This window comes from Helicoverpa zea, chromosome 7 (assembly GCF_022581195.2).
Source record: "Helicoverpa zea isolate HzStark_Cry1AcR chromosome 7, ilHelZeax1.1, whole genome shotgun sequence".
Taxonomy (NCBI): domain Eukaryota; kingdom Metazoa; phylum Arthropoda; class Insecta; order Lepidoptera; family Noctuidae; genus Helicoverpa; species Helicoverpa zea.
Window position 1 is genome coordinate 7,348,770 of NC_061458.1, and position 228,952 is coordinate 7,577,721.

At 36.6% G+C, this 228,952-nt stretch overlaps 14 protein-coding genes and 1 pseudogene across 16 annotated transcripts; 7 read left to right on the forward strand and 8 right to left on the reverse strand.

Moving 5' to 3' along the window:
• Positions 1-15,259: 15,259 nt before the first annotated feature.
• On the reverse strand, positions 15,260-24,280 carry LOC124631900. The gene is made up of 2 exons (XM_047166535.1): positions 23,828-24,280; positions 15,260-17,134 (listed from the first exon to the last, which is right to left on the reverse strand). Exons 1-2 carry the CDS (start codon positions 23,845-23,847, stop codon positions 15,394-15,396), a joined length of 1,761 nt encoding a protein of 586 aa, XP_047022491.1. The 5' UTR covers positions 23,848-24,280; the 3' UTR covers positions 15,260-15,393.
• An 11,697-nt stretch (positions 24,281-35,977) lies between these two features.
• On the forward strand, positions 35,978-38,977 carry LOC124632094 (protein AAR2 homolog). The gene is made up of 5 exons (XM_047166759.1): positions 35,978-36,268; positions 36,668-36,870; positions 37,173-37,433; positions 38,047-38,173; positions 38,399-38,977. Exons 1-5 carry the CDS (start codon positions 36,066-36,068, stop codon positions 38,811-38,813), a joined length of 1,209 nt encoding a protein of 402 aa, XP_047022715.1. The 5' UTR covers positions 35,978-36,065; the 3' UTR covers positions 38,814-38,977.
• A 2,124-nt stretch (positions 38,978-41,101) lies between these two features.
• LOC124631903 (MKI67 FHA domain-interacting nucleolar phosphoprotein) lies at positions 41,102-46,354 on the reverse strand. The gene is made up of 8 exons (XM_047166538.1): positions 46,154-46,354; positions 45,923-46,078; positions 45,666-45,843; positions 43,782-43,879; positions 43,412-43,473; positions 41,920-42,396; positions 41,434-41,588; positions 41,102-41,213 (listed from the first exon to the last, which is right to left on the reverse strand). Exons 1-8 carry the CDS (start codon positions 46,232-46,234, stop codon positions 41,137-41,139), a joined length of 1,284 nt encoding a protein of 427 aa, XP_047022494.1. The 5' UTR covers positions 46,235-46,354; the 3' UTR covers positions 41,102-41,136.
• A 729-nt stretch (positions 46,355-47,083) lies between these two features.
• LOC124631694 (PCI domain-containing protein 2 homolog) lies at positions 47,084-50,251 on the forward strand. Its single transcript, XM_047166242.1, has 3 exons — positions 47,084-47,583; positions 47,959-48,127; positions 48,368-50,251. The coding sequence occupies exons 1-3, from the start codon at positions 47,368-47,370 to the stop codon at positions 49,174-49,176; spliced, it is 1,194 nt and encodes a 397-aa protein (XP_047022198.1). The 5' UTR covers positions 47,084-47,367; the 3' UTR covers positions 49,177-50,251.
• An 82-nt stretch (positions 50,252-50,333) lies between these two features.
• On the reverse strand, positions 50,334-139,480 carry LOC124631692. Of its 2 annotated transcripts, none has more exons than XR_006984532.1 (14): positions 139,399-139,480; positions 125,524-125,608; positions 74,097-74,122; positions 69,309-69,345; positions 62,361-62,417; positions 61,072-61,286; positions 59,234-59,353; positions 58,339-58,464; positions 57,738-57,890; positions 53,882-54,083; positions 53,407-53,540; positions 53,099-53,228; positions 52,635-52,813; positions 50,334-52,359 (listed from the first exon to the last, which is right to left on the reverse strand). XR_006984532.1 is itself a non-coding variant. In XM_047166241.1 (14 exons), exons 2-14 carry the CDS (start codon positions 125,600-125,602, stop codon positions 52,224-52,226), a joined length of 1,506 nt encoding a protein of 501 aa, XP_047022197.1. In that variant the 5' UTR covers positions 125,603-125,608; positions 139,399-139,480; the 3' UTR covers positions 50,334-52,223. The 2 variants fall into 2 exon arrangements, 1 of the variants encoding a protein (XP_047022197.1); XM_047166241.1 differs by having other exon boundaries at positions 52,723-52,813.
• A 3,238-nt stretch (positions 139,481-142,718) lies between these two features.
• LOC124631617 (cell division cycle and apoptosis regulator protein 1-like) lies at positions 142,719-154,739 on the forward strand. Its single transcript, XM_047166106.1, has 15 exons — positions 142,719-143,540; positions 143,976-144,133; positions 144,232-144,457; positions 148,882-149,180; positions 149,591-149,843; positions 150,141-150,294; positions 150,423-150,691; positions 150,811-150,981; positions 151,224-151,451; positions 151,759-151,994; positions 152,101-152,203; positions 152,311-152,428; positions 152,819-153,054; positions 153,336-153,451; positions 153,535-154,739. Exons 1-15 carry the CDS (start codon positions 142,890-142,892, stop codon positions 153,731-153,733), a joined length of 3,417 nt encoding a protein of 1,138 aa, XP_047022062.1. The 5' UTR covers positions 142,719-142,889; the 3' UTR covers positions 153,734-154,739.
• A 448-nt stretch (positions 154,740-155,187) lies between these two features.
• On the reverse strand, positions 155,188-158,772 carry LOC124631618 (abl interactor 2). Its single transcript, XM_047166107.1, has 9 exons — positions 158,599-158,772; positions 158,007-158,449; positions 157,677-157,865; positions 157,332-157,456; positions 157,177-157,252; positions 157,006-157,073; positions 156,192-156,317; positions 155,977-156,073; positions 155,188-155,839 (listed from the first exon to the last, which is right to left on the reverse strand). Exons 2-9 carry the CDS (start codon positions 158,437-158,439, stop codon positions 155,676-155,678), a joined length of 1,278 nt encoding a protein of 425 aa, XP_047022063.1. The 5' UTR covers positions 158,440-158,449; positions 158,599-158,772; the 3' UTR covers positions 155,188-155,675.
• Positions 158,773-159,394: 622 nt separating this feature from the next.
• Positions 159,395-162,588, reverse strand: LOC124631866 (striatin-interacting protein 1). The gene has a single exon (XM_047166495.1). It carries the CDS (start codon positions 162,416-162,418, stop codon positions 159,962-159,964), a length of 2,457 nt encoding a protein of 818 aa, XP_047022451.1. The 5' UTR covers positions 162,419-162,588; the 3' UTR covers positions 159,395-159,961.
• Positions 162,589-163,602: 1,014 nt separating this feature from the next.
• On the forward strand, positions 163,603-167,495 carry LOC124631908 (annotated as a pseudogene).
• Positions 167,205-168,857, reverse strand: LOC124631906 (gametocyte-specific factor 1-like). 2 transcript variants are annotated; one of them, XM_047166541.1, is made up of 2 exons: positions 168,811-168,857; positions 167,205-168,766 (listed from the first exon to the last, which is right to left on the reverse strand). In XM_047166541.1, exon 2 carries the CDS (start codon positions 168,743-168,745, stop codon positions 168,434-168,436), a length of 312 nt encoding a protein of 103 aa, XP_047022497.1. In that variant the 5' UTR covers positions 168,746-168,766; positions 168,811-168,857; the 3' UTR covers positions 167,205-168,433. The 2 variants fall into 2 exon arrangements, with proteins under 2 accessions (XP_047022497.1, XP_047022498.1); XM_047166542.1 differs by having other exon boundaries at positions 167,205-168,752; positions 168,811-168,855.
• A 10,677-nt stretch (positions 168,858-179,534) lies between these two features.
• On the forward strand, positions 179,535-182,394 carry LOC124631928. The gene is made up of 6 exons (XM_047166565.1): positions 179,535-179,801; positions 180,224-180,421; positions 180,696-180,907; positions 181,274-181,482; positions 181,644-181,894; positions 182,179-182,394. Exons 1-6 carry the CDS (start codon positions 179,569-179,571, stop codon positions 182,297-182,299), a joined length of 1,224 nt encoding a protein of 407 aa, XP_047022521.1. The 5' UTR covers positions 179,535-179,568; the 3' UTR covers positions 182,300-182,394.
• A 557-nt stretch (positions 182,395-182,951) lies between these two features.
• LOC124631994 (homeobox protein B-H2) lies at positions 182,952-187,733 on the reverse strand. Its single transcript, XM_047166647.1, has 3 exons — positions 187,241-187,733; positions 186,425-186,538; positions 182,952-183,739 (listed from the first exon to the last, which is right to left on the reverse strand). Exons 1-3 carry the CDS (start codon positions 187,731-187,733, stop codon positions 183,369-183,371), a joined length of 978 nt encoding a protein of 325 aa, XP_047022603.1. The 3' UTR covers positions 182,952-183,368.
• A 17,647-nt stretch (positions 187,734-205,380) lies between these two features.
• On the forward strand, positions 205,381-208,096 carry LOC124632030 (the record flags this gene model as incomplete). The annotated part of the gene is made up of 1 exon (XM_047166682.1): positions 205,381-208,096. A coding segment is annotated over one exon (2,466 nt), but the record flags the coding sequence as incomplete, so codon positions are not given.
• A 7,040-nt stretch (positions 208,097-215,136) lies between these two features.
• On the forward strand, positions 215,137-216,766 carry LOC124632089. Its single transcript, XM_047166754.1, has 3 exons — positions 215,137-215,392; positions 215,482-215,680; positions 215,823-216,766. Exons 1-3 carry the CDS (start codon positions 215,360-215,362, stop codon positions 216,170-216,172), a joined length of 582 nt encoding a protein of 193 aa, XP_047022710.1. The 5' UTR covers positions 215,137-215,359; the 3' UTR covers positions 216,173-216,766.
• On the reverse strand, positions 216,758-218,407 carry LOC124632088 (putative nuclease HARBI1). Its single transcript, XM_047166753.1, has 3 exons — positions 217,841-218,407; positions 217,394-217,681; positions 216,758-217,304 (listed from the first exon to the last, which is right to left on the reverse strand). The coding sequence occupies exons 1-3, from the start codon at positions 218,126-218,128 to the stop codon at positions 216,804-216,806; spliced, it is 1,077 nt and encodes a 358-aa protein (XP_047022709.1). The 5' UTR covers positions 218,129-218,407; the 3' UTR covers positions 216,758-216,803.
• Positions 218,408-228,952: the final 10,545 nt, after the last annotated feature.

The following is a 228,952-nucleotide window of genomic DNA, read 5'->3' on the forward strand; positions in this document are numbered from 1 at the left end:
AAGCTCGCCGAATCCTTTCTCCGAGGTTATTACCGTACCACCAAGTTAATGAGTTAACCAAGTGCGCAATATTAGGCAACCTTAGTCACATAGGGATCCTACGGTCTGCCGCAGGACAAATTATATAGCAGAAACTTTGCCACGGAGATTTAAATTATAACTACTCTACCATAAAGGCGATTTTAGCATGCCATTTACTTAGATTTTAGGTAACTGGCCATTTATAGTTTCAGTAAAGTGTTGTTTCACTCACACGAAAGATGTTGAGATATTTAGTTTCATGGGCTAAGAAGTCCTGAGATCTCAGCTCAAGGAATTACTGTGGGCATTCAGAAAATTGTTCGAGAGATGTGGGAAATTATTCCATGAGAAACGTACGTTACTTAGAAACGTACTTTATATGATTTCCCAGTGGACTCTAGTAACGATTTAGGAATTCTTCATCTGCGGGGTTAAGCAGTAGGTACCAAAGCCAGCTTTCGTTAAATTAATTAATTGGCTTCAATCCTCTGGAATTAACAGTATTAAATTACTCAGTTGCTCACCATTTGAAATTCTGTCTCATACGTTTAAGAATTGTAAAAGATCCCTACAGTTTTTATTTTACGTAACCAATGATTTTCAGTGCCGGTTTTTGACTCATCTCCCATTTCAAACTGTAATTTCTCTCCTCCTTAAATCCATGAATTACTCAATACTGATAGGACCCATTAGTGATCAGTCTCAAAGTGTTCACATTCCACTAACAGAAGAGTATTCTGAGACCTATCCCCCTCAGTATAGGAAGAGTAATTAAGTTACCAATACGCCCATCACAAACGAACACGCAGGAACATAATGATTGCATCGATGTAATACAATCAATACGCATCCCTTTGTTAATTTAGATGGTCGGATATCTCTCAGCGTATTCCCTATGGGTTCCAGCGAAGAGTTCCAACATGATTGAGGACGATCATTTATCGTGTGCTCTGGATGTTAAAAACGTGGCTGAGACGGAGTTATAAGTGAATTATGGTAGAAATATTATTGCAATAATAATATTTTTAGAATAGACCATTGAACAAAAATGTGTTTTAACAGGTAACTCAGGCATAGCAATGTACCGACTCAAAGACCTGATCGGGAAGTGAGTAAGCGAAAATACTTTAATATCTAAGATACCAAGCCGCAAACTATTATGTAAAACATCCTCTATTCAAAGCACAGGCCCAGGAAATTGAATAAAATTTTGTCGAAAATGTCCATTATTTACGTGGTCATAAAACGAGGCCTGATAAGGACTGCTACGGTTACCGACGACGCTTTATATCACAGGATACAACACTATTTATCTATCCAATATTTCAATGAAGAAACTGTTTGGGAATAAAGGTCACCGTCAAAGTCTTGCACATTTTTTATAAGTAACTGCAAATGAAACTGCGGCATACTTTCATTACCATTTTTTCTTCAAATCAGTTCTATCCACAACTATATGTCGCAGCATGGATAGTCATCTGCATTTAGAATTGCAAATCTATTAATAACAACATCCTGTCTGAATGGGCGTATGACCTTCTTTTGGCATTTTATTCACCACCACTAACCTCTTAGCCCATAAAACAAAACAACGTTCCCCAAACCGGCATATCCCGGAACCAAAATTCACACGTAGTCGACTGTATGGACCCACTCGACCGAACGTACCAGAGCGCTTGGGTCCCAATGCTTAGTGGGCACTGAGTTCACTATTTCATGGACAGATGAACATTAATTCTGCCTAAATCTATTCACCTATTTGAACTTGATAGCCTTCAGTTAAAATTTACGTTGCTATTTAACATCTCAAAGCCAAACCCTTCTTATCCCTGACTTAGGACTGAGATTACACACGTCAAGTTTCTACCGTCGGTGAAATGAAATGAAATGAAATTGTTTATTTTGCAAGATGGACATTACATCACTTTTACACGTCATTTTAAGAACGCTGAGGCCGGCATTTCCTAACTGACTGATCCCTGAGAAGAAACGCCGAAACAAACTCAAGGGTCATAGTCTCTTTTAAAGTCCAAACATGTTATAAATGAAATAATAATGTGTGAGTGTCACCATGTACGCGGTCTGGAATGGCCTTTTGAGGAAAGAGCCACATCAGGCTGGAGCTGACCAGTCCCAACAGACGGCACGCATGCATCAGTCGTCGTGTAGCTCAACCATATTTTAGGGAGCTCAACGACCTGTCACACGACGATACCAGATCTGCAGAACATTTGCGTAGGCCATTCAAAAATACTCAAACCCACCAGACAGTATTTATGTTATAAGAATATATAATGTTGCTCGCATACACGATACTCACATTCACAATAATAATAATATATTAAAAAAAAAAAATAATACAATTATAACATATAAATGTCAATAAAAAGAATGTCATTAATAAAATGTTATCTGATGATAATATATATTTAAATGTCAAAAGTAACAATACACAGGCATTTAAAAAGATATCACTCACTAAGCGAGCAGCTCATTCCCAAGCTTCTTTATCATTTAAATAATCAGATATTTTGTAATATCCTTTTTTCAAAAGTTTGGATTTTATATGATTTTTAAATTTCCTGATAGGTAAGTCACGAACCGCTTTGGGAAGTTTATTGTAAAAGCGTATACATTGACCCATGAACGAGTTGCTTACTCTGTGGAGGCGAGTAGCATGTTCAGCAAGATTATGTTTATTCCTATTATTTATGCTATGAACATCATACATTTGAACAAAGTTAGAAATGTTTTTACGAACTTAAATTAAATTTTCAAAAATATATTGAGAGGCAACATTCAGAATGTTTATTTCTTTGAATTTCTCTCTGAGAGAAACTTTTGGACCCAGATTATAAATGGCTCGAACAGCTCTTTTCTGTAGAATAAATATAGTTTCAACATCCGCACAGTTTCCCCAAAGGAGAATCCCATACGTCATTGAACTATGAAAGTAACTAAAATAAACTATTCTGGCTGTGTCCACATCGGTGATAAGTCGGATCTTTTTAATAGCATAGGCGGCTGAACTAAGCCTTCCTGACAATTTAACTATATGTGGGCCCCATTGGAGTTTGGAATCAACGGTCAAACCAAGAAATACCGTTGACTCAACAGGCTTCAACTCTACTCCATTTAGTTGTACATTGGTGTGTAACTGCCTTACGTTAGGCGTTGAGAATTTAATTAACTTCGTTTTAGATTCATTTAAAAGAAGATTATTGACATTAAACCAATGAACAACCTTTGAGAGTGCATTGTTAACTTCGTCAAAATTGTCGAGTTGGCGCTTGATTTTAAAAACGAGAGAAGTATCATCGGCAAACAACACAATCGTGTGATTATCCCTTACGTGATAAGGGAGGTCATTAATAGAAATAAGAAACAAAAAAGGGCCTAGAATTGAACCCTGTGGAACCCCCATGGTGACCGTAGATCCAGAAGACCTCTTACCATTGACATCCACCCTCTGAATTCTATTATGCAAATAAGAAGTCAGAAGGTCAAGAGCCTTGTTTTTGATACCATAGTGGTGAAGTTTCCTGATGAGTATATCATGGTGCACGCAATCAAAAGCCTTGGACAAGTCGCAGAAAATACCGAGCGCATCCTGCGAATCCTCCCAGGCCTCGAATATATTTTTAAGCAATTCCACGCCCGCATCCGTAGTAGAACGACCCTTGGTAAATCCGAATTGTTTAGTGTGCAACAAGTTGTTTCTATTAAAATGGCTCAACAATTGACGTAATATTAACTTCTCAAAAATTTTACTCAAAGTGGGTAAAATTGGAATTGGCCGAAAATTTGATGGATCGGTTGTACTACCAGATTTAAACAATGGAATTACTTTACTAAGTTTCATCAAGTCAGGAAAAACACCTGATGCAACACAAGAGTTGAACACAGTTGCTAAATAAGGTGAAATTATTTCAATTATCGATGAGATTATCTGAACTGACAATCCCCAAAGGTCAGCAGTCTTTTTTACATCGAGATCTTTATACGCTTGAATAATATCCTTAGAGCTGACAACCGTGAATTCAAAACCTTTGTCACATTCCGCAACACAATTTTTTAATATTGTAAGAGCCGAACTGGAAGATGCCATCAGAGTTCTGGTTGTTAAAATAGGGATATGGGTGAAAAAATTTTCAAACTCAGATGCTACCTCCGAGTCTGACTTAATGTCTACATTGTTTATTTTTAAGTGAAAGTCTCGATTCCGTACAGTGGATCGGCCTATTTCTGAATTAATTATATTCCAGGTGGTTTTTATTTTATTTCCAGAAGCTTTTATTTTCTGTTTTCTGTGTACTGATTTTTGCGACTAGGCGACTAGACTGGTGACTAGGCGTTGACGAATGACTAGGCTTATAGAGGCTTATAGAACGCTAGCATTACCTCCTACTAATCTATACTGGTATAGGTTCTAGATTATATAAATACCAAGATTCTAGAATATTCTGAAACTCGAGATATTTGATATTTTGATTAAAATTCTTCGCTCTTTGAACAGCTATTTATTTTAGAATTCAATTACTTTCCGTTCAACATAAAATTTAAGATTTGAAATAAATAAATTTAAGATTGTGCTTCTTAATCTTTGTTTATTTACTTAATAGATTTATTTATTAGCACACAACTTGAATCATAACAGTAATTGAGAAAACTTGATTAGGTAAGTAAATGAAAAAATACAAATGAAGCAACCATGAAGAATCCTACAAGAAGAATCCAATTACAATTCTTTCCCACATAAACAACCACACAGAAAATGCACCACAAACACAATCCGACAAATTATTCCACATATGTCTGCACATTGTTACATTTCAGTAACTACAGGTGTCCTACAAATTTCTTTTCCGGCGCAATGAACTAACAACACAGGCATTCTGGGAAGCTTTGTGTTCAAGACGGATACGTGTACCGCTCTTATGTGGCAAGGCTTTGAGCCTTATTGTTCAAGATGTTGCTTTATTTAAGGCATTTGCATGCGATAATATCTTCGTACCTTTGAGGATTCAAAAATGGGTTGGAATATGATTTTGTGTAGGTAGATAATGCTGTGTCTTTTGAAGATCTGTTTCATCCAAAAAAGCGGTTTACTGTTTGTAAACTTATAATTAAGTATGGAAGATTTAGATTTAAGGTAAAGCAGTGGAGACTTAAATAAAAATCCTATGTATCTGTTCGAGATGGTAAAGCTATTATGTTAATTCAAAAAAGTATTTTCGCTCTGACCTCATTGGATTACTGCAATGAGCCCATACTTCGTATGAACACATTCGCCCGGGTAACTGGAGTATTAGGATAATAAGCGTTTTTCGCAGCAAATGCACGGACTTTCGTGTTTTATTTATTTGCTCATGTATTTCAGTTCTGTTAATAAGCAATGAACCTGACACGTAAATACTTCCCGTCTTACCACAAAAACTTTTTAACGTCAGTTTAAGACTTGTCTAAAAAAATGTCAAATTATGACGTTGACATATGGGTCATTTTGGAGCCACATTTTTTTTAGACAAGTGTAAAACAGTGGTTAAAGTTTTTGTAGTAAGGCCAATAATGTCGTTAATATAAAAATGGACTTAACGATAAAAGCCAGATACGATCATACGACTTTATCCAATATGGTGATTATCCGAGGGTAACTTTATCCAATATATTTTTTACCGAAAATAAGTTGTAAAATTATAATCCGAGGAATGTAAGCCAAGTCTAGAAAAACTCTACCTAACCCTTTTCAGAGCTAAATCCTTTTGATTTAAGCATTTCACATTTTACTATAGTCAACACAGCTTTTTGCATTTTAACACGTCACTCAGCCAGACAGGTGCAAAAAGGTAAAAGGACAAAAGGGGATAATAAGGGGGATTGAAGTGGGGGCCACAGAGAGAGTGTGCCCTATCGTCCTCACGGCCGGGCCTCGAGAGCGCGGCTGCGGCTGAGAGGGACTCCCTCAAGGCAATTGGGAATGCTTACAGCACGTTTAGTTTGGGATCTTACCAAATATAATATTGAGCTGTATATTTGTCATGCTACATCGAGCACTTGAAAGTGAAGTCGAATTCGAAGGGTGTTGAGAAGATTCAGGGTGACATTAGATTCCTACTCCATATGGAGAGAACACATCTGTAGGTAAACAAAAAATCGAATTCTAAAACATTTTGCCGTTTTCCGCTTTTAAGAAGCAATACTTGTTACATTAAAAGATAATTACGAATAAGAGTTAAAAACAAACAGAATCTGCCAAGAAATAAAGAGCAAATGTTACCAGTATGTGTACATAGATGATATCCTTAATTAGTGTGGTCCCGGGAAAAGCTACTCGTATTTTCAAGAGGAAAGGCGCTAATATTATAGCGTCGGCAAGAACGCAGTCTTAGCCCTGAACTACAGTGCTAGTGAGGTACTATATTATGCGATAGTAGGCGTAAAGCAGTTAGCGGTATTCTGGATATCTTAGCACGAATTGTAGCAGACTAGATTTTAATATGAAGATTATGCAATTTTTCTTAAATTATATTATATATCAAAGTTAGCATAACAATTCCTTTACAAACAAACCCCAAGTATAATGATGAAGGTGACATTCTTGTTATCTGTCACGTGACACATGTCCCCGACACAGGACTCTCAGAAGGCTTTGTCACTCTTTCTATCTTGAGCAGCAAGTTTTATGTTCTTTTAAGTATAACCAACCGTATTCAACCTCAATATTCAAGAGTTAATTCAGCTACAACAGGCAACTTCTCTCTCGAAATACAAAAAACATAGCTTTGGCATATCAACGCTGTGTAACAACCACCCAAACTCCCAGCTCCATACATTTTTTGTATAGTACGCGTGAATCGAGCTGCTGGCTAATGAGGCGCGTTACGATACATTCATTTCTTCACGCCGACACTAGTTCGTTAGTCAGCACTATGCAGACGAGGCGTAATGATACGCACGCGTTTTGTCCAACGAAAATGTTTCACGAGGAAATATTATTTTTTAGATTTTTGTAGGAATATGGCAGAGTTGTCGTGGTTAGTCATTTTTTTAAGGATGTGGTGTTGTTATAACCTAGATTAGATAGCTTAGATTCTGAATGAGTAAATGAGAAGATACTGAACTGCGATACCTTACAAGTATAAGCTAGGGTATGATCTCCTAGCCTTCATCAGAAATAAAACGTCAATTCGTATCACAATAACTTCTTATATTCACTTTTAAAACACAATTTTTAATAACAATCGTAAGAAAACATAGTTTATCAGTCAACGAAGAAAGCGCGCGCTCCATCTGTCAAAATCTTCATAGAGTTGTCATCACGGTGGCAGCAGTGTTGCCCGTATAAAATAAAAGGATCTAACACAAGTTGGAGTACCTACTGTACAGTTATTAGGTTAAATGTAATTAATTATATTTCCTTCAATGAACTGGTTGATTGATGATTGGAGATTATTAAAAATCTAAACATGAATAACGTTACAAATATACCTGTAACAGACACTAAGACAGATTTCGGGGCGAAATAGCTTTTCCCTAGTTCATTTCAACCTATCTCCCTTTTTCTCGAATCTCTCTAATTCTCTTACACTAGAATCTGAAACAATTTAGCTTTTCCATGACCCATGGGCAAGTATGTTTGCATTCAATTGATTCTGTCTAGACAATCCAGACAATCGGACATCAAAATTGACAAACGGCTTTCTCATTGTTCGATATAATTTATGATAGAGAATCAAATTCAGATCAAAGTGGAGAGAGATGAATAAAATGTTAATGTTAACTATTCTGTGTCGGTGACCTTAATGTCTTGAGCTATGGTAGTTTCCGTTTATGTCCATACTTCATCAATCTATAAAAGAACATATTGTCATATTCAAGAGAAAGATACACTCTTCAGAACAATAAAAACACTGTCAACTAACGCTAGGAACTTAATAAAAGAGCCACCGCATTACAAAAGCTGTTTCAGCAAATAAAATAATTGTAAGTAAGGATTTATGCTTACTTCCCTGTACACTGCGCACTTCCAACAAATCACCATTACCACTAGAAGCACAATAAAATTAACGTGCATTATATACGAAACACAAAAGGTTGGCGGCGTAAGACTATTTCAGCACTAATGAGACCATCTACTTTAACTTTTGTCCTCAAAAGGCCACCAGTGCAAAAAATACTCAATTAGTGTCTTACAGAATGCTGTTACTAATTAACTTGATAGAGTTCTCTTATTCCAGATTTTTATTTTTTTTCTCCACTGACAGTCCAGTGTTAACAGATTTAAATAAGATTACCTACTTAAGTTCTGAAATCTTTTGGGAAATTGATCGAATCTAGACACACGGCAGTGTGTCCGCCAAGTTCGAGCAAAAAAAGCGACACACCGGCCGTGGGTTATATTACACGAACCATTTCGGGCCAAATTCGACCCCCCTGTAACTCAAAATCTATTTTATTTACGCATATCAAATTTCTAGTATTTGTTGAGACCCCCTCACTTATCTAAAATACAAAATTTCATTAATATACCTATTGTAGGTCTTGAGATATTGACGTCAGAAATCGCTATTTTTACTATACACTCACTGACTGACTGACTGACTCACTCATCAAAAACCTAGACCACTTCCAATGGTCGTATTGACTTGAAAATTGGCATGGAGGTAGGTCTTTATGGCAAGGTAAAGGGAAAAATCTGAAAATGGCCAAGTGTGAGTCGGTTTCAAAATAATGAATGTGTTTCATACCCAGTGTAAATTTACACCCCTAAGGAACTAAAACGAACTTTTATCTATATTTATATAATATATCTTCGAATGGTCGTACCGATCTGAAATTCGTTACAAACGTTTGTATTTAGTCAAAGTAAAGTAAAAATCTGAAAACGGCCAAGTGTGAATCACTTTCGAAAATAACGAATGTGTAACTTTGATCCACGAACATAATATATGATAACATGTCATGTCAGTCAGTTGGTAGATCTAGTCCATTTAGTTAATCTAGTTCATTTCTTTGTAAGAAACATAGTGCATATTAAAAAATCTGAAAGATAGTATAAATGAGACATTTCTTTAATTAACTTCATCATAAGAAAAAAATAAAATAAACAACCTTACAAAAATAAATGAAATCCCACCCAAAACAAAAATGTGAAAGACTGCCAAGTTCGATAATATGGGAATGCTTCGCCTATAAAAGAAGTGAGATTTGAATAAGTACCAAGTTCCATACACATACCTCAGTTAAAAATAGTTACTTTTTAATGATGTTACTTGGCAAGTTTTAATAGAAAATTAAATACTTGATTCATGCGTTTAGTAGGTTTATAACAAGGTGTGTGAAAACTTGCCAAGTAACATCATTAAAAAGTAACTATTTTTAACTGAGGTATGTGTATGGAACTTGGTACTTATTCAAATCTCACTTCTTTTATAGGCGAAGCATTCCCATATTATCGAACTTGGCAGTCTTTCACATTTTTGTTTTGGGTGGGATTTTCATACATTGGACGGGATTTATAGCGCTGCGTCGACAGTTTATTGAATACTATATCCTGTATGTCGCTTATCTATATGCACATACTCGAAGCGTTTGATTTTGAGTTCACAATGTATTTTCTTAAGGATACATAATATATCTTTTGGTTTTTTTTTTCTTTGTGTGAGCCTGTGTGAGCATCATCAGAAGCAGCACCTTTGTTCTTTTTTTCATGAAAGGAGCAATGAAGAAGAACTTCCGTTCACAATTTAATACTTTAGTTGAGTAGTTAGTGCTTGGTAGGTAAAAGTACCTATCAGAACATAATTTTTTAGAATATTTAAATATTGTTGTCAGAAAATTAGAAAACAATCGAACGTCAAATGCTATCAAGGCACGATCGTACCTATACTTAAAACATTGTCAATTTTCTTCAATAAAAATTCCGGACTCAATCGTTTTCTTCCAAGAATTCCAATAAGTTTTACCAGCATTAAATGTTACAATGTAAATTTTGATGTTTGTTAACCAATTCCGTAGTTTTCGAACGAATTGAGAAATTCGGTGCACGATAGGAACTTAATCGGAATCAACACGTAGGTAGTATTTTTAGTTTCCAGTACCTTTCACGCAAATGAAGCCGCAGGCCAAACTTTTATTTTTTTACCAATGAAACAGGGACAAGCTTTAAAGTGGAATTGTCAGTTTTATTTGTTGCCATCTCGTTCCAATGTTCCAACTTTTCAATACAATTTTAACCCTTTCTAAATTTTCGTTTAGCTCTCACGTTGTAACTGTTTTCGGTGAATTTAAAATTTTAATAAAACTGCTTTTGAGCTTTGTATTTTTGTAACAAAAGGTATTTTTTTTATATTGATTTAGGCTGAACGGGTTTTACCTACGCAACAATAAAAAAAAAGTTTTTGGTCAGTGGGTCGTCTTTTTTCGAACATAGTAAACAGAATAAAAATGTGCGAAGATTAGAACACTATTTTAATAAGTACATTGCATAATTCACTTACCTATGTTGTAGGAGCGGCAACGTCGCAAACGCAACAATATGAGCAATAGCGCACTAGCTGCTTGGCCGCAGCGGCCAGGTCGCGGCGGCCATCGAGATAGATACCTTAGTATGAAATCGCCACAGAGAGCGCGCACCTGGTCCACGCGACCAGCGGCCACACTCAGCCGCAGCGGCCAGCGAGATCGGAGCGGCGCGTTTGCGGCCAGTGTTCAGTCGCACACTAGCCGTGGCGGCCGCACGTGTTGTAGAGCTACAGCGTGATTTGTAATTATCGGTTATTATCGCGATGTCTTTCGACACGGAAAGATTTATAACAGAAATCGAGATGAGGAGGGCGTTGTGGGACATGTCCTGTGAAAACTATGCCAACCGAGATATAAAACCCAATATTTTTTCCTTTTCTTTTTCCGCTTCTTACTTTTAAGATACAAAAGCACTGCTATTTCCTCAACGTCCATTTTGAAGCGCGCTGTACGTACAACTGACGATCGTAGCCGTGGTTTTGGCCGCGTTGCAAATCGATCCCTGCGGCCTGGCCGCGCGACCTGGCCGCTGCGTCCAAGCCGCTAGTGCGCTATTGCTCTAAGATGGCGAATCAAACGCGGCAAACTTAACGGCAACCTTTATTTTGATCGCTAGCCAGGGTCATTGACACTTACATACTTGGTCTCTGCTTTACACACGATGTTCTAAATCGAAATTATGAAAACAAAAAAAAATCCTGTGGCTAAACCACTGAATGGATTTGGTGTTTTTTTTTTTGAATTCGTAATAGAACACCATAAAGTTTATGTGATAGGATTTAATGTGATTAGGCACGACACACCCGATACAGCCTGCGTTTGCGTTTGTTGGAAGCTGTGTTTAACGTGACAGTCCCAAGTTAACTACATACTTGAATAATTTTCCATTTTCTAAAACACAAAATACTTAGAAGCTGATTCATATTTCTAGCTCTCTTGCTTCAAAGCTTCAACTAACCTACTTCAAACTATGTAACTCTAAAAAAACTAGGTAAATAGGACTCGCAATTCAGCGAACCCAACCTTAGTGTTATACAAACAAAGCGTTACATAACACCAATCAATCTATTGCTATTGTTACAACAGTCCTCAGAACAAATGGCAGTTACTATTGGGAAACAAACCGTTCGATTCCGGGTCGGATCCGATCCCACAATCCTGCGGATTGTGGACGAATTCAATTTTCTTCGCGTCGATAACTGAAACAATAACATGTCCAACCACTCTGGTTAGAAATACGAGTTTCGAGGTATTATGTACAACAATGTTTCGAAATACTACATAGTTGGTGAACTAAAATAATACTCTCAATATACGTTTCTGGCGAACGTACGAGGGGAGGTCAATAAGTTCGCGGAATGGAGGGGTTGGTGGGGATAAATTTACCCGTCCAGGTAGGCACTAGTTAAGCATCTCATTAAGAGTATATATACCAAGTTTGAACCTAATCGGGTCATTAACTTTTGAGTTATCGACCTGCAAACAACTAAATCGGGAAGAAGTCAGCCAGTATGGAGAAAATTGAACACCGTGTGCCGTTATTAAGTTCCTTACCAAGCAAGGAAAATCCGCTCAGACGATTTTTCAAGAGCTGTTAGCGGTTTACGCGGACTCTGCCCCTGGTAAAACCATGGTTTACAAGTGGCATGGTCTTTTCAAACAAGGAAGGGAGTCCATTGAAGACGACCCCCGCTCCGGAGGGCCAATTGGGGCAACCACACCGGAAATAGTCAAAAAAGTAGAAAAACTTGTATTGGGACTATAACAGGACGGTACTACGCTTCTTTACTGGAAAGATTGAAGGAAGCCATTAAGGAAAAAAGAAGAGGAAAACTGTCAAAAGGTGTGCTCCTTTTGCACGACAATGCACCCGTCCACACGTGCCATGTTGCGACGGCTGCCATTCACCGATGCGGCTTTGAACAATTAAACCACCCACCATACAGTCTAGACTTGCCCCCAGTGACTATTATTTATTTCCAAAAATGAAGAAAAAGCTGCGTGGAAAGAAATTTGACGACGATGAAGAAGTCAAGTCGGCAATTTCGGCCTATTTTGACGCCAAAGACAAATCATTTTTTTTCGATGGTATAAACAAGCTATTTGAGGGATCCGAAAAATGTATTAGGGTTAAAGGAGAATATATTGAAAAGGAAAAATAAGTTGGTGTTTAATTTCAACCACCTTCGTTCTCATTCCGCGAACTTATTGACCTCCCCTCGTATATTGAGAGTCAAAGCCACTAATGCAGTCTTACTACTTAATTTTATGTAATACTGGTATTCGTATTACATTTTTTTTATACATACATATTTTACAATTGAGTTATATTTACATACCTAGCAAAACAACTCATCATGGTCTCAGCAAGCTAGAAGTAGATATACCTAATGATCAAAAAGATAATGTTTTACGACAGGTCGCGTGGACAGAACTTCCGGCAACTTTTAATTACTTCTTTGTGCTTTCCCATCCTGGCGAGTCATGGTAAGTAAGTGTGTAAGTCAACCACTTTTTTTTTAACGACGTCAAAAATCATCAAATGACCCCTCCCGCTGTGGGTTAGCAGCGGTGAGGGAGTCTCAGACTCTTACTGACTAAAGGTTATGGCACATTATAGCGGCACCGCAACAGCACGGCTCCACACCAGTATTTAAGTTGTCATTCAATTTAGAGCATCAAATCGTGTATATTATAATATATTTCGTAATGTCAATATGAAAAAGCCAACGGCGAGCAGTCAGCGTGCTTGCCGCTTCCACACAACTCGACTCGCCGCCCGCGTGCTGCAAGCGAGCGGTCCTCATGCGTACAGCGCGCCGACGGCGTGCTAATTACGCGGCGACTCCGAGCCGGCAGCGAAACAACGTCATTACGTCGTGTTCAATTATAACATCAATCATAATTGAAAATATTGCTCTGTGATCAGTTGTATCTCTTTAAGTGGTAGACACTTCTGTCGGGGCTACAGGATTGTTCGAAAGAATTACCGCGGCCCTGGTACATGAAAGGCCTACGACGGAACACGACGGTTTTTAAGCTTGTGGCACATTATAGCAGCACCGCAACAGCATGGCTGCAGCACGGCGTCGCCTTGAATTAAGACTACGGCTAGCTGCCAGCGCGCCAACCACGCGCTGTCCGCTATTCTCTGCATTGTTTTACATCGTGTAGTGAAAGGTTCAATCCGATACCATGTATAGTGATGAAGATACAATCAAAATAAAAATAAAATCTTTTCCCGCGTTTATCTCGAAATCAGTTTTGACCTAGTTATTGCACTTTTCGTAGGGACGGCAGAGTTATAAACGCAATAAATAGTGAATTTATTGCAATTTATTTCGCATAGGTATACTGTATTCGTTTAATCTTCCTACAAATAAATGCAATATATCTACTTACTAAATCAATTTTAGTATTCATCCTATAATTATTAGTAAGGTCCCCTAAGATAACTGCAATAACTCAAGCTTATTGTACTTATAACTAGTAAATGAGAATCACAAAATACTAAATATGGTGTGTTGTACTTACGATACCGGTTCGTTGAATCGTAACTTTTTATCTATAATAAACGAATTTAATATTCATTCAAAGTTTTATATTTAAAATTCACGTACGTACACATGGCTGTACGACGTGCTACAAACTGCCAGGGATATCTGACCACGCAAAGCCATGCGTAATCATCAAGGATAAGCCCATTATTTCAGGATGACTTATTGTAAAAAGTTACGATTCAACGAACCGGTATCGTAAGTACAACACTGCACCACAGAGCTAGCAAAATTATTAGAAAGTTTGACATTTTGCAAGTGTCAATTTAGTCTACGAGATTAAAAAACAGACTATAGCACATTATTTAATACCAAATATAAGGATCCGTATCATATCTGCAATAACTCAAACATATTGCACTTATAATTAGTCAATCTATATTACAAATGACGAACTATGCTAATTATAAATTTATTATTGCAGATATAGTTAGTAAAATTACTAAATAGCGTAAGTAAGTTATTCTTATCTATAGTTATTTCGGTCTTGATATGTAAATCATAAAGCATCGACCTAGATATTGCAGTTAGGCTTAGTATTACAACCGGCTACGTCATAGATACGTAAAAAGTGTCTAAAAAGAAAATATAGATCTCGTTCTGCTAATTCCGAATATGTACTTATCTCAATTTGGTGCAAAACTCGAGTTATTTGCACTTTTCGTAAGGACGGCAGCATACGACTCCTTATATAAAAGAGTCCAAATCGGTCCAGGTATATGCGAAAAATCAAGTTATAAACTATAAAAATATGAAACAGTTACTTACATAACGGCCGCTGTTTGTAGTAAACACCATAACACTTGTGGTAGCTTATGAAGTTTGTTAACTGGTACAATATAGGCAACTCTCCTATATAGACCCACACGCATGAACACACACACACTCACACACACATACACGTAAATCATAAAATGTAATAATATATAATATTAATTTCAAATTGTTATTGTATAATCTATTCTAATCTATGTCTATTTCAGCTTGTTTTACTCTCAACTAAAATTATTACTGTATACTTATTCTTAATTGGCGTATTGTTATGTTTATAAATTATGTATTAAGATACTCTTGTTTCCGGAGCGGGGAAACTATTGAAATTACTAAGTATTACTACTAAGGAATTTCGGGAGACAAATTAAAAGCGTGTTACCGATTCTGAGGTACTTTTAATTGTAAAAAAACTAATCTACTGTCTGACCCATCTCGGCGCGACATCTCCGGTGGGGCGACTTATCTACCTAAGTTCTTAAAATTATAGTCAGCACATTATACATGTGTGCGTACAGACTTAATCTAGGGCCGAAGGCTGGGTGGTCACCATAGCTCCTCCGACCTTAAGAGGAAAATTATCGGGAGAATCGATTTTAGATTGGTTCCGATAATTTTTCTTGAAACACGTGTATTTCAGCAATTTGAGCCGAACAACATAAACGGAAAATACAAAAATACTTAAAATAACTAAACCTAAGGTCACGTACACCAAGGACGCACTGAAGCTACTGTCCCTTTTATCAAAAACACTTTCGATCACTTCACTATGTTTTAACGAATACGCCATATATTTCACTTCGTCTAGATTTATGCCCTTCATATCAAGTGCACGTGTACTGGATAGCTGTGCGTTAGTGCGTAACTGAGGTAAGGCGATGATTGGTACTCTTTTCACCACATCGGACTCTATGAAGATACGATGATTAATGTGTATGCCATGAATCTCCACCTCACAGGGTTCTTCGATGGTCATCAGGTAAGTACCAAATACCAATTGTCTACTGGTCTCATCCTTGCATCGTTCTGTTAGTGTGGTCTTCTCTTCACTAAACAGGATCCAGTTGTTGTTAGCGACTTGTTGGACTCTGACCTGTTCGATTTCTATTGGATGTTGTTTGCAAAGGGTAAGGTCGTTTTCGAAATTCATAAGCTGTTCGACACAGGTAAGTTCATAGAAGGGGATCCTGTTGTCTGCAGTGCAGAGGAAGCGAGCACCGGCAGAGAATGGTCTACACGGTATTGCGATTGGTGAGTATCTATTTTCTTTCGCCAATAGGTAAGGGTATTTGGGGAAAATAGCTAGGGTCTTATTTTCGGTGTCATGGAAAATTGGTAGGGAGTAAATCTTATAATAGTTATAAGTAACATTATCGGTAAGTGGTATCTCCATTATAAACGTTATTTGATTACTTTTAATAAATGATTTAACACATATAATCTCTTCTATTTTTAACAAGTTCGCTTCGGCGGGAGGATATATTAAGCTTTCATATTCGGATATTAATTTAAGATGATATAAAAGTTCTGAAGAATTAACAATTGATTGATGTAAAATAGAGACTCTGCTTAATGCAAGTGCAGTTTCGATTTCACTTAATCTAATAAATATAGTACGAAAGTTACTCATGAAAACATTGAACAACCCAGTTAAGTACGTCAGAAAAATCCAACTATTTTGCTGAGCAGTTAAATCTTTAATTAATGTTTCAATTTTAGTTAACCTGTTATGGAAGTTAATTGTATTCTGTTCAATAGTTTCAGTGGCATTAATAAAACTGTCAAACATTTTAGAGACCAATGTTAACCTTTTAGATATAGTGATTTGACCTTGATTCAATTTAGAAATGAGATTATCATACTTCAACGCATCATCATGATCCAAATTACCGGTAACAATTTTTATAATAGAGCCCAGTGGATTAATGAGTCCTCGTTTAGATCGTTTGGATGGTATAAGCTGTTGGTATTTTTCTACAGTTAAATCACGTATGGAATCTGTATGCATTTTAATAGTCATAATTTCTTGTGAGTATGATGCATTCCAATCAATTAAATTACAAAGCGCTTGATAGTTGGTAGAGATGTAGTTAAGGTCAGTATAAATTTGATCTAGGCTGATGATCTTTACAATAGTCCACTGATCAGTTTGGAAATATGCATGACCTTGTTTCACCGGTAAAACTCCTGGATTACCTTCAAGATTTTGCAGATGAAGGGCCAGCGACAGCATCGTGACTGTCATCAATAATATGCCGCACCTGTGGAGGACGTTTTATATTTTTAATAGGAATTTTGGTATCCCTTTCTCCTATTTTTATAGGTAAAATATTTTTATCTGCTTTGCCTGTTACTACAGCTTTTATATATCGGGGCTTATCCTTACTTTTACGCTTATTTATGTCTTTACCGAAAACAATTTCTCCTTTTTAAACTTTATTTCACCTTCACCACCCTTACTCTCTCTATTCTTTTCTTTAATATTAACCATTTTGTCTGCTAAGTGTTCGTATAATGTTTTTATTCTTTTTGCATGATCTTTTACTAATTTTTGGAAATAACGTTTTTCTAATTCTATGCTAAACGGACTGCTTGAGTCGGTATGTCCGAAGACAACTTCAAATGGTGCAAGTTCAGTGACTGAGTGAATAGTGTGATTGTATGCCAGAACAGAATAAGTCATAACCGAAGCCGCATCAGTACATTGTTTTTCGTATTTGGCCAGTCTGTAAATTTCTATTATAGTGGAGTGGAACCTCTCAATAAGACCCATTGAATTGGGGTTATTAGGGGTTCCAATGTGGAAATCAATTTTATGTAAATTCAAAAATTCCTTAATTAGTTCATTATTAAATTCGGTTCCGGGGTCTGAGCTTATTCTTCTGGGTGTACCGTAATACGAAAAATATTTCATCAGTGCTCTAGTTACTTCGGGAGTTGATTTTCCCTGAGTTTCGATTGCCTGACCTAATTTGCTAAATGCGTCAATTATAGTTAAATAAGTTTTACCTTCTATACTAAAAAGATCTATAAATAGCTCTTGAAAAGGCGCGTCTTGGGTTTGTGTTAGTTGTAATATAGGTTTGATGGGTTTCCTATCATATTTCATTCTACGGCACCCATCGCAACTGTTTATGACTGCTGTTACAGTTTCCTGCATTCTATTCCAATAATAATTTCTACGGAGCCTAACTAGCGTTTCTTTTATGCCTCTATGACAGGTCTTTCCTTCATGGTGTTTAAGTATAAGTGCCTTTTGCTCTCCTTCATCTTCTACAAAAATAACTCTTTCTGTACATTCAAATAGGTTAATAGTTCCCTTTCTGAATAGTTCAATTATTATATTGCTAAATAGTTTCCGATGTTCATTCTCCTCAAAATAAATGAAATATTTTAATTTTGGCTGTATGTATTCCTTTAAAAAGTCCTTTACTAATTGCGGATTATCTTTTGGCAGGAAAACTTCTAATATCTTTTGTTTGTCACGTGACAGGTTCTTAACATGCATTTGATTTTTAAACCATGAAAATATTAAGATTTGATTCGGCTTGGTGTCGATCGCCTCATGTAAAATAGGTATACCGGTTGATTCTAATTCTACAGCGGAATGAACGGTTTCGTTCGACTTACTGGACACTGATCGTATTGGATACTCATTTGTATCGTAGTGAACTTCTCTAATATTGTCGGAAAAATCTATAGGACTACAGTAGGCCAAGCACGAATATCTAACGTATTCGAATCGACAATGTATCGAGGCCTCGATTCGAAAACGGAGTCTGTCGATAGTAGGCAGCACGAAGCACATTCGAAGCACTATCGAACACTCGATTCGAATTCTAATGTGACGTCATGCAAATGTAAATAGGGACGCGCCATAGTGAGCAAAATGAACGATTGTTGAATGAATGGTGCGTTCGAAAACTAACTCTAGTTGTTAATATTTTTTTACCTTTGATTAAACGTTTTATTATTATTAAATTATAATAAAAACTGAATGTAATATAAAAAAGAGACCCAAAGTTAATTATTAGACATTATAAAATGGCATTATCTTTAGCAATATAACATAGTTACGGAGATTTTATTTTTTAAAAATGACGGGTACCGAACGCACCCACTTGACATCCGACGCGCGTAAGGGCGCCAAATTTGTTTATGTTTTGCTACACGTCCACAACAAAAGTATTTCTGTTTTTTTTTGCTACAAATAATTAAGTGCTTTCAATATAATAAATAATTATGAGAACCAGTCAGACGCACGCAATATGAAATGATGGTTGAATTCATGGAAGCGTGAGTAAACAGTTTAATAAGTTTGAGTGGCATAAACTTTAGTGTGAAGTATTTTAAGTGCAATGCTATTTCTATATTCTATATTCTATATTTTTAAATTCGGTTTCATTTGTGTCCAGTGGGTTAATTCTATTCCTAAGTTTTGCTCTACAATGATTAAAAATAAACATATAAATAACAATTTTTTTTCAAACACTTTAATTCTATAGGTACGCAAATAAATAAAATATGATTTATTATCTACCTTGTTTCTCGTGATTGATATCTATAATATTCTAGTAAATTTGCCGCTAAAAGATAATATGACATAATATGGCAAAGACTATGAACTACGTTCATACAGTGGCGGTCTTTGCATTTTAAATTACTTATATTGAAGCTATTACTAATTGTTCCAATAACTTAACAATAATTTTAAAACACTTTTATTCACAAAACTAACTCTAAACAAAACATAAACACGGTTAAAACTTTATTTTTACACTTCTCGAAACCTTTCTCACCGACTTTTTTCAAGTGAATAATGTTTCGACCATACTCGATAGCCAGCCTTCGAAATTTACGTTACCGTACGTCAAAACAATGTTCGTGCTGCCATGTTTTGTTTCCTTTTACGCCCGATAGGGGCGCTGTACAATTCTCATACAAATGTTACTCGATTTCGATACGAATAACTTTTCGCAAATATTCGTGCTTGGGCTACAGGTCATAGTTCGACTAGAATCAGATATCGTTACTGTTGATGAACCTTTACTATCTGCACATTCATTTAGATTTTTATCTTCCTTCTCATCAATATTAACTGCTAGAGACTGATTTTCGTCGTCTGTGAGTAAGGCATTGATTTTTATTCTGGACAGAGCGTCTGCATTTGTATTTTGTTTGCCGTTTTTGTGAATTAAATCAAAGTCGTAATCTTGCAAACGTAACCGCCAACGTGTGAGTTTGCTACTAGGGTCTTTAAGAGATTGGAGCCAAGTTAAGGGACGGTGGTCAGTATATATATAGAATTTTCTACCGTACAGATAGGGCCTAAAATGCTTTACTGCCCACACTATAGCGAGCAGTTCACGTTCGATGGTACTATAACGTGATTCTGTATCACTGAGGGTACGACTAGCATACGCAATGGGCTTGTCACTGCCAATCTGTCCTTGTGACAGCACAGCGCCTAGAGCGACATTGGATGCGTCGGTCGTCAGTATAAATGTTTTGTCATAGTCAGGGTATTGTAACAGTGGGGCATGTGTCAGGAGTTCCTTGCATTTGTTAAATGCGTCTATGTATTTCTGGTCAATAACAATTTTGTTGCGCTTTTTTAAGCAGGCTGTCAATGGTTGAGTAATTTTTGCAAAATCTTTTATAAAACGTCTGTAGTAACCTACAAGTCCAAGAAAGCTCTTAATCTCTGTCGTTGTCTTTGGTAACGGGTAATTCAATACAGCGTTTATTTTGTCGTCATTAGGCTTTAGCCCGTCTTTAGTTATAGTGTGTCCAAGGTAGAGCACTTCTTTGCGTAAAAATTCAGATTTGTCTAATTGAATTTTCATGTTAGTTGTTCTAAGTCGGTCAAATACAATTCTTAATTTATTTATCATTTCGTCAAGGCTATTTCCGTAAATTATTATGTCATCCAAGTATACCATGCAGTGGAGTCCTTGCAGACCACGCAAAATATTATCCATGGTCCGTTGGAAGGTAGCAGGAGCGGTTTTAAGTCCAAACGGCATTCTGAGAAACTCAAAATGGCCATTTTGCGTCGAAAAAGCTGTCTTCTGTCTATCCTTCTCTTCTACTTCTATTTGGTGGTAGCCGCTTGCTAGATCCAATGTGGTGAAGTACACACTCTTTCCTAGTTTGTCGAAAAGGTCATTAATATTAGGTAGGGGGTATTTGTCGTCTATGGTTATGTCATTCAGTCGTCTGTAGTCTATTACCATCCTGTATTTAATTTCACCAGACGCATCCTTCTTTTTAGGGACAAGGTGAACTGGAGCACTCCAAGGGGAATGAGATTCTTGTATAACATTTTCATGAAGTAATTTTTCTACCTGATTATTTATTTCGTTTTGGATGAAAGGTGCCTGTCTATAGGGTTTAATGTATATAGGATCTTCATTTTTGGTACGTATGTGATGTTTAACCTGATTAGTAAACGTAAGGGGGATTTGGTCACAGTAGAATATGTCCTTATATTCCCTACAAAGTGCATAAATTTTCTCACGTTCTTCGCCATTGGTATGATCGAGTCTTAATTTATCTAAATTTTCTTCAAGTAATTTGTCAATTTCTAGAGGAGTATTGGTCGTAGTAAAATTAATGTTGTATTCTGTATTTTCATATGGCGTTACTGTGAAAGGTTGGCAAATAGTCAGTTGTTTTGGGCAATCTGAAGTGTTTTGAATTACTGTAAATGCGTATCCACTATCACAGTTTACTAAAGCACTAGGCATTCGTAGTCCATTTCGAAATTCTTGGTAGTCAAGAATAGCGTCACCTGAATATTGATCTACTGGCAATTTAAATCGTTGTTCTGAACGTGGCTGTACAGTAATTTTATAATTTAAATTATTATTGATTATTGGAATACAAGTGGAATTCGTTTTTAAGATTCGTTCTTTTAGATCAATAATTGCACCTAATTGCTGTAAAAGGTCGTTACCTATAAGCCCGTCATACCGTGGATCTACTTCGTATACATAGAACTTATGCCAATCGTCACTAACAAAGGTAGGTAGAAGAGGAATTTCTATTACTTCATTATGTCTACTAGTAGCATGAGTACTAACCACCTGAAAATTTTCATTACGTATATAGTCGTAAAAATACTCATATGCTTTTGTAGGACTAATGAACGATCTCATACTACCAGTATCTATCATCATTTTTGCGTCTATCTCTTCTACATAAATATACGGTAGCTCTAAATTAGAGTCAAAATTTAATTCTAAGATTTCTTGTCCGTCGAGGCACTCTCCTGAAAATCCAGTGCCTGAATTTCATTTTCTGATTGTAATTCATAGTCAACATGAGTCTCGTCATGATAATTAATTTCATTTGAGTCACCATAATAGTCATCGTCATAGTTAGAGTAATAGTTATTGTAATAAGGCTCATAGTCGTCAGCAGACAATTCATTTAAATTGAAACCTTGTGGTACATTCGATTTAGGTTGGGCTGTTCGCATAGACACATCAGTAGTTTGCGTTTGAGGTTTTAGTATTTGTGGGGTATTAGAATTATTGGGGGATTTGTAACCAAACTGCTGAGGTTGCAACGGTTTATAGCCAAACTGTGGCGGTGGCCTGTATCCTAATTGTTGGGGTGGCCTGTACCCAAATGGTTGAGGTGGCCTATACCCGAATTGTTGAGGTGGCCTGTACCCGAATTGTTGGGGTGGCCTGTACCCAAATTGTTGAGATTGGGGTAAGTACCCAGGCTTGGGGCGTGATGTTAATGCATTTGGTAATTGACCTTGGGGCTGATTGAATTTATTCTGTGGAATACCGAAATTAAATTTAGGTGTGGTAATATTATTTGGCAATAAAGGTTTGTATCCCGCTGGCGTCATTACCAATTTTGATCCGAAACTGCTAGATTGACCGTAAATGCGATTCCTAGTATTATACTGCTCTAAGAAATTAACTTCCTCAAGTACTATACTCAAGGCCGCTTCTAAACTAGAGGGTGCCTTAAGCCTTACAATACGAACCATATTCTCTGGGAGATTGTATAAGAACACATTCAAGGCCGTATTGTTATAAATAATTGTCTTTGCACTCTTCAAATCAGTATCCTCAATCATGTTGACCTTGGACATCAATAATGATCGAACACTTTGGATTCTATTACAAAATTCTAAATAACTTTCACCGGATTTAATTTTTAAGGATTCTAATTCGATATTAATGCACGCTTCGCTACGCGGGTCTCCAAAATGTTGAATAAGTAGATCTTTAAAAGCAGACCATGTCACAATATCTTCACGTTCTGATAAGAGCGCTGCGGCGTCATCTCTCAATCGACTAGTTAAAACATTATAAACGTAAAGATTTTGTTCGTGGCTACCCTTATATCGGTCAAGGACATACTGACACTTTCGCAAATAAAGATTTAACTGTCTTTTATCACCATTATACAAAGGTATTAATTGAATAATTTCTTTGGGTATTTGTTCAATAGTCACTGAAGTCATCATGTTCACAGAGTAGAGAACGGAACAGATAAAACAATTCGTGAGAGTACAATTGACTATGCTATGAAACACACAAGATAACACAATTCAAACATAACACACGTAAATCAGAAAATAATTAGACGCAAAATGTATGTAATAGTTTAGGTAATAAAATTAAAAATATTAATGTATAAAATATATATTTTTTTTTATATTAGGTGTAGAATTACATACACTTTACTTATTACTTTTAATAAAACACATTTATAAAAATATCAATGCAAAGAATACACTTGAGATAACAATTAATTGGCGTCTCTGAAAGTTTAACTACTCTATGTCGGTTCTATTTATAGAACACAATGAGATAAGCCAATAATCTAAATGAACACGTTATAATGAGAGAGGTTTAATCTCAAAATAATGTAGGTATTAAGTATTGGGGGATAGAGGAACATGGATTGGCGAAAAAATCACTCACCAGCCAGCTGCTACTCTCATCCTTGGTATTCCTTTGTTTGCCCACACGCACCAAGAGTAATTTATTTGGTTCGTCGGATTTCACTCGTCCTTAAATTCCCACAGCTATCGTGCAGCTCGTCCTCGAGACACGCGACGAATTTAAAACCGCGAAGAATTTAGGAATATAACAGCGAAATCCTACCGGCTGCGCCACTCTTGTTTCCGGAGCGGGGAAACTATTGAAATTACTAAGTATTACTACTAAGGAATTTCGGGAGACAAATTAAAAGCGTGTTACCGATTCTGAGGTACTTTTAATTGTAAAAAAACTAATCTACTGTCTGACCCATCTCGGCGCGACATCTCCGGTGGGGCGACTTATCTACCTAAGTTCTTAAAATTATAGTCAGCACATTATACATGTGTGCGTACAGACTTAATCTAGGGCCGAAGGCTGGGTGGTCACCATAGCTAGATTGTCAGCTGTGTAGAACCTATATGAAATAAATAAATAAACACAAGTTGCCTGGACGGGAATGTACCTAAGCGACATTAAATTGCTGATCTCTTCATAATTAGATAAAAACAAAATTATGAACTTTTTCTTTGTGATTTCTGTAAAGACAAAACTTCGTCATAAAAGAATTCCTATAGTATCGAATTATAGGTACTACATATACGTAGAAATATACCAACTGATTGATACTTTGAAATTAATCAACCCAGTTATTGGATTCATTTAAATGTTTCAACAAGATTATCAATTTTGTAATCAAATATACCTACCTACCTCCAAATATTGAAACATCAACGGCTGATTTAAATATTACTTTGATCCTCATAATTTTTTGTAGGTAATTATTTATCAAGGTACAAAAAAATGATTAAGCTTTTGAATTATGATTACTAGAAATATTTATCATGTTCATGAAAGACCGATTTTTAGATGAAAAAGGTATTAATGTATTTTCATTAAAATTACTTCTAAAATACCAAGGCATTAAAGTTCATGGAAAATCCATGTGTCCCTTCGTCCAGCATACTCACCATGGAATCCTGATATTTCATGAATGTCAAAAAACTGTTCTGAAATAGTGCTAAATAGTGCCCAAAGGAAAAAAATAGTGCTCTTGTACTTGCGAAGTTATAGCCATAGTTCGATGAGTATGCTGGACGAAGGTTTCGCCCAGCATACTCACCTCCGTCCGGAGAATCTGTATACGCTTCAAACATAATTCATACTTCAAAAAATAGTTCCCAAATAGTGCCAAACGGTGCCCAAAAAGAAAAAACAGTGCTCGAATAACTTCGGAGTTATAGGCTTCGTTCAGTGAGTATGCTGGGCGTAGGTTCTACGCCCAGCATACTCACCTCAGTGCGCGAATATCGAACGAGCTATAGGTACAATTTACGTCTCAAAAAATTGTGCTTGAAATAGTGTCCAATATCAGTCCAATTTTTGCTTGACTTTTGACCTAGAAAACCATTAAATTTGATTGTAAACTTCTACATACTAACGTAAAATGGGGTACAGTCGTCGACACATGTTTTTGGACAAAAATATTAAACTTTCTAATTGTAGACTTCATGTTATTGGAAATAATTATGGTATTTTCTCACATGTCAAAAACTTTCGATTAAATGCATTATTATATATTTTATAAATAATAATAAATGAATGAAACTTTAAGCGTAAATGAAGTCTATTACTTCATTGCATTGTGTGTTTGTCTGAATAAAAACAGTCATTTGCAGCCAATAAAATTAATATCTTGAAAAATTGTAAAAAGGAAATTATACAGTTTCTTTTTGTATATATGTTGCAGGCAAAACTTATAACCAGTCAAAACTAGTACTGTGACATAGTTATACAAATTTTTAAAACTCTTTCCAATAGTTTCATCAATGAAAGGTTTAGCAATAAAAAACATATTTAATTACTTACGTTATTTATTACTATTTAAAGGGCCAAAGTAATCAGAATTCTAGTTAACTCGCGCTTCGCTTTGTGACACAAAATGGACCCTTATCACCTTCAAAATACAGATCAGTCTTGTCTAATAATCGTAAGATGTTAGGGCAGCGCCATCTAGTATTTAAACATAAACATATTCATTTGCGTCGCGGGCGCCGCGCGTCGTAAGCCCCATACCTATTGACCGTACGTGCATCCATTACTGCCACACTATATTGAACTTTAACACATGAGGAATACAGGTCAATTCCGTAAACGTTGTGGTACCGTCCTTGATCCGGAAAATGATTATTTTGAATAATTTTGTCAGTTGTAATGTAAGCATTAATAACAGCAACTTTATTTTTCATGCATGATTTACTTCATTTGATATCTTAATCCTTCAAGCGCCGTGATCTAGACAAAATATATAAAATCATTGTTCCTAGCTACCGGGGTCCCATGCGACGCGCGAAGGCTTAATCATATTATTATAAAGTATTATTAAAATAATGTGTAATTAATAATATTGCGATTCTAAAGTAAATACTCCCTTACATAGACAATTAATAATTTACACAAGACAAAAATTGTTAGAAAGAAAGTTAATAATATTGTATTCGAGTGTACTCAATGTAATGTATGTAGAAGTTTACAATCAAATTTAATGGTTTTCTAGGTCAAAAGTCAAGCAAAAATTGGACTGATATTGGGCACTATTTCAAGCACAATTTTTTGAGACGTAAATTGTACCTATAGCTCGTTCGATATTCGCGCACTGAGGTGAGTATGCTGGGCGTAGAACCTACGCCCAGCATACTCACTGAACGAAGCCTATAACTCCGAAGTTATTCGAGCACTGTTTTTTCTTTTTGGGCACCGTTTGGCACTATTTGGGAACTATTTTTTGAAGTATGAATTATGTTTGAAGCGTATACAGATTCTCCGGACGGAGGTGAGTATGCTGGGCGAAACCTTCGTCCAGCATACTCATCGAACTATGGCTATATCTTCGCAAGTACAAGAGCACTATTTTTTTCCTTTGGGCACTATTTAGCACTATTTCAGAACAGTTTTTTGACATTCATGAAATATCAGGATTCCATGGTGAGTATGCTGGACGAAGGGACACAAATCCATAACCTACAGACACTTGACATAGTTCACACATAAAGTGACTCTCCTACACTAATGCCCATTTTCACCAACAAATACCTAAATTAAGGGATCCCCTAAAAGCATTTACGGAACACTTAATAAGAATTTCGTTTTCACCAAAGTTTAGGTATCCCTTACCCATAATTATTTATATCAAAATTGGGAGAGCCCTTATTCTAAGTGGCACTTAGATTAAGAGATTGTTGGTGAAAATGGGCATAACACTAACATAATAAGCCGTCCTTCTAGTTACACTGACGAGTCAACAGTATAATAATATAGAAGTTCTACTGAGTTTCAGTGCAGTGTACTTGCAATTTATAATATAGGTATCTACCTACTAATTACACCATCATCCCTCCTGTGTGAGAATGGGAAAGCGGAAATAGGATATCTATCCAAAGCTATACGATAGATTTAAAATGCCTTTTACTTAGCGCAGCTGAAAAAAAAAGTTACGACCATCATCATTTTTGATTTTCGAAACTGCTTGGCAAGACCTAGAATGGGCATATTTATGTAGATACGAATATAGACATAATCTTAAGAAACTTATTTAAGGAAACTACAAAATGCATCTCTTCGAAATGATGATCTTAGATCTTTGATCAATGCGCATCTTCTGCCTACCAGCACAGATTACTATCAGCGCTTAATGCTCATGAATGGATGTAGGTAATACAAATCAAATCAAAAGTTTTGAACACTCGCACTCCTAATTTGAACTAGTACATTGGTCAATCACAGGAGCTGTTCTAATAAATTAATAAAACAATTTAAACTAAAGGTCCAACTCACGTTAATTATGTTAACCGCTTCGAAAGCGGCACGGTCAGTGGCCTAGTTGTTGAAGTTCCAACTAGTATTTTGTTAGTTGGTTACCGTAGTTAATGGTAGTGTAAACTCCGCCTTACATAATCTCACTAGAGTGAGTTTCGTAAATGGCTAACGATAGTACTGCAACATTTTTTGAGAATGTTATGAATCTTCCTGAGTTAAGTTGTTTGTAATTTTGGTTAATAACTGTGAAAACAACTAGTATCAAAACCAAACCATTTAGTTGAATTCAATAAAACCTGAAAAATCTGTAAAGTCACGTTTGAAAGGTAGATTTTTTAGCTATTTCGCAGTTTCTATTAAGGAAGACCACTGTATTGAGTAGGGCTTTCAAATACCGGATTTTTTCAATACCGGTATCAATTCCGGTATTAAAAATTTCAATACCGTGATCACGTAATCACGGTATTGTCGGTCATGCAAATATTGCAATACTCCAGATATTAAAAGTCGTCGCTCCTTTATGCGTCTTCGAAGTGCCTTTGCAAGATTTTGGCTTAAGTCATTAGCTTGACCATCTAACTTCGTCAACATACATTTTAGCGCAATATTCGCTTTTAGTAAATTGGCATCCCGTTTACAAATTTCTAATACAGTCACTTTTACTACAGAAAGGCTGTTGTAAATATTTTTTAATATTGTCAAATCGAATTCGTCTAATTGGAAATCGGAGTTTAATTTTAGATCGATTAAAACTTTTAAAACACAATCCTTTAGTTTCAAAAAGCGTCCAATCATAGCCCCGACACTATGACTAAAAATGAGATTGACTTCATCATGACGAACAAGAAGCACATAGAAACGTCTCCGTGATCAATAGGTTTAATACCGGTAGCGATTACCGACTTGTCCGAGGCTCTCTGAATATCAACTTCAAGGCCGAACGTTTCCGTCTGATGAAAGCCAAGCTCCGAGCAACACTGCTCCAAACCATTTCAGGATCTGAAACGTTCCAGTCAAATTTGGAGAACCGATTTGCCGCCGTGGAAACCACAACAGACGTTAACCAGAACCACGAATATGTGGTTCGGATCCTCAGGGAGGAAGGATCGAGATTCTGTTACATGCAGCGTAAGGGCAAGAAATCAAAGCTTTCGGAAGAGACATTAGGGCTTAGGAAGAAACGACGTGAAAACCCGCCTGTCACTTCGTCAGCTAAGCGGGCTCTGAACCAAGAGATCAACAAGCACGTACGACGCGACCTCCGGTGCTCCAATACTCTTGACATTGAAAGAGCAATTGGACTGAATCGGGGGTCAAAGGTGTTCGTACAATCTCTTGGAAGAAGCCACTTGACGAAGCTGACCACAACAAGTGGAGAAGAAGTCATTTCTTCGGTGCCCGCAGTCCTTTCGGAAGTGGAAAACTTCTATGGCCGGTTATACGCATCGCATGCATCTCGACCTGATCCCGGAAATGAGGATTCTAGAGCCACATTAACACGCCATTTCACCGAAGACCTGCCAGAAGTCAGCAGTGGCGAAATCGAGATCGCTCTGAGACGGCTCAAAAATGGAAAAGCCCCTGGCGAGGATGGCATTACAACAGAGCTATTAAAAGCAGGAGGTAAGCCCGTACTGGGGGAGCTCCAGAAGCTTTTTACATCCTAGTGATGAGATGTCTCTTTACTACTGACTAACAAAACAATAACGTCGTTTGGCTCGCTCGAGAAACCAGTTGTTTAAGAAAGGTGGAGGTATGCTGGAGATAAAAGTTGGCGCTTAATATACAAGTGTGAAGTGTGAGAATAATATTACGAGTACATCTTACGAGTACGTAGTTATTTGTCTTATTTAATACAACTTCCTGCTACTTATTACAACAAACCACAATAATTAAAATTATAAAAAGATTGTAATACCGTAATCACGGTATTGGCTCGTCAATACCGGTATTGAAAAAAGACCAAAATATATCCGTGATCACGGTATTACGGGATCCCGTAATACCGGTATTGAAAGCCCTAGTATTGAGGGATGTTCAAAAAGATGTAGAAAACAGATTCATTTCAAACGTTAGCAAAAAAGGTTTTTTGAAAACTTCATAGGCTTTGAACTACGAAAACGTATCACTGCAAACAAAAAACTAAGATGCATAAAGGCAAGCCCATCTTTAACCATTACATTATTCCTCCTGAGATTCCTTTCGTGGAGCGAACTATCAAACTCACATCCATTGTACCCTGTAAGAATTACATCTCCAAGGCTATTTGGTGTTTAGATAGGTCTCTAACATAAACTAGTTGCGTCGCTACTCTGGCTGAGTTAGTGAAACTTTTAATAGTGTTCATGTCTCCCGAGTGCTTCGGAGACGTGCTGTCGATGTACATTAATGTTCAGGTTACTAAGTTATTATATCGATGTGTGCTTATTACGTGGATCGCTCTGCAGGTGTTGTGAAAATAGCTGAAAGTAAAGTTGCAATAAAGTATATCGGCTGTAGTTAGGTTGTTTTTTCTTAGTGTATTTCCATTATTTCTGCCAAATCTTCTTATCTAAAATGTAGTAGAAAATGACGCACAGAAAACAACTGGAACAATTCCGTCCATTGGGTTTTCAATTTACACTAATGTTACTTCATTCATATTTCAGCTCGCTCGAAAAATAAGGTGCGATTTTTAGCTACGTAGCGAAGTAGGTTTTTTCTCAGTTTTCATCATCCCTCGCGGCCAAATCCTGCTGTCTACGAGCAGGAATGCCCCTGAGACTTCGTATCCTTAAATTTCCGATGAAAACAAAGAATCCGTGAATATAGGTCCGCGAGAGCGAGCGAATGGAAATTTACATCCTAATTTCCCAGGTGTATACCCACTGAGTCTCTATTCGTCAGCGTTATCAAAAATCGGATATATCGAGACCCTGCAGTGTGAAAGGACGGACGATAATTCGATTACATCGTACGTACCAATTGGCAGCTTTTTGTTTGATAAACGTAAGTCTATTCGGAACGCTGCAATGCCGGAATTTTAAGGACAAAGGAATAAGCCCAAACTGCTTAGGTATTAACTATAATATAGCTGAAAAGTTTTTTCGTTTTACTAACGCAACTGGATGGTGTTAGACAGCCCATTTACAGAGGAAGGCTTATAGGCTACTTTTTATCCAGGTGCTCAGAGTTGAGAGCTCCCAAGAGACAAAGTGGTACTGATAGACTTTCTTGCCGGTTCATCTCCACGAGACCAACTCTTTGGAACTGTGCACCTAACTTTGACGTTTCGAAAGAGCTTTTATAGACCTATTTGAAATAAAAAAAAATTAGTTTGAGTTTGAATTTGAGATGTTACTGAGTTTTTGTGATGAATAGGTACTTAGGTATCCCGAGCTTAGATCGCCCATAAATTATTTTTCCTATAATTTCTGGCGCAGGTACTTTCTTGCCTCCGTAATGGGTTTCATACTAGTTTAAATTACTTTTTGAAAATCCCAAAAGCACCCATCTCGGTATCTGCAGTCACTCCATCAAAAATTGTGTCACTTCAATTTTCATCACTCATATTGATGAATTTTGAAGCCAGTCAATTTTTGGGAGGCACACCGATTGACGGACAGACACCAAGGAACTAATGCCACTCAAACAATTCCAACATGGCATGGCAGCAATGAAACGCAACGAAGTTTCAAACGTAAACCTGGCTCACAGACATCCATATTTTTCGGGAAACAGGGAAAACTGCGTAGACGAACGACGTAGGTAGACACATCAAAAAAGCTGCATTCAACGTTTGACATACTTCGCTCTTTCCCTTTTATACGTTTTTTAATGATACGAGGCTTTTTATTATTTGCATTGCCTGGAGAGAAAACAAAACATTTCCAATTAGAATACAGATACGGTGATAATTAAAACCACAAACTAAAGCCGAAATTCATTATAGTAGGATAGTCTGGTAGGTAAGTACATAAAATCCACTAATTGCAAGCGACAGCTAAACTAAAGCGCTTTTCTGATTGCCGCTCCGTCTCGCCGCCGCTAGTGGTGCTCGAGACGCTGAATTCGTCACCTGTTGAAAATAATTAGTCAAAAAAATCAGTACTAAAACAAAAATGCAGGTGCTGCGTAATACTCAACATCTAGCTTTCTGTGTTAACCTCTCGACGTGAGAACTCGAAAAAATTCAGACTAAATTTTCGGTGGGAATTTTTCAACGAACGCAAACTATTCGAACGAACGAGTGTGCTCGCTCGTCTGACGAAATCACAAGTGGAAAACAAACCTCTTTGGGATCGGTGCAATTTTCGTACATTTAGGGACCAATGTACGTGCTCTTACCGGATTTTAATATCGAGGACATGAGTGGATATGTATAAGTAGGCACCTGCGGTAAATGAGAGTAACGCTAACGAAACCAGTCATGCGTGAGAAATCAATGCTATAAACCTACGCTGCCTACGCATATCGTACATACCTACCTATCTACTTAAATGTAACAAATGAAGGGTTTGAAGAACAGCTCTGCTTAGCCGGGTCTTCTTCTCAAATTCAGTTTGACATTACCTAATGTTACTTACCTACATTTTACCTACACAATTTTGGACATTTACTTATAGGACGACGTGTTTTTTCGAACACACAGCACGTTGAAATAAAAACAGGATCTAACTCACAACGATAATATTATTACCTATTCTCTTTGACAAGTGAAAGTGATTGGAACTCCGCCACCCCCCCCCCCCTCTGCTCGACAAGATTTTGACATATGACTTTACCGTTGATTCGGCGGGATATTTTGAATCGCGACATGGAAGTCAAAAATTTGTACTAACTTTCAACACATGAATTCTAAGTCCGTAATGCCTGATCAGAAGTATTTTAACTATAACTTTAGAGCTCACTTATTTGACAACAACGTGCAAAGGTCAAATGGGGTCAGTTAATTCAGAAAAAGATAATAATTACGGTGTTTTTAAGTCTATCGAAAAGTTAGGCATTTCAAATTTGGTGAAAACTTACCAATAAGTAATCGCATCACTTTCTCAAACACAACACAAACGTCATATTTATAACATTTTCAATCCGTTGCAATACATTTCGTGCACTTATTTATGTTCAATAACTAAAAAATCAGCACATAAAATACACAATAAAAATGAACAATTTACAAGATCAGTCAAGTCACAGACAAGTAGAGTTTGGAATGGAGTATTTTTTTTTTCAATCAGCGGTGTGCATTCGATACCTAAATCGGAAATTTATTATAAATAATCGAATACCAATTTTATATATACCTATTTTTTAATAGCAACTTATTTCAATTTTATTTATTAATTTTAAATTATAGGTTCAATTTGTTTTTGTTGTTAAGAAAAAAGATATTTAAGTTTTTAGCATTAAATTTTTATATGTATTATTTATTTTGGTGTTGCGTCATTCGTAATAATTTTTAACTTTAATTGAATTTTTATTCCCTATTACGGAATTTTAATTTATTCTTATATTATAAATGTGGAAGCTTGTAATTAGCAATAAGTACTACTTGTATATATTATTTAATTGTGTTATTAGTCTGTAAGCTTTCTGTAAAATAAAATAAATAAATAAATTATTTCTCAACAATTCTAACATTTTTGTTTCGGCGGAGGGTATGCGGGTGTTCTGAAATATAATGCAATTTGTAACTACCAAAGGTATGTACTTATTTGATGATGAGAAACAATAATAATAATTGATTGATTTGCCCCGCAGGGCATCTGAGGCGGATGACGGGGAGTAGCGACCCCGCGGGGCTATATATCCGAGTGCTCCAGGGAGAGTATACTGTCCCCCATCTCCGGCTTGCCGGAGTGAAGCATGACGGGGGAGAGGTCTCCCGCCTCTTGGCTTGCCTTCACCGGCCGGTCAGAGTGGAGTCGCTAGAGTAGGGTTAGCAGCCCGCTCGGAGGGTAGGTGCCTCGTGGTAAGTGGCGAGTGGGCCGGTGATGCTGGACCCACAGGGAGCGCGTGATCTGCGTTTAAAGTCCGCCGAGGTATCCTCACCCTTCAGCCGCTCATGTACCTGTTGCCCTCTTGTTGCGATTTAGCGACTGATTCCCGGGGGCCCAGTAAGTGAGTTGGCGAGTCTCCACCTGCCATTTTTACGTGTATTTATTACATTGTTATCGGCAGGTGCCATAGTTCCCGTAGTTTCCCCATTCCTAGTCCACTAGCATCCCATCACAATAGCCCAAGTAGTTTTCATCCATAGTTAGCAATAGTTTAGCACAGAACCGGGCATTGTCCTTGGGTACATTTCTATAGTGTATACAGGGATAATCGTCGGTTTTGTGTCACCATTTCATTAAAGTTGTCTCAAAAGAGCTTCAGCGTGTTGGCTTCGGCCCCACGTTCGCCTTCCAAAAATCCGGGACTCTGTAGTCCCGTGGTCGGTTAGAGACATAATAATTGATTGATTTTAAAGTCACCAAATATTTTTAACCGAATCCCAAAAAGGAGGTGGTTCTCAATTTGGATGTTTGTTTTTGGTCGAAAGGGTATATTCCCCATATTTGTTATTAGGTCCAGGATCTGATGATGGAAACCTTGAGAAATCGAGGGCAGCTCTCGAAAATTGTAAGCATAGATAAGGTTATAACTTGACACTCAGATGTATATCTGATAACACTATGAGACAGTAAAGGTTTGGAGCTGACCTGATGATGGAGACCAGAGAAGGTCGAGGGAACTCGACAACCGTACTTCTCTCGTCTCCATCTCCTTCACTGTTGCAGAGGCCTCGTAAATACGAATAATATAAGCACAAACACGAGAAAGTTTAAATATTCAGTTGTCGAGTTCCCTCGACCGTCACTGGTCTCCATCATCAGGTCAGCTCAAAGCCTTCACTGTTGAATAGTGCTACCAGGCAAACACCTGAGTGATAAGATTTCAACCTATGTATTTCTGCAACTTTCGAAAGTCGCCCTCGATTTCTCAAGGTTCCATCATCAGATCCTGACCTAATGATAATGGGACCACCTCGGAAGTACACGCTATCAAACAAAAAAAGAATCATCAAAATCGATAAATAAATGGCTGAGTAATCGCGTAACAAACATACAAAAAAAAACGGTCGAATTGAGAACCTCCGCTTTTTGGGAAGTCGGTTAAAAATAAGTCGGCGGCGGCCATCTTTCCATCTTGGACCAGCTTTCGATGAACAGCGAACTATTTGCCCCTTCAAACAATAAAATCGTCATAAAATTTTGCGATAACTACACCTAACTACGGCTCTCGTCAAATAGCTTTGCCGCTCAGTTAAAAAGTTGGAAGTAACGAATCGCCATTAAGTTTGGCAGATCTACAGGAATCCTGCACATAAAACACCCGAAGAATAAGTCTTCATTTGCCGTCTTCAGAAACCCTAAAAACCGAAGATTTTTTTTATTCCGGCTACAACGTATTTTCTATCACTGATTTTCTAGCATTTTTTTCAAAATAAATTAAGTCATTTTACTTTTCCTAATTTATTTTCAGATTATGGTAAGTATACAAAAGTGCAATTTAGTAATATTATAATATCAAATAATATAAAATTATTAAATCGATTCTTTATTTTAACGAATCGGATCATTCGATGCAAAACTTCTATCACCGTCGCCATCTTGTCTATGCGTCTTCAAATTTAAAAAAACAACTAATGTAAACAAACATGGCGAGTTCGATCAGAATTCCCGGTAATTACGATTGGATTTTAAAAAGGTATATTTCTAACGGGATGCTAAATATGAAAGGTTTGAATGCGTAATAATAATTTAAATTTATTTAGTTATTTTATTTAGTACTCACAAATGTGGTTTGATTGGAAAGAAAATAAATATGAGCGTAAATAATTATATAGGAAAGTGTATGACTGATTCGCAGACCCCAATTGGGGTCTAAACCGAGCTTACGGTGACATTGATGTTCAGACCCCGATTGGGGTCCGCTACGGATTTGACGGTTAAAGGTCTTAGTTACTAGGTCATTAAATTCCCAAAAAAAAAAAAATATTCTATGAGATCCTTTTTCCGACCTCCTGACTTATCGCGTTCCAGTACCGCTAGAACAAGGATGCAACAGTAAACATAACAAGTAAATGACATTATATTTTTACAGAAAAATTGTGAGAAAGCAAAGTAAAAGATATTTGCACAAAACATATATAAAGATATGTGTTTTGTGCAGTTTAATAATAACAATATAAGCATTAAATAAATTAATAACTTCACTTCTCTGAATGAAAACCTGGACCGCGACAATTTGTCAAACAACTTGACATTTCCCGGATGTAAACATATTGATTGGTTGTATTTTTATCACATTTTATTGATTTGCATCAGGACATCGGCACAAAATGGACCAAGAAACCGCGAAAAAGCTTTTGGTGGAAGGAGGAACATTTGTGTTCCTTGGAGTTCCTCAAGAAACTCAATTTGGTATCGATATGCAGTGTTGGAACACCGAGGAGGATTTTCGCGGAATTAAAATGATACCACCTGGATTACACTATATTCATTTTTCTGGAGTGAGCAAAGGGACCGGGGATGTCTCGCCAAGGTAAGTATAAATTACAGAAGCTCTGTTAATATTTATTTATGTTGATGTCAAGGACAACAAAATATTTACAATGTTGTAAACAGGCATTACCACATCTGCCTTTTCACAATGATTTGTTTTCCAGGCCAGATAATACCAGATACCAGATAAAGGTCTAATCATAGGATAAATAGCAAAGTCATCATCTGCCTAGCCATATCCCTATTATGTTGGGTTAGCTTCCAGTCTACTATCAAAATTATACCTAGTGTCCTAATTTTGTAATGTCTTTTGTAAACCACAAATCAAAATAAAACTGGGCTGACAATATCCAAAATTCCATATAGCAAGTCAGTATAAATTTCTCGTAAAATAATTGTGTAAAATAATTAATATTGGTTTTCCTTGAAATGTTTCCAGATCAGGCTTTATGCACTACTTCCACAAAAAAGAGTTTCTAGTCAAAATGTGGGATAAAAACACAGAGGATATGAGCAAAGACGAGATCACAGAAGAAAGCATTCAACGCCTCAAAGACAATCTGTTGAACTTGGATCGCCATCTCGCACCATATCCATATGAGATATGGCAGAAGTGGAAGCTACTGACTTCACAAATACCAGGTACGATATCAGACTTCAAGGAAATCCAGTTAAAACTGTTATGTATTATGATGTAGGAATGTTTTTGTACAAGATTTGAGCATTCACTCTATTGTAATACTATATAGTGCTTTATCATGCATTACAAAAGCTAAATCAATTTCAAATCATCATAATTCCATTAAAACTATAGGAACTTGGACCTATAAACAATGAAAAAAATACAACAAAATCATTGTGTAAGTACATAAAACTAAATGTATCGTTACACCTTCAATCACAGGCATGTCTTTGTCTACATTTATGAATAAAACTGATTACAGCTGAACTAGCTGCAAAGCTATCTCCAGAAAATGGTATGATTAGAGCATCAGTCGAACTCCTTTCAATGACTGATGAAGAGAGACCAAGAGGAGTGAAAACTACAGCTTCTATGAAAAGTCAAGAGAGTACAGAAGACTCTAAGAAAGAAGAGGATGAAAAAGAAGAGCCAGCTGCGGGACAGTCTGATGCTAAACGAGCTAAGAGGGTCACTCAAGAAGAGAAAGAAGATGCAATGTTACCACATTTGAAACCTGCACCAGGTAAATGTTTGACTATAAATGATGCATGATCAACTTGCCACAATTGTTTGCAGTTTAGTTCTTCATGCATTTTATAGGTTTCTGGTGTCAAAGTACCTAGTTAATGTTTACAATCTTTTGGTTTCATTCAGGTAATTGAGTATATACTGTACTTGACATGCATGCTAGTATAAACCAATTCAAACCAGTTACTTTTCAAGGAAACTGCATTAATTTTATTGATTTTCCTGCTTCCTTATCAGACAGATCTTTATTGTCTGTTAGCTAACATAACTTGATGGTTTTAATTTAAATTTAAGGTTTTTATTATGGAAGTAATCTGTACATTTTTTAAAGAAACCCAAATGTATATTTATATACTTGATAGTTTGTATTTCATAAAATAAAGAATCTCGTTGAAATAGCAAAAAAGCTAAGTATTTCAAAGTTTTGCTTTTTAAGGACTACTCATAAGATAACTCTGCCTACTCATTCAAGTCTTTTGTGGCGATAAATGCCACAGCTGAAGTTCAAAGACTAGTAAATGATCCTAAATATGTGTTTTTGTACACATATTTAGGCCCTATATTACTGCCTGCAAAATCTATTTAACCCATTGACTTTGTTCACCCAGGTATGTCTATGAGGTTCACAGAAATACCGCGGGACAAATACCCACCAGGATCAACACCAGAAGAGATTACTAAACATTATTTGGACCAGTCATATTCTTTAGAGCTTATGATTGCACAGCATGATGAGTGAGTATCTGCCAGCTAACTAGCTTCTGCCAGCGGTTTCACCCGCATCCCATGGGAACCTCTGCACGAACCCAGATAAAAAGTAGTTCCTCAATAAATGGGCTATCTAACACCGAAAGCAAACTTCCAACCAACCGATTTCAAACAAACAAACAAACAAACAAGCTCTTCAGCTTTATAATATTAGTATAGATAAGTCTATAACGAATTGGTTTATATTTTCAGGCCACTCCATATAATAGGCGAACTCCAATTCGCCTACTTATGCTTCCTTATCGGACATTCCCTCGAGGCTTTCGAACACTGGAAGAACCTTGTCATCCTCATGTGTTCTTGCGATGACGCCATCCACAAGTACCGCAGCGTATTCTTCCATTTCATCAGAACAATTGAAGTACAAATTGAAGAAATGCCAGAAGATTTCTTAGCTGATATTGTCATGAACAAAAATTTAGTATACAAAAAACTCAGAGAATTCTTCCGTACAGCACATGTGAGCAAAGTCGACGGTCGTCTTCTTACAATGATTGAAAGATTCAAGGATAATTTGACGGACAAGCTGCAGTGGGATTTTACTGGTTTAGATGCTGATGAAGAAGACGAAAGACCTGTTATAGTACAGCTAAATGAGGCAGAGTAAATTAAGTATAATTAATATAGATTTATTAATGTTTAGTTCATTTGACTTGGACTATTTTAAGGACTGCCTTACTGAGACAGTGTGATGAATAAAAAGGCTGTACAGCGGACAGCCAATTTCACACAAAGCAATGTATATTTTTTAATAAAATTTGTTGAACAAAATCTAGATGTTGTGTGTGAACAAATAGTACCTAATTGTCTACAAAACTTCAGTGAGGCTATCTTAAAAAATAAGTTTGATTGACAAGGATTTTTTAAGTACAAATAAATCATTGTAGTTGTTTTGTCTGCATAATGCATACGAAAACACGCTGATGGAATCCTGTTGCTATTTTTTGGTTTCATAGTCAATCAATGTTTTACTTCTAATGCTCCTGCTCCACCTGCGTCTTAACGCGTAAAATTTTGGCGTTACGCAGATGTGGCCAACGTTTTAATGGCATTTTATACAAATGGCATTATTAATAGCATTAAACGTTAAGCGATAACTCGGGTGTCGATTTTTTGGAAACATCAAAGGGTTTTAGTGCGTAGCTTAGCACGCTAAGTGATGTTGGCTACATTAATGCCATCTCATTGCACGCATGCAAGGACGAGTGTAGATACTTTGTTTAAGCGGTAACTGCATTTTACGAGCACGATAATGGAATGGTCAAATGAGAAAGCTTTAGTTTTTAGAATTATTTTGTGTGTCTAAGTTTAACCTCTTTAATGTGTGTTAACGCGTGACTTCATGAGGGATTAACTCTTTGCGGAATTGTAACCTAAGTGTAGCCAACACGCATTTTTAATTGGGAACAAATATAATGACCACCATAAAATGCTGATACCCTTAGTTTTGTAACCAGAAATATCTACTGAACACCAGAAAAATAAAGTCTAAAAATGTAATAGTACCAGCTATTTTAGTCACGACTTCACTTTAAATTCTATTCGACCACCAAATTTAGTAAATGATCACCAACACTTGACGACCAAATTAATGTATTATTTTTGCCTAAATAAGTCACTGTGATTGCCATAAAATGTAGGCTTATTACCAAATAAAGTATTATGATGCCATATTAAGTTATGTGTCCGGCTTGCAATGCATGCGTGAGTGTCAGTGTCAGTATGAGTGATAGGGGAAAATGGAAGAAAATGACATATTGCGCCGACCCCAAGTAAAATTGGGAACAGGGCAGGAGAAAGAAGAAGAATGTGTTTCTCAATACACTCCCTCGAAAACACACTTATCGCACTGTTTAGTCATGCAATAGACAATTTTCCACCCTGGTGCAGGAAAAGGGTCCCCATAATGTTATAAAATTTATTGTATCAGGCCGAACTTATTTTTATGGAGTCAGTTTACTTAAACAGGATAGCAAGATGTAAAAACTTTGATTATCATTTTATATTAAAACGCTGGTATAATTTTGATGATCATTTACTACTTTTGGTGATCATTTACTACTTTTGGTGATCATTTACTACTTTTGGGATAACAATGATTTATTTGGACTCATTTTGCTTAAATAGGATAGCAGAATTTAAAAACTTTGGTTATAATCTTACTTTATACTATTTTTGGCTTACGCATGATTTATTTTGGAGTAATTTCACTTAAATAGGATAGTAAAGTGTTAAAACTTTGGTTATAGTTTTACATTAAAATGCGAGTTTCATTTTGGTGATAATTTACTATTTTTGTCTGCTATTTGTTACTATATCTGGTGATCAGTTAAACATAAGCCTTTTTAATTTCCTAAGTAACGTGTAGTTGGCCATTGACATTAACGTTAACGCTAACGCAGATGGAGCAGTAGCATAAGTATACAATATTCCCTCTAAATGTACCCTTCAAGGTAGATTCAAGTCTATGTAGTTGTGTACTATGTACATTTATATTGAATTTTGAATGTTTAAAATTATCTATCGATAAGTACCTAGTGTCCTGTGAACCCCGCCGCACATATCAATGTCTCATATTGCAATATACCTTATGGTAGATTTTCATGGTGGTTTTGTCTATGTAATATCAAATATTAGAAAATGAAATAAATAGTACTGGTAAATATATGTTTTATTCAGTTGTACATACGTCCCAAAGGATCCAAAGGTCATTAACCCACAGAGTAGTTAATCGCTGCCCCTGGGTACCAACTTTCTTTATGCCAAATCAACTACATCTCAATCGGTCTAGTAATTTTACAGTAAAAGCAAAACAAACAAATAAACAAATTCAATTTCGCATTTAATATCATAATAGGGGTACTAAGGATACATATACGAGTAAAAAAAACTTAATTGTTTCTTGAAAATTTCTTTATTCATGAATACCATTAATGTTTCTTTCTATAAGCTTTCTTCATCGGCTTTTGGCCATGTTTCTCATATTTGGCTTTCTTGGGTGACATATCTAAAAAACAATAAACATTGGTTATTATGTAAGTCAAGAAATTGCATTCATATATTGTTTAAAGTCTACATCAGTGCTACATTAAACAAGCTTGGGGCCCTAACGAATATGACTTAAGGCAAAGGCCTATTGCAAATCTGGCTCAAGAGCACTGCTTGATTGGTAATATCTATGGTTAACTTTTAACATAATTAAATAGACAAGAAAGAAGGAAACTTACTCCGAGGCATTTTACGTTTAACTTCAACATGCTTCCTTGTATCCTTCTTTTTTGGTCGACCTCTTTGAGCTACTTTTTTTCCTGGTGGCCTTCCTCTAGGTCTCTTTTTTGGGGGTACTTCATCATCGTCATCCTCGTCGTCATCATCATCATCACTAAAATATAATATGATCAATATATATGGATAATTTTGGTAGCTTATAGTTTCTAGCTTGTCAAGCACAGGTAAAATTTTAAAAAGTAATTTTTGCCTTCTAAAATTCTACAAGGGGCACAAAAGAAACAACTGTATAGTTACCGGCACGGATAATGAGCTCTCGGCGGAAGAGTGGGGATTGCTTTGCGCACTGTACACATACATAAACCAACAAACCTTCTGCGCAGGTGAAGGTCAGGGCTCAATAATCCTTGCCGATGATTGTAAAGACTGTTGTTCCATTCAGTTATTTTCAAATTAAATATTTATAAGTATCAATGAGAATTTACCTATCTGATGGACTTGTAGCATCATCACTTGCAGCATCATCATTTTCTGAATCGTCTTCTTCATCACTCGCATATGATGAGCCGCCACGACTTTTATCTAGTAGTTTATCATATTCCATCGAACCGTCACTATCGTCACAAGAATCACATGATACTCTTATAAATTTTGGTGGTAGCACACCAGCTCTCTTTAACCTTTCTTCCTTTTCTTTTTGGGTTTTGTAATCAACATCTTTCTTCTTTTTTGGTTTAGGTTCCGCGGTTTTTTTCTTATTTTCATCATTCTTCTTTACTTCTTTTTTGTTTCTGTCTGGGAAACCAAATCTAGCTTGTTTGGGCTGGATCTCTTGATTACCATCATTATTTTGGTTTTCTGGCTTTACCATATCATCTATCAGTGCTTGTGGCACATCTACTGGTGCAAAGAAATCATAATTTATTCCCACTTTACTAAGTTTCTCCTTAGTCTTATTTAAGCTGGAAACAAAATTTAAAATGTTAACAGGAAAAATATGTAGCATTAATTCCACAAGACAATAAATCATGGCTTGAATGCAGGATACAGTACTACTGTCACGCGTATGTGCAACTGCATGAGTGCAGAGCAGCAAATGTGTTTTGCTAATGGCTATAAATGGCTGGTAACGATTATTCCTTTACTTACAACATACAAATTGCTCAATTATTTCAAAATTACGGCCTGTCTGCACTATGCCTTTGCAACCATTTCATACTAATATACAGGGTTACTGGTAAGTAGACCGCATCCTTTCATGAAGTGATAGTATAGGTCAATACGGACAAATTTGACCATGGGATACACTGGGCAAAAGTTAACCCGTTTCAAGATAATCGAATTTCAAGATCTTTTCTTAACGAGTCATCTAGGTACACGTATAAAGTTTTATTATTAGTTAAAGTCTCGTTTTTGCGGATTTGTGTGTTTTGTGCCTTTTGGATAGCTAGATAAATGTAGATGTTTTTTATGTATTCTGCACAAAAAAATGAAGAGTAATATTTTTGAGAAAATAGCTACTAAAAAAGTAATGCTGTTCGCTATAATTTCCTCTGTGATTTGTACAGTTTTATGGTTTGTTATTATGAAGTGATTCATCTTCTATCCATAAACACACAAAAATTCACAAAAACGAGACTTTTGACTAATAATAAAAAATTATACGTGTACCTAGACGACTGATTTTGAAATTCGATTATCTTGAAACGGGTTAACTTTTTCCCAGTGTATGCCATGGTCAAATTTGTCCGTATTGACCTATACTATCACCTCATGAAAGGATGCGGTCTACTTACAAGTAACCCTGTATAAATACCATTTTTTTTTCAAACTTATCTTTACTGTTACATAAATTACGCCTTTGCTGCATGTGCATGAGAGTAGTACTGTTTATGCCCATATTTTTAGGTCATGGATTTCCACAAAGAAACACCTGATTCCAAAATTTAATCAAATCTTTGTGAAGAAAAAACTTACTTAGACAAGATTTTGCTAGCCCTTTTAAGTTCTCCAGCATCATCTTTATCTGTATTAAATTCCTAGAAAGAAAAAAATACATATTTGAAAAATATTTGTGAGGTACGCATCGCTACATCACCCGCAAGCTAACCTCCCCACTCAGAGACATTTAACGATTACTTAAGACGTTCCTTAGTGACGGAATGTCATACAAATCCTTCACTAAGGAATGGCTTAAGTAACCATTAAATGTCTCTGAGTGGGGACGTAAGTATCACATAGCTCCTATTTTCACACCACTATCGCTGTTTTATTTAAACATTGCCTTCATTGCTGCTACATATTTTATATAAGAACTGCTTTATGGTTGTTATTGTATAAATCATACCTTCTTTGATGTCAGCCTTAACTGACTGGTTGGATTGTTAACACTATTCCAGTGCTTTCTGAATGCGCGTTTTTGTTTTTCAGGAGGTATGTACTCGGCTGAAACAAAACAAATTATAAATTATTTAATTGCAAGAAAAACCTGCATAATCACTTGCATCCTGTAACTACTGCCCAACATTATCTGCCAACATGTGATTGTAGAGCTACTGCTTATCTGACCTTCCAGTTACATAAGTAACACAATTTCCCTTAGTAAGACTGGTTGTCGGACTTACTGGCTTCTGACTATCCCACCTATCTACCGAAGGTGTTCAAATAGCAGCTGGGCATACCAATTTATCGTGCCGTCCAAAGCACACCAACTTGTTATGTCAAGATGATCAACCTATTTACAAAATAACCAATCACAAGTCTTGTTTAACCTTATGATTGATTATTCCACACTGCTTTGACTAAACCACAAATTTACTACTCTCCTCCCCATATAGGGATAAAAGTAGGCTGTATTATCCGGATGAGCTTTTTTCATGTAAAATTTTACCAAAGGTACACCTGCCTTCTGAGGTACTTCTTCCCGAGCTTTAGCTTCTATAGCTATGTATGTGCAAGATAGTGGAACAAATTATCAAAACATTCCTGTTTATCACTACATATTATAAAACAAAGTCACTTTTTCTGTCCCTATGCCCCTTTGTACACTTAAATTTTCTTGGGGTTTTTTAATAGATAGAGTAATTAAAGAGGAAGGGAAATACTGTTATCCCTTACGAAGCCGGAATGGGTCGCTAGTCTAGATATAAAAATGAATTCCCCTTTATATGGTAAAGGACATCATTCATTTCGTACCCAAAACTGAAAGTGCCGGCCAGAGTAAAAAAATAGTATATTCTTGTAGAGAATAGTGCCCTGAAGATTTTTTACTATTACAAGAATCGTCTACAATTAACCCCCAGGCTGCTATTTGACTTTGAAAATACCAAAAAATACATTACGGCCCCAAACTGGAGAAGGAGCCGCTGCCTTCAAAGGACTCTTGCCCAACCTGGGAAGTCATCAAATGACACCCCTCCCGCTGTGGGGAAGTCAGACTCTTACTGACTAAAACCCATCATGGGGAAACCAGGGCCGCGGTAATTCTTTCGAACAATCCCGCAGCCCCGATAGTCCCTGTAAAAATATCGTATGATTCTTTTCTAAGATGCCCTGAAGATTTTTTACTATTATAAGGAACGTCTTCGGTTAACCCCCAGACTGCTATTTGAGTTTAAAGTGTGAGAACCGTGAATAAAAAATCTATACTCGAATGTTACGGTAAATAACATTTATTCATACACAGTATTTTTTTTACTAATCGAACATCCTTTGAAGGCAGCGGCTGCCTTCTCCAGTTTGGGGCCGTAATGTAATGCTCCAAACATTGTAGGATTTTTTGGTATTTTCAAAGTCAAATAGCAGCCTGGGGGTTAATTGTAGACGATTCTTGTACATAATAGTAAAAAATCTTCAGGGTACTATTCTCTACAAGAATCTACTATTTTTTTACTCTGGCCGGCACTTTCAGTTTTGGGTACAAAATGTTCGAGACTTGAATGATCTCCTTTATAACTCAAGAATGTGCTCACCTATCCAAACCAAACGTTTAGGCTATGTTTGGACTATTTAAGAGATGGTTTGTGAAATTTGCACTATCGGTCAAGCAGTTCATCATTTACCACATTGTTTGTAACAAAATGGTGGATTTTACACATAGCGAAGCACATACTGCACTAGAGTCATTTTATATAGGAGGATGTCAAGTGTTAGTTGCTAAAGAAATTCCGGGAGTGTAACAAAGTGTGTGCAAAGGATACAGGAATTTTCATCTAGCTTGTGTTTACATTACCTTTGATTAATCTTTTCCCCATGAGATAATTGTTCATAGTTTCAGCAACAATTTGACCCACTGCTGGCTCTTTGAATTCCACAAAGGCATAACCTTTGGAGTTTCCTGTCCGTTTGGATCTAATCACTCTGGCGTTGGTAACTACACCAAACTGCTTGAAGTACTCAGTCATTTGATGCTGAAATTGCAATTTTATTTTTTATATGTTGCTGCAAAATAATGTAGAAAACATGATCTTCTGTAAATAAAGAGCTAACCTCGTAAAATCCATGTGGAATATGAGATAAATAAACCAGGCCCCTTTCCTTACGTCTTTTCTTTTTGTTAATCTTTCCGCCCTTCAGTCTCATACTGAACGGCTTTTTCTCGGCTTCCTCATTTTTCTTCGGTGGCTCAGCTTTTCCTTCATTTTTCTAATGAAAATCAAAAATCAACACATCAAGCATGTTACCATAACCCCAATTTAAAAATGAAATACAAATACTCACTTTGATCAATTTTTTAATACCTCTGATAGATTTTACAAACTTTTTTTGTTTTTCTGAGTCTAAGGCTACATTTTCTTCCATTTTAATTTCCGATTTTTGGAAAAAAGCGCTCAGACACACGTGTTTTTATAAAAAACAAAAATTTAGATTTACACAATGGACTGTCAAGTCCTTCACGTCAAATGTTGCCGGCTGTCATTTCATTCCATCGTCATATTTCATCTTTCATTCCCTCAAAAAAACCACAGACTAGCAAGAGAGGTTCTCATTCCCCAAACAAAAAGTCACCCCAATGAAAATAAAATAAAATGAAATACGAAAAATAACTATCTAAACTATCAAAAAAATTTGCAATTAAAATGTTATTCGCTAAATCCGTTGTTCGTATTTCCTAAATATGCACTTAACTGACGCCCGCGCCGGTAAAGAATCTTGACAGGACTTTTTACACAAAGAAATACATATTTAATAAATAAACTACTTGCTATAAATAATCTCTCAATGGATTCTGTTATTGTTAAATTTTATTTAAATTTATTTTTAGCCACATTATATTTTTTAACAAAGTTTTGACCGACAATGGGAATGGGGAAAAATGGCTTTGCTTTAGTTATATAAAATATCAACGTCAGTAAACATAGTTATCGGTACGGATAATGAATGAGCTCTCGGCGGAAGAGAGGGGATCGCTTTGCGCCTCTTTGCTTTGCGCACTGTACACTTAAGGCAATAAACCAATAAATCACTTCTGCGCAGGTGAAGGTCAAGGCTCAATATCCTTGCCGATGATTATACTTCGTCAAGTCTCGTGCGTCGTTTCTGCAGTATTTTCTTTCAGTTCAGTCACTGCTTGCGATACTAATAGAAGACTACGGACTACGAGACGGCCAAAGTCATGACTTTATCGAGTAATCTGTGTTATTTATAAAAAAAAATACTTGACATTTCTGCCTCTCCAAGGTATGCTCTCCAACCGCTCCAACTCCAAGGTCTGTGTACTCTGTGGAGGTCTGTCAAACTGCCTGTAGGTCTGTCATACTGCCTGTAGTAGAAGTGAAAATTGTGAAGAGGACTAAAATAATAAATATTTAGATCATTTTAACCATATTTTAGATATCTTCAATTTACGCCGCGGCGTAAAGGTAGAACTAGGCTAACAGCTTGCTCGTTCAGTGGCCATGATTTTATAGAGAAACTGTAAATAATTTATCAAAATGTCGTCGTTCACCGGTAGTCTGAACCAATACATTCAGTTTGTGGAGCGCATGTTTAGAACCTCTCAAGGAATTCTCCTGGCGCGTCTTCTATCCTTACGAGATGATCATGTTGGAAATAGGAATTTACGATCGAGTGACATCGCTTCTCTAGTCGAGGGGAACTGTGTTGCTCCACTGGACGAAATTATCATCAGTCATCTGCTGTGTGTCAGAGTAAGTAAAGTAGACATGCCATCTATGAAGGAAACACTAAGTAGATATGGATTCTGCCGGGGCTGCGGGTTGTTCGAAAGAGATACCGTGGCCCTGGCACATAAAAGGCCCACGATGGAACACGACGGTTTTTAGTCAGTAAGAGTCTGACACTCGATCGCCCCTGCTAACCCACAGCGGGAGGGGTCATTTGATGATTATTGACGTCAAAAAAAAAAAAATAAGTAGATATCGATTATAAGTAAGACAACCCACTGACCTTAAATTTTTCATAATAAATAGGTCGCTTTGTTTCAAATTATTGTGATTTAAGACCAAAACAACACATTCTTGTAAACCATCTCACTTCTTGACCCGTTTTGTTTATGATTTCAGTCCCTATACATGAAAGACTTCATGGAGGCCTATACTCACCAGAGTGCATGTGTAGCTGCTGTGGTGAAGCTGTTACAAGCCCAGAAAGAGGTGAACTGGGGGTTACAATTGATGTACACAGTGTGCCTCGATCTTAGGCTTGTGGCACAGAGGGCTGAAGCTTGTTGCCGTAAGTATTTCTTTGTTAGAAATTCAGTTTAACACGCACTTCACTTGCACCTTGAGAATAGTTATAATTACATATCAATAATATGTAATAAATATATAATAAATAGTTTATATTTTGATTACTTTTGTCACCACTACTATGTTATTAAGTTCATTATCAAGTGTAATTCCATGTAATTCCACCAGGCAATCTCCATTTGGTGTTGTTACCCCCCAACTTATAGTTACAATTTATTTTCAGCTCAAAGCAATGGCAAGATACTTGAAAAAGCTGCAGAGAGTTTGCTGGCTTGCTTCCGAGTATGTGCTGCAGATAACCGCTCATCTGATGCTGACACAAAGAGACTGGGAATGTTGACCCTGGTCAATCAGCTTCTTAAAGTATACTTTAGAATTAATAAATTACATCTGTGCAAACCCCTCATAAGAGCTATAGATTCTTCGCCCTTCAAAGATCAGTTTCCTTTAGCCCAACAAATTACATACAGATATTTTGTTGGACGAAAAGCCATGTTTGATTCAGACTACAGATCTGCTGATGAATACCTATCATTTGCATTCCAAAATTGTCATCGAAAGAGTATTAAGAATAAGCGACTAATTCTTACCTACTTGGTGCCTGTAAAAATGCTGTTAGGCTTCATGCCATCTATACATTTGCTGCAGAAGTATGACTTGATGCAGTTTTGGGATCTTGTCTCGGCTGTAAAGAACGGTGATCTGAGAGGCATTGACCAAGTCATGGAAGAGCATGAGAGCTTCTTTATTAGTGCTGGTATTTATTTAATTGTGGAAAAGTTGAAGATCACTGCCTATAGGAACTTATTCAGGAAGGTTTATATGGCAGAAAATACTCATCAAATTGATATAGCAAGCTTCCAAGCTGCTCTTCAAATAATGGGACATGATGATGTAGATTCTGATGAAACACAGTGCATTGTAGCAAACTTGATTTATGATGGTAAAATTAAGGGTTACATTTCATATCAACATAAGAAGGTGGTTGTCAGCAAGCAGAATGCATTTCCTCCTTTATCTAGTTTATATTAGTTTAGCGAAGGCCCTAGCGGGGCGGAGCAAGGGCAAGATTCAGATTAAATGTTGCATGTGCCAGACAGTATCACAGATAGCCATCATACATTTTGGTGCCAACTTCACTAACTATTGAAATTATAACAAGATCCTTAACTAATATCAATGATTAAGTAGGTATGCTTTTATGAAAATTGATTGCAGCTCCATAGCTTCACTCTTATTGACAAACTGTAAATGACATGATTCAATAAATAAACTACCAAAGACTATGATGCTATCTCACATATTGTCTCAGGGTTTGGAAGTAATAGATGGTTATTCCAAATATGGAATTGGTTGGTCAGGAATGTCTTGCTCCTCTCGCCATTTATTAGGGCCTTTAGTTTAAGATAGTGTTAGTTAGATGATAGTATTTTTGTACCAATTTTGTACTTTGATACAGTGAAGTGGTTAGTAGACCTGGTGGACAGTTGTAGCTGGCTTACGCACAAGTATGGGATTATTTGTAAGAAACAGTGCTTATTATACTGGTGCATGATTATTATTGATAGAATTTAGTAATTTTAAATATTTATGCCTGCCTACTTTTGTTTTACAATAGCCATTGTATATTGTTATTTTATTCTCAAGTTAGGAATTTGGGCTTTTAATGTGCCAAAGAAAATAACTTTGAAGCTGTAACCAATATTCATATTATGGTGAGCTTTATTGAAATGGAATATCATCCACTCACTTTTACCAAACCATATTTAGATTGGTATTTACTTGTGAAACGAAAGTAGGCCCACTGGAAAATATACAATTCCAGTTACAAAGTATAATGGATTTTGAACTACATAATATTTTGTATTGCATGTAGATTATAATGTCGAAAGTTATGAATAACATTGTCAATTTGCAGTGTTATAGACACTTTAAAAAGAACTAATGTTGCTGTGTTAGATTAAGTCGCATTGTCACAACAGGTAATCTCAAACGAATTATGTGAAAATATTGTACTTAGAAGTACAATTAACTTTTTAAACATACACTTGTATCAATAGTAGAAATGGTATCAAATAAAATGAATACAGATATACAATTGAATTCATAATTTGCTTTTATTTTCCGAATATAAAACTCTTATAATGATTTTAATAACATAAGTAATTGGTATTGAAATGAAAGTCGAATGACATTAAAACATTTTTTATTAAATCCACAATATATTTCAAAGAATAATATAAATATAATAAATTTTGCTAACCGCTAATATACCGACAATGCTGAATATAATGTAAGTCTTAAGATATAGAACGTGATTCTTGTGATTTAAATTGAAAGTCACAGTTCTAAACTATACATACAGTTACTTAAACATCAAGGGCCTTACTACAAAAACTTTAAGCCCTGTTTTACACTTGTCTAATAAAATTTTGGCTGCAAAATGAATCATATGTCAACGTCATAATTTGACATTTTTTTAGACAAGTCTTAAACTGACGTTAAAAAGTTTTTGTGGTAAGACGGTAATAGATTTGGTATGCAGCTGAAAGTTGAAAGATTTGAAATGTGCAATGCTGTGTCTTCGTTCCTTTATTTTTTATATAAAAATTACGTGACATATTTCCTGATAATCAGTGCGGTTTTAGGTATGATTTGACACCCGTCTGTACTCACCTTTACATAGCACCTATATTTTTAACTCGATATCCAAAGCTATTTCGTCGTTTTACACCTCATATATAAATACATGTTTATTTTGGATAATATTTTTGTTTATAGATATGTTTCTTAGTATTGATATGCATTTCTTTGTGGTTCTTTGATGATGCATGTAAGCTCTTGTTTTTCTTTAAGAGAACACAACATTGCACATTGTAGTACCTCCTTTTCACCACCACGCTTATGCATCAATGTCAACATGTAAACTATTTATTACTGCAAATAAATGGTAAAATGTCATTGTATCATAACATTTATTTTTTGAAATGCAAACAAGCCAAATTTTGTGCGCAGCGTGGCAATGAAAAGGTTTAGAATATTTGGTAGAAAAATATGAAGGAATATTATACTAACTATTAAATATATTTCAATATTATCTTACATTTAGCACTTATATTCATCTACAACAAATCAAGCTAAACGAGAATGTCTTACATGCAAAGCTAACAGATATTTACCTTTATAATGTAGGTAGGTACTTAGATTTTATAATTTAATTGATGTAATATATTTATGATACTGTAATAAGTCTCTTGGGGTATACAATAGAGGATTTTAGACTCGTCTCTACGCAACTTAAATAGTCTTTTAGACTTTGACATCAAAGGGAAGGGGCAGAGATCATCACTGTTATTTACTTTGTCTGCCAATCATAGGCCTCTCTCTCCTAACATCAGACATTAAATGGTCTTACATCTTACCTAATCTGGTCAACTTTAAGTCAACCTATAAATATAGATTTTTTTTCAAGGTTGGGATTGAAATTTCATAAAATATATTTCACATTACTAACCTACCTTAACACGTTTAACTTTTAATACTAAGTTAAAAACAATATTGGCTGCTTTAAAAGTATAAGAGATCAAGTGTTTCTTTTTGTTAACTTCAGGATTATTATACATTTATTTCGATTATTATATGAGTATACAAGAAGATTGAATAGGATATGACGGGACAATAAATGCGTGAACTATCTAAGGAACACCTAGACACAGGTATGAAATATGTACTAAGCTGGCTTACGAAGATACGACACTACATATAAAATCTATTAATACAAAAAGTTTATTTGGACTTTGTGGCACTCGAATTAATTGTTTATATACTGAGTAAACTGAGATATACAATAAACCACCTCATAAATATATTTATTTTAATTTTAAATACAACTTATAATGGATGACTTTAAAATTATAATGAGAGTTCTTTAATTTATATAACATTTTAGCTTCGTAACTGTGGAATTATACCTAACGTTTGTTTTGTGTAAAATACATTCTCCAAGCAATATATATTCTCAAAAGCTTTCTTAACTAAATAAGTGTCATATCTTCGCAGTTATTTATGTTGTATAAGTATTAATATTGATAATTTTCTGGGTAACCCGTCGTGTGCAGTGATTGGCCTTTCAGAAGCTCGTTTTTGTACGCAGTAAGAATTTCACGTGACAGGTTCGGCTTTTCTGTTTTGATGTCGTAGTAATGTCCCATAAACCTGTGATGAAATATGAATTTTTATTAATATTACGCGTCCAACTACGTTTTAAGAAATATTTTGAAAAATTAGAAGATAGTTTATACGTTTGAGTAGAAGTATTTATGAAGCTACAGTGGTGATCGCAGTGTAAAAAGATTTAGAACAAAAAGCAACTCCCAAGTCTGAATTATTAAGGGGCCAATACAAATGCGAAACAATTTTGAAATTGTATCGTCTAAATAACATTTTTATTTTGTTACAACAATACCGATTTAAATCGGTTAGTGACTTACTTCGTCGTGGATTTTTGCTTTTATTCTTGTGTGTGCGAAAGTGTGGCCACTACAGCATTATTCTAGAGTAAATGGATAAAGTGTTTGCCTATTAGCCTGGGTGGCGGCCATCGCGTCGCGGGTCGACAGGTACTCCGGGTGATCGCTTATTGTGTCCGTCAGAGCTGCGATCATTAAGTCTGAAACACGAGACAACAAAACATATTATACATTGAATATTTAGAAGGACATGTTTTGAGCATACCTAACTGCACCTTCTTTACCTTTCAATTAAGCATAACTATTATAGTACCTAACTTAGGAATATACGCCAATTAATTGTAGCTGATGGATGGAGTGCAATGGCTGAACACACCCAAGTAAACGAAACGAATCTCTCCTTTATGATAAGTTGTGTAATTCTTACGGTAATCCTGAATAACTTTAATACTAGTTACTGAAGTAAAAAAATGGTATTTACGTACCAAGTACTTTCTTCTCAATAGTGCGCGATAGTTGTCCCCTCTCCGCCTGAAGTTCAAGGAAGGCCATGAAGCGTCGAGTAGCTGACCGCGCGGAAGCAGGGTCTCGCGATAAAGACTGAGAAAACATCATCTGGAAAACAAACAAGTACCAATTACTATTAAAAACTAAAAATAAGACCACAATTAATAATTTATCGACATAATATGCATATGTTGGAAAGTATTTTAAAGTATAAGGTGTAGGACGTTGGTAGGTAAAGATTTTCTCTTAAACTTATATTCGAATTATGTTTGATTTGTCTTTTTACCTTAGCCAGCTGATAAATAATCTCTTCCAGCGTGTATTCATTGTATGGGATGCTCGTTGGCTTATTCAATTTTTCCATAATTTCTTCATACTCCTCATCAGCGAATTGGCCGTCGCGTTCGTATTCTTGTGCCCCTGAAAATTATGTGAGCCAATATAATGCTTATCATGTAAGAGGTTGCAGTTGATATGTTTCAATTATGTGAACAAATATTTGAAATCAGTCTTTAGACTATGTTAATAGTCTATTCTAGTTTTCAGTCTTTGTTGTGAAGATTTCAACTGTCTCACTATCATGGTTCATGATATACAGCCTGATGACAGGCAGACAGCGAAATCTTAGCAATAGGGCGCCGATTTTCCCTTCAGTTCCCTAAACTCTTAAAATCCTCTTGACATAACGTAAGTTTCCACTAAGAAGATTTTTTTGAACATTCCTAAACCTGATAAAACTGGATGTTTTACCAAATACTCACTCAAATTGCTCTGCTGCATCATAGGATCGTAGGTCCTCTTCATAGCTTCGGGCCGCAGATCACTACTGACGGGCAACGCTGGCACGGGCGACAGATTGTTGCTCAACTCCCAGTTCTTGTTGGCAATCGTTCGGATGATGTCGGGGCTGCTACCGAATGGGAACGACTGGAGAGACGGGCTGCTGGTGCGGTATGGGTATTCCTGGAGATTTTAAGGAAAGGAGGATTTAGTAAGGTGAAGTTTGCCTATGAGTGTAGTAAGTTACTCTTTTATTATCTGCGCTTCCCTAAGTATCTATGTAACTAATTTTTTGGATTCAATAAAAGAACACAGATGCAAACGACATTGATAGCATTTTTATACCTACTCTCAACTCAGTATTTTTGTAATTAACTGTGTGGGTACATCAATGAGCCGGAAAGATATTGTGAGCATATCTTTCCCTTTCAGTGAATATTGTAATCAAGTCTACCTTGCCGCAGGTAAACTTAATAATCCTATTTACAAACACACTTGAATTTGCTATTTACATGATGTCCTCCTAGCCGATTATCGGCTACGGCGGCTGTTCTCATGTAAGGAGATTAGCCAACTGCGCAGGACATATTATAGTGCACGAGCATTTGCGCAGACACAGGTGCACTCACTATTCCTTCACTCTCATAGCCCGATGGGACGGCAATCCGACACGACCGGAAAGAGATCAGGCGCAGGACCGACATTTACGTGCTCTCCGATGCACGGGTGAATCAATCACCAACTTCCAGGCTTCGGGCTGCTTTGTGAAAGTCTTCTAAAACCCACAAAGCGATTTCGGCCCGACTCGGGAATCGAACCCGAGACCTCGTGCTCAGCAGCCACACTTGCGACAACTAGACCAACGAGGCAGTCTATTTACATAAACAAGTATGCAATCTATGTCGCCGCCATTTATATTTTATGGTATCACAAACACTTTTATGAACACTAAAGATTCATTAACACTAGCTAGTGTACCAAATGTGACACATGGGTCTAATAGATACATAAAACGGAGTATTTACGTCTTCAAACGACGTGAGAGCTAAATGACCTCCTTTAATAGCAACCAGTTAATTTTTATCGTCAATGTTTCGGTAATAAAGTTTATAAACCTAAAAGGAGTGATTATTAAAATAATTTCGAGAACATAATAGCAGTTTCCTGAATTAAATTAAATAGCTACCGGAACACCAAAAAGTTAAACGACTGAAGTTGTAAAACAGCGGTTCGTAGATTCTACGTAGCCACGTGCTACGCCGTAGCTAGCTCGTAGCAGTGCTACGAAATCCCGTAGCGCATTAAAACAGACAAGCAGTGTCGTAAAAAATTACGTTAGTGATAGATAATAAACTTGTAGCTTGAACAATTTTACTTTTAGTAGGAGCCTGTTCCATTCTGGTATAGTGATTAAGCGATGTTTTTTTAGAATATGTGTAGGTATTATCCGACTAAACAAGATTAGCTGTAAAACGAGAAAATATAATATTTTATGTAGAGTAGAGATTTGATTTGATTTGATTTGATTTATACTTTTTTGTATCATCATCCAAAAACCTACTTAAAACATCCCTGAGAAATGCCCCTTTGCCAATGAAAAATACCAACTATTCAAAATTCTCTCCACAAAAATGATTAAAAATTTTAATCTCCAGGTATTTGCAGTTAGCAGAATCCTAGCTAACAATGTAGGTACAAAGCAGTATCATTTCGAAGTAATTTCCACTGTGACTTAGGTGGGCGTCCCACCGCCTACGCTCACAAAACCAACTTGTTTTTCTCCAAGAACTTGGTTCGCTGATACCGCAAAGCGTTGAGTGACATTTAATTACAGTTTTTTGAGCTTAATACTATAAATAAACGAGACTCGTGTCAGTAGTTACTCAGACTATGTAAACAGAGTTTTAATAAAAGCAGCGCTTATGCTATCAATTTTAATCAGAACGTAATAAAGAAAGTTTATGTTGTGTCTTGATTTAATGAATGTCTTGATGTATTCTCACAGTGATGGGGTATTTTTAATATTGTAGTGGTAATTTATTACAAAAACATGAAATTATTAATTTAGCATGACTTTATCAGAGCAGCAAAGTACACATTATTATACATAGTTACAATAAATTCTCGCAGTTGTTACTGAAGCATCACTTTTCAAAGGCTTCTTTCTTAGTTCGCGAATATAATATCAACAAATTAAGCAATTCCTAGAACAACCCATATTGCCTTTGCAACATACTTATTGACCTTATGAGGCCAAAAAACCTAAGTTGAATCGACATTATTCTCAGTCTAACCAAATCCACACTGACGTTACCACGTGCCATCAGCCACTCATCGAAGAGCCTAGTTCCATCAGCTTCGAATTAATTCAGGTCACGAGACTATTCAACACATTCAAATGATCCAGACTCCTAGAAAGAGACACAGCTATACAAGACCAATAGCGCCATCCTATTTACGCACTGATCTCTGGATGACTACTATACGGATAGAAATGGCACTGCGTCACCAACATAAGACCTATAATTCAAACTAAACAGGATTTGCGGAAAACCGCTTTAATTAAACATTGAAAAACTTTTGTTCAGTTTTTCATTAGGAAATGCTTAATTACTATGCAAACTTTTTGTTCTATTAAGCGGATGGGGCGGAATAATAAATAACTTGAGCACTTTTTCTGTCCTTTTGATCTTGTTTGGATTTTATCGTTGTATCCGCTCGTGCCATACATATGTGGTTTGTGTTTAATCACCCTGCAGAGGAAAGCTCGTGAACGTTTAACCTACTCTTTGATGTCTGACAGTCGACCGAATCGGTAAAAATTTGGACACGGAAACAGAGTTGTAGATAAGACGATTAAGCATATTATTTTATTTCCTTTTGCTATCAAAAATAACCAAACTACATAATATTACAATGTAAGTTTGAAAAAAATATACCTACACTACGTGCATGTGTATCATAGTTGCCAATTTAGACATAAAGCGAACCTCGTGAGCGAACCATATACAATGTTTAAGTGCGTCACTTAAAGCTTCTGCTAGATTTCTAATTGTACTTTTATAACTCTAACGTCCTTTTTACCTGTACACTAAAGTTTAAGTGGTTTTTGGCCAATTCGTAACAACAAAGTCGATTTCTACGTTTCATTTATTTAGACAACTTTGAAATTAGTTAACAAAGTACCGAAACCTTGTCAGTTTTCATTAGATGTTTATCAATTTTGTGATTCTGTGGGTATATTCAAACATTTTTTTTAACAAGGTCAGATCGTATACCTGTGACATAAAATCACCCTTTCTAAAATTACGATGACTTTTTATCTCGTATCTCAGCAAAGCCAAGAATATCTTAATAGACTTAAACAAGAAAACGACATTAAATACTGCAGAAATCTAATCAAAGCTCGTTAAAAACCAAGCATTCACTTTGTATGCAAAGAAGGTCACGGAAGTTTCCTGAACTTCGACTTTTGAGGATAGCTAAATTAACTTTACTTTAAAGTCTTAAACAACCGGCAGGTCTGCTGGTAGAAATTTCTTTAGAAATAAGTAGCATCTATGTACTCAGTTTTAGTATGCCATTTCTTATTGTTTTTACATAAATAGGTCATAAAATCTACACTTACTAATATTATAAAGCTGATTAGTTTTTTTTGTTTGCTTGAACGTGCTAATCTTAGGAAGAACTAGACCGATTTGAAAAAATATTTCAATGTTACATAGCCCATTTATTGAGAAAGGCTATAGGCCACATTTTTATCGGGTTCGTACAGAAGTTCCCACGTGATGCGGGTGAAACCGCTGGCAGAAGCTAACAAATAAATAAGTTCCTTACCTTGGCTTCGGCTTGCTCTATAAGCATATTCCTCAACTTCTCCTGTTGAGCGCTCTCCTCGGCTGCCCTCAAATTCTGAGAATAGTGCGCTCGCAGGTAATCGATATTGAATTTTATCTCTTGTAGAAAGCCGATAGCCTCTTCCTTTGACATCTGGAAATTAATAGAATAATTGAATTCGTGTTTCTCTTATTTTTTTTTTATTCTTAACAATTAAAGGTTTTACTGACCACTCGAACTTGAATGCAAAAACATGTTTCAGGATGTTACCTACATAAGTTTATACTTAGCTAAATTACCTGCGTGAGAATCATCTGTCTATACTAATATTATAAAGAGGAAAACTTTGTTTGTTTGTTTGGTTGTAATGGATCAACTCAAAAACTACTGGACCGATTTTAAATATTCTTTCACCATTAGAAAGCTATATTATCTGCGAGTACCATAGGCTATATTTTAACCCGGTGCGGGCAGTAGCTCCCACAGGACGCGGGTGAAACCGCGGGAAAACGGCTAGTAACATATAAAGGGTAAATTGTTAAAATATGTGAAAAGCTGTAGGATGTCTCATGTATCTTCAAGGATATTTATTATAACTTACCATTCCTTCCTGAAGAAAAGCTTCAATAGCCGTGGTCACGCCTCGCTCGTCTCCTGTCCAGAAAACATACTCCGCCATGTCTAGGGGAGAGTACTGGACGCCCGAGTACGCGGCGTAATGATCCATCTGTTTAACAAAACAAGTAGGGATATTTATATAAGTTTAATGTGTATTAGAGCCCAAAGTACCCTTCATGGTATTAATTAAAATCATAAGAAGTACTTATGTATAACCAAAACCTTGCGAAAATGAGTCTTGCAAAATAAACCAGTAGGTATTCAAATGCTGTTATGTATTTTATGTTTATTATTCTTTACTGGTTCGTACGAAATTATTATTCTAAACGCGGAAGAAAATAAGTTCAATTAGATTTAAACGGGACGCCGTCACACGCATACGTGTCAAGTTAAATCCTTTTTATTGAATCCAAATGTCGTGAATACTGGTATGGTACAAATAAAAAACAAAATGGGTTACGCTGGGCAAATTGTAAAAGCGAGCTAAGGGAAATGAGAAGAAAATTAGGTGTAATAGAAAATGTCGACTGAAGGACGCAGCGTCAGAAACGTGCATTGCACACCTGATCTAATTGTTGGTGTTTCAGCTCTTTATTCACTCTGTGCTTAGTTTTAACCGACTTCAAAAAAGAAGGTCACCTCACGGTTAAAGGTTCAAGGTTATCTCACGTTTAACTGAACTGATATTGATGCGGTTTTCAGCATAGTGTAGTGTAGTGTAGTTCAGCAGACTTAGGAGAAGGAATTAGGCATATTATTGAAGATTTTTTTTTGGTAAAAACTTTTAACATGTGCAATTGAGACACCTACGAAAGACTTGAGGAAAATCTACTTATTGCATAATCTATGTAATTATTGTCGTGATATAGGTATCTTACGTTGTTCTTAGTTTCCTTAGTAATGTCTGCGTTGAATGCTCTTCGCACAGCCGTGTGCGGGCCCGTAGGTACATTGGTTGCTTGTCCCGGCTGTACCAGGCGAGCGGCCCCGTGGAATACCTGGGAAACAAAATATTTCATTACAACCAGTACGTGTCAACTATCCAGTATATTTTAATGATGAACTTATGGTACCAAGCTGGGTATATCTTCTTACTTTAAATCCTGCTTTAAAATATCATAATAGCAATGCAGGTATTTAAATAAATGTAAATGGGCCAATACATGAATGTAAAGCAGATCATATTATTTCACAACTTCAGTGGTGTTCAATCGTTTTTAATTGAAAACACACGTAATATTACGTTACTTAATTAAATGAACAATCCGTTGATAGTATTTCAGAGATTATCCTGGCTACATCCGTATAACAATTAAAATAACATAATCAGATAATATGTCCAGAATTCTACATTAAAATTAATTAGTATTTCAGTTATTCAATTAACGGTTATGGCACTCTGTAATCCCGTTATTCATACAATTATTTTTTTAATTCAATTTTTGAGACGAATTATTTTTTCTCTAACAGAAAACATCGCTTGGCCTCTATTCTAGCAACTGCCGTCGCTAAGCAATTTAGCCGAAGACGGTCGAAGGCGAGATATTGCGAACAAAGTGATAAATGGTGAGGAAGTAGAAGCAATATGTTCGATGCCGAGGCGTGGGTGTTCGATTCTATTTATTGAAATAGGGGTGATTGTACTAAAACCAGTTTATCACTCCAACGACACGATTAACTCCAGAACCCGACTTGTCCTTCAATTGAATTAGACTGATGTGGAGATTTTTGGTGTTTTGTTTACTTTTGATAATTCACAGTATACCGTAAAACTATTTGCAATGATATTGATAAAAAAAATACAAGTTAAAATCTGCTAAAATCATGCCGTTCATAATTTTGTTATAAGTTACACGATTATAAATCGAGTGCTCGAAATTAAGCCTCCTTCCCCCGTGCCTTACCTTGGCCTTCAGCATTAATTTTCATCCTTAACTTTCCAGTATGAACTCTAATTTCACATACCTACTCTTTGGGTTTAACCCTCATGAGACAATATCACCGACATACATATTTTCAATTTAAATTAGTCGTAACAGGAATAAACGTAGACGTAAAATTCATTTTTTTTTAGAATTAACGCAACCTTACATATGGTATTATAAAAATGCTTTGTTTTCTTTTATCACATCCGATCGTTCATTTTTATCTAGTGTCGTGTACACTCGATAAAAATGAACGATCGCAGACACATGATCCGATCTAACAATGGAACTAGTACATCTTGATGTATGCAAATGTCATCGGTTTTCCAATAGACTTCCATTTTCATTCCAGTTTACAATAGATTTTCCAGTACACGGCGATCTATTGAAATGTTGAGAGCTCATAGTTCTGCGTTCGAGAGATGATTGAATATGTTCTCGCGGGTACGGTTACAAGGCTCCCTTTGTATGTGTTGTCTATCACTGTTGACCTTTTAATTAGTGAAGTTTGTGTGGGATGGAAACCTGCATGTTCGTATTATACGAAACTCGCTCAAATTGGCAGAGTTGTGTGTTACTTTTACAACAAAGAGAGAGATTTTCATATAACAAGTTTTATGGCAATTGGGTTCTTTTCAGAAGTGTACAGATGCAATTTGGGTATGTACGAAATCAGATTTTTAGACCTAAATGTACTGGTACCTATATACATATTTTGTGACGATTACTTATAGATAACGTAATTTTCGCGACTTTTGAGTTGTTAGCGTTTAATTCAGAATTCCACTTACTTTAGTAGTAACTTCCTCACTAGCAGCAGTAGTGGGTACAGTCACGTCGTGCACGCTTACATGGCCGCCATCTTGAACAAGCACGCGATGAACGCCTTCAGAGGGCACGTCTAGCTGCGCCTGAGCGTGCACGTGCGGCTTCTCATTCCCTACTGCGTCAGCTGATGCATGTTGCTCTAGCCTTGATACCAGCTCTCCATTGGCTTGTACTGCATCTAAAAAATAAATACTGTTATTTATACTAATATTATAAAGAGGTAAAATTTGTAAGTTTGTATGTAGGTGGTCTTTGGAACCTCTTTACAAAATTCTTTCACTGAAGCTTGATATGACTTTTATCCCGGTACGGCCAGTAATTCCTACGGGACGCGAGTGAAACCACGGGAAAACGGCAAGTACTGAATAAGTTACAACTATTAACTTATGAATAAGTTAGTGAAGTACCTACCACTGCAGTTATCGATCGGTCAGCGTCTACTTGCTGTAAGAACTTGACATTCGGTTTGATGACCATGACCTTGGAAACATTACACTAACAAAGGTCAAAACTGAAAATGACAATAAGAAGAGCATTTTACATCTCTAAGTCATCAAATTAACTAATTCAAAGCAAATGGATTTAAGAATAATGTACCGAGTCTTTTTTAAAGTCTAGTTAGTATCAAAATGTCAACACTACAATAAATCTAAAAGCCATGGCCGTGATAAAACAACAGTTGTTTTCCGAGCACAGATAAGGCGCTATTAGGAGCTCATACTCCACTATCTAGTTTGTGATGCTATCGCTTTTAGCTTTGTGTTCGCGCGATAACGAGCGTGTCATTGGGTTGCTTGCCGCGTCGCGTGAATACGTTTAATGTTCCGACATAGAGCTTTGCAGAAAATATTCTGTGATGTTCTAAGAGAAATACTTTGAAAAGAACACGAGTATCGTTTAATATCATTATGTTGTAATGCGGTTTATTTCATCCAAGTTATTGCCCGTGTAAGCTTATTAAACCAATGTATAATTATTTAATTACTATTAAATTGTATAAAAAGTTTGTATTAATTGTGTGTAAATATCAAAACTATAAAACTACTGAGTAGGATTATACTATTTTCATACTACAAATCATTACTGTTTTACAAACTCCAAGAACTGATAAATTCTTACTACAAGCGACGACGACTGCTAATCTCGAGTAGAGCTATTCAATTATTCGTTCTGCAGTTCTCAGTATATTTAATTACCGGTAGAACAGTGATAGAATTAAGCTGGAAATGTAACAATGTTAGTGGTTACTTACCAAGTCGGTGATATTCTACGTGCTCGCTATTCATCTCCCCTTCCTTACCGGACTCAGCTGTAATATGATTTAAAATTAGTTTCCATTTTCTGCGGAAAACGTTCGAAAGCTCAGCTCGATCATTCTTTATCGGATTTTGAATTGAAAAATTGATTTATAGAATTGTTCAATTTGACGTTATTGTATGTGTCTTGTTCAATTTCTGTGTGAGATGAAGCCTTTTGTTTGTGTTGGTTAAACATGCTGCTAATATCCGTTTTATGTCGATGATTAATTCAATTTCGAAATCCATTTCAAATACAGAATTCACATACAGAAGAGATTAATTGGGGTATCAGAAGTCTTCAAATCCAGTTATGTAATGTCAGTAAAAAAATCTGGAATGTTGGCAGAAAAGCCGATTTGAGAATTTATTGACACGAATATACCTACCTATTTATAGATACGCGAGTAAATGTATCATATAATCATATCCTAAAATATTTCACCACCATGCCAATTAATTAGGTACATAACCTAATTAATTGGCATGACAGATTGTACAAACCAAATGAATGATGAATGAAATGATAATTGATGAAATTATTGAGACAACGATGTACCCGTCAACAGGGAGTCCCTACTATTTGATCAACATATGTTTACATTTCCATCATTAACCCAATTTGGCCTTAAAGAGGTGAGTGATCGATCAAGTGAGAGGGATGATTGATCTATCATCAATTATATCAGTTTTCCGAAACATTGTGAAGTAAAATATTCTGGGCTCTTATAGACTGCATGAATATCTACGAGTAAATTCAGGAGTAAAGGATGTAGGCATCTTAAATATTTTTTGGTCTTAAGTTTACCTATTCGTACACGAAATTAACATTAAAGCATAATCGTACATGAAGCCTTTACAGCATCATTTTATTTTTATTTCCCTTCCAATTAAATATTCTCGTTAATTTTACAAAATAAAAAGCACAAAAAGCCAATCTTTTCTCACCGATATTAATTGGCGTTCCTGTAAACTCTACACTTTTGAACCCAATTATGGCGTGACCTTTTTCGTACGTGTGGCATAAATCAAGATAAAAACGCATGAAAGGATAACCAGAGAACATAAACCTATCTAATTAAATAAATCTACTGACCCGGTTTAGGAACTTGATCGGCTGAAGGTGAAAGCCGTTTGCTACCGACCTTTATGAATATTTAGAACAAGGTGGTCGGTCTATAGGTGTCTATACTATCCTTGTGGTCTATTTTCAAACGATATAAACTATACTTTTATTTTAATGAAATCTCTAATGTAACAATATATATTTCCATCGATACAGCAGAGTCCAACTATACACCTATACTTATCTCATTTTCGACAAAATGAACCATATCTTAATACCGGTATCGTTATGTAAAAATATGCGGGTCACCACAAAACTTACGTGTATTGTAGCTACAAAATGTTGCCGTTTGCCTCTTGAAAATCCCTAAGCTGTGTTTACGTCAACAAGGGGTGGGAAATAGGGGGATTGGGGTGGTAGTATGCGGCTGAACCTCCATTTTCTATATTTCTCACACACTAAGTTATTTTTAGCTCACAATACTTTATTGCTACTTTCCTACATTTTATATAGCACTTTCGGTGAATGGGCTATTTTGGTGCGAGAATAGGTAGGTAAGTACCTACATTAAGTAGCACTACCGAAGCTTCGGTTACGGCGAACTATAAATATCTTTCTGGAAATAAGTTATAAAAGTGCGAATAGAAGCAAAAAAGGGGAAAGTTTTATAGAAAAAGGATTGATTTCCTGTTACACGTGTCTCAAGTTCTATTATTGTCTGTGGAACACTTCAAAGCTTGTGGTAAGGTTCAATTTGTGAAAACAATTGGGCTACAAGATATAGGCATTTGAACAAGCAATAATGTTTAGTAAAACGAAGAGTAACGTTATCGAGCAATTTTGTTTTAGTATTTTAAAAGTTGGTCTCTTTCCAGTAATTTTGGAGAGAGCAAGTTGTTCTATTTGATACCTAATTTTTAAATCTGGAAAATCGACAGCATAATCAATCAGAACATCTGATTAAAAAAATACTGGGCCTAAAAATTCTAAAATTAGTTTTCTAAGGATTAAGTTCTAACTCTAATGAGGTCAAACTATGTTCGTTACAGTAAACATTGTCCCGTTTAACAGCAATTAGCGAGCAAATTATGAGTTATTAACGTAATCATTCAACGATGAAAATTGCTTCGCTATGAATTAAATATTACAAATTAATTAAGCAGTTACCTGTAGCTGTCATTGAGCGTATAAATTATATCGGTTAACAGAATCTGCAGTTGTAAGTTTAATGTAATTAAGGTCAAAGTTATAATCCTTTGCTTTCTAAGAATTCGCTTTTAATGAGTTTCTAGCTATAAATCATGTATCTAGTCAGACTCTATTCACCTGAATAATCTGCACATTTCGTCATTAATCAGAAGTCTCTCTATAGTCCATTGTGTATTGAGTAGCTTCATTAGGCATTTTCACACTAAATCGTAGTTTTTTTATGTATTTCATAATGATATAAAATAGTTCAAAGAACCAATATAAAGGCGTTTCCCATATTCCCAGAAATATGAAGATGAACACAGTGATAGTTTGTATTGTCAACCATTTTACGGCTAGATATTCCGACTCACTTTGACAAACTTGATTCAATTTTCATCCTCAGTGATTTCATTGATAGCAAGTGGAAGAGCTTATTTACTTTACATGTATTGCTATACAAATACACATCCTAGTAAATATGCTGTAACTAATCGTTTGATAAGAAACCATACGAAGGACAGCTGCGAGTCAGAAAATTATACTTTATCAAAAAAACTTTAACTTTATTCTTGCATTGAAGAGTAAATAGTAAAAATCTCCAGTAAATCAAAATAACAGGTATTTTTAGATCAAAATAAAATCACTATTCCGCCAAAAGTAGCCCCTATTTATTATACGTTCATGCTTCGATTGACCACGTCGCCGCGCGAAGATCGCATACAAATCGCTTTAGAAATAACGACCAAATAACTCACATTTAAAAGGTGTAAGATTGGGATAGAACGGAATTCTTGGAGCACATGCCATGAATACTTCTTATACGCATAAGTTCACAGGTATTTTTATCCTTCAGCGGTATAAATCTATTTTATTAGCGGTACATTCTTTTCGTTCCCAACCTTTGGGTAAAACGTAAAAGATATACCTAAAGGACCTTTCAGCATCGTAGGTCGAAAGATTTTATGATGAAGGTTGACATAAAATTGATGTGATCAATTGGACATTATTCATAATTTCCGGACCGATTGGCAATTGCCGAAAAGGGAAAGACATGAACTGCACATTAAGCGACTTTATGAACATCATCTTTATATTTTTACATATTATATGAATGCTGTAAAAATGTCTTCTATTTCAAGTTATTCTGCGAATACTATTTTTAGTATTTTTACCTTTTGGTCGTACACATAAATGTCAAAGGTGCATGAACGACTACTATTTTTAGTTTTTATTCGCGTCAGAAAAGTTTTAAATTTTATAAAAATCGCGCCTAATGCGTTATAAATAACGCCTTTGCACATTGTGTTGTGAAATGTGTCTATAAAGTATAATAAACAAACGTGTATATAATAAAATATGCATTGATATAAACGATACAACTTCTTCTGCACCGAGTGTTCTCTTAAAAGCATTTCCATATTGCAACTTCAAACTTCGGTGTTTTAATGATAATAATAATAAATCTTTATTTTTCAAGTAACAAGACTCAAAAAGTGTTAGTAACAAAGTTCCGTATCCTATGTTAGTATTCCTATTCTACGTACTAACCTAAATACATATGATATGTGAATCACCACCGCACATCTATCACCGAAGTGGACAGCTTGCAGCAGCGATTCACATATATACAATCGAGCCTGCTCGCCACACATCTCAGAATAAGGTTGGGGCTGCCCCGCACCCTGTGCACCAGAGAGGCGCATCTTTTTCTCATCGTTGCATAAAAACAGTCGATCCGAGCTTCAGCAAACATCCCTGATGCACTACAGAAGCGGGGCAGCCCCATCAATATCCTGAACGCATTATTAAATTGAACGCGAAGGACGTTGTACGATTTCTGGGCATAATTCGCCCACAGACTACATGTGTAGAAAGAAGTGCAATATGCACGAAACAAGGTCACCTTAACATCTCGTGAACAGCGTGCAAATCTGCGAGCAATCATATTCGCCCTAACCGACAACGCCCTTCGCTCTCGCTCAATATCGTCATCGTCCTTCATGCCTGCAGTCAAGACATGACCGAGGTATTTGAATTTATAAGCCCTCTTGAGCGGTGTACCATTCAAATAAACCGACGGAATATGTTCAGGACCACGTCCACCGCCGGCACCAAAGACCATGACCTCACTTTTGGAAGCATTATAAACTAAGCCATGTAGCTCGACATAGCTTTCACAAATAGCTACCAACCTTCTCAGACCACAAATCGAGGCGCTCAGCAGAGCCATATCGTCTGCATAACTAATATTATTTAGGCATACCCCATCAATGTAACAGCCAACTCGCTCTCTGCTGAGCGTCTGAATCAGCTCATCGACGTATAGATTGAATAGCGTAGGTGAGGTCAGACCTCCCTGCCTCACACCGCACTCCAATCCATACGGCTCCGATAAAGTTCCCGCCCATCGAACCTGATTGATCTGGCCTCCATACCAGCACTTCAAAGTGTTTACTATTTCACGCGGTACTCCAGCTTTTTCGAGCTTACTCCAAAGGATAGTGTAGGAGACCAAATCAAATGATAAAATAATATCTTATGCTTTTTGAAAACTTTTCCTAGTTGTAGTGTGAATAGTAATTTATAAAATGAACATTTTGCAGGATCACATATTTAGAGTTATACGTCAGTCATCACGAGAATTTAAATATAATTAATTCTACGTTTAATATGGCCAAAATACAAATTATTTGGCCATTTAAAACTCGAGTACCTACCGTCACAATGCCATGCTATTTTCGGAACAAAACCCCTTCATCTTTGAATTGAAAATAGACTAAATATAGAATCTACTCAGACAATAATTTAATACTTGAAGCACGAGACGAGACCAAACGCTGGAAACGCCTTCTTCACAGGAAAATGAGTTAGTAGTAGGTACTATTCATACAAAACATCTCTTACTACTCGCCGTGAATAACTTAATAATACAAACAACCATATTTTAATTATATCTATTCTGTATAAATTTTACCCTTTCTGTTTATTTAGTAAGGCCAAACTTTCTTGTTTACAACTCTCAACAAATTACACACGTGTATTATAACAAAACCTGATTTATTTTGCAGAAAATTTCGAAGGAAAGTTTTCCCTGCTGTTGTGTTACAAACTTTTCCTACTACGAAATTACAAGAAGCTGCTTATTTCAAAATACGTTACGAAACTGTAGATACCAAATGAACATTGACAATGTAATTGAATGCTGCTTTTGAATTAGTGTGATACTACTTTTATACTTTGTATTAGTTAATACATCCGGCTCTGGTATAACATTCATAGTTCTTGCAAGTTAACCAAGACCTAATAATAGATTTATATCCACGCCCCTATAGTATTAAGCCCAGTCTCCCTACTACCTAGCTCTACATAAATCAGTAGTATTAATTATGTATTTCTCACAGTACACCTACTCGTATTAACGTTAAGCCGCGCTTGACCGCCCACGACCCAAATGTGCTGATTGTGGGCCCTTGGGGACAGCACGTGTTTACACACGGTCAATCAATCATGATTGATGTATGCGTGATACCCGTGTAATGTCTATTGGAACCATAAGTTCAACAGGTATTAGGCAGTCGGCGGTAGTCGGATTCGTTTCCAAAAATAGGAACTATGTAGGTTTGGTTTTTAACCTATTACTTAACGTTAAATTAATCTGTACCTCTCAAGGATATCCTAGTTTACTACTAGTATGTTTTATTATGTAGGTAAATGTTCCAAAAAGCAACGTTTCGAAACCTTTACATTGACAAGAATCTATGTTGAATTTATTAGATGCTATACTAATTCAAATTGTATTGAATCAAGTAGGTATGTACGGCTATGTATGATACATTGAGGACACTTTAACAATATGAATATGAGATGAAAGTATACGTATCGTCATATCAATATTGCGGATATATAAAGCAGAAAGTTATTTCAAATTTTATCTGAAGTGTTTTGTCTATCTGACTTTATATTGATGCGGTATTTGCTATGTTATTAGGAACATTTTAGTATATGAGTATGCTTTGAAGTATCGACGAATGTAAAATAAAAAACAGATATGTTTTTCATTTCTATGTCAATAAAATTGTACTTCATTAGCTAAATAGATGACTGATGGCTTCATTTTTAAATAACCTAACATTGATGCCTTACCTGACTAAAAGACAAAATTAATTTAGATTTCAACACTGGAACAATCATCTGTATTCATGAATGTTTCATGAATAAATTAATTGAATATTTCAACTGAGGAGCCGATTCACATTAATTTGTTAAACGGTTGTCAGAAAATAAAAAATATCATCGATTATTACTTGATTATCGAATCACTGTTAAAATTATTATATCCACATTTCGTAAAATGGAAAATACATGCATTTAATGAACGACTTTGCAAAAGGCTCTTCTCACACAGAAATAATGCGTTAATAGTATCTGGTTGATAGGTATGTTAAAAATCTTTTTTAGGTAGAACTACCGAGCTTGTAAGTAATTACCTCATTCTCTCTATAGGTATCATTTACACGATCCTTTTAACAAAACGAGGGTCTCACCTACAGATTGGGTAACTACCTCTACAATAAATCCACGCGTGATTAGTCACAGGCGTGTTGTGTAGGTAACTATATACATGTAGGTACATAAAAAGGAAACTCACCCATTTTAAGTTTTTCGAGCTGCTCCACTGGTACGTCCTGAAACAAAAAGGATTAAGTGTTCAATGTTTCTAGAACTTAACATGTTATTTAAGTATTAGGTACTTTACATGAAATAACAGCATATATTTTTATTTCGGACGGTCTAAGAATCGGATAGATTGTGTGACGATAAGACTGGAAACAATAAGGAGTAAGTAGGTATAGATAAAGAAGAAATTCTAACCCGAGCCCAAATAAACTTGGCAAGAAGAGGATGATGACGTGAAAGTACGTATTATTATATTATAAACGGTAAAATTACACTTCTTATAAAGTACGCTATATTCTGTAGCTGCGTCCAATTAATTAGAGATGTGGTTATCAACGTTTATTTGCGCGGAGCAGTCAGGATATCGGTTTATTGTCTCCCGTAGCTGCGTGGGCTCCGTAATACCGTGCACGGGAGCCTTAATTACTAACTTCAGTACAGAAATGTGAAAGGTCACGCTGGTTAAGAGTTGTTTGTGGTTGATTTATTTTCTACTGTAGATAGATTAAGACAATAATGTTTTATTAATGGTCTGATAAAGTATTTTTCTTTACTATGACGAAAATATTCAAATCAAATCAAAGCATTCGCGTTTAAAACAGACAAGCGAAAAACATAAAATAAATATTTCGCATTGACAAAATGCAAAAGTCTAAATAAGTAACTGTTAAACACACAAGTACCTACTGCTCCATTTGATAAACATTGCATTTGCGTTGAAAACATACATACATTATATGCAATTCTGTTTACTTCTCTAGGTCATGATTGCATGTTATCCTATATAAAACGTCCTAGGACTCCTTTGAGAATTAAGTTAAATCTCTGGCTTTCTATTTATATGGCTGACCCTATTCCATGAAGGCTAGTGGCTACGCAACATGTGTTTCTAACCAAGGTCAACTGTCTCCCAACGGCATAGATGATAGTATTTCGAGCTTTTTATGTGACATGGGATGGTACATATTTTATTAAAGTTGATGCGACAAATCTTTTAAAAATATGGACTGAAATAAGGTAATTTTACGCTGGTGTTCGTGTAAAGGTTAAGTAGGAATAGCAACCTCAAAAGAATTTTGGTACTCTATCTCATAATTTTACCTACATGGTTATGTGTTATTTTAATATACTTTACATCCTGTCATTTGCCCAGAGCCGCAATACTATTATGAGGCATCTGAAGCAAAAATTATTTCATTATGAGATGAAAATAATATTTTACAAATATTTTTGTTGTGTCTTGACGCATTTTTTCGAAAAAAAAAACTCTACCTTGGCTTTTTTATATTATAAAAATGCCAAGAATGTAATTCATACCTGTATTTTTGCAACACAAATCTTTAGCTCAGGGGATAAATAATACAAAATGCCATAAGCGTGTGAAAATTAAATTCCATCTTCATCATTCTAGAAGCAAATAAGATAATTGCGAGGGCCGACGAAAACACCAAAAATATCTTTCGCTAAAGTAATATAATCCTATTTGCATGCTGCGGGAATCGCTGACTTGAATATTAAAGAGCTACTATTAGGAAGGGCTCTTTTATTTTAGGCTTTAGGGCTGTGCTTTAGGGCTTCTGTTATTAATTGTTCTTCGAGGTTATTTTTGAAATATGGGAATAAAGAATCTTTTACATAGACTTTGAAACTCATATTTGAAAGTCATCTGCATCTCGGGATAAAAAGTAGCCTATTTCATTGTCTAATGTAGGTTACATTTTATCGGTACGGGAAGAAGTTCCTGAGTATGCGAGTGAAACTGCGAGATACAGTTCGTATAAAAAGGAAAACAGAATTAAGCTTGATCTCAGTACTCCCGAGGAAAGATAAGCGTCAAATGAAAGCACTCGTTATATTCGAAGCATTTCAAGTACTTTTGATGCAAATCGAGAAAAAACCTCCAAGCTGAAAATACCAATTCTTTTATACGATCAGTGATTTAATACACATTTTTTGCGTCAATTGACTTTTTCAATGGATTCGCGTTTATTTTTGCTCACCTCTTTAGTAAATGTACATATTCAATTTAATGAAACCTTATTATTCGTGCAAAAAATATGAGAAACATGTTTGAGTACAATATAAAAGTTCGTTATAATAGGCACCCACGTAACTTAAAAGAACGAATCTTTTATCACGAATTTCCAATCACAAATGTGCTATAAATAATCTTTTTAATTCATACATATTCAAATCACACGTATTGGCATCGATTCATTTAAAAATAGCCTCCCAATACCCAGAATCTGTTACATTTTATCGAGATCAATCAACCGTAACTACCCAAAGGAACAATCATTTTATTTTATCCAAAAACGTTTTTGATCTCCAACAATCTAAAAATTTTTGCATACCAAATAAAATCCGATAAGGACTAACGTTTCATTCAGCCATTAAATAATAACCACCAAATAATCCATTCAAAGTAAGTGTTAGGCAAACCATAAATGTTAATATAACGAAAGCAAACAAAACACGAGGTCTTCGATTAACCTTTAAAAAAACGATGAGTATGATTTTTATTTACCTACTTCTATGAAAGGTGAAAGCTATTTCAGCTTTTAAATTTTTTTGATCTCCGAACATTGTGGTCTTAAACAATGCTATTGTTATTACACTTTTTCTTCGTCCGTATCTCTGCAGCCATTTAAAAGTTGTTTATAAGCGCTTAAACCGACTATTAATGTAGTTATTTTTGGAATAGGTACCCAGTACAACCCAGACAGGTCGTGCACACGTAGGTTTGAAGTGCTTATGAGTTCACAGAGTGGAAAAACGATCGGCATAATGAGGGTAAAATATTTTCTTTTGCACGCCCTATGTGCCCATTTTTATTACGATTTTTTTTCTTCGTGTAAATAAGACAGCTCGCAGTGTGTATATGTTTCTTATTACTTAATTGTTTATTCTTATAATTTCACGAAGGACGACCAACTTATGTGCCAAAGTTGAATTATCTAACTTTCTATGTAAAACACTTCAGTATGTAAACAACTACTTGTGGCAGTCTCGTTAGCTTGCCTGACTCCTTCTACAAATACAATTTCATATTCAAGTAAATACAGCGTGGGTGTATAAAAATGTATGCAATGTGCTAACTTCTAGGTAAACAAGCTTAGGGGGTTTACTTACATAAAAATATTATCTGCCTACAAAATGTACCGTTGGCTTTACACGGATGGTAAATGCAATTACCCATAACAAAGGTAGGCGTAATTACCAGACGGCTTTATTCCCTTGACGTAAGAGCGTGTATTGTTTAGCATGGCACGTCGTAAATTGAGAATATTCTAGCTGCTAGAAATAGCCAGGCAGATCCATCGTTACCTTAGGGTTTAATTGCACTCCAAGGAATCACTTTTCGAAAATTTCACTATACTGCTGAAACTAAAAATTACTAAGTACTAATTAGGTAGAAAGGCTTAGCAAGTTTGAACCGGAATTTCTTAGGGATGAACGGATCAAAATTATATAGACGCAACAAATCCACCCCATAGCGATGGTTTTCATAAAGGTATTCAAAATATGTTGGTTAAATATTATATTCAAAATCTGTAAAGTGCCTAGATTTCTTGCTCTCAAGTACCTACGTTCATTTTATATCAGACTATGAATTATTCAGAACATATCCTCTAAATGGATAACGATGAGATTTTTTGTGAGTTATTAAAAAGCTTGCTTCAAGAGATTATCTGTGGACATAAAAAATATGAATTTAGTTTAAGTGAAATATTACCTTTCTTCATAATAATCTTCATAAATAGAAACAGAATAGTTACATATTTTGGGAACCGCAAAATAGTTATAAACATTACCTACATTTATTTTCTGCACTGCACTGAAATCCCTACTAATATTATAAAAGCGAAAGTAACTCTGTATGTCTGTCTATCCGTTACGCTTTCACGTCTAAACCACTGAACTGCTTTTAATAAAATTTGGAACAGAGATAGAGAGATAGAGACCATGAGAATGAACATAGGATAGTTTTTAACCCGGATTTTTGAAGTGTTCTCTTAGAAACGCGATATAACCGAACTTGACGCGGGCGAAGGCGCGGGCTGACGCTAGTAAAATATACGACGGAAGAAAAACAACGAGTTTTCACATGTGTAAACTACTGGTAGAACACATACATAAACATTGTGTAGATTGTCCTCAAAGGTACAATTATCGTTTATTGCACAAATGCTTGCAGTTCTTTTTCACGTCTTCGAAGATCCACAGCACAGCTGATTTTCCTCCACCAGACCTAGAGAATTATTTTTTATTCGACTTAATAGAAAGGGTGTTTTATGGGCTTTATATTATAGGAGATATATTTATTGGAGAGCGATTATTAAGAGATTTTACATCGCTCCAGTCCTCAGTCGTCGGTAAATCAATAAGTTCTGGAATTTCTGCAATATAAAACTTAATAAAAAACTGTAAAGTAATTGCAAAATAATTGCAAAGTGCTTAGAAAATGACGTTCGAAAGAAAAAATATTTTATTAAAAATAAAATATCCAAGTAAACCGAATTTCAGATAAATCTCTATTTATAAATTGTTATGCTCATAGGAGAAAATATTTTTATTCTAACTAGAAATTAGATTCGCAGAAATCGAGACATACTTCGTCTCTATAATATTTAAAAATTCTGATGTAAATTTAGCTAGCAATATTATTGACGTGAGGTCTCTCTTGAGTATAATGCCTCGTGGAGGAATATTTGAATATTGTATTTATTGTAGGTATAAAGTAAAGGATGCCACTTACCGATTTGCCGCTCGATCCGTCATTGCCTGAAACAACAGAAAGCAACTATTAGATAATTTTTAATTTAAATCTTGAAAACAAGAGAAACAGATGTCTAGCAAGGTGCTGGTAACAGGTAAAATACATGAAATTTCAAGAAGTCCTAAGATGAAATCCTCTATTATTCAGGATCAATTTTAAATAAAAATGCGACACGTTTTCCATCGACCTTTTCTCCTAGAAAGGTCGCCGATAACACTATTTTCCATAACGTATCTAGTTATTTGTTTTATAATTATAGACTTTGTTTTGATGCGTGTAAGGTTTCCAGTTGGTTGCGCTTGTGAGTCCCGTCTTCGCGGTCCACCGCACATTTAGGACGTAAGCTTTGATCGTACACGCGACACTAACTTTCAAATAGTTTGATATCATATTCTATTAATTATTTAAGTAGATTGGTTTTATGAAGAACATCGACGATGCAAGTAAAAAGGACAGACAGCTGTGTGACTGAAAATTACTATGATATATCAGCATTCAACCTCATCATCATCTCCCTAGCCTTTTCCCAACCACGTTGGTGAAAGCTTCAGCCTAACCGGATGCGGCTGAATTACCAGTGTTTTACAAGAAGCGACTGCATGCAGCATTCAACCTATGGGTACATTTTTCGGAAGGGAATTTAGTGTCTCTTCTTAGACAGAATATTTTCGCCACCGCTACTGAGTACTCAACTAAGCTAAGTAGGTACTATAACTTTCTTTACTTCAATAAATACTGTTATCTTGCTAATACTTAAGGTTATAGTAATCCCTGAAGCTTTGGCGCCAATAATGCGTGGGAGTAGTTATTGTGTTTCGGTTAAGTAATCTATTTAGCGAGCCGTCTACGCCTATGCCTAATAGACGCCTCTGGGAGCCGGCGCGCCATGAACTAAAATATTTCGTTGGTCAATTTACTTAGTGTTGTGTAATGAGTAAAACATGGGCAATTATTACCTACGAAAAAAGGTTTCTCTAGTGTATGTATTTTCTTTTATATAATCTGTTTCGAAGGTAATGTACCAGAATATTGTCATGACAACCGAGATGTAGCGGAAATCATACTCCATCTGTCGGTCCCATTACTTTGACGAGGGTCTTACTTTCGAACTCTTTTTTTTTCTTGTCTAACTTTTCGTGATCTTTGTAAGGCTGTTCGATTCCGCATTCACAACAAATCAAGACAAGGCAACTGTATTTATCAGTGAGTACATGTTTGTTGGGGTAGTATGTTTAATGTATGTAATCTCTTATGGCTCAGCTGTATCAAATATAGGTCAACTTCACACTGGGTTAACATAATTGGAGCAAGAGTAATAGCTAAAGTGTTTTCACGCCGTGTACAAACATGTTGTGTTATTTTATGAAAATATAAATCTAAGTATATTGAATTACCCTAATCTTTATTATCAAGGAGAGATTAATCAGCACATTAAATGTTACCTATCGTCTTGGTCTTATCGAGAACTGCTACTGCAGGCAAATAATAAAGGCTCTATGCCTATCTTTCAAGCTAATAAAAAAAGAAAGCCGCAAGTTACAGGATCTACTATATCAAAAAAAAAATTATGAATTATTTATTATGTAGTTGTCTTCACGATACATATTTAATGCTTCCAATTCTATAATACGACTCAATCACCAACTTAGAAGCATACAGAATTAAACAGTAGAATAACAATTTACTGTGTCTGTGTCGAAATGTAGTAGGTAGGTAGTTCTCCCCTGTCGTCACACACTACTACATAATACTGAAGCCGCAAATAAATGTCTGCTAGACTGACGGTAATGAAATTAGTGTCAGATACTGGTGTCGAAATTTCACAGTTCGTGAAATGGCTCTGGTGATGTAAGTGGGTTTAGACTGAATTACACCCATGTTTATATACGAGTAGTATAAAATGTAACTGTGTAAACGTCCGTAATTTCCGTAATTTCCGTCCTCAAACACAGGCACCATGTTTGATGACACCACCTTCAGACTCGTCGTTTGCCTCCGACTAGGTGCTCCATGCTGCTCTCCTCATCGCTGCCACTGCGGGGAAGCTGTCAACAGCCTCGGTCACCACGGCCTGTCGTGCAGCCGGAGTGCCGGCCGCATACCACGACATGCCAACATAAACGACGTGATCCGTCGCGCTCTTGTTGCCGTCGGCGTGCCAGCCGTACTCGAACCAAATGGCTTGGCACGCGACGATGGCAAGAGACCAGACGGCATGTCGCTATTTCCGTGGAAGGTGGGTAGGACTTTAGTGTGGGACGCGACATGCGTCGACACTCTTGCGCCATCTCACCTTCCCGGAACTGCATGTTGTGCTGGCTCCGCCGCTGCACAAGCAGAGAACCTCAAGCGGCGCAAATATAGTAACCTTATAGGCAATTACATGTTTGAGCCGTTTGGGGTTGAAACTCTGGGGCCGTGGGGTCCGAGGGCGCACCTTCTTGCCAGGGATATTTCCCAGCGCCTGGTTGACACTTCCCGGGGCCCAAAGGCTGGCTTTTATTTCGCACAGAGGTTGAGCATTGCCATCCAACGTGGCAATGCTGCCAGTCTTTTGGGTACATTACCCAGTGACAGCGATGAGGAGCAATTTTTTGATGCACTGTATTAGTTTTAAGTTGTATATATATATATAAGTTTATTTTATTTTATTTTCAATTAATGTAAATATGTATATTGTGAATAAAAAATAACTGTGTAAATAAATGTTTGTTCTTTTTGTAATTTCAAAATGTTGCTGTTTTAAAATAACGCATTTTATTTCGCTGAATAAATGTGCTGGCTTGGCAATTAAACGATCAACAAAATTATATTACGTTATTAACTTATTATCATTAGTTAAGCTGACCTTAAAGTATTAGCAGCCAAGATATTCAAGCGCCTTGTAGACACTTGCCGTGGCAATGCTGCCAGCCAGTTACATTACCGAGTGACAGCGATGAGGACCAATTTTTTTATGTGCTATATTAGTTTTAAGGTTCATAGATAGATATGTTTATATTAAAAAAAAACATGGCCCGTTATTGCTCATTATCACTATACATAGGTGCCTCTAATTAAAATACCAACTAGTTTCAGTATTCCTTCTATTATATCCATTGTGAGAGTCCTAAATACACACCTGCAGAATTATAAGACCTAACAAACATACTACATATTTAATTCCCACTTTGTTAAGTAATATAACTAAAATAAGATACCTAAATGAATGCTTTGATTTTTAACCTGTAAACGTAAATTAGGTTAATTATGTATTTTTACTTTAATTAAAACGTTTGAAGTACCTACTTCATTTCAAGTAGTTAATTAAAGTTTATTCTGTACAACTTATAAAGAATTTAAAATAAGCTGATTCGCTTTGCGACGTTTATTTATTTTATTAATGAGCAGTTTTCCTGATAAATACTGGCACTCTAGCACATTTCAACTTGGTCAATGTTTTGCTGAGTTATGTTATCATGTCTAAGAAATAGGGCTGAGAAAACACTTGTTCAGAGTATATTATTTTATTATACTACAATATTTTAAAGAAGAAATATATTTTGGTCTGTAACCTAAAGACTCGTGTAAAGGAAATTATTGAACCTATTTGAAAAATTCAGTTAGAAAGCTACACTCCTCTTGAGCTCTTGTTGCTTTTTCCGAGTAATATAGGCTATTTATCCCGGTACAGGCCGCGGGAACCGCGGAAACCGCGGGAAAACGACTACTTCTCAATAAAAAAATTATATATCGTGGTATTTCACTTCTCTTCCCGGAACCAAAGTAACAGAATACATTCCTGAATCAAACTTATTCGCAATTAGTTAGCAAAACTTTCCGAGCAGAATTCTTCTGAAAAACAATACGTCTTCATTGACCTACAGGGAGTTTTATTGCAAATGTTAGCGGGATAAATATAAAGTTTCGTAAGTTATTTGTTGCTCTTGTAGTGGTTACAAATAGTAGCTCCACAAGTTGGGCAATTGAGCTGAATGCTGTTCGCACATATAAATGAGGAAATTAGGTGTTTCTGTATTTAGTGGACAGAGTGTGTTGGAGATTTAATGCTTGATTTACAAGCTAACATGCAGTAAAACTAATTTTGTTATGCTGACTCAGTGAGAGTTTTTGTTCTGAACTTTGGGTTGTCTGTGTTTTTAATTGATAAAAAATGCATACTTATCATTGTCATGAATTATTTTCTGATGATAAAAGTGTACTTTTTATAACAACCTCGTTTTTAAACAACGTAAATATTGCCTTCTATTTGCTAATATCCAAAACTTATTTTTCATAAATACAAAAATAATAGAGTTCAATTAGTCAATACCTACACAGAACCCTAACTAATTCGTATTTATTCAACATCTTTCAGGGCCACGGAACATTAATTTCATTATTTCATTAGCCATCAGCCGCAGAAGGCAGTCAGCTGCAAATAGCACAGACCGGATGTTAGCATGATATTACCGAGATTGCGGCACTACGCCATTTCCGGTGCGAGAAGCCTTACAAATAGTTCATAGTATTAGTAATACGGAGGTAGTGTTTGCGGAGAAAGTTACGCGAACGGTAACAAAGTTATGTTTCACTACCTTGACATTCATGACTTACAATTATAAAGTAGAATGTTCCGAAGCGGTTAAAATAGTTAATAGTTTAAACGGAACAATGAAGTGTTTGAAAGTTGTTCTATCGGTGGGTGGGTTCATTAAAATGCTAATAGCTTTAGTGGGTGTTTTATTACGGAGATCCATTAGCTTCATTTTTACAGACATTATTTAAAAAATACTTCGGGCAGTCTCATTCCATCAAAAGCCTTTGTTTTTCATCAAAAACATTATAAATAGACAGGACGCCCAAACGCCAGTAACACAAAGATTAAAAATAGCTCATTCATTCATGCATTACTCTTACAAAAATTCAGACGTTCTTACAATATGATCTTCCATTCATCTGAATGAAACCATGATCCATAATGTGTACCTTTGGTGGTATGTTATATATGACCGTATGTAATCAAAACGAGGCAGCATGTATTAAACACCCACTGCACAATAAGAAGTACTGAAAAAAAATATAACATGCAAAATCGTTGAAATCATAATGAGCTGAAAGTACCAGCAACTATTTAACACGTTCGCATTCCTCGTCCTGTGTTCACGATGACACTAATTAGCATAATCATATCAGAAGCAGACGCGACCGCGGGTCTTTGACCAGATAATGGTTTATATAAAACCTCAGATACTAACCTGAGCTTTACTTCAAAATTAGACCCTGAAAGTGTCTAGTCATTCTAGTATCATTATAAAGAGTGACGAGCGAATCTTTAGTTAGAATTGGCAAAGACTGCATAAAACATATGTGGTATAAATAGTTTGAAATTGAAGCCGATAAAGTTATTGGAAAAGGTGGAATTTTGAGAATTCATGGTAATGTAATTATCTGACAGCATTTTCATTACGGACTAGCAAGCGCAGCGTAGGACGTCCACCAACGAGGTGGACAGACGACCTTATAAAGGTCGCCGGAAGACGCTGGATGCAGGTCGCTTCCAACAGGTATCTGTGGAGATCAAAGGGGGAGGCCTATGTTCAGCAGTGGACGTCCTATGGCTGAGATGATGATGATGATGATGATGATTTTCATTACGTGACTCGGTTTTGAGATATTAAAAGCTCCCGACCACAAATTATATCGACGAATTCCACTATTTTTTTTAATCTACAGGCAACATTAACGATGGCATGCAATAGTGTCTCATAAGAGAAGTAATACATCTGTATTACCAGAAGCAAGTTCGTGAGAACCCTTCGTCCATTCACACCACGAAAATTCGTGCTTCACTCATATTCTCCTCGTCTAAGTATAGAATGACACGACACAAAAGGGACAGGCATACGAGCACTTATTTTTCGTCAATTGTTTTACAGTATCGAGGTCGCAAGTGAAAAGGTTATTATGTCAAACATACGTGAACGTAATATCATTTTACCCAAATTGTGTAAAATGTGACACTGCGTAGGAGCTTTGCGAAACGAAACGTAATTCCCACAGAAGACAATTTACAAAAGAAGCGTGGGTGGACATTTCACAAAAATTAGTTGTTGTTTCCTTAACAACGTCGTAACCAAAAGTAATTTCATCACGAAACATCGGAATGTTAATTTTTATTTATTGTAGATATCACGAGGGAGCTTATTTCTTGTGGAAACGTGTCAAGTAATGTTTACTGTCTCATATTTTTGTTTCCCGATACGTAATATCTACGGCTTTCGGTTATTCTTCCAATTCCAAAGATTTTTATTATTCAGTCTAATGTGAATCACTAATTTAAGCTAAAGTTACTTAACCATTATGCATGACTTTTAAAAATAGACCACACAGACTTGCCTTTAAAACGTACCTTTCAGAAAAAACGTCGTCCCTTGGCAACTTTACAAAGAAATGCAAATACAAGATTCACAACATAACTCGAACAATTTACATAAAGTTATATGGGTACCCACTTATTTAAAATTATTTACATGTAAAAAGAGAAGATTTATTAAAATCCTTGCTAAAATGAAATGGGTGTGTATTCGCACGCTTTCTGGCTCAGGTGATAAAGGTTGTGTACCTAACCCTTTGGTGAAATTCATAATTAACGGTCTCACCTGTCTGACCGAAATATGATGAAGAAAAAACATAGATATTAATTAGCATTAATAGGATTATACTTAATTATGGTATGACTACTATAACTCTTGTATTATTCTTGGACCCCAATGAAGTTTAATACTTTGGCAGCTGTGGTATGAACCTAGGGCTACCATCCGTCCGGGTTTCCCCGGATTTGTCCTCGTTTGGTGGCCGTCCGGGGGCCGTCCGGGCGGGGTTTCAAGAAGTGTCCGGGGAAAACCCGGACACTTTTCATGTAAGGAAGCGCCTCATTGAATTTAAGTGTATGTTAATAGTAAATGGATTACAAATTAGGTGTTACTTTGTTTAAAAAAATCGTACTCGTTCGAGGAAAAAATGCGATTTACGCTAAATGTCCGGGTTTTTTTAATGTTTGTCCGGGTTTGGCAAAATTCGAGATGGCAGCCCTATATGAACCCATGCATTGTAAACTTCTGTGTATGTTGGATGCATACATAGTTAATAATTTAGCCATATTCGTCAGTATTAACGATTACTTACAGAAAATAGTAGATATGCTTCGCAAAAGTAATTTTAATTTAGGTCTAACTTCATTTTAAATGCCTAGAATATTAATCATTGGTGCGTCTTACATTAAAAAGAAAACTAAAACAGTTTTAGAGTTATCTTTTAGTCTAAAAGAAGATTTAAAGAAAGATAGACTAATTTTTACAAGCAGTTTTACTCTGTATTTATCTTTCTAGGTCACTCGACATGGTCGCTGTTTTATTTTTCGACGAATAAGTGCCTGTGCTGAGTGTAATTGATGAAACGTAATACATAAAACGAATTAATTTATATATATAAACTGTACTGCCATATACAGCGATGTTATTTCCTGAACAACAAAATATCAGTAGGCTTATTAACATCGCTTGAACGAAACAGTATTAGGTACTTGTTCGGGAAATAAATTACCGAAAATTAAGATTCCTTTCAGAATATTTAGGAATTTCATAAATATTATCAAAATTATTCCTTTATTAATCCGATGTTCTGATTTTTCAACTGAACTCTCAGCGACGAACAATTTACTTTATTGACTTCAGTTTATTTTGTTATAGGTACGTATAATAGCAGAAAGGATCTTTATTGAGTTAAATTCAGTAAAAGCAAGCAATTAGTAAGGGAGTAAAACTGCATTATTTAGTTATTTCAAAAGATTGATTATTTTCTCGGAAACGGAAAATAGCTCTTCTTTTTGGCTTTGTTCGAGAGTTATCGGAATGAAATGAAATGTGCGTTCAAAATATTGATCTCCTGAAAATGCTTTCGAAAGGATTTACTCAAAACCGCTTTAACCTTTTCAAAAACAGTATATTGTCGAAAAGGTGTCAAACAACTCTAAACTTTAAATCCCTTGTCGGATGAGCATTGGAATAAATTGTTATTTAATAAGCTCTGGTATTTTAGAGGTAAATATTCCATTTTAAGGCCGACGACTTTAACACTAAAGTTAGAAACAAAATGGCTTTCTGCCAGCATTTGTTTTACTTTATTACAATTTCAAAAGCAAGCTTGTACTTTAACAAATTGCTGGTTAAACGAGTTCAAAACATTTTAAAACTTAGTTTTTATGTTTTGACAATTTCAGTTATTTTTGCATTCGCAACTGCACTTAAATGTTAAAACTATTTCTGTGCTTTACTTTAATTTTATATTTCTTGTTTATTTGTGGTTGCAAATGGGTGTTTAAAATAAACAGCATACGTTTAGACTTCACAGTCTATCTAAATCTATGTTTCTCAAATGAGAATCTGTTCGAATATCTACACAAAAAAAACTATTTCCACTAAAATCATCCGGCCGTGCTCTCGCTGTGGCGGCATATTGGACTGACAAAGTGTAGTCTCACTATAAGACATGTCATAGACACGAAAGAAGAAGAAGAAGAAGTGGAAACAGTTCTATTATATTGTTTTTTTTTTAATTAAATGTAGTTTCCAAATTATAATTACCATATTTTGTAACTATACAATACTTTGTAATCTAAAAGCTCCTGACATTTCTAATCTCTTATAAAAGTTTTTTATGACCAACCAACTGTAGATGATTCACTTATCAAACATTAGGTAGTGGACAAAAGAATCTGCGATATTAAGACAAATGGAATTGTACCTTATCTAATTGAAGCAGTCCAACATTCATTTATCTGCGATGGAAAAAACAGATTGTGTGATGTTGATTATTCTGAGAAGAAAGCTCTTGCGGCTTTTCTCTCAGAACGGTAAAATAACAGCCTTAATTTCAGCCTACATTTTTTTCAGTTCAAATCTTCAAGCTTTAGGTTATCATGCAAAGTTAACATTGTGTATTTCGTGGTTGATAACAATTAGACACTGTCTAGAGAGTTACAAGGTAGGTAAATGAAAGCATATCTAGGTCATGTAAAAAGATCTGAAATTGAAAGTGGACATGCGAATAATCCTTGAATAGGTCATGGCAAAAGTCGTTATATTCTAACTTTATATTATTTTAGTGATACTTCATCACTTCTGTAGCATTATATTTTTTCTGATAGACACAAGAAACTAATACCCAAGACTACATCACTTCGGACGTGTAATATAATCAGGAAGAGCACTCCCAAATATAGAGTGAATAGGAACGTGCAACGAGTACAAACAAAAGCGTAAACCAAACATAATGTTTGCAAGATGACGAAATATCCCTTTCAGAGAGAAAGCCTTGGGGCGACCAAAAAGTGTCCTGTTTCACAGTCTTCCTTGAAAATATGTTTGTTTTACGTTTTCACGTCTCACGTACGTGATGACAACCTTGTTTGAACGTCCAAGCTGAAAAATTGTGTACAATCTCAATATGTCCGATTTTCCAACGTAAATATTGACCCATGTGGGATGAAAGAGATTAAGATTATAAAATATCAGTTCTTCTTGCAAAACGAACAAAACAATTTATTTATCGGTATTAAATTCTTCTGAGATGTCTTTTGGAACCGCTCTATCCATTCTCTCTCATATAAAGCACGAATTCTCAAAAATAAAAACATCTGGAAAAGCGAAATAACTTTTCCTCAAAGACATCATATGCGCAATTTAGTTCAAAGCACGTTTTTACACAAACTGGAAGTGATAACTACATAAATTATAGCAAGATCTTTTTGTAACAGAATACAATTTAGATTTTTTAGGAGTAAGCTCAATTTCGTATTTTGTACAAAGGAGAAAAAAATATCGTGCCCATTTCTTTCCGAACTTTTTTCCAATTACTCAAGACGGTGTCATTTTATTCGGTAACAGTTGTCTCTTATACTTATCATCTCAAGGTTAACCTTGGACAGTCAAATTAATCCATGATGAACACAAAACGATAACACGTTTCAAGTGTTGTATGAATAGATAGGTAGATACTGATATTAGATGGAATTGTTAAAGTTAATAAAAAATAAAATAACACAATTTTCAGAAATCAGCATTTGTCACAATATTCTAGGAAATACTGAACCATGAACGACAAAATAAATGATAGAACCCGCCTCGTGTCATGACTAAGCCGTGTTATTTACGCAGATCAACAGGCATTACGCAGTAGGTACGTAGCTATAACGTTCTGAGGAAGAAACCATTACGGCTCAATCAAACGGTATCGGCACTTGATCCCGACTTTCCTTATATTAACCTTGAAGTTTCCATTGCACGCGACCTCGCCAGCTTTAACGATGTGCTGTAAACTGTCTTTTAACGATAATATTCCGACAAGGTCAATAACCTTCGCCAAATATTACATTTGGAATACATACGCCAATATTATCATGTTTTGTATCTATATCATCCGTTAATTACTTAGGGTTAGAATGACCCGGCTGATACGGGGTTGATTGTACTCTCGTGCACGGATCATGAATGATACACCCTTAAAGGCTGGATGACCTGCAAAAGTGGTCCAAAAATAAATTTCATAGATTGTGTTTAGCGCGAAGTGGCAACATTTTATGTCAGAAGTATAAGTAAATAGTAACATGACATGGGTGTTTTGCACCTGTCCATCTATATTTAGTTTACCTTATCCAACCGTTGGATCTTTATGACTATGAGTACCTACTATTTTTAGACTTTGTTTCCGCATCGATCCGAGACCCTTGTCAAACCTTTTTTTACAGTTTCATGGTCCACAACCCATGCTAGGTACAAGTTCGTCAATTTTGTGTATATGTTTTTACTAGTTTTTTTCATCAGGAGTTGACGTGTTAAGTACCTACTTTTATTTTTAAATTAAGCTTCCCTTTAATATATTTATTCACAATTTACATTAAACAAAATAAGAAGCAGGATTTCACCGACTTAACAGGAATATTGTTTCGTTTTTGTTGATTTACCGCAAATAGAAAATCTATTTTCAATTTCCTTCTTGCCGACATGATTAATCCCTTGTTGATGGTTGGCTTGGCTGACGGTCCTTCAGATGAAAAAACAAACAGACATTATCATATTCTTCGAAATACAGCTTTTGAACAAAATTGCTTAGGAAAGCGAGTGTTTGCAGTTGTCTTGATCTTAATCATGGCAGTAATCAGACTCACAAAAATAGAATTATATCTTCTAAAAGAACGCAGATTTGAATAACCCAAATACCATTTAGTTTGTTGAAAATCTAAATTGTTATAGACGTATGTTGTACCTAGTACATATTACATGATACATAAAACTTTCAATCGTCATAATCCGTATTTCATGACACGACAACGGGCAACGAGGGTCGAGAGACATAAAATCGTCAGCAATTTGAGACCGTAAACTTTATTTTCTATTACGTTCAAAAGTGAGGGGCATACGTGCTTAGCATAGTTATAACGTGTTGGACCAATATGTTTGGTGTCACGTACTGAGGCGTGGGCGAAACTTGTCGTGAATGTCGAGGAAAACTTGCAGCGTTCACTGGATGATGCGTCTTAGTGTTACGTAAAGAAAGGTGTACTTTTTTCTTGTTGTAAATACGGAATGGGAAGAATTCTTTGCATCTGTTTGCATAGTAGATGCTTCCGATTAAACCGTTGCTAAATACAACACGGTAATTTTATTTAATCATATAAAAAGTGCTGAATATAAATTGTTAAGGTAATGAAGGATATGCTAGGCTATAACATATTTTGTCATGACGAAAATAAGAAGCACAAAATCTATTAAGTAAACTTTATAAATGTGATTTAATAATAAATGTAAATGTCTAAATAATTATAAAGTATCAAACTTGGTTAATAAAAAAACTTTCAGCTGCTCTAAAAACTTTCAGAGGAAGTTATAAAAAATATGGTTCATTAAATATTGTTGGTTACAACTTTATTATTTTAAAAAGTTTGACTCCTGACCTTAGTAAAAAACCTCTGAATATATTTCATCTATACATATAATAAATCTGTAGAAAAGTAATTTTTGTACATTGAAGAAATTGACAAAAAAAATAGCCAGCATTTTAAAGGATAACTAACAGAACCCATTTCCATCATTTTTGTCATTTTTGTCTGTTTGTCTGTTTATCTGTTTGTTTGTTCGCGATTCACGTAAAATCTACGAATTAAATGCAGACAATGCTTATATACAAAAACTCTACGTAACTTGGGGTATTACTTAGTTTTTGTTTCATCGAAATCGATTCACTCTATCAAAAGATATGATTAATTTTGTGAATTCAAGATGTAAAATATTACGACACGCAATCTATTTGTCAAAACTGTACATTTGAATGTTGTACTTATATTAGTTGATCGGCCTATTATTAATTTTTACACAGAAAATCACACTTTTATAAGTAACATCGCAAGAAAAAAAAAAATGAAAATTTTGTTTAGCCAAGGTTAAAGTAGCTCCATCTGTGGTAAATAAAATACATCATCAATTTGTCAAAGGAGCGAGGTGGTAAATGACAATATTACCATACATTCTTTATAGAGGATTATTATTTCAACAGATGGAGTTGTGTATTTTCCGTAATTCACCATATTTTAACACGAAGTGTAATTTTTCGATAGACATTTCAATAGTGTTTGTCAGTTTGCCGTGCCACATAAAAATCCAACTATAATTATTACCTTGATGAAAGGAAAATTAATAGTTCTCGGCCAAATTTAAAACGGTGCCATCTAAATTATTTTTTGAACATTATGTCAAAAATGATGACTTTAGTGGAACAATTAATTATCATTTAAAGTTACAGATGGAGTTCATATCAGGATTTTTTCATAAACATAGTTTAGCTTATCTTCCACTAATGTGGTGGCCTTAAAACAAATTACTTTGGGTGAGTAGTATTAAGTAGACCTTAATTATTTTTTCTGATGCAAAATATGTAAACTTAATCCTAGAAGAAATGAGGATCTATCTCTCGCAAGCGCTGCTAAGCGTGAGGTAGGTAATGTAGGATTCTGTAGCTTTAAAAACAAGCCCAGATACAAAGTGCAGATAAGAAATGGGAGCTTTCTCGATTTAATACCGTACACACGTAAAATGCTTTATGCGTCTGAAAACGTACAAATTACGCGCCGCATACCAGAGACATGTTTACTTTCAACTTCTGATCGCAAATACACTGTTCACGATTACGAACAGTCTCAGTAAGGCCCGAGCCAAGTCTAAAAAAACACCTTTTATATAAAACTACGTTTGATGTCATTTAATCACAAAGACAGAATTGTTCTCTGTTGCAAATCCTATCCACCTATATCCTATCCTAATCCAGAATGCATTGCAGGTGTGCATTGCACAAAAACCAATGGTATCCTATTCGAGAAGTCAAAAGACTTGACCTGCTAACGTCAGCTTCTGCGCTAAGCAAGTGGTCTTAATAGTACCATCAGAATTACATTCATCGTTGAATGAGGTGATTAAATTTTCAGAAACCACAATAACAGTAGGAGCCAAAGCGTATGATCGTTTCATAGAGCTCTGATTGGCCCCAGGTGACCAAGTCAGGTCTGATTTGTTTGTTCATCAGATCTTTGAAAGTGTTTCGGTGGATACTTACTGTCGTCCTGTTTACGTGTGACACAAAATATGGTATATAAACGTCCTCCGCAATAGCGAAATTTTCCCGGTGTGCGGTAGTGACGCACAGTATACAACACTTATGTTTCTTTTGATTTGCTGGCTCCACCATGAAATGGCAAATTGCGAGGGTACATTTTGAAAATCTTGGCAAAACTGCAGGTTTCAAGTTCGAACACATGAAGTGGACTCGCACAGATACGTACATTTTGCCTATTCGTGAACTAATGCAAACATTTCGGTGGAGTCCCGGCTTAGGCCACCATATTAGGCGTGCGCGATCCTCGGGCGTGTGAGTAGCACGGGCGCCGCGCGTGCGTCGCGAGCGCGTTGCGTGAGCGTCGCGTTTTGCTGCCCTGCGGCATTTGCAGCGCGCTCGCGGCGCGCACGCGCCGCTCTCCTTGACGTTTAACTGCTAAGGCGTTTAGCGGGCGGCGGGGATAGCGGGCGAAGGGGTAAGAACGCAACTCGAGCGCCGCGTGCTCGCCGCGAGCGCGTCGCTTGCACTCTTCACACATGCCGCAGGGCAGCTAAACGCGACGTTCACGCAGCGCGCTCGCGACGCCCGCGCTACTCACACGCCCGAGGATCACGCACGCCTAATGTGGGGTCAGCCTTACCATAGTGAGTAAGTGCACAGAAAATCCCCGTCATACAAGTGTTTCTCCCCAGTAGTGAAACTATCCTACCCTATGCGCCTGCTGATGATGATGACTCATTTTATCATCCATCCAGCTATTCCCCAACTATGTTGGTGTTGGCTTCCAGTCACCGAATCTGTTTGAGTACCAATATTTTGCTTGGAGCGACTACCTATCTACCTATCTTCAATCCAGTCAACTACACAAGATGATATCCATGGTAAGACTGACAGACTTTCTGGCTTCTGATTAGTCGCAGCAGCTGCAGAAAATGTACAAATGACAGCTTTGTCAGACTCAAAGCATATAGACATAGATTATAGCTGTTTCCTGTGAAAATTACTTACGCACCATACGTAATAATTTTCCAAATTGGCTGACTAGATCCAGAGATATTCACAACGTTACAAACTTTACTTCTTTTGTTTAGATAAATGGTCACATCCACAACACAACCTTGATCAATGAATCTATGCGACTGCTAAGTGCTAATCCTAATTATACTGTCACGTGAAAGAATGCACCTACGGGATAAGTAGTATTTTGACTATTCTATATTGCCCACGCAGACGAAGTTGCGGGCAACAGCTAGTTATTCAATAAAGGTCAGCTTTCAATTTTTTCAGTGGCTCTTTATTATTTAATAGCTCACAAGATAAACATTATTTTTCAATAACTTGAACAGTTATATAAATCTGCTTGTAATAAGTTGAGGCAAACCGACCATCAGAAAAGCGATGTATGAACAAATTCAAGTGGAATAGTGGTACGGGTGTACCCCAAAATAATTTGTATTCGTGCTTACCAGACCGTAACCACTTGGAATCCATGCGGAATCTTCGTACAGTAGGTGGTATTTACTGATATTTATTGGCCTTTGGTGGTAGGTGGAAAGTATAGCAAGCGGTGCGTTTTCTGAGATTCAGTTTATGGACACGTAAAATTATTATTATGAAAATTGTGATCAACTGAAATAATTTTCTAAGGAATGTCAGCCAGTGAGGAAAACACTTTGTGAAATCATTATTTACATTTCAGTGACCTCTTTTAGGTACGTAAGCCATATTATAAGACTCAGCATTTTGCTCGAGTTGTCATTGCAAAATCAAACGACGCTTAGGAATCACCTTTTTACTGTGTTTTAAAAGGTTTTCCTTCCCACGCACAGCTACACAGAATTCCATTGTCTACACCCTGCGATAAACATTGCGGATCAAATGATTCACCTCAAAAATGACTTTATGTTTACAGGTTTAAGATACAGTTTCCTTTGCTCTTAATTTCAAAGTTTCACTTGCCCGAAGGTTTCGCTTTCAGTTCGTTTAAGTATTCAAAATATTGAATCTTCTATATTATTTGGCTTTTGGAATTTTACTCGAGATATTTCATTCCAGCCTCAAGAAGTATTTTGTTTAGAACTGTAAATACATTTAGAAAACCTTTGAAGCAGGCCAAAGAAGCGTCTAAATATCTTACGTGCTTGATTTGAAGATGGCAGCTTTTCGCGTTTAAATTCTTTAGCCGTAAAAGGCAACATGCCAAAAACCTTAACCTCTTGTTTACACACAAAGTTTTTATAAAGCAGAATTACCCGTTGTATAATAATAAACAATCCCGAAAGCTACTCTTGTTTTATTAAATTATACTGAAATTATTCCGAATTAATATTAATAGACCAGCTATTGTTCCGTGAATATCGGGGCTATAAATATGGGATGTTTACAATACGTAGGTGCTTTTATTTATTCGGCGTGGACTATGAGGGAATGGCAATGAACGTGAAGTAAATAACGGAAGGTCTACATATGTACATATGTGCCCGTACCACCCACACACGCCAGGTTTCGAACAAAACACTATCCGCCTAGATCCAAGATTTATGAGCCTATACCCTTAAAGATAAGGGCCAAAGAATACAGCAATATGTTTACTTATTCATCTCAATATAGTTGTACCTTTTTGTTCGGGAATATGAAGGCTATTTTATCGTGAAACAGACTCCTTAACATATTTTCTTTCCCTAAGGAATTTTAGTCTTCGGTTTACCAGGATTTGCGGAAATATCCTTATTACCCCCATTAATAAATTATTAGTATTTATAATCTCTTTGTGGATTACTTATAGGCAGATATTACCTGTTTACATACTTGGCAATCAGAGGATTAGTTAAGCAGTGGTCAGGCATCATTTATTGATGATATTTAGACTTAAATATATGTGAATACGAGTATTAGGTACCTTTCCACGTACCAAAGGTACCGAATGGAGGAGAAACACGCGTTTAGCTTCAATGACCCTGGTAGAACATACGTCAATAGCAGATTACAAAAAGATAGAACAAACGGAACGGAACAAGTATTCCAGACGTCCGTATTCTGCAGTCAATCGAGAGTCGATCCATTGTGCTGTTAAGTGGAATTACTGCTGTTCCCACTTTAGTGCAACGGTGTGTAGGTGGTGCAATGAACGGAATAATACCTATAATGCTTTTCTGTACGTAGAATATAGAAACTACTATAATAGGAACAGTATGTAGATATTTAAGAACTGCATAAGTAAAGATAATTTTACGAGATAACAATATAATACACTTTTAAAAACATTTAAACATTTAAGAAGTGTACACCCTCCTGTTTGCTTCCATGTATCATTTTGGTTTTCCTAATGTGTATGTAACCTACAATTCGTCAATTCATATCTGTGTCTCACTAGTAAATAATAGGATCATTATGAAGGATTTTTACGTACATATTTTGTTGGTGTATTTTAGTTCAAATACCAAAGACAATGTTCTCAAGACTTCACAAGAGAAAATGTGCAGAGAATTGTCTATTCAATTCTTAAGAAGTTTATTAAGAAGCACGTACGTTGTTTGCAGATTTTCCGACTAGAAATATTCCACAAATTGTTCGTATAAAGTAAAATTCTACTAGGTAACAACGTTGTTTGTTTGTATTTGTTCTAGCTGGATCTCGAAGTATTTGCTTAAGATTCTCAGAATTAGCTTTTACTGTTAATACTATCTACTACATTACAAAATATCGTCAGTGTACCAAGGACAATGAAGAATTTAAAATAATAACTACAAGAAAGGTTTTGGTAATTTTGTTGGCTTGTTTCGGATTTGGTAATGGTTTTAAATCTTTGTGATAGGCATCCTTCTGTTACTTGTGAGATGACAGCAGATAGAAGAGTATGGAAGGAGAAACCATAATGCTGCGCCGACCCCAAGTAAGATTGAGATAAGTGCAGGAGGATGAGGATGATGAGGCATCCTTCTGTTATATGTAACAATTGTAATTTTTGGTGCACCCAGATAAAACCAAATACCTGTTCACCGCATACATGACTTATAAAATATAGAATTATCTCTGTCCTGGGTTCATAAAACCAAATGTTTGTTCGTCCGAGGCTGACATAACCGACACCGAGTTATGTAAACGAGCGGCAAAACCCTCTGCCGAGTGAGCACGCAATAACGTGACAATTACGTAAAATATTCTATTTCAAAGGTTTTTTTTGGTTCTGTGTTATCTGTTGGTTATATGGGAAAAGGGATATTTAAATAGAAACTGATTCTAAGCCAAATGAGGAATATGAATTGAGAAACAAAAATCAAATCGTGTGACTTGCGCCTCTAGGTTAGACTTATCTAATAAATAAAAAACTTAGAACGTTTGATAAGTAAGCATTTACTTACTTAATTTCTATCAAAATAAATTAGGCTAAAAATCGAGTTCTGAAGATGTATAAGAAGATATATGTTAGGTACAGAAGGCACATATACCTTTTTTTTTAACGACGTCAAAAATCATCAAAATGCCCCTCCCGCTGTGGGTTAGCAGCGGTGAGGGAGTGTCAGACTCTTACTGACTAAAAAACCGTCGTGTTCCGTCGTAGGCCTTTTATGTACTAGGGCCGCGGTATCTCTTCCGAACAACCCGCAGCAAGGTATACTTAGTCTGGCCATAAATACTGTTACACTTAATTATAAAAAAATATTACATTTGAATTTCGAATCTGTCATTTTTATATGATTGTTCATTGTGTTTTCTCATTTTGGCGCCAATACATTGTAAAATATTTTGCGATATTAAAATGGTGTGGGGTGATAAAGAGAACCGAATCGCTGTGATAGCATTACACAAAGTAGGTATGGAGCCAAATGCAATTTTTAAAACTCTCCATACACTTGGTATTAGTAAAATGTTTGTGTACCGGGCTATTAATAGGTACAATGAGACCTCCTCTGTTTGTGACAGAAAAAGATCTGGCCGTCCACGTAGTGTTCGTACGAAAAAGGTGGTCAAAGCAGTAAGGGAAAGAATTCGAAGAAATCCTGTCCGAAAGCAAAAGATTTTATCTCGGGAAATGAAGATAGCACCTAGAACCATGTCGCGTATTTTAAAAGATGACTTAGGACTTGCAGCCTATAAGAGACGCACTGGCCATTTCTTAACTGATAATTTAAAGAAGAATAGGGTGGTAAAATCGAAACAACTACTGAAGCGGTACGCAAAGGGAGGTCACAGAAAAATTTTGTTTACGGATGAGAAAATTTTTACAATTGAGCAACATTTTAACAAACAAAATGACCGTATTTATGCTCAAAGCTCTAAGGAAGCTTCCCAATTAGTCGACAGAGTGCAACGTGGACATTATCCGACTTCAGTGATGGTTTGGTGGGGTGTTAGCTATGAAGGAGTGACTGAGCCATATTTTTGTGAAAAAGGTATCAAAACATCGGCACAAGTGTATCAAGATACCATTCTTGAGAAGGTAGTTAAGCCCCTTAACATCACCATGTTCAATAACCAAGTATGGTCCTTCCAGCAAGACTCGGCGCCGGGTCATAAAGCTCGGTCCACGCAGTCTTGGTTGGAATCGAACGTTTCGGACTTCATCAGAGCTGAAGACTGGCCGTCGTCTAGTCCCGATCTTAATCCGCTGGATTATGATTTGTGGTCAGTTTTAGAGAGTACAGCTTGCTCTAAACGCCATGATAATTTGGAGTCCCTAAAACAATCTATACGATTGGCAGTGAAGAATTTTCCCATGGAAAGAGTGCGTGCTTCTATTGATAACTGGCCTCATCGTTTAAAGGACTGTATTGCAGCCAATGGAGACCACTTCGAATAAGCTTTTTATATTTTTAATTGTTTTATATTTATGTATTAAACTGACACACTGTAAAAGTAATAAATGTTATTTGCAGTTAACAATTTTCTTTTTTCTTTATTACAATATTTATGGCAAGACTAGGTATATACGTAGGTATACGTACCTACTGAAGAATAATCTTAAGTAACAAAATACCTTGACATTCAATTCTAATCAAAGAAAAAAGTCATTTTATTTTCAAATACTGTATCAAAGAAAAAAGATGACTTACTGAAAGACGAAAAACAGGTTTTTAAGGACGCTGAAGCCGATTACAATTTATTTGTAATGCTGTCGAAACTAATTAACGATGTACCTATCTAAAAAAATTTTGGTAAAAAAAGACTTATTTATACAATAAAATCTTAAACAAATATAGTTCTTACGTAGGTAGGTACTCATACATACGAGCAGACATACGGTTCATAAAATCATAAGCAGTGCGTTCACAATAACCCTTTCATTCCATACGCCTCTTAAATTAATAAGTATTTTATTTAAACTTTGCAACTCTTCTTTTGTTTAAAATGTCCAACTATTTAACGCAGTCTTATTCGGCCCACCTGACCCATATTCCTAAGTACATTATAAAATACTGCAACTCGTTTATAAAACTCTTCACAATGGCAGCCATTACCGCTCCATAGACTGTAATTAAGTCAATTAAATAGTTCAACTAATGAAGGTGCTGCTATTAAAAGTTGAAAAACTAGTTGAATAGGCCAGCCTATTGTTGTAGAATGTTATAAATAGGCCGTGATTCATGCGCCTATTAAATCATATTGTTACACTCGCCTACTTTATTTTTGTTGAAAGTTGTAATTAAAGTTAGGTTATAGGCATTTAGGTTATCCTTTGCGGTGAAAACTCAGAGAAAATGTTACTTAAAAATTACTTTCAAGATACAAGATAATATGGCGTGACAATTTTCTAATAAAAATAAAAGCTTAAGAGTCAAAGGGACGAAAGCTCTTAAAGCTTTATCAGTAAGACAGCTAATCAATACAAAGTGGTTCTGGTATAAACAGGATTTAACTAAATTGAAAGAAAAATATAAAAGAAAATGTTTCAATATTCATCATCATCATCTTAATTTGTACCTATTTGTATTAGACAGACACTAAGGGAGAACATTTCTCCAATATTTGTGTAATTTTTTTAAATACTTACAAGTTACAAATCTAGATTTCTCAACTCACACACACTCTTTGAACTTTAATCAAAGAAAACACAATAACCCAATATAAAACTTAGAAGCCGTTAAAGAGTATACAACAAAACATATGTAAATTATTAACAAACAAAAAGAACGATTTTAATAGTGTTACTACTACAAACCTATAGAATGCAAAAGATAGTTTGTTTCTTTCTATCAAGATATCTTACTATGTTACATTTATCACAAGCCAATTATAGCTACATTCTCAAAGACGGTCATTTATGAGTCCGATAGACACTCAACAGGTCTTTACGATCGAAACCGAGCAATGGAGCGAGTGATTGCTCCATTGCTGCTCCAATCGAACGACATCGACCTAATGATGCTCTTACATTTTCCTGCTCCGTTTTTATTGTACGGAAATTACTATCGGAATGTATATAAAACATCCTGCTTAGTCAATATGTGATTCATATCTAATTTGCTATCCATCCATTTTTTATAAGGCTCTAAAGACAGATTGATTTTTCTTATAATAAAGTCTAGGCATAAGCTGGCTTAGGTTTTTATACTTAAGTCTAACCAAACAGCTTCAAGGCGTTAATAGAAACAAAATAAAAATAGCATCTTTAGTATTCAAGTCTCTAACGACCACCGCAAACTGAATAAAGAACTCTTGTCAGCTCATTCTATTTGCGGCGCATTTTGTTTAAATCGCGGCCAAGGACGGAATATTTCACAAAACCCCCTCGTGTATACCCTTCAGCAATGTCAACCCTTATATAGCTAGAACACTGTATAAATACAATTAATACTACAGTAATTAAACTTGTGGTTAGTGCTTGTTCTGCTGTTCAACAAGTTATTTGATTTCTATCGTGTACGAGGTTTTCAACATTCTGCGGAGTACTGTAGGCGGTTAGTTCTGTAGGCTTCGTGTAACTTAAGTCAGGTCCTGTTTAATTAATCAACAATTAAGCTAAACAAATAAAGCACATTTCCAACAGCCACAAGCGTATCTAACTGAAAATCTAATTACAATTCCCAGGAAACTCGCACTGCTACTACGAATGGCATTTACCATATGGATACCCATAACAACATAACATGGTCTCTTGTTGAAACTAGTGACGGGAATCGAAATTGATGGCAAGGAACGTGGGCAGCAAATGTTTGCATAACGGAATGGATCGTATGGCAAAGATGGATACAAAACTTTGTATTTTTTTGTCACGATGAAAACCTGAGTGTAATTTCCACACCCGCTCAAGTGTGGAAATTAAAACGAGAGTGAAACTCATCCCGTGATCCTAACGAACTTTTTGCGCTTGAAATGTTACTTTTTATCGAAAAACTGATCTGGAGAGAGGAGGTTTAAAGTACGGGATCAAAGGAAATTGGTCACCTTTTTGTTGATAACGTCTATTGATTGAATTAATCTTGAGTTTCATCCTATACACGGAGGCGGATTTTATGCTATAAGGCATTGTTTGCCAATTAACTGTTCCTGCATCGAAGTGACGTTGCAAAATTGGTTTGACTGGCTTCAGTCGCAACACGTAAGCAACTCAATTTTCCGCTCAGTGCATGCGATCAAAATACGCGATATACTGAGATATACGCGTCAAAAATTAAATTCCAATCTCTTTATGATGTGAGTAAAAATAATTATAGCAATTGGTTTTATTCCTAGGAGTAATCAATATGGAATGAGAAACTGACGTTGTGTCAGTATTATTTAATCACAATTCAATGAGCCAGAGATTTCATCACTCCCACACCACACGCACCCGTGGGGTAGTGGTCGGATAAATCTGTCAATCAAGCATAGCAATGGAACATTTTATATCAAAGGCTTGTAGTATTTTACTGGCATTTGTATTATTGAAAGGGTTTGGATATCAAGCGTCGATTAAAATCAAAGTTCACACATCTCCTTTCGCAGGTTTTCAGACAGAAACTTTAGAAATAGGCAGTAACTTTGTACTCAATTGTATTATGTCATTTATATATTTTTTTACAGTGCGTACATAAATCCTTACTAATATTATAAATCGGAAAGTGAGTTTGTTTGTTTGTTTGTTCCGCTTTCACGCCGTAACTACTGAACCGATTGCTTTGAAATTTTGCAGACGTAAAGTTAGAAGTCCGGATTAAATAATAGGGTACTTTTTATCCCGAAAAAAATAGATATTCCCGAGGGAAAACAAAAATATTGTTTGCTTGATGGATGGATTGTAGATGGCGCTGTGTGTCGTTTAAAACAAGGTAATATATTGCAAACGAATATAAACATGTAAATTTAGAAGCTAAATGATACGATAATGAATCCCCGAAAATGAGGAATTCCCGAGGGATGATGTACAATTTGTTTAATCGTCTAAACTGTTTTTTTTTACATCTACTTATATATTACAAACGAATATGAACATATAAATTTAGAAGCTAATTGATACGATAATGAATCCTCGAAAATGAGGAATTCCCGAGGGATGACGTACGATTTGTTTTATCGTCTTAACTGTTTTTTTACATCTACTTATCCTGAATTAACTATAATTCAACGAATTACTAATTGGTATAAGTATTAGTTAAGTTATTTCGTTCTTGAGGTATGCGATAGATGGCGCTGGGTGTTTTTAAAACGTGGTAACGATGTGTTTTTAAAATACATAAGAAGTGGAATGATAGCTTTTTAAAACGTGGTGACGTTGTTTTTTTTAAGATACGTAAGAAGTGCAATGATATCTCGCGCTTTAACCTGTAGCTCATTGTTCAATCGCGAGCTTCCCGATAGCTCGATAGATGGCGTTGTGCTTTTCTGTATCGTGGTATTAAGGTTCGCCGCGAATTAGTCTGTTTTGAAATCAGTGGGGCCCAGTAGCGCCAGGGCCAGCCGCGGCTGCGGGTTGTTCGAAAGAGGTACCGCGGCCCTGGTATATAAAAGGCCTAGGACGGAACACGACGATTTTAGTCAGTAAGAGTCTGACACTCCCTCACCGCTGCTAACCCACAGCGGGAGGGGTGAACCGAATTCCACGCGGGCGAAGCCGCGGGCGGAAAGCTAGTTATAAAATAAATGAAGTTCAATCACTGATGGATGTTACAAACATTTTGTAACCTAGCTAATTTATACTACGAGTATTTAAACATAATAAATGGAATATGAACCAAACTAACATAGAATAGACATTGCATTTACTTACCAAAAAAATACAGGGGCCCGATTCTCCTAAGTTAACAATGTCAAAATAGAATAGAAATCGAATCGCAATATGATCGCAATAGCAGTTTTAACCATATCGGGCATTCTGCTACTAATAAAAGACCAATCGTATTCGATTGACATTTGATTGGTGTGCGATTGGTCTGCTATTTTGGTAATTTTGGTCTATACGGTAGTTTGCTGTACAATCATTTTGCAATCGTAAATCATTTGCAGACAAAATGATTCATTATTGAATGACAGAAAAGGATAAAAACGTTTATTTCAAAGAAAAAATAGCGGAATGCCACATACGCTTCAATCGTAATCGAGTCGGGATCGGATCTCAGTCGAATCGAGTCGAACGTCAATCGAATGTTGCTTAAGTAAAATTAGGAGAATCGGGCCCCGGTTAGGCATTTATGCCAGCATTTTAATTTCAGTAAACATATTGCAGAGACAGCTACGATGGCACTCGAATATAATTGTCTGAGAGGCCCCGAACCACGGACGAAATAATTGCAATGGTGTGAATATAGAGTGGTTATGAACGTCACTCGGAATTTAAACACAAAATTGTGAATTTTGTTTTGGTTTCTTCTCACGCTGTGATACATATTAAAAAAATATGTACAGTATATATAAAAAAAAATAATTAACGCAAGCGTGGTGATTAAAGCTCAATTCTTCTCTAGGTGAGAGGAGGCCTATGCCCAGCAGTGATAACATACATAATTAATGTAAACAATAATCGCGGCTTCGAAAAACTATCCATAGAAAATAGTCCTGCATATCAACATCATCTACAACGAGATTAGAAGAGGCTTAGAAAACTGGAGAAATCACGATGTCTTAAGCTTATAGAGTACGTTAGTAGTAACTTACCAAGGAGTGGATTTTCCGAGTTATACGACTAAGTATAGCTTGTTGCGTAGGTCGTAAACAGGTTTATAGCTTCCGTATATCATAAGCAGAGTAAATTTCTCCATGATGATATACTTAGTACAGTTTTATTGACTTTTAAAGTATGTATCGTACAGTAGTTAGGTAGTACCCGTTGATCGATATTACGAAAAGTACGACTATAACGCCATTGTTATTACATAAGTCTTACAAACTTCCTTAACGGAAACGGATATGTTAAGATTTTTTTGTATTAAATGGTTTAAAAAAATGTTATTTTTTAATTAATTGATGTGATTTGAAAAGTTGTTTGTGATCGCGTGCAATGAGAAAAGTTTACTTAGCCACACCAAGTAATGAAACGACTCTATACCTAGAATTATAATATACCAACGTAACATACTTCGAATCTTCCAAGAAATCCTGAAGTAAGTTCAATGTATACAATCCCCTGAAGGCACAAACTTGCGATTTACTTTATAAAACACACTTCACAAGGTGAATACACTTGAATGAGCTGAAAATATGAGTAAGTAAATGTTAATTTAGAGCTTCAAAGAGAACTTTTTCGCAATTTTTTAACCGCTTTGATGAATGCTTGGCGATCCAGAGCTGAACCGAGTCGCATCGCAATGTAAGGAATTTCAAACGTTTTCCGAAACTAGAAGTGACAAGCTAGCATAAAACCGCACTCTGAATTCCGTGTTCACAGAAATTGTTGTGGAATAAAACTGAATTCGTGTGTAAAAAGTGAGGCCCGCTTGATATGTTAACTTTGTGGTTGAATGTTCAAATAGCGTTTAACCCTTCTAATATATAGGCGTTGTACAAAACCATTTTATATTTCAACAAAAAATAGCAAACTTTTTAATATTCCAAGTAACACAACGGGGCCTGAATGTAAAGGGTTTTAATTGATATTTTAGCTATGTTGTTTAAGTATAGGTATTAAAATGTAATAACATATTTATACATATGTATACAACGTTATCCTTTACAAACCTATACCTAACGAATAAATTATGTAGACAAAACAATTGTTATATGTCACATATTTTCGTAAGATTGAAACAAACAATGAATGGTTTATTAGCAGCAGCAATTCGGAATGATTTTGAAATGCTATTGATTCCCTACTTTCTTTGGCTTAAAACTTTGAATTTTGCACAAAGGAAACTAAGCCGCCTCTGTTTCTATTCCTGTCACCGTTTGAATTTCAAAACAGTCGGAAAATTGACTGTATAATCTTCTAAAGTTTGCCGAATATCAGAGCTATAGTAATTTAGTAAAATTACAAAATATTTATGAAGTTTACAAAATAGCAATACAATGAACCAGAGTTGCAAGGGTGTTAAGCAAGGCATGTCAAAGAACAACTGTATTGAAGGATAGTGGGTGTTATAATTTCGAGGATAAATATAACAGTTTTTAAATAATTAGATGTTCAGTTCTGAGCAGATTGAAACTCACGCAGTTTATTGACCACAGACCACCTACGTACTATTGTAGGATTTAAAATAACAGCTATATAAACTAGATAAGGACTAAGATTGCTTCTTATGAATTAAAGAAAAACAAAACAAAAATATCATTTGAATACTCCCGTTATTGTTACAAACGCCTACAAACTAAAGTTAAATGTGCTTGCCCTCAAATTATTATTGTTGTTATTTTCTTATTAATAAATATAAAATTAAATAAAAAAATAAACAATCAAAATTAATTTTTACTTTGCGAACAAGTTACAATTTTGGGCCGTATTGTTTTAGTAAACTACAGTGTTATTAGTGTAAGTAAAACACAGTCATTTTAGATGTAGATAGATTTAGGTTTACACACTCAAATATTTTTATTGAGTCTTAGTAATATCGTAAAGAGCAGTTGCTTTCGTAAAGTTTTGTCAGTTACCTCTACCCAAAGCGAAAGTTGCATAAGTCTAGGAACATGCACTTCTACAGGCAAACGACTTCTATTACGTGCTTAATTGGATGATTTAAAAGGAGCTTAATTAGCAAAGCCATTAATTCAACACTATTATCACGATCATCGGCAAACAATCAATGTCTTGTTTCAATTAAGTTTAACAAATAAACTGTCATCGTAGGCATTCTAAACAAACTTCAGCGTATTCATGTATTTTAGTATCTCATGTTTAAACAATTATGAAAACGTGCTTCAGACTAAAACAATAAGTAGAGCATTGCCTGTCAACCTGTTGTGAAACAAACCTTTAAATTAATAGAAGTTTAGGATATTATCTTCTATAGAATATTAAATTTGTAAAGGACGGAATTTGGAAGTCACGTGGATTAGTAAATTAGTTTTCGGACACGTTTGGTGAAACCTTCAACCCTTCAAAAACAAGTAAATAGATGTTACGTAATTGTTGTTTGTGTGTTTTTCGTACGACATAAACCAATGAATATCATTATGTAATGTATGAATTCTAAAAAATGTTCAGAGACCGTAACTAATAATATTTATCGAAGTAGATTTCACTAGAAATTATGATTTCTCGCATCTGGATAAAAAGCTCATTTAATCCTCCATGTACCTCAAGGTACCCTCACCACCACATTTACCACCTACCTACCACTTACCTACCACAAGTACCATGCCACATTTCTATTCGTTCATCCATTTAACCATGAATGCCTTTAAACAACTGACGCTCGCATTTAAAATATACAGAAGAATTTTCCAAGCTTAAAGTAGTGTCCCCTGTCGATAGTACGGTAGACTGCACATCAGTGGTAACTGTCATGCACCTTAATTCAGTAGTGATAAGTACGATTTTCCTATAAAACTGTTACCACTGACCTGAAGTTGACTGTACAACCATATAAATCCTCTTACGGTCTGCCCACATATTTGAGTTCAAAGACAATTTATCCTCAGTGCTTGACATTTACAACGTAAACCGTTTCACGGTAGCTGCACGGTAACAAAGTCACAGGCTTTCAATAAACAGGTTCCGTCAGAGGGCTATTGTACATTGTGTGTGGATTACAGTACCTACATGTTTGCTCAGTGCCTCCATTGAAGGCTAATGGGGGACTATGTGAGCTGGTAGTTTGCTCTTAGAGCGGTGAAAACTTGAATGTGACGGTACCACCACTGTTTTGGTATACGACATGTGGTTTTAAGCCTTATTAGGTTGTTCAGGTACTATTAGTGGAATGGACCAGTGATATACGGTGGGTGACCTTTTACATGAATGCTCCAGAATATCTGCTAACAAGAAGAAATGGCGAGACATCGCGAGGAGACCTACATCTGCTACAAATTAAATGTTGACCACGACCACTCTATAAAGTGTGCTACGACTGATATGATGATGAGGCACCACGCATAGGTATCTATTAATTTTATTTTAAATTATATCTCTTGTGATTAGTTCAAGACAACATCAGTCAATATGTAAAGTTTTTAAACCATCATCCCACGCTCAGCTTCGTTTGTGTAAACAATTTGCTTTATCTTTAAGAGCATGCTGTTTACAGCCAGAGTGAAAGATTTAACAAAGCTTTTTCTAAATGATCCAATACATTTTTTTTAATATTGTTTGCTTTTATAAACAAATATTATAACAATAACATTGATTTGAAATCACGATGTTTCTTCAAGCATGTCAACTTCGCAATAACAATAACTGAATAACGAATTCAATGGGAGCCCCTGAAAGTTGTATAGAGAATATAATAAAATCTGTCCATAATTTCAGTAATAGAGACATGATTTCACGAAAAAAGGACTCATATCAAAAGCAGATTTGGATTATTTATTTTATTTCAACAAAAAGATTGAGCTTAGTTACAATTAATTCAGTCTAAAATTAGCGAAAAACATGATCATGACGAGTACGCTTGACGAAATTATCCCTTAGTAATTATATCAACATTTTAAGACCCAAAACTTAACTGACATTAGTAATAAACCTATAATCATCCGATATGGCTCGTAAAACACAAGTTGGCAACCAGCCTGTGACGTCACATCTCACGATTATATGCGTGACGTGAAAGGGGTGATAAATATTTTCTTTTTTCTACACCCTGTTGACGCATGTAAGAGATTATATTGAATGTTTTATGATATAGTGTTACTATGTGTGCTGCTTTTATTGTCTATGGTAATATATTGAAAGATTCGAGACTCATTTCTATTCACTTGTTGCTCCACTTTTTTCTTTGCCGCCTGTTGCGTGCCTGAGATTAATGGTGTCTACAATTTCCTTAATGATTTGCTCCATTTAGGAAAGTATCCATATTTTTAGACTTAATCGTTACGATGAAAAATATCTTAAACAATCATTAGTGCTCATTTAAGTTCATCTAAAACTTTTAGGTAACGAAATTTTTTGTTTTCTGGAGTTACTATGTTTTCACGTTACGTAAACAACTCTGAATTGTTGCAAACATGTTTTCGTTTTCCCAATCAAACAAATGAAAGTTAAACTTTATGCCGCAACAAAGGACGGCACAGATTCCAATATAAACACAAACAATTTATTTTACTTGTTAAGGCTTCTGCACCCTTGACTTAATAAATAAGTAAACAAGCTGCCCTAACATATTTTAATAGAGTTTTGTAATTAATTTCAAGATTGCACTCGACTTAATAAACATTTTGCATAGTAAGTACGCGTTTTTAAGTTCGTGTATTGTTTTTGACCACTTTTTGACATACATAGATACGTAGTTTCTGAACTAGATAGCAATAGCTATGTAAGTTGCTATGGTTATCTATCTATGGTATACATTATTTTGTTGCTTAAGACCAAAGAATATCAATAGGCACCACAAGAAATTTGAATACAGAAAATACGTAATCCTCTACATTTCATTGACTAGCAAAGGAAATACGATACAAAGTGTATTTGAACTTAGAAAACGAGTTTACAAAGTTTTAATGTAAGTGACATACGTGATATGAGAAACTTATGTAAAGATAGTGTCCTAGAATATTCTACGAGTTTCAGAGAAGCACTACAAAATGAATTTAAAGTTTAACTATGTTTAGTTTTGCATATTAATAAGATATTTCGAAATCTCTTGAGGAATATTTAATGAGTGCAATAGCGACATCATTTATAAGTTTATGTTATAAGTTTGTGTTGCCTTAGTTTAAATTAAATACTTATAGATGCAACAGCTGCGGTAAAGCACTTGCGTTCTATTGAGTCTTAGAACTTAGACTGTTTTCTTTTGTTTACGCCTACACACTGTCATATTGACGATATAAAATATATTTTTTGAGTCTGAAATTAAAAAAGTGATGGTTTTCAGCCAGCGTCAGCCCTAAACGGTTGTTTTGTCCGAACATCTGCTTCTCAAGCAATTTGTAGGCGCTAAGTGACGTTTATTGCTAAACTTATTCAATTCTCTTTCGGTCGACTTCGTTGTATAATTCAATAGTCAAGCCATCAAACCTGACCTTTATGACTGACAGGTTAACGATCTTGTCTATTTATGTTGAAGCAAACAACAACCGAAATCTTCTACAACTTAGAGAAAATACCTACGTATTAAAGAATTGTATAATTTCTAAAAGGACATCTCAAATTTTGTCTTTAGTTATTCGACTAAAACAAGAAAATTCTCGGGTCTATTTATAACCTAAAACCATCAACAAGTCAAACAAAATGTGTCTGCCGACTAATTGAATGAGACGCCTGTAGTTTATCTAACTAAACTATCGTAGAATCATTTATCTGGATCTCTAAAAGGTCGATTCGAATGTTTTACAAATAAATCTGGACCCTCTGAATTAGGACGAGACAGAGGTAACATTTTAACTCAAGCTTGCTAAATTAGATTGCTACATACAAATCGTTTTAGTTTGATTTCGATAATGTTCTATCATGGAAACTATATATACTATGGATGAATTGTGTTGTTCCATAGTTTCTTCTTCCCAGCTGAAACACATAGGAAGTAGTAAAAGGTGGTTTTTGAGGGCAGTCTTTTGTGAACTTGACCTTCAAAACGTGACGATTTTTAGTCTACTTTGAATATCTTTATCTTTTTTTTTACAACTTTTATTATTTCTAAATTCAGTAGTTTATCATATATCTGATATTGCCAACGTCAGACGATTCAAATAATACAATCAAATTAAAGCCATCTTCGGCCACTGTGAAACTACACATTCATTAGCCGACGTGTGATTAATGGTCACATGCACAATGCTACCAGTTATACACTGGTTTAACGAACGGTTTAAGCTGGCTTATCTGTCGACACCTCGTTATCGCGGCACGTTAGCTAGATTATGCCTACAATACACACATACAAATACACAAATGTATTTGAAACTTGCATCATCAACGAGATTTGAAAGCTGAAATACTAAGAACCATGAGCGCTAAATCGAAATGCACGAGGATAAATTTGTGGGTGACCGGGTGGTATATCAAGTAATACTTTCACACAGCCAAAGTAGTTAAAGATGTTATACACATTTCTGATATCTAAAAATATAAATTTTATTTCGTTGCCGTACCTAGTGTTTAAGACAGTCACGTCTTTTTCATTTCCAAATACTCTTTCATATAAGAAACAGATACATACTCGTATAAGCGATAGACAGCAACGTTTGCTAGTGGAATACCAATAGAAAGTCGTTCGGATTGTGTTTGAAGATTCTTGATAACACGATTGGATTGCACTCTTTGAGCTGTACATTTTGACATTTCCACGAAACTTCACTTCACAATTTTGCTAGCAAATTGAACAAATCAAAACATTTTAGAATCAAAATGCACTTTCGAGTGAAGAAAAAAACAATACAACACATTCAGACCTTTGAAAACCCGGTATTTTTTGGAAATTTCGATACGTTGTTATATTTTATTTGTAGAAGGCGCAATAGTTTTTTGAACTCGGCAATCAAGTGACATACTTCCTTGAAATTGTTTTTAAAATAAATATTTTTTTTTATCTTCTTTTGTCTTCCCTTCGCTTATGGCCTTCGATATTCGAACGAAAATTCATATTTGGACTAATTTCCTTTTAGGCTTTAAGGTAGAATTCCGTGGGTCGCGGCTTACGCAGCCGCGCGCGGCTTACGACAGTCGTCGGCCGCGCGCGACAATAGTCAACCTATGAAAATGTATGGCGCCGCTGCCGAGGCTCGCGACAGTCGCGCGCGGCCGACGAAATTCGTAAGCCGCGCGCGGCATTGTGTTGAAATTAGTAGATTTTGTTCGTCCGTTCCCTCTAGTCGAAGTGCTAATTGATATCCTTGAAGAAGAAGAGGATGACGTATTGCTGTGGCTGTATTATGAAAATAGATTACCAATCGACCCTATTTTTAAAAAGTAGAAATGATGAAGGATACTACCCAATACTGATTCAAAAGCATTTGTATTGTAATGAAAACAAAAGGAAGTTTTGCCGACTAAATAAAAAACGATTCAATTCTGGTTTTACTAAAATTATATAGATGTTACTAAGCGCTAGACCATGTTGAGATGCATACGGCCGCGCGCGGCTTACGAAATTCGTCGGCCGCGCGCTACTGTCGCGGACCTCGGCAGCGGCGCCATAAGCTACAAACAGTTTTGAAAACGACTCCTTGAAGTTTTTGTGTTAAGTAAAAAGTTACCACTAAAGTAAGCCCTTGAGATAAAATAAAACCCTTTTACGAAGTCTAAGTCCTGACCTAGAAATGGAATGAATGTTAGAAAGCTTACAATTTATCTCTCTGTCCCAAGAAAGTCCTAAAACGTGTACTTCATTAAAATTATGCCAATGTGTATTTTACGGAAAACTAGGTTGTAGAAAATAAGGGAAGCAAAATATATACCTACTATACCTACAATCATCCGCTAACAAAGACAATACAGCTACATATATAATGTCACATTTTTATATAACACCCGAGTTACCTATTTCTGCCAGATGTCACTTCCAATAGTCAATCAAGCAAGAAGTGACAACAATCAATATAATTGGCTGCCACTTCACAGCTCTCTGAGTATGTATGACTGCAGCACTTGTGGCCTGTTTAGTCATTATTCCACTAGACTAGTTCCTTTAACAAAGTTAAAGTTATAACTTCTCGGAAGCAATAAAACCCCATTTAGTTTATAGTTCCCCGCGTCTATACTCGTATCCCGAAGGAACTGAATACTAAGCTGGACACTGGACTGTCCTAACTAGCTGAGCTAAATAATATGAATTTGAATAATTACAAGACATAATCATGTCTTACTAGCTACTTCATTCTACATAATAGATTAGAGGTGTGCTCGGTGGGAGGTGGACTGTATCAATAGTTTGCGGTAAACACCGGGAAAGAGGGAAAACCCGGCCTTAAAATGAAAACAACTAGTTAAAGAAATCAAGAAAAACGAGGGGGCGGTTCGCTGCGAGACGGCGCGATGACAACTCCAAAAACAAAACAAAAGACAAACTAAAAAGTAAACAGCTAGTTGCAGCCAGTACTGCAAGGAGTTCGGAATGCGTACGAACCTCGCCCTCGTTGGTCATTTTATTAGTTTAATGACATAAAAATATTACAACAAAAATCAAAGGGTAAAAAATACAAAAGATAAAACAACAAAAACTAATTCCATCGTTAACATCCCCCACCCCAGTGCGTCAGCACTCATTCCCGATAGCTATATACACAACTCGTGCTACCGGTCGTCGCAATATGCCCGACTTTGTTTGCACCTCGGCGACTCTGATGCGGCCGTCTTGGCCTGGCATCACTCTTCGAATTATGCCGCGTGGCCAAACGTTTCGTGGGGATGCGGGATCGACAATTAAAACGAGGTCACCCACTTGTAAGGGCCTCTGCTCCTGCTGCCACTTCTTTCGCGGACGCATGTCCGGCAGCACCTCCTTCACCCACCGTCGCCAGAATGAGTCAGCCAGCTGCTGAGCAATCCTCCACTGTTTGCGCAAGAATGTATCTGACTCATCAAAGGTGCCCATAGTCGGTAGGTTTGAGGATGAGCCAAGGAGGAAATGGTTGGGTGTTAATGTCTCGTCAGTGTTCGGCTCAACGCTCACATGGGTGAGGGGCCGACTATTTACCATCACTTCAACCTCTGTCATGAGAGTTTGTAGAACAGCGTCTCGAGGTGCTCGCTCTTTCAGCACGACCTTCAGTGCGTTTTTCACGCAGCGGATGAGTCGCTCCCATGCCCCACCCCAATGTGGGCTGGCAGGGGGGGAAAACGTCCATGTAGTGGTCATGCTGTAACTCTGTACTCCGTCAGCTAAGAGTTTCTCATCCAATTCGGAGACACACTTCTTCAACTCCTTGTTGGCGCCTCTCAGATTAGTACCATTATCCGAGTAAAGGTGTCGCGGCCACCCGCGTCTGGCTGCCATTCGTCGGAGAGCCATTATGACGTCATCGGTAGTAAGGCTTCCTACGAGCTCAACATGTATAGCCCTCACAGTGAGACAGGTAAACAACACGCCGTACCTTTTTTCTCGGCGGCGTCCTATGGTCACCTCCATAGGTCCGAACAGGTCCACTCCAGTGTGGGTAAAGGGACGCTGATGATGCGCCAATCGTCCCTCAGGTAAGTCTCCCATTCGAGGAGGTCGAGGCTGTGCACGCCTGATTCTGCATAGCATGCATTTTGAAATAACATGTTTAACAGTAGGTCTAATACGTACAATCCAGTACTTCTGTTTCAGCTCATTAACCACCATCTCCTGGTGGCCGTGGAAAGCTCTTTGGTGATAATGCTTCACAATCAGCTGAGTAATGTGACTGCGACCATCTAATATAACAGGTTGCTTAACATCTGGAGTTATTTCAGGAGCAGCGTTGATGCGGCCTCCGCATCGCAAGACTCCGTGCTCATCTAGGTACGGAGATAAGGTAAGTAGCTTACTCGAAGTAGGTAGTGGCATAGACGCTTGAAGTAGCTTAATCTCTTTTTCAAATGATAAAGCTTGTGAGTGCCTTATTAGTAAGCGTTCAGCCCTGTCCATCACGTCATCATTCAGATTACAGGTGGAAGCTATCTGTTTTCTCTTATTGATGGCCTTGATAATGTTATCAACGAAGGTAAGTACTCGACTTGTTGTTCGTAGCAAGCGTAGCCATGAAGAGAAGCGTGAAGGTTCAGGTACAGGTAGGTTACAGGTTTCTAGAGTGTTATCAATTACTGTTACACATTCTAACAACTCTTTGTTCGCAGGTTCAGCGACATCTAGCGGCCAATATTCCGGATGCTTATACAAGAAGGTAGGTCCCTGTAGCCACTCATCTTGTAATACCGAGCAATCGTAGTTTTCTCGTGTGGCTATATCTGCTATATTTAGCTTAGTCGGTACATAGCGCCATTCATGTATTCGAGTCAACTCGTCAATTTCTCCCAATCTATTGGCAATGTACATCTTGTAATTACGAGCGTTATTTTTGATCCAGTGGAGTACCGTCGTAGAGTCACTCCAAAACACTCTCCTTACAGCTTTCATCTTGTGCTCGTTAGTAATAGTCTCCGCGAGTCTAGACGCTAACACAGCGGCCTGTAGTTCGAGACGCGGTACTGTAATCGGCTTATTCCCCGCAACTCTGCATTTGCTAGCAATGAATGCCACACGTATGTTATCGTCGTGATCAATCCATCTCCAATAAGCCACAGCGCAGAATGCCTTGACAGACGTGTCACAGAACACATGCATCTCGAGTTCTCTATAACCATTTCTGTTCACAACAGTTTGGTTGAACGTCGTCGACGGCAGCGGCGTAGCACTGGTGTTGTCCGCTACGGGCGTAGCGCTGCTCGTAGCGCTCGTAGGGTCAACGAGGTCATTAGCCGACAGCTGATGCTTTTCTGTCCCACTCGCACTCATTACCGATTGATAGTATCTGGGTAGTTTTATATCTCCCAGCGATTTCAGTAAACAAATCCATTTTTTCCATTTTATAAATATTTTGTCGCTAATTAAGTCGTCCCAATCGATATTTAGTTGCCAAGTTTCTTGCAATAGAATTTTTCCGTTAATTGTGAATGGTGATAAGAAGCCGTAAACGTCGAAGATACTCATCACTACTCGTAACATTTCTCTCTTACTAGGTTTTCGTTCGCCATCAATAATTTCTTTTGGTATCTTTTTGAATGTCATGTCGAACCTCAGAGTATCGTCGGTCGTGTGCCATATCAGACCAAGTGTTCGGTCGCCGTCATTTTGCTCGCCCATTTTGAACTTTACAGCAGAGTCGCCCAACGTCGCTTGTGGTAGGCTATCAAGCACTGCCGTACTATTGCTATTCCAATTTCGTATCTCGAAGCCTCCTTGAGCATGTATGCGTGTTACCTCTTTTACTAGTTCAATAGCTGTTTGGTCATCGGGCAAGCTATCGATGTAGTCATCCATATAGTGCTGCGTTAGTATAGCAGCTACGGCGGCAGGCAATGACGACTCGAAACGCCGAGCGTTTATGTTCTTAACGAATTGAGCGACGAACGGTGAACAATTGGCGCCAAATATTAGTGACGTCATGACGAATGTTTTAACAGGTTCGTTTAGCATGTTTGGGTCGAAATCTTCATTTGGGTTGCCCCGATAAATAAATCTAAATGCATCTTGGTCTTCAGGGCGAATCTTCACTCGTAAAAACATGTCTTTTATGTCTCCGGTTACGGCTATTCTATTCTCACGGAACCGTAACATAATTCCAAATAGTGACATAAGTAGGTCTGGTCCCTTTAGTAGATAGTCATTTAGAGAGATTCCTGATGTTTTAGCGGCAGCGTCGAAGACTAACCGCAGTTTCTTCTTATTAGGATTGTCAACGCCGAAGTGTGGTAAGTACCAAACTTTCTTTCGACACATATTTTTATCATCGGTTAATTGTTCAGCGTAATCATTTTGAATTAAATGCTGTATCCGTTCGTGATATCGCTGCGCGTAACCACTGTTCATTTTCAGTCGGCGTTCTACGCCTCTTAATCGTGACATAGCCATAGGTAACGAGTTGGGCAATGTACAGTCTTCGTCCTTCCATGGGAGGCCGACATACCACCTTCCGTCCAGCAGCGTGGAAGTCTGTTCGAGGCGCTTCCAGGCGCGCTCATCTTCTGCATTCTGTCGGGGCTTTGATGGTGAGGCACCCATTGACTCTAGCGCGAAGTAACGTCGCACCTCATCATGCAGCTCGTCGGTCGCGGAGACAATAACAGGCGCGACGTCCGACATACACAATGCGGCGTGCTGAGTTTGTGTATTCGGTACCCTGCCGTGCAGGCACCAACCCAATGGTGTGCGGGTGGCACACGGCTCGCCTGGCTTGCCTCCTAGTGTATCTAAAGGTAATAATAAATGGTAATTATCTTGCCCTATCAGTAAGTCGGGTTTTAGCGACGCAAAACACAGATCGTCTTTAATATCGCGTAAGTGGTCATAGGTCTCGCACTTAAAGTTCAATGACCCTTGTTCTGGCAAGCTCAGTTCGTTGACACTACGCGCACTTATATTAAACTTTTCACCGAGTTTGTTAGAAACGATTAAGTCCACTAGTTCTGCCGCACACACTAGCTCGTTCTTGTCCCATGCGCCACGAACTCGCATGGTTTGTGTACGCCCGCGCAGACCGGCGCGCGACGCCAACGACGCGCTAATCATTGAGACTGTGGAGCCGTCGTCCAGCAGTGCGCTTGCACGGAATTCACCATTAGGTCCGTGAATCATTACAGGAACCACCTTCAACCGCACTGACCATTCGTTGCCGTTTGTCTTAACGTGAGTTACCACTTCAATTGGTTCACTACCAGATTGTGTCGCCGTGCTTGGGGCGACGACCTCTTCGGCGGTAGCGGTCGGCACGTAGTGCAGCAGGCGATGATGCGGTTGTCCGCATGCAGTGACGTCACACACGGCGGCGGGACACGTGCTCTGGCGGTGCCGTGCAGATAAACATCTGAAGCATACCCTGCTGCGTTTCACGTAGCTCCAGCGAACTTTGCGCAAAGCTTTCTTGAATTTGCTGCAGTCGGGTAACGCATGCTTAGAAAGTTTGCAGAATCCACACAAATCACTGTTAACGTCTTTGTTATCATCGTAATTAAATAACACAGTTTGCGACTTTGGTTTACTCATATGGTTAATATTGTTTTTAACTGTCCACGATTGAATGATATTCGGCAAATTTATATTACACTGTGTCACTTTTTGAGCTTCTAGGCTTAGGAATTCGGATAGTACTATAAACTTAGGTTTTGAATTTAGTTTGATGAGCGGAAAACTATAATCGGTCCACTTAGATATTAGCACTGTTGGTAATTTTGATAACACTGACGACACGAGCGTCATACCGTTTAAATAGTCTTCACAGCCGATCGCAGAGACGGCTGCCACACAGTTTTGGATTTTGATTGCGAATGGTACAATATCCTTCTGGTAGTCGTGAGCTATGGGGCGCAGCTTGTTGATATCTTGTAATATTTTAGATATGATTACATCATTGTTTCCAAACTGTAGCTGCAGTGCAGACATCACGACATCAGGAGAGGTAGCGCCGATGAGTAGCGCTGTGACTGCTTCCTTAGCACGTCCGTGCAGACACTTCCTTAGTCGCCATAAGTTTTCTCGGTCGCTAAACTTGCAGACTTGAGAAGACTCTTCATACGCTTGCTTAAACTGTAGCCATTCAAGCGGGTCACCGTCAAACTTCGGTAAATCTTTTGGCATAGTCAGTCGGTTAAGCAGCTTAGTTTCTGCCTGGTTGGCGTTGGTGGTTGCGGTGGCGGCGGCGAGGTCCTTAAGCGCACATGCCAGCATGTGCATAGTGCCGTCGTCAGTACCGCTCTGGTTTGGTTGCACGTTCCCGAGCTGAGATGGGCCGGCGTTATCCAATTGCTGCAAGACAGCGTCTTGCCGTTGTGCCGGGCGCAGCGCATCGTCGTGACAGCTAGTGACGCGCTGTGTCTTCACCCACTCCTCAATCCGAGATGCATTTTCTTCTTCACCAGGATCACCATCAGCTAGCGACTGCGAGCCGCAGCTATCCAGTTCCGCCAGGTCGGCAGCCAGCTTCTTTTCAATGAGTTCCATTTTCAGAAGCGCCTTTTGTTCCGCCGCCTCGAGTATCAATTGCGCCCTCCTCGCCTTCACCGAGGACCTCGCAGAAGGAGATTTTACCGATGGTCTTCTGCTTGCGTCAGACTTCTTCACATTAGTAGGCGGAGGATTTTCAGCCTCTTGTTCTCGGCGCGCCGCGCTTCGCGTGTTCACCATTTTATTTTTCTCCGTAGGCGGTGTGCGAAACATCCGAGTTGCTGGAACGATCCGGCTCGAAGGACCAACGGATGTGCTCGGTGGGAGGTGGACTGTATCAATAGTTTGCGGTAAACACCGGGAAAGAGGGAAAACCCGGCCTTAAAATGAAAACAACTAGTTAAAGAAATCAAGAAAAACGAGGGGGCGGTTCGCTGCGAGACGGCGCGATGACAACTCCAAAAACAAAACAAAAGACAAACTAAAAAGTAAACAGCTAGTTGCAGCCAGTACTGCAAGGAGTTCGGAATGCGTACGAACCTCGCCCTCGTTGGTCATTTTATTAGTTTAATGACATAAAAATATTACAACAAAAATCAAAGGGTAAAAAATACAAAAGATAAAACAACAAAAACTAATTCCATCGTTAACAAGAGGGGACTAGATTAAATCCCATGCCATCAAATATTTTACATGCTCGTAGTTTGCATGACATTTTCCACGTCACGCAACCTTGACCACCCAGGTATCAGTGACATGTTCGCGTGGGCGTGAATTAGGAATCAATAACGCCTGCATGATAAAAGGGACAGCCTGTGGATGTGGATAAAAATATCCTTTTCAGACTCATTACATACCTAATGTAGCTTTTTTTGTACTTTACCCAATATTCTCGGCGATTCTGGACCCGATACGGTCAGTCAAAATCGATTCGACCGAAATTCTGATTAAAATAAACTTAACAATACGTATTTTACGCATAACATGCATCGTGTCAAAATGGCTCTCGTAAAGTACTTACTAAATTAGAATTTAATGAGATGTTATAAAAAAATATTCTTTGCCCATGTGTCGATATATTCAGTCACTGTAGTAGATTTTCCGGAATTAATATTACAAAAATACTCCTTCGGCAAAACATTACTTGGCATACAGCCTAGTTCATACTGTGTTTAATAATATTATAACTACGCTTAATATCCAGTTCCATAATTACCGAACGTAATTGTTTTATAAATGGCATCACGTGCACGAAACGTAAAATTTAATAACGTATAAAGTTTTACAGTCGCATAGAACATTTATATTGTTATGTTGTTTTTAATTGAACATGTACCCAAGCTTCAATTCAGCGCTCCTGTCTCTAAAATATGGAAATTTCGATAAATACTTGGTAAAACAATGCGTGGATGTAACAAGTTTCTACTAAAATGCATATTTTAAAGTTAAATGAAAGCTACTCTTTACCCGTATAAAACTATAGACGTATACTTGGTAAAATGTTTCAACATTGTATAAATGTTTATCGATATAGTTGTTTTATTTTCCTTGTTATACATAGTATGTATCTGGTGTGTATCATGCCCTTTGTCATAACTAACATGGTTTAATTCAATACTGAACTATATTCGTAGCTTACATTACAACTTTGCACTTCATAATGAATGCCAAGCAAATATACAAAGCGATAAGGAGTGTAGTGTGTTATTAGCAAGCGATAAGCTTACCCGCATACTATACAACGTATAACTACGTTGTACTATACTACATACAACGTAGTGAGTACTTTGATATATGGTCACCATAATATAGTCTTATCTCTAAATTTTATAAAAGTCATTGAAACATTATAGAGTATACGAACGTTTCTCTTAGCACCGATAGAATTCACTGCCAATAATCAAAAACAAATTCATATAGAACCGTTTTAGTTTTAATAGGTTCCATATTGTAGGTTTAAAATCTACTCTCCATGTGTACAGAAAATTAGTTATTCTATAGTTCGGCCATTCAGAGAATGCGTTCCTGACACGTCGCGATTGAACTGACGACGTAACTTTGCAATGGCGTTGCAGTTACGATAAAAATATTTTTGCTGGTTGTTTACCGTTTTAACAATTGAGGAGCATTAAAACAACATTATTATATCAATAATCAATGAATGTTATAATTTTGTGCCAAACTGAGTGTCAAATAACTTGGTAAACAATATTTTTCTAAATCTATACTGCGCTATTACAAGGTTATGTCAGCGGTTTATATTTTGTAGTGCTGTGCTAAAAATAACAGGCAAGTATCGTAATCTGTTCTTATACAGTTATAATATAAAATAATACGTTTTGATTTTCTTTTTAAGAATTGGAAAATAATGGACTATAAGACTTAATTATAACGTTTATGAAATATAAAAATAAAACTATGACCAAACCGCATTTTTATACTTAGATTAAAAATGGTAACCCCAAATGGCGTTATGGGCCGCCATTTTGTGACGCTAAAACAGTCGTCCGTTGTCGTTTCGTGCGCATAGACCACGTTTTTCAAGTGTTTTCGATCTGTTTTTATTTGATTACCCGGCTTTTGTTAGACCGAGATATCAGGATTGATTCTGTTATTGATAATAATATAATTATACATGTAGGCGAAGATGATGATGAAGACACCACCTCCTCAAGCAAATCGGAGTCTGATTAATATTCTGTTCGCACATTCAATTCAATGTACTTGTAACAAAGAATAAATAAAACAATTTTATTATATGAATATTACCTTTTTTTGGTTTCCACTTAAATAACTAAAATATAAAACAAATGATTCCGCCAATTTAAAACGAAAATAATCTTAAAATAATGCGGCGGTTCATTTTGAAGGAACGGTAACGAACTCAGTGTTATGTTGTGCCCATCACTAGTCGTGACTAACTGATAGGTGTCAGGAACGCATTCTCTGAACGGCCGAAGTATAGTAGCTGGATCGTCAATAATCCTAGGAATTTACGTCCCCCGTCTGTCGACGATGTAGGCTATTAAATACTGTATGCGAGGAAGCGGCGACGTCGACGGTAAGATAAAACTTCATGACACTATTCACATACGTTATACTGAAGAACATTTTCGTTCTAGCGTTTATGGTGCTTCTAGAATTTCTGCATTCTTTTGTTTTTTTATGCTTGAGCTTGACATTCTAGAGGTAGATATATTGTGGCAGAGGCTATGTCTCAAAAGCAAGAAGTCGCAACTCGTCTTTTGTTTAAATGGAAGTCTAATTTAGCTGCTTAGATTAAAAGACGTGAAAGGATCACTTGTATATTTTTCTCGTTGCATTGGCAAACTCCAGAACTTAGTACAATAAACCCTTAATTATAATTAGCCTAAAAACATGTTATTATATTTTTACATAAAAATATTGTTGTTTTTAATACCTACTAACTTTATTTATAAACCTGGTACATAAATTAATAAAATTATATCGCGACAGATGTTTCGAGAATAAAAGTTAAATGGTAACAACTTTAAGCGCTTTAACTTTTTTAATATCACTGCGTAACTGCAGACTAGTTTAACAAAGTTTCATAAATATTTCATTAAAACTGTGTCTTACGTGGCATTAATTTGTGATACGCAATACTTTTATGTGATTTACTTTTGTATAGAATTACGTAGAAGTTTTCTTTGTTGAATAATCTTTATAAATGTTTGTTTAAAAATTAAATGGATCAACTTCAACTTTTTTGGGTTTCTAAAAGTACAACTAATATCACCAGGTACACGTCAAAAATAAAAATTATATCAGAACTTGTATTTAATAGTCTATTAACAAGCTATGAATATGTAGAAACGGGTTACCTATGTATATAGGTACGTGGGTTTATAACCCGTATCTAAGATCCCCAAGAAATTATGGGTATTAGAAATGTCAGTGATATTTGACGTTGAGGATTAATTTATACGATGAGTTGTAGTTTCACACTCAAGTAAATTCAGTAACCACTATTGCAATTTCAGTTTAATAATTGATTAAGGTATATCAAATTGAGTAGCCCATAAGTTTTTGACTGCTGAGCTTGATATTCCTAAATTTACTAGATATACGATAGGCTTACCCGGTATGATTTTCGGAGCGGATGTTGAAAGGTCGTAACAGCCAGCTTTTTATTGTCCCCACATAATCTTATGACATACGAAATGTCTGGATTTAACCTTGACCTTTCAGCTTGTTTCAGTCATTTTCAGACCTAGGGTTTGGGAAGGGAAACGTTTCTCTTAATAAGGGAGAAAATTGTAGCCATATATTCTATCCCATTTCACATTTAATAAATCTATGTGTTAAAAAATGTTAATAGTCTTATTTAAGATACATCTTGATCATACTGAATACATGTATTAAATATTTCGATAAATATTTTTGGTGAAAGGCATAATATTCATGCATATTTGTTATATAGGTCGTTATCCAATATTGATAATGAATAAAAATAATAGCATTCTTATCAATGGCCCTGAATTAAAATTTTATTTTCAGAGACATCATACTCGAGCCCTTTACAATTTGCCAAAAACAAGGTTTACAAGGTAATAAAAGAAATAATTCAGTACAAGCTGAGTTTCCATTACTGGCGGTCGTGTTAATGAATATTTCACGAAAGCGAGCCCAAACGTGTTCTGTATGTATGAAATAATTGAGTTATTTACTACCAAAGAGTTTACAACCGAACCGACCGACTGTTTATAACCGAATATAGTTGGATCTATATATAGACGGAATAATGTATGAGACGAAATCAAATCTTGTGGCAAGTTATTTTTGTTCCAGTGAAGGAAAACTTCATTTATACTAAATGATATTTATTTTCATCACTATTCCAGTGGTAGGTATATTATAAAGTACTTACCTGAAATGAACTACTATTTATTTTTATTAATGACTAAAACATGGTAAATAATCTTAATCGAAATAAACTCTTCAGAAGGGATAATAACTACAGTTAAGTGCGTTATTAAATATATTTTATTTTAATCCTCATCCTTAAACATTTACCTACACAAAATAAACCTTAAGTTCAAGGACATCCCAACTTCCTATTACTTTCACCCCTTATAATATCAACTTACGCTAACAAGACTCTTTTATTAAAAAAACAAGTTCACCGAATAATTAAGAACTAGGTTTGCTTCACAGTAATTATAAACTGCGCGCCATTAAATTGGGCGGCCATCTTGTAATTGCCAATTTTGTTTTTCATTATTAATTGTTAGGCCAAAGCCTTTGATACCGAAAAAAGTGTTACTTAAAACTCGGGTACAGTTACACAAAAAAAAACTTGATAGGCATAAAAACTAAAGGTCATTTTAGATTCTTAAAAAATACTTTACTTCCTGAAATTAAAAAGCAGAAAATATTTTTAACACAATATTCAAATGTATCGCTGTTCACATTCCATATGAGTTGAAGAAAAATAATACATCGAGGGCTTTATTAATAACATCCCGTAAGCATATTGTTCTGACAAATATTGGTTTATATGTAATAGGGGAAACTGAATCCCTACCGTCTCAGAAAATGTTTGCAACACCCACGGTACTGTCATGACTGACAAATATGAGCGCTGTAAAAATGTTTCTTTGCATCCTCGATTAATATTTTTATTTTCAAATTCAATACGGTGAACAATATTTATGGTTTATCTACAATCTGAATACCAACTTCCTCGCACAAATGTAACTTTCCGGTTCAGGTAAGAAAATACAGCACAATTCTTTGAGTTATTCGAGCAAAGCATACTACGAAGGTTCTACGAAATCCGTAGACCGTGCTACGGCGTAGCAAAGTAGGACGGTTCACAGTCCCAGAGTTTGAATATAAAAATAGTCAACAAGCGAACGCCGTTGCGCATAAAAGCCTACAGAATAATACGAAAAGTTGTGCCTGTCCATTAATTATAACAGTATACTTAGCACAACTTTATAGTTAACAAGTTTAATAAATGTTACGAACAAAGTGAAAGCCGCGGTTAATTATAATTTTGTTTTAAATAATAAACACTAAATTAGAGCTATATACAAGGCACACATAACTATATTTTGTAACTACAAACATACAGACCCTTATAATACGTCCTGTTTATATTAAACACTTCAATTTATTATATAAAACCTTCTCACAAAAAGCAAGTTAAATTCTTACTTCACACCAAACAGTTCATATGCATTTAAGATAAACCAGCGTCATCATACTCCACCCGATATCATTTCCTTTTAACAGGAAAGCAGGAAGTTTACCTATCGACGTGTTTCATACAATTTTCAACATAAAGCCCATGCGAACAGATTACAAGAAGGACCTCTTTACTGAATAGCGAACACAGGAAAAGTAGTATGGGTGATCTAATAAGTCTGTATGGTTGGCATATAGGATATTTTTTATTGGATTATAGTGTCCTGAAAAGCTTGTGTCGACATTTATTATTATTCATTTTACTTATTATTCATTCGAACTATGACTGTACCGTAAGTATCAGTTTGGATTAAATAAATATGATATTAAGGGTAGGTTACAGCATTCCACTATAACTATAACCGAACTATTTTAGAATTGGTTATGGTTTGGATGAACGATGCAAGTTACCTTAATAAATGGAGAATTAACAATCATATCTGTGCAGTATGGGAGACACGACAGCATATAAGATTAAAGTAAACGATTATAATAACGTAAAATAAATTAAAAATAAATCATCAGAAAACTTCTTCATTTCAGTGCGCTTACATGTGGCGATGTAGAAAAATTAGGACATCGGAGATTGCTCTTTACATGTCTTAGGAAAACCACACAGCACTTTCAAGCTAGACCACATCGCATATGCGCCATTTCTAAACAAAATGGAACCAGGTCCCGCCTCCCGGGGCAGGCAACGTCTGGTTTTCTATGACAGTGTTTTAGTGCAAATGCGTTTCTTGCGCAGGTGTCAGTTTGATTTATTTCCAAGTTTCTAAATTCCTTCTACTACTATATATGGACATTTTTATAAAACTAGAAATGGCATTTTATTTTGTTAAAGTAATACATAATACCTTTTTTTCTCCTATATCAAATAAAAGGTAAAATATTATTTGTATTCAGGCTAAGCGTTCTTGTACATATTTCTGTAGTTAAAACCACGTAATTCTTAAGTACTTTAGAATTAATGTAGACATTAATATGAAATGTATCAACTTAATTACTATAATTCGAATACACGACTGGTTTAATATGCTTTATTCTTAAGTCTAATTGTGAATCATCGTTCTAAATAAATAAAGAGAATAAATATCAACGTTAGGACTTATCTTACTCGTTATCGGGACTACGTAATTAAAACCAACGAACACAAATTAAGTTATATAGGGATTACGTCTGAATCCTGGATTTATATGATTAAGTAATAAACAGATCTTCCTGAGGCATATGATTTGTTAAATACGTAAGTATTATATGAATATTTGTTTTATTGTTAAAGCGCTTTAAACTAGCGTACAACGCTTGCGATGGCGCGCGTAAAAGTTGAGGGTGTAATAGAACCTTTTTAAATGTTGTTTCATTAAAGAAAATGTCACACCTTGCATACGATTAGCCTCAAACTGTTCTACACAGAAAACTATTACCTACTTTTACTTCTTAGCAATTTTCTGTGTGATAGAACTTCAGGTTAATTACAAGTTTCAACCTCAGGACCTTATAGAATTTATGCAAAGTGAAAACTAATTCAAAGCAAGCTTGTCCTGTATTATTAAAGCTACGATTATGTTTACAATGCTAGTGGTTCTACCTGTCTACCGTGGCTACCTTATATATACTGTGAAATGAAATTCACAAACGTGAAAATGCCCAAGTGTTTGCAAGAACACACGTGACTTCTGGCTAACTCTTAGAAATACCTATGTCAAAATTTTGAAGATTGCCTTGAGTTTTTTCTATGAAAGTCCACGCAATTTGACTAAAAAAAAAACTGGAAAAAAAATCTTGATTTTTCTAAGTAATCGTGAAGTCGGATTTCCAGTTTTCGAGATTTATTTATTTAATCGTGTTTCTAAGAACGTGAAATCGCTTGCGGAATGTGGCTTATATGTTGTCTTACATGTGTATCTTTCTCGTATCGTAAGGTAACGTTTCTGACTGATCCCTAGATAGTTTCATAGGTACACTTTACTCTATATTATGTATTTTACACATTTTCATCATATTTGTCTCGCAGACTTTGAGTATTGGAAAATAAGTGATTTATTTACCAATAAATATTATGCCCTTTTATCTTATAAGCTGGTTTATTGCGAATAAAAACTTGGAAAAATATTCATAACATTAGCATTTAAAGTGTGGAAAATTCTAGAACATGCAAACAAATAGGTCTTAATACGAGTTTCATTTGCTTAGTGTAAAATAAATCGGTTGAAGTAATGGCCACAATATTATTACAAAATAGTTTAATAGTTTAAGTATTTAATGTTGAAATGTATTTCATATTAATTTTGAAATAAACATAAAAGATAAAGCAAATATCGATTGAATGATAATATAGATTGAAAAAACGGTCTCCCGCACATGCAACAAAACATGTACACCCAGAATGACTATGAATAAATGAATCCAGAATGAAGTTTTGAACTAATTGACTCCGTTGTATTAACAACAGGTGTGCAAGACGGGCGTATCCCGAAGTACACACCTGTGTGTACAATGGCTTGTGAGACGCTGATGTCCCGTTGTCTTTTGTTTCTTGCATATCGAATAGTGGACTCGAACGTGGATGCAAGCAGTCCTGTTACTATGAGGTTAAAATAATGCACCGGAAAATAAAAAAATAGTTTCTTCTTAGTAATTTTCACGCTCACACTAAACTTACCGCACAACAGAAAATAAAAACACTCGTAAAATTAACCAGTAAATGAAATGGAGCTGTTCACGAACCGGTTGTAAACTCAAAAGTACACTGTCCTAGATGTTCCGTAGTACTCCAAAAAATATAATTAGCACTTTCTGTACTAAAAATCGTAAGTCAAGTGAAAATTGAAAGCCCAATTTCACAGTTGAAGCCAGTAATTAATAATTAAAGAAAATTAGATATGCCCTGTATTCCAAAAAAATAGTGGGTCGACAAATTGAAAGGTCAAGTTACTTCGTCAAAATATAATAGTTAAGTAACTAAATAAGTTTTATTTTTTTCCAGCACCGTCCTTATTCAGTGTTACCTCTAAAGGTTGAGTAGGAATTAAAAGACTCAAGAGGTTAAATAAACTAAAATGTGACAAAAGATATATGTACTTCTAAATGCAATAAAATAATCGAAACTTCAAATAAGTTAATCGAAATAGGCAGACCATGATTATTCTGACATAACCTAAAAATTACTGTCAGGACAATTTTAAAGAGAACTGTAATAACAGTACCACAGTTAATTTAGGTAGTAAGTAGCAAATTTTTAAATTCCAGTCACATTACCGTTTTAACCTAAATATTAAACGATGTTTCTACGAATATTCAAAGTACAATTTGCTGAAGTGGGTGCGAGATCTTTCGGCCCTCTCTTCTCAATAACAATCACCTTATTGTTGACCTTGAACCTTAACGTCAGTGTAGTTAAAAAAATCTATAATTATTATTATTACCAAAAGTACGAAATGATACGATACTAATTACGTATTTCGTGCTAAAATGACTGCCCCAATTTAGACTTAATACAAACAAGTAACAGTACGAACATACATAATATTGGAACTAGGAAACCTAGCATGTAAATAACAAGCAACTTATAAAAGAAACTTCGTTACAGGCTTGAATTCAATCCACCGTAGTTAACTAACGACTAATTTCACAAACTTTACCTACTACAATACACAAGTTGGTGGAATTTAGATGCCGACGTCACGACCATTGACGTAAACCATCGATGCCTTAATTAAACGTCTCGGGTTCCGCCAAGATTACTAACATTCTGTTAATGTAGGATTTATATGAAGATATTCGATAAACAAGTATTTTTCTCCAAGCTTTTTAAAAGATAGAAAGAAGACATTTTAATTTTAAGAAATGAGGAAGACAAGAATCGCAGACGGCGCGTCTCCGAAAAAAAACTTTTGAAGTTATCATCATTTCAGGACTTTTTTTTCAAAGAATTACAAATTATGACTGACCAAGAGATTAAAACAAGTAAACGTTACCAAGATTTCATGAAGAATGCGTTCTGAAATGTTTGTTCTCCTGTCTGAAACTTTGACAGCTGTCAAACTTTGAGTTTATCTTACAATTATCGGGCGACTGTCAATCTCAGCTGTACCAATATTTGTATAAATTAGAACTATTAACTATCTACAACGTAGGTACCTACTTTGGTGTTGCATAATCAAAACTTTCTATGATTTGATTACTTGTCTTATGTTCGGGTCAACGACAGTTCTGTTATAGCTAAATGAAAATATAGAGTAACCCATTATTGTGTTTTAATACATTAAAACATTATATAAGTTATTATATTAATTAATTATTAGTGCGCGGTGGACTTAAAAGCGTGGTATACCGCAGACATGTGTATGTATGTATTAACAATATCATTAATGAAAATTAATTAAAAGCGGATGAAGCATTACGTGTAATAAATCAAAGTATTTTTTTTTATCTGTTATTTATTTCGTTACCGTTATTATGTCATGCATAACAAGGAAAGGCGTATTGAAAGAAAAAAAACTGTGGAAAAATAACCCACAGAAGAATCAATGTCAAAAACAGCAGATATGTGCTTACATAATCGCTGTTACGTAAAAATAATCCTATTGTATTAGGAGTGGATTTTTAGGTAGCCGACGTAGATCCCGTTGATCTACCTGAAAAGGTTTCTTTGTGAATCGTTTAATGAAAACAACTTCAAAAGGAGGTAATTCTCAAATCGGTTGTTTGTTGTTTTATGCAAGCGATTTTTTAACTAGATTTTATCACAGTGTTTCATAAAATATTTGTCGCTTCGTATTTCCACGTCATATTGTACAGTTTCAGAGATAGAAAATGTAACTGAAAATATAAGTTTATGGCACTATGCGTCCGGTGACTGTCAGATTGCATCGACATTTTCTATCAGAAAAGTACCGGCTTGCAGATTGGAGATATTTATGATGACCGTCGACCGAATACCGGCCTTGCGCTCATATTTTGAATCGGAGTGGGCAACTAGATTTACAATTTTAGATTTAAAATTATTTAGAACCTAATCTAAAAACCTCTCAATATGCAAATATAGTAAAGAATAGATCTTTAAAAGAGCCAAGACAACATCAAAAGTTATTTGAAAGTGTAGCTTGGATTATAAAACTTATTGATATTGAACCTAGTTTCCATTACACGAAGAGATTGGCTGTCAAAGCCATAAGCCCAGTACGTTCGGCGTAGATAATGTACCTGACATATGGAGATGCGTCACAGAGATTCTTCACTCGTGTATATAGATATTATTATTCAAACTAGAGAAATACTTCGTCATTTACAGGAAATTTTCTGCATTTCATAAGTAGGTGCTTATAATCTTAAGTGTCTTCTCGACTTCTTATTAAATAAATCCTTACTACATCTTAAAAGCACATCAAGGAGCTTCTTTGTGAACAATTATTTATTTCTAAATTGAGGATAAGGATTATTTCAACGTTAATGCTTGTATATTTAATTAGCTACGTGGTGCTATTATTGTAATACTTCTTTCAGTTTTCTCATATCCAACAGCACCAATTTTTACCAACCAGTATTTAGCGAAGCTTTAAATGCATCTCCAAAAGATGCATTTAACGCTTACATTAAATTGTCCTCAGCTTTGAAAGTAAAATTGAAAATTTTGAAAGTTCGTGACTCTATGCTGTAGTGAGATCTAAGGTACTTAACAAAACCTATTTACATAGGACTAAGAACTTTGAATGTTACAAAAGTTTATCTTTTGGTTAAGTCTATAGAAACGGTGTAAATTATCTTCTAGATACCTTTGTTTTTTATGTTAGTACATAAAATCAAATTAAAATACATAATCTGAACACACAACTTCCATGAAATATTTTAAAAGCAAATCGATGTGTAAGGTCTAAATATTTTGTTCCCTAATGTAATTTACCTGTTAATCATAATGTGGATACAACACAAAGATACATCCTTAATAAAAAATATTTTAACGAAAAGGAACATTAATTCCTGTACCCATTTGTGAAGCAAAATTAAATTTTACACTTCTTGCAAACGAAAATTCTTCCTTAAAACGATTGCAGTCTCCTAATGTACAATGCTTTCTCCAATTTAATTTAATTACCTTTTACAAAGCAGGAGAAATACGGATATCCATTGCATTCGTTCAAAAGATTATGTTACATTTAATTACAGGAAGGTAGGTAATTGTTATTGTTCTCGTTACTCCGACAGTATTTCAAAAACCAGAATCAATTTTGGCGTAAGCGTTCTACGTTCTTCCTATGGTAACAGTCGCGGTGACTTTTTAAATATTACATGGTATTAAATTCCAAAATCTTTACTAGAGAATATAGCATAGCAGTATTTAAAAATGAACACACCCAAGACGTTCGTTTCAATAAAACTCTTCAAATAGATAACTTTAACGAGATATTGACCTTTCTCTCTCGATAGTTTCAAACAACCTTACAAATTGTGTGAACTGTTTGGTTAGGAGCAGAAGTCACACATACCTGTGTGTGCTGGAGCCGCGAGCACGTGACACGAACTCACGAGGACTAACGCGAGCGTACGGAACCACATCGCTGCCATCACGAACTGTTGACAAAAGAAATACATATTTATACGGTGACAAGCAGATATTAGAGCATTAGGAGATCACAGAAAATATGAGAGATGAAAAAATAAAGATGATGTAATTCTTCTCACGATTTTTTTATTAATATATCGGTTTTTTTTTGTCACGACTTATTCACATTCTATTTGCATCAAATACCAATTCATTCCAAATTCTTAAAGGAAAACTCGTAAGTACGTGTATTTTACTGCCATCAATACATTCGAAACTTGTCCTGTGATATATATTTCCCCGAACACTGAAGAGGAAATACCTACAAGTAATGGAAACCGCGGAAGCCGTTTTGTTCAATAATACTCGAAGAAAGAAGCTGACGTGGGCTTTTGCGTGTGGTAGAGTTCAGAAGACATACAAGTACAAAGTAGCAATATGAGCATAAAGGGTTATCGATAAACAATACAAAGAAGGGCAAGTACCTATAAGCCTGAACAGACTTTCTTTTGTTTTGTAGGCTTACGAAATACAAACGAATATTGTGTTGTATTTATTTATCATAACAATTTTAGCGCAGATGTCAGAAAACCTTTGGTCACCGAGATTGACCTATGAGGACCGTATTAATAATAAAAACTTGGTACAAACAGATTTGTATTACGTGAATGATAGTTAGTTAATATTGTACATTATACATCCTTAAGCTAACAGCTAACCAACAACGTACAAACACCAATCAATGTGAGCATTTCAAGTCACAAAGCAACCTTTATACGTACGTTGGTACGTTTGTAACTGGCGCGATGCTCGATGAAATTGTGAGCCAAATACCATTATGATAGTACCAGTATTAGACCAGTGCAGGAATACTGACGAAGCAAATCAACATCCATTTGGCACATTGTTTGTTCTGCGGCCGGTCAGTCGACATGTGCCTTTTGAATCCAATTGTAACGTCTAGATGTGGGTAACCACAAACGTGGCTTTGGACGTCTTAGCTGTCATAGATGTATATTCTCGTGTACGGTATCTAGTGTAATGAGTTTTTGTGGTAAGTGTATCTTGAACTGTAGATAGCAAAGGGAGGATTTTACTGAGAAAGCTTTACAGGAAAATTTTGTAGAGGAATACGTTTCCTCAATAAAAATATTCCGGCATAATATTTGGGGACTAAAAATCAATTCATATTTTTTTCAATAGGCACCCTCCCAAAAGTTTCAATGTCCGAATTTTTTCTCAAGTTATCTTGTTAAAAATAGGAATCAATCAAAAACTTTTGATGAATTTTGCAGACTCAATTATCCCCAATTTAAAGTTGTTGTCAAGTCTCACTAGATGTTCGTAGGAATGACTTCTGTATGACTTCTGAAACTTTGATTACTGCGCTATTACTTGATTAGTTGGTCACTAAGATTTTGTTTGGTGTAAGCAGTTTCCAAAACTTGGGCAGAATAACCTTCTAACTCGATTGTATAAAGAGTGCATTGCCATTAAACGCACTGTAGCTGACTAATCAGGCGTAAGTTCTTAACTATGAAAACTTTTGAAATACTTGTTTGATAAGTAATAATACTTTGCTTTAAATTAATGATTTTGCAACTAACTTAACATAGTTATTTATCAAAGGGTTTTAGTTTTGCTGCATTTTAAGTTTTACAAATTTGCAGTATCTCCAGTGCTTTGCTGCGTTGTTGGTGCGACCCGTAATGAAAAAATGTATTTTCAAAGATTGCTTTCTACATACTTTATTAAATTCACCTCTTACGTTAAAATTCCGACAAAGAATAATATGAAACTTCCATCATTTGTAGAACATATTCACTCCTGAAATCCTTATACAGTACAGGATATTGTGTAGGCATAATAGAATATCAAAGCGTGTAATAAATTGCTTAGATATACGGTAATACGTTAAGTTACAGGTGCGCCAATATATCTATTCACAGTCTGTTGACGCAATCGACGTACAAAGTACATGTCTATATTACACTTTCTTTGTTTTAACGCTTTACTTAAGTAGAGTGGTTTTAATGAGTGTTACATTAAGCCCTGCTAAGATATTTACCATACAATGTACAGACTTTTGTACTCAACATAGTCCTATATTTCTTGAAGAAGTACGGTAGCCATATTTCGCAGCCTCGTTGTTACTCTCTTAACATAATTAATTTTCCTAATGGAAAACACTTATTATATTTGGCCATATCAAGAGTCGAAGGACTTCACGCTGAGCACCTTTGTTTCCGCAAAACGGTGGAAGTCGTACATATAACTATATTATCTACATAATCTCAATATTATATATTTGGTCTGGTAAAGGCGTTCGTCTTGGTAACTTATTATATAGTTGAATTTTCTTTCACTATATTTATCGTAACACAATTGTGTTAAAAAACTACCATAAGTATTTATTACCTAATATCTACTACACCATTAACAACACAAAGTAAATGATCCATTCTCTTCAAGATAAAATGACTCAGATTACTTTGAAGTGCTGATTAAATCGAACTTCAAGCGAGCAACTAATTTCATGTATACAGACACAAGGCTATGGTGGAAAGCACGATAAAAATTATTAAATTCTGAAGTGCGAATAATTCTGTTCAAGCATCAGAAAAACATCAAAATTGAGAACCTTCTCCTTTTAGGGAAGTCGGTTCAAAATAATCACTAGCGATGTTCCAATATTCATGCTACTTCAGTGCAAAGTTTAAACCTTAGTGGTTTTTGGTTGCTATTTTAAATAGATAATCCTGTATTTATTGTAAATATGATAAATGAAAAAAAAAAGTATTTAACAAGACTACGTCGTAGCCGTTCGTAGCCGTCTACAGCGTAGCACGCCAATAGTTGGCATTGTTTATTTTCATTAGCTATAAGGAAACGATATTATTTTATACTTTTCAATGCGGTTTCCTTTTTGCCGTGTTTCTCACTATCTTCGACTAGAAGTAGTAGAAAATATTTTTCTGTGCACCTCAACATTTTTAATAGAAACATGCCTGTCACTACTGTGTCATTGCGTTTTTAAAGTATCAAGCAAAATAAATGACAAAACTTGATAGTGAGTCGCTTCATGTATAAAATACTTTCATCCAATAATTTACATTTATGTTGCGGTTATCATATTTTATCACCTATCAGCATTAAACGATAAACACATGACAGATGCTTTTAATAGCTTCTATAAATAATGCGCCATAACACAGTAAAAATCCACTAGATATAAATTACAAAAGGTCTTATTTTTTATTATTACGAAGGTACGTTGATATTAAAGGAATTATTCACGCTTTATAACATACTAGCCGGCTTTGTAGGGATAAAAATATATTCTAAAAAACCTTTCTTCATGAATGACTTAACTTATTCATGAACACCTATGATAATAAATGTTAAGTAGCTAGAAAATCCGATCAAGTGAAAGATTCGTAGTCTTAAAAGCTTTAGGCGGTTACAAGCGGTTATACGATGTACAGAAACTGGTGGAGGCAACTCATCCTCCCCAGATGCAACCCTACCGCTGACCATGATCCTCAGTTAGGAGGCACTGACCACAAAAAGAGAGAGCTCAAAAATCGCACAGTCGACGCAACGTCTTCTTCTTCTTATCGAGTGGGCGGCAGGTTTTGAATCACCTAGCACAAACTAGGGTTTGTTTCAGTTGTATCAGTATTTTCTCAAATTCGCCTGACAGACTCTGACATGGACTTGTAACGACTGCTTCTGAGTAGTCTCAGGCACGGGAGTGTAACACCGCCAACTTCCAGACTCTGTGCTGCTTTGTGAAAGTATATAAAACCCACAAAGCGATTTCGGCCTGTTGGGATTACTGACATTTGAAAGTCCTAACACATTTTGTTCAAAACAAATTCGTTACCAAATACCAGTGTAAAACATAACAGGATTATCGAAACGCATACCTACATAAAATCCAATCGTTTTAACCTTTAGTTTTGCTGTAATGGAGTTTTGTAAAGCCAACGCATCGGATTTTCGATAGTTGTTAAGCCGTGATAACCCTCGTCACGCCGAGTGCTGTTGACGTGGAGCCGATCAACCAATGTCTGAACATTTTAGTTTTAAAGCGAACAGAAAGCTTGTTTTATTGGGAAATAAAATTAGGTGAATTTGGACCTTGTTTGAGAGACAATACGGGCACAGTTCAGTGTATGTTTTTGCTCACACTTTCAAACTGTTTAATTTCACAGTTCGAAAGTAGTCATTGTCGTTGGAATTAACCAGGGTAGACATTTTCAAAATTACGTAGTATTTTATAAACTTAATTCTTATATGAATCCCTAGATATTTATAAAATATCGTCTTTTTGCTCGGAATTTTATGAAATAGCGAAAGCTTTTTAATTTAGCCTTCAACTTTTTTCAGTGATAGTGATACCTGCCACGAGAGAAATTTCAATTTGCAAACAAGCTTTTTTCTAGAGAAAAAAATCAGCTTATAAAAAAAAGTAAGCGATATTTTTAAATGCCACTTAATTCTAGAAAGTGACTGAAAAGTGGATGTTCGAATTAGTTGAAAAAAGATGCCTAGATTAGGATGATTCATAATTGCGAACTAAAATCTCATGTCAAGGGCGTTTTCATTACTACTCAATCTCCACAAACAGTGTAGTAACAGTTACTAAAAACATCATATCAAAATAATGATGTCACTTTAATAATAAATGCAATATCCGCCGCAGAAAATAACATTCCAGTATAGAATAACCACAACGATCGCAAAACCACGCGTCCTGATTCATAAATAGGTCTCAACGTGCGCTGATCTACTGACCTACTTCAGAGTTCATTAACTCCTTGCACGAACCTTTAAAAAAAAGATCAGGAACTAAAATAATTATTCTAAATTCAAAATATAGCTGCAGATGATATGAAAAACAATAAAGGCATCCCCAGATATGAGCATGCGGCCTGATATTATTTTGTAGGTCCCGTGCTGGGCTGGTTTAGTGACCCAGTTCACCGGTTGTTCCCCTTGCCCCCCGTGACCCGCTCCCCTGTGCCCTGGGACAGCTCCTGCAATGGTTGATCGAAGCGTGATTAAAATCGCTTTGGTGCAACAAAGCTGCGAATTGAAAAAGGATTGCTTGATTTTCCAGGACGTGTTGACCTTTGCAAAATGTCCGAGTATTTCTTTAGGAAATGCATAAATTGGTTTTATGAAAAAGTTCTGCAATTTGTTAGTTCTATATTTATGAAAGGTAGTGTGGTATATAGGACGAATATTTTATCAGAACATTGTTTATCGTAGTCATACACGTTATTGTGGTACCTAGAGCACTTTCACTTTAATTAGAGCAACCGCTATTCAACCACATTGTAAACTGTTATCATATCTTAAGGAATTGATTAAACGTAGAGCATATTAGTGTTTGTAGACGAAGTAATACCACTACGTTGTACGTATAGTTTGTCTCAGACTGGCTGGCAGTCTAGAGGGTCTCATTAATTCCTAAGCTACATCTGTCTTGAGGGTGTGAACTGCTGGAGATTAGAATTAAAGACTTGTGAAACTATTTTAATCTCAAAAATCTATAAAAATGCGTTGGAAAAATATTTTGGGTGCCAAAAGAAATCACTCGTTATCACCTATAAAGCAGGACGATTTAAAGTTGTAACAAGCCTATGCAAACCAGGAACATAGTTAAAAATCTACAATTCGCGAGCTCCGACGAAGTTTCAAAGTAATTTATGTTTTGTTTGTAAACAAGCAACGACTTGCTGTAGATCAGACGCATTAATATTCATTTGATGCTAATCCGAGCACAGTAAGTTTAGCGATGAGGAAAACTATACTTCCCTAATAATTTAAGCTTTCATAGCAGGCTATTGTGACGTCATAACACTGTGACAGTTTAATTACATACTCTATTTTCCGTTCATATTGTTGCATCGGCTTTTCACGGAACCTTTGACATTTTCGTCTTGGATGTTTCACGTGAAAGTGATGAAGTATTATCAGACATGTATTTTGTGGACTTCGTAGGTAGTAATTTTCAGAACGATATCATAGTCATCCTTCAGTTTCAATTTTGTGGCTTTAAGGTGATTTTATTCAAACACAATAACGAACAACGAAGTAGCCCTGAATTGACTGAACGCACTTTGTCGATACTGAGAATCGAGTTTTCAATTATATAGGTATTCAATATTCATAATTATGGCTTTCACTTTAATATTTCTTAGTATTGAATCGGAATGTACATTTCAATGACTTAGTATTAGAAGTTAGACCTAAGTAACAAATCCGAAAGAACAGCAAACATTCTTGACTTTCAAAAGATATTTCTTTGTACTACTTAAGCAGTACAGAAACAAAGATGATTTCAAACCCTGTAAAAAACGACATCAAAAGTTTGCGAAGTCTTTGTTGACTTTAACCATTTACGCAATTTGGCAGAATTATTATTTCGTTGCTAGGTAAATATTTTTGGAAAAGTTTTCTACAATCTTGAATACAAAATTATGTTAAAGTTAAAAATAAGCCTTCTTCGGAGATATCGGGACGTTGCATGAGCACATTGCACGTTCGGTCTTTCAGGTTAGGTATATATTGAGTTATATGTGATACCCCTATGGACTTTAAACTTGGTCTCAAAGCAATGCACGCCAACGAGGCAAATGTCTAGATAAAGTTACGGTTCCTAACGTCCTTAGAGGCTTGAAGGCGAAAAATATCTGACCTAGTCGTAAGAGCTGTTACTGGTACCTACTTCCTCAATATTGATAAAATTAAATTGAGTATTGAATAATTCTTGGCTGCATTTAAACTCCTAGGTAATGTCAACATGTGATTTCTAACATACTTTCGTTTTACACTAAAAGTGTAATAAAGAGTAGTTATAATTGACCCTGGGATTTTACTTAAATTTCACTAAATCGAATACCGAAAAATCGATCGAGCTGTTTCGCTTTGTAACATAAAAGTCGTAAGACTTAAAGATGTATTAGTATAAATCCGTTCAAATACACGTAATATTGTATCCATTCGTCTGACATCCATTTTGCTTGATGTGTACCATTTTATTTTACGGATAATATGTGACTGTAAGTACGAGTATACTCCGTGTATCTAAAGGAGAGATCCAATTTTGTTCCTCTTAAATTACAATTGAAAACTGGATATAGGATTTACTTCGGAAACCGTTTCATGAAGCTTTTTGACTCTGGTGGAAAAAGTATGATTGGATAGCTGTATTCTACGTACGTGTTATATAGGTGAACAATTTCAAAGTCAATTGGTATCGAGTTAGACGTTAGCAACTTTTGTTGAAGCGGAATAGAACGCGAGCGAGCGGTGCTGAGCGAATATACTCCAATAAGAACTCCCCACTATTCCACATCTCATTTCCTGTCATCGGTTCAGTTCACCTTAATCGAAATTCAACTTAAATAGGTGAAGATAGGGTCATTCATTCAGTTTTTGTACCAGTAACGAACCATAAAGCAGTGAATACATTTTCCCAATTCATTCATTGTCAAGCCCCCACTGAAACTGCTTGTCATTCATTCATCAGGCCAGCTTTAATTAAAACTTACCGTACTTACTGTATCTATCTATATTGAATGAAGTTAAATATAACCGAGGGTTTCATCTGAATATGTATTATTCTAGATCTTCATAATTGTAGTCTGAATTCCGTTTTCTAGTTGTTTGATTATGTTCTAAATTCGTCACACATTTTTGGCAAACAGTACATAAATACTGCATTGGATTATTTTTCCCAAACAAAAGTGTCTTGAAAATACAAAAGTGTTTGAAACACTGCTCGCTTTAAACATAACATAACTAACAGTTGGACAGCAAACAGTGTAATACTTTTTTCCCTACTTCTGCTTAAGTCACTCGCTTTCCTAAACACTGTTTACGTAACACTTCCAGCTAGTCTGAGCGTTAAACTTGCTCATAAACAAAAGATGTTCAGCCAATCTAAAACCAGACGTCGGCATTACACTTTGAGACAAGTATACAAATCGTCTATTCAGCAACGTTTTGCAATTCAGAAAACTTTCCACACAGTAAACTCTAAAGGGAAAATTGTTTACACGTGGTTAACTTGTGCATCGAATACGGGTTGTTACCTTATTAAGATTATTCATATTAAGTGGTTGAAATCGTATGTCATGTCAGAGTACATTTGATTGAAATTGCGAATGATTCCTGTCCTGATGGCCTGAAAAACATAACACGCCTGCGAGCGCAGTCGTGCGGTAAGTGTGCTGATTGGTATTCTTTCTTTTAAAAAAATGTAAATTAAAATTGAAACATTACGGTAAAATAAAATATTCAGATTCATGTCAATCAACATCAAGATCAAACAGACAATAAAATAAACAGATACGTCACTATAAAGCTCTAACTTTCATTTAACATCCCTGAATTTGGGTTAAACTTATATAATAGACCAGTTCTTCTAATCCATGTTAAAATGGATTACCTGACAGTCTACCTTATACACTCTATGTACCCGGTTACGGCATAATACAGCTTAAGCAGTGCTTTACTTACATTTTTAAGGGCTTCCCAAACGTTTCATAAACTCTACTATGTGTTACTACAACGGAGTTTCAGGTTAAACTGTGACGGTACATACAACACTTATTGATTGTGGCTTAGCATCTTGACTGTCTATTCAATGGCATTTTTTAAGATGTACATTCGTTGTCATAGAGAGAAATATTTTCAATGTTTTTTACTAACATAATATGATAGTGTGTGTTTTGAAAAACAAACAAGCGAAGTCTGCTTTCCCCACTAGTCTCTCGTAGGGTGAAAAACAAGGAAACATGCAATTTAACCGCAATTGGAAGGAGGATTTTAGCTTATTGACAGTGAATGGGCTCACAATAAACCGGACAATTGAGCACAGCAATTGGAAGAGTAGAGATTGTGTTTCACGACTACTATAGTTCTTGCTACTTCTACAAATATGTCTTCGCATAAAAAATACTTATGCATATTTCAATACTTATGCGAGTAGCATGGAATGACGAATCTCTTTTAACCCGAAACCGTGTAATATTGAACATCATAATCCAAATGAAAGGCACTGCCTGAGTGATATTAGACCAGTAGAGGCCGAACATACCTATTATTTGTATCATATAATATAGCGATCACTCGTGTGAAAGAAAAGTGATTGATTGCCAATCTGCTCCATTTCACAGTTCATCGGACAGGAGAGCGGGAATTATTTGAGTTAATCCGCAAAATACCTACAAAATCGGTAACAAAATAAATGGAAAAACACATAAGCCTGTTGCTTTCACGTTAGATACATACAGGTTATCATCGAATCCGGGAGCTAAGTATGATGTATCTGTGTATATTTATATAAGGCTCAACATGTACCTATAAAGCCTTATTAATATTGTCGGTTCACCTTCTGTTCTAATGCTCTCATGAATATGTATCATGTTTATTTAAAGACTCATTTGTCATAATAAACAGAGAGCCCACGTGATAAAATCTTCCCCGAATAGTATCAGTACCAGACAGTACTGAACTTTTTATTTACTTATTACTTGAAGGTGGTCAGACAGACTAGGTATTTATACTTATCTACTGAAAACTAATAATTTTCAATTTATTTATTTATTTAAAAACATACACACTATCATTACAGTTTACAAACCAATTCGATAGTAGTGTCCACAATAGCTACACATTTCACAATTCTAAAATTGTGTACCTACCTACCGTACCTACCTTATATCGTAAGATGGCACAAATACAATTTCATGTATTATTCAATTAGATTAATTGTACATAGATTTGTAACGAATTTTTAATATGTGTATCATTTAACTAAACATTATTTTAAAACTCTATCTAAAAAAAATCTTCAGTTAAAACTACGTTATATTTCAGCGACCTTGACGTCATCAAAACATTAATTACAGTTGCCGGCGCCCCCCAATTAATAAGTGCTTATACTTACTAACTGCAAACTCGGCACTTCTAATGCGGCCGCGATGAAATTAATGATTGGCACTTATCCGATTTCAAAAGCTCACCGCTACGTTATACCTTCAATCTATTTCAAAATAGCAAACAAATATTTATTTTGTAATGTACCTATAAATAAACAGGATAGGATAAGTATTAAAAAAAAAATATTGAGATTAATTTGACTTGCTTTCATAGATACACTATAATTGACGGGGTTCCATTTTATTAAGGCATGATTTCCTATTTAGTTTTAATTAGATACATGTAAACAACTGAAGATGTTTTAGATCGATATTGTTGGCTGAATTGTACCAATTTCTAGAGGAAACCTGCTATAAAAGCAAATGAACAGATCATCGGTTAGGTATATCGGAAAGGAAATTACATTTCGTGAACTCAAATATAGTAACATTAACAAGCTTGCCTGTAAGTATTTGAATTACAGAGATAAGAATTTGTTCTGTGATAAATCCATTATTCTAAAAATAATATTAGGTATAGGTAATAGAAGAAAATATTACGAAGTACTTAGAAATCAGAGGTAATGTATCTCAAAATCTCGATCTTAAAATAGAAGGTTATTCATTCATTTTTATATCTTAATTAATATTGAGTAATAAACTTACAGCGCGCTGTCACACTAGCAGATTTTCTTACGCGACATATTTCGTTCGGCAAAATGCCTTTTCGCACGGTTTCAGGTGCCATTTGTTCTGCCAGTAGAGATATGCCAGTAGTTTTCAATTGTTTGTTGTAGGTCATAAACTCGCGTCACCACCGGTATAAACAGAGCGTTACCGCGTGGATGAACCGATCTGGAAATACTCTAGTGTGAAAGCGCGACAAATATTTTCTAATTTCCAACAGTAGGTATCGAACAAATGTACGTATCTACTAATTCATTCGTCCTATATTTTTCTGAAGATTTCAAACACGATAAAATTTAATGAGGTAGTACAATACCTATACCTTTAATTATGGCAATACTGTTTTAATGGAAATATACAAATTAGGAAATGCTACGCCAGTACAAACACATGTTATCCTCTTAAATTAAATGGGCTTACAAACTCTGTCGTCAATATTAATTTGTCAAGTGCTTACTTATTGGATCGGCTCTCGAAGAGTTGTTTTATAGCTATTTATAAAAAAATAAGGATATTATTTTTTTTAATTTATCCAAAATTTTAACAGGATTTTGAAATATTGGTATTGATGATATTGGTTGTTTTGTGATTAGTAAAAATCACCTAGTAGTTATTTGAAAAAAAAAACTCTTATCTACTAATCGAATTACCATTGATTAGCTAAAATATTACAGAATTGGGTAGATAAGCGATATTCTCTACAGCTAAATATACTTAGATAGGTTCAAAGCCTCAACATTTTTCATTTCGTAGGATTTTATAACTTTCGAACGAATTTTAATATTCATTTTTCGTTGTTCTTATTTTACATTGACTTTTAATTAAAACTTTCATACATTTTAAAATAAATTGGATTACCTAGTAATTAAAGTTTGAACACCTGAATAATTTTAAATTCAACATACATATTTATCAAATAGGACTATGAATCTTAAAGTACTTTATTTTATAATTTCAAATAAAAAACTTTGTATAATATTGCATCATTATCTACTTAAACGACGTACCCAAATACTTGATAACAATGATAAGTATGTGCCTGTTTACCTATGCCTACCATTGTTTCCGTGCTATCAGAAGAAAAACTCATGAGTAAATCATAAAAGGCTCCAGAACAAACACGTCACCTAGCCTCAGGCTAGTAAAATATCCCAAGACAATACAATATGTTCGTATCATATCTTATACCCATACATACAGCTATAATCTAGTATCTACACACTCAATATGTCTTCCCAATCTCCGTTTACCATAAGACACCACGCTCGAGCAAACATAGATTAATTTCTTTCATCTCGGCTATGATTAAAATCCTTTGTATAACAGTATAATAGCCCATTCATAAGGGCTCTTACTTATTATCCTTCGATAACAAGAGACGATCGGATAAAATTCCCTTACATGTGTATGAAAATATTATTAGGTAAGACTAATATTGTGTGTTATGGATAATATGTTCTGTAGTTATTATAACAATAAACTGTGGCACAAAAAAGTACCTTTTTCAAAATCATTTTCTTTTTGTCTTTACGGTTTGATATTCAGTTCAGGTTTTCTCAAGAAGTAGGACCCCAAAATACATATTAAGTAACTATGTTTGTTTACTGCTGAATTGTTTTGTAAGACGGTTTATAATGTGTTTCACAGTACTGAAACAACAGTCCGCCCACTAAAATTCTCTGCTAAATTAATGTACCGGACCAAATATGTACCTCCAAGAGACCGCGGCTAAGCGACGTAAGTATCTACCATCTAACTTAGAATTAAGTTCACAACTTGTAAAATGTTTAGTCCTGAACAATTTGGTCGAACATTACTGAACTGAAAATTTATTTAACTACAATAATGCATGAAGAAACATCAGTCCTTTATAAATAAACTACGTAAATGAGCATGTATCGGGGAATACTAGATTCGCGTAATTCTGAAGTATGAATGTGTAAAAATAACTTTTATCATCAACCGTACCTGTTGATATTTTTATATTCTTGTTTGTAAATTGTACTGTACGTACCTACAACGTACATACAGATACAAACCTTTATAAATTGGATTATAATCTGAAGCAAATATAGACAGGGAATTTATTTCCATCATAAGACTGAAATTACATTTTCTGTAGGCATAATAACGTGAGCTAAAGTTTAGTATACGTGGCTCATTGCAAATAATTTTGATCCAAAATGGTAACGATGTCAATTTTGCACGTTCGGAGGAATTACATTTACTTACGTATATATAGTTATAGGAGTATATTACTATATAAATTAGATATAAAATATTGCATCTATGGCATAGCATAGATAACAGTGATTTGTTCCTATACCTAACTAAAAAACGGTTCTTCCATAGGTCTGTCTGCGGCCACAAACCAAAAACTCTATGGTATTGATAACACAGGCGGGATACGCATGGTTTTTGTGCGATTAACCTACGTGCATAATATTCTATTTTATATCTTTTGGGTTCTTATATAACTTGGTCTTTAAATATGTTATAGGTGCAATAGTCGAGTGACCAAAGAGAGCCCTTTGAACCGTTTATAAAACGATATTTATTGAATAATTCTCTTCCATTGTGCGCTGTTGTCATCGAGCGTCAAATGAGTTTTGGGGACACGAATATTATAACCATCATTTCTGTACAAACAATAAATATAAAACAATAATATTTGGAAATAATACCGTTTGACGAACGAAAACGGCCACTCGCTTATTTAATGAAAAATCCTATTGCGATTTTTTGGGAATATACTGTGCTGAGAAGTGATTGAAAATAATCAGGAGTAAAAGTAATCAGAAGAAATCATTTGAAAATGTATACATTTTAAAATACAATTAACATGCCTAAAATATTATTCCAACAGAAAGAAAAAAAAACTAAAATTGTAATTTTTTCAGCTTTGTTTTCTGCTGATAAAATGTCGTACATATTAAAGATGTAATCACCACTAAATCGGCTTAAAAATGTAATTGAGGATACAACAAAAAAAAATAACGAGACCACAAAACTAAGTATGCGAAACAAGTATGAAACAAATAAAAGAAGGCCAAGTACAAAGCTCAACTTAATAAAACAAACCTAGTTTGAACAGTCAACCGCCAAAAACGTAAAAAAAAAAAACTTTCTACCAAAAACAGCGAGAGGTGGTGCGTTAATTTTATCTGTGTAATTTTAACTACGTCGTTACTTACCGGGGTCGAGTTCCCGCGTTATTTGTCTTCTGCTCGGATCTGCGATACGTCCGCCCGCTGTAACAGCGTGCCGCGTTGTGTTATTCAAGATTCTCACTCCCCTTCGCGAATAATGGCGACGCTATCTAGGGCGCATGTGCCACCCTATGACGTCAATGGTTTCGTTCAAAAAGCATACAGGTTGGTGTTTCATATACCGCAGTTGGCGCGAGCGCGTGATACTATAGCTTTCAAGTTAGAGCGCAGTTTTTCAAGTTACCAGCTGTCCGGTTTGATATATGGGAGGTTGAGTTATAGCCATAGCTGTTAGTTTATAGTAGGTACTAGGTACCTGCTTGCTGTGTTTATACATTATCGCGTAAGTTATCATATTTGTTGCTGTAGGAGAGACTAGCAGTTTTCCCGCGATTTCACTTGCGTCCCGTGGGTGCTACTGCGCTTAAAAGGATAAAATATAGGCTAATGTTACTCGGGTATAATGTATTTACTTGTGAAAAAAATGTTCGAATCGGCTCTGTAGTCGGTGCCTTTACGACACAAACAAACAAATGTTTCCTCTTTATTATAATAGGATGACCGCATCTATCGGAAACGAACGAACCGACCGCACCAAAGAAATCGTCTTGATTCAGTTAGCATTTTGGCTTTGTTCTGAGATTATTATCTTATTATCGTTTCTTCCAACTGATTCTCTCTGATCTGATATTGAAAAATAAAAGACAAGGATGTTAACTTATGTTAAATTGTGCATGCATGCCTACATGAAGAAGTACATAAGCAAGCACAAAAGGACGTACATAGGGGTAGTAGACAAGGGAGTGGATACATATGAATAACATAAGGGTTATACATAAGGATGTAGATAAGCAAGTAATAAATACGTAAGTACATAGTGGTAGTACTGAATAGAGTAGGTATATAAGGAAGTAGGTACATAACGGAGTACATAAGGGTGTTTATAAGGAAGTATGTACACATAGGGGTAATATATTTAAGAGTTTATATGAAAATTACATAAGGGAATACATGTATAAGTATGTAACAGTAGTATTTACATAAATTATTATGTTCATTCTTATGTACTCCCTTAAGTTACTAGTCCTTAAGCTTACCTACTCCTTTATGAAAATTCCACCTAAATATCCTTCTTCCATTGTTCAATATCAGGTCAGAGAGAATCAGTCGGGAAAGACAAGATAAATATTGTGGTTATTATGTAAGAATATCAAACCCAAAATGCTTAATTGAATCGAAAACTCAGCTATAACTGGTAAGAAATAGGATAGGTAGGTACACCTAACTTTAGCCACATGTTTGCGGCTGCACCTAGGTGTAGCTATGATGAAGGCTACAATTAAGTTTAAGTTTAAATCAAGCTGAGAAATCAAGTTTATATTTATATGTCTACAAAAAATAAAATTACCTAAATATAGTGTACCTACACAATAGACGGCGGCCCTGCCATTTTTTATTGCATAACGCTAAACATCGATAACATTACATTATCTCCCATCCACTACACGTAGGTATTTCATAATATAAACAACAGTCATTTCGCCTGACGAGCAAATCAAAAGATAATCGTTTGACAGTATGAGTAAAGCTTTGGTTTCCTAGGAAAGCGGTGCCGTCATATAGCGGCCGTAATACAGCGGTGAAAGACGTCACCAGAACGTTGTCTATGTAAACAAAATGGGGCGGTTTCCTAGAGAGCGGTAACTGACACCGTAACTTCAAAAAGCGGTGCCGCCATTTGCATGACGGCCGTCTTGACGGTGTCAGATAATTTGGTGAACGTTTTATTGAAAGCGGTGAAGCTTTTTTAATACGTATTTATGTTTTTTTTTTCGGAACAACGTCAAAAATTAGTTACAACTCTTAGAGCAGCGAGGACGACGAAATTTTAATAGATTTTAAGTATGATACAACTAACAAAAAGTTTATGACGGTGTGTTAAAACGGCCGTGGAACTTTCCGCATGTCATCACCGTAAAGACGACCGTCTATTTGCGTCCGTAATATGACGGCCGCTATATGACGGCACCGCTTTCCTAGGAAACCCAAGCTTAAGTAAACATTTGAACTTCTAATCCCCTCATCCCTTTTGAATTAAAGGGTTTGCCCTAAAGCAAATTAGATGCATGGTACCGAACATAACATTACGTAATACACCCTCAAAGGGTCAAACTGTCCCGATTGTGGCAAACCGCGCTCAACAAGTAAGGATCCTTGCTAAGATAAACAGCCTCTTTGAGTTTTTATGAGAAATTTTCTGTGAGCCTCAATTTACAAAATGAATTCTGAACAAGAATTTTCTCAATCCGGTAGCTGTTTGTTTTCACGTTTTGCAGTTGCACACGCAAAAAATATGCTTGTGACTACAATCCTTAAAAATGTTTACTTCGGCGTAGCGTGTTGATAAAAAGTATGCCTATGTGTTAGTCCAGGGTATCGCCTATCTATACCAAATACAAAAATAAGGTATAGGTGTTTTCGAGTTAATAAATCCCTCCTGTAGTAATGATACATATATCATTCGAAACGACTTTCTAAATGCAACATTTACTATTAACATACTTCACACCAATTGTCAGTACTTTATACCAAACCTTTAAATATATCTATATTTTCCGGACGGTGGACACTCCATATGCAGCATGATCTTTGTCGGACAAGCTTACCACAATTTTCTAGTTAACTTTATTAAACAAACCTCAAAAAATGAAACTTGTATGTACGAAGAGTCGTAGTGATGTCATACCGACATTTTTCGGATGGTGGACACTCTAAACGCAGCATGATCTTTATCGGACAAGTTGACCACAATTTTCTAGTTAACTTTATTAAACAAATCTCAAAAAATGAAACAGGTATGTACGAAGAGTCATAGTGACGTCATATCGTCATTTTCAGGATGGTGGACACTCCAAACGCAGCACGATCTTTATCGGACAAGTTGACCACCATTTTCTAGTTAACTTTATTAAACGAATCTCAAAAAATGAAACAGGTATGTACGAAGAGTCATAGTGACGTCATATCGACAATTCCAGGAGACAAGCATTAAAAAACGCAGTGGCACCATTTGCGCATTCGAAAAGTTTGTCGGACTCATCGTAAGGACGGCACTCACAAAGTCTTAAATGTATATGTATCAAAAAAAAATTTGTTCACCGGCCTGGGGACCTTTACTCTTTGCTGGGGACTATGGCAATGGGTATAATTTTATTAAAACATTGGGCGTAGGGCATAGAGTATAGAATTTTAGAGTGAGAGACATAGAGTGTTGGTAATGGCAACACTCACTACCGCTGCATCCGGCGTCGAATAGTAAAGTTAGTTTGTGTGTGTGTGAATGCGAATTTTCGTTTGCAAGCGTGGTTATACAATTTGGTGAATATTTTACATTTCAAAACAATTTCGCTGCAGTGCCAGTTAGTAAAATCTGGTTTGTGTTTTTATTTTATGGAGTTATAGTCGATAAAATTAACATGCAATCAGGAAGCGGACCAAAAAATCCGCCATGGGCTCGATCAAACGTGAATACAAATATGACCGGCATGAATCCGCAAATCATGGATCCCAATGCAATGATGACGCAACAGGGGATGATGCAATTTCAACAAACACAAGCAGTATTTAATCCTAGCATGATGCAAGCACAAAGCGGCATGGCCATGCCAATGGCAGGACAAATGCCGATGAACCAAATGGCTCAAGGTCAAATGTATCCAGGAAATGTTGTGGCTTACCCAACGCCGCGAGCTATGAATCCCGGAATGTATCAAAACACTCAATCAAGTCAGTCTTCAAACAACACTGACCAGCGCGTATTTACCGGCACGGTAACAAAAACTCACAATGATTTTGGTTTTGTTGATCACGATGTTTTTTACCAAACATCAGTATGCGCAAAGGGAATCATACCTAAGGTTAATGACAGAGTACTCGTCGAAGCTAATTATAACCCTAATATGCCTTTCAAATGGAATGCAACAAGAGTTCAAGTTCTTCCGAAGACCGGTCCCAACCAAAAGTCCAATGCTCCAAAGAGTAATAATTACAATGCTGTCCCTCCTCCAGCCAACAAGAAGTCATTACCATCACGACGTGATGATCGCCCGCCGCGCAGGGATGACAGGGTAAGCATACATATTCCTTCTATCACTGTATAATCATCGGCAAGGATATTGAGCCCTGACCTTCACCTTAGAAGTGATTTATCGGTTTATTGCCTTAAGTGTACAGTGCCCAAAGCAATCCCCACTCTTCCGCCGTGAGCTCAATATCCGTGCCGATAACTATAAAATGTTACTATCTTAACAACAACAATAACAGGATATGATATTGAAAAATTTCAATTGCATAATCCAATGCAATAGTCCTAACCTATATGTGAGTAAATAAAAAATGGGATGTAAAAGATGAATTGTCATGGATATATTTAGGATTTTGAAATACATATTGTGGTGTTTAAATTAAATAATCAAATTATTAAACATAAAATGCAGTTATAACACTATCTTTGAACATGTCTTAAAAACAAAAAAGTTTATGTTCAAATCTTGTTTTTTCAGTTCACACAGAAGAGGTCACGTTCAAGGAGTCGCTCGAGGTCTCGCGACCGTCGTGACAGCCGCAGCCGTCGTGACTCTCCTCCACGTAAACGCCCAGTCGTGCATCAACCTTCACCCATAAAATATGTTGTCCGAGTACCTAGGATGCCACTTGATATGTAAGTTTTTATTTGAAATGCTTGTTTGTTTTGTTTTATAAATACCACACATCAAGTACAAATAACTAACTAATATCATTATTTGTTCTCCATTTCAGAGCAAAGATGGATGTGCCTGCTTTGTCACAAAGATATACCAATTTGTATGTGCCATCTGATTTCTTTAATGCTCAAGTGAAATGGGGTGAAACATTCCCACCGCAGACACCGTTCTCCATCAACAACCCCTGTGCTTATCATATTATGAACAAAGAAGTGGAAAACCCTCTTCCCAATGATGCAGTTCTAGAACCACCTGATGCAGATTACAGGTTTTCAGCCAAAGTAAGATTAACTTTTGTACTACAGTGTTAAATAGTTTCTATCATAATATGTTATAGTAAGTTCAACTCAGTCTTGCGCGTGGCCTTATGTGTGGGTAACTCTTGTACATACACAGTGACTTTGTGTGCGTGACAAGAGGTACAGTCGGGTACAAATGATGAAATGAAATGAAATTATTTATTTGCTATGAATGTAGGTACAAAAATATGGTGTTAAGTGAAAGTAGAGTCCAGTACATTCTACCATGAGGTATGCAAAATTTTATAAAATATAATTTAAAAAAAATGCAATTATTTGTCTTAAATCAAATTGTGTTAAAATATTGTCCAAAATTCAATGTATAGTTCAAAAGTTCAATATATAGTTAAGAAATACAATGTCAATAATAAAATAATACAATAAAAAACAAAAAACGATGGTACAATGTCAATAATAAAATAATACAAATAAAAAAAACAAAAACGATGGAAGATTAAAATAATAAAACATGACTAATATAAATAGTAAAATTGGGAGTCATGAAGAAATTATTTTTTTATAAATAATCATATACATTCGTCGTTCAAAAAATCATCTATTGTATAATAACATTTTTCAACCAGCAATTTTTTTAGTTTCTTTTTAAATAATTCTAATGTACAGTTTTTTATACTGTCAGGTATTTTATTGTATACCACTGGACCCATATGCATTATACTCTTTTTTAGCAGTGCTGTTTTAAATTTACCTGTATATAAAAGATTGTTATATTGGGATCTCATTAATGTCGGTCTTGTCGAGTGATCTATCCTTGAACAAAACAAACTCATATTACCCTTTACCTGGGGGATAAAGTTGCTTGCGTCCGTAGGATTTACCACCTTATCCTAGGCCCACCCTACACGTGTCCCCCGGGTGGTGCAAAATAAGCAATGACAACGCCGAGCAACAGGCGGCGGTTCAATAACCTGTCCACAGGCTTCTTGCAAGCCTTGAAGGATTAAATCCCTTCAAAAAGTGTAACCATAGTACCTTGGGAAAGCGCTATGAGTATGCCCCACCTTTTAAATATGAATTATGAGCGATTATGAAGAGAATTTGTCATGCGATCCGGCTAACCCCCGGCGCTCGTAGGTACCCGGGCCTGTGAGTGAGAAATTAGCTACCGAAGACCACACAGGAGTGGACGTCCAGGCTCCTGCGACGGTAAATGCTACTGGCAGTACAAGTACAAGGAAAAATTTTGTTCAACAGGCATTTCACCCAAGCCTCTTCAATACAAGACCTAGATCTTCCTCGCTAGGAAATATTTTTCCAGCTACCGCTACCAAGGGTGCAAATAAACCAACTACACCGCCATCCAAAAACGTGAGTGAAAATAACATTTGCCCCCCCCACTTGGCAAAGGGTACCCACCAAATCAAACTCTAAGAAAAGAAAGATGTCCGACAGTCCACCACATGAAAATAATCTCAAGACTGATCCTCAGGACTCCATCAACACCTCTAATAGTTACAGTGGACTACCAATCGACTTAACAGAGGAGACAGACGAAATATTGGGAAACATTAAGCCCACTAAAAGGGTAAGCAAACCACCGCCGATAATACTGTATGGAATAATGGACCTAACTAAGCTCACTGAACTACTTAACAGCTCAGTGCCGCCTGGTAGCTATTCATATAGAATAGTTAACAGAAATCAGCTCAGATTGATGGTGAAAACCCATGAGGTGTATAAGGACACAGTTGAGATTATTCGAAAGAATGGACTCATAGGCCATACCTTCACACAAAAAGAAAAAAGATGTTGTAGAATTGTAATTAAAAACTTGCACCACACTACGCCATTAACAGCAATTACAGAGGAAATAGAAAAATCAGGAAACAAAGTAAGAGGTGATATCATTTGCGCGCGGTCAAGACGAAACAAAAAACCCCTAAATATGTTTTTTGTAAATGTTGAGCCAGGGCCGAACAATCCAGAGTTAAAGCGTATAGAATCTATATACAACACTAAAGTTAAGATAGAAGATCCGCGCAAGACGAATGAAATTCCTCAATGCACTAGATGTCAACAATATGGACATACGAAAAACAATTGTATGCGTCCATTCCGCTGCGTGAAATGCGCAGAAGGACACAGAACTATAGATTGTCCTAAAAAAGATAGGAACACACCAGCCACATGTACACTATGTCATGGAGACCACCCAGCCAACTACAAGGGTTGCCAAGTCTATAAAGAGATACGAGCAAGGAAAATGACACAACCGGCACAGAAGAAAGCACCTATGGTACAGGCAAGAAATAACGTAGCACCCTACAAATTGGAGGACTTTCCACCACTGAAGCCAAGTTACCATGCTCAACAACACTCAGCCCACTGGAACACACCAGATGATACTAGCAAAAATAAAGAGAACATCAAATCTCAGCCAACAAGCTCATTAGAGCATATAATTATTAAACAATCTGAAAAAATTGACATTTTGATACAACAAATAGGTACCCTTATGGGTCTCTTAACTACAGTAATAGCCCAGTCTAAGAAATGAAGTTTGTACGCATTGCTACATGGAACGTAAATGGCTTGCCTCCCAACATCCAAGAAGTAGAATTGTTAATTAAACACAATAAAATAGACATCCTCTTAATATCAGAATCACACATGACTGATGAAAAAGCCATTGTCATTAAAGGATACAATATATACTACAGCAATCACCCAGATGGGACCTCCCATGCTGGAAGCGCTATAATTATAAAAGAAAGTATAAAAAAAACATCATGTTCTTCCGAATTTCAAACAAGCATATCTACAAGCAACTGTAGTATCCGTAGATGACTGGAACGGTTCACTCAATGTTGCAGCTGTGTACTGCCCACCCAAACATCGAATTGATGACCAAATGTTTAACAACTTCTTCCTCTCACTTGATGGCCGGTTTGTTGCTGGTGGGGATTGGAACGCAAAAAATACCTCTTGGGGTTCTAGGCTCACAACAACAAGAGGCAGGATGCTAAAGAAGGCAATCGATGATAACTCACTGAATACCCTGGCATCAGGAGAACCAACTTACTGGCCTTCTGATCACAATAAGACGCCGGATTTACTCGACTTCTTTATTACTAAAGGTATCTCCGACTTATACACAAAAATTGAATCATGTCTAGATGGCAACTCTGATCATACACCGGCAATATGCACATTAAGTACTACTATAATATATAAGGAGCCTCGTGAGGCGCTATATAATAAAAAAACAGACTGGGAAGCATTTCAGAGCTTCATAGATGAAAATGCTAATCTACAGATTCCTCTAAAAACGGAAGAAGACATCGATAAAGCTGCCCGGTATACAACCAATTTAATTCAAACAGCCGCCTGGAAATCAACTCCATGTATCGACCAACATAGGCGACAAACACAGGACTACACACTGGAAATAAGAGAGATGATAACCGTGAAAAGACGACTAAGACGCAACTGGCACACAAGCAGAAATGCAAATGATAAAAGAGCGCTCAACAATGCACAAAAGAAACTAAAAGAAATGATCAAAACCTATGAAAATGACACACTACAGGACAAACTTAAAACTCTCTCGCCATGCAAAGCAGAAGACTACACTCTCTGGAAGATGACCAATTCATTGAAAAGACCACAAGTTCACATGCCCCCGCTAAGGCAGCCTAGCGGAGGTTGGGCGAAAAAACCATCTGAAAAAGCAGAGACATTTGCCAAGTTCCTCAGAGATGTATTTAAGCCAAATGACCCCGACATCATGTTTCCTGAAGCAGAAATAGACAAAATTCTTAGCAGTGATCAGCAAATGTCCTTACCCCTGCGCCTGTGTACTCCAATTGAAGTACTTAAAATAATAAAACACTTAAAGAAACGTAAAGCACCCGGGTTTGATCTAATCACAGCTGAAGTATTGAAAATATTATTTTTTAAAATTCTTACATTATTATACTAGATTATACGTTTTTTTACAATCTTAGTCCACACTTTTATTTATTGTGCGCGTACCCCGAGATCTAGAAAATATGTAAGGAGTATTTAATTGATCTTAGATATTTCACCTCATTTATTTCTTAGATACTGTCAACGTCAATTTGAAAAAACTTATGAGAAAATAATGAAAAACTGTAAAATGTAATAATAAAAAGCTTTGAATGTTGTTTCATTTTTTGAAACGCTACCTGACTCCTTAAACATTTTTTCCGTGAAGAACTAGACATTTTCGTAAACGACTGTACCCATAACAAAAAGCGATAAGAACACGTCATGCTCGGACGACGTCACTGTCACACGAATGAAAGTTGTATATTTACAAGCCGACGCACACATAGGGCCGCGCGCAAATCTGAGTTGAACTATCTATAAAGCAATATTTTTATTCAAACATTTATTAATAATAATATATGTGTTTTTTTAAGGTTATGTTAATCAGCATGCCAACTCTAGAGGCCCTGTATCAGAAATGTGGACTTACGAAAGTTGATGACAAGGACAAGGGACGCTCCAGCTCCAGTAAAAATCCTTTACATCCTACCAGACTTATTAAGTTCCTTGTGGGTCAGAAAGGGAAAGGTGGTGAAAATTTTGCTATAGGTGGACCTTGGAGCCCGACTTTGGATGGTGAAAATCCTCAGTCCGATCCAAAAGTTTTGGTGAAGACTGCTATACGTACTTGCAAAGCTCTAACAGGAGTGGACTTATCCTCATGTACACAATGGTAAGTGTCCTGTAATTATTTATGTGGTCAGCTAACTGTGCTACACTGCAATTTTATCAATGAAATCTAAGTTGGGCTGGGAGTTTCTTCTGGAGATATTATCATAGCATGAGCAGTATTGATCAGTGAACCTACCAACTTATTGGCTGTCTGCCCTACATACAGAAGAAGCTTTGACCCATCGTCGTTCTTTATATTAGTCATGGTACACACATTCTTTAAGTGAGAGTATGAAGGCGTTAGTACATCGTGGATGGCGCAACTCATTGGATGCAGACTCGATGTACTGCATACCAAACAGCAGTTTGTTTTACTCTCGTAGCGGATGTGTGGTGTCCATGTCTGCGGTCGGGTGGGCGGCGCGCGCGTTGCGCTGTGAGTATTCCACTATAACTGTATTACCCATGCAGGTACCGAATGGTGGAGTTTTACTACTGGCGCGAGGGAAGCGGCGGCAAGTCGCGGCTCGAGTGTGTGGTGTTGTTCCTGCCCGACGTGTGGTCGGCGCAACCGTCGCGTATCGACTGGACCACAGTACAGGAGCAGTATAAGGCGGCCTGCGATGTGGCCATCCGAAAACTCGACGGCGATCAACCGGCGTCCAGCAAGCCAGAGCAGCAAGTGGCGGCGCCGGCCGACACTCCGGCGGACAAATCGCAAATTGTTTGTTCCCAGTTTTGTTTAGTTACGTTTCCGGCTGCGCGTGCTTCTAAAATATTGGAAGAGCAACGTGCCAGTGCTGCCGACTACAAGCAGTTGTTGCCATGCTGACATCGCCCGGAAATAGATAATATTATTATAATCACTACCTTCTTACTCTTCACAGAAATAATTTAAAAATCCTCTTCTAACTCTTAAATCTAAAGTAAATTAATAAATAACTCAGCTTTTTTTTTTAATTGACCCTGAGTTTCTTTTGGAAATCTGATATGAAAATTCATTTTCTTGTACAATTTTTAGGAGAAAGATCTGGATAGTAGCACCATAACTATAGACGAAAATGATGATGATGAGGAAAAACCTGAACCAACGCATTATTCAAAAATAGATCTAAGGTCTATAAAGGTTGAACAGTTACGACAAGAACTACGTGCTCGCAACGTTAGTTGTAAAGGTACAGTTCAGATTGTTATTAGTAGATTAGTCAGTGGATGTCCTGTGGCTGAGATGATGATGATGAGATTAGTAGTTTTATTTTTCATTCAGATCACTAAAGACAACAATTTATATTATTTCTAACAGGGCTGAGGGCTCAGCTAGTTTCTCGTCTGTCAAAAATATTGAAAACTGAAGAAGCTGAGGACAAGAAAGATGATGTGATGGAGCTAGAGGATGATGAACAGGAACAAGATAAAAAGGCAGAAGCTCAGGAAGAGGAAAAAATTGAAATCAAAGATGAGGAAGAGGAAAAGAAAAGCGAGACGAAAACAGACAAAGATGAGAAAAAAGAAGAAAAAGTTGAAAAAGAAGAGAAGAAAACTGAGAAGGAAATAGAAGAAGAAAAGAGAAAGGTAGTTGGTTCTGTAAAGATTTAATGTGGTTTTTGTAAGACACTTAGTTTTTACTTGATTGATCTTTATTATTCTATACATTAATGCTCTTTTGTAACACCAATTTATGTATTTAACAGCTGGAGAAGGAAAAGCAGTTGCGTAAGTCTCGCTACGAGATCCCAACCACCCCACATATCTTAGTGCACCCATCGAATACGGCGAAGGGAGGGAAATTCAACTGCAATGTCGCCACGCTTTCACTTTTGTTGGACTACCGTATCACTGACAACAAGGAACATAGCTTTGAGGTTTGTTGCTCATATAATTGTTCTAGTATGTATGATCTATTAGGGTGAATTGCACCATTTAACTATAAGATATCCAAACCATATCTAGCTGTGTACTTGGCGGCTATTGTTATAGGTAATTAGTAAAACTTACTAATAATGGCGAAACAGCCGGATGATTCATGTAAAGAAACTTAGCTGAATATTTTTCTTAGTTATTTCTCGCCATAGTCATACAAAGATAAAAACTTTTCATGCCACAGTTATTCGTGTTTGCCGAGCTTTTCAACGAGATGCTGATGCGGGACTTTGGCTTCTATATTTACAAGACTCTTTACACATTACCTGAAAAGGCAGAAGAAGTCAAAGAGAAGAAAGAGGGTGATGACAAAGCTGATAAAAAGGTTGAGGAGAAGAAGGAGGATAAGAAAGATGAAAAGCGTGATGATAAGCGCGATGACAGGAGAGATTCACGCAGAAAAGAGAGGAAGGTAATATACTGCCTGTGGACATTATAGATTACATAACCAACTAAAAAAAAAAAACATTTTAACATAGATGTCTACTATGTTACAATAAGAAAAAGTCGTTTGTGAGTCTGACCATGTCGTATTGCTTTTGGATCCATTTTCTGATGCTTTAATGTCCAAGCAAGCATGTCTAGACACTTGTTGCCTATGATTCCTCCAATTGCAGTTCAGAACATATTCTGACTATATCTCTTCATATCTGCCAGTCTCCTCACTTAGACTGCAATGACTAGAACTGTATCTCATGTCTTATGATTTTTACAAACAGGATAGTCCCAGTGACGATGAACGCAGTAGTTCGCCCAAGCGTCGCAGTCGTGGAGTGGAATTGCCACCGGACCCATACCTATTACTATCTCTAGTCTACTTTGACACGTCCCGCGGTGGCAGCATGACTAAGAAAGATCTACAGAACTTGTTCATGAGCCTTGGCCTACAACTGTCGCGCTCACAAATCAGAGCTGTGCTTGAAAAAGTGTGCGTGAAGGAAATGTTCAACTACAAGTAAGTTAACTTTTGTATTATCCTTGTAGAAAGGCATTTTATGATCACATATATAATAGTAGAACATATATTGACAAGCACTTATAATATTTTATTTTACTTTTAGAATTCTTATCCAAACTATCAGAGATGTGGCATCGGGTTCACCAGAGGCAATTCAAGATTTACCATTAGACAGCACAATCATGGGTACTGAAGTGCCTTCTCATGTAAGTATTAGTTTCCATTAGTGCAAAAAAATTATACTACATGATATGGGTCTGTTTTCCCTTCTCTAAACTATATTTACAAAACTAATCACATATTTACTCTTTAGATTGCAGAATTAGAAGAAACCATTGCAGCAGGCAATCGGAACTTATTGCCCATTTTCAACGCATCAAGTGATGGTTCCAGTGAACAGTCTAGTGATACAAAGGATGTCAGCGAGTCAGGTAATCATTCATATATTACTTTGCACAGTTTGACTATAAAAGTAAGACTTAAATGGCCTTACTACAAAAACTTTAACCCCTGTTTTACACTTGTCTAATAAAATTTTGGCTGCAAAATGAACCGTATGTCAACGTCATAATTTGACATTTTTTTAGACAAGGCATAAACTGACGTTTAAAAGTTTTTGTGGTAAGACGGAAAAAGTTTTGAAATTATTAATTTTACAAATCGGTTCATTCGTTTCAGGAACAAGCAAATAATGTTCCTCTTGCTATATTTATATAGATACACAAACTTTTTCACATCTGTTTCCAAACTTACCAGGACTGGTCAGAATAGGGTTTTACTCAATACCCAGTAATATTTGACATTGTTGTTGTTGTATCCAGGCATGGTGATGTACAAGTCTCGGCTGGTGGACGTGGGCGCGCTGGTCCGCGCGGAGGCGCGCAGCGCGGCGGGGCGCGCGCGGCTGGAGGCGGCGCTGGAGAGCACGCGCGCCGCGCTCAAGGCAGCTCGCGCCGCCGCCGCCTCCACGCAGCAGGCCGAGCGAGGCGCACAGACACAGGTCTCCGACCTCAGCGCCAGTCTCGCTGCTGCGAGGGCTAGGATCGCCTCGCTTACGGTATGTGTTTTACTGTATTGTTATATAAAAAGTCATATCAAGATTGTTTATGTTTAATTAAGCACCTACTCAAATGTGGTACATAATCCTGTCTGTTTTTTTTTCTGCCCATTTCATAACTGTTTCAAACCTTCCATTCTCTCTCACTCTTTTCCATCGTTATTCATTCAGCCTGTTTTTGACAAAATACAACCTACTAATGCCTACTTCCTGTAAAATAAAAACAACTTGTTTTGCTTATGTATGTTTTGGATTTACGAATATTTTTCTTAAACTTGCAGGCTAGCTCAAAAATATTCCATTCGGCGTTGAAGAGTATTCAGTCCAAAGTTGAAGCTGTAGTCAATATCAAGTACGAAGATGATGATGTTGTAGAAATTGTTAATGGACCTGCACAGTAAGTGAAATAATCTTTATTGTCTTTCAATTCTGCAAAAAATTTAATTGTTAAACATACTCAAGTATGTCTTTCTTTTATAGAAATGCAAAGGACGTGAAAAAGGAAACTTCTAATGCGAAACAAGAAAAGAACGAGACACCAGCCACTAATGAAACTGAAAATGAAACAAAATCAGAGGAGAAAGTCGATGCTGAAGAGAACAAAGATGACGCCGCAACCAAAAGTCAAGAAACTGAAATAACAGTTGCGGAAAATATGGATCTAGATGATAAGGAATAGTATAAGTTATATGACAAGCCGTACAGTTGATCTTGGTTTTAAATATTTTTATACGCTGTACTGCATATTCTAAACTCATAGATAATGTATTCATAAGTCAAATTAAAATTAGCGTCTTCTTATACTGTGTCGGATTATACCTATTAATTTCGTGATATTTTAGACGTAATAAACTCAAAATTTATTTTGATTGATTCTTGAACCTTGCAAACCATTATGCAAATAAATTGTTTACCTTTAGACAGATTCCAGTCTTCTTCCAAAACTTATTTTTAGGGAATAACAGGTACTTAAATGTTGGCTATCATAAACCCTATTTTCTGAAAGTGCATTTATGGTTACGGTAATTTTGTATGAGGAGTTTCGATATTCCTAAGGTATACATAAGTTGTAACTGGCGCCACATATTTTCGGCGAATGTTTTTTGGGGCCTAAAATGCTATAAATATAACGCACAGTGACATGGCGGATCGCAGGTTGATTACCGACGTATGAAATAAATTGTTATAATGACAAATAAGGTCATTCGTACACTAGGCAACGCAAGTCTTCGATACCCGACGATTTCTATCTGTCATTATGACTAGGCAATACAATTTCATGTAGTTACATACACACATACAAGCACGTGTTATTTTGTTTCATGTTACACACTAGCAGCTAGTGTGTAACATGAAATTAGCTAGTGACTAGCTGAACAGATATCGAAGATTTGCCTTACTTTGTGTTCGAAGGAGTTTATCATCTAAACCGTTTGCAAATCTGAATGTAAAAATATTAGTTTTTTAAAGATGTATTGGTAAAAACAAGGATACCTAGATCCAACATTCAGATTACAGATAAATGTACCTATTGCGTGATCTTACCAAAATATTTGTTTCTTGATGTGTGACATTTTATAATATAGTGGAGTATTAGATAAAAGGCATTTTAGTGCTTTTATTCGAGTAGATTTAAGTATTTCTGTCATGTGCATTTAAAAATGCAATATAAAAATTCACAAATATTGAAGTTGTTTTCACTTCTATCCTGTTTTTCATCCGTATCGGATTCGTCAAAGCTGATATCAGACGCTTCACTTTCGCTCCATGATCGCCAGTAGACTTGAATGACAAAAAAACCGTTAAAAAATCTGATCATCGTAGAGCAGACAAGTTTTTAAAAATATGCTTAACCGGCTTTTCCTGATAGAAGGGCCTTGCAAAAATTGGCTAAATCCAAATGAAGTCTTTCCAAATTGACCAAAACATTTTTCTTTCACTTGGCGTTCACTTTGTATCTGTACTAAGTATTTATACATCCATGCTCGTATCCGAACAACAACGTCGTTGGATCGTTCTACCAATTCATTCGGCATTCGTGTTCCATTTCATGTTCAGAGGTTGACTTGCATCTAATTTCCGTAACACTGCATTTTAAATTGTGCTTTAAGGAATGTAATAAACATGCAACAATACAGTTTTAAATGTTTATTTCGTAGTTATTCCTTATTTTAGAAACTGCTTCCTTCAAATAATTATTTCAACCATTATAATAGAGCAATTATCTTTAACTTGTTTACATAATCTCTACAAATAATTCCATAATATCATTATATAAATAGTAAAAATAAGTTCCATATAAATACTCTAGGTAAATGTTATTATTACAAACAGGTATTAGTAACTCAGTACATACTTGATTTATTTGGAATACGTCGTGAATAGATATAATCAAATGTATACGATTAAAAATTCTAGATAATATTTTACTTACAGGCTAGGATCATCAAGAAATATGTAGTAGGTACAGATAGAATACTTATATGAACATTTTTTTTTTCAAATAAGCTTTTGTATACAGGCATGTCGATAGATCGACAATGCAAATACTAATATCTATTTCCTAGTGTGCGAAGTGACGATGTCAAAAAAAAACAGGTACAACTGATTGGATGTTAGCATTACACGCAGGGCTCTACATAGTTTCCTGGGAAGAGGCCTGTCACTCCATCCATTACACCTTCCCACCAGCCATCGTCGTTTTTCTTCAACACATAGATCACGGCACTCTCTTGGAATGATAACTCGTCCTCTTTATCGGCATAGTAATCGTATATTGCGACCACTGAAACAATTGAAATAATTGATATGATTGAATCTTCCTACACATTGTTGGGTTAAAATGATGTCATCATCATGTGCTTAGTTAGCCTTTTAGTTGAATGAATGTTTAATATAAGGATGTGATACTAAAGTTGTTACCTTTCTCAATGTAGTTCTTTGGCACCCATCCAGGCAAGTCTTCTTCATCTGGCACTATAGCAGGAACTGCGTTTGTGTATGGAGTGCCCATCTTGTTCTAAAGAGAAAATGAAGGAAAACTATTAGGTTGGTAATATTATGCCAGTGGATTGTTTACAAGGAGGTAAGTAAGTGGCGTCTCTCATGGATAGCCACATAAAATACAGAAATCGTACATTCATATGGTGAGGTCTGCCGAAGCCGTCGTGAGCCAACTCATCGTCCATTGGCGGCGGTGGCAGTGGAGGCGACACGGAGCCGCCGCGGATGGAACCGCCTCCCGCAGACGATGACGAAGCGCGCTGAAATTGTAGGTTTATGTCATGCAAGTGCCGAACATTTAACGGTATACGACTAGATATTTTAGGATGAGTGTCAAATCTTTTTATGTGGCTCTTATGCAAAAAGTAAATAAATTATTTGAGTTTTCATATTATTCAGTTCAGATTTCGCTCATCCTAAAATAATCAAAATTAAAATAGTTTAGGCGAAAAGCTGAAGCATGCTATAAATGCATAAAACCAGATAGAACTGAGAGCAGCAAGTACCACATTTGTTGGGTAAGGTCTTAAAACTCCATCCATAGGTAATGTGTAAGGTTGACATGACAACAGAAACTTAGGTCAACCACTTATACAACGAAAATAGGTGTTTTTACATGTGCAAACAAACTGCAATCTGTTCAAATTGGCTACCCAAGATATAGCCATATTTCGCTTTCAACCTCTATAGTAATAGAAGTGGGATCACTACAATGGTTCAGGGTAGATTATGAACTCACGACTTCCCAATTGCTGATGTTGGGCTATTGGATCTAGTCAACAGAAATTTCAGTAAATTATAAAGCACTTCAATTATTTGTACTTGCTTCACATTAGGTGGCAGTTCAATTTTCTCTAGGTACAGATTTTTCCATAAAATGTGTCGCAAGTACAAAAGCTGGTACAACAGATTTTGTAAATTACAGTTTAAAAGTGAAATATCACAAACCTGTCCAGGCAAGCTCATGGAATGTTGGCTGTGTTCACCATCGGAACCAATCAATGGGGATGGTGGGGCTGAAAAAATAATAACAAGTTAAATAAATTGGAGGGTGATTTGAACCTTGACATACTCATGTTTTCTTTGATCAAAATGTATAAGGATGTCATAAATACTCACGTGGCATACTGGAATGTAAATCTTGCTGTGAATAGTTTGAAGGAGCTTGATGCTGATTTGGATGCACCATTCCCACCTAAAACATTCATAAAATATATGAATTGAAAGATATGCTTTCATAAACAATAGAAGCAATATGTATATGCTTTTCTTACTTGAGGCTGTGCCACAGGCAGGGTTGAGTACCCAGGTGGGCGACGCGGGTAGTTGGGGGCGTAGTGCGAGGGCACTTGAGGCGGCGCAACGGCTGGCGGCGTGCGGTACTCGCGGGATGATTTGCCTATAATGAAGTTACAAATGTACTTGGAATGGCTATTAGACAGGTATAAGTCATTTTTTATCTGGGTGTGCCCTTGGGAGGTTGTTGAAATTGTGAGGAATACAAAAAATCTTACTAGCCTCCTTGCTCCTTCCTACCAATATTTCATAACCATACAATTTTGGCTATTTCATACTATGTATGTACTTATAAAATAATAAGTTTTTTATGACAAGCTTACCCAGAGTACCACGTCCCAAGGTGCCAGTGTTAGCAGCAGCCGCAGCTCTCACAGCAGCCGGTGGGGTGGGAGGTTTGGTGGTGGGTGCAGGCAGTGTGGCAGCACTGGGAGTAGAGCCTGACCGCCGGCCTCTAGGAGTCCCACTGGTCGCTCCATTCCAGCGAGCACCATGCCCGATGTCATCCAATGCTGAGAAATAATAAGGTTTAATGTAAGCATCATATGCCTAGCCTTCTCCCAACTATATAGGTAGGAGTACACACCTAAGCACCAGTTGTATTGTAAGATTTGATGTTAATGTTTGTAGATGTTAATACTACATGTTCTCACCTGTGTAATCAATACTCTTTCTCACATATTTGATAGGTTTCTCCGGATTAGCAGGAGCAATGATTTTGTACTGCCTGTTGGTAACTTTGTTAGCAGTCAACACCCCAATCTCCCTTCTTGCCACTTTCTCCTTATGAATGGCAACAGTTTGAGCGATATGGTTCATTTGCCCTTCCATTTCAGCCAACTGCATAGTTTGTAATTCCAACAGTTGTAAGAAGTTATATGCAAGAGTGTTGATTTGATATGCTACACTAGCCAATGATTGTGTTGTGTAGTTCTTGGTACTCTCCAGAGCGAGTCTCTTGTTCTCGGACTGAAAATAATTAGCTTCGCAGTAATCAGCTACACGCTCGAGATTCGTGTGGCTGTCTGTTAGATGGGTGCGCCCCTCCGGGATCTCGGTCTGCAGTAACGCAGCTAGCTCGGCCATTTTGCTGTGGCTAAAATCAGGCAACACGAACTATTACACGTGTTTGTGGTATTAAAACATTTATATGGCGTAATTATGACAAATTAACGTACAGGATACAATACAAATCAATCATTACATGACCCACAGGAAGTTAGCAAAAGGGATATCAATTCTTACCTTGTAATAAACGCTGGGAACGAATAGCACGACGTTTAAACTAAAGGAGCATATTATTGAAAATAGAATAAACTAAATATGATTTAAAATCAACTTTCAACTTAATATACTACGAAAAACACAAAATAAATCCAAGTTTTGGGTGGGACGTTGCATAGTTGCATACACAGATAAAAAACTAGATATTGCATGAAGCGACCTACAGACAAAATATTGACTACCTACTTTGACGTTTAATTTCGAGGGTTACCACCTGTGTTTATTGCTTTATTTGTAGGAAAATAAACAGAAACGCAAAAAGCTAAATCTAGATTCCTAGAGAAACCCATACCGGGGGCACAGAAATATACCCCGTGTATATTATTTTTGTATGTACGCAATAAAATCAAAACCAGCTGAACTATCATAATCGGTTTTCTAAGACAAATGAGTGATTTTTAGGAATGCGGACGGTTTATGAGGTAAATAATTTATCCGAGTGAAGTTACTTTCAAACTAAAGAATTATACGCGCAATAAGGAAAGATACTACTTACTACTTTTATCGTCCTATCGTGTCCTTCACCTGGCTCTGAACTACTGCTCCAATACTTCATCAAAATCGGTTCAGCCGTTCTGGAGTTACAGGGTAAAGGACACGACATTCTTTTACAATCGATATAACAAGTTCAGTACCTGTGAAACCCCCGAAAGTGTTTGGGTACTGCATAAATTATTTTATGGAAATGTTAGGGTACTGATCATATGCAGGTATATATTTTTCAACCATAGGTACAAATGAAAGAACAAAACAGCAATGTTAATTTAAAATTTTATTTAGATGTAGCTAATTTATATGTATGTAGGTATTAAGCATGTTCAAAATACTAACATATCAAATCTTTCAATTTCATTATAGGTTCCAGAAATTGTTACACAAATCATTTATAGTTATAATAGTTATGGTCAGTTCAGTTCTGTTTCGTGTGACTTTAGTTACTAATACATGATTTTAATATACATAATTCATTATCCACAAGCTCTAAAATGTTAACTACAATAACATACACACATTTTACATCTAGTCTGACTAAAATAATGTATATTCATAATAATTTAGCTTCAAGTTAATATTTAGTAATGTATTTGTTTTACACAAGAACTCTGTCATGATAGTTTTATTTAAATATTAAAAAAATACTCAGTGTAACTTAATTAAGTAACTACAATAATAAGACAGATTTATAAGAAAACATTTTAAGAAAGTTATGCAATTTTCTATTTAATAAAACATGCTTCTGAATAAGAGATATTTAAAAATTATAAACTATCTGTACAAAAACATAAAGTTGTTTTACATGAAATCTAATGAGTAATATAACATTTCATGCAGTCAGTAATACATCCCAGTTTATTTCATTGTTATAAACTTCTTGTTCAAGCCATAATTCATAATTATCTTTGAATTCTTCATCAAGTTCAATATTTGCTTCTAATACACTATTTATATCTGTCTCAAGTGGAGTCAAATCAATTTCTTGCTCCCCACCAGAGCCATATCTTCTGCTGTTGAAGCGGTCAACGCTTACTCGCAGGGCACACTCCTCGTCTTGGAAATCCCATGGTCTTGCATCAACATCATTACCAAACGCCCAGTCATCATTCAATCTGTGTCTTACTTTAGAATATATTGCACTGATTGTTTTCATATTGGTTTTTCTCCACTGGCGGCCCAGATACTTGGTCTGCATTTTAAGTAGTTTTAATACATAAAATTGCATCAAAGCATGTCTTACTTTCAATGTACGTTTTAAGATAGGTGCACTTTTAAATACAACAAGCATCATTATTCTTGCATTCTTCCATTTAGTTAACTTATTCAAAATCCTTAATAGATTGATGCATGAGAATACATTCCTCCATGAGTATGGAACAGTTGAATCACCAATATCCAGACATTCCTTTGTCAGTTCTGGTTGTTCTCCAATCACACAAGCTGGGAAGTCAAATATGGGTATAGTGTTCTTAGCTCCAACATATGACAAAATATTTTGATTGAAGAATTTTAGCACTAATGGCATACAGTTGGCATAAACCAAATGCTGTGCCATAAACTCAAATTGATATACATGATTTAATTTTAAATGTTTCAAAAGCAGTAATAATATTGCAGTAACTGCTTTAACAATGATTTCTTTATGTCTGTTTACATCAATGCCAAGCTTGAGGGACTGGAGAACAGTCATGGGCATTTCTTCAGGTAATAAGTCAGCCATTATGTTGATGGAATAAGTTTTGGCAGTAGATGTGGGTGCTGCTGCCAAAAGGATTTTTAAGAGTGCAATCATGTACTGTGGTAAATTGGGTAGCATAGCTTTATATAAGACTTCCACTTCAGTTTCTTCAACTTCTTTTTCTCCTCTTGTGAGTGGGCTTCGAGCTATCTCAAGTTCTCTTTCTGCCTGTAATTCTGAGAGACTGGTGTACACGTGTTTTTTGAGTATGTCTATTCCTTCGTGTATGGGCTGTGGTAATCCTGCTGTTGTTTGTCGATCTCCAGGAAGGGAATACCCAACAAACTTGATTCTGACATTATCAAGAAACATGTCAATATCTTTCTGGCGCACTTTAGATTGCCATGGAAGACTTCGAGGGAGTGGAGGTGGGGGAGGTGGACTGTCAAACTGTTTGAAATACATGTAGTAGGGGCAATTAGGATTATTTTCTGATTGTGAACCCTCACTTGGGATAGACTGAAATTCCATTGAATAATCTTCTGAGCCATTGCCTGTTTCTTCTTTGTCCACAAAAATTTGCTCATCTGATTCATCTAGTGAGGTTTGTTTCATAAATAGGTGTCTGCGAATTTTGCCTTCTCGTTCATTTTCTTTCAATAGTTTTCTTTGGCCAGGATTTTGATTCTCAAGCATATCAGCTGCACTGGGAGGTGGAGAACTCGCTCTCATACCTTTGATGATCTCAATAGTATCTTCTGATAGAGGAGGCAGGTCATACTTCTCCCTAAGCCTAGCTTTGCGTTCCTTAAGTTCCTTTGACCCTCCTAAATAAACAAGTAAAACTTTCCATAGAAGAAGGAGCACTTTTTTCATAGGAAAGTGGGGTGTGGTTCCAGCACACAGATGTGTCACCATGCTCAACAGCTTCACTGGTAGTAGTTCTTCTCCAAACGGTGCTCCCAGCTCTTCCTTAAAGTTTTTAACTAAATGTTTGTATTCAGTTTCAGGATTGTCTTTTTCTGTTCTCATATATTCTGTGATAAGATACAGAACTGATAGAATAACTCGTAAGTTTGTTGAGTCAGCAAGAGATTCTGCAAGCTTCCTGGAAGCTATAGCAGAACTGCTTCGTACAATTTCGAGGTTCAATAATTCGACAAAGGCAGAAAACGTCCCCATATCGTACAGCATCATGACATTGACACGGGCCCAGTGTGCTTGCTCGGCATCAGACTGCATCTCCGCCCAGCAGCCTTGCGCTAAATACAGTATACAGCGAGTAGCGCGCATACGTATCTCACTCACAGCAACATCCAAGTGCTCCAATAACTTCATGACTACGGTGCGCTGCTGTTTATTTGTTAATCTTTGCCAACTTGGTGGATAGTTGAACTCTTCCATGATGTCTTCAAACGCTTTAACATTGAGCTGGTATTCTGGATGCTCGGTGTAACTGTATAATTCGGCTATTTCGTTGGCTTGAGTGTCACAGTCGTCGTACACGAAATCGAGCTCGGGGCTCTCCATATCGTTAACACAATCCCCTTCTTCCATGGGGCGGCGAACATCAGGCCCTCCGCGGCGGCCGTTGCCGTTAGTGCCCATTTTGTACAAATTTATGGACAATATTTAATCCATAATATGATTTCACATTTCAGAATTGTAATATAAAGTAAAGAAATACTGAGATTTATGTAAAAAGAGCGATTTTAAGACAAGTTTTCTCGTCTTTTACGAAACCACAGACAACACATGGAATTGGAATTGTTACAGATACTAACATGCACAGACAGACCGAGACTTTTGGAGAGTAGGGTTTCCACCACTGACCTCTATATTTACCACTGGACAGGCTGTTGTCAACGTGCTTTTGTGCTCGTTTGATAATCGCCATTTTGGCGCTGTTAGACGCAGCGAGTGTCCGTGGTACTAAAATTATTTTACAGAGAACCAATGAACAAACACTTCTCTCACAACCATTTGAAATTAAACGTCAAAATTAGTTCTGTAGACACTCGCTTAGACGATATTGGCGCTTCAAATGGGCACAAAAAAATTGCTGTCAAACGTACGGAACAGCCGGTCCAGTGGTAAATATAGAGGTCAGTGGTTTCCACACAGTAATTATTGTTTTCCTGAAGAAAGGCATGTATACAGGGTTACTGGTAAGTAGACCGCATCCTTTCATGAGGTGATAGTATAGGTCAATACGGACAAATTTGACCATGGGATACACTAGGCAAAAGTTAACCCGTTTGAAGATAATCGAATTTCAAAAATATATTCAGTTGTCGATAAATTCAGTTTCAATTATTATTAAAATATGATATTCAATGGCAATGCTCTAAATATTTTTTAGCCTTTCCAAGATTTAAGAGTCTGTGGTTAAGCCCACACCGCCCACAACGTTACTTATACGCTTATTTTTTTCATAAGCTTTCTCTGCTGTAGCAGGTACTTTCTTTTGTCCCCACCTATTTATACTCAGTACATAAGATTGTATAATGAAGTGTAAATACTTCCTTTATATGCTACCTTATGTTTCCGCTTTCGTAAGAACCTCCTATGGAGAATAAAATGTCGTAATTGAAAATCTCCTAAGACGCCTTGTTAGTTTACTATAATAGTAACCATTTGTTTTGCCTTATAATATAATATATTACTTATCAGGCAAAACTATTATTTCAGCGGCCTTATTCGCTAACTTTCCGATTCTCAGTTGACAACTGGCTTCAGTTGTCAACTGAACTTTGATGTCAACCGACAATATCATATCTATTCTCTTTCGCATGAAGTGGATATCAGTGGCAGTCGTTTCATACCGGAACCACACTTCGCTATGCGTTATTTGTTATGCGATTACGCTGTATTCGTTCTAATATTTGTTATGTGAGCCAACTACAAACACGGCATCCACACTTCACACATCACGGTCGCTAAAGCGAAAACTACGATGACTATCAGTACCTACACAGTACATTTGACAACTCAATTTTTTGTCGACTGTTATACTGCTAAGGTGGAAAGTCATTTTTAGCCATAGACATAATATTAGTAAACAAGACTGCGCACGTAAACCCAAAAAACGAGCCGAGTGAAACAGTTAGTACGGAGGCTGTCTGTCCCTTTCTAATAGGGTGACTATGAGATTAAGCTATGTGAGACAAATCCGAATTTGCTAAGATTATTATCCGCAGATTGGTATTGAAGTTTTAACTTACGCTGTTTGTGACCTTAAGATACTTATAAAGGCTTTTAATAATTAGCGGGAATTAGCAGTATAAAAGCAGGAAGATTCGAAGTGAAGACTGTTTTTTTTCTATTTCTACTTCATATATAGACTTGAGCCATTTATGTCGCCTTTCTTCATTTTTTGGGAAGCTATAACAATCGTACAACAGTTTTAAAATCCATCACCCATATTTTAACTCATTACAAGAATTCATGGGCACCCTAGTTGTTTGGTTTACGAAAATGTTATTATTAGCTAACCTGTGGAACGATATATTGCAACCACCATAGGATTCACTTTTACAAGTATAAACGCAACACTTTTTCACCATTTATATAATATAATAGTTTAAATTGATTTAATACAAAAAATATAAACAAAATTTTAAATGCTGATTACGCGCCAAGAATGTTCACGGTTACCGCTAGAAAAAAAAAATAAAAAAAAATATGTTTTTTATGTTTTAAGAATAATAATTTATATAAATAATTTATTCGTATAATAAATTAATGCGATTTTTATTAATTTGTTGACTTACAATTGTTAAAATAAGATAAAAATATATATGATTCAATTGTTTTTTTGGGAAGACAAAACTGTTGATCACAACATTTTTTTATGCTGGCAAGGTGTTAGAAAGAGACAAACGGCCTCCGTTCTAACTATCCCTCTCGGCTCGGATTTGCCTCTGTGTATTATGCAACAAATTTAGTACCTTATTGCGTTGGAAAAGAGTTCATTTTCGTAAATATATATTTTGAGCGTGCGCAATCTTGTTTATTATATTACATCTATGTTTTTAGCATTATATTGCTACGTTTGAGAGAACGCTTTATTTTCGGCATGTTATACATTTAAAAAACATCTGTGGTTACTGGTTAGATGTGGCGGTAAAATTCAGTATAAGTTTTTTAGTGTGTGTGAACTTGGTGTCTAAAGTTGATCAATAGTTTAACTGATAATATTTTAAGTGAGTATTGTAGTTATTGTGAATTTAACAGACGACCCACTGACCTAATATTTTTATATGTACCTACATTCCTATCTCAGATCAAACTTTGATCTGAGATTCCTATGTTTTGCGTGTAAAACAAAAATTAATACAGAATTTTATTATTATTTAGGATCACCATGGCACCTCGCAGAAAAGTGACCCTGACACAAATGGAGCTGCTTCTTGAGTTCGTCCATTCCCATCGCAACATAGCGTTGGGCCGGCCTCCGCCAGGTCCTCGGGGAGTGCGCGAGACTCGAGAAGCATGGCGGTCAATCTCAGCGTCACTTAACTGTATCCTCGGTGGGGCGCGCAAAACGTCGGATCAATGGCGCAGGGTACGTTTACTTCTTTAATTTAAAAGCAGCATTTTAGCAAGTTTGTATGTTGGCATGTCTCATAACACACATTTTCCACTTCCTTTTTATTTTGGAAACTTGCTTTGCATCTGTAAAACTTAATAATATCAGCTCATTATCAACTTATTTTTATTTTTCTAAGTTCTTGACGACCTCGGTGGCGCAATGGTCAACATGCCGGACTGCCGTACCTGAGGTTCCGGGTTCGATTCCCGGTTCGGTCGACATCGACTGTATTTAGTTTATCAGTTGTCTTAGCAACCATAACACAAGTTAATTAATAATTACCATGGGGCTTATCCAACCTTGTGTGTGCAAAGGTGTCCCAACATGATTTTGTCACTAAAACAATATATCATTGGTTGCATGTGTAATTAACTGGTAACTGTTTTTTTGTCAGTACTGGATTGAATACAAGGCGAAAACCAAGAGTAAGGCAGCAGACTCACGCAGGAGTGCATCTCGAACTGGTGGTGGGCCTAACAAGCTGGTTCCTCTTAATTATATAGAGAAAAAGGTGCTGGCTTTGTTAGGCCCTGTTGTGGTTGAGGGATTGCCTGGTGTGCGTTTGCCAAAAGACGTTAGTTTAATTTCATATATTTTATTTGTCAGGATATGTGCGTTCTTCACAAATATTGAATTGAATCGTTTTTCTACAGATATTGTCACTTGGTGACCCACTCAGCTCCCAGCCATCAACGTCAGGAATGCCTACAAATACCTCACAGTCTCCAGCCTCTCCTAAGCCGTCATCCTCTGCCTATAATGAGCAGGCAATGAAGGTTGAATGGCTTGATGACTGTCTCCTGTCTGATGCAGAGGAGACGCAGCCTGTGGAGCAGATGCCTGCTGCACAGGCTGTGGAGCAAAAACCTGCTGCACAGGAGGTGGAGCCCACACTATCCAGTGAGGCTGCTGATAGTGAGTATTTCTTAATTATTAAATTAAAAACAGCTTTATATTTTATTTTCACTAGGCCATGCGTTAAACAAGTAAGAATTAAGTTTGTTTGTATTATATGTAATTAAGATGTATTATCCTATAGTTAAATCATTGTAAAAAGTATATTTTTTAGGGAATGCTGAAAGAGATGGTCCTCATCGTCGAGCCCCAAACTAGCGTCAACGAACATAATATTTCAATAACAAAAATTTTGATAAAGCTTCCTACTACTATTATACATATATGTATGTACTTAAACCAAAAAGAAAAATAGTCACATTTATTATTTTTTCAGATCCCAGAGAGGGGTCAATACCACGTTGGGCCTTTGACATGGAGTTGAGGCGCATCCAGGTGGAGACCAGACTAGTCGAAGCAGTGGAGGGCATACTTGGGGTCTTGAAAGACATTCGGGACGACTACCGTCGGCAAACATACCGGAGATGATTACTACCTCGTTGGTCCAGTGGTCACTCCGTGAAAACAATGTATCCTTCACCCCCTCTAACTTCGAGGGTCCAAAGTTAGAGGTGTTTGAAAAATATGAACTAAGTTTGTAATTTAACCGTATTTGCAATTTTTTCAACTTCGGTTACATGATTTTTTACCTTAGATTTTGCAGTGTGGTCCAACACGCTCTTGGCCGTTTTTTTTAAAACCAATTACCGTCAGCGGTTTTACCATGACATTTAAAACAAAATTTTGCTTCTTGGGTTCTTTGCCACTAGGCCATCACGATTGGATGGAATCCACAGTTAATGGAAGAAAATACGAGTTTGTGTGAAATTTAATGTAAAAAGGCGGGAATTTCCTGGTATGGTGTTGCCAAATGAGTAATTATTGTTGCTATAAAAAAACACTAAATTGGTAGAAAAACCTTTAATATTAGTTTCAACAAGTTTCAATTAGCCTAATTTACAATGTTATTTTTAAAATAACATTAAATACAAATCACAATCATTTTGTGGAGTTTTCTACTGTCTAGTCCTATTTAAGTTATACAATGGCACAATATTTTGGACTGAAATAGAATTATAAGAACTTACAGATCAATCAATAAGATGTTGCTGCATTTTGAATGGTAATTTATAACCCCTTGAAGCAGTCAGGGAACAGTAATTTTTTGTTGAATAGCTTAATAAAGATATAAGCTTGTATCTTTGTTTCTTTTAAATATAAAAGACTCCTTACATAAAACCTAAATTCTACTTCTTACTTAGGAACCTGAAGAGAATTACGGAAGAAATTTTTTCTCTAAAACACAGTTTTCATGCCATCTCTAATATCACCCGAGACTGCAATTAGCATTGTACAAAAATATTTGGAATCTTAACTATCAACTAAGAACTAAATAATAACTGAAAAAGGCTCATATTGATATTGTAACTTAAGTCATATAGAGAAAGCTGGTAGCAGTTGCCTATCCACCAGTGAATATTGAAGTCCATTCAGGCAAATAGCATATTTGGAATTATAACTATCAACTTAAAACTAAATAATAATTGAAAAAGCACATTGATATTGTAACTTAACTAAAGTCATGTAGAAAAAGCTGGTAACAGCAGTGCATATTGAAGCCCATTCAGGCAAATAGCATATTTGGGATCTTAACTATGGAATATCAACTTAGAACTAAATAATAATTGAAAAAGAAATATTGATATTGTAACTTAAGTCATATAGAACTGAAAGCTGTTAGAAGGCGCTTGTTCACCAGTGCATAATGAAGCCCATTCAAACAAATATCTATAGCTCATCATGTACCTAGCCTTTACCCAACTATGTTGGGGTTGGCTTCCAGTCTAACCGGTTACAGCTGAGTACCAGTGTTTTTCAAGGAGATACTGCTTATCTGACCTCCTCAACTCGGTTACATAGACAGCCCAATACCCTTAGGTAAGATCGGTTGTCAGACTTACTGGCTTCTGACTACCTGAAAAACTGCCAAACATGTTCAAATAACATCTAGCAGTGTAACATCAAATAACAATGAGTTGGACACTTCACCAAGGTGCCCAATTTGAGCCAGCACTGATATATTAACGCCAGCTACCAACTTTCATTCTACATACATCCTGCGGCAGTCAGATCTATTAATCCCAATATTCGAATTCCGGATCGTTTTCTGGCGAATATTCCGTCTCTAGTAAAGGTCTGGGCGTAGTACGAGCTCCAGCACTAAGAGATTGCGGTTTCGAATGATCAGGCTTCGGCAGTCTGCTTGGGCAATTAAGGCAATGTTGTTTGATCAAATAGTCTGGATACCGATGAGTAGCATTAAATGGGCATATTTGAAGCTTTGGCCCATTTTTTTCGCATTTAATAAGATGGTGCTGGATACGAGACTTGAGTACACGATGGCATTTGTTATAAGGACAGGTCACAAAATCCTCGTCGTTCATCATTTTTGAATTGGAAAGAACAATCTGAGTTTTGAGGCTGGTTAGTTTTTATTAAAAAATAAACTAACATAAATTAAAAGTTCGCACACCGAATGATAACCCTTGTTATGACGTTTCAACTGACAGTTGTATTAGTGATGCGAAACCATGCGAAACAATTTCAAACAGTTTCGATAAACTACTGTTGTTTTAGGCAAATGTCATGGCAATTCATTCAGCCAGGTCATTCAAAAAGCAAAATTTATTCATTTTGAAAAAAAGATTAGGTGCATTGATGGTCATAAAACACAAGATAGAAAGTAACAGCCTTATTATTTTTTATACAAATTGCATAACTAAGGAGTTGAGAATTATTTTTGAATTGAATTTTAAAGAATTCATAATTGCCACAGACCTACCGTATTTTTTTTATTCAGTCATGTCATGTCAGTCTGTTTTGTCTTCTTGTCACACCGCATCACATCGTCAGGCCGTATACAGAAAGCTGGGGCCCGATTCTCCTAATTTTACTTAAGCGACATTACGATTCAAGTTCGATTAGGTTCGACTGAGATCCAATCCCGACTCAATTACGATTGAAGCGTATGTGGCAGTCCGCTATTTTTTCTTTGAAATAAACGTTTTTATCCTTTTCTGTCATTCAATAATGAATCATTTTGTCTGCAAATGATTTAGGTACGATCAGACCAAGCAGCAGACCAATCGCAAACCAATCGAATGTCATTGGAATACGATTGGTCTTATATTAGTAGCAGAATGCCCGATATGGTTAAAACTGCTATTGCGATCATATTGCGATTCAATTTCTATTCGATTTTAACAATATTAAGTTAGGAGAATCGGGCCCCTGGAAACTTATAAGCGCTTATCGGCGCTTGACAACGCTGCTGGTATCCCGCGCAGGAAAATCTATACATATAATAAATCTGTAGAAAAGTAATTTTTGTACATTGAAGAAATTGACAAAAAAAATAGCCAGCATGTTAAAGGATAACTAACAGAACCCATTTCCATCATTTTTGTCATTTTTGTCTGTTTGTCTGTTTGTCTGTTTGTCTGTCTGTCTGTTTATCTGTTTGTTTGTTCGGGATTCACGTAAAATCTACGAATTCAATGCAGACAATGCTTATATACAAAAATTCTACGTAACTTGGGGTATTACTTAGTTTTTGTTTCATCGAAATCGATTCACTCTATCAAAAGATATGATTAATTTTGTGAATTCAAGATGTAAAATATTACGACACGCAACCTGTTTGTCAAAACTGTACATTTGAATGTTGTACTTATATTAGTTGATCGGCCTATTATTAACCTTTACACAGAAAATCACACCTTCATAAGTAACTTCGGAAGAAAAAAAAAAATGAAAATTTCGTTTAGCCAAGGTTAAAGTAGCTCCAATCTGTGGTAATCTGTGTTAAATAAAATACATGAAATTTGTCAAAGGAGCGAGGTGGTAAATGACAATAAATTACCATACATTCTTTATAGAGGATTATTATTCCAACAGATGGAGTTGTGTATTTTCCGTAATTCACCATATTTTAACACGTAGTGTAATTTTTCGATAGACATTTCAATAGTGTTTGTCAGTTTGCCGTGCCACATCAAAATCCAATTATAATTATTACCTTGATGAAAGGAAAATTAATAGTTCTCAGCCAAATTTAAAACGGTGACATCTAAATTATTTTCTGAACATTATGTCAAAAATGATGACTTTAGAATAACAATTAATTATCATTTAAAGTTACAGATGGAGTTCATATCAGGATTTTTTCATAAACATAGTTTAGCTTATCTTCCACTAATGTGGTGGCCTTAAAACAAATTACTTTGAGTGAGTAGTATTAAGTAGACCTTAATTATTTTTCTGATGCAAAATATGTAAACTTAATCCTAGAAGAAAGGAGGATCTGTCTCTCGCAAGCGCTGCTAAGCGTGAGGTAGGTAGGTAATGTAGGATTCTGTAGCTTTAAGAACAAACCCAGATACAAAGTGCAGATACGAAATGGGAGCTTTCTCGATTTAATACCATACACACGTAAAATGCTTTATGCGTCTGAAAACGTACAAATTGCGCGTCGCATACCAGAGACATGCTTACTTTCAACTTCTGATCGCAAATACACTGGTCACGATTACGAACAGTCTCAGTAAGACCCGAGCCAAGTCTAAAAAAACACCTTTTATATAAAACTACGTCTGATGTAATTCAATCACAAAGACAGAATTGTTTTCTGTTGCAAATCCTATCCATCTGTATCATATCCTAATCCAGCATGCATTGCAGGTGTGCATTGCACAAAAACCAATGGTATCCTATTCGAGAAGTCAAAAGAGTCGACCTGCCAACGTCAGCTTCTGCGCTAAGCAAGTGTTCTTAATAGTACCATCAGAATTACATTCATCGTTGAATGAGGTGAATAAATTTTCAGAAACCACTATAACAGTAGGAGCCAAAGCATATGATCGCTTCGTAGAGCTCTGATTGGCCCCAGGTGACCAAGGCAGGTCTGATTTGTTCGTTCATCAGATCTTTGAAAGTGTTTCGGTGGATACTTACTGTCGTCCTGTGTGACACAAAATATGGTATATAAACGTCCTCCGCAAGAGCGAAATTTTCCCGGTGTGCGGTAGTGACGCACAGTATACAACACTTATGTTACTTTCGATTTGCTGGCTCCACCAAGAAATGACAAATTGCAAGCGTACATTTTGAAAATCTTGCCAAAACTGCAGGTTTCAAGTACGAACACATGAAGTGGACTCTCACAGATACGTACATTTTGCCTATTCGTAAACTAATGCAAACATTTCGGTGGAGTCCTGGCTTAGGCCTCCCCCACATTAGGCGTGCGCGATCCTCGGGCGTGTGAGTAGCGCGGGCGCCGCGCGTGCGTCGCGTTTTGCTGCACGCGCAGCTCTCCTTGACGTTTAACTGCTAAGGCGTTTAGCGGGCGGCGGGGATAGCGGGCGAAGGGGTAAGAACATAACCCGAGCGCCGCGTGCTCGCCGCGAGCGCGTCGCTTGCACTCTTCACACATGCCGCAGGGCAGCAAAACGCGACGTTCATACAGCGTGCTCGCGACGCCCGCGCTACTCACACGCCCGAGGATCGCGCACGCCTAATGTGGGGTCAGCCTTACCATAGTGAGTAAGTGCACAAAAAATCCCCGTCATACAAGTGTTTCTCCCCAGTAGTGAAACTATCCTACCCTATGCGCCTGCTGATGATGATGACTCATTTTATCATCCATCCAGCTATTCCCCAACTATGTTGGTGTTGCCTTCCAGTCACCGAATCTGTTTGAGTACCAATATTTTGCTTGGAGCGACTACCTATCTACCTATCTTCAATCCAGTTTCACTACACAAGACGATATCCATGGTGAAACTGACAGACTTTCTGGCTTCTGATTAATCGCAGCATCTGCAGAAAATGTAAAAATGACAGCTTTGTCAGACTCAAAGCATATAGACATAGATTATAACTGTTTCCTGTGAAAATTACTTACGCACCATACGTAATAATTTTCCAAATTGGCTGACTAGATCCAGAGATATTCACAACGTCACAAACTTTACTTCTTTTGTTTAGATAAATGGTCACATCCACAACACAACCTTGATCAATGAATCTATGCGACTGCTAAGTGCTAATCCTAATTATACTGTCACGTGAAAGAATGCACCTACGGGATAAGTAGTATTTTGACTATTCTATATTGCCTACGCAGACGAAGTTGCGGGCAACAGCTAGTATTATATATGAATCTGCGCCGATAAGCGCTGACCGGCGCCGACAAGTACCGACAAGCTTCAAAACGCGCAGGTGAGCACTGGGCGCTGCCATTTAAAATTAATAAGTAGGTAATAATTAATATTTTTATAAATCAACCTAATATATTATTATCTTTATCTTTGAATAAATTTTAAAAAAGTCGTGGTGGCCTAGTGGGTAAAGAACCAATCTCTCAAGTATGAGGGCGCGGGTTCGATCCCAGTTCAGGTAAGTACCAATGCAACTTTTCTATGTTTGTATGTACTTTCTAAGTATATTTTAGACACCATTGGCTGTGCTTCGGATGGCACGTTAAACTCTAGGTCCCGGCTGTCATTGAACATCCTTGGCAGTTGGCGTTACGGGTAGTCAGAAGCCAGTAAGTCTGACACCAGTCTAACCAAGGGGTACCGGGTTGCCCGGGTAACTGGATTGAAGAGGTCAGATAGGCAGTCGCTTCTTGTAAAGCACTGGGGCCCGATTCTCCTAATTTTACTTAAGCGTCATACGATTCACGTTCGACTCGGTTCGACTGAGATCCAATCCCGACTCGATTACGATTGAAGGGTATGTGGCATTCCGCAATGTTTTCTTTGAAATAAACGTTTTTATCCTTTTCTGACATTCAATAATAAATCATTTTGTCTGCAAATGATTTACGATTGCAAAATGATTGTACAGCAAACTACCGTATAGACCAAAATCACCAAAATAGCAGACCAATCGCAAACCAATCGAATGTCGTTGGAATACGATTGGTCTTATATTAGTAGCAGAATGCGCGATAAGGTTAAAACTGCTATTGCGATCATATTGCGATTCAATTTCTATTCGATTTTGACAAGGAGAATCGGGCCCCTGGTACTCAGCTGAATTCGTTTAGACTGGAAGCCGACCCCAACATGGTTGGGAAAAAGGCTAGGAGGATGATGATGATCTTTGAATAAATAAGCGATATTTGTCTTATACTTACCGAATGGTGACAACAAGGCTTTCTTCTGGAAGGATTGGTTGTTTATGCCAATTACACCAATTTTTCATTGTATGGTTTTTCACTAAATCAAAAATGTGATCAAATGTTTCTTGAGTCATTCTTGTATATTTAAAAATCTTTCGTCATCATTACAAACTAGCTTCCGCCCGCGGCTTCGCCCGCGAAGTGTTCGGTAATACCGCGTTTCCAAGAGAATTCTTCAAAAATCCGAGATAAAAACTATCCTATGTTCTGTCTCAAGGTCAACTCTATCTCTGTACCAAATATTATTAAAATCAGTTCAGTGGTTTCGACGTGAAAGCGTAACAAGCAGACAGATAGACAGACAGAGTTACTTCCGCATTTATAATATTAGTAGGGATTAGTAGGAATAAATGATGGTACTCTCCGAAATGTTTCCTTTCTCTATTAATGGGACGTATAGCTTCATAAATCATCGTCCGATGAGTCCGACCGGCTGACTGGTCGGCCTGAAGCCTCAGACCGTGTACAGTGTAGACATGGGAAAAACGTATCCTCATCCTCCGAGCCTTTTTCCCAAACTACGTTGGGGTCGGCTTCCAGTCTAACCGGATGTAGCTGAGTACCAGGGGCCCGATTCTCCTAAGTTAATAATGTCAAAATCGAATAGAAATCTAATCGCAATAGCAGTTTTAACCATATCGGGCATTCTGCTACTAATAAAAGACCAATCGTATTCGATTGACATTTGATTGGCGTACGATTGGTCTGCTATTTTGGTAATTTTGGTCTATACGGTAGTTTGCTGTACAATCATTTTGCAATCGTAAATCATTTGCAGACAAAATGATTCATTATTGAATGACAGAAAAGGATAAAAACGTTTATTTCAAAGAAAAAATAGCGGAATGCCACATACGCTTCAATCGTAATCGAGTCGGGATCGGATCTCAGTCGAATCGAGTCGAACGTCAATCGAATGTTGCTTAAGTAAAATTAGGAGAATCGGGGCCCAGTGCTTTACAAGGAGCGACTGCCCTATCTGACCCCCTCAACCCAGTTACCCGGGCAACCCAATACCCCTTGGTTAGACTGGTGTCAGACTTACTGGCTTCTGACTACCCGTAACGACTGCCAAGGATGTTCAATGACAGCCGGGACCTACAGTTTAACGTGCCATCCGAAACACAGTCATTGGCGTCTAAGATATACTTAGAAAGTACATACAAACTTAGAAAAGTTGCATTGGTACTTGCCTGACCTGGAATCGAACCCGCGCCCTCATACTCGAGAGGTTGGTTCTTTGCCCACTAGGCCACCACGACTTTTTTTTCTTGGGAAAAACGTATCATTGAAAAGAAAAGATTGATATGTATCTTTTGATCACTGGGATATGTATCACTCTTTTGTATCTCTATATCCTTTCGAATCCGCGAGTGACATTTTACTGTTGCTCAGAGTGACTCGCTTCGTTCAATTCAATCCAATGTATCACTAAATCAGTACGAACTAAGAGTGATAGATTCGTTTAGGATAGATAGATTCGTATAACAGTTTATAATATTTTTAAGTTTATTTTTTTTTATTTTTAAGTTTATATTTTTCATTTTGAATTTAAGTTTACGATTTATGTAATTGGCTGTTAAAGCCGTATAAATCGAATAAATAAATAAAAATAATGGTCAAACACTTATTCTCGGTATCGAGAAAGTGAGACAGAATATTCTAAGTAGGGAAGTGCGAAAGAGATGTCTGGACTTTCCGATGAGAAACCGTGACGCCAGCCGCTCAACGCTGTGTGTGCGAGTGAAACACAGATACAAACGGACGACGGATTGAATGAGTTGTTAAAGATACACTGATACATTCGGATTTGAACTGATACAAAGAGTGAGTGATAAGAACGGAAAGATACATATCTTTTTTATCTATCACTCCTGAGTTACCCATCTCTATCACTGGTGTACAGAAAGAAAGCTGGAAAAAGCTGGAAACTTATAAGCGCTTACCGGCGCTTGTCAGCGCTGATTCGTTTCACACAAAGGAAGCAGGTTGAAGCAGGCCAAGCGAAATGTCGGGCTCATCGGACGATGATTTGGTTTTGTTAGAAAATGTGTAGGTATTTAAAAATGCGAAAAGAAGCAAGCAACGAAATGGTTACCATACCATATACCAAAAATTATCATAGATCTTTGATGGTGCAAAAAAAAAAACTTGAATACCACCTCCCATGCATTGAGTACATTGGTTACTTCAGATTACTTCATATCCTAGGCACCTACTAAATGCAGGATGGGACACGTTGCAAATGAATGAGGAGTTCCGTTGGCATGATCCATTTGCATACAATTTTTGTACCTACCAGTGGCGAAGGGTGGTTTAATGAAATAGGGAAGCCGCAGCAAAAAAAAAAACTGGGGGGGAGGGGGGAGTACTCAGGGATGGGGGGGGGAGAGGTAATGGAGGTAATTTCTCAGTCCACCTTTTAGCACTGACTGAGAGACTGATAGTTTGAACATGTTTTCTCGAGGAATTCGGCAGATTATTAATATCTATAAAACTTTATTATCTTTAGTTAGGTATATTAACTACTAGAATCTGAGAAAACTTGGCACTAGAAACAATACATTTTAAGTATTTAATTTACAACGGCCTGTTAGCCATTGATATTAAATCGTAGGTATTTATCCGTCAGGACGTTAGTAATTTTAATATAGACGTAATATTGGTAGGTAATTCACCCGAGCGGCGTGCCCGAGTTTTTAACCGACTTCCCAAAAAGGAGGAGGTTATCAATTCGGCCGGTATGTTTTTTTTTTTTTTTTTTTCTATGTATGTACATCGATTACTCCGAGGTTTATAGACCGATTTACGTGATTCTTTTTTTGTTCGACTCGGAATAGCTGCCAGTTGGTCCCATAGTCATCAGGTCAGGATCTGATGATGGAAACCCTGAGAAATCGAGGGCAACCTTCGAAAGTTGTAGGCATACATAGGGTACAAACTTGACACTCAGGTGTACGCCTAAAAGCACTATTCAACTGTGAAGATTTGGAGCTGATCTGATGATGGAAACCAGAGAGGGTCGAGGGAACTCGACAACTGAATATGTAAACTACCTCGTGTTTGGGCTTAAATTATTTGTATTGACAAGACCTTTGCAACAGTGAAGGTTTGGAGCTGACCTGATGATGGAGACCAGAGAAAGTAAGTCGAGGGAACTCGACAACTGAATATGTAAAATACCTCGTATTTGGACGTATATTCTTTGTATTGATGAGAACTTCTCACTTGTATGGATAGTGACAACTATTCGTATCACTGAAAAGCTTTAAATAAAAAACTTTTTTACAAAAAAATTAAACCGACTTCCCAAAACACTAAAAAGCAAAAAAAAAAAACTATTTTTAGGTGCATCGGCCTAGAAGTCGGTGGCAAAATTAACTTAGTAACATCCATTAGACAGTTTTTTTTTTTGCTTTTTAGTGTTTTGGGAAGTCGGTTTAATTTTTTTGTAAAAAAGTTTTTTATAACACGTTTTTATTCTCAAAACTTAACCTTGAAAAATAAGTTCCTTCCTAAAGTAAACAATCTGTCGGATCGGAAAACAGTCTAATGCGATAAATGCTATAGGTAAATTCAAAAGAAACCTGATGCCAACTGTCTACGTATCAAAATACATCATTTCAACATAGATATCTCTATTTTCACTAGGCACACACACTGTAGTACTGTACTTGTACTGAGTACCAGGTCACACAGTGCGATCGCGGGAATTAGTAGGGAGTAATGATACTGCCAACTATTTAATCAAAATTATCACTTATAATACCACAAGAGCTTCAAAATTATCGGGTATTTTCCGATAGGTTCGTTGCAAACAAATGAAGGAGTCAAGTTTTTCAGGTTAAAAAATAACGAGCGCGAAGCGCGAGTGATTTTTCCTGAAAAACTTGACGACTTTATTTGTTTGCAGGGAACCTTGAGGGAAATGCCAGATAATTATGAAGCTCGTGTGGTATTCGGGAGATTATTTTTCCGTCCCAAATGTCGGCCACAACCTGTCAGTTTGACGTAGCAACGACCAGAGAAAATATTCAAAAAATTTTCACTGAAAATTTTTCAGTATAATACCATGTAGGTTGTACCACGTGACGTCGAATGGTGCAATTCTATTGGTCGATATTTGGGTCGGAAAAATAATCAAAATTATATACTTGGTGAATTTATAAAAATAAATAAATTCCCAACTAGGGTCATTAAATCGCGGAGAATCTTAACACCGCGATTCAGGATATGCATAAAAATGCACAACGCCATCTATGTTGACATAATGTAACTAAAACACACACGAACTATGTTATTTCCAAATGATACACACACTAATAAATTCAATTAAGTAATACAAAGAACAAATTGTTAATGGTATTATCTAAAACAAAATAAGAACAATGAGAGTGAATTTGTCTGATTTGTTTGTTTACATATTTGAGAAAGCGCTGTCACTCGCGCGTAGACAGATATAGCTACTCTACTCTTGACGCGTTCTTTCTCGTTCACTCGCGAGTTTTGATTGGTGGAAGCCGCTCCGTGAGCCGGCTTACCGCTCGCCCTTATTTTGCGAACATCGCGCGGCGCGGCGTGGATGACGTCACGCAAGCGTAGTTTTGTATGGAGGCGGAAGCCGCGGCTTATTTAGTAGGAGCAAAATGTTTCAAGTAATTTATAGACAATTTTTTTACGGTGGTAGGCGTTTTGTTATACCTACATATTTAAATTGTGTGGTTTAAATGATTATATTAATTATACCTATACCTATATTATAACTTATACCTATGCTTCTTTCTTGAAATTCGAAAGGGAAGCCGATGGGAATCGGCTTATAAGGACGCCTCGCCACTGGTACCTACTGCCAATATCTAAACATTAAAAAAAATATGTTACAAAGATCATTATCCAAATATAAACCGGGTTATATATTAGGATAATGATCTTTGTAAAATATTTTTTTCAGAGTCTTTATGTTTATGTAATTAGTAGGTACCTATATTACTATTTAACTTTTTAGTGATATGAAGATACCTACATATTTTATTTTCTGATCTGACGCCCTGGATATTTGAGATTAAGTATTTTTAGTTATCAGTACATCAATTTACAGCCAGCTTGACACACTCATACTTCCAGAATATCTCTTCCCGAGTATAAGTGTAATTACCCCCGATGCCTGATCGCGGACCATGGTAGATCACTCACTATAACGAATTTTTTAAACTACGTACCTACCTACGCTTTGCTGTGTTTTGTAAGTTGGTTTCAATATTTATGCGTTACCTTTTATTTGAGTTAATCTAGTTCTTTGCTAAGGAAGAAGGTAACGACAGATGGTTTCTCATGTTTGTAGTACCTACTTACGTAGTAACTACAGTAGTAAGTTACGAAATGTTAATAAAACCATTAGGTACCCTTTAATATCAGTAGCAGAATAAACTAAGCCACATAATATCTAATCCGACACCCTCGCAAAATCTGTTTACCCGCCGCAGATAAAAAGCTTTTTAATGGTGCGGGTGCAATATGGTTTGTTCTCACGTCAAACGTCTTCGATATGACATCCGAACATTTGTAATACAACAATGGATCTTTTACCCCCAAGGGGGTATTAAAGAGCCACGGGGGTCGGGTAGGGGTGCTTTATAATAGATTCTATACCTTTCATACCTACCTGTGAGGTATGGTTGAGACGTTTGCGATTAGGCACTGAATCTAATAATTTCTCGCACATCCAATCTACTTACTTAGGTACCTAGCTGCTTAGTCACATACATAACATCGTGATAATGATAAAGCGTTTCCAATTACCTTAATTTCTTTAGCTATGAACGAACAGCCAACTTGTTTCAAGATCACATTTACTTACCGTTATAAACATTTACGATTATCTTAATTTCAACGCTTATCTGCGGACCATTTTCCGCTTTATAACTCGAATAATATATTTGTCCAAGATACTCATTGTGTGGTGTGCCATTTGTTGTTCTACTGTAAGCCTAGAAGCACACGACATTTGCTCTTAGGTACAAAATGTACAGAATACTCACAGTTCTTTTCCAATATTTGATGATCGTGTCTTGTAAAATGTTTGAAAGTGAATTAAATGTGAATGATATACTTCGTTCTGATCTGATGCCAACGTTCTTTATGGTGGATGGTGAAACAGAAGATGTTCAACGAGTTAATAATACGCTTAGCAAACCTGTAGAGCAGTCAGTTAATGGATCTATTGATGCGGCACTGTCGACACTCGCTTTTCACAGGTATCTGATGATGTTTTTTTTTGTCTTTAATATGTTTATCACTAAAGTAGAATAGGTATATAGTTGCTATTTGGGGATTTCTTAGAGAGCCGAGTCGAGATAAGATTTAAGTAGTTGCTTATCCAAATGTATCAAAAAAAGAGAATATATCTCTTTGTTACTCCTAATTACAAGATGAATCCAGCAATTAAGACACTTAACCTTACTCAAAATAATTATGGTGTTGAAAGTAAATATATTATTTGATAGAAGTGGATTTCATTATCCTCGGGACCTATTTTAGTCGTTGTATGAGCTCAATATAAAAGGCTAGGCAGATGATGTTACTGCTTAACCATATCGAATTAAGTATATTTTTTTCATTATAATTAACAATGGTCCTCTAACTACCCTTTTAATAGTAAGAAATATATTGCTTACAGAAAAATGATGAACGAATTTCATTGTCGCAACTACATAGCCGATCAAATTTTGGAAGAAATGGGTAAAAGTGTTCTGCAAAATAGGATCGGAAGGCCATTCACCGAAGTTAAAGATAACATGCTTATGCGGAGACAAGATTTGAGGAATAATGTGATGTTTGACGTTGGCTCCGCTAACTACCAAGAGTGGCTTGCCAAGTAAGATTAACCACATTTCTTCAAACAGGGAAAATAGGTTCTTGATTTACCGGGTTACTTTCTTTAAAAAGCCTTGAAACGTCGCTTTGCTGCGCGAACGTTGGCTTTAATTAACTGCTTACCTTAGCTGCCGAAATCTGACAACTTCTCATTCGTAAATTACTTACAACGTGAAGTCTGTTTTGTAGCATGTATTCTGCATACTATTTACAGTACAGAGACTTAGATGTAACTATGTAGATGTGCACTGTTTAAAGTACATATTTAATTATAGGGTGGCAGCACTTAACGATGTCCACAACGTAGCCAATATTGCCGCAAATACTGGCAACAGCAACGTTTCACTAGCAGGGGCTTCAGCAGCCCCGTCGGCGCCTCAAGTACCAACGCTTCAAACAAGAGAAGGCTACGAAGTGTATGAGGGAGGCAAGGAGTTCACAGGCTATGGAGCTCCCGATGTACCACCGCCGGATCTTGCTAAGTATAGTAAGGGTAATGAAATGGAGACAAGTAACGCAACATATGAACTGCACAATACATTAGCGCTATTTTTGCACATAGACATTACACGTAGACATAAGAAGGATGAAGAAGAAAGCTGAATTATGGAATACAAAGAACTCTTTTGAACACACAGAAACTATATTGATAAATAGAAAGCCCTCTGGTAGTTCTCATTAGTTAGCACACTTTGTAAGTACGGAGTGAATCCCACTTAAAAAAATTGGGATCTCAATTGCAATACCTACCTAAGTTCGATTTTAGAAATTGAATTATCTGCATTATCTCACTACCACCTTGTCCTACAACAAGTATGTACTTCTCATGTGGTTATCAAATCAACATTTTCAGGTGGCGGTTACGAGTATTCCATGCCTCCTCCTCCACCGCCACTATACCATCACCCAGCGGCAGTTCAACAAACCCATGTGGTTGAAGAATATGCAGAACACGACAGTCACAGTCTTGGTTTAGCTGATCTGTTCGACATATCGCTTACGGGGATCGCTTTCTTATCTTTCGGCATGTTTATTCTGCAAGTACTCATGTGTATCACCATGGTGAGTGTCGTTCTGTATTCTGGAAGCTATACATATATAAAGTTTAGTTATATGGAAGGGAATTTTATTCTAACTAAAAGCAATAATTGTCGTAGGTCCAGTCACTTATTCCGACTAAGTATTTTGTGTAATAAAATGAAAAAGGTGAACATTACTTTCAGAATCCACAACAACCTCAAGTAATGCAAATGGTGGACAACAGCGGTGATACGGTTAACGTGGATGACGTATTTCGGGTTAAGCGAGAGACACACGAGAGTACTACCATTCCTTCAGTGAACAAGATGGCTCGTTACGCACTGTTGGCACTGCGGCCGCGCTCCACTCCTTGTCTGTACCGAGCCTTATGTGTGGGGAATAAGAAGGCTCGGGATCTACGTGATAGCAATTGGTACTGGTTACCAGTTTGGCAGTAAGTATTCGAACACTCGGCAACACGGCTGTTCGTTTTGTTGATCGCTTTAAAAAAAAAAGTAACCTAGAAGTGATGTTTTTTGAAAGAATAATTTCGTTCGTTACAATTAATTATTTACGGTTTTATCCACATCAACTTAAGATATTCAGAGCGTATGTCCTGCATATCCCTTATATGTCCCTGCTTATTTTCTGCGAATTGATTAGGTAGCTATTTTGAAAAATACACAGAGTCTAAAAAAAGCTCATTTTTGAATCGTTGCTATTTTCGTTACCCCACAGTGCGGGAGTAGCATGGACCCGCGGTGGAGCACTAGGTGCCCTTCGAGCTGCGACCCTGGGGCTCGGTGGAGCTGACTGCGATATCCACTATCCGAGAGCACATTGCACTACCAACTCCTAACAATATCTATGTTGTTTCTTGTTACGTGTTATTTTTTTTTATTTTATGAAGTACAATGTTTTTTGTTATATTATAATGTCTTTGACACACCATAATTATTCACTACATACATTTCATTATGATACACGTGATTACCTACTACGTCGTGAAATATTAAAGTTAAAAAATATTAGTTAAAGAAATAAAGGCAATAAAGTATCTAATATTTTATTGCATGTGATATTGCTTATGTATTTGCTAAAATTATAACAATACATACATCTCAGTTTACATTATGAACATTACTTATTTTAACTTATTAATTAGGCTCTACAGATAACCTCAATCTACATCATCTAGGTACTAACTTAAAATTACAAAAGAATATAATTAGGTTTCTACTTACCTAGTAGCATGTCTATAGCTGGGTACTCACTTAGCAGTGTAGCACGTAACGTATCAGATACGGTATCAACCTGCAAGTGGGTACGGCTCGTCCACGGTCCTCGCGAGCACACTGCGAGCCGCCTTTGTGTTCGCAGTGAAACCGCCACTCGGCGGGTCACTGCGAGCTTACAGCGATCCACGCGCGAGCGGCTCGCAGCGGGCTCGTGCCTACGTACTCACTTGATACCGTATCTGATTCGTTACGTGCTACACTGCTAAGTGAGTACCCAGCTTATTACTTACTTTTAAATTTCGTGTTGTGACGAAACTTTATGTTTATTACTACTTTAACGTTAAGACAACATATTCCTGCGCGTGTTATATTTGACACCTCCGATTTAGGATCAACAGTGACAAAAGTAGCAAGTTAAGTAATTATGTACAGTTCGCGAAGCAATCAAAATAGTTAACACGCTATTAAAACACTTGGAAACAGAACAAAACTGTTGCTGGAATTACTAAATAGGGGGCCGTTAAAATTATGTATGAGTAAACTAATTTGTAAGCGAAACATTTCAGTTTTACCAATGAGGCTACGATGCACTATCAAAAGAAATGAAAACTGACCGACGTAGCTTTAATGTCACCAGTATGCTGTCTTCGAATTAATATTTTTCGCCTTAATTCTATGTGCAGTCTTTCCCTAAGGTGGCGAAGATGGCAATGTTACCGGTGTAAAGACACAACTTAGAGGCGTGTACGCGTACGGATTCAACAGTGAGTAAGCCGGCGGGGCGTGGCCGAAAATCTGCCCCGGGAACAACCCTTGACGCTGAGCTATTTTCAAACGAGAAGTCAACTGCTTCTTCCACTTCGTCCTTCTGTTCTGAAACCACGTCTTTATCTGTACCTCAGTTAGACCCAAAGCTTTTGATAGTTCCATCCTCTTCGATACGCTTAGATACTTGTCGATTTTAAACTCGGCTTCCAATCGTTCTAGTTGTTTCGCGCTGTAAGCTTGTCTTGGCTTTCTCTCTGGTCCGGCTCTACGTGGTCGTCTATTATTCTTGTCATCTACAAAAGAAAAATGCATGTTAAGCTACATAATTGTAATTCTGTTTTCTGTGTGCGAATAAAACTTGCACGTTCATAGTTTTGAGGTTTTGAAAGCGTCTCCTTCATTTACAAAGTAGCTGCTCTCGCTAAAACAAATACGTAGTAAAGTTTTTTCGAACACTAATCGGAATTATGACAGGCTCTCGTTAAGTGGCTATAAACACAATCAGTCTGTTTGTGCAGCGACTGCGCAGTTTGACATCTCGCGTGTCAACACAGCATTGTGGTCGGTGATGTGCGATGGTCTTACTAACCGACTGCTAACTATTTACGTAAGCATTTTACGAGCATCCAGGTTTTTCAGTGCATTTCAAAATTTAGTAGAAGTTAAAGAATAAGAAATATGTTAAGTTACACTCAATGAAATATTTGTTCACTCAATGTAATGTTCCGTTTTTTACACATACGAAAATAAAATGTTAAGAAGTTCTTTAAAGTTACTCATTTTGTAACAAATGGTACATATTTAATACGCACAATATTATTTACTACACTATTCCACACTATATTGAGTTTAATCGTTGTTACATTATAGAATCCTAAGATTAATTGAATCCTATGATTAAAAAATTTGCACGCATCCTACAATAAGAAAATTGTTGATCATTCATGCTAATCAACAATTTGTGCGATGCAAGCTGCCCTAAAAATGTTTCTGTAAAACCTATAAATAATGGCATATATCTGTGCTTCTAAAATATATTTTTCTGTAAGTTTCTTGGGCCATAGTTGAAGGACAGAATTATACAGGATTGCATAAATAAAAACGTACGAAGATTACCTACTCTTTCATAACCAATGCCGTTATGGCCTAGGTAAATGCCAAAGCTAGGTCGTGACTCGTGACCAACGTATTTGATAACTTATTAGAACCTATAATGTAATTTTCTGAAAATGTTGAATGGTGTATCACAAGATTCGTTCAGCTTTTCGCATTCTATTGTTACTAGGTCTAAAGGCAGGCCCGAACACGAGCTTCCATTTCAGTATTTCATTAACAATTAACAACATTATTGACGGAGTCTATTTCTCAGTATGTAGTGCATAGGTGTGGTGTAAACTCAGTTCCTGGATGGAGTTCGATCACAGCAGGGTCCGCGTTAAGGCGATGCATAAACACCAGAGCTTTGTTGGTAATTATCGTCGCGGCAGCTGTTTGCCTACACCTCGGTGCGAAGTCGCGACCACCGTCCGACGGCTGGCGACATTTCGTCGAATGTGCCCTCGTACTAATCGCGCGAACCATAACGCTATGTGTAACCAACTTGTTGGATGTTACAATTAGTTAGAACAGTCAACAAATCGTGTTAACATCAGTTTTTACAACATACGCTAGCGTGTGTCACTGAATTTAAAATGTTCGCAGATTCACATATGATTATCTACTTTATTGCCCATTTCCTGTCGTTAAGATCTTGCAAAAGTCTGCCCATTGTTGAATTGCGAAATACAAATAAATTATTTTTGAAAACTGATAATAGATCAATTTGCAGGTGCATCGAAATGATTTACACTCTTTATATGAAAAGAAAATACAGTTTGCTCACGAATTTAGTATGCGGATGTGGGCTATAAAAATAGCCTCAAAATAGGTAGCCATTACGTTTAAAAAAACAGTGGTCTGGCGACAATCTTTTCGTTTGTTTCCAGCAGTCTGCATCAAATAAAGTGAAAGAATGTCAAATGTCAATGCAGTTGTGTCGCTTCGAGTTGACATAGAAAGTTTGAGTTCGGACCCCCGGGCTATTCCCGGACGTTACACACTCACACTAATTTTATAGCCACCGAAATTCCTTCACTGCTGGACCAACAAATGTGACAAAACTGATGTTGAGTAAGTATACAGATTTACTGGAACGCTAACGTTCGGTATTTGACTTACGGTATTAATGATTCATCGTCATTGCTCATCAAAGATTATATTTAAATACGTGGCACACTTAACTCTTTCCCAATTAGAGATTTTAAGATGTAACGGTATTGCCTTGGTTTACTATGTGGGGAATTTAATAAATGTACTTTCATTACATTGTAATAAATAGGTAGGTGCAAAATCGATATATAAATTCAAGGCTTAGAGCAATGATAATAAAGAATAGAAAGGTAATTAAATAATATTACGTGTGAGGGATGATTGCGTGCGAATTAGGCGTGCGAAGCATCACACCGGGCGAAGTGCACGCGATTGTAACGCACGCATATGACGGTATCGTAACACCAAAGTTATTAAATGCGTTACTGTGGAGATGTGGTATGGTAACCGATCATTTTTAATGCTTTTAGGATTTGGTGAATAAGATAAGCTTAGGAATTAATAAGAAGGAGACGAAAGGGAAAGAAGGCAGTAATTTACCAACTTCAAAACTTATGTTTTGTGCTTACTTTTAACAAAATAGAAATTACTCGATTTTAATGTTGGTTATGAAATCAAAGTTATCATTATTCTTGGTCCAGCTTATTTTAAGCGCTTACCTTACATAGGTTAGGTGGGTATTTATTTTGTGCCTAATTACGAGGATAGATGTTTAATCCGATAATATTATGCCACGTTAACCATAACGATGTACAACTTACTTATTGTATAATAAAACTTATAAATAGGTCTTAAAATATGTTTTAAATAAAAGTTATTTTAATAGTTACCATAAAGGGCGGCGGAGGGTTGATGCGTGGCCAGCCAATGCGCATACGCATGGCCAGCCAACAATCCGGCGTCGTTCAGCGCGTTCAGATCTGGACACGTTGACGTTGACGATACTGTTACAAAGATTTACATTAAGTATATTTTCCATGCAAATGTTCACAGAACCCCTAAGTATTTTATAGGAAATTTAGGAAGCGATACACCTACTACTTTCGCTTAATCAACAAGAGGTACCATATAATATTAAATGATTCTTCGTATCAGAATAAATTAAATAGACTTCTCACGTTATATAAGTTTTTTTATGATACTTAGGCCTATTTAAAAAATTAAATAATGGCGTGCTGGTGAATCAGGCTTTATTCCGCTCTGACGAGCAGGCATGAACATTCGAGACTTCAGTTTTTCATACTTTACTTCCTAATCTGTATACGAGTAGAGGTACCTATCTATGCGCTGTGCGCAGTAGGGCAGTAAAAAGGTTGATTATAATATGTAAGGTACTAGGAGGGTAATCTTTGGAGCTTGATTTAAAGTGATTTCGAATTTTGTTTTAACAGAAACACACATATTTTAGTATGTAAATATGTATATATAGTTACGGAAATAAGTCCTCCAGGGGAAGATGGTATGCTGTAAAAACTGCAATTTAAATTATGCTATGGTGATATAGGTTATTTTTACATTCGAACGCGGCGGCCAGGGTTCAGCAAAAATTGAACTTGATAATTTTCGCACTAAGACGAGAGTGACGCTGCTGCAGCGATCCTAGCCGTTATTCCCCTCCCCTTAATTTGTTAGTTTAAAGTTCTTACCATTATGTTCATCAGCATTCTCCTCGATATTGTCACCACTATCGGCGCGTATGTTACTAGCAAGTTTCGAACTATTGCTTTTATTATTCCCTAATATACTGTCTATAAGAAACGTTTTACTTTTACCGTGAATAACACTGTTCACTGACTCTTTCGAACTATTATGCGAAGATTCACTACTATTGCACAGATTTCTAAGATTGTCCAAAGCATGAGTTGGAAATATTACGCGGCTTGATTCCAAAAAACATCTTTTATCAGGATTTAGTAAAGGATTTATACCGTTTTTAATATTTTTGGTTTCAGTGTTCCGATGGCTTGATTGTTCACTGTTATCACAAATATCTATTGTTTCGTTTTCACTATCATATTCGGTTTCTGATTCACAATCGTAACTAGAGTCTCTTTCGGCACTACACAGTACACTATTATCTTCTCGTTTACATAAGTATTCGTTTTCACAAGTGCTAGAAATGTCATCTATCGTATCCATTTTGCTCGATATTATATTAAATTATAACTTCATTTGGTAATCGTAAATGTTACGCCTATAATGTCACTTCACTAAACATTGGCCGCGGAGATTAAACCCAAGACTAAATTCTTAGCTTCGAGTTTGCCGGAAACTGATAATTGCATCCGAAAATAGGTGGTGCCAAGAGATCGGCCGCGGTGGCTGTAGGTATGAACGAGATGAGATTCTCTAACGCTACTGGCTGTTCGTGGAGTGGAGGGGATGGCGCCATCTTAAGTAGGTGGGGCTTCGATAACCGCCTGTGAAAATTCACACCTTTCTTTTATTTGATAACACGTTATGTCAGAGCTCTTTAGCTCACAAAGGATCTCTAAAAGCTTATGATGAGGTGAGGATCCAATTTCTACCGGTTATTGTTTGATTAATGTCGCAGATTTAAGTGATTTATTGTAAACGATCCGAGTTGCTTAATGCGCTGCCGGTGGGGGTAAACTAGTAGATTTCAAATGTTGTTAGAGGTTTGAAAGATAGCTATTGTTTAAATGAATTTACGGTATTAATTGATATTCTGAGAATATATATTTTAACAGACTATTATTTTTATATAATCATTATACTTTTCTGGACTTAGAAAATAGATAATATAGAATTTTATGTGGTATAGGTATAAGTGAAGAAAGTTATCTTTTGAGAAACGTATCTTTTTTGAGGAATCTTAATTCTCAACCGTAACAGGCTTTTGAGAATTATGCATTGTTTTTTATTAATCACGTAATTTAATATCTCTGTTTTGATCAATTGAATTTTAGCTTCACTGAATCTTAGTCTTTACGTTAAAAGGACAAAAACGAATATTAGTTCACATTTCGTTACCCTATCAATAAACTGCAGATACTCAACCATTAAGTAATTAATGATTACTTTGTTTTATCGCCTTATTACCGCCCTCTTGGCTGTACCCCTAGTTTATTAAGGCTTAGAGCATCTTTAATGTGAAGAAAAATCATCCAGTTTGAGACAACCATTTTCTCTCAGCGCTCTCTTTGCGCTTTCACGGGAAACATCTCCCTACGTTTCACTCCGAGAAAAGTCATTTCCCTAACACGCAAAAGCTTTTACTTCATTTCGCTTTCCGCCACTAGATGGCGCTGTCGTTAGGCAAGCTTACGAAGTGTAGTGCTATCAATAGATAGCGTAACTTGCCATTTTATTACGAGGGGCTTTTACAAGAGCGGTTTCACTGTCTCTTCTTATTTAATATTGCTCATAAATGACGCCAGATGTCGCTGTGGTACTTCTCTAGCTCAGATTTTCATCAGCGTATAAAAAGGCGGGAACCGAGATTCGTGCAGATGGAGTTTCATAAGGACTAACTTTTTTATTTGAATCCAGACTGCCAACACCGACAAACAAAGTTTTTTATAGTTTTCTGTTGGTTTTGCTGAGCTCAAAACATTAGTTTTCTCATTACGTAGCTATTTAGAAATGTTCTGTGTATAATTTAAGTTAAATAAATAGTTATTTCACACATTTACACTGAATCTCGTATTTTTTATTATAACTTTTGGCTTAAACTAGATCCAAAATACATATTTAATAACCAAAAACAGTAGATATATATCTGCTACCGGTTCAATCCGTGAAAGGATGGACGAGTGACGCCGGGGAACGGAAAACTAGTCGTTAGCTCAAATGTCGATATTTACCGGAATGCCACCAAGTTTTGCGTTTGTGTCGAATCTCTCTTCTTAAAGTATTTGGACGGCTTTTGGAAGATGGCATGAGAATTTGTGGTTTGAAACAGCAAAACAAGAAGTTTGATTGAGTTGCGTTGTTTTTATTTATCTATTCACAAAATATTTACATTAATTGAAAATAATTGAAAATAAAATAAACTTATATATATATACAACTTAAAACTAATATAGGGCATCAAAAAATTGCTCCTCATCGCTGTCACTGGGTAATGTACCCAAAAGACTGGCAGCATTGCCACGTTGGATGGCAATGCTCAACCTCTGTGCGAAATAAAAGCCAGCCTTTGGGTCCCGGGAAGTGTCAACCAGGCGCTGGGAAATATCCCTGGCAAGAAGGTGGGCGCTCGGACCCCACGGCCCTAGAGTTTCAACCCCAAACGGCTCAAACATGTAATTGCCTATAAGGTTACTATATTTGCGCCGCTTGAGGTTCTCTGCTTGTGCAGCGGCGGAGCCAGCACGACATGCAGTTCCGGGAAGGTGAGATGGCGCAAGAGTGTCGACGCATGTCGCGTCCCACACTAAAGTCCTACCCACCTTCCACGGAAATAGCGACATGCCGTCTGGTCTCTTGCCATCGTCGCGTGCCAAGCCATTTGGTTCGAGTACGGCTGGCACGCCGACGGCAACAAGAGCGCGACGGATCACGTCGTTTATGTTGGCATGTCGTGGTATGCGGCCGGCACTCCGGCTGCACGACAGGCCGTGGTGACCGAGGCTGTTGACAGCTTCCCCGCAGTGGCAGCGATGAGGAGAGCAGCATGGAGCACCTAGTCGGAGGCAAACGGCGAGTCTGAAGGTGGTGTCATCAAACATGGTGCCTGTGTTTGAGGACGGAAGTGCAAGAAGCCATAGACCCGACTCCCATTCACCCACAGCCAGTAGGCGCGCTCGCTCTGCAGAAGTCATTGACGTATCGATTAAACTTTTCCGTATTACTCTGCAGAGCGGCTCATCCCACTGTCTCTGAGAGGACAGGTTGGCGGGTAAGTCGGTGTTGGGGCATGCGACTTTCCAAGCGTTTAAAGCCTCAGTCAGGCTTGGCACCTCAAAATTGACCAGTGTGGTGGGTAATATTTTCCTGATCAATTTCTCAGTGCCATGGACCGAGGAAATAAAGGCTGGTAAACTTACACTGGAAATTTTACGGACACCAAGTCCTCCCATACGGATGGGAAGAGTCGCTTGAGACCAAGCTCTGTCGTCCAAGGCCACATTTAAAATGGATGATAGTGTATGTCTTATAATTTCGTCGATTTTGTCCAAAAGGTTGGTGTGCTTCCATAAATGGGAAGCACGCAAGTTATATGTGTCGGTGAAATCAATAGTACGGACGCTGATTTGACAACGAGGCGGAAGTGTTGTGACGTAGCACTTCGACGGAGTCTGGTTTGGAGCTTCGCGCGCGCCGACGAGACATCGCTCTCTTCTCTGCCGGCCGTCGTGCGAGCAACATCAAACCAGGAACTGTCCTACGACTCGTTGTGAAATTGTGATAGAGATTATAATTATAAAGTTACAAGAATAAATCGGTTGTGTGATTGGTTGCTCGTGAAACATTCATTTATTGCTCATATCCCAACTTCGCCCACGAAATATGTCTACTGGAGAAGAATCACCCTCAGGCCGGCCTCCTGCGCTGACATCAGAAGTTGGATCTGAACAAATAGACGAAAATCGCACCGATGTTACACCACGTGGCGAAAATGGCGGGAGCGGCGACACGTGGCGGTTATTATTTGAAGTCCAAAATTCAAATATGAAAGCCCTTATTGAAGCCCTGAATAAGCCAAAGCATTCCACCCAACTTGTGACGCTTCCAGAATTCGACCCAGACAAGACGGACGCAGATGCACGTTCCTGGTGTGCCACTTCAGATCTGTGCTTTGCCGATAACCCGATGGAAGGAGGTCAGCTTGTCGTCACCATTAGCAAGGCGCTCAAAGGAACGGCATCAGCGTGGCTGTCTACGGTCTCCTACCCAGGCATGACATGGGCAGACTTTAAGGAGTTATTCATTGCCAGATTTGTGAGTACGGAAACGCCTGCAGGTACTCTGATAAAGCTTAGTACCGACAAACCCAAAGAAGATGAGACCCTAGCCGCGTACGGTAGTCGTGTCATGTCACTGCTATTCAATCGCTGGAAGAATCTTACGGTCGAACAAATAGTGGTGGCAACAACAGTAGCACACATCTCCCAGTTCGATTCGCGGTTACAAAGAATGGCTTTTACATCTGAATTGAAAGATCGCCAGCGCTTACAGCAAGAATTACAAGCTTTTACATACCTAAAGCGTAAGTCAAGTCCAGTCCCGGAACAGGGAGCACCCGAAAATAAACGCACGAAGACCTCTCATACAGCCCCGATCAAATGTTTCCACTGTGGGAGGAACGGACATCGACAGGCCGACTGTTTTCACAGACAAGACTTTAAAGGAAAACCACAAAACTTTCAAGCCTCAAGACCCAAATTCCAGCAACAAGGCACTTCCACTAACATCATCGTCTGCTACAAGTGTGGAAGGCAAGGTCACATTTCCACCCGGTGTCCTAATGGTGACAGCAGCACCGAGGCAGCAAGCAGCGAGCGACGTGTCGACGTATGCGTCGTTGATCCCCCGGCTGGAATTCTGTATCATCAAGGTCAGTCTTTTCCATTTCTCTATGATTCCGGTGCTGAGTGCTCACTTATTAAAGAAAGTGTATCATGTAAATTTTGTGGTAAACGTCAACAGAATGTAGTTACTTTAAAAGGGATTAGTCAAACGAGAGTATTCAGCACTGTTCAGATCAATTGCGTTGTTGATATTGATAATAATTGTATTGAGTTATTGTTGCATGTTTTACCGGACGCTTATTTACAATGTGATATAATGCTAGGTCGTGAAATATTGTCACTAGGATTCAGTATTAGTATGACAGCAACACATTTTAACATTTCTAAAATTCACAATGTAAACAATTGTATTCTACCCTCGACTGATCTAGTGAGCACCGTTCAGAATGATAATGACAAGTTTTCAACTAATGATTTTACCCACATTGATACTGACGTTTCTTTAGATTATAAAGCTGCCATTATTACTGTACTAAATCGTTATTCAGACTATTTTACTACCGGTATGCCACGTACGCGCGTAACAACTGGTGAACTCGTTATTCGTTTAGTTGATCCTTCTTTGACTGTGCAAAGACGTCCTTATAGGCTTAGTGCTCAAGAAAGAAAAATAATGCGTGACCGTGTAGATGAGTTATTGCGTGCGAATATTATTCGTCCGAGTAGTTCTCCATTTGCAAGTCCAGCCCTTTTGGTTAAAAAACGCGACGGTTCGGACAGAATGTGCATAGACTACCGCGAATTAAATAATAATACTGTTCCTGATCGGTATCCGTTGCCGCTAATATCAGACCAAATATCACGGTTGCATGGTGTGCGTTATTTTACAAAGTTAGATTGTGCGTCAGGTTTTCATTTAATCCCTATTCATTGCGAGAAATCTATACAGCGTACTGCGTTTATAACGCCAGATGGTCAGTACGAATATCTAGCCATGCCGTTCGGACTTCGAAATGCGATATCAGTTTTTCAACGGGCAATTGTAAATGCTTTAGGTAATTTGGTAAATGACTACGTTATAGTCTACGTTGATGACGTTCTTATTATTTCTGAATCTATTGAGGCAGGTATCGAGAGGCTTGACATAGTTTTAAAAACATTAACCCAAGCCGGATTTTCGTTGAATTTGAAAAAGTGTTCATTTTTAAAGACAGAACTCGAGTTTCTAGGCTACGAAGTTAAGTCGGGAGAGATAAGACCAAATCGTAGAAAGGTAGAAGCGTTGTCCACTTTGCCTCCACCATCCACCGTCACTCAGTTAAGGCAATTCATAGGTTTAGCTACGTATTTTAGACAGTTTGTACCTAATTTTTCACGCATAATGGGTCCCCTCTACAGATTGACGTGTGATAAAGTTCCTTTTTCTTGGCAACAACGTCATGAAGACATTAGAAAAGAAATTATCTCTGTTCTCATAAAAGAGCCAGTCTTAATGATTTTTGACCCTCAATACCCGGTAGAATTGCACACGGATGCGAGCTCTGAAGGTTACGGCGCTATTTTATTTCAAATTGTTGAAGGTAAACGTAGGGTTGTAGCATATTTTAGTAAGAGGACCACATCTGCGGAATCACGATACCACAGCTATGAGCTTGAGACGTTAGCGGTTGTTAATGCAATAAAACAGTTCCGGCAATTCTTACATGGTAGAAAATTTACAGTTGTGACCGATTGCAATTCATTAAAATCATCGCATAAAAAGATTGACTTGACACCACGAGTCCACAGGTGGTGGGCTTACTTGCAATGTTTTGACTTTGAGGTCGTTTATAATAAAGGTAAAGATATGGCTCACGCAGACTTTTTGTCACGAAATCATCCCCCACCACTCGATCAAGTAGCTAAATTAGAGTCCAAAGTAGATTGTAATAAAATTGTTAATTTAACCGAACTTTCTGGTAATTGGTTGCTGGCTGAACAAAAGCGTGATCCCGAAATATCTAAGCTTGTTTCCGACTTAAGTAATGCACAGTTAAAAGATGACATAGCGAAAACTTATGAAATTCGTAAAGGTGTTCTTAATCGTAAAATTCAGCGTAATGGCCGTACTAAATGTTTACCAATTCTGCCTAGAGCAATTAGGTGGTCAGTAGTAAGCAACATCCATGAGTCTCTTATTCACCTTGGCTACGATAAGACATTAGAGAAGTTATATGATGTTTACTGGTTTGAAGGAATGGCTCGTTACGTTAAAAAGTTTGTTGACAATTGCGTTACATGTAAGGTGGCTAAATCACATTCTGGCAAGGTCGAAGCTCAATTGCACCCAATACCAAAAGTAGGTACGCCATGGCATACTATACACATAGACGCGACGGGAAAACTAAGCGGCAAAAGCGATCGAAAAGAGTATGTTTTTGTCCTAATAGATGCTTTTACGAAATATGTTTTGCTGTATCACACGGTTAATATTGATTCTAAGAGCAGTATTAAAGCGGTAAAAGATAGTGTTTCGTTATTTGGTAGTCCGACTCGAATAATTGCGGATCAAGGAAGATGTTTCGCGAGTAAAGAGTTCAAAGAGTTCTGTGATTCCAGTAATATTGATTTACACCTAATCGCGACGGGCTCTTCACGCGCTAATGGACAGGTAGAGCGTGTTATGTCGGTTTTAAAATCTATGTTAACAGCTGTAGAGACGAAAGACCGTTCTTGGCAGGATTCACTAGGAGAAGTTCAACTTGCGATTAACTGCACGATTAATAGAACCTCTAAAGCCAGTCCCTTAGAATTATTGATAGGCAAGGTTGCGCGGCCTCTTTCTTTGATGGCACCAGATGATGTAGAACAGGATGTTGACTTAAACACCGTGAGAGGTGATGCGTTACGTAACATGGAGAGTGCAGCTTCCTACGAAAAACGTAGATTCGATACAACAAAGGCGAGACTCAATAAATTTTTGGTTGGTGACTTTGTTTTGGTTATGAATGAGGAGCGTAATCAAACAAAATTAGATCCAAAATTTAAAGGGCCGTTTGAGGTCATAGAAGTTCTTGACGGTGATCGTTATAATCTTAAATCCCTTAACTCTAAGCGCACTTATAAATACGCACATGATAGATTGCGAAAGATGCCGGAGAATCAAAGTATAACTGAAGTTGAAGTTGAGCAAAGTAGTTCTGATATTGAGGAGAGTGATTAAGTCTACATGATGATCGGACCGTACCAGAGGCTGTCGTGTAGCCGTAGCTCGGTAGAAATCGGCGTCTGCTCAGTGAGTAGTCCGTGAGTACGCGGTAAGCAGTCAGCTCTGGCGGAGGTCGGGTTTCAGTGGAAACCAATGAGTCCAGGGTAGACTCGGCGTTCCTATGTGAGGTTCGCAGTAAAGAGTAAAGAGTAACTGGAGGTTACTGGGCTAAGTGTAGCCATGGTCACATGTAGAGCTTGAATGTTTTGTTTTGATTTATCAGTTTAGAGTTTATTGTCTCTTGTAAGAGGCAGTGATCGGTTTTACTTTGATTTTCCTAATTTTGGTTCCGAAATATTGTAATGAAACGATTATTTTGTTGTTAATTGTTATCTTTCTTTTGTCAATTTGTCAATTTTCCAATTAAATGTAGCGTTTGAAAATTCCATTTAATTTTGCCTCACTTTAGTCGTCCCCAAACTGAGATCTTTCTTGACAAGAATTAATGAGCAATGTGATACTGTGTATTGAATATTGTTTCAGAGTAACACACCGGGACGTGCGTCAAGTAGGATGGCCGTGTCGGTGAAATCAATAGTACGGACGCTGATTTGACAACGAGGCGGAAGTGTTGTGACGTAGCACTTCGACGGAGTCTGGTTTGGAGCTTCGCGCGCGCCGACGAGACATCGCTCTCTTCTCTGCCGGCCGTCGTGCGAGCAACATCAAACCAGGAACTGTCCTACGACTCGTTGTGAAATTGTGATAGAGATTATAATTATAAAGTTACAAGAATAAATCGGTTGTGTGATTGGTTGCTCGTGAAACATTCATTTATTGCTCATATCCCAACTTCGCCCACGAAATATGTCTACTGGAGAAGAATCACCCTCAGGCCGGCCTCCTGCGCTGACATATGTAAGTTTTGGTCCAAAACAGCAGTACCGTATGATGGTGATGGCTGCATGCATATTAATTTTGAGTAGCCTTTCCGAAACATCATTAAAATTTTGAATTTTCTTCTCAATAAAATCCGAAAATGAATCTTCCAGTATAGGCGATCCAAGGAGGCAAAGAGAACTTTGGTCTATCGGTTTAATTTCAGGAGCTATTGCGAGGAAATTTTGAAGAATAGTCTGTCTGTCAGTCGAGTCGGGTATAAAAAGTTCACATTTAGATAGGTTGAGGTCGAGGCCAATGTCGTGGAATTTATCTTTTAGGAAAATTAAATCATTAAGAACAGTATCTCTGTTGCCTCCCAGGGTCCCGTCGTCGAGATACCACACGTTAAATTCAGAATTTAGCTGCCGAATAATTGGGTTAATCGCCAAACTAAAAATCACAGGCCCGAGTGGATCACCTTGTTGACAGCCAACAGCGGATTCTAACAGGTTGTTCCGATATAATAATTTTGTTGGGTATCTATAACATTGCCAAAGAAAACTGTAAATTTTGGGTATTTCTTTTTTGACTTCTGCCAGCAAGGTGTCCCTATTCACCGAGTTGAAGGCGTTCTTGATGTCAACCTTCAGGATGACATCTCCTTTCCCATGATTTAAATAGGTCGACAGGGCGTGTACGGCAGCCTCGCAGCCCCCTTTCGAGCCGTAACCTAGCTGCAGGGGCTGAAATTTTTCCGAAACTTCCTCACTACAAAATTTAGAGCAGATTTTGGCTACCATACGACGGTAAGTAGTCCCCACGGCAATTGGACGAATACCGCCATCCTTTTTGCGCAGAGCACATAGATTGGCTCCGTACAAAACGTCGATGACGGTTTCGTCCACCTTGCCGGAGAGCATAAGGTTGGTCAGGGCCGTAAGCTCCTTCAAAAGCGACTCACCTGCTTCCCCGGCGCTTGGGCAGGTGAGATCCTTTAAATGTTGCGGACTCAAGCCGTCGAGGCCGCCTGCAGAGCCGCATCTGAAGGAGCCTATGGCTGTAACCAGGTGTCGACCTGTAACTGTGAGGATATCTGTGTCCGGATCAGGAGGTTCGGGAAAAGAGAGGTCATCGGCTGGGGCAGGGTGTTTACTCTCCAGAGCGGAAAGTGTCTCTGGAGAACACGGCGCCACCACATCACTGCTGAAGAGAATTCTAGCAGCCCCCCGAATGTCACCTTCACTCAACTTTGATTCCACTAGGCGTGAAATATTTGAGCATCTTTGAGTCGGTAATTTAGTATCGAAATCTGTATGGCCTAAAGTTGTACAATTGTCTTTAATTTGTTTTGTTAGTGACTTTTTGTTTGCCAAACTTTTCTGAACATGCAGAATTCTATAGGGGAAGGTGAGCAATTCCTCCCAAGCACGTTGCGAGTTCTCTCGTGCGGCCAGGCGAACACAACCTGCCAAGTGTTGAGCAACCAGAGGCCTGGCTCCACGGGGAACCCGCTTTAATATTGGGACAGAATTTTTGAATTTCGATATTGTTGATTTTATAGTCATTAAATTCTTTATTGATATTTATTTATAGATGATATTTTAAAAGCAAGTTTATTTTACGTTTCTTATAGACAATGGAATTTTAAATCTTCAAAATTAGAAATAGTAAGTTCAACAACAATCTTTGCTACACCTATATAATACGTCTTAAGTGGAATCTCCCTCAAACAGTAAAATGAAAACAAAACACAAAACTATTACATAAACAAAAGCCAAACTACAATAGTAATGATGACGTCACAAACACGTAAACAGCTACATTACATGTTCTAAAACAGAGCAGTCACAGTGAATAAGGCTTTAGCGTTTGTCGAAGTATGGACAACACGACGGAAACGTCACGTTGGGATTCCTTGCGTTCCTCGTACGTTGGTCGTAACGCTACGGTCTCGGCTTGAAGGAATCTTGTCATGTAGGTGTATTGGTAGGTCCATATTATGGTGACGTTTTGTGTTGATACAGGATTTTGCTATACCTACTTACATGTGTATATCAAAAGATTCTATTCCTATGTATCCGACTGCCAAGAAGAATTACGTTTTTGAATTTGAAATTTTGATTTAAATTACCATTACCATACATATTGGAATTTGCTTTGGGTTAACTACTTACATAATTTTAACTATTGTATCGAGAAAGATGTGATTTCTTTTTAACCGACTTCCCAAAAAGGAGGAGGTTATCAATTCGGCCGGTATATTTTTTTCTATGTATGTACATCGATTACTCCGAGGTTTATAGACCGATTTACGTGATTCTTTTTTTGTTCGACTCGGAATAGCTGCCAGTTGGTCCCATAGTCATCAGGTCAAGATCTGATGATGGAAACCCTGAGAAATCGAGGGCAGCCTTCGAAAGTTGTAGGCATACATAGGGTAAAAACTTGACACTCAGGTGTACGCTTAAAAGCACTATTCAACAGTGAAGATTTGGAGCTGATCTGATGATGGAAACCAGAGAGGGTCGAGGGAACTCGACAACTGAATATGTAAACTACCTCGTGTTTGGGCTTAAATTATTTGTATTGACAAGAACTTTGCTACAGTGAAGGTTTGGAGCTGACCTGATGATGGAGACCAGAGAAAGTCGAGGGAACTCGACAACTGAATATGTAAAATACCTCGTACTTATATTCTTTGTATTGATGAGAACTTCCCACTTGTATGGATAGTGACAACTATTCGTATCACTGAAAAGCTTTAAATAAAAAACTTTTTTACAAAAAAATTAAACCGACTTCCCGAGACACTAAAAAGCAAAAAAAAAAAAACTATTTTTAGGTGCATCGGCCTAGAAGTCGGTGGCAAAATTAACTTAGTAACATCCATAAGACACCGACTTCTAGTTCTAGTTCTAGTTTTTTTTTTTTGCTTTTTAGTGTCTCGGGAAGTCGGTTTAATTTTTTTGTAAAAAAGTTTTTTTTTAGATTCTGAAGTCGATTCTGCTGCACTGATATCGATAATACTTATAATTTGGCAAATTCTTGGCATGGCTTGAAATAGCCCTAGTTTTAACTCTCGGCGAATATAAGCGTTCTGTATAAATATGGATAAAGTGACGTTGGAAGGCACCTAAGTACCTGCTCAAAAGTGTAGCCTAAAGAAGATATTAGGTAGGCTCACTTTATAAGGGGTGAGAAATATGTCGTTAGCTATACAGAGTGTTTATGGCTGCGAAAACGCAAAGAACTTTTTGCATTTGAAAGAAAAGATTTATATTTGAATCATTATACCAAAAAACAACCAAATCTTATGTAAATGTAAGTATTGATTTTTAATGATTTTTATAATTCGAAACTATGTTTACAGTAAACATAGTTTTAAATGTAGATACTATCACCAGACTTGACTAAATGCCCTAACCCGCATAACAACAGTGCGCAATTTTTTTGCTTCAAATGTGAAGTGATCCATTCGTTATCATTTGTTCGCCGAAATACCAAAGAAACACCCTATATATGTCAATGTGGTTTGTGTGAATGAATATGTGGGATCCGTTTTCACTTTCGTCACTGATAACATGTCAGGTAACGTTGCCTTTTAATAGGAAATGTGATACCGTTTCAGGTGTATTTTTATTTATTTGTTAGCTTAGGGCTTTTCTAAGAAATTGTTCTCGTGAAAATTCTTTGAAGTCGTGAAGGACATTTCAAGTTTAGAATTTCTTTTCTGACCAAAATCTAGTCTTTGAAATATTTTTAACAATGTATTTTTTGTACAATGTTAAATTCTGTGTACCAAACATTCAATTGAAAGTTCATCAGATATCAACTAAGACATAAACAGTTAAATCTTACTTTCAACTTTACTAGCTAGTTCGACAGTCTATGACATACTTTTTATAAACAATGAAAATATTCACCAAGTTCTTCCAAAGTTTTATACGTTCAATGTAAACTACGCAAACAACAGTGGGTTGTAAGTAAAAAACATTTTTATACCACAGCGTAATGTGACAAGGGTCGCATTGTCGTATACTATTGGACATGTTTTGAATCAGAGTAGGTCTGCCCATTGAAATAACTTCACGTCAGAGATACTATTTGATGTGCCAGCTATTCAGCTATTAATAACTGTATTTTGTATTTGTAAGTTAGTAGATTTAGTTGTGTTTTGCACACAATGTACTTGAAGAGACTCATCGTAAGTGTGAATTTTAACTGATTTGTATATTTGTTTTAGAGTTTTGGATAGCGGTACCTGCGGTTGCAGTACAGGTCTGTGTTACGTAGTAAGTCATAAATTACTTACGCAGACATACCTGCAAAATCTAAGAATTTATTTAAACATTAAGGGCCTGGATCTCAAAAAGAACTGAGAATAACTTAATATATAATCAGCCCTCCTGTCTATTTATTATTGCAAGACATGCACCAAAGTTACCAGAAATTCTACAGATTAGGGACTCGCTTGCAAACCCCTGGGGTCCCGACATCCTTGAACTTGTACATACAATTCCAACAGTTACACGTTGTTAACGCCATCTACCAGATTTAAGTAAAACTCACGGAGACGTATACGCCACCTGCGTAAAGCCATCGAGCGACACTAGGCGGCGCTAGCGGCACCCGCCGGCGCGCGAGCCGCGCGCCCCTCACACATCTTATTCTTCGGTGCGACGTAGCAAGATGGTAGTCGGTTCACCATCAACATATCTAAAATATCTTATAATTTTGTACTTAACTTTTAAGTGTTTTTCTAAATATAATAATTTCGACTTAAACTAAATAAAATTGAATCATTGAAGAGTTCCTGACCAAACCTGTCCACACACAACAACACACTCAACATACTGGACCTCGAGCCGAATCCGAAGACATCGCTTCAAGAAGAAATTCTGGAAGTAGGCAACCAGCAGGACTGAAGAAACGGTCAGGCCATTCAGTGTTCCTATCCAAACCCATCCTCAAGGCTCATTTGTGCTAATATCGTGCAAAATTTCAGTTATCGTGTCGTGCGTGCCACGCGGTCGCGTCGGTATATGTACCTACTTGTGTAGCGAGCGGCCCGAGCGTCGTTATTTCCAGTAACAGCAAACTAAAACTGTAAGTACTTTTCTTCTGTTCTCTTGTAATCTCCCAAAATGTCATTTGATGAGTGTAAAGATTTCATTAAGAAAAGGGGTGTGGTTAAAGGAAAATTAACTTTATTCGTTAAATACGTAGAATCGTTAGTAGACGTAGAATTATCAGAATCTCATAAGATAGCTTTAGAAGATCGTTGTAACAATATTAACACACTATTAGAACAGTTCTCGAAAATTCAGGATGACATAGAATTTCACCTACAAGATTCAGAACTAGACTTAGAAAAACAATTAATTGAAAGAGAAACCTTTGAAAATGTGTTTTATGACATTACTTCAAAAGCGAAAAGCATGCTAAAGAGTAAAGATAGTAGTGATAATAATGCGATTGAGGTCCGCAACGGTCCGCAGACCTCAAGCATTAAATTACCTACAATCACACTGCCCTCCTTTGACGGTTCATTTGAACAATGGTTAGAGTTTAGAGATACCTACATATCACTAATTCATAATTCAAAAACTATAGATAACATACAAAAATTCCATTACTTGCGATCCGCGCTGACTGGTTCTGCTCGTCAAATAATAAAGTCGTTACAATTTACTGCTGAAAACTACTCAATAGCCTGGAGTTTATTGGAGAATAGGTTTAATAATAATAGATTACTCGTTCAAAATCACGTTAAAGCTCTATTTTCAATGCAAGGTTTACACAAAGAATCTGCATTTCATATTCGTAAGTTGATAGATAACGTATTAAAAAATATTCGCGCTCTTAAAGGTTTAGATGAGCCCACAGATCAGTGGGACACGTTATTAATATTTCTAATTGTGTCAAAAATGGATTCTACCACCGAAAAGGAGTGGGAGAACCATAAGAGCGCACTTTCCAAATTACCTAATCATGAAAACAAAAAGTTAACCTTAAATGATATGATCATATTTCTTACCGATAGGGCGGACATGTTAGAATCCATTAAAGGTACGCATGATTCGGGTAGGCAAACATCTGATGGTTCTGTAAAGAAACCATCATCCTCCAATCAATCGAAGTATGCTAGCTCTCATAGCTACTTCGCAGCGCGTAATAATAATAATAATTCGTCAAAATCGGTACAAAAACCTAATGCACAAAATGATTCAAAACGTTACCAAAGGTGTAATATGTGTAAAGAGAATCATTCGCTATATTCTTGTAGCAAATTTAATGACCTTCCTTTGAAGGACAAATTATTATTCGTAGATGAAAATAAACTTTGTAAAAATTGCTTGCGGGCTGGACATAACGTGTCTCATTGCTGGTTCGGTGCCTGCAAACAATGCAATCGTAAACACCATTCGCTTCTTCATGACGAGTGTTGTGATAACGACAGCTCATGTAAATCGGCAGTTGCGAACGACGCGCGCGCGCCAGCGGCGTCCACGCCAAGTAGCGAGTCCAAAGCGACAGGTAGCGGACACAGTACTGCGCTACACAGTACGTCAACTCCAACGCGTCAACGAGTTGATAACAATCCCTCATTTCAAGAACCCGTTATTCTTTCTACGGCGTTAGTAGAAATATTAGATAATGATAATAAGTATCATACTATTCGTGCCATTCTAGATAATGGCAGTCAACATTCTTTTATAACAAAAACATTATGCGATAAATTAAAAATTCGTTTGATACAGTCCACAGTACACGTCGCAGGAGTAGGTAATTCGGTAACCCAATCTACACAATTGTGCAAAGTACAGTTACGATCTAAAAATAGGGAATTTAAAATGCATTTAAATTGTCTTGTCTTGCCTTGTATTACTACAACTTTACCTTCTGTCGATCATAATATCGCTAACTTTATGATTCCGACTAACGTATCACTCGCTGATCCTGAATTTTATCTCGCTAATAAAATCGACTTATTAATCGGCGCGGATATGTTTTGGGAACTTTTGAATGAAGGATTAATTAAACTTAAAAACGGCCCATACTTACAAAACACTAAGTTAGGTTGGGTTGTATCTGGTGCCATACATGGTACTAAAGGTTCATCGGTTAAAAGAGTTCAATGCAATTTTACGCACACATACGACAACTTAGATGTTCAATTAACGAAATTTTGGGAATTAGAGGAGATAAGCTCAAATAAAGATACTATGTCTAAAGAAGAACGTGATTGTGAAAATTTATTTATAAAAACAACTACTCGTGATAAAAACGGTCGTTTCTCTGTGCGTATCCCACTACGCGAATCAGCTGATCAACTCGGCGATTCGTACCAACAAGCCGAGAGTCGGTTCCTCGTGCTTGAACGAAAGTTAGGTCGGTGCACACCGAGCTATAAAAAGTTATATTTTGATTTTATGCGTGAATATTTAGAACTCGGTCACATGACTAAAATAGATACGTATCCATCTCCACATTATTTTCTTCCGCATCACGGTGTGTTCCGAGAACATAGTACATCCACTAAACTGCGAGTAGTATTTGACGCTAGTGCAAAAACTACTTCCGGGCAATCATTAAACGATATCCAGTTGATTGGCCCACCCTTACAGAATGATTTATTTGCCATTTTATTAAGATTTCGTCAGTACACATATATTGCCTGTGCAGATGTGGAAAAAATGTACAGACAGATATTAATTCAACCCGACCAACAATACTTACAATTAATTTTATGGAGAGAAAACCCGTTAGATGCGCTCGGTGTATACCGGCTTAATACGGTTACCTACGGCACGGCGTCCGCGCCATTTTTAAGCATGCGATGTTTGAAACAGCTGGGCTCGGACTGCGCTGATAAGACGGTCGCTAATATTATTTACCAAGATTTTTATGTAGACGATTTGATAACCGGTTTTGATGATAAAAAGGCATTATTACAAGTTTGTGATAAGGTTTCGACTGTGTTACAATCGGGTTGTTTTGTTTTACGAAAATGGTTGTTTAATTTTGATTTGTCAAGCGAAAATACGTCAAAAAAGAAGACGGATCACAATCCATACAAAATTGCCCCACGTCCTATAACAATGTGACGTATCTCAAAAAAAAGATAAAAATGTTTAAAAAAATATGGCATACTCTCCAATTCATTTTTTTTACACCTTCATACGAAAAAAATGCTTTAAAAATTGTTCAGGCGCTGTTATGAAAACATCGTTCATGGGACTATTTATGGACTATTTAATTATTTTTTTTTTTTTTTGATAGGGTATACCTCACAGTTGGTCCCATAATCATCAGGTCCGGATCTGATAATGAAAACCCTGAGAAATCCAGGGCAACTTTTGAAAGTTGTAGGTATGCGCAGGATAAAAACTTGACTATAAGGTGTATGTCTTATAACAATATGCAACAGTAAAGGTTTGGAGCTGACCTGATGATGGAGACGAAAGAAGGTCGAGGGAACTCGACAACTGAATATGTAAACTACCTCGTGTTTGGGCTCATATTATTTGTATTGAATAGACCTTTGCAACAGTGAAGGTTTGGAGCTGACCCGTCGATGGAGACCAGAGAAGGTCGAGGGAAATCGACAGCAAAATATTTAAACTACCTCAGAAGTCGGTGTCTAATGGATGTACCTAAGTTTATTTCCCCAACGACTTTTAGGCCGATGCTCCTAAGATTAGTTTTTTTTGCTTTTCAGTGTTTTTGGAAGTTTTTTTATCGTAATAAGTTTTTTTTTATATTTTTGGCTTTTCAGTGACAAGCACAGTTGTCACTATCCGCATAAGTGGAAAGTTCTTATCAATACGAATAATATAAGCCCAAACACGAGGCAGTTCACATATTCAGTTGTCCAGTTCCCTCGCCCTTCTCTGGTCGCCATCATCAAGTCAGCTTCAAACCTTCACTGTTGCATATTGTTATAAGACATACACCTTATAGTCAAGTTTTTATCCTGCGCATGCCTACAACTTTCAAAAGTTGCCCTGGATTTCTCAGGGTTTCCATTATCAGATCCTGACCTGATGATTATGGGACCATCTGTGAGGTATACCCTATCAAAACAAAAAATAATTTAATAAAATAGTCCATAAATAGTCCCATGAACGATGTTTTCATAACAGCGCCTGAACAATTTTTAAAGCATTTTTTTCGTATGAAGGTGTAAAAAAAATGAATTGGAGAGTATGCCATATTTTTTTAAACATTTTTATCTTTTTTTTGAGATACGTCACATTGTTATAGGACGTGGGGCAATTTTGATCCGTCTTCTTTATCTCTAGGCGAGTCCTGTCAAAGTAAAACATTAGGTTTAGGTTGGTTCGCGAATACAGACGAGTTACACTATACAACTAAACTAAGTATAACTGGAAGTCATGTTACTAAGCGCATTATGTTATCCGCAATATCACAAATTTACGATCCGTTGGGATTATTATCACCTATTATTATACTCGCAAAAATATTGCTACAGAAATTATGGACGTATAAACTGGGATGGGACGATCCGGTCCCTCATGATATTTTAATTAATTGGAAAAGAATTGTTGACAGTCTCGACTATTTGAGTGAATTACGTATACCACGTCAGGTTATAAATAGCAAAATGCAATATATAGAATTGCATATTTTCACTGACGCCTCTCAAAATGCCTACGGCGCGTGTGCGTACGTGCGTATGTACTCGGATGATAATAATACCAAAGTGTCCGTAGGTTTGTTATGCGCTAAGTCGAAGGTCGCTCCGGTCAAACCTGTAACTATACCGCGTTTGGAATTATGTGGGGCATTATTAGGTGCAAAGTTGTACACAAAAATCATAAAGTCACTTCGTTTGAATTTTACCAATGTTTATTTCTGGACTGATTCGACTATTGTGTTAGGATGGCTAAGAATGTCACCTAACACTCTTAAAACGTTTGTGCAAAACAGGGTAGTTCAAATTAACGAACTCACTGGTAGTTTAAAGTGGCTACATGTAGGAAGCAAATCCAACCCAGCTGACTTAGTGTCACGCGGGGTCACGCTGGATGCGTTACGCACTACTGATATTTGGTGGCACGGTCCGCCATTTTTGCACGAACGTCTTTGCAATTTTAGTTATGATCATAGTTGTAATAATGTTAATTTTAATGAGTTGCCAGATATTAAATCAACTACCACTCTGTTGGTACATCAAACTAATCAAAATACGTTTCCTTTTGACAGATTCTCATCGTTTATTCGTATGAAGCGTATAGTTTCTTACATGTTACGTTTTATTCATAACGCTCGCAATAAATTAAAATGTAATCGTAAATACGGCCCTCTCCAAGTAGACGAGTTAAATAACTCAGTTATTAAGTTGACTCAAATGTCACAAAAACAATCGTTTTCGGATCTCGATATTATGTTATCAAAAGGGCAATTACGCTCAAAGATTAATCGTAATATTTCTAGTCTCAATCTTTTTTTGGATAATAATAAAATTATTAGAGTTGGAGGTAGGTTGAGTAATTCTGCAAGTTTTTTATATGATAAAAAACATCCCATCCTTCTATGCAGTAAACATACCTTCACCCGCTTGTTATTTGAATATGAACATAAGCGCCTGCTTCACGCTGGTCCTCAATTATTGTTGGCTAGTTTACGAGAAAATTGGTGGCCGCTCAGAGGTCGTGACCTGGCTAGAAATATTGTGCATAAGTGTGTGACATGTACACGAATTGCGGGTAAAACTGTTCCAGTACAAATGGGTAACTTACCTTCAGAACGGCTAGAACCAGGTTATCCTTTTATGATATGCGGCGTAGACTATGCAGGACCTATGTTTATTTTGAACCGTAAAGGGAGGGGCGCTAAATTAGAAAAATGTTATATCTGCCTATTTGTGTGTTTCTCAACGCGTGCTGTTCACTTGGAGTTAGTGACTAGTTTAACAACAGAGGCTTATATGTTAGCTTTGAAAAGGTTTATTTCTAGAAGGGGTAAACCATCTGAAATATTTTCTGATAATGGTAAGAATTTTATTGGGGCTATGAAGGAATTTACACAATTTTTAAAGAATAATCATAATAATATTACTGAGATTTTAGCTAATGATAACATAAAGTTTAACTTCATACCACCCTATACACCACATTTTGGAGGATTATGGGAGGCAGGAGTGAAGTCCTGCAAATACCATATCCGCCGCGTCATTGGTAACGCGAACTTAACTTATGAAGAGTTTAGCACGATCTTGGCTCAAATCGAGGCCGTCCTAAACTCTCGACCTATGCATCCACTGTCCGCAGATCCAACTGACCTTCTTCCTCTCAGCCCTTCTCTGTTTCTGATTGGCCGACCGCTGACTGCACCTGCCACTCCAGACCTGACGGCTACAGCTTCACATCGCCTGTCCCGCTATGACCGCGTGGAGCAAATGCGACAACATTTCTGGCGGAGGTGGTCCACGGAATACATATCGGAGCTGCAGACCCGAACAAAATGGAAGACAAGGAGAGAAGAATTGGCACCTAATACACTCGTACTTATCAAAGAAGACAATCTTCCGCCTCTAAAGTGGCGCTTGGGAAGAATTCTTCATACCTTTCCAGGAAAAGATGGCGTGTCCAGAGTCGCTGACATCAAAACGGCGACCGGAACGGTGCGAAGAGCATTCACAAAAATCTGTCCTCTGCTGCCACAAGAAAATGATACTTCGTTGGAAGCAGGAGCTTCCAAGGTCGGGGGCATATGTTAACGCCATCTACCAGATTTAAGTAAAACTCACGGAGACGTATACGCCACCTGCGTAAAGCCATCGAGCGACACTAGGCGGCGCTAGCGGCACCCGCCGGCGCGCGAGCCGCGCGCCCCTCACACATCTTATTCTTCGGTGCGACGTAGCAAGATGGTAGTCGGTTCACCATCAACATATCTAAAATATCTTATAATTTTGTACTTAACTTTTAAGTGTTTTTCTAAATATAATAATTTCGACTTAAACTAAATAAAATTGAATCATTGAAGAGTTCCTGACCAAACCTGTCCACACACAACAACACACTCAACACACGTGTTAGCAAGGTTTGCAATGTCTATTTACATTATTTACTGTGTGCTATTTTTGGGGTTCAACCGGACAAGTTGAATCATTTATCGTTGTTTGTAAACTTTGACTGTATTTCGTATAGCATCGTGTCAATACAGTTTGTTGTTGCTTTTGTATTTTTTACACAAAACAAAGATGTATGCAAGTAATTTTACAATAGAAAAAAAGGTTATTCTTCTTAAATATAAATTAACGTGCCAGTCACTTTAACAAAGCTTAATGAAAAAAGAATGAGTTTTTTTTGTTAAAATAAAAGTATGTATTCCAAATTCAAAATAGTATATTTTCGATTTGACATAGATGCACAGCACAACAAAACAAAGTCGTTCACAATAAAAAGGTTCTATTCTTCGTAAAATCGACGATGCGTATACAATACCTACAACATTTTTGATAGAACAAAGACAGCAAAAGATTCAGTTGAAACTCGGCAAAAGATACAGTTTCTTAGAAGAGTATCGACGTGAACATATTTGTCAACTAGCTTACTCTCAGTGAAAATTTGTCGTTTTATTTCCTAACATTTTTGAAATAAAATATGTTGGTATTCTTGTAGACGTGTAGACAGCAATGTAAGGATATATTGCGGTTGTTTTAGATAAATGTAGTACTTTTACTTCTTACGTTCTCACTTTACATAAGGTGTGATCCTTTATTTATGAAGGGGTAATGTGTGCACTTGAAACGCAAACAATGTCATACATAACTATGAATAGACACTATCAGTACTCATCATCCTCCGAGCCTTTTTCCCAATCATGTTGGGGTCGGCTTCCAGTCTAACCGGATTCAGCTGAGTACCAGTGCTTTACAAGAAGCGACTGCCTATCTGACCTCCTCAACCCAGTTACCCGGGCAACCCGATACCCCTTGGTTAGACTGGTGTCAGACTTACTGGCTTCTGACTACCCGTAACGACTGCCAAGGATGTTCAATGACAGCCGGGACCTACAGTTTAACGTGCCATCCGAAACACAGCCAATGGTGTCTAAGATATACTTAGAAAGTACATACAGACTTAGAAAAGTTGCATTGGTACTTGCCTGACCTGGGATCGAACCCGCGCCCTCATACTTGAGAGATTGGTCCTTTACCCACTAGGCCACCACGACTTTTTTTAAACACTATCAGTACTCAAAAAATATAATTGCTGTGGAAAAATAGTTCCTTGAAAAGATTTTATTTATAGAGTAATTTACGTAGATACTTATGGAGAATTCAAGAATTTCATTCAAATAATGGACAATTTTACAGAATTACAGAAACTCAATAATCATAATTGTAAATTAATTAATACTCGGCAATTTCCGCAGATAAATAACATGTAACGCTTCTCTAAAATACAAACACGACGAAGACTGAAAGGCTCACAAAACCCGAGTTTTAAATACACATCCCAAGAGGATAATTGTGGGTCTCGCAAAGGAATCAAAATACTCCTTTAAATATGCGGTGTGCCGACATTAATTTGCACCTGCTACGTTTTTGGTTAACATTGTTTTGCGAGTCTTGTTCATTAATTTAAATTATTTACTTTGTAAATAGAGGAAGCACGTAGGTCACGATATGTTAATAAAATTGATGGTAAGTATGCTACGATCGAATTAAGAGTTGGTAAGTATTGAGTAGACTTTGCAAACATGCAAACAATTTTTTATACTCTGCGTCCCCTAATAAAAATTGAAGTAAAAAAATATTCTTTAAGAAAATGCGGTTCTAAGACTTTAATTTCCCGTAGCGTTCACTCAAAAGTTGCACATCCATCATCTTCAATAGATCCTTCAGGTAAGTAAACCTTTTACCAACGTTGCTGAGCATAAATATAACTTCGCAATAAAATTGCACTTTCCAACGTGAAACACTACTGGAAGATTATAATCAGTTGAATGGGTAGCTCTTACCTGCCCATATATATTTTTAAACGTAAAGGGCTTTTATAGAAGTGAAAATCGAAATAGCGTAGAACATCAACTTGAGATAATATGTGTGTGGCCTGTTTCTGCAGAGTGTCTAAACTGAACTCGTTACTACTAGTCTCAAGGGGGATGTTAGTGCTTTTACCGCTGGAGAGACAAAAGCTTGAGCGATGGAAGCGCTGCGTGATAGAGATCTATGTTACTCCGGCTGCAAATGTAGACTTTTTGTTTCTATTACGCGCACTACGCTGGCCAGAGATTGAGAGAGCTCTTGCACTGTAAATACGGAAGTAAATTTTGTACCAAAAATGAATATTTGTCTAAATGAAGGCAGGGGAATCATTTTTGCTTTCGGGAAAACAGTTGCTTTTCAAGCAAGGTTATCCTAGCATTGTAGATGAGAACTCCTTCATTTAATTCGATTTTATAAACTTATTTAAACGATAAAATGAGCCGTTTATGAAATAAAAATTCTAGTAAAGGCCACTTTAGTAAATTAATTCCGCTTTTAATGTTGTGTAACAAGAAACAGAGTGCTATTAAGTGGCATCCAAGGACAATATCTACGTAATGACGCACCTTTTTTCCACAGAGCAGCGACAGTCGCACGTGCATGGGTGCTGATGTCAATTGACACAATTCTAACCCCCGTTAGGGCTAAAAGTAACATCAGATTCAGTTAGGTATAAATAAACCGTTCACGGAGAATGATCAACAAGTGCCACATTACGGGGACATTTTGCTCGGCCGCCGCCATTGTATTGTGTTCGCGACAATGTATGTAGATTGTGGAACTTGAATGCAGTAAACGTTTAGTTATTATCTGATTATTACGGTTCTGGAACTTCGATTATTATAGCGAATAGGTATTGCTTTCTGAAAGTACTTACCTGAGAGATTATCTTATAAGAGCTAGGTTTTATGTTTCAGTACTAAGTAAGTACATTCGTAATACACTGTCAAGTAGATTTGATTAATTTACGTCTGACGTACGGGTATTCATCCTTTACTACGTTTTATAGGTTTTGAACAAAACGTAAATAACTTGAGCGGTACAAGCTACAAGCGACCGGATTTTGATGCAGAGCAAAAACAAAAAAACATTTTCCATTAATTCGTTATTTGTTCCTATATGTATGAGTAATAAAAGGTTGTATTTTCTAAAGCAAATTTAAATCAAAAAGCTATTAAAAACAATAGTTTTAAACCTCATTATTATAATGTTACGAAAGAGCTTTAAGCTTCAATGTACCCACACAAACTTGTTGAAAAGGCTTATTGTAATGAAAAGATAAAATTACAACAGTATTATTTGGAAAGGTACTTTGAAATTCCTTCATCCTTGTGTGCGCAAAGGTAATTAATTTACTGAGTTTAGAAGTAACGTATACGTATTTATACTTTTTTTTTTTTTTTTTTCCGACGTCAAAAATCATCAAATGACCCCTCCCGCTGTGGGTTAGCAGCGGTGAGGGAGTGTCAGACTCTTACTGACTAAAAACCGTCGTGTTCCGTCATAGGCCTTTTATGTACCAGGGCCGCGGTATCTCTTTCGAACAACCCGCAGCATACGTATTTGGCTAGTTAAGAACAGAAGTGATCCAAGTAACATTTTTGACAAAATGGAGCTAAGTCGATTTTTGGAACTTTTGAGTATGAAGTGAGGTTGTGCAAAAGTAATCCAAGTGCTATTCAGTACTTTTTCAAACAAACTCTTTTATGTTACGTTTCTGTATTTCAACAAATATTGCTATTTTCTACAATTAAATCAATATTTTTATCAAAATTGCATTTACTAAAGAAAAACAGCTATGAAAGTTTGAGTTATGTTTATATCTATCAAATAACAAACATATTTTAAATCATGTGCTCAACATAATTATGATATTCATAAAAACGCATTTCTATGAATATCTCAACTTTTAAAAAATGCTACTTGGATTACTTCTGTTCTTACCTAGCCATTTATACTTACGTGGAATCTGCCAAACCTAGATATTATGTTTGATGTACAGCATGATTAAAGTTACGAACAATGCTAATAAAAAACATTAAAGTACAGAACAAATGCTATGGCTGTTATGTACTTGGTTTATTTTACAAATCTATACTTAATATTATAAAGCTGAAGAGTTTGTTTGTTTGTTTGAACGCGCTAATCTCAGGAACTACTGGTCCGATTTGAAAATTTCTTTCAATGTTAGATAGCCCATTTATCGAGGAAGGCTATTGGCTACTTTTTATCCCGGTACGGGAAGTAGTTCCCACGGGATGCGGGTGAAACCGCTGGCAGAAGCTACAAACACTAATCACGCAAGTCTTAAAACAACCAGCTACTCCAGGTAATAGCGTAACCATAAAATATTGTTTATTATGATAAATAGTTCTACATTTATCAGCTAAAAATAGTTCCGTCTGTATTGTGTGGTGTAAATATTTTGTTAGCAGAAAGCGCTGTGAAAATGTTTAACGTTGGGTAATTTTTCAGGTTAACACGTATTTTCTGGTTGCATCCCGCTCCCGCTACAAAATTCAGCTGCGGGAAAGGTGGATTCCCAATACAGCTGTCCCGAGGGAGGATGTCGCAAATATACCCGTCACGCAGGCTCACGACGTGAAATATTCCTTCACTGTTTTATATGATGCTACCTTTTTATGCACGCCGCTGTCGGTTACGAATATTAGCAGTAAGGTTCTCCTTTCTATCGCTTTGCCGACCCGCAATATTGCTGGCGTCTTAATGAAAAAGGCCACGTTCAAGATAAAGATAAAAAAATTAAAAGAAATTCTATTTTCACTTTCTTTGAAATTTTCAACGGCGCGCGGTTCTTATACCGAATATCTCATTAATAGGGTTGTTTCCAATTTTCGAAAATCTATTTAAATAGCTTCTAAATAGTTTAAAGATCACCCCTCCTATAATTTTGCATCTTAAATCTCTTTACTTTTTATGTATTCGATTTTTTTCTATTTTTCTTAAAACATTGCCCAGAAAACGCTCGATCACGTGACTGTGACGTCAGAGTCTACTATGTGTTCCTTTACACTTTGCACATCTAAAGAGAAGAAACTAATTAGAAAAAACTCATTGATTTTTAAATTTTAATAATGTATTCTTATAATATAGATACAAAAACAAATATTTTAAACATTTAAATTATTTTTAAACATTGGGCACAAAAGAAAATACCTGTAATGTTTTGAGTTGTGTACGCGGTTAAATAAAACTGTGCAAAGGAACGTAAAGTTTGTGTTTATTATTGAGGTTATATTTGTGTTATCTTGGTTATTTGCAAAGAATTGAGCTACAATAAAACTATCAGCTTCAATAAATCCTTTCTCCATAATTCTTTTCTAAGTTTCTTTCGCTCAAATACAAATAAAAACTGAAGAAAACAACACAACCATTCTCAGGTTATACCTGTCACAGACTGTCACTGTCAAATACTTGTCATTGTCAATGTAAAGTGACGACATCGGACTCGATTCGCCGTTTTCAAGGGCGTGACGTAATAGACGATAAATTTAAATTTCATAAATTATTTAAAAATTATGTGGTCAGTTATTATTAATATAATATAGCTTATCGTGTTTCTATTTTTGTGAACTTTCGGTGCATATACCTATTTTTAATTGACTGAATACTAGGAAACAACCCTATTATGTAAATCGTTGATGTTAATACACTGACTGCCGTTATTAATGTAGGTGGGAGAAAATTTTATTATTCTTACCAAACTATTGTAGAGAATTATAAATGATGTTTTGATTATACTCTTTGCATTTTTTCTCCATTATTGTTGCTGTTACGAGCTGTATATTCAGTCTACGAGACATTTTTCAGTACATATTTATGCGCGACGCGTACATTCTTCCATGCTTCGACGAAAAGTACATATTGTAACGTAAGGAAGAACTTTTGTTTACGGAAATTGAGTACACGTAACACCGCACTCATCTATGTTTGTTTCATGCATATGTTACTCATGTATGTGTTTTTAATTCCTTAAAATTCAAATCACAATGAAATACATATTGTATATAAATAGAGATAAGTTTCGTAAACAATGACACGTGTTCATTTGTATATCTACCTCTGAAAATCTAAAGTTTCGATACTATACCTAACACATGATTTTGCAAACAGAAACATTTCATAACCACCCATCATTTATGATACTGACCGAACTTACATCATTATGAAACACCGTAAATATTTACATTGAGAAGATATCAATACTTCTCCATGTGTTTACTAGAACAGAAATCATGCAATTTTACGAGTGTCGGCACCATTATCCTAGTTTCTGGACTTCGAATACCTACTTGGAGGGTAAACAAACTATTTGTACGTGGTTAATGATGCGATTATCAGAATAGACGATTATAGGGACGTGCTCACTTCGTAACGTAGACAATCCTGTAGTTACTAAGTCGTTCGTGGAAAATATCTGTAATGCGCGTTCGGTACGAGAAATGACGATATACTAGTTTTATAAATAAGTTATTAAGATATTGAGGGTTGTTATGTGTTACCGGAATGGTATTTACAGACTCTAGAAGAACCAAAATACTTATTTGTTTTCCATTGTCTATTAAAAACTAAGGTCCGTATTACAGAAGGCTACTCAAGTCCAGTTTGATCATGAATCACCTGATCATAGTTTAAATATAGAATCTGTACTTGAGGGTTGTTCTTATTTCAGAACAATACTTAAACTGCACTCAGCTGAATCGAGATTCAAATCGCGCCTCAAGCAGAGAATATGGCTTGTCTATGCATCAGCCTGTTTTCGTTTACATTATATTTTTTACGTCAACTCTGTTTCAACTTACGCAAAATAAGACTTTAGTTTAACATCTAATTAATAATAAAATCATGATTTAGAGAAAACATAGGGTTTTCAATTGTAGGTTTTATTTAAAAATGCTATATTTACGCCTTGAAAATGTGTTGAAGGAAATAGCAATCAGCTGTAATATCTAAAATTACAAATACAAGCGTGTTCGTAGAACGGAATGTTTCCCGAGTGTATCGTATCTGTGGTGGTGGAGATCGACAGACACTTGCTTGACACTTCTGTTACAATTTTATCAAAATGACTTCAAGAAAGAAGAATTTTAGTTTAATTGAAAGAAATTTACTTATAGAAATATTAAAAAAATTTAAAGATGTAGTGGAGAGCAAAAAAACTGATAATATAAGCACAGCAAAGAAGAAGGCTGCTTAGGCGCGTATTGCGGAGATGTTTAATGCGTCGACTATTATAAATGAGTCGGTAAGTATTTGTATATTTATTTATATTTGCCATTGTTTTCTTCTATCCTATATTGATTATTTGAAATTTACATTATTTGAATGTTACAGGCATCAGGGGAACAATTAAGGCGCCTTTGGCAAAATTTGAAGACCCGTCAAAGAGATGCCCTCACAAGAGAGCGCCAACATAGAATGGCCACTGGCGGCGGTAGTTCCTGCCCTGATGCTGACATCAACCCTGACATAGCCGAGATATCTCCTGCTCTCTTCCTAGAAATACAAGATACTTTAGACTCGGACCATATCGGTAGGTGACCAGTGCCAATGTCTTTCTTGCTATGTCCTTACTGCATGTATCATGAGTTACTAGCTCATTCATTATTTATTAATATTTACATCAATCAAAATGAGACTAGAATATAAGTAAAAGATTTTTGTTTTAATTTCAGACTTGCAAACTGTTCAGCATGTGGACAGTTTAATAGAAAGTACCTTATCCCATGCTGTTGATTCTCCAACAGGGGAATCACAAAATCTGGAAAATCTGACCACACAACCAAACACCATCCCACATAGCAGCATTCAATCTGTAGAATCAGAACTATCCACAAACGAAAAAAAACTTCGTGTGCAAATTTTAAAAGCAGAACATTTAAACAGGGAAAAGAGAGCAGCCGAACTTCACGAGTTACAAGTTAAATTCATCCAGGAAAAACATAAATTAGAAATAGACATTTTAAAACAGCAATTAAGGGAAGCAGAAGCTAAAGCCGAGTTAGCAAAACAAAATCATCGCTAATAATAAATAATATGTATTTCTATGGAAGAGAGATGTCTGCAGACGAGCCTAGAGCAACTTTTATTTCTTGTGTTTATTTTATTGTTGATTATAATTGTTATTATCTCAGTAGTTTTATAGAGCAACTTTTATTTTTTGTGTTTATTTTATTGTTGATTATAATTGTTATTATCTCAGTAGTTTTATAGAGCAACTTTTATTTTTTGTGTTTATTTTATTGTTGATTATAATTGTTATTATCTCAGTAGTTTTATAGAGCAACTTTTATTTTTTGTGTTTATTTTATTGTTGATTATAATTGTTATTATCTCAGTAGTTTTATAGAACAACTTTTATTTTTTGTGTTTATTTTATTGTTGATTATAATTGTTATTATCTCAGTAGTTTTATAGAGCAACTTTTATTTCTTGTGTTTATTTTATTGTTGATTATAATTGTTATTATCTCACTAGTTTTATAGTAAAGTGTAATTTTGTTATTAGTGCCTCTTTATTGTTAGTTGTAAGTTTTGTTATTTTAGATAATTGTTGCTTAGCATATAAGATGTTTTGTGAAATAAGATAAATAATTAATAAAAAAAGATGATTATTTTTACATAGTCTTTTATTGAAAGAAAAACAAGTGTATTTAATCAGACATAATTATTTATAATTGTGTTTCTGAATGCGAAACCATCAGTAGTCCCTGGACTGTCCGATTCATTGTTTGTCTCTTCCTCAATGCCCTCATTCTCTTCTTCATATGAAGGCATCATGTCATTTGTCACCAATGAAATGTTAAACAGTACAGCACATGCAACAATAATGTTGGAAACTGTGATGAGTTTGTTGCCCAACCCTCTACTTAGGCATGGAAATCTCCGTTTCCATCTCCCAAATGTTCTCTCCACCACATTTCTTGTTTTAATGTGGACTTTGTTGTATGTTTGTTCTGCATGGGTTGTCGGTGTGCCTACTGGTGTCAAAAGAAATCTTAAGCATGGGTAGCCACTGTCTCCAATGAGATAGCCAGTGTGTTGTTGCTGCATGTATTTGGTGCGCAACAAACACATTTGGAAAATTCTGCTATCGTGTGTACTGCCAGCCCATCGTGCCACAATGTCCATAAAATTTCCAAATGGTCCAACAACTGCCTGAAATTAAAATAAGACAGTAAATTAATGTTTTTGGGGTACATACCAATTTTAAAGGAAAATAGTAATTCAAATATTATTTTGCTGACCTGGACATTTATAGAAAAGTAAGACTTTCTGTTTCTGAAGGCTTCGTGGTGTTCCACACCTGGAGTATTCACAATTTTAACGTGTGTGCAATCGATTGCACCATCCACATTTCTTAGGCCTGGGTATTCTTGATACCGGCCCAGCTGCGCAAACTGCGCTCTGTGTGACACCATGTCTTGTGGATATTTAATATATTGTCTTTGTCGTAGAGCAATCAATCTCGACACATTTGCAACAATATTTGAAGCGGCTGGTTGAGATACGCATAACAAATCTCCACAAACTATCTGCAAAGATAAGAAAATATTTTGCATGAGTAAACCTACCTACTATGATTAAGCTTGCTGAATAAATAATATATTTTTAATTTATAATAAATTTATTTTTTATAATAGGTATAATGTATTTTTTCTTATTTTAATGTGAGTGAGTAGACAAAAACTTACTTGAAAGGACGCTGTGGCATAAAACCGCAAACACACAAGAATTTGTAACTCCGGGGCTATGGGATGACCACGGTTGCACAACTTTCTCAGATCTTGGTCAATTAAGGGTAGAATTACCGATTTTACCACATCTTGTGAAAACCTATACCTTTTCTTGAAGTTCTCACAATGATATGGGTCCTGTACATCTCTGAGGTATCTGAGCGGAACGCTGAAGTTCAACCTTCTGTTTGAATCGTCGACAGGAAATAGATTATCATAATAATCTATTTCTTCAAAAATATCCATTTTTGTTAGTATTTTAATATTAAATTCCACAACAAATTGTTTGCAAAACTGACAACTGACAAGCAAAGCAAATCTCTACTCAAGCGCGGTGTCGAGCACGCTTGCGTGATTATAGTTCAAATCTCTACTTAAACTGTAATCTACAACTGAGTAACGATCTACACTCGGCTGAACTATGATCACCGAATCTATGCTTGAGCAGCGTTCTAAAATAAAATCTCAACTCAAATCTAGTTTTAAACAGAGATCAGGACTTGAGTAGCCTTCTGTAATACGGACCTAAGAGTTATGCATGTATTTCGTTCGCTATTTAAACTTATTACTCTGTCCTCCCCTTCACCATAAAGCGTAATAAAAAAAAACGCAATTACTTTTTATAATTCCGTTTTAATATTGTCAAGCTTATGCGAGAAATCTTTTCTAAAAGCCGTACGATTTGAAGAAATTGGTTTATATTAAAGGCAGGGTATCTTGTATCAAAGCTCATCTCCATGGGAATCGGTCTCGAGGGAGCGTTTCACCAAATTGACAATATGAGAACATTCCAATACGGGTTTCGGTTACTTTATCAATCTTAATTCAAAGTACTTTATATATCCGATGAAATATTGACTCAATGCTAACAAATGTGTTTCGTACCTACATTTATAAATGCGATATATAATATAATAGCTGCTCCCGCGGTTTTGCTCACGTCCCAGGAACTCCTTTCCAAAACCGGGTAAAAACTATCGCTGTACCGAATCTTTTCGGCTCTCTAGAATCTTTGCTGTTATCTTTGTAGTAAATGTCATCTATATAGTTTCAGTAGTTTTGTCGTGAAGTCACAACACGGACAGACCGAGTTACTTTTGCTTTTATAATATTAGTAAGGAAGTTAAGGATACCTCATAATAGGTAGGTACCTATAATAGATTTTCCTCAAAAAATGTCTGGTTTGGAGAACTTTACGAGTAGCTTATTTTCACGATACATTGATTCTATGTATCAGGCCTGTTGATTTCATCAAAACGCCCACAAAATAGTTCATTATACATATCCTAGGTAATCATTAAACTTGCAACCAGTAAATCTGTTGCGGTGCAATTTTACGAAAGTTGTCTGTGTAATTATTCCTTTGGCATCTTGATGTAGTGTTCAGAACTTTGCTACTCAAAGTGCACCTGCTTGTAAGTAGACTATAAACGATTTCCCATGAGTTTGCACTGGAAACTTTCACGTGAAGGGAAATGGTGGTCGTTTATTTACTGTATCTGTTCGAATGGCCTTGGGATATAACTTTGTATGATAACTGTAAGTTTATATAAAAGTACTTAATCTTGAAACCCTCAGACTCCACGTTCGCAGTTGCCTAAGTATCTCAACTGTAGGTTAAGATTAAACAAAATGACAAATTATTTTTCGTTGGCTAGTGACTTAACTTTTTTGCCTACAGACTTATTTCTAGAAGTCAAAATATGATTATAAATAAAGTTTTTACCTTAAAATGTTCATTGTTCTCTCTATCCGTTATTTAGCCCACTGGAGCTCCAAACCTCGGCGTTAGCTACGCGTGTTAATTATTCCTATCAACAGCCTCACCTCATCAGGATTATTTAATTAATTTCTACCTTTACGGATCCGCTCGTTCCGGCCGTTTATCTGGTCTACCCTCTACTATGGGTTACTCGACAATAGGTGCACACGGCGAGTCGCATTTTGTTTATTTTTACTATTATAGTCGCGAAGCTTTCACTGTGTACTGTAGTGTGGCTCGTTTCATTGTTTTTTGTAAGATACGGCTACGGGTATGTTTATGTCTATTCTTTTTAATTTCAACAAGTTTTGTACGTTCAATGTGTAATTTTGGTAGTACAAGCGGGTTGATTTGTTCGCAGGGTCTATGTGGGGTTTTCAGTGCATTCTAATTCTAGTAATGCCTGAAGAAATAAACCTAGTGCTTTGGTAATGCTGATAAGTCCCTCTCTAGTGGTTTGTGTAAATTGAAAATGATACCTAGCATAGACTACTCGTACAGTTTCAACTCTTACTCTTGTTACTTGTTACTCCATTAAACATTTATATAACGCTTCAGCTACCAACAGCATCAACAGAAATACTCACTATTATCATAACATATCACCAGATTCGATCACACAAAGACACATAAAAGGAACATCATATTATCATTGTTATCGGTTAGTAGAACAAATTCTACGGAACAGAATGTCGAATAACTGGCATTTTTCACCGAATATAAGCTGAAACTTTTCCATCGCTACGTCTAAGTCGCGTCATTCCACAAATTGTGACCCTTCTCGTTATGTACGTTGCAAAAATGTTCCCAACTTTATAAAGCCGTCGTCAAACGGGCACAGTATGCCGCGTGGTCGGCATCGACGCGGTAACGCAATAATTGGCTTATGCGCCATCACTAATTGGAGCGATTAACGACTTTACGCTGAGTTTAATAGGAACTATAATTGCGTTTGTGTCTCTACAATGTCGACATCCTCATAACGTTACGCACGGTAGTAAATGCAATATTGTAAATTGGCGTTTTAGATAATTATCGCATTGAAATTGAACAGAAAATTAAAGTGATCTAATAAGTATTTTAGATATGAAAATAAGTTTATTTATTAGTAATGATTTTACCCTAAAATGGGCAAAACTAATTGAGATGAGATTCAGAAGATTTTTGGGGCCCTGGAGACTGGAGGAGTAATTTAGAAACGGTAATTGAAAATTATTTTAACCGTAATAGAACTAATAATATTGGGAGTAGTTAGTAATTAAGAGGAAGTCTTAGTAAACATGTAGGCGTAGGCTTTACAGGGTTATGAACCTTACGAGTCTATTACACATATTAAGTCAAGTAGGTATCCTCGGAGTATTAACATCACGTTTCCACTTTCCATATACATACGCCTACGTGTCACCCACGCATTAATGATAACAACTTTGAAAAACTTGTCTGCAGTTTTCTCCAAAAGGATTAAAAATCAAACACTTTCTGAATAGGTATGTACCTATGTTTCATGCCATTACAATCACAGCGCTTTCATACTAGTAGATTTTCCGCATCGTTTTTCCGAGCGACCACGATGTGACAGAGAGCAAACAATTGACATCTATGATTGTATAAAAATGCCATTTAAATCCGCGGGACAGATTTTGGCCACTCATTATGTGTTGCGCGTATACGCTAGGTATTTGCTATATGCGGAAAAACCGAGTGAAAATCCGCCTTTGTGAAAACGCTAATGTTATTGCCTGCTGTCTCATGTCCAAAAATACTTTCATTCAGAACATTCCAAGCAATGCATAGTAGGATGCAACGATCTCAATCGGGGAAAAAAAATTGCAGTCGTATAAAAAGCAATTTCCAACCCCCTTGCAGGCGGAAGACAGAAAGATTAAACGAGAATTGGAACTAACTACTCAGAACAGATGGTAATATTAGCAAGTCTGACTGTAAAACACTTCGTAATATGATTTTGCAGAAGCTAATTAGAACGGTAATGTTTCTTCTACTGGACATTAACGTTAAAGCAGGGTTTAGTTTCGGTTTAGTCGGTTGCTATCTTTTTCTCTGTCTGATTTGTTGTCTTTCTACTCAATTTCTCAGAAAGATTATTTCCAATTTTGATTCTAGTAAAGCTTGATTAAAAGGGTTTTAGTTAATTAGGAATCGTGTCTGCGATCAAAATGGAGTTAAGTTTTAATATAGTGATAAGATCATCAGTAAATTCAGACTCCGTGTTTGTTTATCCGGCAACTTACAGGGAACATAAATAATGTTTTTAATGCTGGGTGTACAAAATGTCGTACGTATGCTTTCAGTTTTAAGAAGGGGCTGCATTTCCCTTTTATTTTTATAGCGAGCATGTATCATGTACGTATTCCGCATGTATAATGTTACAACGTAGCTGTTAATATTCATTGGATGCTTTGGCAATTGGGATTATGTTAATCCTTATTGTATAAATCAGGTATTAAACACAGTACTTACGGGAAGAACTCGTTATAAACAATTTTAATTAACATTTTATTAATCATCAGATTAAAAATGAGATTAGCAGACCTACTAATAGACTCCGAGTTTTAGAATACCTAACATACTTTTTCATAAAGATTATGCAGATTATGCTGTACTAGACGTTTTCCCGTGGTTGTACCCGCGTCCCGTGGGAACTACTAGCCTATGTAAATATAGCAAAATATAGCTCGGGAAGAGTATAGCTGTCATACACAGAGAGAATTTTTCAAATCAGTTATTACCTACCTATGGTGGTCTCATACTTACAACTGGATCTTAAACATTGGTGCAAACATCCAGACTCTGAACAAATATCTGAAGGACGAACAAACATTTGTTTTTCTTGGAGATTGAACACGTAACCTGTAGCGAACAAATCCAGCTCTCAGTTTGATAAACAGGACATGTTTGTACCTAGTATCAAGAGTTTTGGAACTGTACAGAGCAATTATTATTTTATTTGTAGACTTATTATCAATAGGTACTGTGAACTTATAAAAAAATCATAAAAAATAATAAGAGGAATACATAAAAGTGCACATAAGAGGAGTACATAGGAAAAGAACATAAGAGGAGTACATAAGGGGATTACATAAAAGAGTAAATAAGAGATTTCATAAGAGGAGTACATAAGAGGAGTACACAAGAGGCGCACATAAGAGGAGTACACAAGAGGAGCACATAAGAGGAGTACATAAGAGAGTACATAAGAGAGTACATAAGAGAGTACATAAGAGGAGTATACAAGAGGAGTACATAAGAGGAACACATAAGAGGAGTACATAAGAGGAGTACATAATAGAGTACATAAGAGGAGTACATAAGAAGAGTACGTAAGAGAGTACATAAGAGGAGCACATAAGAGGAGTACATAAGAGGAGCACATACGAGGAGTACATAATAGGAGTACATAAGAGAGTACATAAGAGGGTCCATAAGAGAGTACATAAGAGGAGTATACAAGAGGAGTACATAAGAGGAGTACATAAAAGGGGCACATAAGAGGAGTACATAAGAGGAGCACATAAGAGGAGTACATAAGAGAGTAAATAAGAGGAGCACATAAGAGGAGTACATAAGAGGAGCACATACGAGGAGTACATAAGAGGAGTACACAAGAGGAGCACATAAGAGGAGTACATAAGAGGAGCACATAAGAGGAGTACATAAGAGGAGCACATACGAGGAGTACATAAGAGGAGTACACAAGAGGAGCACATAAGAGGAGTACATAAGAGGAGCACATACGAGGAGTACATAAGAGGAGTACACAAGAGGAGCACATAAGAGGAGTACATAAGAGGAGCACATAAGAGGAGTACATAAGAGGAGCACATACGAGGAGTACATAAGAGGAGCACATAAGAGGAGTACATAAGAGAGTAAATAAGAGGAGCACATAAGAGGAGTACATAAGAGGAGCACATACGAGGAGTACATAAGAGGAGTACACAAGAGGAGTACATAAGAGAGTACATAAGAGGAGCACATAAGAGGAGTACATAAGAGGAGCACATACGAGGAGTACATAAGAGGAGTACACAAGAGGAGCACATAAGAGGAGTACATAAGAGGAGCACATAAGAGGAGTAAGTACATAAGAGAGCACATAAGGGGAGTACATAAGAGGAGCACATAAGAGGAGTACATAAGAGGAGCACATACGAGGAGTACACAAGAGGAGTACATAAGAGAGTACATAAGAGGGTCCTTAAGAGAGTACATAAGAGAGCACATAAGGGGAGTACATAAGAGAGTACATAAGAGGAGCACATAAGAGGAGTACATAAGAGAGTACATAAGAGGAGTACATAAGAGGAGTACATAAGAGAGTACATAAGAGAGTACATAAGAGGGTCCATAAGAGAGTACATAAGAGGAGCACATAAGAGGAGTACATAAGAGGAGTACATAAAAGGGGCACATAAGAGGAGTACATAAGAGGAGCACATAAGAGGAGTACATAAGAGAGTAAATAAGAGGAGCACATAAGAGGAGCACATAAGAGGAGTACATAAGAGAGTACATAAGAGGAGCACATAAGAGGAGTACATAAGAGGAGCACATACGAGGAGTACATAAGAGGAGTACACAAGAGGAGCACATAAGAGGAGTACATAAGAGGAGCACATAAGAGGAGTAAGTACATAAGAGAGCACATAAGGGGAGTACATAAGAGAGTACATAAGAGGGTCCATAAGAGAGACATAAGAGGAGCACATAAGAGGAGCACATAAGAGGAGCACATAAGAGGAGTACATAAGAGAGTACATAAGAGGAGCACATAAGAGGAGCACATAAGAGGAGTACATAAGAGAGTACATAAGAGGAGTACATAAGAGGAGTACACAAAAGGAGCACATAAGAGGAGTACATAAGAGGAGCACATAAGAGGAGTAAGTACATAAGAGAGCACATAAGGGGAGTACATAAGAGAGTACATAAGAGGAGCACATAAGAGGAGCACATAAAAGGAGTACATAAGAGAGATTATTATTATTATATTCTATCATATTATATAGCCTAAAAACCATCCATTAAATAGTGGGGAAATATTGGTCGCTGGTTAATTATTAAAACCAATTAATGAGCTTTCAAATGGTGGTCAACTGCCTTTTTCCAAGTTACCAACTGTAAGAATGCCAGCAAACTCCGTGTCTCATGATCCGTTGAAATTCTTATAACCGATGTATTTCCGAGAAGATGACAATTTGCTGAAAGACGCTTTTCATATTTGTGTTTTTTTCTCAAGGATGCGGTTCTCCTGTGATATGACACAAATAAGGTTTATTTATGTATTTATTTTTGTTGCAAAAATGTATACAGATGCATCCTTAGCCTAGGTATACATTACCCTGTTAGGGCGCAGCAAATTAACTTAAAACTAAATAATTGTATTACAATATTTTCAAAAATAATACTATTTAATTTAATTCTATTAGACTTACATAAAAATACAAATTCCAATATAGATATTTAAATATTATAATTACGACTTAAAAAATAAATTCGTTACAAGAAATTAGGGGTTTCTCGACTTTGATACCAATATGGACGCAATTTTTAGGGAAAAGTTACATAGGTCTTTAATACTCACCTCATTCGAAATAGTCTCTAACTAAATTGAAGAAATAAGTAAATTATTTCTAAGCGTTAGACCACCCTTCCATAGAATTAAGTCATATGTGTATAGATATCTATATTTTGTATCGCAAACAAAATGTAACCCGAAATAAGTATAACACACATTTTCCAACCATTTATTTACTTTTTTCCACACACAACACGTTTCAAGCGCAGCTTCACATTTGGTGGGCCCGTTGAAGTGAACTCAACGATTAACGAGAGTCCTCCATAATACCAGCTTCCAACAATGATGATCAGTCGCCGCTTAACGTCATCTCCGCTTTGTAGGAATCGCCACAGTAAACAAACCAGCGTACTTTTCCCTTTATTAAACTAGGATTACTCTACAAGTTCAGATATTCTACGACAAAGAATATAAAAGAATAAAATTCTATTTCATACATAACGCTTTTGTGCGCTTTGGGGCTTAAAGTTGGCTATCTGTGGTTTTACATAGTTATATTACGTTTAGTGCGCTGTAAGTTTACTTGAGTGTTTATAAGGAAATCGTGAGATTTTCGTTTGTATTGTTTGATGAAAATTACATTTGAAAATATTGTATTTAGTAGTAGTAAGTAGTATTAAAGCAGAAAAATGTGGAATCCTTACTGTTACTGCGAATGGGGTTGGCAATTGGCATAAATATTTTCTCTCTTTGGATCCCATAGTCCAAGTAATTATTCAGCGGCCAAAAAGTTATACTTAGTTTATTGCATTAGTATAAGAGTTTGGGGCAGGTAACGCTTAAAAACCCTGATAATCAGCCTTGACGAATAGAATATTAAAGGTGTTCTTATTAGTAAAATTCTTAGAGATAGCACTCGGCGGAGCGATTACTGAGTTATCTCTCACACCGTAAGCGTTCCGGAAGGAATTGGGAAACGGAAATCAGGTTTTCGTATCAAGATGTTATCTTGTAGCTGATATCTCTTAGTCGAAAGGCTTTATTTTTTCCACGACTGCTCGACTGGGACTAAGGCCTTTCTATCTGTCAATGACAGGATTTGGCTAAAGGTATCAATGTAGAACTATGTTCGACAAGCAAATCCTGCCCTGCGATTCTATAAAATTCGATCAACAACTCGCATTTCACTTCGATTCGAAATGTCATTTCATACTTTAGGGGAGGTAGGGGAGGGATGGGCACTTTTTCACAATTTATTGCATAAAAAATCAGATTTTACAGATCATTATCAACTTTTATTGCCATTTCTTATGTTCGGCTAGATATAATGAAAGAGCTTTCCTAAAAATTACAATCAGTTTCAACATTACGAGATATTTAAACGGTTTTATTTAGCTCACCCCGTTTGTTTTATTATTTATTCTTGGATCAAATTTAGTAATTCAAATTTCACCCTCTTCCTGTCAACCGATTGGTCTGAAATTTTGTATACACCTTTAATTAAATCCAATATGGCCGCCGGCACAAAATGGCTCAGCCCCCTCAATATGGGTATCAAATGAAAGGGCTACACAAGTAGAATACTGTCAGCAACCCCAGCGGGGCGCAACAGGGCCAAGGCCTGCCTGCACGTCGATTCTATAAAATTCGAACAACAACTCGCATTTCACTTCGCTATTCACTCTCACTTGGCATTCGATTCAGAACGACCTTGATTTTGCATTCTGGAAACATCACCTAATCACTTGCGAAGTGAAGTGAGCTCGACATCGACCAATGCTGTGCTAGTGACTTCCCCACTCGACAAAATGTCAACCGAGATTAATCAGTTTTAAATTTTATCAGTTTTTGACACAGAATTTTAGCTAAATATGATGTTTTAGTTATAATTTGTTATTGTAAGGAATTTGAGGCAGCTTTTAAGAATAAAATAAACAGAAATCTCTAAATTCGTGCTGTGAATATAATCTATGCTTACCCTACGAAAAAAAATACTGACAGCGCCAATACCATTATTAATCTGTGGACAATATTTTCTTCTCTTCTGCCATAGAGGAAAGTAATATATCGGGTATCTTCTGTCTTCGTATTGTGTTTAAGCTTGTTTGTTTTCGCCGGTTTTCGCCGTAATTGTGATAAAATCATGAAGTAAGTTTATATTTCTTGTTATAAAGTTAAAAATAATATTAATTAAAGAAGTGTTTATTTTATTAATCCAACAATAATTTCAGTCCAAATGAGAGGTCGTCTCACCCTTCGTCGGCTCAGGTTGAAACTCTGGTTGAGTTTATGGAGCAAAACCCTGGCCTGGCGAAGGGTTTCGTGAGAACGCAAAATGCCAGAGAGCGAAGTCGAAGCCAGTGGGAGGAATTAGCCGTGCGCTTAAATAGTATAGGTGGCACCATCAAAACCTACAAACAGTGGACCAAGGTTAGCAGTATTTTTTTTTGCAGCAGTATGTTAGAACCACTTCACATTCCTTAAAGCAAACCACTTATGCGATAGCCGATAGTCTTGGTTTCAAGTGTGTTCCTTGAATTCATAAATATTTTATTTTGATTTTATGTAAACTTTTTCAATTCTTGACCAAGAATATTGTGGAAATGGAGACAACTTATTTTCTTTTTAATTTTAAATAAATGTTTGATTGTAGTATTGTAGTATTATTGTAGTATAATAGGTGTGGATTGCATCGACTTACTATAATTGTAACTGGAGATTTTGACAATCAATAATTAATAATAGAAAATACACATACCTTTCATTAGTTTTCTCTTTATAACGATCCGAAACCGTAACAAAATATTTAAGTACTTTTACGAGTGTTTGTTCTTGACAACTCACAGAAATGACAGATAGTCTATGGATGAACACCGTTACCAGTCGGTAACGTAAACTACCCAATAAAAAAAAAAACAAAACTATGATCCCCAACTACGTCTCCCAACTGCCCATCTCTCCCCTACCTCCCCTATAGATAGACAGATTTTGACAGATCTGTCAAAATCTCGAGTTTAATTTAGTTCAACTTGTCAACACGCTCGATAGTGTAGCGCTAGTGTAGTTTGACAATGTCAATCACGAAACTTTAAGGTAGAATTCCGTGGGTCGCGATTGTCGCAGCCGCGCGCGACAAAAGTCAACCTATGAAAATGTATGGCACCGCTGCCGAGGGCCGCGACAGTCGCGCGCAGACGACGAATTTCGTGAGCCGCTCGCGGCCGTACGCTTCTCAACATGGTCTAGCGCTTAATAACATCTATAGAATTTTAGTAAAACCAGAATTAAATTGTTGACAATGCCGCGAGCAGCTTACGAAATTCGTCGGCCGCGCGCGACTGTCACGGGCCTCGGCAACGGTGCCATACATTTTCATGGGTTGACTATTGTCGCGTCCACGGAATTCTACCTTTAGAACGAATGCGAAGTGAGAGTGATGTCGAAGTGAGTTGTGAGATTTTATAGAATCGACGTACTGATATCTCACCTGTAGTTTTATAATTTTCTAAATCCCTGATGTGTATGAATGTCTGTGTATAAATGCATGGATTTAAATATTTAGAAAAAATATGTTGGTAATTTATCTACGATAATATACATTAATATTTTGTTATAAGTAGAATATTTTGTAAAGATGTAACTCATAATATTTTCATTCATAAAAGAGTAATACAAATTAATCCTTGTAAGTATAGTAAACCATTTCAACCAGACGCAACTAGTAGCCTGATTAATTGAATAATTGAGTAATAAACAATAATACAACGCGGCA

What these genes read in the sequence shown, in the direction of transcription:
- LOC124631900 (XM_047166535.1), bottom strand. Translation starts at nt 23,847, where the DNA reads ATGAGAGTAGCAGCTGGCTG. An exon ending in ATGAGAGTAGCAGCTGGCTG is followed by an intron (nt 17,135 to 23,827) that starts GTGAGTGATTTT and finishes CGTCCTCCACAG; the next exon opens with GTGCGGCATATTATTGATGA.
- LOC124632094 (XM_047166759.1), top strand. Translation starts at nt 36,066, where the DNA reads ATGGACCAAGAAACCGCGAAAAAGCTTTTGGTGGAAGGAGGAACATTT. An exon ending in ACTGACTTCACAAATACCAG is followed by an intron (nt 36,871 to 37,172) that starts GTACGATATCAG and finishes AACTGATTACAG; the next exon opens with CTGAACTAGCTGCAAAGCTA. An exon ending in ACATTTGAAACCTGCACCAG is followed by an intron (nt 37,434 to 38,046) that starts GTAAATGTTTGA and finishes TTGTTCACCCAG; the next exon opens with GTATGTCTATGAGGTTCACA.
- LOC124631903 (XM_047166538.1), bottom strand. Translation starts at nt 46,234, where the DNA reads ATGGAAGAAAATGTAGCCTTAGACTCAGAAAAACAAAAAAAGTTTGTA. An exon ending in GTATTAAAAAATTGATCAAA is followed by an intron (nt 46,079 to 46,153) that starts GTGAGTATTTGT and finishes GATTTTCATTAG; the next exon opens with AAAAATGAAGGAAAAGCTGA. An exon ending in GCTAGCAAAATCTTGTCTAA is followed by an intron (nt 42,397 to 43,411) that starts GTAAGTTTTTTC and finishes TTTTGTTTCCAG; the next exon opens with CTTAAATAAGACTAAGGAGA.
- LOC124631694 (XM_047166242.1), top strand. Translation starts at nt 47,368, where the DNA reads ATGTCGTCGTTCACCGGTAGTCTGAACCAATACATTCAGTTTGTGGAG. An exon ending in GTCATCTGCTGTGTGTCAGA is followed by an intron (nt 47,584 to 47,958) that starts GTAAGTAAAGTA and finishes TTATGATTTCAG; the next exon opens with TCCCTATACATGAAAGACTT. An exon ending in GAGGGCTGAAGCTTGTTGCC is followed by an intron (nt 48,128 to 48,367) that starts GTAAGTATTTCT and finishes ATTTATTTTCAG; the next exon opens with CTCAAAGCAATGGCAAGATA.
- LOC124631692 (XM_047166241.1), bottom strand. Translation starts at nt 125,602, where the DNA reads ATGGCAGCGATGTGGTTCCGTACGCTCGCGTTAGTCCTCGTGAGTTCG. An exon ending in CGCGGCTCCAGCACACACAG is followed by an intron (nt 74,123 to 125,523) that starts GTATGTGTGACT and finishes CTGTTGTTTCAG; the next exon opens with GCAATGACGGATCGAGCGGC. An exon ending in TATTGAGAAGAAAGTACTTG is followed by an intron (nt 52,814 to 53,098) that starts GTACGTAAATAC and finishes CTCGTGTTTCAG; the next exon opens with ACTTAATGATCGCAGCTCTG.
- LOC124631617 (XM_047166106.1), top strand. Translation starts at nt 142,890, where the DNA reads ATGCAATCAGGAAGCGGACCAAAAAATCCGCCATGGGCTCGATCAAAC. An exon ending in TAGAAGAAGAAAAGAGAAAG is followed by an intron (nt 150,692 to 150,810) that starts GTAGTTGGTTCT and finishes TGTATTTAACAG; the next exon opens with CTGGAGAAGGAAAAGCAGTT. An exon ending in ATTGTTAATGGACCTGCACA is followed by an intron (nt 153,452 to 153,534) that starts GTAAGTGAAATA and finishes TTTCTTTTATAG; the next exon opens with AAATGCAAAGGACGTGAAAA.
- LOC124631618 (XM_047166107.1), bottom strand. Translation starts at nt 158,439, where the DNA reads ATGGCCGAGCTAGCTGCGTTACTGCAGACCGAGATCCCGGAGGGGCGC. An exon ending in AAAGAGTATTGATTACACAG is followed by an intron (nt 157,866 to 158,006) that starts GTGAGAACATGT and finishes ATTATTTCTCAG; the next exon opens with CATTGGATGACATCGGGCAT. An exon ending in TTTACATTCCAGTATGCCAC is followed by an intron (nt 157,074 to 157,176) that starts GTGAGTATTTAT and finishes TTATTTTTTCAG; the next exon opens with CCCCACCATCCCCATTGATT.
- LOC124631866 (XM_047166495.1), bottom strand. Translation starts at nt 162,418, where the DNA reads ATGGGCACTAACGGCAACGGCCGCCGCGGAGGGCCTGATGTTCGCCGC.
- LOC124631906 (XM_047166541.1), bottom strand. Translation starts at nt 168,745, where the DNA reads ATGATGAACGACGAGGATTTTGTGACCTGTCCTTATAACAAATGCCAT.
- LOC124631928 (XM_047166565.1), top strand. Translation starts at nt 179,569, where the DNA reads ATGTACAGAATACTCACAGTTCTTTTCCAATATTTGATGATCGTGTCT. An exon ending in GCCGGATCTTGCTAAGTATA is followed by an intron (nt 180,908 to 181,273) that starts GTAAGGGTAATG and finishes CAACATTTTCAG; the next exon opens with GTGGCGGTTACGAGTATTCC. An exon ending in TACTGGTTACCAGTTTGGCA is followed by an intron (nt 181,895 to 182,178) that starts GTAAGTATTCGA and finishes GTTACCCCACAG; the next exon opens with TGCGGGAGTAGCATGGACCC.
- LOC124631994 (XM_047166647.1), bottom strand. Translation starts at nt 187,733, where the DNA reads ATGGATACGATAGATGACATTTCTAGCACTTGTGAAAACGAATACTTA. An exon ending in GAATGCTGATGAACATAATG is followed by an intron (nt 186,539 to 187,240) that starts GTAAGAACTTTA and finishes TCTTTGTAACAG; the next exon opens with TATCGTCAACGTCAACGTGT. An exon ending in ACCCTCCGCCGCCCTTTATG is followed by an intron (nt 183,740 to 186,424) that starts GTAACTATTAAA and finishes TTTCTTTTGTAG; the next exon opens with ATGACAAGAATAATAGACGA.
- LOC124632089 (XM_047166754.1), top strand. Translation starts at nt 215,360, where the DNA reads ATGTTTAATGCGTCGACTATTATAAATGAGTCG. An exon ending in CGACTATTATAAATGAGTCG is followed by an intron (nt 215,393 to 215,481) that starts GTAAGTATTTGT and finishes TGAATGTTACAG; the next exon opens with GCATCAGGGGAACAATTAAG. An exon ending in TTTAGACTCGGACCATATCG is followed by an intron (nt 215,681 to 215,822) that starts GTAGGTGACCAG and finishes TTTTAATTTCAG; the next exon opens with ACTTGCAAACTGTTCAGCAT.
- LOC124632088 (XM_047166753.1), bottom strand. Translation starts at nt 218,128, where the DNA reads ATGGATATTTTTGAAGAAATAGATTATTATGATAATCTATTTCCTGTC. An exon ending in ATGCCACAGCGTCCTTTCAA is followed by an intron (nt 217,682 to 217,840) that starts GTAAGTTTTTGT and finishes TTATCTTTGCAG; the next exon opens with ATAGTTTGTGGAGATTTGTT. An exon ending in ACTTTTCTATAAATGTCCAG is followed by an intron (nt 217,305 to 217,393) that starts GTCAGCAAAATA and finishes TTTTAATTTCAG; the next exon opens with GCAGTTGTTGGACCATTTGG.